The 288,358-nt window shown below is 41.7% G+C and overlaps 1 protein-coding gene and 1 non-coding gene across 4 annotated transcripts; both read left to right on the plus strand.

The window, feature by feature from the left end:
• The first annotated feature begins 11,067 nt into the window (after positions 1–11,067).
• On the plus strand, positions 11,068–199,735 carry FOXN3 (forkhead box N3). Of its 3 annotated transcripts, none has more exons than XM_065403643.1 (7): positions 11,068–11,177; positions 14,827–15,383; positions 58,493–58,629; positions 98,317–98,381; positions 162,703–162,768; positions 177,225–177,333; positions 192,052–199,735. In XM_065403643.1, the coding sequence occupies exons 2-7, from the start codon at positions 14,841–14,843 to the stop codon at positions 192,599–192,601; spliced, it is 1,470 nt and encodes a 489-aa protein (XP_065259715.1). In that variant the 5' UTR covers positions 11,068–11,177; positions 14,827–14,840; the 3' UTR covers positions 192,602–199,735. The 3 variants fall into 3 exon arrangements, with proteins under 3 accessions (XP_065259715.1, XP_065259716.1, XP_065259717.1); XM_065403644.1 differs by having other exon boundaries at positions 162,703–162,765; XM_065403645.1 differs by lacking the exon at positions 162,703–162,768.
• Positions 199,736–280,890: 81,155 nt separating this feature from the next.
• TRNAT-UGU (transfer RNA threonine (anticodon UGU)) lies at positions 280,891–280,963 on the plus strand. The gene has a single exon. It is a non-coding gene; the product is annotated as a tRNA-Thr (tRNA).
• Positions 280,964–288,358: the final 7,395 nt, after the last annotated feature.

Genomic DNA, 288,358 nt, shown 5'->3' on the forward strand with positions numbered 1-288,358 from the left:
AAATTGCTGTTGGTAGGTAGAAAAGTCTTTTCCCTTTAAATAGTACAGCAGCAAGGTTCTTGTTCCATTTCATTAATATTTTTTGTTTTGGAAGAAAAGGGGTGATTAAAAATACAATTCTAACAGTATGGATTTGACTTAAAATGAGAAAAAGCCAGGAGGAAATTCAAAGTTGAAGTTGTAAAACTCCATCTTTAACTCCCTTTTTCTTGTGCCTAGGTATCATGTGTTATTTAAGGTCTGGCATTGTTTGGAGACCCTGCAGTGTCTAATGTATTAAATTTAGCTCAGAATAGCAATTTCACTTTTAACTATGAGTTCCCTTGCTTTCACTTCTGGATAGGCATTTCTCACCCTTGGAATTAAGTACAGACGTGTATTTCAGTACAGACATGTGTAACTCTAATTGATTTCAGCGGGGGTTGGGCATGTTTCAAAGAGCAGAATTCAGCCCTTAATGTCATTTTAACTTCAGTCTTTGTATGAATTGCTACTTCACATCAGAATTTACTAAACTGCACTTCTAAATATGCGAGCAATTTATCTGGATAATCATAAAGTGTCTGCAGTCTTTACTCAGACAAAAGTCCCAATTGATGTGAACTGCTACATACAGCAACCACTTTTGTCACAGCAAACATTATTTACAATGATAACGGTAAACTATAAACTTTCTTACTTCACATTAAACAGAATGAGGAAAGTCATCTTCATTAATATGGTTCTTTGGGGAAAAAAGTTTTTGTGTATTCCAGCGCCTAAAAACCAAAATATATCTTTAAAAATGCCTCCATTTTCATGTTGTCACAGATTATAAATTTTAATGGTAATTTAAATAATCACAAATCTCAGGAGGCAGGTTGGATTAACAGTGTTCTGAAGAAATATTTTACCCTAAACTAAAGCACATAAATCAAACCCCAAAATAACTGAAAATGATTGTTATTTTGTTTCCATTTGGACATAGCACTTGTTAATCACGTGTGCACTTGTGTTCTTAGCACTGTAGAGACCGGCATTGCATTTTAAGGTCAGGCTTCAATTTCTGAAGAATCTAATTTAAAGCTATTTATAGTGCTTTTTGATTGCCTGTAATAACTAATGGAAAAACTGGGCAACAGAGAAGTAAATGTGTAACAGCTGCATCTACTTTAAATTGATTAAAAGTAGTAAAAAGAAGTGTAAATAGAAGAGTGAATTTGACAATGAAACAGAAGCAAGTGTAGTTTCTGTTTTATTGTGAAACGTTTGACAGAAGTAACTCTGACTCCTCAGAAGGCCTTGGATCCCAGTGTTTAAAGTTTACTTTGCTGTTTGTCTTGAGTGGGGTCAGTGTTGTAAGTGAATAATTTATAGGCAGCATGAATGAGCTCATTAGTCACCTTTTCAGAGTATAAATGAGTTTTGTGGTTGTCATTACATGGGCCTTCTGTTCAGCGGCACAGCAAAATGACAGTTTGGCAGTTGACTGGCTTGTAGTAGGACAGCCTGTCTCTTTTCAAGTCTGGATTTGCTTTTGTGTTCTATTGAAATCCCCATTCTATTACCCAGTGCTGGTCCAGTAACTTTCAGAATTAAGAAGTTTTTCCAGCAAAAGCTCTTTTGTTTTGTTTGTTTGCGTTTAAATAAATGCTGAAAGTGGTTTAACAAGCAAGGGTGGAGCAAATAAAGCAGATACATTAAAATGCATATACACACCCACCCACCATAATTGACTTTTCTATATCGTAATTTGTTTCAAAATGTTGTGTAGTGGTAGGAATTTTAGGCTCCAATCCTGTAACCATTATTGCACATGCATAAGTGTTTGCAGAACTGGGGCTTTTCATAAAGTAGTTGTTTATTAAGGCCATCACCATCCTTTCTGGATGAGGGAAACATGTAGGTAAGGAAACTTTCCTACCAAACATCTGTGGTGCGTCAGAGTGAGGCCCTAAATCTTCCAGATTATGCCATCTGTTAGGTGAGGCTGTCTGTTTCCAGAGAGGTGGGGGCGGTGCCAACAGTCCCAGCATGAAGCAGGGATCCAACCCCAACCATGAGGATCCCCAACCACAATGGAGGAGCAGAAACCCCCACACATGTGGAAACCAGAAACTACCCCTTTCTCTTTCCCTCTGCCTAGCTCCCATGCCATGATGTCTCAATTCCCCCACCATGGTTCACGCTCTGTGAGAAGTTTCTGTAGAGATGTGGGAATTACTTCTGGTCAGTAAATTCAGTGTTTTTATTCCACAGAGTCTTTTTCCTTATCTATTGAGAGCATGCTGTGCATGGCAGCTGCTCTCTGGTTCAGCCTCCTCAGCACCCTATAGCCCTGCAGGGGACCCAAGGAGAAGGGGGAAATCTACTGCAGATGCTACTGTTTCAGGTAGGGTGACCAGATGTCCCGATTTTATAGAGACAGTCCCGATTTTTGAGTCTTTTTCTTATATAGGCTCCTATTACCCCTCCCACCCCCGTCCGGATTTTTCACATTTGCTGTCTGGTCACCCTAGTTTCAGGTTCCCTTTGCACACCCTCCCCCCAATTTTTCCTTGCTCTCCTTCCACAGTGTATTTGGTAGGACTCTTAAACACAACTTGATTTTTTTAAATCAGTTTGTATCGGAGCATAAGCTTTTGTGGATGAATACCCATTTCGTCAGACGCATGCGTCTGCTCCAATACATCTGTTAGTCTTTAAGGAGCCACAGGACTCTTTGTTGCTTTTTACAGATCCAGACTAACACGGCTACCCCTCTGATACCTTAAATCAGTTTGTGATGTTCTCATCCTACCAGATTACAAAGTGTATCCACATAGCAGCTTTTTTCAAATACAACCGTGCATCCGCTGAGTCTGTGTGTCTACACCTATCACACACCCTATGTTAGTATCAGTGCATTCTGGGAAAATCTGGCCAGCAATCCCATAGTGCCTTAGCGGGAAGCAGTGTCCAGAAAACATGCACACAGAGCAGCCATAGTAGCATGTGAGGCAGATATCTTGCTCAGGGGAAAAAAGACTGTCCGATCTGTTTAGGCAGGCAGGCATAGCTAGTGAGTCCCATCCACACAGAGAATTAAGTACTGGTTATAGGGAAACGGTCATGTGCTAGCCTAGGCTACTGGTAAGAGCAAAGTGTTGTTAATATCACAATTACAACATGATCAACATTTACTTGGTGTGTGAACACACACTTCATTTAGTGTCAGTCATGCTACTAACTGGTTGCAAACCCTGTCTCCAAGAATAGATACGATTTTAAGAAAAAGCTCACATTTTAAGCAAGGCACACATCACTAGGAATTAACAGTTTACTGATAGCTATATTATTCAAGGTGCGTTTCACTAAAAGTAAGTGTGGAACTGCTGAAAGATCAAGAATGTGTAAAATGTGATGATCTTTTGAACTTCCTTTAAATCTGTGGAAGACATGCCTTCTGATTCCATGCAATATCTCCCATAAATTGTCATACGCAAGATTCTACTATGCTAACTTAAATTGCATTTGTGGATATACAAATAAAGGGCCAAAGCCTAAAGTTCTTATTCAGGTCTTACTGAAATGAAGAGCTTTTATTTCAAGAAAAACGGAGTAAGGACTTCCAGATTTGACCCAGAAATAATTGTAATTTGTTTTTAGCAGGTCCATCCAACAGTAAAACTTTGTAACAGTATTAATTTGTGTTAGTTACTGTTTTCCCAGGTAACTTTATTATTCAAAATTGAACTTTTTTGCTTTGTATGTGACTTTTGGTTGCTTCATTTCCTTTTCCCTGCATCCAAAAAGATAAAATCAAATCCAGTTGATTTCTGTCTTTGATAACTTTGGCAGGTTTGTCATACAATTGTGGTACGAGGAATTCTAAGTTAGAGATAATACAAGGGCAAATTATTGTTATACCAGTGTAACTGACAACAGAATCTGGTCCATCAAACACCAGAAAAGTTTGAAAATGAAAAACTCATTTTGTTTCTGTCTCCTGCAAAATCTGAATGTAAACTAGAAAGCCGGGTTATACCACAGGCTTGTGCTGGTATAACTATGTTGGTCGGGGGTGTAGTGACTTGTGATCTCTGATTGACAGCTATGCCCACAAAAGCTCCTAGAGTAGCTGCAGTTGTACTGCAAAGTTGCACTTTTACTGTTATGGTTTGTTTGTTCAGGGGCTGGAATATGCGATACCAGCAAAAGTGCAGTTTTGCTGGTATAAACTGCATACATACTAGGAGTGCTTTGCTGGTATACTATTCTGATATGACTATACTGGTAAAGGGCACTTACTGTAGACCTGGCTTAATAATTGTATGTGGAACAAAGTAGCATGTGATTTTTCTCCCCACCCCCTTTAATTATATATGTATATAATTTTAGTACAAAGTATAACCATTTCCTTAGAAGTTGCAGGTGTGTGTAACTACAATGGCATCATAAACTTCTGTGCACCATTTTACAAAGGAACTTTTACATGAAACACTGTATTGTGTTGTTCTGATTATTCAAAATTAATTATACTGAGGTTCATGGAACACCAGAACTGCAGAAACATATAACTTTGTTTCGTCTGATCACTGGCAAGATGTATGCCTCTTATAAAGCTTTGCACTGATGCTCATTTTCTCACAAATTCAGCTCTTTCTGTTGGGTTTCCACAATTGGTGTAATTGAGAACTTGAGGAATGTTTAAATGAAAGGATAAAACAGTTATGTAACTCTGATTATATGTATCACAGGGAATGGTCACAGTAGAGGTCTCCCATCAGTAAACAGGAGTGGTGTTGGTATAAGACTTGTGCAATATGTATCCATCATCATGAGAACCTCTATTATCCCCTCCTAATGTGTGCGTGTGGAGGTGGACTCCATTATATAGATGTGGGGAAAGGGAGGTTAGCATGTGACTCTAAATAGTCATTTGATGAACAAAAAGAGGAAATGCCCAGCATAAGTGGTGGTATGAAAGAAGGCAGAAATACAATGTGGGAAGAAAAGAAACAAAAAAGGTCACTTGGGAGGAGCAGTTGTAGCAGGAAGTGTAAAAGAGGAAATAAGAGCAAAAGTGCATTGTGTTAACAATCAATTTTTTTAAATAGTGCCCAAATGTGTGTAAGGTGCCATCAATAGACATAAGACAGGATGGATCCCTGCCCCAAGGACATTACAAGCTAAGTTTAGACAGGACACAACAAGAAGGGGAAACAAACCAGTGGGGAGGAAGAACGAGCAGGAAGAAAACGGTGAAGGCTAGTGCACAGCAGTATGGATCACAACCTTCTAATGAGACTGTAAAATAAAATAGATTGTAAACTCTTTGGGGCAGGAACCATGTTTGCTTCTGTGCTTGCAGCATGCCTAACACAAAAGGGCCCCAATCAGAACTGGGAGCTCTGGGTACAACTGCAGTACAAACCATAAATAATAATTCACAGGCATAATCAGCACATTTCTTTTAGACCTCTTGGAAGAACTGGGTCTTTAGGAAAGCTTTGTCTGAGGGGAAGGTAGCAGCCTGGGAGGATGGCTCTGGCAAGGTGCTCCATAAATAGACGTTGGCATGGAAAAAATAAATGGAGACAGTTGTGGGAGAAACAGACAAACTGATGGTGGTGCAAGGCTTGATGCCCTGAGTGGATTGATCAGGGCAATGTGATCAGAGACTAGGTTAGACTGGGGTTGGGTAGGAACTTGAAGGTGATGACAAAAAGTTTGAACCTGATGCATTGTGGGATTGGGGCAGACAGTAGAAATATTCAGAGGGGTGGTGGAACATCAACAGACTAATGGACAGGGAAAATGTTCTCACCAGTGATGATGATGGAGGGAAGATCAGAGTCTGTGCTCTTTGCCATGCTCAGCTTGCAGGAGGTGTCAGAGATTCCAGACTGGATGGAGGGTAAGGGAATGGGGTAGAGAGAGATTCCTGGAAATCCTCATTAAACAGAGAGACTGAAACAGTGACTGGTATTTCTCAAAACTGAATTGAAAGTTAATACATTCTTGTATCGCTATGTATGGTGCAATAATAAATTACTGGAGATACTTCAAACAAATGTTTGACACCACATATACTCTGATCTTCCTGGACACATAACACTTCTCATCTGAAAATGTCAAAAGCCCTTTACAAAAGTATTATTATTATTTGTATTATGATAGCACCTAGGAATGAACAAAGACTCCATTGTGCTAGGCACTGTACAAACAGAATAAAAGACATTTCCTGCCCCAGAAAGCTTACAATCTTATTATCCCCCACTTACACATGGGGAAACTGAGCCACAGTGACTTCCCTAAGATTGCACAACATAAGAACATAAGAATGGCCCTACTGGGTCAGACCACATGTCCATCTAGCCCAGTATCCTGTCTTCTGACAGTGGCCAGTGCCAGGTGCCCCAGAGGGAATGAACAGAACAGGTAATCATCAAGTGATCTATCCCCTGTTTCTCATTCCCAGCTTCTTGCAAACAGAGGCTAGGGACACCATTCCCGCCCATCCTGGCTAATAGTCATTGATGGACCTATCCTCCATGAATTTATCTAGTTCTTTTTTGAACCCTGTTATGGTCTTGGCCTTCACAACATCCTCTGGCAAGGAGTTCCACAGATTGACTGTGCGTTGTGTGAAGAAATATTTCTTTTTATTTGTTTTAAACCTGCTGCCTATTAATTTCATTTGGTGACCCCTAGTTCTTGTGTTATGAGAAATAGTACATGATACTTCCTTATCTACTTTCTCTATACCAGTCATGATTTTATAGACCTCAATCATATCTCCTGTTAGCCGTCTCTTTCCAAGCTGAAAAGTCCCCGTCTTATTAATCTCTCCTCAGACAGAAGCCGTTCCATACCCCTAATCATTTTTGTTGCCCTTTTCTGAACCTTTTCCAATTCCAATATATCTTTTTTGAGATGGGGCGACCACATCTGCACACAGTATTCAAGATGTGGGCGTACCATGGATTAATATAGAGGCAACGTGATATTTTCTGTCCTATTATCTATTCCTTCTTAATTATTTCCAGCATTCTGTTTGCTTTTTTAACTGCCGCTGCACATTGAGGCTATATCTACACTTCAGCTTATGTCAGCATAACTTACGTCGTTCAGGGGAGTGAATAAACCACCCCCATGAGGGACATAAGTTACACCGACAAGCGCTCGCAGGGGTGCTTCTGGGGATAGTGGGGGTGGCTGAGAGCCATTGAACCAAACTGTAAACCCTGTATATGACTGAAACCACTTCAAGTCAGGGGGTGTGGCAGCACACTCAGCACTTCTAGTTCCAGCACCTATGAACACTGGTCTGCATAGTGCTATGTTGGTGGGGGAGCTTCTCCCATTTCCGTAGTTTCTGCCACTTGTGGAGGTGGCTTTATTATGCCAATGGGAAAGCGCTCTCCTGTCAGCACAGCACATCTTCACCGACATGCTGCAGCGGTGCTGCTGCAACACTGATCCTGTAGACATGGCCACAGTCGCTGACAGCAAGGACTGGAATATACATGTTTCCTGTCCCCCAGTCCTGTGCTCTAGCCAGTAGAGAATACTGCTTACCATACATGCATTTCAAACATTTTTGGGCTGATCCTCTGCTTGTTATCCTTATGGCTTACTGTGGCAGGACCTGTTTTCCCACAGAAAAGCTGTAACATTCTGGAACTGATCCTACTCCCATTGAGTCAATTGGAAATTTTACTACTGATTTGAAACAGAATAGAATTGAACTCTGTATCTGAACAGGATACATACATAGGTACTGAGATTTTAGATGCAATAGTCTTTATATCCCACAACAGTGTCCCATGAGATTTTTCCCTTGACACTTCTGAAACAATGCTCATTAACTGAATTCCACTTAGTTTTGTAAGACACTTGACTTTTGAAACCAATGGCAAACGTGGTGAATGTCTCCTCTTTGATGTTGATAAAGAGTCAGTTGTCTTACTTAAAGAACTTCTCCAAGTACTTGGAGTAAATTTCTGGGCGTGGGGTTATTTGGTAATTTAGTTTCTGTTTAAAACAAAATGGCCATGAGATAAGAATTGTGTAAGGTAATGGTCCACAGTGTGCTTCCATGATAGAAAGAAGTGTGATTGCAGGGTATTGTTAGGAGCAGGTAATAAAGATATTTTGTTGTCTAATGGGTATTGTTTCCATTCTTACATTCAGCTGCTGGTACAGCTTTCAGAAAACATGCAAGAATGTGAAATATCAGTTCAGTAGACAGAGGGGAAAAACCTATCAGCAAGGGAAGATCTTAGCAAGACATGACCGGAATTTATCTCAGTTCTCCAAATGGAAAAACCGTCACATTTTTGCTGGTGTAACTGCATCTACACCAGTGCTTTTGCTGATATAAAAATCACATCTGTAACTAGGGTGACTAGATAGCAAGTGTGAAAAATCGGGACGGCGGGTGGGGGCCTCTGTAAGAAAAAGCTCCAAAAATCGGGACTATCCCTATAAAATCAAGACATATGGTCACCCTACTTCTAACCAACATTGTATGGGCAAAAAATTCTAGTGTAGACCTGGCCTATGTTGAAGGGAAAAATTGGTGTAGCTATAAACTAATTTGCAGATTTTGTTAATTCAGAATGGAAAATGCTTGATTTTGGTTTACCCTTAAAACTATTAATTATGCTAATTTTAAAGGTGGTCAATTGTATCTGGATTTTCTTTTCTTAACTCAGTTATGTGAATACAGTATTAGAGCAGGAAATGTTACCTAGTGCATAGAGTACTATGACTGTGAGTTGGGAGTCCTGGTGTCTGTCTATTCCCTACTCTGCCACTATCGTGACCTTGGGGAAGTCATGTCCCTCTCTGCCTCAGTTTCCCTATCTGTACACGGGGATAAATATACCAGCCTCCTTTTATAAAGTCTTTTGAGATCTGCTGATGAAAAGCATTATATAAAAGCTAGTAGTTTATAGGTGTAGGAATTTGGTGTAAAGAGGCCTGGGTTTTATATCTAGCTTTGCCACTGACTGAAGTGAAGTCACATCACCTTTCTGTGCCTCAGTTTCCCCACTTGTATAATTCTGTTGACCCAGATTTGTGCAATATTTTGAGCTGTACAGATGAGAAATGTATAAAACTCCTAGCTGTTGGGTTTTTACTTTCTTAAGAGACAGTGCTCTTGAACTCATGCAGAATGCAGCTGCACATTTAGAACCTATCTAGACTAACAAAAAAATGGGTGGGTGGGGTTTTTTTGTTTTGTTTTTTAAATTAGCTTAATTCAACTAGTTTAACTCAATTGGTGTTAAGTGGGTTTCTCAACTGAATTGACACCAATCCTGTTGAGATAGCTCAACTGGGTGGGAATGAAGTACCTTTTTTCCTAGTCAAGGCCTTAAAACATGTTTCTCCAAGGAATAAATGGTTTCCCTTCTCCCTGATTGTGTTGATTTCTGGTTTGTTTTCTGTTGCAATTTAAAGCATTTGAGGACAGATCCCCAGGTGGAGCAAACTGTCAGACTCATAGCTCTATTTTTAAATCTATAGAGCTTTAACTGTATTGGGCCCTGGATAATTTAGTAGTTCTCTGTGTGTGGATACATACCTCAGCAGTTGGGATTTGCTAAACTAAATCACTTGAGCTAAGAGCTCCCTGGTATAAATTGTAAGGATGCTGGTGGGGATATCCTATCCTCCACTGTCCTACACCTGTACTATCATTTACCCCTGTGCATAGTGGGTGTAAAAGCACTACCATATCATTTGACGTCCATTTTGCATGAGGCTATGACTACACAAAATGCAAGGGTTAGTGTTTTCAGTGTTGGGTAGTTTGCTTCCCCTGCTTTGTTTTTTCTAACCCTCAATTTGTTGACCTTCAGACTTGTCTGCTCTCCCAGTCTCTTCTGGGCTGAGGGATGGGTACAGCCGGTTGGCACAGCTTTAATTTGGGTGCATTTGGTTGTGTCTTGCTTTTGAATATTGGAGCCTAATAATCTTGTACTGGAGGGGTGCATTCCTATAAATAGAAACATCACTACTACCAGGATATCCCTTGCCAGGGGGAGACCAGTATCCACTGTTAGGGGAGAGTGTGAATAAAGAGGTATCTTTGATTGTCCCCCAAAGGAGCAATACTCGATTGCTGGGACTCTGAAGGAGTGAATTCCAGAGCCCCAAACCAGCTATTTGTCCCTGCTGCTCTCGAGAACAACTTTGAGGCCTGGGGCTGCTGTAACATCCCGATCAACCTTAATTTTTTTTTTTTTTTTAAAGTCTGAGACTTTTTAAATTCTCACCCTCTTGTGAGAAAGCATTTTCATTGGGACGATTACAGTCTCCCTCCTGATGTTTTCAGATCTAACACCGCTCTGCACCGCCGCAGTTTCAGAGCGCAGTGCAAACATTGGCTCAGCAATGTTTCTAATCACACACGCACTAACAACTCGGATAAGGCCGAGTTGGAGACAGGCCCCGAGTAGTTAGAAACTCTGAGATGCCTTTCAGACCATCCAAACTAGGAGCGAGGGAGGGGTGACGGCGAGCCCCCATGAGAGAGGAAATGTCTGTGTAACTCGCAGGAGGGGAGAGAGAGTCTAGGGAAGTGGCGGAGAAGCAACTGAAGGAGCCGGAGGAGGAGGGAAGGCAGCTGGTGAATTTCCTGTGAGCGATCAGAACGTGGAGCAGGGGGGAGCCGGATTTGCTGGGGCAGCTGCCGTGCTGGGGGTGTGGGCGGGCAGGGAGGGTGTTTTCATTTCCCTCCCTCCCGCCTGCAATTGGGATCTCCGTGTGTGCAATGCGAGCGAACACCCTCCCCCACCCCCTTGGCCCTCCCCTCCCTTCCGTGGCTGCTCTGGTGCTGGCCCAGCCCACGTTTTCTCTTTCTCCCTCCCTCCCTCCCTCTGGTCATGTGTCGCCTTTTTTTGTTTGCTTGCAGTGGAAACAATTTATCGCTCTTCTGCTAGCGCCGACCCAAATCGCTGTCCATCAGGAGTAAAGGGGAGGGGGGGAGGGAAGGCTGAAAGTGGGGGGAGGGGGGGGCGGGAAGGTAAAACTGCAGGAGGGTCCCATGCTACTGTATTTCCTCTTGTGCCCTGGGACCCCTTTCCCCTTCTGCACATTGTTGGCTCAGTCTAAAGGAGGAGACGATGCCTTGTTCAATCAGATGAAAGTTTGCATAATAACCATGAAAGGACAGCGGTAAAATCTAACCTCTCTCAAGCCAGGTAAGTTGTTGTTTGTTATTTTTGACGATTGCATAAGGCACTGCATTGGAAGCTCAGTGTGGCGAGAGGGAAATCGCAGATCCTTTTTCTGCAAATTTGATCAGCTCTTTTCATTAATTACAAACGTGCTGATCGGCTTTCGGAATTGTAGATCGTGTCTGTGCTTCTAGTTAAACCAAAGAAGGGAGTAAGTTGATCGAAGAGTTCTGTGTATGCCCTAAATGTGTGTTGTTGTTTTAGTTGCTACCTTGATTTCCTAAGACACTTAACGAACAGAGTTCGCATTGTCTTTAAAGTAAAAAGCCATCGTAGGCAACAGAGTGACTCTCCAGCTCTTAAGTCTTGCTGTCTATTTACCAATTGGTGGGGGGAGACTCTTTTAGCAAAGACCTAATTTACAAAAAAAAATCCATTCGCTGTTTGGCGGTAGAAAGAGATGGTCAGAATAATAGATCAGAACGCTGGGACCATAACTCCTTAGGCTTCTGAGGTATATTGATAAGTTGCTTTTATGGCATGATCCAGTAAGGCCAATAAAAGGTTTATGACATCTCACCAGCATTGAAGGTATGTTTGCTGCAACTGCAAATGGCACAGGCACTGTGTAGGAATAAGAGCAGTTTTCCAGTTTCCTAGCAACACCATTGATTGACTCAAATCCCAGCCAGTCACGGCGTGCCTTTTCCCCTTCAAATGTTTTTGACAAGTACAGGACGAGTGTTGCAATGTGCCTGTTTCAAAGTGCAGCAGAACCAGTCTCTGGCTGCCTTTCATCCTCCTGCTTTATTTTTCCTTTGTCAACTCATTTTTTTTCTTTAAAGATACACATCTGTTCAGGCCTCAACTATATCTTAGTAGTTATTCTGGAGAACGTATTAATAGCGGGTGGGTAGTAACCTTCCCCTCCCCCCGCTTTCTTTTTCCTCTCAACCATTTCTGTTCCTCTGTGACGGGAAACGAAAGAGAGTGTAACTCATACCAAACAGAAAAGTTGGTAAAGGAGTTCACCAGCGAATAACTATTTACATATCTGGTGGAGCGACCTCATTGGCAGCAGATTAAAAAATGTTTGCTTAACTGCAGACTCTCATGTGATCAGGCATTTCTTTGTCTAAATATGGAGAGAGAAAAAAATGCAATTTGGCATACAGTTACAGTCAAATACTGGAAAACTCAGTTGTGGTTTTTGAAAAAAAAATGTTGCAAACCAAAGTTTAGGGGACAGCAAGCCAATATATCATGTATACGATGGCATTGTTTTTTCTTTAGTGTGCTTGAGGGCCTAAATTGCAAGGTGCTGAGCATCTTCAACTCCTGCTGAACTCCAATTGGATTTGAGAATTCTGAGAACCTGGCAAGGGCAATGACCTTACTTAGTTGCAAAGGTGAAAGAATCAGACTGACTTGAAACTTATTGTCTCTTTGCCTTCCTCATATGAATTCACTTATGGAAAAGTGTTCTGTAGTTTGATAACTTCTGTAATTTTTTGGGGGGGGCTTTCTATGGACTTTAGTCAGACTATTTCCCTGCTATTTAGTCAGACTATTTCCCGTAGTTCTATTAATAATAATAATAATAATAATAAAAAACCTGTAGGAAAGTTACCACTAATCTAGGACATTTTTTCATAAATGTGAAAAAAAAAATTAAGTTACTCTAAAGAAAGTTTTTTTTGGTGGTTCCTGCAATCTTTTTTAAAAAAATCAGTGACTGAATATAGCAACTAGTGTGTAAGTCCTTAGTCTTTAAGCAGAAGTCACCATTGAAATCAGTGAGGAGTTCTGTCTAAAAATGGATGGCATGATATGGCCCTTTGGGAGGATACTGGCAAATAAGCAAATTAGACAGAAAGAGAGCAGCATGTTGTCATAGCAACAGTGCAATTAAATTACTTTACTGTCAGCCATGATATAATTTTCCTGTTTAGGAGCTCATGGGGCATAACTTCTATTAGGAGCAAAAGTTGAGTTTGCATCATAGGCGAGCAGTGCACAGTGCCCTGATTTTGGAGTAAACTGTAAAACTCGTATTTATATTCCAGACATTCAGATTCTCTTTAGAAATCTAGGAAGTAGTGTCTATGTAGGCTCAGCCTCTCTGTCCACAGGTCTATATCAATATATTTTCCTCCTCCAGATAGCTTCTGTCTCAGACTAATTACTTTTGTTCTGCTTTTTGTAGTGGTTTTACTGTATATTAACTTATTTCTATGTGTGGTAGTGCCAGATAGCGTTTTTTTTTTTTTTAATTTATCTTTGCATAAGCATGTTCTCTTTATCACTACTGTGAAAAGAATTGCAGTAGGGGCACTCTTTCCCCTCTTTTATATCCCATGAATTCTGTCCTTCATTCGTCCCCTTCCCCAGAATGTTGGCCTTGGCTTCCCCCACCTTATCCCCTTCAGCCCTTTTCTGTAGGTAAGGTGTTTCAGCCCCTGTGTAATTCTGTCTGCCAATTGCTATAATTTCTCCTTTACTACTACAGCGAGTCTGTGATTCTATGACCAGTATGCCAAATGTGTTTTTGCTAGACAGAGGAATTATAGTGCTTAATATAGTCTACAATATATTCTACACTTTTGTTTCCATGCAGGCATCCTTTTCCTCTTGTTAAGTACTTGTGCAGAAAGCTCAATAAGTTAGCGGTGGGTGTAAAATTCTATCTTTTTTTAATCCGCTTAGTGTTTTGTTGTTTATGAAAACTGAAGGCACATTTCTCCCCTTGCAATGCCCCCCACCCCTCTTTTTTGTTTTGTTTTACTCCCACCTGTTTCTGTTGAATCACTCAGATTATTTATCTGGAAAAGCTTCTGATCTCTCCAAGTCCTTCTGAATATTATTGATCTCTCACTCCCTCTTAGCCCCCTAATGCAGTATTCTCCGCAAATGTTGTCACCATACTTCTTCTAGGTCACTTTTATAATTCTTAACATTTCCCATGGATTCTCATTTATGCCACATTTCAATTAAGTTTCAATGTATGTTCAAACCCCCTTTGTTTACATGTACTTTGATGTGTCCTGTTTTTCTAGCACATGCCTCTGTATTTCTTGGCCCAATCCCAAATTGCAGGATCCCCTTCATGTCTGTTTTAAAAGTACTGCTCCTAGTTTTGAGCTCGATCATAATTGTGCTATAGTTAAATTTGACGTTTGCTTGCTTGTGCCCTCAGCCAGAGGAGGCAGAGTGACTTTAATCACAATGCTGTTGTGTTGTCTTCAAACAGCTGAACTTAATCTGAAGCAACTGGCCTTATGCACCCTGTTTTTTTTTTTTTTTTTTTTTTTTAAGTTTATGTACTTATTAAAAGCAGTATGAGTGGAGTATTCTATGATTTGATACATGTATTCATCATTAAAGGGATGTGTGTTTTGGATTTCCTGTATGGAGTTTTGAGTACATGCAGAATTGAGGCATATCAGGATTATCGTATTATCCTATGGACTGAAATTTCATTCCTTTTCCTGACTGTAAATTATTTTACGTAAGTCTTGGATGTGTGTTTATGTGATCCTGTCATTTTTAATGTAGAACATAAAAGGCCAAATTATTGACTGGGGAAAAGCTGTCAAAATGTTATGTTATAGCTGTTTTACCAGCTAACTTTCTTTCTTTTTCCCCCCTCCCTGCTTTGGATTTACTCTACTAGGAGCTTCTGTCTAAATGGGTCCAGTCATGCCTCCCAGTAAGAAGCCAGAGGGCTCAGGAATTAGTGTTTCCAGCGGACTGAGTCAGTGTTATCAAGATAGCGATTTATCAAAGGCACTTCATGAGGACGAGGACCTAGATTTCTCTTTGCCTGCCATCAGATTAGATAAAGGTGCCGTGGAGGATGAAGAACTAACTAACTTGAACTGGTTACATGAGAGCAAGAATTTGCTGAAAAGCTTTGGAGACTCAGTTTTAAGAAGTGTTAGCCCAGTTCAGGACATTGATGATGACACGCCTCCTTCTCCTGCTCAGTCGGACATGCCCTATGATGCCAAGCAGAACCCCAATTGCAAACCTCCTTATTCCTTTAGCTGCCTCATATTTATGGCCATTGAGGACTCGCCAACCAAACGCCTGCCTGTAAAGGATATATACAACTGGATCCTAGAACACTTTCCCTATTTTGCTAATGCTCCCACTGGATGGAAAAATTCTGTGAGACATAATCTGTCGTTGAATAAGTGTTTTAAGAAGGTGGACAAAGACAGAAGTCAGGTAAGATTCCAGCTATTCAGACATACCTGTTCGTAATGAAATTCATCTGCTCATCTTAAAATGTATTCATTATAGTCAAATGCAGTTTACATGACTATCTCTGGTAATTTCAGTTCATTACATTCACAAAGCCAGCATTGCTCTAGGATGGTTCGTTCTGACTTTATTAAATTCATTGTCTAGACATCTGTAAGAAAGGACTCTTGGGTTTTTTTTTTATTTTTCCAGCTGGTGTCTTCATGCATAGTGGTTAAATATTGTTTTTAGTTATCATGCTGTGCTAATGGTTTCCAGCTATACAAGACGCATGTACTCATACTATAAATAGTGTGCAGTGCTGTTCTTGGCTTATACAAATGTGTAGTGAGAGGGGATGCCATGTGTAAGATTCCATCCCCTTTCCCTTCTCTGAGTTGCAATTTGAAGAAACTTTGTCACTTGTAAAAATTCAGAAGAAGTTCAGAGTTCTGGTAGGGAGCCATCTTCCTGTGCACTTAATCTCCTCTGAGAGGACATAAGTGTGGCAGCGGCCAAGGATAAAGTTGGTGACACAGGTGTTTGGGTCCCATCCTGTGACCACCGGAAGTTAAATTATGCTCTTTTATGTCCATGCAGCCTCCTTGACTTCAGTGAGGTGGCATGGGTATGAGAAGCAGATTCCCAGATCTTCACTATTGCTGTGTTTCTTGGTTTCACTGTTCGAATTTATTTAGTTGCATCTGAAGAAACAGGCTGTGAATGAGAGGAAGGGAAAATGAACAGTGTGTTGGGAGCATTACTATTTCCTGCAAAACTTTTAATTGCATACATCTGTCCATTAAGGGCAACAGTTGTCCAATTCCAAATGGCTACAGCCTCTTAAAGCAATAGGACTCATGAACCCTCAGCAGAGGAACTGCCATGGGAATTGGCAGGCTGCTATTTCTCCAATTTGCTCTCTAATTCTAACAGGTTGGTGAAATAAATGGCAGGTGAAATTACACAAATTTATAGAAAATATCTATATAGTGGACACACTCTTCGGTTTGAAAAATACCGATTTATTCAGCTTTGTATTTTTAATTTGGTTTAGCAGTTGCTCTGATTGCAACATATTTTGGCTGTTCCAAAGCTAGATTAGGTGAGATCTGACCCTGAATTCTGTGAAAATGAAACTGAAGCTGATGTAACTCTGAGGTGGAATAAATAACGTTCCAGAGAATGCATAGGTAGGCACTAACAACTTTTTGATTAGATTTCCAAACTTTATTTGTGTGGGTGTTGTTGTTTTTTTTAAACTGAATCGTTACTTTTTAAACTGTGGATTCCTAGAATCCACCCTTTCAGCTAGTTTGGTCTCTGATGTGTTAATGCCACATTTTGATAAATTAGTTGTTGCTGTACATGAGCATGCATGAGATTAAAACTGGCCCTTAATTCATGAATTGGAGCTCATTTCACTTGATAAACTAGAGTCCTAACTTCCTATTTGGAAGTGAAAACGTAAGGCAGGGAAAATGCCATACCATTCCTTATCGTGGCCTGTAAATCACACTCCTGACCACAACAAGCTAACAAAATAGACTTAATAAAACAAAAAAATCTTGGAACAAGCTAGATGTGTGTTTAGCATTCCCATTTTCTTTTTGTTACACCCGTTTTCTTCTTTTTCAAAGTTGCCTATCTAGATTGCAGGTTCCCTGCTATGTGTGTATGTCAAGCGTCCAACAGTCTTTTGGGACCATAAGTAATACCACAAAGTGATTTCCTCTATAGGAAAATAGAGAAACTGGGGTTCCTCTTGCACTATGCATGACTCTGGAAAATTGATCGCCTACAATTGGTGCTCATGATCACAGTGGTGGTACCATGTCAGCTGTTAAGGTGATGAGTATTTTAGAAATCCCAACTAAAATAAATAGGAGACTAGGTTCTGATCTCTTCTTGAGAAAATGAGCTGTCAAAAATGTACATATATATGTCTATCTGCTTCCCAGTTCCTCATAACACTCACTTCTCCTGATGGTAACCAGCAGTAATATCGGTGAGATCTCCATTGTCCATTTAAAATGTACATTGAATTAGGTCACTTAAATACCTCCTGCGTTTCTCCCCTCTTCCTTAGGGCAAGAGTGCTGGCATTTTGAGACCTGCACGCATGGCACTCACTAGTTGCAACTGCTGATTCCGTTGCTTTGGCATCTAACTGTAGACTTGGGGGCTTTACCTGTTGCGCGTGTCTTACAGCAGGTAACTGGATAACTTGTAAAAGACCCATTCAAAAGGCAGAGTGTAAATACAGACTGAATCTTTGTTTTAGGATCACAAAACTCCCATTAATAGTATTATTGTTCAAGACAATACTTTAAGTTTGCAGTGAAACACTGTGTACAAGTAGCTGGGTTTGTGTGTGTATTTTACTTATTGCTTTTGTGTGGAAAAGTAGTTTAGCAAATGGCACACCCTGAAATGTTAACGAGGCAGGTTCCAAAATGTGCCCAGTGTATTCAGTTTTTGTTTTGTTTTGTTTTGTTTTTATCAGTTTTTGGAATTGCAGGCATTTGCTAATTGTTGCGCGTTGATACATTGTGGGAAGCTAGATGATTTCTCTTTCATGGCCATGCTTTCCACTGCTTAAATGTATATGCTATATCAATATTTGTTTTTCTGAAAAAATACTGGTGAACAGTTAATTCTCCCTTGAATCCTTTCAGAATATTAGTTTGCTAACTCTTAGCCAGCCCAGTTTATATTCATGTGGCAGTCATTTGTGGCGTTGCAGGCAAGGACAAACAAAGTAAAAAGGCATTTTCCTTTTTTGTGCTGCATGCTCAGGGCTGACTGAAAACAGACTGTTCTGTATTTGTGGTGACTGTAAAGGCTATAACCATTGTCTTGTGTCTAATTTAAGGTTAGGTTTTTTTAGCTGTCATGTTATTTAATATAGTGCCATTGGAATAAATGTTCTGCAGGCAAGTAGAAAAGACAAGATCTGTGCTGAGGCAGGTGTGATCTAGGTCCACAACAAAAGAGATGTGGGTAGAGTGTATAGAAGTGGGAGGGTGGAAGGCAAGACAACAGTAAACAATAAGAATGGAAAACACGTACGTGTATGATTTTTTTATTTTACTCTCTTCCTTCCTCCTACACCTCCATCACTTCCCATGTCAAGATTACTAGGTCAGACCTTTATAACTTGCACATCCTCAGCAATGTTCCCTCTAATTTTTTACATCCATGTGTGGAATGAATTTTGTTATGTGCACCAATATGGAGGTCATGTGTGGCAGGGGTGGGGTTGAGGGGTTCAGAGTGTGGGAGGGGGCTCAGGGCTGGGGCAGAGGGTTTGGGCATGGGGGGTGAGGACTCTGGCTGGGAATGTGGGCTCTGAGGTGGGGCAGGAATGAAGAGTTTGGGATTCAGGCTGCCCTGGGGCTGCGGCGGGGAGAGAGGACTCCTCCCCAGCCTTCTCTTCCCGCAGCAGCCCGGGGCTGGGAGAGAGGTGCCTCTTTTCCCCCCTGCTGTGCGGCTACGCAGCTTAGAGGGAACTTAGATCCTCAGGCTGCTAGATTTGGGCTGGGAGCTTCATCTCTTTCCAAGTATAGAGCTCTGTGTTATCTAGACTGAGATGTGACATGAATAGAACTGGTTAAAAATGTATGTTTCTGGTGAATTTCACTAACTTTTTCCTGTTGCTTTGCACGTATGTAGTGGACAATAGGGAGACTTTGCAGCAGCTAATTTACCATGTTTAAGGCACAGGCTGCTTCTGTGATCCCTTTATTGTGGAAGCTTGACCATTTTTTATATGGCACCTTGTGGACTGCAATACCTAGGCACAGTGAGAGGAATTTCAATCTGAACCCTTCAATTTCATGACTCTTGCATTTAGGGCGACCTTCCGTGTACTTAATTGGGCATGGCGTCTTCGTGTGTGTGTATATGTATGTGTGTGTGTATATGTATATATATATATATATATATATATATATATATATATATATATATATATATATATAATATGAGTGAGTGAGTGCTTGACTTTTGTATCCAGGGCTCTGTGCCACAGGAAAAAAGATCTACAAACTGCATCACTGCTTCTTTTTTCAAAGTTCTGATATTGTCACACTGATGTTTCTGAATGGTGGAAAAGAAACTTTGGGTGTTACAGTACAAAGGTTTGTTCAGATATTGCTATTACTGTATAATATCTTTGCACTAGTAATATGACATTGTCTTAACCAATAGACACTTTGTAGATCAATAAGAGCCTGGATTACTAGGTAATTTTTCTAGGATGGTGATTATCTGGGGTGGGCGAAGAGAGAAAACTCTAGTACTTTGTAGTACAAAACCTCTGATTTGAATTTAGCATTTAATAATATAGTAGTCTTCCAGTATATATAAAATATCACATGATCCTAAGTATAGGAGTTCCCTGGCTTTGTTTGTACTACTAAACCTATGAATTCAGTGATTCAGATTAACCTATTGCAAATGTTCAGATTTAAATGCCCTGTAGTGTATGTCCCATTTAGTATAATCCGTTAGCCCATGACTTTTCCGACTTCCCTACCATCTGGTCCTTGGCTATAGAAAGGAATTTTTCTTGTATATGTGTCTCCATAGCAACGAGTTTGCAGTTGATATGGAAAGTAAGCAGTTGCCTTAGCAACGGAGTTACTGATGTGGCAGCTCCTCTGCTTTCATGGAAAGGGCTAAGCTAGTTCAGGCGCATTATGTAGGTTTGCTGTAATTATAGCTGCACCCACTAGCGCTGCTGTAGTTAAGGGTCTGCAACACTTTTTTGTTTGAACCCCTATTTCCCCCCCCCCCTACATTTATGTATTGAGCCTAGGTATTCACCCTTTGCTGAACCATAGCTGACAATATCTTAGCTACAGAGCATGTGGCTCATGTATGCTTTCCAGTTTCCAAAAAACAAGAACTTGCTTGGATCATTACTGTCTTATACGTAGGTGAAGGAAAGGATGTCTATCATATTAGGAGATTTCCCCCCCCCCATCTTCTGTTGTAAATTGATGGGAGTTCCTTTCTAATCAAAGTGACATCTAGCAGCAACCAGTCATAAAACTTTAGTGCCATTCCTCTACTCCCTTCTGCTACCAAGATGGACTTCTACCAGGCTTTTTCTGCTTCCTTGAAGGCTCATCCTAGTAGCAGGGCACCTCTTTGTGACTTTCCTGGATTCTCCGTATTAGAATGGGGAAATACTTGCTGTTTGTGTGTGTGTGTGTGTGTGTGTGTGTGTGTGTGTGTGTGTGTGTGGAGAAGTGATTCTTTAATATACATGGCTTTTCTCTGATCTGTTAATGTCCTGGCCTTTGACAGGTAAAATGCCACTAATAGGGGTAAGACATTAGTTAGAATGGGAGGAAAGGGGCTGTCTCCCAGCAGACAAAACCAAGACCATCAAGCGTTTCCTTTTAGACTGCCACTCGTACTGAGGGAGCTCATATTGGGGCCTGTGGACCAAGATGGGGATAACCTGGCCCATCACCCTGGTGTGATATGATGTTTATTCATTGAGGCTGATTGCTGATAATTGGGTCATGACGATCAGGCCAGGATCCCCCTTCACCTGGAATAGGTTCAGAGCTCTGAGAGTATCCACATACTCATTTGGCCATAAAGTGAACTGCTCCAGAGTTACCCTTGCCTAATGGATTTGCCTCCATTATAGCTGATGGCGAGGTTGCATGGACATGTACACTACCTCTTTATTTCCTGGTTTTCACAAGCTTGAGTTTTGCTGGATTTGACAATCTGGAAGGGCACAATATACCGCAAGACAACCTTAACTCTGTTGACTAATGTCTGGTCTACACTGGTCAGTATAACTGTGTTGCTCAGGGATGTGGCATAGCTACCACCTCTCTGGGAGGTGGAGTACCTACGCTGCTGGAAGAACTCTCCCATCAGCATAGGTAGCATCTTCACTAAGTGCTACAGTAGTGCAGCTGCAGCACTGTGTGTGTAGACAAGCCCTAAGTTTTCAGAGTGGAGAGAGGTAAATAGTGGTGTCCCCCCAGGAGTCTGTACTGGGACAAGTACTGTTCAACATATTCATAAATGATCTGGAAAAAGGGGCAAACAGTGAGGTGGCAAAATTTGCAGATGATACAAAAGTACTCAAGATGGTTAAGTTCAAGCAGACTGCGAAGAGTTACAAAGGGATCTGACAAAACTGGGTGACTGGGCAACAAAATGGCAGATGAAATTAAATGTTGATAAATGCAAACTAATGCACACTGGAAAACATAATCCCAACTATACATATGGGGTCTAAATTAGCTGTTACCACTCAAGAAAGAGATCTTGGAGTCATTGTGGCTAGTTCTCTGAAAATATCCACTCAATGTGCAGCATCAGTCAAAAAAGCTAACTGTTGAAAATCATTAGGAAAGGGATAGATAATAAGACGGAAAATATCACATTGCCTCTATATAAATCCATGATATGCCCACATCTTGAATACTGCATGCAGATCTGGTCACTCCATCTCAAAAAAGATATATTGGACTTGGAAAAGGTAAAGAAAAGGGCAACTAAAATGATTAGGGGTATGGGACAGCTTCCATATGAGGAGAGATTAATAAGACTGGGACTTTTCAGCTTGGAAAAAAGACGATTAAGGGGGGATATGATAGACATCTATAAAATCATGACTGGTGTGGAGAAAGAGTAAATAGCACTTCCTTATTTACTTTCTCATAACACAAGACTTAAAGGTCACCAAATGAAATTAATAGGTAGCAGGTTTATAACAAACAAAAGGAAGTATTTCTTCATACAATGCACAGTCAGCCTGCAGAACTCCTTGCCAGAGGATGTTGTGAAGGCGAAGACACTAACAAGTTTCAAAAGGGAACTAGATAAGTTCATGGAGGGTAGGTCCATCAATGGCGGGGGGGGGGGGGGGGGGAGGAGGAAGGGGCAGGGATGGAGTCCTTAGCCTCTGTTTGTCAGAAACTGTGAATGGGTGACACACAGAATGGATCACTTGATGATTACCTGTTCTGTTCATTCCCTCTGAAGCACCCGGCATTGCCCATTGTCAGAAGACAGAATACTGGGCTAGATGGACAATTTGTCTGACCTAGCATGGCTGTTCTTATGTGGTTTGTTGTTTGTTTTTGTTTTGTTGGTAAACCTCTCACCTAATGAGAGTTTAGTGGAGATGCTGTAGATGCATGTTCCCCATTCTGAGCTATGAAATTCAGGGAGCTCACTGTGATTTGCACCAGAACAGCAAGAGGCTGTTTCCTTCTTCTCACTTTGGGAGCTCATGCAGAAAGGAGTCATGGCAGGGAGGGGGGAGGATTTTGTGGAGAAGTGATTCTTTAATATACTTGGCTTTTCTCTGATCTGTTAATGTCCTGGCCTTTGACAGGTAAAATGCCACTAATAGGGGTAAGACATTAGTTAGAATGGGAGGAAAGGGAGCCTGAATAGACTTAAACCAATCTGCATATGCACATTCACCACCAGTGACACTTTCTGCATTACTTGGGAAAGAATTTTTCATAGGGAGATCATTGGCACTCTGCTGGGATTTATAATAGTCCTTTCTGCCCTATGATTGCCTTGTCTGACCAGAATAACTCAAGCCATAGAATTTTAGCAATTTCTGAATCAAGCCAATAACTTCTGGTTGAGCAAGAGCATACCTTTTAGAGAGATTTTCAGTTTTAATTTTTAAAATATCAATTGATCGAGAATCCATCACATCTCTAGTTAAGTTGTTACAATTGTAATTATGTACTCTGTTGAATTCATGTTAAAAACTAGGCATACATTTTGTTTGTTTGTTTGTTTCATTTTCAAGCCATTGGATCTTGTTATGCTTTAGTCTGCTAGATTAAAGAGTTCTTTACCATCGGAAATCTTCTTCCAGTGTAGGTACTTAGCCTATGATCAAATCACCTCTTAATCTTCTCTAGGATAAACTAAAGAGAGTGAGTTCTTTAGGGCTAATGTACACTGGCAATGCTAAAGCGCTGCCGTGGTTGTCACGGCAGAGCGCCGGGAGAGAGCTCTCCCAGCACTCTTAAAAAAACCACCTCCATGAGGGGCGCAGCTACCAGCGCTGATGCACTGTCTACACAGTGCTGAAACTTGCAGCGCTTAGGGGTGTGTTTTTTCACACCCCTGAGCGAGAAAGTTGCAGTGCTGTAAATTGCCAGTGTAGACAAGCCCTTAGTCTCTTTGCTATCATGTAGTTTTTTTCTAGACCTTAAATAATTTCTGTAGTGCATTTTTTTTAACCCTTTTCAACTTCCTTTTTGAAATGTAATCACCAGAACTGGACACAGTGTTCAAACAATGCTCTGACTGATGCCTTAAGTAATACCAACTCCATGTATAAAATAGGGAGTTAAGAATCTCTTCCACCCCCTCCAATTTGTTGATTTCCAGTGGGGGGGTTATCTAAGGTGGTAGAACACACTTTGTGATACAGGACTGTCTATGTTGTATCTTGTACAGCTCCAGACACATTGTCAGTATGTCACTAATAATAATGAAATGCTACCTCTGTCCATAGAGCTCTCTGAATTCTGTATGCAGGTCAACTGCATCCTGCGGCTCTTTCTTTAAGAGATCCAACAGACATGCCATGGCAGTAACTTTCCAATTCTCTGGGGTTGGGAGCAAGCTGAGAGGAGTTTTGTGAGTTGAAGTTGCTAGACAGGAAAGTGGGAACAAACTGCCCATATTTGTTGTGGTGATAGAAGCTGGCTACTTAGGTGAGGATGGGGAGGTGAGATGCTCTGTTGGCAACTAGACTTTAGGGCTGAGTTAAGGGACAGGAATAGCAGTATAAATGTTTTGAGGCTTTTGTTTACATTAACCAGACTTCTTTTGCCCACTGGAGAATTGTGCCACTGTCTTCACTGGGAGCAGGATTGCACCCTCAGTGGTTCCTAAATGTTTAAACACACGCCTAACTTTAACTGTGAGAAGTTCCATTGACATCAGTGAGGCTACTTGCATGCTTAAAGTTAAGCATATACTTAATTAGTTTGGTGCACTGGGGGCCAATGAGATGTGCACACAACATTTATAAGAACCAGTTTCTGTTGTGTGTTCTCCTTTTTTACTAAGTATCAGAGGGGTAGCCATGTTAGTCTGTATCCACAAAAACAACGAGGAGTCCAGTGGCACCTTAAAGACTAACACAAGGGTTCTCAAACTGGGGGTCAGGACCCCTCAGGGGGTTGTGAGGTTATTATGTGGGGGGTCGCGAGCTGTCAACTTCCACCCCAAAGCCCACTTTGCCTCCAGTACTTATAATGGTGTTAAATATATAAAAAAGTGTTTTTAATTTATAAGGGGTGTCGCACTCAAAGGCTTGCTATGTGAAAGGGGTCACCAGTACAAAAGTTTGAGAATCACTGGACTAACAGATTTGTTTGGGCATAAGATTTTGTGGGTAAAAAAAACCCACTTCTTCAGATGCAACCTTTTTTACTCAGTTTTAAAATATGGCAATAGGTTCCTTTTGTGCAAGGTCTTAATTGATAGCAGAGAAGGCTTTAAGAGGTGCTGTGCTGTTACACTTATAAAAGGATGTTACTGAAGTGGCCTGTGAAATAAGAAGGGTGTCAATAAAATCAATTAACAAGCTTTTCTGTGAAACCTTCTTTATTTTCTCGTTCACCACCTCTTTCTCTCTCTCTCTTACTAATTCCTTGAGAGTTGTAATGAACAAAGTGCAGCTGTATTGTGTTTCAGTTGTAACAAATCTTTGGGGCTAATGCTCTGTTTTGAGCACAGCAGGCTGCACAAGCCATCCGGGTTGTCTGAGGGTTGAAGTATGTGCACAGAAAGACTTTTTAAGTGTCCATTAACAAATACTTAACTATGGTGAATTGCAATGAACTCCCGTAGAAGTATATAAGAGATGCCTTTGAGCACCAAAGCCTCACTACATTGAATACACCACCAATTCTTGATTGAACATTTAAAGATTATCCATGTTCCCTTGTCTCAGAAAACACCTTTCTGTTTTGTGTCCGACACTTGAATTCTTCAATGAAACATCAAGGAGTGCATTTTAATGAGAAAATATTTTATCCCTTGAATTTCTCCAGAAGCTGCCTCTCTCTTATTTTGTAGCCCCAAAAAGGAAACAAACATTATGTGTTGGCTGAAATGGAACAGTACAATTAAACTATTAGGCCTTGATTCCTTGCTGTGAAGATCTTTTGAAAAATGGTTAACAAGATCTGATTATGATTGAATAGACTAGCTGAAAGCTCTCTTCAGCCAGCCTAGAAGTCAGTATTTTATTTTGCTGATGAACTTCAATTTCCTTCCTCCCACTATGTTTTTAGTAGGCAGTGAATTGATATGGTTTAGAGGGTGTAGCATGTACAAATATGGAATATTAATAAATAAGCATTTAATGAATTGTGGAGATGTCTTTCGCTGAGTTTCTAATCCAAGTTTTTCACAGACCTCTGTGATATCTGAAACGTACTAACATTCATGTGTCAATGGACTCATACATGTTACTTCTGTGTATTGTTTTGAATCATAGAATCATAGAATATCAGGGTTGGAAGGGACCTCAGGAGGTCATCTAGTCCAGCCCCCTGCTCAAAGCAGGACCAATTCCCAACTAAATCATCCCAGCCAGGGCTTTGTCAAGCCGGGCCTTAAAAACCTCCAAGGAAGGAGATTCCACCACCTCACTAGGTAACCCATTCCAGTGCTTCACCACCCTCCTAGTGAAATAGTGTTTCCTAATATCCAACCTAGACCTTCCCCACTGCAACTTGAGACCATTGCTCCTTGTTCTGTCATCTGCCACCACTGAGAACAGCCGAGCTCCATCCTCTTTGGAACCCCCCCTCAGGTAGTTGAAATCCCCCCTCATTCTTCTCTTCTGGAGACTAAGCAATCCCAGTTCCCTCAGCCTCTCCTCATAAGTCATGTGCTCCAGACCCCTAATCATTTTTGTTGCCCTCCGCTGGACTCTTTCCAATATTTCCACATCCTTCTTGTAGTTTGGGGCCCAAAACTGGACACAGTACTCCAGATGAGGCCTCACCAATGTCGAATAAAGGGGAATGATCACGTTCCTCGATCTGCTGGCAATGCCCCTACTTATACAGCCCAAAATGCCATTAGCCTTCTTGGCAACAAGAGCACACTGTTGACTCATATCCAGCTTCTCGTCCACTGTGACACCTAGGTCCTTTTCTGCAGAACTGCTACCTAGCCATTCGGTCCCTAGTCTGTCGCAGTGCATAGGATTCTTCCGTCCTAAGTGCAGGACTCTGCACTTGTCCTTGTTGAACCTCATCAGGTTTTTTTTGGCCCAATCCTCTATTTTGTCTAGGTCCCTCTGTATCTGATCCCTACCCTCCAGCGTATCTACCACGCCTCCCAGTTTAGTGTCATCTGCAAACTTGCTGAGAGTGCAGTCCACACCATCCTCCAGATCATTAATAAAGATATTCAACAAAACTGGCCCCAGGACCGACCCTTGGGGCACTCCGCTTGAAACCGGCTGCCAACTAGACATGGAGCCACTGATCACTACCCGTTGAGCCCGACGATCTAGCCAGCTTTCTATCCACCTTACAGTCCATTCATCCAGCCCATACTTCTTTAACTTGGCGGCAAGAATACTGTGGGAGACCGTATCAAAAGCTTTGCTAAAGTCAAGGAATAACACATCCACTGCTTTCCCCTCATCCACAGAGCCAGTTATTTCATCATAGAAGGCAATTAGGTTAGTCAGGCACGACTTCCCCTTGGTGAATCCATGCTGACTGTTCCTGATCACTTTCCTCTCCTCTAAGTGTTTCATAATTGATTCCTTGAGGACCTGCTCCATGATTTTTCCAGGGACTGAGGTGAGGCTGACTGGCCTGTAGTTCCCCGGATCCTCCTTCTTCCCTTTTTTTAAAGATGGGCACTACATTAGCCTTTTTCCAGTCATCCGGGACCTCCCCCGATCGCCATGAGTTTTCAAAGATGATGGCCAATGGCTCCGCAATCAAATCCGCCAACTCCTTTAGCACCCTCGGATGCAGCGCATCCGGCCCCATGGATTTGTGCTCATCCAGTTTTTCTAAATAGTCCCGAACCACTTCTTTCTCCATGGAGGGCTGGTCACCTCCTCCCCATACTGTGCTGCCCAGTCCAGCAGTCTGGGAGCTGACCTTGTTTGTGAAGACAGAGGCAAAAAAATCATTGAGTACATTAGCTTTTTCCACATCCTCTGTCACTAGGTTGCCTCCCTCTTTCAGTAAGGGGCCCACACTTTCCTTGACTTTCTTCTTGTTGCTAACATACCTGAAGAAACCCTTCTTGTTACTCTTAACATCTCCTGCTAGCTGCAACTCCAAGTGCGATTTGGCCTTCCTGATTTCACTCCTGCATGCCTGAGCAATATTTTTATACTCCTCCCTGGTCATTTGTCCAATCTTCCACTTCTTGTAAGCTTCTTTTTTGCATTTAAGGTCAGCAAGGATTTCACTGTTAAGCCAAGCTGGTCGCCTGCCATATTTACTATTCTTTCTACACGTCTGGATGGTTTGTTCCTGCAACCGCAATAAGGATTCTTTAAAATACAGCCAGCTCTCCTGGACCCCTTTGCCCTTCATGTTATTCTCCCAGGGGATCCTGCCCATCTGTTCCCTGAGGGAGTCAAAGTCTGCTTTTCTGAAGTCCAGGGTTCGTATTCTGCTGCTCTCCTTTCTTCCTTGTGTCAGGATCCTGAACTCGACCATCTCATGGTCACTGCCTCCCAGGTTCCCATCCACTTTTGCTTCCCCTACTAATTCTTCCCTGTTTGTGAGCAGCAGGTCAAGAAAAGCTCTGCCCCTAGTTGGTTCCTCCAGCACTTGCACCAGGAAATTGTCCCCTACACTTTCCAAAAACTTCCTCGATTTTTTGTGCACCGCTGTATTGCTCTCCCAGCAGATATCAGGGTGATTAAAGTCTCCCATGAGAACCAGGGCCTGCGATCTAGCAACCATCTTGTATATCATAACTATAAAGGGAAAGGTAACAGCTCTCCTGTGTAGAGTACTATAAAATCCCTCCTGGCCAGAGACTCCACAATCCTTTTACCTGTAAAGGGTTAAGAAGCTCGGGTAACCTGGCTGACACCTGACCCAAAGGACCAATAAGGGGACAAGATACTTTCAAATCTTGGGGGGGGGGGGGGGAGAGAAAGGCTTTTGTTTGTGCTCTTTGTTTTGGTGGTTGTTCGCTCTTGGGACTGAGAGGGACCAGACATCAATCCAGGTTCTCCACATCTTTCTAAACAAATCTCTCCTATTTCAAACTTGTAAGTAAATAGCCAGGCAAGGCGTGTTAGTTTTTATCTTTGTTTTCTCAACTTGTAAATGTACCTTTTACTAGAGTGTTTATCTTTGTTTGCTGTACTTTGAACCTAAGACTAGAGGAGAGTCCTCTGAGCTCTTTAAGTTTGATTACCCTGTAAAGTTATTTTCCATACTGATTTTACAGAGATGATTTTTACCTTTTTCTTTAATTAAAAGCCTTCTTTTTAAGAACCTGATTGATTTTTCCTTGTTTTAGATCCAAGGGGGTTGGATCTGTATTCACCAGGGAATTGGTGAAAGGTTTCTCAAGGTTTCCCAGGGAAGGGAATTTAGCTTTGGGAATGGTGGCAGCGGACCAGATCTAAGCTGGTAGTTAAGCTTAGAAGTCTTCATGCAGGCCCCCACAGTTGTACCCTAAAGTTCAAAGTGGGGATACAGCCTTGACACATCTGCATAATCAAATGTTGTTTAAAACCTTGTTAAAAGCCCCAGATAATGGATCAGGACCGATTTGTGGCTCAGTTTCAAATTTAGTCTTCCCTTTAGTCTGGCCTTCAAACAATCTTGTAACTTCTCCAACCTCATCATCAGAAGTAATCTCCCCACAGATCAGGACACGCCAACTCAAAATGGTACCAGACCCTGCCAGAGCAACAGATGCGAAACCTGCAGACATATCTCCGCTGCTGCAATGATCAACACCCCCCACAACATACCTTTCAAGATCCATGGTTCCTACACATGCCTATCACAACCTATGGTGTACCTCATCCAGTGCACTAGATGCCCCAATAACAGCTATGTGGGTGAAACCAAACAATCACTACACTCTCGAATGAACTCTCACAGGATGTTTTTCTCTTTTATCATTTTCCTGTCACCTGTGGGTGAACACTTTTCACAAAGTGATCGCTCTATATCTGACCTATCAGTCCTCATCCTCAAAGGAAACCTGCACTACACTTTCAAAAGACGAGCCTAGGAGTTTAGGAGCTTAAATTCACAACATTTTGCTAGACACTAAAAATCATGGACTGAACAGAGACACTGGATTTATGGCTTATTACAACAAGCTGTAATCCACTAGTAACCCTCCCCCAGCTGATCTCCCTCCTCAGCCCTTTCCTTTGCTCCCTTTGACTGGAGGGTGTTAATTGGCCACTTCACCATGAATGGTCCCTTGAAATATGTGATGATTACTTATGCTAAACAATCTGTTCCACCTTGTATTTAGCTATGACACTCTGAGGTCTTTTTGTCTACACTACAGATCTATATCGGTAGAACTACATCACTCGGGGTGTGAAAAATCTACAGCCAGGAGCGCTATGTTAGCGGGAGAGCTTCCTCCATCGTCATAGCTACTGCCTTTCGGGGAGGTGGATTAATTACACCGACTGGAGAGTGTAGAGTGTCTTCATTAAAGCGCTACAGTGATGCTGTTGCGGCATTTTAAGTGTAGACTTGCTAGTGTAAGTTATACAGACCTGAAGAAGAGCTCTCTGTAAGCTCGAAAGCTTGCCTCACTCACCAACAGAAGTTGGTAGAATAAAAGATATTACCTCACCCGCCTTTGCTCTCTATGTTGCTCAATAGTGACTTAGCCATTATTAGAAATAGTTGACTTCTTTCCTTTCAAAGTTGGGCAGAACAGTGCTTGATCCGTTCATCATGCAAGTATTGTACCTAAAGAAGTTAATATTGCAAACAGGTGTTGGGACACATTCAGTCCTGATATCAGAGGGGTAGCCATGTTAATCTGTATCCACAAAAACAACAAGGAGTCCGGTGGCACCTTAAAGACTAACAGATTTATTTGGGCATAAGCTTTCGTGGGTAAAAAACCCACTTCTTCAGATGCATGGAGTCATCTGAAGAAGTCGTTTTTTTACCCACGAAAGCTTATGCCCAAATAAATCTGTTAGTCTTTAAGGTGCCACCAGATTCAGTCCTGATATAAGTGAATACAGCCCTGCTGAAGTCCATGTGCCTGGTTATATAGCAGGTTTGAATTTCACTCAGTATACAGAGAGAGAGCTTAAATTTTTTCTTGTCAAGGCTTTTCTTCAGTAAGGATCCCCTCTGATTAATGCATGATTTCTAATACACTATCTAGAACTTTATTCTAAAGCAGTGGTTCTCAGACTTTTGTACTGGTGACCCCTTCCACATACCAAGCCACTGAGTGCGACTCCCTCCCCTTATAAATGAAAAACACTTTTAAATATATTTAACACCATTATAAATGCTGGAGGCAAAGTGGGGTTTGGGGTGTAGGCTGACAGCTCGCGACCCCCCATGTAATAACATTTGCTCCCCAGATACAACCTTTCCCACTCAGTAGCTTGCAAAAAGGGCCCCAACATGAGGTTGTTTTTTGTTTAGATCTGTGTCTGAGAGCTATATTTATTCATTGAATTATTTGGAGGAAAGGTACAGAAATTCATAGATTCCAAAGCCAGAAGAGACCATTGTGATCATGTAGTCTGACCTCCTATATAATATAGGACATAGGACTCCTCCAAAATAATTCCTGAAGTGATGGTATAATGTTCCTTTCCAAGTCATTAATAAACTGTTAAATAGTCTGGAGCCAAGAACCAGTCCCTGCAGGACCCCACTAAAAAAACCATCTGATCAATGATGATTCCCTGTTTACATTTACATTTGGAGATCTATCAGTTAGCCAGCTTTTAACATGGCACACATTAAGTAGATTAATTTCATGTCTTTCTAGTTTTTTAATCAAAATGTTGTGGTACCAAGTCAAACACCATACGGAAGTTTGGTACGTCAACACTATTACCTTTATCAGTCACACTTTTTATCTCATCACAGAATATCAAGTTAGTTTGACAGGATCTATTTTCCATAAACCTATGTTGATTGGCATTAATTGTATTCTTCTCCTGTAATTCTTTATTAATTGAGTCCTGGATCAGCCGCTTCACTGTCTTGCCTGGGATTGAGTGCAGACTGACAGGCCTATAATTATCTGGGTCTTCCAGTTTACCCTTTTTAAAATATTGGCACAATGTTAGTTTTTTTCCAGCCTTCTGGAACTTCCATGGGGTTCCAAGATTTATTGAAAACTTGGATGAAAGTTACTGGGACCTGCTGATTTAAATAGTAGCCACTGTTTAACATCTTCCTGAGATGCTAGTGGAATGGAAAGAGTGTTATCATAATGATATGACTACATCATCTGTTTTCCCCCCCCCCCCCAACTACAGAACAGAAATATTTATTGAAAACTTTGTCTTTTCCTCATTATTATTGATAATTCTACCATTTCCGGCTAGCAATGGACCATTGTTAGTCATCTCCTACAAAGAGGCCTAGCTTCCTGCTTCTTTTGAAACAGTGGTCTTAGTCTTCCTTCAAGTTTATTATGACACAATGATTGGATCTGTCAGAATGTGTAGCTGTGTAAATGCTGATATGGTGTTCATTGCTGTAGTATGTGAGCATCTAACAAAGGTTATTGAAGTGATAGTAAGTATGTGGCTTAATTTTGTTCCTACTATCAGAAGTGCACTTCCTCTATTTAGATAATGTGAGGATTTACTTATCCAGTAACAGAGCTCATTTCATTCGAGATCCTGGTTTCCCATTGGATAGTGTGTACATTCAGGCCTGGTCTACACTTCAATTAGATCAACCTAGCTATGTCTCTCAGGGCTGTGAAAAATACCACCCTATACCGGAAACCTACTGACCGCTACACTTACCTACATGCCTCCAGCTTCCATCCAGGACACACCACACGATCCATTGTCTACAGCCAAGCTCTAAGATATAACCGCATTTGCTCCAATCCCTCAGATAGAGACAAGCACCTACAAGATCTCTATCAAGCATTCTTAAAACTACAATACCCACCTGCTGAAGTGAAAAAACAGATTGACAGAGCCAGACGAGTACCCAGAAGTCACCTCCTACAAGACAGAGCCAACAAAGAAAATAACAGAACACCACTAGCTGTCACCTTCAGCCCCCAACTAAAACCTCTCCAGAGCATCATCAGAGATCTACAACCTATCCTGAAAGATGATCCTTTAGTCTCACAGATCTTGGGAGACAGACCTGTCCTCGCTTACAGACAACCCCCCAACCTAAAGCAAATACTCACCAGCAACCACACATCACTGAACAAAAACACTGACCCAGGAACCCGTCCTTGTAACAAAGCCCGATGCCAACTCTGTCCACATATCTATTCAAGTGACCTCATCATAGGGCCTAATCACATCAGCCATACCATCAGGGGCTCGTTCACCTGCACATCTACCAATGTGATATATGCCATCATGTGCCAGCAATGCCCCTCTGCCATGTACATTGGCCAAACCGGACAGTCTCTACGCAAAAGAATTAATGGACACAAATCTGACATCAGGAATCATAATACTCAAAAACCAGTGGGAGAACACTTTAACCTGTCTGGCCATTCTATGACAGACCTGCGGGTGGCTATCTTAAAACATAAAAACTTCAAAAACAGACTCCAACGAGAGACTGCTGAGCTGGAATTGATATGCAAACTAGACACAATCAACTCAGGGCTAAATAAGGACTGGGAATGGCTGAGCCATTACAAACATTGAATCTATCTCTCCTTGTAAGTATTTTCACACTTGCTTCTTATCAAACTGTCTGTACTGAGCTATCTTGATTATCACTTCAAAAGGTGTTTTTTTTTTCTCTCTCTTACTTAATTGGCCTCTCAGAGTTGGTAAGACAACTCCCACCTGTTCATGCTCTCTGTATGTGTGTATATATATCTCCTCAATATATGTTTCACTCTATATGCATCCGAAGAAGTGGGTTGTAGCCCACGAAAGCTTATGCTCTAATAAATTTGTTAGTCTCTAAGGTGCCACAAGTACTCCTGTTCTTTTTGCGGATACAGACTAACACGGCTGCTACTCTGAAACCTTTGTTTCCTGAATGCCCTAGTTAGGTCTACCTAATCCCTGGTTTAGACACTGCTCGTTCGACAGAAGAATTCTTCCTGTGACCTAGCTATTGCCTCTCAGCGAGACTGATGGAAAAACCCCTTCTGTTGATGTGGGAAGTGTCTATACTACAGGCGTACAGCTGTAGTATAGACATGTTCTCAGATGGTACAGTGATGGACTTCATATAAGAAATGAGATTGAGGAATCTGCTCTGCAAGATAATGATGCTACTATGCTGGCATTTTTTTCCTTGTGTTTTATTTCTCTTGGTCCGATTCTGTTCTCACACCAGTTTTACTCCTTTGGCTTCAGTGAAGTTTCTCCTGATTTCCGCTCATGCAAATAAGAGGAGAATTTGGCCCTAGGGTTGTGGAAGGAAGAACTTCTAGCCATAAATACATAGCATCGCTGCGTTTTGGTCGCAAATCCATGATAGCCATCCTGGGAGACTGTTAGTTTCAGATCAAGATAGTTATGTTAGCTTTAAAAAAAACGTAGTCTTGGGAACTGATGTAGGCATTTCTGAGAAGACTCATTCCAATGAGTCTCAACTATGATTGGTTGCCTCAGTTAGGAAAAGAAGCCAAACAGCTAACCTAGATTAGTGACTCTAAGATGTCAAAATACTATTTACAGGCTTACAAGACATTGAATTGTTGTACTTCATTTCAGCAACCCTCTTCTACTGTTTCCCAAGAGCTAGGTGGACCTCAAACTGCCAATATAATTTTCTGAAGGAAGATTCTCAGTAAGTGAAGGAATGAATGGGCATTTGTATAGAGACCCTGCAATTGAAAAAAGTGAATGTTGTGGTATACACAGCAGAAATTCATTTGTGGGATTCTGCAGCAGATAATATGACTGAATGTCTTGAATACTGCATACAATTCTGGTCACCCATCTCAAAAAAGATAGATTAGAATTGGAAAAGTTTTGGAGAAGGGCAACAAAAATGATTAAGGGTATGGAACATCTTAGGGTGAGGCCTATAGGGAAAAAGTGTTACTATTATGGCCTATTTCCTGTGGAATTGAATAAATACAGTATTTCTTAGTTGTTGTTGTTTGTTTTTTTTGTTTTTGTTTTTTAAACCATCCAGTAGAATTGGATAGATTACCTACTGGTTGTAGTGTTTTGTGGGATGGTTATTCTCTAGGAGCGAAATCCTAGCCTTGATGAAATCAGTGCGTGTTTCCCCCTTCACTTCAATTGAGCCAGGATGTCACCAGAGGTTTTTAGAGGAACTTTTGTAGAACTCTGGTTCAAGCCCAGTTAAATACTGTGGGACTTTCCCAGAGGGGAAACTTTAAAAAAAATGTTTAATGTCACTAAAAAACATTTTCATTTCTTTTGTTTTCCGCCTCCTTCCCGTCCCCATTTTAGGACAGGGCTGAATGGAGGCTAGGCTTTGAAATGGTCAATCTGTGTATGTACTGAAAGTACAAGAAAAGTTGCAAAGAAATACATCATTGTTTCGGTATTAAATTATGGATGGAAATATTGTATGGAAAATCAGTGTAGTTGTGGTGAATCTTGTGAGTGAATTTAGACAAACATACAAGTTGGGAATGTCACTTGTCTCATATCTTAATAGCTAAGTAACTCATCTTAAAGATTTTTTTTTTTCCTGTGCTGACAAATAACTGTTGCGTAGCTTAGTTATTTATTGCCAAGTAATTGTTTAGTTGCAATGGCTTGTTTTTGTTTTATTTTAAAAGCCTTTCATCCCGAAAAGGAAACATTTAAATTTGTAAACTTTGCTGTGCCAAAAGCTGGTAGAATTCTGTTTATAATCTTATTGGGAGTGCTTGTGGCTTTTGAACTTTTGGCTGCCCAGCAGAGCAACAGGAAAGGAGCTGTCACAAGGAGACAAATCACATGGAAGCTTCGGTACAGTACTTGCTCCCAGCAACTGGAGACAAGTGGGAAGATTTTTTTCAGACTACCCCGCCTGTCCCAATAAAATGTTTTTACTTATTTATTTATGTGCTCATTTTATAAAGATGGTGACTTGCAGATCAAGTCACCATATGTTTAGCTAAAGTGGGAGCAGGAAGTAGTTTTGCTAGCCCTGAAAATTGGTCACAAAGAATATCTCTTTCCTGTTACATCATCACAAGTTAGAAAAGCAATAAGCTTGTATTATGTCTGTCTGTCTTCTACGTAACATTTTCTTAAGACAGAGGCATTCTGTTTTTAGAGAATATTAGCAATAAATCTAAATGGGCACTCTGGAAAAACCTGAATCTGGCTCTTTTTGTTGTCCTCAAACTGACCCCCCCCCCCCCAAAAAAAAAATCAGTGGTGGGATTAAAATGCAAGAAAACCCACCAGATTGATTCTAAACTGGCTGGAAAGGAGTATGTGTCATGAATATTGACAGAATTCTGTATTCAACTGTCACGTTTTCTGTGATTGCCATAATTTTTTCCACAATTTTAACACAACCATTGTGCTCCTCTTCCGCAAATATAGATTTGGTGTCAAAATCTGGATCATCAATTTTCTATGCTAGAATAAAAGGAAAGATTATGTTCCAGCAGTAACGTTTCAGTTTCTGCCTGTTTTGACTCAGTTTATGACCGTTTGTTGTTTGGGATCACTTTAAACAATAGGCTCCATAGCTTGTCTGAATTGTCATTCAATTTTGACCATATGTAGTTTCAGCTTTTTTTTTTTAAATAGGTCTGGTCAGAATTTGAAAAATGTGGGGAAGTTCCACTTTTTTTTTTTTTTAACAGTCTTAATTAGATGAAGCAGTGTTGCCAGTCCCAAGCACTTAAAAACCATTAAATTAACTTTAAAATCACAAGATCTTAAAAAAGATAAAAATAAAAAAAAAAATTTAAATTGCCGCCTTGTATTTGAGCCTTTAGAATTCTCTTTCAAGCTTTTCTCAGCAACCACACAAAACTTATTCTCTAAAATGAAAGCTAAAATTTTCACATGATCATGTAACTCCAGGAACCTGGGCTTTAATAAACACACCAAATATTGGTAGTCATGCGATAAATCACATAGGTTGGCAGTACTAAAGCCATACTTTTGGGACTGCAATACAGGCAATAATCTGTCAAACATACTGGAAACTTTCTGCAGAGCCGTTTGTTGGTTTAAAATATTTGCTGTGTTGTCATCGGAGTTTTTTTGGTAAGTGCAGTCTTCAACATTTTTTAGTAGTTGGATGCAAATATAAAGAGAGAATCTACTAGAGAATTCCATCAAGGATCACTGGGAGGTTGAGTTATCTATCTTCCTCTTCCTGTCATTAACCATGAGGCAGCTGATATTGGTCGACAAATTTTTGACCATCAGTGTGATTTAGGACTCTAAGGTGGCAACTAATTTCCTAACAAACTTTAAATTTGAATACATGTGAGAAATTTAAATTAATTAAACCTGAAAAGTTATTGCATATTTTCAGGCGTGAAAGTAAAATTGAAGTCTTGGAGTACGGAGGCCGGCTCTGGGTGCCGCCACCGCCCCCCCTCCCCCCCGCGAAGGGGCAGGGCTGCGGCTCAGCATTCCCTAGTCAGTCCATCCACATTGCCTGGCCCGCACCACCCGGGGCTCAGGCAGTGATTTAAAGAGCCCTGGGCCCTTTTAAATCGCTAGCCCCAGAGCAGCTGCTCCTTTTGCCCTTGCAGTGCTCGTGAAGTGTTTTTTCACACCCGAGCAAGAAAGTTGCAGCGCTGTAAAGTGCGAGTGTAGACAAGCCCCAAATCTATCTGCAGCAGTATATCCAGGATGTGAAGTACCTCAATCATTCTCTGAGTTGCTTTTTTGTTCTATATTGACGAGTATGTTAGCATAAAAGAAGTCTTCTGAAGTCCAAGTCTTTGCCTTTCAGTTGTTTTCATTGGTTGATCAAGATCAAAGACTGGGTTGGGGGGAGCTCTTCCTGAGTGATTGATGAGCTCATAGAAGAACTGGAACTGTGACTTAATATATCATTACCATGTTTTGGTGACAGCTATGACATCAAAATATCTTCTGCTGTATTGTTGAACTCTGTTTCCCAACTTCTACTTCAGTAGACCGTTTCATTCAGTGGCACATTTGATCTTGAATAATTTGAAGAAACAAATTTTCTGTGCTTTCTGAGAGGACCATAAATCCTTTCTACCTTGCTACTTAACTCTTGGCACCATTAACGTTTTATTTCATATGAATTATCTGTTTTCATTACTTAAGTCCATTCAATCACTTGTTTCTTACCATTCTGTTCCACTTCAGGTATCTTGAGCCAGATAAATTCATACATTAATGTACATTAATCACTAAATACTAATCACCCTCTTGCAGTATTGATTGGTAGCTTTCATATATCGTATGATTAGGATGAGTAACAGTTACTTTGTAAACACTGGAGAGTAGAGGTGGGTGGGTAAAGACGAGTCAGACAACTTTTTATAGAGAACCTTTTGCCCACTGTCAAGAAGCTTCAGGAAACTTGCAAACTAAGCCCCCTAAGGGTTCACAATTCTACCCAGTCCCATCTTTACAACATCCACTGACACTTGATTCCACTTCAACTATGTCTTCACCCTTTCCTCTCTGCACAGTTATTTAACATCATTATTATTTTCATGACTGTGATCTCCTCACTTCTCTCAATGTTTGTAAATGCTTTAAATTATTCTAAGATTTAAATTAGGGCCTGTTTCTTGTAAAGCAATGTATGAATATAACATTGGAAAGTTAATACTAAAGAGAAAAAACAAAGCTAAAAAATTGGGGGGGGGGGAATCCACTGGGTTTTCTCTTTCCATTTCCTTCCTTCAGAATAAAAGGTACATTTTGTGTCTGAATTACTTTTTTCTCTGAATTTTACGTGACTGATTTTTCATATCCTGTTTCCCACCAACTTAGGTGAAAGAGCATACTGAAGACTGGTTGACTTGATTTTGCTGGTTTCTATTAGATTACAGTCTGTCTCTGTACCACAAACTCCGGTATTTATTTCAGGTTTATTGTGTCTTTTCTGTGAATCTGAGGAAATTTGCACACAGCATATATATATTTTTTTAATAACTGATACTCCTATTTTATGTACAAAAATGATAAAATCTGTGGTCTGGTTGAATAGCACCAAGAAAATTAATTTTTTGATGTGATTTGGATAGGGAAACTATGAATCAGATGTCTGGAACCAGTAATGTGTTTGGCGTAGATGAATACTCCATTAATGCAAAATAGTCCATTAGGAAAATGGCATGAATAAACTTGTGAATTTCATTCTCATCAAGCTACATATTTTGAACTAGGACCTGTTTACTAACTAGAAAGAATTCTTAATTCAGTATTTCTATTCTTATTAAAAACACAAAATAAGAGACCAATGACTGCATGTCAGACTTTTCTAACGTACCGTACCACCAAAAGTGTTTCTCTGCATCGTTACTTTTCAAACCGCTGTTTACTTGTTTGGTTAAGATGCTTAAGGAAGCAGAGATATTGTATTGATTACTCCCTCTAAAATATACTATGTGAAGTTATGTGCACTGACAAAGCTCTTAAGGATAAACCAACAATATTCCTGCTGTTGTTCTAATTTTGGGTTTACCATGAGCTTTTGCCAGTTGTGATATATGTTGCAGTGATTGTGAGATACAAGCAGACATTTCAGGTCCTACATAGAGATCACCAAATCTGTTGTTGAGACTGGGTAGGGAGAGAATTGGAGGGAATCTAATTTTGAGTGGATGAAGGGGAGTTGATGACTTACTGAAAAAGCTGCCCATTGTTTGCTGTATAATCAGGGCACTACCAAATTCACGGTCCATTTTGGAAATGTTCATGGTCATAGGATTTTAAAAATCTTAAATGTCAGGGTTTCAGATATTTAAATCTGAAATTTCATGGTGTTGTAACTGCGTGCGTCCTAACCCAAAAGGAGGTGTGTGTGTGGGGGGGGAGGGAGGGGTTGTAAGGTTATTTTAGGGGTGTTGTGGTATTGCTACCCTTACTTCTGCACTGCTGGCGGTGGCACTGCCTTCAGAACTGGGCTCCCACCCAGCAGCCGCAGAGCTTCCTGCAGCTGTGGGAGTTTCCTGGAGGTGGATCTGACCCAGCCCAGGAGTGGCCTGGGTAGGGGAAGAGGAAATCACATCCTCACCAGCCTGCCTGTCACACATGACCTCCATATTGGTGCACATAACAAAATTCATGTGGTGGGGGTGGGGCCGAGGGGTTCGGAGTGTGGGAGGGGGCTCAGGGCTGGGGCGTAGGGGTGTGTGGGCTTTAGGGTGGGGCCAGAAATTAGGGGTTTGGAGTGCAGGAGGGGACTCTGGGCTAGGGTAGGAGGTTGGGGGGCAGGGGTGAGGGCTCTGGCTGGGGTGTAGGTTCTGGGATGGGGCTAAAAATCAGGGGTCTGGGGTGCAAGCTGCCCCGGGGCTACGGTGGGGAGAGAGGACTCCCTAGCTCGCTCTCCCCTCAGCAGCACTTGGGCTGGGGACAAGAGGCGCCTCTCCCTGCCGTGGCAGGTCTGGGGCTGGAGGAGGGGCGCCTCTCCCCTGGCTGTGGTAGGGCTTGGGCTGGGTTGGGGGCAGGGCGCCTCTCTCCCAGCAGGTCCAGGGCTGGGTTGGGGCTGGAGGAGGGGGCGTCTCTCCCCCGGCCGCAGCAGGTCCGGGGCTGGGCTGGGGCTGGCGGGGAGAGGCATCTCTCCCCGCCACAGCCTGAGACCCTGCGTGGCGCTTAATAAGTTGCTGCATGGCTGCGCAGTTTAGAGGGAACTTAGGCGGACACCCACATCGCCCACTCGTAAGGTTGGCCCTCCCCAAAAGTGACTACTCCCCCACACCTCATAACATACTATTCTCACTTCTGTGCTGCTGCTGGCGGTGGTGCTGCCTTCAGAGCTGGGCGCCTGGCCAGCAGCTGCTGCTCTCTGGCTACACAGCTCTGAAGCCAGTGCAGAAGTAAGGGTGGCAGTACCATGACCCCTCTACAATAGCTTGATTTCAACGGGGGGAGACCAGATTTCACAATCCATAATGCGCTTTTCACAGCCATGAATTTGGTAGGGCTTTATGTATATGCAACTACAGACTCAGCCTGTTCATTTAAAACGAAAAAAAATCAAAATATCGTACCAAGGAGACACAACTGCCCCTGAATTCAGCACTCCAAGCATGAGACGTCCCTGCAGTATCTTAGCATTGCTTGCTCTGATAAAAATATGAGCCCACAAGATCTTGAGAGAGCCCTTTTCCCTCTTCATTCTGGGACACTTGATTTCCCGCCAACCGCTATCTTGTTATGCCTTTGCCCTAGCGAGCCTTGGTCATGATGTCCACCCTCTCGGAGGATAAGCAGGCACTCTGTGTCTGAGACCTGGATAAATGCTGCTGTGTGCATCAAACGTAGGCAGATAAGGAGAAATCCATTCTGTTTTCAAAACCAGAGGAATGGAATGGCTTGACATTTGTAAGCTTAAAAAACATAACCAGCTCTAGTAAACAATCATGTGGTGGCACGTACATCTCCTAGTGGTCCTCTGTTGGTTGTTTGGACATGTGCTCAGCTCCCTATGGTCAGTTCCTCCCACGTTGAAGGGCCCTGAGATTATGAAGCTGTGCCTTTCTGTTGCACTCTACCTCCCCTGGAAAGGCTTATATAGGGCCTTTTTTATATAGGTCACTTGGCAGGAAATGGGGATGGCAGTACCTTTCCCCAGTACCTGAAGGCCAGATCTACACTACAGACTTTTATATTGGTATAACTGCGTCACTCGGGTGTGAAAAATCCACACCCCTGAGCGAAATAGTTATATTGACCTAACCCCTGGTGTAGACAGCGCTATGTCAGTGAGAGAGCTTCTGCCATCAACATAACTATGGCCTCTCTCAGAGGTGGGTTGACTACGCCAAATGGAGAAGCTCTCCCATTGGCGTAGGAGTGTCTTCACTTCAGTGCTACAGTGGTGCAGCTGTGGCCAATGCAGCATTTTAAGTGTAGACTAGCCCTAAGTCTGTCTACGCTTCCTATGTCATTGTTTGTAGATTTCTGAAACAGGTCTGGCTATAACAAGTTTTGTTTTTTATAAGGAAGAATTAAAAACCACTTGGTAAGTGAACCGCTCTCCTAAACTGCATTGCCGTTTTGGCCATCCGGCATAGAGGTGGTGGAGGAGGGCATGAGAGGTCACAGTGATCTCTCCCCCAGCGATTCCATGCAGAAGGCAGTGAGCCACCCTTATGTCAGTGATCCTATATAGGGGTATCCATAAGATGGGGTGTCAATGCTCCCTCAGTGGGAAGGGGCACATTTGCACTGCTAGTGGTGATCATCATCTGGGATGGGGGCATGTCATGGTCTCTGGCTTTCAGTTGTTGGAGGGTTGTATTTTGGAAGCAAAAGCTATGTTTCAGCATCCTGCGTGCTATGCTCTTCGGAGATGAGCACCTGGAGTGCCACAGATGTGATACCTACAGCTACTGTTGTTTAAGCAGCATACCTTCTCTTGAGCTATAATGAATCCCCTCATTTTTAGGCCTATACGTCTTTGTCTTGATCATACAGTGCTTGCATGGCCAAACCCCTTATTAATATATTCAGCTTTTCTCTATTGCCCTATAATCACCTGGCACTTTAGAAAGAATATAAGACTTATGGGGGAATTTTCAAAGTCAACTCCTGACACTCATTGAAAGCCCCTGCCCTTTGTGTCTTTGAAAATCTCCAACCTAGTCCTGATTAACTTCTTATCTAGGCATGATGTGACACACCATAGGGAGAGATGACATGCAAGGGCAAGGAAGGCTTACACAAAATAGGGTTATGAGGTTTTTGCAAGATGTGAAGTCTTTTTTCCTTCTAGGTTTTTTTTTTTTTGCACCATTAATTTTATTTTATATGGTTGATGTGGGATGGCAAGAGGAAAATCAAGAGATATTTTTGAATTTACTACAGAGTTGGGCCAAAAATTATGTGTAGGGCCTACTTTTATCAGCACAGACCACACTTGTATCTTGAGGTAGGACATTTTGAGGTGTTTCTTTTACTGGAGAAATGGCTCCTGTTTAGTATATTACTCTTGTGAGTGGCAAAGCTCAGTTAATCTGCTGAATGTTGCTTATGGAGTTTACAAAACTGTGTTTCTAAAAAGAATACAGAGGGAGTTGGAAAACTGCAAAGCAGGGCAACCTTTCAAACCATTTATCAAAGCACTCGCTTGCTAGTCCCATTTCAAGTCAGGTGAAACAATACTAAATATTGAGCAAGAAAGACCCTATATTAAATGACTATGGGAAGAAAAATCAGTGCAGACCCATTAGCTTTTGTCAGCTCTTTATTTCTGTTTTTAGTTGTCACTACTAATGGATGTAGTTCAACCTACTCCATCCCGCCCGTCTCTACTGACTGCTAACCCCTTCCTCTTGAAAGTCACTTAGTGGCTTTTTTTTTTTCATCGTTGGTGTATTAGTAGACTAAAAATGACCCTTTAACTTTTGACCCAGATACGAACGTGGAATAATTTTTTTAAACATCTGTTGGGTGAAGGGTTGCATTTCAAACTGTTGCTAGGTTTGCATATGCTACACAGCAAAGCATTTAAAGGAAAAGTTATGCAAGAAAATGGATTTTTTTCTTCTGTGGTAAAAGCTAAGGCCAGTGTGTCTTCAAATGAGTGCCCCTGCCGAGGGGGTAGTAGCATCGTCCCTAGTTTGAGCATTGGATTGGAAGTTATAGCTGAGTTCTGTTCCCAGCTCTGCCATTGACTTTGTGACTTTAGTCATTTAACTTTTATTCGTGGCCTCATTTTTCTTTCTTTCTTTAAAGGAGGGCTAATGAATGTTATCTCCTTTTTTTTTTTTTTTTTTTTTTGTAGAGGGCAAGTACTAGCCATAGGTGGAAAGTGTGATATAAATGTTCCATATTATTTATTGATCTGCCTCTCTCATTATTGTTTCTCTGTATTTAAAAGTGAGACATGGTTCAAGGACAGTTACTAAATGACATTTAATTTCTCAGTTGCTTGCAAGATTTCCATAACAGAACCTAACAATTTTTAACGTAGATTTAACAACGAGCAGGTTTAGCATAAATATGAACTCTAGTGCAGTGGTTTTCAACCTTTTTTTCATTTGCGGACCCCTAAAAAATTTCAAATGGAGGTGCGGACCCCTTTGGAAATCTTAGATGTAGTCTGCAGACCCCCCAGGACTCTGTGGACCACAGGTTGAAAACCACTGTTCTATAGTAACAACCAACTTTCGCGGACCTCTTAGATAGTCTGCGGACTGCAGATAGAAAACCACTGCTCTGGTGTCATGAGAGATACTGGAACATCTACTAAGCCTATGGAAGAAGTCACAATATTTGAGCTCTTCTTTTACCAGGGCAGGGAACATATAATCCAATATGAAGTCATGTGAAGTCTCTAGAATGCAGTTCTGTGCTTTGCTGCACATACACTCGGGCTGTAGGTAACTTACATGTTGGGGACAATTACGGAGGAGTTGCCCCTGCCATGTCTCAGATGACAGTAAGGGATCATGGTAAAAGAATGATGCAAAACCATGCATGACATGGTATTATAATAATCCAGGTGGAACAAGGTCCCTTAATGGGTGTGTGGTGAGGGGATTCTCTCTTGACAGCAATTCATGATCTCTTGATTTTTCTTGGTTTGTTTGCTTGTGGCCTAATCCTTACCTCAGTTACACAAGTGCAACTCCCCACAAATTTAATTAGGAGAGTGAAATTGGCACAACAGTCTTATTGGCCTACTTTCCTTTTAATTGTTTCCACATGCCTTAAAGGTGAGCTGAAAAGAGGATTGTTTACATGTTCTTGAAATCCCAAATCAGTACAGGTGAATTTCATCTTCACCTGCATAAAACCCAAATTCTCCACGTCTCCTCCCTTGCAGTCACTATTCCCGCCTATGCCCTGGAATATCAATGTCAGTGTCTTTGTTCCATTGGCTGTAGACATCCCACACAAATAGATCTATGAAATGACAGATCCCAGAGTTCTTTCTGTGGCCCACCTCCTTTGTCATTATTTGTGCTGGCCTGCATGGTTTGGCTTGGAGATCAATTCTAGGGGTCGCAAGTGTGAGGCTATCATGCACAACCCCACTGCAGGACATGAGTGGAACAGAAGGCTTTTCATGGACCCTTTGCACTAGTGGGAATTTCACCCTGACAGAATATACAAGTGTGCTAAGACTTAGGAACATGGACATTGTAAAACAAACTACTTGAAAGTAAAACAAACTATCAAATGCTTAGCAGTGCAGAGAGCCAACTTTCTTGCACCGTGCTTGTTTTTTTGAGGCCACTTACTGTTGCAGGAGAAACAGATCTTATAACTAGGGCTGTCAAGCGATTTAAAAAAATTAATCATGATTAATTACACGAGTAAATAAATGTATCGCGATTAATTGTGCAATTAATCACACTGTTAATAATAGAATACCATTTATTTAAATATTTTTGGGTGTGTTCTACATTTTCAAATATATTGATTTCAATTACAACACAGAATACAATGTGTATGGTGCTCACTTTATATTTATTTTTGATTACAAATATTTGCATTATAAAAAAACAAAAGAAATTGTATTTTCAGTTATCCTAATACAAGTATTGTAATGCAATCTCTTTATCATGAAAGTTGAATTTACAAATGTAGAATCATGTACAGAAAATAACTGCATTCAAAAACAAAGCAATGTAAAACTTTAGAGACTACGTGTCCACTCAGTCTTGCTTCTTGTTCAGAGAAACAAGTCTGTTTACATTTGCAGGAGATAATGCTGCCGGCTTCTTATTTACAATGTCACCTGAAAGTGAGAACAGGCGTTCACATGGCACTGTTGTAGCTGGCTTTGCAAGGTATTTACGTGCCAGATATGCTAAACATTCTTATGCCCCATCTGGCATGTAAATACTTTGCAATGCCAGCTACAAAAGTGCCATGCAAATGCCTGATCTCACTTTCAGGTGACATTGTAAATAAGAAGCCGGCAGCATTATCTCCCGCAAATGTAAACAAACTTGTTTGTCTTAGCGATTTGGCTGAACAGGAAGTAGGACTGAGTGGACTTTGTTTTGTTTTTGAGTGCAGTTATGTAACACAAAAAAATCTGCAATTGTAAATTGCACTTTCATGATAAAGAGATTGCACTACAATACTTACTTGTATGAGGTGAATTAAAATACGATTTCTTTTGTTTATCATTTTACAGTGCAAATATTTGTAATCAAAATAATAATATAAAGTGAGAACTGTACACTTTTTGTATTCTGTGGTGTAATTGAAATCAATATACTTGAAAATGTAGACAAACATCCAAAAATAATTAATAAATTTTAATTGGTATTCTATTGTTTAACAGTGTGATTAAAACTGTGATTAATTGCGATTAATGTTTGTAATCACAATTTTTTGAATTAATAGTGTGAGTTAACTGTGATTAATTGACAGCCCTACTTATAACTAAATAGCCTTTCCTTTCACTTAATTTTAATGAGGTGCCATCATGTTGGCTTTTTTTTTTTTTTCCCCCTTTCTTTTTCCCTAGTTGTCCTGTATTCTTCTCCACTACTTCATCTGAGTCTTTCATATTCCTGCAGCATTGATTCCATGCTCTGGTAGCCTCCTGTTCAGTCCTATGCAAGATTTGCTTAGACTTAATGCTTTTCACTTCAAGCACCTGACACTCAAATTACATTACCTTTTGTTCTACAGCAGTCGTAAGTTTTATAGCTCGAGGGATAACTGAGGTACTGAGCAGTGAAGTGACTGATCCAAGGGTGCACAGTCAGTGGTAGAGTCAAAAATGGAATCCAGGTCTTCTGACTTAGTATCGTCTAATGATTAGAATAGTGACTCATTGTACCAATGTTTGTTTTTTACTCACCCATCCATTCACTGAAACTCTTAAAGTATCAGAAATGATGGGCATCTAGAAAAAAGCAAAGCATGACTGTGGTGGCTGTGACTGTGTATTACTATTAACATAGTTGTTTTTACTCAGATCAAAATAAGTCTCTCTTTTCCTCCCCACCTCCAAAGATATTTGACTTGAGCTAACTTGGGGCTTGATTGTGTGCACTGCTCAGCATCTCACAGGATCATGCCCTTAATTTCAAACAATAAATGAACATGTGCTTGTGAATCAAGGGTCATGTTTAACCAGGCAGAAGCCTTTTTTCACTCTGTCCTTGTAACTGAGATATGACATACGAGTTTGCAGGGGAGGAATTCAAAATAGAAGAGGAAAAAAGTTGTTTTTAGTTTCATTTTTAAAAAGCAGATATTTCTTGTACTTGAATTTTCTGTGCATGTCAACCTGAGACAGGAACAGTATAAAACTTTAATCTGAAGTTACAGGGGTTGTTTCTACAACTTCTGAGTTCAGGGTTTTGTGAGGGTTTATGAAAATTAAATGCTTACTGTGCAGTTGTTGCCATCATTAAAATCATTGTAAAGTGCTGTATTGTAACTCTAAAAATTACATATAGAATTTCAGCCCTATACATTAGAAACACATTAAGGGTGTGTAGAAAATTGACTCTGATTGTATGAGTGGCTATTTGTAATTTTTTGTGAGATTACAGTGGATCTAAGGAATGTGTTTTATAATAATAGCAATTGTTGGCAATGGGTTTGCTTGTTTTTTTGTTTCCTTAAGAATTGCCTAGCAGTGTGTTTCTTTGGTAAACTAGCCTCAGACTACTCTAATGCTCTGTGTGTGTCTTTCTGCAGCTGATTTCACTTTAAAAAAAAAAAAAAAAAAATGCAAGCACCTCAGCTGCACAACTGTCATAGAACACTGATTGTTACCGTCACTACCAACCTGGTATTTTGTCCTACCTAGTTATTATCAACTACAGAAACAATTGTACACAAATGAGGCTAATCATTTATATGTTGGATTTCTGGTTTGGTAACTTAAAACATCAATGAATAAAGATAATTGACGAAGTTCCTCTAAATAGTGCTGACTGGTGAATCATTGCTAATGGTTAACAAATACTTGGGAAGATGCAGCCTCAGCTTATCCATTTGCCAAGTAGATAATTTATGGTTACAGATTTTCATAATGCACTCTTACCCCCTTTCAGTATCAATATGCTGTAGCTTGTTACCAAGTTCTTGTGTTTTTACTTTGCAGCTGCATAGATTTCCCCCTCCCCCCCCAGGTTTACATGAAGACACTGGAACTCCTATCTAGTTCCCTTTCAGCAGCTGATGCTCAGCCATTAAGGTTAGATGGTGCTAAAGTGAGGGAGAGACTGCTGAAAGGAAAGGAAAGTGCACTTTTCTCAGTGTCACTGTCTTTGAGAATGAATAGAACAGAGCCAGTCTTTCAAAGTAGCATTCGCACAAGTTCCCTTTGTATATGGAAAAGCCTCTCTGCCCTTGGCAACCCCTGGGTGCTGCAGTGCTGATTCAACAAGACATAAATGGTCACAGTAGGCTTGATTTGTTGAATTCTATGACTGTGAGCTGCTTATTTCCAGTAGTTCCTGCTACCAAGTTTGCAGATCTCCAGGAATAGTGACATATTTGATGAGGGAAGTGTAATCCATGCTGTATTGCAAAATGTACTTTAAAAAATTCCACTCCCCAGCATTCTCTGTTTTAGTGAAAATGAATCCATTATTTAAGCAAGTGCTCCTTCGCTCAAGTGCATTTCTGGGAGATTATTGCAAGGCTGAAGGCAAACTGCTCTTAAGCATTCAAGAAGTGCAGTTTCCTCCAAATTGCGGTACCTGGAATGTCTCTTGTTGCTCTTATGAAATAGACGTTTTATAAAGTAGGGGAGGGGAGGAACTTGCATTTAGGAGGAATTATTTATATTGGCTTGCCTTCCTTGAGAACCAGCTCAAAAACACTGTTTGAGTCTAGGTTTCTGAAATTGCTTCATAATTCAAATGATTACAATGCTAGGTGGTGAGTGAATGCAGGAATAATATGTTTGTTTGTAGCAACTACTGCCTCTTAACATAGAACAATACTTTCAGCTCAGTCATTTTTTGGGAACCTATTAAGTTTATACTCTTCCTTACGTTGCTGGTGATGCAACCAATATCTCTAGAACAGCAAGGATTCAGCTCTGACCCTACTTTAAAGCTCAGTGAGTTGAACAGAATAGTCTGATGGTTTCATTTTTGCATGGCAAACCTGAATGTGCTCTCAGTACCAGACGAATAGCCAACATTTTCACAGTTGAATCCCTAATGTCAACGGGAGTTCCAGGTGGTTGGCATGTCTGAAAAGAAGGCTGCTTATTCTGCTGCCTAAATATGGATTTTGGTACTTATTTGCAGGCACCCAAGTTTGACTGTGTATCTGTGTCATCTAGCTCTTAGGATTTATTTTCACCTGGACAACTGCCTTATTAGGTCAAAGTGAAACACTGCAGCCCCTGGGAGCAAATGAGACATCCAGATGTGCCTGGTACAGCATGTGTCACCTAAAGGAGCTGTACAACATTCCAATGGGTAATTTATGGGCGTCATTACCAGAGGATTTTAGAACACTGGACAAGTGTAGCATCCACTAATGATGCTGCAAAAAGTGCACCAGTTTTCACTGGTGCCATTTCTTGGAACTTCATTGTAAGTCTCATGTTATGATGTTTAATGTTTTTCTTCAAGTTCTGAACTCTGGAGTAATGTGAATACACCAGAATGTGAGCTGTTGTGTTTTTTTTTTTTTTAAATGAAAGTCTAGGGTGCGGGTGAGAAGCTTGAAAATGGGAACTCCTAAAGTTTCACAAGCTGGAAAAGAAATAAAGAACTCTAATAGACTTGAAAAAACATGTGGTTGGTGTGTGTGTGTGTGTGTGTGTGTGTGTGTGTGTGTGGCTTATCTCATGATTTATTGGATGTATGTGTGAGCTGAGTGTGTGTACTGACTTATGATTTTTGAACACTTGGGGCTGGCAATACTGAGTGTGACTTCTTTGGAGGGCTGGGTCTTATAACATTCCCCCCAACCCACAATCTGTCTGTCTATGAATGCGTCCTCTTCAGGTTTTTGTAAGGACCCACAACTGACTCCCTTGGGAGTGGGGAGGGTGGGAGGATAGAGAAACTCCTCTCTTGACAGCTCAGTCCTCTGAAAATAGTGAAGTCTAAATAGCAATCTGTTAAGGAGTTCTGTTTGGAAACAGATCCCTAAAACCTGGATTGGGGCATGCTAGGCATCTGTCTATGGGTCTGTGACCTCTGCAACACCAGAGAAAACTAAGCAGTGGATGTGTTTTTTGAAGCTCTAATCCAGTGGTTTCAACCTTTTTTCATTTGCGGAACCCATTTTGAATGGAGGTGTGGGCTCTTTGGCAATCTTAGACATAGTCTGCAGATTCCTGGTTGAAAACCACTGTTCTGTGGTAATGACAACCTTTCGCAGGCCCCTTAGACATAGTCTTCGGACCCCCAAGAGTCCATGTACCATAGGTTGAAAACCACTCTAATCCATTCATTTGGCTGTAGCTGTGATCCTCCCAAGATTCAGGATCATGTAACAACTGCCCTTAAATAGCACTCTGCCTGTTCAAAAGCTATATGGGTACTAGATCCTCTCAAACCTCCCTGTGAGGTAGATATGGTATTAGCTCCATTTTACAGAGTGGAAACTGAGGTAGAAAGGTATACGAACTTGCCCCAAGCCACACAGCGTATCGGTGGGAGGTAATGTTTAAGGTAGTTTGAAGACTTAAGTTGGTATACCTTTTTTACATTGAGGTTTCAGAAGCAGGTGAATGTTAGCATGAGGAGGAGTGGGAAGTGGGTTGATTGGAAGTATACATTTTTACGGTCTTAGCATCTATAACTGCTTTAGGTGCAATCATCTCTTTTCTGGCTTCTCTGCTAGCCTCTGGGCCATTTGGAGGTCGTACATAAGTTGCATGTTGGTAAATCATTGGGAGTTTGTTACTATATATATTTATACACTATACTATCGTCATTATTTGATAGGAGGGTTGTGGGTTTTTGTTTTGTTTTGATACTTCCCACTGACTTCAGTGGGTAGTTTGACTTCGATTAATAGTAGGATGTGGCCAAAGGAGCATGGAAATTACATCAACTTAAACTAAACTTCTGAATTCTTATCCTATCCTCCTTTCTATGCTAGATACAAGGTAGGTCACTTGCTGCCAGTTACTCTGGCAATGGTGGGGATGGGGTGGCAAGTACCTGTACTAGCTAAATCTCTTAAAAAAACAAACCAACATAGTGAAAAAAACCTGAAATTCCTTGATGTGGCATCATATTGACACCCACATGGGTCATCAACAGAGTTAGAACCTTTAGATCCACTGCCCAGACCTCTGCCACTTGAGTTTATAGAATAATTGATGGCAATAGGTTGTCCTTGTACTGTTGACCAGCACTAGAGGGGGTGGAGGGTGGGGATGATACAAGGTTTTCCAGTGGGTTCGCGTATATTTGTTGACAGCAGAGGAATGGTGAGACTTGGGAATTATAAATTCCACTCCAGGTTCTGAAGGGATGTGTGGTCTAGTGGGCACAGACTCTTACCTGTTCTCTACAAGCATGACCGCTTCTTCTCCATTCCTTCCATATTGGCCTTGTCTCAGCTTCTTTGCTCCTGGCTCCTCGTATGATCTGTCTCCCCATTCCCCTTGGTTCCCAGTCCTAGTCTTTCTCCACAAACTTTTCATCCAGTCTGTCTCCCATGCCTCTCCCTGGCTCCTTGCTCAAGTCTTCCCCCATCCTTGGCTTCTTGTCCCGGTTGCTTTGCCCAGCCAGTTTCAGTTCTTCCCCTTGACTCCAACATCATGTCAGATCTGTTTCCCATTGCCCCCGCACTGGTTCCTAACTCCAGTTACCTTGTCCAGCCAATCCCAGTTTCTTTTCTCTTCCCTCCTGCCCAACCTCTGCCATTCTCATTAGACTCTTGGTCCTAATTCACTCCTTTCCCTCCTGCTGGTCTGGCTTTTGTCTAACTCTGCTCTCAAATCATACAGCTTCCTCCTTCAGGGTGCCAACAGGCAAGTCACTGAGAGCACAGGAGAGAGAGTCTTCTCTGGAGTCAGTTCCAGTGACTGGCCCCGCCCTATCCTGACCCAGAGCAGCTATTAAAGGGAAAGTCAGGCTTCACCCCATAACCCTAGGATGGAAGAAGCATGCAGTCACTCTGTGCAGATGGCACATGTACAGTTTGGTTAGCACATGGAGCTGTCAGAAGCTTGAGCATGCTTAGTGAGGATCTGCTAAAATCTAAGAAGTCTCTACTGAGCATGTGTGAACTGAGGTGTGGTTTGTTTGTTTATTTTATTTTAAGGTCTATAATTTGGCCAAAATTGGGTACTACAAAAGGCATGTTCCTGATGCAAAGGCTACCCCTACCAAATTTCAAGTCCTGCTCCAAAGCATAGGAGTGCTAGAGCTGTTCATAGAAAAGGTCCCCAGAATATTTTAAAATGGGAAAAACATTTCTTTCCCTTGCCTCATTATTAGAAATGGCTCTCCATTTTGATTGAAGGTTTTTTTTTATTTTTTTTAATCTGCCTAGCCGATAACCAGCATGTAAAATTTCAGCCCCAAAGCAACTGAATATAGGGTCTTAAAATGGGAAGTGTCAGGCAGCCTTAATAATAGGTGGCACTATCAGCCCTACTTATAATATATAATAAAAAAGTGAGAAGCAGCAGTTTTGTAATCCAAAGGGCAAAGATGCCCACTCCTTTTTATTGTGGGATTTATTGCTCACTATGAATACAAAGAGTAGGGCCATCAAAAACTAAATCACGTTTTCATACTTTCTACATTTCCTAAAAAAGAAATTCCAATAAATATATATATGCTATGTTAGATGTGGCCTGTTAGGGCAAATTTTAAATAGGGGTGAGGAATCGTCCCCCTGCCCTCCTCCTTTGAATCTTGTGAGAGAAGATTCATAATGCCTTATTTAAAAAAAAACTTTACATATATTTGTTACATACATCTCACACATGAATGCTATGTTTTTTGACAGAATAGAGGCATGAAGTATGTCATATTATTGAAAACTTTATAGCCTTTTTAATATTTATCACTTCAGTGTAAATCAGTTTTGGTCACTAGCAAATTATAACTTACTAGAAATATATTAAAAGGGAGAGAACCATTCTAAAGATTATATTCTCCTCCTTAGGGTGACCAGATGTCCCGATTTTATAGGGACAGTCCTGATTTTGGGGTCTTTTTCTTATATAGGCTCCTATTACCCCCTACCCCCAGTCCCTATTTTTCATACTTGCTGTCTGGTCACCCTACTCCTCCTGGACATGGTAGAGGAGACATTCAATAATATTGAGTCCTTTTGCACCTAACCTTTAAATTCTTCTGTAAAACAATAACCTGTGAAAAACAGGAATGGATAAGATTTCTAGTCTTGAGAGGACGCATTGTTAAGGAGTTTGAAACATTCCACTGCTAAGATTATCAGGGAGTTGTTATCCACTCCTTAGTCATTTGTTTCCTAGGAGACAAATGTAATCCAAGCATTTCTCCCCCCCACCCCCCTTGTCTTTTTTGATTGGAGACACTGTTGACTTCTGACACTGGAGGAGTTGGTGGAGCAGCACACCAAATGTCATAAGATGGAAATTAATTACTAAATGATTGGTCATAATTCCACTGACTTGCTTTATGATGGAAAACTAGTCCTTCAGCTATACAGCCAGTTAAGAAGCTCTTCACTCTCTGATTGTCAAGAAGGATATTCTTAACCAAATGTTGCTTCATTTTTTTTTTTAATACACACCCTATTTCTGCTGTGACTATGCTATTACTAAAAAAACCAAAGGTATACATTTAAAATGAGATACAGATGCTAAAAGTTTATTTGCTAAATTGCAAACTCAGATTCAGTGACGATTTCAAGAAAAACTCTTCAGTCAGTGTTTCCTTTTCATGTAGGATCAACCTAACTTGTCTCTTACAGATCTTCCCTCCTTCACCTCCCGCGTTGGTGCAATTCCATGTCCTTAATTGGAATTATTCCTCATCTACACAGATGTAAATGAGAGCATCAATGGACCCAATATATATAATGTACAAAACTTCTTTCTTATTGGTTATTTTATGAGAGACCTAATCCTATAGGATTCTCAACTCCCATTAACTTTGGAAGTTATGGATGCACAGTAAGTAACAGGAGGTACTTGGCAGCTTGTACCTTTTAAAAAATCTCTGTGCTGTTAGGTTTAAAATCAGAATATGTATAAACAGTATTTGAAAGTTACTACTATTACTAATTTTTCCTCCCTAATGGACACATATCATGAATATGGGATATTCTTTTCCTTAGATTTACTCCCTTAAAACACTCCCTTCTCCTTGGTGTTTATGCTGTTCAGATAAAACCGCACATGTTTCTCATAGCATAAATCCTCTTGCTCCCTTCCCATTCGCTGACATCTTGAGGTGCCCAGAACTGTCTGCAGCTTTTGGGGTGTGACCAGTGTTGTACAGTCAGGGACAATTGGCTTCCTGTTCTTCGGGGCAGACTGCATATGCAGGCCATTTTTTCTCTCTTTCACATGTATGTCAGTGACTACATTCTGAAGTGATTGACTGTATAAGTACCTAGGTATCTTTGCTATCAACCTACCTTAGGTCTCTCTCTTGATATTTACTTCTTCTAAGGTATCTCCCTCCTATTGAATATTTGTGTTTTTTCAGGTTGTATTTTTGTTGTACATTTCCAGGATTAATCTCATTTTACTGCTTGTCCCTGTTCTTAATGTGTTTAGGTCCCATTGTATTTCTGTCTCCTCTTTGTGAACCCAGTCTTTTTAAGAGGCCAAGCTCTCTCAACTGCCGCTTACTACTTCATGTCAGGGAATACTCACCACCTTATAGGACCAGATCCTGTGTTTACAACACCTTCCAGTTCAGTATAATTAGTTGGTTTACTGTTTGCTGTTAGATGCTCTGTATCTGATGAAAACACAGGCATCCAAGTTCTAATTTAACCACCTTGTAGAGGAGTCTGCTAGAAGCTACATACTAAAGCTCACAACAGGGTAATCAGCATTAACATTTTTTCATTGATATATTAAGTGTAATTACTCTCATGATAAGAAACTCATATTTGCAATCCTTGGTGCATCTCTGCACAAACAAATTTTCAAGTAAACCTATCTCTGTTTTGAACTGATGTTTGACATCTGGTATAATGTTTGAAGACTGAATGCAAAATGTCAGTTACCAATTCGGATGCTGCTAAAAAGCACAGCTAATTTCACTGAACCCTGAATCTCAAGCTCACTGGGGTAGTCTAATGTATCACAGCATTTTTTGAATACTTCATATGCAATAATTTTCAGTACATAAGTGAAGTCTAGTCTCTTTTTGGTAGACCAAAAGCTGCGTATGTGTATATAAACAAAAATAAATAATGGCATAGAGAATATAAATCGTGTAGGTAATTGTATAATAGGCACATAAATGTACTAAAGTAATGTTAAAAGGATCTCTTGAAGCTTGATGGCCCTTAAATATAACTTTCAAAAAGTTGTTCCATGTTCTGGATACTAAGGATTACAGCAAGTTTTTCCCTATAAAAATGCTCTCTGCTTTGTACATTTTTCTTAAAGGACTATATTAACATCTTTCTCACTCTACCTAGTGGGTAGAGGACAGGACTGGGACTCAGGAAAACTAGGTTCTGTTCCAGGCTCTGCCACTGGTCTGGTAGGTGACCTTGGACAAGTCACTGTCCCACTCTGTGCTATCCCTATCTGTAAAATGGGAATAATGGTACTGACCTTTGTAAAGCGCTGGAAGATGTATAACTGAAAAATGCTACATAAGAACTGGGTATCATAATATAGCTACACTGACTTAAAATACTTTGAAATGATTTTGGTATATAGAATTGCTAACTGAATCAAATAAAAGGGCTTGTAAGTAGACGGATGCAAATTAGTCAGGCTTTTAGTTTTGGACTCTCAAGCAGCCATTGTGTTAAACTCTCTGAACATGGAAACATCAGGCCATTCCATTGCCACTGCTGGAATATTGTTGATACATGGGTTCAATATGTACAATCTAAGACAGAAGTCTCCAAACTGTGGGGCGTGCCCCCCTAGAGGGGCACAGAGGAAAATTCTGGGAGGCGCAGCTGAGGCCCCAGCCAGTCTCCATACAGGGTGGGGATGGAGTGCCACCCAGCTCTGCTCCTGGCCCTGGCCCCGGCTCTGGCTGCCAGCTCTGTGTCCGGGGCCCTGTTCTTGGCTCCACGGCCGGGGCCCTGGCCCCCGGCCTCAGCTCCACTCCTGGCCCTGGCCCCACCCCCAGCTGTGGCCCCAGCCGCTGCCCCCTTACCCCTGTCTGCGTTCCTCCTCCCGGAGCCATGGCCCGGCTCCTGGCCCCAGCTTGAGGGGGAGTAAAGATGGGGGCATGAGGTAAAAAGTTTGGGGACCACTGAGCTAAGATCATCCTGGAAAGCCTATCCAGCATAGGGTCACAAGGATTCTTCCTAACTTGGGGTAAAAGTGAGAAATACCCCTTATGTAGGATCAACAGAATGGTAGGCACTTTCCAGACATAATCCAGGGAGCCTTACTTCACTTAAGACAACATATAGGATGTAAAATGCAATAAGATTGAGGCAGTATGCTTGAACACCCATACGTGTGTCTACAGCTGTATCTATTTTGCAAGTTTAAGGGCTGGATCCCACAATGAGCTCCAGGAAGGCAGATGACTGCTTTCAGATGGGAGTCCATTGAAGTGAGTGGGGCTTTGTGAAGGCTCAAGGATCTACTCCAGGGGTCGGCAACCTTTCAGAAGTGGTGTGCCGAGTCTTCATTTATTCACTCTAATTTAAGGTTCTGCGTGCCAGTCATACATTTTAACGTTTTTAGAAGGTCTCTTTCTATAAGTCTATAATATATAACTAAACTATTGTTGTATGTAAAGTAAATAAGGTTTTTAAAATGTTTAAGAAGCTTCATTTAAAATTAAATTAAAATACAGAGCCCCCTGGACCGGTGGCCACTGAAAATCAGCACGCGTGCCATAGGTTGCCTACCCCGATCTACTCAAACAGATCCAGATGCAGGAACAGGGTTGGGGGATTGTAAGTTTGGAGGAAGGTTTGTAAGAATCTTGTATATTGTGTAAAGAATCTTGAAGTATCTTTGTAGGATAAGGCAACACTTTGAAAGTAGATGATGTTCCACAAACATGACAGTTTCCAAAAGCAAAAGTGTGGTTCCCCCCCCCCCCCCCCCAGCTTTAGTTATGTACTAATTTCAGAGTGATGATTTTTTTTTTTAACTCCACTGCGTACACATCATAACATATAGTTTAATATACTGATGATCTTACTTTACTAAAGTAAAGGCTTGGAAGGATTAGTTTTTTGTCGCTAAATGTTAGTAAACATCAGTTTCACTGTATACACACAAACCGACAAGAAAATATTTCCATCTGTGATCATCAAAATTTACAGATAGACAAAGCAAGAAGCATTTTTCTTTAGAACTTATTAGAGTTTGATTTAAGGATATTTACTTCGTATATTTTGACACGATGTTGACAACTTGTGTTTTACCCGTTATGGAGCGTTAACTTTTTGAATTTCAGCATCTACTGTCCTTATATAATTATTGTCTAGTCCCCCCAATGATGAAAATACAAATAAAAGCTTAAAACCAATAATTTTGCACAGCTGTGAAAAATTAAATTGATTAAAATAGAAAAAATGATTAAACAAACATTGATATTTGTTGAAATTATTAAAAAAACAAAAACAAAAAATTGAATTCTGCCAAGCCTAGATATAGTACTGAGAAAGAGTAAGTGTCAAGAGGTTGTAGTGTAACTTGACTTTTTCCAGAAGGGGGGGAAAACAGCTAACGTTTATCCAAAAATCGTACCAAAATGACTTCAGTATGGTAGGCTACTTGAAAGCCTGCAACCTCTGTAGCAATAAGTAACTAGAACAGCTGTTTATTTTCGAGTTTCTCTTACAGACCTACCTATCTTGTTTTGAACACTTTTAGTGAAAAAAATAGCATCCTATTCTGTGTCTGAACTGACATTTTTCTAAGCCCGTTAAGGACACGCTTTACATCTTTTTAAAGAGTTCAAACCGAACAATTCAGAATATCTGCACTCTGACCTCTGATTGTACTGATACAAGGATTGCTTTGATCTACAGAATAAATATTGAATTTTGGTGTAGGCTTCCCCATCACAGACTGACTGCTAGAGTTTTCAGTGTGTCCAGAAAGGTTAATTAAAGTTAACCAATCAAAATTCCTCAATAGCCTGAAATGACTTAAACTCTGATTATATTGGATTTTTTTTGTTTTCTCAGAAAAAAAGTGTATGGATTAATTTGCTTTTGTAGTAGAATTGCACGGATGTCATGTGGCTGAAGGATTAAGTCCTTTTATTTTTAAAACAGTTGCTAGGGTGTTTTAAACCTTTCCTTTTTATCCCTGTTTCCTGTTTTTTGTTTTTGCTTTTTGTTTTTACAACAGCAAAACAAAAAAATAACATTTTATTCACTTTTAAAGGGGAATCTATTTGTCTTCAAAGTTGACATGGAAAAATAAGAAATTGTAGTTCTTCTTCTAGTTTGGAGTAAGAGGGAAATTTCCAGATATTATTGAGCATTAGGAATGTAAACAATGATAATAGTTTGGGTTTTTTTCCTTGAAAGCCTTATTTTAAATAAAATTGAAATATTTCATTATTGGAGTAATAATCTCTGGCAAACAAACGCTGTTCATTTCTGTCAAGAAGCAAAAAGAAATCCACTGTTTTCCCTGCGAAAGTATTGCTTATACATGCGGCTATGCAACTAGATCATGTTTATCTTTTTTTTTTACTCTTTCTCTTTGCAGAGTATTGGAAAGGGGTCCTTGTGGTGTATAGACCCAGAATATAGACAAAATCTCATTCAGGCTTTGAAAAAGACACCCTATCATCCATATTCACATGTGTTCAATACACCTCCCACATCTCCTCAGGCATATCAAAGGTAAGAAAACTAGAACACCTTTTATAACGACTATTATTTCTATTGAGCTGTACTTCTTGGATAAGACATTAAACATAACCAATCACAATAGTTATGACAATATGGTAGTGAACAAAATATTGAAGTATAATTGTCAAATCCTTTACTTAAGTATTCCTTACCCTCTTGATCTCTTGGATGATGGCAACATGTTGATACTGATAAATCCATAGACTGGAAGAAGTAGTGTTTCCATGGCTAATTTATAACATTTCTCAGCAAAAGCAAAATGTAAAATGAACACATTCAAAAGCAAATGGGAAGCTTTAAAATATCAGTTTGTCCTGTTTCAGTAGATAAAAATATCTGACTCTAGCAAGCAGGGTGCTAGTGAATTATTTTTCTCTTGAGCTTGATTGAGTAGTCTTTTAAGACTGTGTTGTCAATGCAACTGTCAAGTCTCCATGTAAACTCTAGTGATTTAAAACTCTTTTTGTTGTGGTTACTACGTGCTCTGTAGGTGAGTGCGTGTGCTTGCATTTATCTCAAAGCTGTGCAGTGGAGAACAATAGGGGCTTTCATTCTCACATAGTAATGAAATAGGTGTGTTTATCTGACCATTGCTTAGAAGTGAAGTGTTAGCTGCTAGGAGAGAGCATTTAAGATTGTGACCCACAAAGGAGAGAAGTAAATATCTGGTTCTCAATAGATCTGCTTCCTTTTAACTGCTAATATAGAATCTACATTTTAAAATGTTCTAGCAAATCTTGGTTTGATTAGAAATACCTTTTTGTCACTCGGACCTCGTGAAATGCTTGTATTAAACCCCATAAAATCAAAAGGAATTTTTGTCTGACTTTAGAAGAATGCCTGCTACTAGCCCTCTGGATTAATGAGTGATTTTGATGGTTTTTGTCTTTTCAGCATACTCTTTTAAAAATATGAGTCTAATATTTGTCCTGCAAGGAGGTGGCGATGCACGAAATGATTTCTTTCAAGTAACGTTAATGAAGTTCTTGTGCATCTCTGCTGAGCAGTGCATTCCATCACATGGCCAGACAATCAATCTTCACTCAGAGATTGGGAGGAACAGCTGGGCTTTCGCAGGAGACTGCTGTATGTCTGCCCTTGCTAGGCGATTAGCGTGATGGTAACCATAGTAACTAGAATGTCTCCATAGCAACGCATAGCTAAGACAGGTGCAGTTGCATCACAAGGCTGTTTGTTGCCTGGCAAAAGGACAGGCCATTAGTACTCAGATATACACTGTTGCCTTGGTAACATAACCCTGCATAGCAACTACAGTTGGCTTAAAACTTTTTTTTTTAAATAAATGACATTGTACCTGTTTTTGTCTGTTTTCATATAAATCAACAGAATCATGCTATATGAGCTGACAGCTTGAGATCATGTAGCTTTAGGAGATCAAATATAATGTGGGATTTTCTAAAGCAGTGGAGTAAAAATGGTAAAACTGCAGTGGAGGACCCAGTGCTTGTTAGAGTAAGGCCTTGTCTACACTACGAGAGTACTTCGATTTTAGTTAATTCGACTATGTGGAATCGATATTACTAAGTCGAACGTGTGTGTCCACACTAAGGACAGTAATTCGACTTTGTGAGACTTGGTGAGTCCACACTAACGGGGCAAGCGTCGACATTGGAAGCGGTGCACTGTGGGCAGCTATCCCACAGTTCCCGCAGTCCCCCCTGCCCATTGGAATTCTGGGTCGAGCCCCAAATGCCTTCTGGGTAAAAAAATGTGTCGAGGGCGCTTTTGGGCGCCTGTCGTCATCCGTCCGTCACTCACGCCCTCCCTTCCTCCCTCCCTGAAAGCGCTGGCGGGAAATCAGTTCGCACGCTTTTCTGATTACTGACAGCGCGGACGCCACAGCAGTGCGAGCATGGATCCCGCTGCGACCATCGCTGCAGTTGTGGCAGTTCTCAACGCCTCGCAGCTTCTCCTCCACCTGTACCAGAGGCAGCTGCAGATCAATCATGAGAGGAGGCTACGGCACCACCGTGACGGCATGAAGTCGGACACTAGCTCCGACCTCTCTGAGAACATGAGACCCAGCGCCCAGGACATCTCGCTGTCACTGGGTCTTGTTGATACTGTTGAACGGCGATTCTGGGCCCGTGAAACAAGCACGGAATGGTGGGACCGCATAGTGCTGCAGGTCTGGGATGAATCCCAGTGGCTGCGCAACTTTCGCATGCGGAAGGGGACTTTCCTCGAACTGTGTGAGTTGCTGTCCCCTGCCCTGAAGCGAAAGGACACCCGGATGCGGGCAGCCCTGACTGTCCAGAAGCGAGTGGCCATAGCCCTCTGGAAGCTCGCAACGCCAGACAGCTACCGGTCCGTCGCTAACCAGTTTGGCGTGGGCAAGTCTACCGTGGGGGTTGCTGTTATGCAAGTAGCCAGGGCAATCGTCAAGCTACTGCTATCTAAGGTAGTGACCCTGGGAAACGTGGAGCTCATCAGAGATGGCTTTGCCGAGATGGGATTCCCAAACTGCGGTGGGGCTATAGATGGGACTCACATCCCTATCCTGGCACCGGACCACCAGGCCAGCCAGTACATCAACCGGAAGGGCTACTTTTCCATGGTGCTGCAAGCACTGGTGGACCATCGGGGACGTTTTACCAATATCTACGTTGGATGGCCTGGCAAGGTTCATGACGCTAGGGTGTTCAGGAACTCTGGTCTGTGTAGACGGCTGCAGGAGGGTCTTTACTTCCCGGACCACAAAGTAACTGTTGGGGATGTGGAGATGCCTACAGTCATCCTCGGGGACCCTGCATACCCGCTAATGCCCTGGCTCATGAAGCCCTACACTGGCGCACTGGACTCAGGGAAAGAACTATTCAACTACCGGCTCAGCAAGTGCAGAATGGTGGTGGAGTGTGCTTTTGGCCGTCTCAAGGGGAGATGGAGAAGCCTACTCACTCGCTGTGAACTCAGCGAGACCAATATCCCGATTGTGATAGCTGCTTGCTGTGTGCTCCACAATTTGTGTGAGAGCAAGGGGGAGACCTATATGTCGGGGTGGGAGGTTGAGGCAAATAGCCTGGCTTCTGATTACGTCCAGCCAGACAGCAGAGTGATTAGAAGATCACAGCGGGACGCGCTGTGCATCAGGGAGGCTTTGAAAGCCAGGTTCCTGACTGAACAGGGTCTCCAGTGACTTTTTACTTTGTGGACACAGATGCTGAACCTGCCCCCGTTTCTTTACCCAGTTACTGTTGACTATCCTTCCAAGTTACATACCCCCTTCCCCACCTTCCCAACAAATAAAATCTGTTCTGTTTTGTTAATGAACAAGGTTCTCTTTTTTACTGTTTTCGCGGGAATGTTTTAAACCAGGGACGCAGACTGTGGCGGGGGGCGGGCTTAGTGTTTTGATGCAAATGATGCTTCTAAAGTCCGGGAATGACAGGCTCCGCAGTGCTGGATTGGTTGTTTCAACGCAGCCTGCCAGCAGTCCTGGGCGGGACTGCATGTATGTGTCGGCCAAGTGACTTTCTGGCAGGGGGCGGAGGGTAACAGATCCCCTGCTGCGTGGCTCTGTGATCCAGGATAAGGACCGCGGCATAGGATCTCTAACTGCCCTCCCCCGCCACAAAGTCACAGATCAACCCCCTCGCACCCCAGAACAAGAAAACCGCCTCCCAGACTGACCAGGGTAACTGGTGACTGTGCTGTGTATGTGTCCTGATGCTGGACCTGCCCCCGCCTCTGTAGCCTGCTACAGGTGACTGTCCTGTCCAAGTAACAAACCCCTTCCCCCCCTTCAGACAGAATCCCCTCCAAAAGACACTCTCGGAAACAGTACTTAACAGAAACAGATGTTTTATTATGAACCGCACATGAAAAGGGGGGGGAGGAAACTTGGACGTGGGCTACTGTGAGATGGGTAGGAAAGGACTTTTCAAACTTTGGAACGAGAGCCTTCCATTGCTGCAGCAGTGTGCAGGGGCCGACTGACAGTTTTAACGGCCCTTGCCGCCCCTCCTTCTTTGTACTTTTGGTGAGGGGGGTGTGGGACTTGGTGGCGGGGGAGGGCGGTTAGAGATAGACAGCAGCAGGGCTCTGTCCTCCTGCCTCCGGTCTTGCAGAACATCCACTAGGCGCCGGAGCGTCTCCGTTTGCTCCCTCATTAGTCCAAGCAGGGTTTGAGTAGCCTGCTGGTCCTCCTGGCGCCACCTCTCCTCCCGTTCCATGACTGCTCTGTGCATTTGTGACAAGTTCTCCCTCCACTGTGTCGTCTGGGCTGCCTGCTCTCGTGAGCACTCCATAAGTTCATAAAACATGTCTTCCCGCGTCTTTCTCTTCCTTCTTCTAATCTGCGCTAGCCTCTGGGAGTGTGATGCCAGGCTGGGTTGGGAGACAGTCGCAGATGTGTCTGTGGGAATGGGAAAAAGGGAGTAAATTCCTGAGACAGATAAATGAAGTTGCTAACAAAGAACATAGTCTTTCTCTGTGAACAACACCATGCACTGGACCTTTCACGTGCGCACTCAGGACAAGGTCGAATTTTCGGCCCTCGCCTTATGTGTCTGGGGTCCTGCAGTTGCGATCAGAGAAGCGTTGCAGGACACCTCTACTTCTGCTGCAGGAAAACATGGTAAGCCGTAGACTTGTGGCAGCTTAAAAATGTAATAGTAGCACTGGGCTCCTTTCGCACTGAATGCAAGGCCACTCTCTGCTGGCAGCAATCAGGGAAGCATGAGCTCTGCCCCTGTCCCACCACCTCGCGGCTGTCCCCGTGAAAGATCCCTGTATGCTGCCCCTCTGCCGCCTCCACCGCGTGGCTGTAAAGCAGTCCCAATACTAACATTCCCCTCCCTAATTTAAAGCAGGGCGTCATGTGTGACATTACACTCATGAGGATCTCGGAGACCGAGAGGGGAAGGATGCTGCGTGAGAGCATGCAGAGGCCTGGGCCGTATGCCGCCATGCTGTGCCGCGCACTGATCCCCGACTACCTGATGGACTCATGGCGTGGGAACGTCTGTTACCACGGGGGACCGAACAAGATCGCCCTGCCGTGGAACCTCATGCGCATGCTGGAGCGGTACCTCCAGGAGAGCTATGCCGAGCTATCCCAGGAGGACTGTCTGTCCATTCCCGGGCACATTGACCGCCTTTTCATTTAAGTTCAGCATAAGGGACTACTGAGTGGAGCGTCCTGTGGTGGACTAATCATGAATATCCGGACAGTACTTGATTTTCTATACATAGTTAGGAGTAAATAGTTCACTAAGCCAACTAAATCATGAACAACAAATTACTAATATAGTTAATATTCCTGTTTTGTTATAAATAAAAGTTTCTATGTTTAAATGAGTGACTGAAAAGCCCATTCTTAAAAATATAAATATTCCAGTTATGTTAAAATGAAATGTTTAGATGTTTAAAGCACTCACTGCTTGATCCTTCCCCTGATTCGGTGTCCGGGGTAACGGATGGGGACGGTTGGTAGGGGATCTCGGTAAGGGTGATGAAGAGCTCCTGGCTGTCGGGGAAATCAGCGGTGCAAGCGCTGTCGACTGCCTCGTCCTCCTCATCTCCTTCCTTATCTTCCCCGTCACCTAACATTTCCGACGAGGAACCGGCCGTGGACAATATCCCATCCTCGGAGTCCACGGTCACTGGTGGGGTAGTGGTGGCGGCCGCACCTAGGATGGAATGCAGTGCCTCGTAGAAACGTGATGTGTGGGGCTGGGATCCGGAGCGTCCGTTTGCCTCTTTGGTTTTTTGGTAGCCTTGTCTCAGCTCCTTGATTTTCACGCGGCACTGCGTTGCATCCCGGCTGTATCCTCTCTCTGCCATGGCTTTAGAGATCTTCTCGTAGATCTTTGCATTCCCTTTTTTGGAGCGCAGCTCTGAAAGCACGGACTCATCGCCCCACACAGCGATGAGATCCAAGACTTCCCGATCAGTCCATGCTGGGGCCCTCTTTCTATTAGATTGCACGGCCAACTCTGCTGGAGAGCTCTGCATCGTTGCCAGTGCTGCTGAGCTCTCCACGCTGTCCAAACAGAAAATGAGATTCAAACTGGCCAGACAGGAAAAGGAATTCAAATTTTCCCGGGGCTTTTCCTGTGTGGCTGGTCAGAGCATCCGAGCTCGAAGTGCTGTCCAGAGCGTCAACAGAGTGGTGCACTGTGGGATAGCTCCCGGAGCTATTACCGTCGATTTCCATCCACACCTAGCCTAATTCGATATTGCAATTTCGAATTTAGCGCTACTCCTCTCGTTTTCGAGGAGTACAGAAGTCGAATTTAAAAGAGCTCTATATCGAACTAAGTACCTTCCTGGTGTGGACGGGTGCAGGGTTAATTCGATGTAACGGCGCTAAATTCGATATAAGCTCCTAGTGTAGACCAGGCCTAACTTAAGGTTAACATTGGAGCTGTAAGTATCTTTTCTGCATTCACATACCACCCTCACCATGAAAGAGGTTTTTCACTTTTCCTATGTCCCCTTGACCTTTTATCAAAAGCATCCACCATCCTGTATACTCTCAGATAGTTAAATAATTTGGATGGTTACGTTAGAATGGCAGTTAAATAAATATTCAAATAAGCTTTCTTTATAGACCCGAGAAGCCTAATGACTTCATTAATGTATTTGTAAATAGTAGAAACAGAGGGTAATCTATGCAGACGTGTTAAACATTTAAATAAGATTCTATGGAAAAGTAAAATTTTAACGCATAGAATTCTTCATCCAATGCAGTTGTAGAATCGGAGGGAGCTTGTTGTTTCATGTTAATCCCATTGGCAGAGAATGCTGTTTGCGATAGTTTGACAGGTTTTTCAGAAAGTGCTAATTATCAATTTGCAGAGCGCTACTCCAGAAAGGTTTTATTCTCCCCAGTGCAGACTTTCTCAGAAATAAGACATTTGCAGTTTAAAGTTATTGTTTTTCTTGATTGAAAATCATTTTATGCACAAATATTTGAACTTCAGTATGACCCCCTCCTCAATATAATTGAAATCATAATATGTATATCTAGGTCTTATTAAAGTCAGTCTTCCCTTCAAATCTATGGGGCAGATCCTCAGGTGTATTGACAGCTTTATGCTGCTCCACTGGTATACGTTGGCTGCTGGAGCTGACTAAGAGCTTGTCTAGATTATGAAAATTTGCACCGGTGTGACTGTGCTACTGTAGCTACACCAGTGCAATTTCCCCTCCTTTAGACAAGTCCTAACTTGTTCATAAAAGAATCTCCACAATCATAAAGGTAATCCCGCACTGGTGTACAGCTAATCCAGGCGTTGTGTAGCACGCACCTTGCTTGCTGCCAGGGTAGCAGGTACAGGGGTGTGATTATTAGAAAGGGGATGTGGTTAGGATCCCCCTACACTATTCAAACCTGTACATGCTCTTCTGTCACTTGGTCTGAGGCAAGCCATTCTGACCTGTAACAAACAGCATGCTGCTAAATAAGCGTACAGATCAGCACCAGGATCAGGGCAAGAAAGTTGTGCTCCACACCTTGACTTTGTGCCTTTTTTTTTTTTTTTTTTTTGGTGACAATACACAAGAATTTGGCTGTATATCTGCCGTGTGTGTGTGTGTGTGAGAGAGAGAGAGAAAACACTTTTAGAATTTACTTTGAGAGTATGATTTCTTCTGTTGATGTTAGTTTATATCTGGATCATTTCCAAGTTGATATGCTAAATGGGCATGGGGGGGGGTGAAGAAGAATTATAATATTACCGTATGTTAAGATCCAACAACTCAAAGGAAGACTTTCTTTCCTTTTGAAAACAATGAATTTAAAGCTTTTACAGTTCATGTGCTGTTGACCCTTTTACTACAGTATTAGGTTCTCCTGGTTTCATCTTATTAAGGCTGCATTATAAACAAATAATGTACTTCAATATGGTGTAAAAGCCTTTCAAAGAAAGAAGCGCTTCACCTCCCATTTCCCCCATTGAAATATCCAAACCTTCTCATTGTTCTTTTTAGCAGTGAAGTACTTCAGTAGTTAAACTACCTCAAGGCTTAAGAAAAACTTAATCTTTTTGTGGTCTCTTAAAATGTTTACCACATTTATTACCACTCTTGTATTGTGAATTTGTTATGGCATTATGATTTAAGGACAATACAAGGCTGAACTAGGGCATCATTGAATGCTGAATTAGTTTAACCATATACTGGTAATCACATAATTCTAGTCAAAATAGGAGATTGTTAACTACATTACATTAACTGTGTATGTATATGAAGTTTGAATATTCATTGTACAGCTAAAACATTTAGATGTGCGGGGGGGGGGGGGGGTGAGAAAATCTTGCATAAATCTTTAGACTTGCCAGAAATCTTTTAAAAAGGTATCAATCCTCATCTGCAACATCACTTGACCAAAGTGGAACCTTGGAAAATTAGCAAAGGCCACATGTGGCCAAGCTCCATGGCAGCCCATAAACTTTGGGTGACTGCAGCCCACAATAAAGAGAAATTATGCTGCCTGAAATTAATAAAATACATCTGGAATGATTTAATTAACCTATATTAAAATGCCTTGGAGGGGGGTGTGGATTAATAGAAGGAATTACAAGTTTTATAAGTGTCAGTTGGCAAGATCCCACAGAGGCAAATTAACCCACTGCTTGTCTCTTTTGGATGTTGCAAAGGAACAAATATATGACAGACCATTTGGTATCTCCATAAGAGGCTTGGAGACAAGTAGAGCAGGGAGATTCACTATCTATACTTGGGGTGGAGGGAATGCGTCATAACACATCTTCAGCCAGAAGCTTATTCAACACCACATAAATCTGTGAAATATTCTTTTAAAAAGAACTAGTCATTTTAAGAGCTGACTTTGTTTTGCAATAGAATGTCCTGTGTTAAAGTCGTGGTACGTAATACTATCTAGTACAGGAGCTATAAAGTGAACCCACACAGTTAGATGACTGGTTCAGTGTTAAAATAATATCATCCAGGATGAGAAAAATGGCCTAAGCCATGAAGTTTGAAGCCAAATTTCTATAAAGTTTTGGGCTTTTTGGATCCAGTGTTACGGTGTGCACCCATCAATATATGCAGATGACGTTAATGCAGGTAACAGCTATAATGTCTGTCCATCCCAGGGAAACCAGAGCCCACAGTGTTCTGAAATGGCACTGCTTCTTTCAAGATGGTAAGCCAAAAAAGTAGAATATGATGATGCTAAACATTTCATTTTAATATGCTTACTTAGGTTAAAAAAAATACCCCCACAACCTTTTATTTAATTTTTTCTCATTTAAACTTTTGACTAAAATATCAAAGCATCTGAGATAAATTGGAAGGTCAAATTTGAAAAGTACATGTTCTAAAGAAAAGCTTCAAATTATTAAATTACTGAATAAATTGTTTAATAACTTAATTTTAATCAATTTGTAGGCACCTAGAGAATAGTACGGTTTTAAGGAATAGTCAGCATGGATTTGTCAAGAACAAATCATGTCAAAGCAATCTAATTTCCTTCTTTGACAGGGTTACTGGCCTAGTGGATAGCGGGGAAGCAGTAGGCCTGACATATCTTGATTTTTATTAAGGCTTTTGATGCAGTCCTACATGACATTTTCATAAGCAAACTAAGGAAATATGGTCTAGATGGAATTTCTATAAAGCGGGTGCAAGACTGGTTGAAAAACTATATACTCAGAGTAGTTATCAATAGTTGGCTATCAAACTGGGAAGGCGAATCTAGTGGGATCCTTCAGGAGTCAGTCCTGGGTCTGGTGCTGTTTGCTGTTTTCATTAATGACTTGGATAAACGAGTGGAGAGTACGCTTATAAAATTTGTGGAGGACACCAAGCTGAAAGGGGTTTCAAGCACTTTGGTAGACAGGATTAGAATTAAAAATGATCTTGACAGATTGTTCTCAAATCAACAAGCTTAAATTCAGTAAAGACAAGTGCAAAGTGCTACACTTAGGAAGCAAAAATCAAGTGCACAACTCAGTCCAAAAAAGGCTAATGTTCTGAGATATGTTTGCAGGGGTGTCATATGTAAGACACAGGAGGTAAATGCCCACTGTACTCTGCCCTCGTGAGGCCTCAGCTGGGATACTGTATCCAGTTCAGGAAAGCTGTGAATAAATTGGAAAGAATCCAGAGGAGAGCAACAACGCTAAAAGGTATAGAAAACCTGACCTATGAGGAAAGGTTTAAAAAAAAAGTGAGGAAAAAAACTTTGAAGAGGGGACCTGATAAATCTTCACATATGTGCAGGGCTGTTATAAAGAGGGCAGTGATCAATTATTCTCCGTGTCCACTGAAGGCAGGACAAGAAGTAATGGTCTTCATCTGCAGTGAGGGAGATTTGGGTTAGATACTACGACAAACTTGCTAAGTATAAGAGCATTTTAAATCTGGAATATAATTCCAATGGAGGTTGTGGAATCCCCATCACTGGAGGTTTTTAAGAACAGGTTGGATAAAGACCTGGCATAGATGGTCTGGGTTTATTTGGTCCTGTTTTAGCGCAGGGGACTGGACTTGATGACATCCCAGGGTCCCTTTCAGCCCTACATTTCTATGAGTCTATGATTCTCTCCTATGTGTTGGGGAGTTTACTTTAGTCTAAGGTTTAAAATCTGTTACCTTTTAATATATTTAAAGTTTTTGTGACCGTAGCAACCCTGAATATATTTTTATAGACACAAACTCTGTTAACAGTAGCTTCCGTAAGTAAATGCTCTGATATTTCATCATCATCACCGTGTATGTTGCTACTTCTGTCTTCGTTCTCTGTAGTGAACTATAGGTGTGATTACTGCTTCTGTTAATGCTTTGAGTAAATCTGCAGTGGATTTTTTTTTTCCTTGAGTGTGTTGTATCAAGTCAGCTCTCAGTTATTCTTGGAGTCTGGGGAGAGAGGGAGGAAAATACTATTAACTAAATATGTTTTTCTAAAACTAATACACTCTTTATATAAAAAAGAATAAAGGTTAAGATTCTCTAAGATGAGGTTTATCCTGTTAGAAGAGATGGCTATAGCACTATAAGGTTTATGTAGTCACAGAAAACAGAGTATAAGACTTGTGGGATAAGAAGTAACTTTAAACAAAAATTCATTACAATCTGCCCAGTGACTCATGCTAATTTGTATTTGCTAAATTGGTGGCAAATGTTGGTGCATCCTCTTCTAAGCTGCTGTGTGACTGGAGTGGGGAAAATTCTTCAAATATACGGATAGACTGTGTTACTTTGAACAAGGCTTTTGCACTCCCACACTCTACCTGTACCATGACTGATGGATAGTCTTCATCTGTTTAAAGGGATTCTGATGTGAAAAATAATTATGTAAAATCGCTCCACCTTTCCTACAGAGCTGCTCTCTGCTGACTTTGCTGACTGGGGCTCCAATACCTGCTAAGACTTTTATACATATGCTTGACTTTAGGTGCTGAGTAGTCCCATTGACTTCAGTATATTTATCAAAAGTATATCCTTGAATGAAGTGTTTAATTCAACTGCACTAATCAGGGACCTGAGAAATTTAAAATTTTGTGTGGTAGTGTTTTTTTTTTTTTTTTTTTTTTTTGAACAAAATTGTTTTCCTCCTATTGCTATTTACTTCTCTGGAAAATGTAACAAACAACTTTAGAATTTGTAATCTCTCCTCCAGTAGGTGTCTTTTAATATTGATGTTTCTGATTAAAATGGTTTGGCTCTGCAAATACTGTTATTTAACAAATAATTTGCTTTGAGTGCAAGTATTTTACAAATTGCAAGTAATAATCCAAGTACAAAGGATCACTTTCACTGCAACTAACAATACGTTTGGAGCTCATTGTATTAAAAACACTCAGTGAGGGGTGTGCGGCCTGAAAGGAGTGCATTGTCGAATATCCATTTGGGGAGAGGTTGACTCTTATAAGCATATGATTAAGAGAAGCGAGGATTTTTTCTGATGCCATGTGTTGTGTTTAAAGTTTTTCCTCAGCAAATAATTATAATTTAGTGTCAATATTCTCCTATATAAACATCCCTTCCTTTACTTAATGAACAAACTGACCACAGCATGCTAGTGTTCACTCGTAAAAGCAGGTACTATTTCATTTAATATACAACATATTGTGGGTTGCTGGGTGATCAAACAAAGTGGCAACTGGTCAGAGTGCTAAATATACAGATGCTTAATGTTCTAGTTTTTATAACAAAACTAAAGCTTGTTTTAACTTATATTGAGCATGTTAATATAGAAACGGTTACAGTTCCTGGAATGTGTAGATTTTAATAAAATAAGTAGCTAGCAAGACCCACATCACTTGAGCCCCCGTGGTGAACAGCTAGTGGCCTGTTAGTGTATCTTTATATTGCTAGTTCATTTGAACTTAAAAATAATAAACTATATAAAGTCTCCACATTATACTCTAGGCAAATACATGCAACCTTGTGTTCCTATTGCTGTCAGTCTTCTCTCTCCAATAGTATTGTACGCTTACCTGTTGTCTTATTCTTGTTGAGATTGAAAGATTGCCCTTGCCCAAAGAGTTTACTACATCTTATGTATGTATAGTGCTTAGCACAATGGGCCTCTGGGACTGATTTGGGAATGTCAGGGCACTGCTATAATAATAGCTGAATGTTACAACTGTAGTAAGAAAAATAGAGCAATTGCTAATATGCACAGCTTATCCCTAGACTGTGAACATTGCATCATGGAAGAATAACTTTGGATGTTGCCAAAACAATTGTAACAAACTCAGAAGGGTTACTCTATTACAGTCACTCTCAACCTTTCAGGAGTCTTATTTGTCTTGCATACCTCCAAGTTTCATCTCACTTAAAAACTACTTGCTTACAAAATCAGACATAAAAATATACATGTCACAGCACACTATTACTGACAAATTACTTACTTTCTCAGTTTTATCATATAATTATAAAATAAATCAATTGGAATATAAATATTGTACTTACAGTTCAGTGTATAGTATATAGAGCAGTATAAACAAATCATTGTCTGTATGAAATTTTAGTTTGTACTGACTTCGCTAGTGCTTTTTATGTAGCCTGTTATAAAACTAGGCAAATATCTCAATGAGTTGAAGTACCCCCTGGAAGATTTCTGTGTATCCCCAGGTGTATGCATACCCCTGGTTGAGAATCACTGCTCTATTACACCTTATAGTTGCTTTCTCCTGCTCTGTGCTCTCATGCCTTGGAGAATGTAAGTTGTACTTGTTTGTTTTCACATCAACTAAATGGGAATTTGGTGTAAGCCATGCACATTTACCACTACCACCTATTTTATGACTACAAGTGATGTTTCTGCTGAATTTGACCCGGCCACTTCCATGGGAACCTGCTTACATCAGGTCTGAATTTGACCAACAGTATGTACAAGAGGTAAAATCTACATAGATCCAAAAGATCCTTCAGCCAGTTAACTAACTTCTCTTTGCACTATGCTGGGTTTTTTTGTCACCCTTCCATTTATAGTTTTCTTATAACAAATACTTTGTTGTCATAGCAATACTTTTCCAAGCAGAAGATCCATCAAAATAGCTTTCCTTCAGATTTGTTAGTTGCAGCCATGGAGTTAAATTTCATTTATTCTTAGTATAGCCTTAATCTTTAAGGCTTATTTGGAATAAATATAGCTCCGACTATTCTGAAAATCTTAAAAAGTGAGAAAACCATAGTTGTCTCTCCAGTAGTGTGTGAGGTTTGTTTTCTTGTAAAATTTAGGTATTTTTGTAGTACAATATTCCTCTTTATCTGAATGTTTGTATTTTAATATATGAAAGTTTTTAAAGAAAGGTACATCAAGTATTTCTAGGTAGAAAAAGTTTATAAAACATAGAGACCCTTCTCCTTTTTACACATTGCAAGGAGCCCTTTAGAAGCACTGGAAACTTCAAATATGTGAATAACCATTGGGTGCAATAAAAGATATCTTTCCTCCCTAGGATGACAATTCTATACATTGGTTCTGAAGATCTAATGGCCCTCTGTGTTCAGTGTTTGAATAAAGTAAGACAGTCACCTCAATACTCAAGAGAGTCTTTACATTGTAACATTACAATGGGTCTGGCTACTGAACATTACATATAGATGATAGTCTGTCCATAATTAGGGTTGAAAACAGAATCCATTACAACAGTTGTTCTCAAACGTTTGTACTGGTGACCCCTTTCACACAGCAAGCCTCAGAGTCCGACCCCCCTTATAAATTAAAATAACTTTTTTATATATTTAACACCATTATAAATGCTGGAGGCAAAGCAGGGTTTGGGTTGGAGGCTGATAGCTCACGACTCCCGTGTAAAAACCTCGTGACCCCCTGAGGGGTCCCGACCCCCAGTTTGAGAACCCCTGCATTACAAGCTCTGTTTTTAGCCCTCTCTGTTTTCGTCTAGCAGAACTTGGTTTGGCATGGAAGGTGCCAGGTGTATTCTTAAGACTAAGAAGAATCCATTTTGCAATATTTGAAAAATGGTCCAGACTTTCTCGAGTTGCAGAGAGTGGGTTTTTGTTTGTTTATCCTTATTTGGATTTTAGATGTCTGATGATTTTGTCTGAGTAGCTCAAGACTGGCTTTTTTCTAGCGAAATTTCCTTAGAAACTTGTGCTTAAGCTAAATTTGAAGAAAGTAGGTTGTAATTAATTATTACTGATTGTCTCTGTAAAGGTTTTTATAAAGTCATTCATCATAGTGGTATCTGAGTGTGTATCTTATCCAATCTTTAGGGTGAATACATTTTTTCCCCTATGGTGGCTGGAAGCTCTTTGTACAGCACCTAGTACAGTGGGGTCCTGGTCCATGAGAGGGGCTTCTAAACACTTTATAGATATACAGATAATACTAATAGATGCATCATAGAACATTAAGATGGCCCTTCTATATTTCACAATTACGGCTGGTTGGAAAAACTGACACAGAATCACTTTCCATTGAAATAAAAAAAGTGTTGCAAAATTGTGTTGATTTTGCCAGAATTTTGTTTTGAAGAAAAATGGTGGCAGGAGGAAGGTTGTCCACATGGCCTGATAAATGCTTTATAAAAGTCTGATATTTTTTGAATAAAATTAAAGGTGGACAATTCAAAACTGAACTTTTCTGTGCCATGTGTGTCCTAAAACTGTGGAATTTGCTGCCACTGGGAATTATTGAGGCCAAGAAATTAGCAAGATTGAAAAAGGCATTTTGTCTTGGTATGGATAAACTATATAATATCCAGAATTGTAATAGTTAATACTGACACATTTTGGAAGGGATACTAAACCTCATACTTCGTGATTGAGACAAGGTCGCTAAATATTAGAGATTAGGATGTGACCTAAAATGGGGGCAGATTAGCCCAGCAGGTTTTTTTTGCAGCCACGACAGCTCTCTGCGCGGTGATTGTGGCGGGGAGGGGGAAAAGCAGCAGCCCCTTCCCTCCCTGTTGCTCCTGGATGCACTGCCTTGGTGTTTGCTGGTGCTACCAGCAGGGGTTGGCACCCTGCCCCGCCTCTGGAGACACATGGGGCACAACGCCAGAGGAATGCAGGTGGCTGGTGGAGCCTGGGCTTGGGTTTCAGTGGTGGGTCGTTGGGCTCCAGTTGTGGGGCTTTAAGCTTCAGCCTTAGGGTGGGGCTCCCCACCCACCCCTTCATTGCCCCGGCCCCACTGCCTTCCCCCACCCCAATGCTCCAACCTCCCTTCTGCAGCCTCACACCCTAGGGGGAGGGATAGCTCAGTGGTTTGAGCATTGGCCTGCCAAACCCAGGGTTGTGAGTTCAATCCTTGAGGGGGCCACCTAGGGATCTGGGGCAAAAAAACAGTACTTGGTCCTGCTAGTGACCAGGGGGCTGGACTCAATGGCCTTTCGGGGTCCCTTCCAGTTCTATGAGATAGGTATATCTCCATATTAAAAAAAAAAAAAAAAAAAAAAGCCCTCCTTGCCTCTTGACCACAGCACCACCCCCGACCACTGGACTGTGGGCAGTAGCCCACTGTAAGGCCAGCCCTCTGGTTAAATCCCCCCAAATATAGAAGTTAAACTATGCTGTTTAAGTCTAGTAAAGAATAGAGATAAGTGTGCATTATTTTTAATTGAGTCTACAAAACAAAAAACAAACAAAAATACTTATATAAATTGCAATGATTTGGATGTGTATATTTATTTGTTTTTCCTAACGTTAATTAAGTATTTTAGGAAAAAGTGTCAGAGCAGCCACCAGCAAGAGTTTGTGGCTGCACTCTGAGGCCACCAAAATTTTTTTTGTGAGAACCCCTGGATTAGCCCATGTCTAACGATGGTGGGGTTTTTATGCCTTCCTCTGAACCACCTGGTGCCAGCCACTGAGAGACAGGATACTGGAATATATGGACTGGTCTGATCCAGTCTGGATATTCTTATGTTCCTATACTCCTTTGTTCTCTGTTACCGGTGTTCCCTTTTATTGGCTTTCCATGAACATTCTGCTGAGGAAACATTTGTTCCCGAGAACATTTTACAAGAATACTTGTGCAATATGTCTTCACCTGAATATTTGTGCCAGATATGTTCATGGGGCCATTTAAAAAGCTGCCTTTTGTGAGTAGAGAGCAAAAATTGTACTGTGTGGTGAAAGTGACTTACGTACAGTGCAAAACAGCAAATATTTGAAGCTGTAGTCATGGTGAATAGTTTACAAGAAACCCATAGGCTGAAGTATGTTTGCATAACCCATTTGATTAGCAAACAAATTAGTAAAACTCACTTTGTTCGCGGATAATCTGTGAACAGAGAAAGAGGCTAAATTCGAATAAGCCTTTTGTAGTGAATAATTCTTCTGGCTTTGCTCCTAATAGTGAGATCTGTTAGACTATGAATATTTTTTTTTCGTAGGGGAAGTGAAGGAAACCCTATTGCTCCAGAAATTTTAAATTAAACTGGAGAAAGTAGTGTAACGGCCTAGTCTACTCAAGCAGAGGTATGGAGGAAATTGCCTAAGAGGTTTTTTCTTTTTCTTTTCTGGTGCAACCATTATCCATTCCATTTTTTTAAATCACCAAAACCTCCTTTTTACACTTAGATGTATTCCTGACTTACGTATCTTAACTAGTTAGGACTAGCCTTAAAATTTTCAATGTGTCACAGCCCATGCCTCTCTCTAATAAAAATTTAAATACATCTTGCTAGGCTTGCTGCAATGTGATGGTAATTTTCAGTTGGTTTGGTTTTTGTGTCCGTTCCCCCACGGCATGTAAGACATCATTTGTTTGGGAACCTTTAAGACTGCTACGTAGAGTTTATTCATAAAAGGGGACAATTGCCCTGAATTACACTTTTGCACTCTGACAAAGCAACTGGGTAGCCAACATTTATTGGTTAGCTTAGCATTTGGGATCAAATCCACAAGATACCACTTTACTGGCTAAAGCTACAAACAAATCTGATCACTACCTCCAGTTGTTATGCATATTAAACCCATTTAATTTATTGGTGGGTTCTGGATGTAATATGATTGTCCCTATGAAAGTAAGTTGAGTTTTTGTTGACATACACCCTTCTCTTTGAGTTAGAGTTGGAGCTCTTTCTAGAAGACAGGCTGTCTTTCAAACAGAAGTTATTGGCCTGTTGCAGAAATTATTAGGCGAGTTTCAGTGGCCTGTGTAATGGTCTCTCTTGTCCCTTAAAATAAATCTGTTACTCTATATGCCTAAATTGTTGGGGGCGGTGAGGGGCAGGGAATCAAACCTGGAAGTGGCCGCCCAGGGAACTAGCGAAAACTGATTGTCCAGTACAGACAAAGTTGCTAAAATGTATGGTGATATTTTAAACTGTCTACCCCCTGATACTTTAGGCCAAGGAGTTACTGGCTGGAGTTAGTCCTGGATGAAAGCTTTTGTGAAGAGTAAATGACAGTATTTCTAGTGTTAGTTTTCTTTTAGTTGTAGTAGTGAATTTAGTTTTTTTTTTTTTTTTTTTTTTAACCTTGGATTTAATCTGGATTAGCAAGTAGAACAAAAATGTGAACAACAACAAAAATTACCTTTTATTTATATATCTCTTTCCTGCAAGTGTGTGTGTTTTTTGGTGTTCCCCCCATCAGCTGCCTAATCACAAGCAAAATTCATAGCAGTTCACTAAATCTAGTATTTTAGGTCTCTCTTAATTGATACTTAGTCTATATGAAAGTGTCCCTTTGGTTAGTTGCTTTGCATATGAAAGATAAGCAAAACCAGTTTTCTCGGGAGATGACAAAATAAAACAAGTAATTAAAGTTAGATCATTGTCTAAACTTAAGGGAATTAACAACAAACAAAGCTGCAGGAGCAGGGAGTTTTTGTTTTTCAGATTTTGCTTGTAAGTATAATGTTGAAGTGTTTCTATAAAATGCTGCTTTTACATAATTCTATGATATTTAAAAGGGCACAGTCAAATGGCTTATTAGAGCAATGTGGACCTTTTGTTACAGCACACATGCTGCTGTTGGCTTCAAACACTGAAAATAATGCACAATTTCCAGCACTGGTCCTTCTCCATTTCCTCAAAGATGCTGCCATCAGTGCCCCATATTGAAGTGGGATTTAAACTTAATCCACATCATAGTTTGTAGATCTCACTGAAGATGTAGGATCAGATTTTCAAGGGTTTGGTTCCCATTTAGTGACACCTGATGGGAACTGTTGGGCCCTGAAAATCTTCCCCTAGCAGGTGCTGGGTTTGAGCTCTTTTTAAACTGATTCAATCTGTTCCACAAAACTGTTTGTTTTTGTTCTCATAGATTAGCCAGAGGGTATAATTTTCAAAAGTTCCTAGGTGACTTAGTAATGAAAGTCAATAAGATTTATGTTCCTAAATCACATAGAGACACTTTAAAAATTTTACCCAGAGCCTAAATATGGAGGTAGGGAGAAAGGAATTAGAGTCTCTGTGTTAGGGCTGGTCTACACTGAGGGGCGGGTCGATGTAAGATACGCAACTTCAGCTACGGGAATAGCGTAGCTGAAGTCGACGTATCTTATTTCGACTTACCTCGGGTCCTCACGGCGCGGGATCGACGGCCGCAGCTCCCCCGTCGATTCCGCTACCGCCACTCACCCTGGTGGAGTTCCGGAGTCGATGGGAGCGCGTTCGGGGATCGATATATCGCGTCTAGACGAGACGCGATATATCGATCCCCGATAGATCGATTACTACCCGCCAATTCGGCAGTTAACCAGGTAACTGAGAAGGGACCAGTTAACCAGGTAGGCCACACCTGAGAGGAATTAGGTGGCCTAAGCAACCCCTGATTGTTGGTGGAGCCCAGTGGAAAAGGCACAGGCAGGGCTGATATAAAGCCAGGCAGTTGGCAGCAGAGAAGGGCTGCATTGAGAAAGTCTGGTATCAGAGAGGGAAAGGTGGGAAACCCAGGGGGAGAGTAGAAACCCCAGGGATCCAAGCCCTGAAGGAAAGGTTTACCCAGAAGGGTAGTGGAGTGGAAGCCTGAGAGAGGCGGATTAGGAAAAGGTTCCGGGAAATGACAGCCAGGTGGGACACTGTAGACCTTGTCCGTTGATTAGAGGGTCCCTGAGCTGGAACTCAAAGTAGAGGGTGGGCCTGGGTCCCCTACCAGCCACTAGGGAAGTGACACTGTCAGGGCAGTGGATTTGGAGACTGCCTAGGATGGTTTGTCCTGTGAGACTTTGATACCCTCAGGAGGAGATAACACACAGTGACCTGGCTGGAGGGCCAAGCCACGAAGAGAGAACACCCCATGTCCCAGAGAGGGAGAACGGGGCACCGGGGATGCGAACAAGCAACAGAATGGGGTGTCAGACCTGGATGGAGCTAATCCCTGGAGCAGCCGGTAGGAAGCCCCCAGTGGTGAAAGTATCCAGTGACCATTGGTGATCAGAATCTACATAGGGACCATCGACAGAAAGCCACATCTTCTTACTTAATTCTGTCAGGGTAAGGGCAGTTGTTACAACAGACTGTACTACACTCTGATATCTTTCAGCTCCAGACTGAATTACAGTAGCAGTTAAACAGCTGGACTCAGTAAGGCATTTTAGGTCCAGCTGCTGTAGAATCTGATCAACCTGTCCACATGTCTTCTTGGAGATGAGGGGAGTGGGGAAACTGCTGGATTTTGTCCCCCTACTCTTCCAACTGCAAGACAAGAGCTGGATAAACTTGAGGGTACAAACTGGTTGATGGTGCCCCTTCTATAAACACAGGTGCTTTTTTTTGACAGGCATATATTGTTGGCCATTCTTTATCACCATTGTGGCTTTGGTGTAAAAAAATTTGGTATATAAACCTAAATCCTGTTTGTTTAATGGTTAGTTTAACTGAGTATGAAAGAGGTAAGCAGTCTACTAATTCTTAGCTTGATGTGCTGGTTCCTGGGAGACTTAGAGAAAAAGTTCTGACCCATCTTCAGCGGGAGCTACCAAGCACATAGCTGAATTGGTGCTAAACCACAAGTGAAGAAAGGGCTCCTGCAGTTTTACCACTGTGTCTTCAGCCTCCGCTAACTGACTTCCAGGGTATGGAACTAAAAACCTGTCTGCACAAGATCTTACACCATTGCCATTACTAGCACATTTGTGCCATTGTGGACAGCTGCTGTAATATGTGTACTGTCTTTTTTTAAGTGTCAACTCAAACACACTGGCTTTTTCTCCAATCTATTCCTAGACTGGAGAATGAGGATAGAGAGAAGAAATTCCTCCTGTGGAGTTTCCCAGTTTTCCTTTGAGGGGAAGGGGGCAGGGGCGGTTAAGTATGGGGGAGTAGGGCGTACCTGCACAAAAACATTGGTGTTGCCTTTTTAAAGCAGCTGCTCCCCAGGTCTTGTGCCTCTGCAGTGGCTCCTGGTGGTTCACTATCAGTGAAGCTCCTGCAGGAGCTGTAGTTTCAGGGGCTTCTCCTTACTGCCGGAAGCTCTCCGTGTTAGGGTTCCATACGATGGAAGGAGAAAGTAAGGGGTGGGGGGGTTGTTGGGTTTTTTTTAAAATGTTTGCAATTTCGGCCTCAGCCTGCCTGCCTAGAGATGTACAGGGAGTCTGGAAGTGTAATGCAAGAGTTGCACTTGAACCTTGTGGGGCTCCTTTTGTGGGTATCAACACATTTCAGAGATGATCTTAACTCCACCCCGTCCACCAGATTCTTGTTTTGTCCTTCAAATCTGAGATTGAAGGAAACACTAGAGCCCTATATTTCAAAGTTAAAATTATGCTTAGACTCTTAATGTGCCAGTCTGCAGCCCTTAGTCTGCCAGAACTCCCATGAAAGTCAGTCAGTTGTGCTGACTAGAGGTCTGCTCAGGCCAAATTTTTAGGCCGAACCCAGACCCAAGCCTAAGAGGGTTGAGTCATTTTATGACCTGATCTTCTCCCCCCTCCCCCGAACCAGAGTCATTGCCACCTCCTACCCATGCACCAACTCTCCTCCTCCTCCTGTGGGATCAGTGTGGCAGTGGCTGCATGCACTAGCAGCTGCATGCCCTGCTCCTGCCGCCCTTGTTGTGCCATGTGCACTGTGGAACGAGAGGCGCTGTGCCTCCGGGTCAGTTGGCGCAGGAGAGGGGCACATAGCTGCTGCAGTGCTGACCCTGCAGGTGGGAGGAGGAGAGCCAACCCAAGCCTGAGAGGATCAGTTTGTTTTCTTACCCGACCTGACCCAATTTGTATTCAGGTTCTGTTGGTCAGGTTGCAGGGCTCTGGTTCTGACTTAGAGCTGGGATCAAGACCTAGATTGGCTGTGAATGGCCAAGATGGCCTTTGTAGATGGGAGTTTTCCAATGCAGAAAAGCTATTTCTGTTCTGTTGCTGGCTGGGTAATGGTCACCTCTGATATGGCTTCAGTGACAGAAGTCATTTGTTCCTTCTTGGCACCTACCTGCAAATACAGTTATTAGCTAAAGGCTAGAAAGCAGTTTTTTAAAAGCTCTTTTTTATATTCACCAGGAATTGAACTCTAAATATTTAATAAATTAAGACTCTTCCCCATACTCACTGCTTAGATTCTGTCACACCAATAATTCCTTTAAGCTGTCTTGTGTCTACTACTCTCAAAGGTTTCTAGGACAGTTTATGTTGCTTTCCATTCTCTTAATTACCAAGTCAAACTTTAGAACAATCTGTGTGTGTTTTCATTAGTCTCCTTCAGCCATTCTAAGAATATGTGCACAGAGGCTTGGCAAAATGCACAGGCATGCAATGCCCCTCACCCGACTCAGCATGGCGTGTGCTGCGCATGCAGATCACTGGCTAAATTTTTTTGAACCCCTGTATCAACAGTTAAGTGATTCTTTAGCTCTACAAAATCTTGCTGCTCAAGCTGTGAGATTTAAAGACAAAATGCTTCCTGCTAATTATTAACAGTTACTCTGTAAGAACAGATTCATTATAGGGGCACTGAACTCTGGCACGCTGCCCTTTTCAGCACCTGAACAATGCGAAGGGGGGAGGGGGGGAATTGCAAGAGAAACTGGAGTGCTGGCACCAATTAGTCCTGAGATTACTAAAAGAGGATTGCAATTTCAAGGCCAAAAAAGAGTAGGGAGTGGGTAAAAGGATTTGAAATGAGATTATAGGACCTAAAAGCGCCTTTCTTTTGTTAAGGAAATAATTCAACAGTTTTGCTCAAGCCTGTGAGACAATCCAGTTTAGGGACTGAAGCGGGAGATCGATGTCCTGTTGCTTTTGAGATCCTTAAAAGAAAAAAAAAAAAGAACCCCCCCCCCCAAAACCTAAGTTGATCCCCGGTTGCATTTGTAATGCTTCCTACACAAAGTGCTTCCAACAAACAGAAACATGGAGGAACACTCTGCCCATCAAAGGGTGTGCTGTTTTTAAAGGAAGCTTTACTTAGATTTCTTAAGAGAAGCCAAGATTGTACTTCATGAAGGAAAATGTATTAAACTTTCTCACTTTCTTGGGAAGAACTGTCTTAATGGTGGTTACTAGATCTATGTCTACACCGTAGGTGCCGACTCTGTGGGTGCTCCAGAAAAAAATAGTTGGTGTTCAGCACCCACTGGCAGCCCCGCAGATCAGCTCGTCCCCCGCACCTCCAGCGCCTGCCGCGATCAGCTCTTTAGCGGTGTGCAGGAGGTGCTGTGGGGGAAGGGGAGGAGCTGGGGCTGGAAGAGGTGGGGCAGGGGGTGGGCAGGAAGGTGTCAATAGGGTTTTAATGCAAACAGTGAGAACTTGTACAGGTCAAGAAACACTAAGCTCTTGTTCTTGTGCAATATGTGGGAGAAGCCAACTTCGTTTAATAAAAAATTATCTGTAATGAGCCCCCTGCTGAGGTGTTAAAGGTGCTACACAATGACTATAAACATTCTAAAGCACAATGAATAATAAAAAACAAAAGGATTCAACACAGGAGGGGGAAGTGTGTGTGTGGGGGGGGGTGGGGGAGAAGAGACTGTAACAAATATAGGCAGTCTGGGGTAATAAAAAAAATCCCTTAGTAATGGGGTGGAGATGGGGCAGGGGGATGTTTGAAAGGCGGAAAGGATGAACTGAGGTGGTATTTCAAGGGCAGTTCTTTCTATCTGCCAAGACCTGTTGTGGCTAGGGAATAATTTCCATACTATAAAACTTGGGCACAGCTAAGGCACAATTTCTACTGACTTGTATTACAGTGGTGGGATCTCAAAAAGTGTCCGACTGCATGTACTGGTTGGAGTGAGGCTTGGAGAAGGTCCTTAATACAGCTAGGTGGCTGCCTGAATTGTTCAGAGTTCCCAATGCTAATACTCACTACCTTCTCATTCAACACTTGAAAGAATGCACTGATTTTGGAAACTCCAGTAGTGTCCCAAATATGGTACCGTGAAAAAGAAAGAGAGCCTACCTCTTAACTCTCATTTTATTTTACTTTTAAACGGCATATGGCAAAGGGCAGTTTGTTTCCAATTTTTTCCAATACATATGAAGTGATGAGAAGAAAATAATTCTGCTTAATTGGTTGTAGTAAATCAGTGGTCCCCAAACTTTTTATATTGTGCCCCCCCCCTTGCCCGTAATATAATCTGTCCACTCTCCCACCCCCTGTGAGCGGGAGCCACAGCTAGTGCCTCGGCTGGAGGTGGGGTTGGGGCTGGAGTGGAGCTGCAGACAGAGTGGGGCGCTTCCTCCCCATCCTCCCCATGGGTGCTGGCCCAGGCCCCGCTGCGCCCCCTGAACATTCCTCCATGCCCCCTAAGGGTGTGCACCCCACAGTTTGGGGACCACTGTAGTAAATGAATACACAATAAATTGCCTCTTTAATGGTAAAAAGTTGAAATTCCATTAATTTTATGACTGATTAGTATTGTTTCAGTAAGATAGCTGATGTTTGAAATGCAAAGTTTCTTGCTATCTGTGATCTGATGTTATGTGGGGTCGAGGCACAAGTTCTGATGTATGTGTGGGTTTGGGTTTTTTTCACACTATTGAGCAAATAGTTAATCATTCTCTATAATCTAAATCATTGACTTTAAAGAATAGATTTCTCCAGGGCTTTATTACGGAGAGTACATTTCTTTCCATTTGCTACTGATCGGTCCTTTATAGTGATGGAAACACTGCAGAAGACAAACAGATTATATGCTGCCAAAGAAAATAATCATACACAACCAAAGCCAATCCATTCTAGAGGCCAACCACCAAGTAGATGGTAGGATATCGTACACAGAGAGACAACCAGGCCAGGCTTAAGGGAGGAGCAAGCCATAAACAGGGATGAATGGTGATGCTGTACCCTGTGTCGGCAAAGATGCTCTGGGATGAAAAGAAGAAAAAAGTACTACTTAGAAGTTTTTACCGTTACAAGTTGTTGGATACAAGTTGTGTGAAATGAGTTTCAGAGAGGGATTAGTCAATAACTAGTGGAAGATATGCACATCAGAAGTAAAAACAGCAAGGAGTCTGGTGGCACCTCAAAGACTAACAGATTTATTTGGGCATAAGCTTTCGTGGGTAAAAACCTCACTTCTTTGGATGCATAGAGTTATACTATGCATCCGAAGAAGTGAGGTTTTTACCCACGAAAGCTTATGCCCAAATAAATCTGTTAGTCTTTAAGGTGCCACCAGACTCCTTGTTGTTTTTGTAGATACAGACTAACACGGCTACCCCCTGATACTTAACATCAGAAGTAACCACCATTGGCAACAACAAAGATCACTTCAGTCAACAAAATGGGCTCCACCTCTGAGATGGAGCACAGCATCTGTGAAAGTGGGCGTTCCCTTCAACACTCCCATCTCCAGTGCCGCCAAAGTAACAGATGCTTCCCTTCTGGTTTGAGGTGCTCACCTGAACAAAACACCTGGACCCCACGGGAGGCCAGACTACACATTAGTATACTAGAACTGAGAGCAGTCCACCTGGCTTGCAGAGTCTTTCTCTCACGTATACATTCACTTCATATCCAAGTGATGTCAGACAACATCACCAATGTCTTTTACATAAACAAACAAGGCTGAGCAAGATCTCTTCCCCTTTGCTGGGAAGCAGTCAGACTTTGGAACTGGTGCATCAGAAACCACATCATTCTCCAAGCTGCATACCTCAGTGGGATCTCTTTGCCTCCCAAATGAACAGAACTCTTTCCCTTGTACTGCTCCAGAGGAGCTCTGGGCCGTGGCTCAGAGGGTGATGCTGTCCTGTTGTCATGGACGGATGATCTCAGGTATGCCTTTCCTTCTATTCCTTTGCTACCACAGCTCCTGAGAGAGATCCATCACAACAGGGTCATCATTCTCCTACCACCCAACTGGCCCAGCCTGTTTTGTTTCCCAGAGCTCATGAAAATGTCAGCCCATCTCTGATCAGGATCTGTCCCTTCCTGGACTTCCTAACTCATCAGGGAGGCAGAATCAGACACCCCGATCTAGACTTGCTCCATCTCAAGCCTGGTGTGTGGATGGGCATCGGAAATAGAATGCTCATGTTTGGCACCTGTTCAGACTATCCTTCGCCAAAATAGGAAAGATTCAACTAGGACTAGCTCCCTCGCTAAATGGAGATGTTTCTCTTCCAGGGTGCAGCATAATCAACTTTTTCCAGTCACTGCTGATATCCCACTTTTAGTTGGTATCACTTGATGACCATTCAATCCTTTGGACCTAAACCAATAATTTTATAGAGCCATACATTATTTGTATTCCTGTAGTGTCTAAAGGCCCCAACTATGATTGGAGTGGCCTTGTGCAAGGTTCTGTACAAACACATAGCATGAGGCAGTTCCTGTCCTGAAAAATCAGTCCCAAGCATAGGTGCTGACTCTGTGGGTGCTCCGGGGCTGGAGCACCCACAGGGAAAAATTGGTGGGTGCTTAGCACCCACCGGCAGCTCCCCAGCTCGCCTCCGCCTCCCCTCTGCCTCCTCCCCTGGGCACACCGCATGGCCGCTTTTTCCTCTTGGCTCCCAGCGCTTGCGCCCCAAAACAGATGATTTGCACGGCAAGCGCTAGGAGGGAGAAGGGGGAACACGCCGTGCTTGGGGAAGGGGTCTAATAGGGGCAGGGAGGGGGCGGAGTTGGGGCAGGGACTTTGGGGAAGGGGTTGGAATGGGGGCGGGGAAAGGGTGGAGTCGGGGTGGGGCCAGGGGCGGGGGTGCCAGAGAAAGTTGGCACCTATGGTCCCAAGGTGTTTCAAATATGGTGCAATCAATGAGGCATCAACATTAGCATAGACTCCTGCAAAATTTGCCCTTAATCTCTCTGTACCTTAGTTCTGCATCTGTAAAACTGTATCTTGTAGGGGAGGTTGAAAAGATAAATTAATGATGTTTGAGAGTCAGGTAGTATGTTGAAGAGCACTGTAGAAAAGCCCCTGAGGCAATAATTCCATATTCAGTGCAGGATTCAGATGGTGTTCAGTGAATGAAGCCTGGTGCCGCTTCACTGAATAGCGAGGAGAAAAAGAAGTATTTATTGAACATGTCCTTCATTCTTTGAGCACTGTCCATCCTGTGCACTGAATGGTATTAAATAGTATTTGATCATGTAATTAAAGACTCTTTTGTAATGCATACACACAAGAGGGCAGAGTTACAGTTACACATGGCAGCCTTAAATTGGAATTTTTTAACTTCTAAGTGCTTGATTTTGCAACTTTAAATTTCTTTCTAATGTAGTTTTCTTGCATGTAATTTAAACAACTTGGTATTTGGCCCAGTAACTTCAGATCCTGAATAAGGGAGGTCCACTGAATGCAGATTTGTATAGCCTGTAGACACTTTAAGTTTCCAAGTGCAAAGGTACTGTGCACGTGGACCAAGAATGGAAACAGTGAGCTCCATGCCATGTATAATGTGAGCTGCATTATTATTTGGTGCTGCATTAGTAATTAAATTGGTGAGGTGTCAGCCACACCACAGCAAAAGAATTGGGAGAATTTCCGTGGATGGAATGGAGCGTTCTCTGTGCTCCTGTAGCCTTTTTTAAAATAGATTTGTTTACTGGGAACGTATGTGCTGTTATCCTCACTCCTGTTCAAGTACAGCTACTTTAATCTTGTATCTTCCACGCTAACAGAAACTTTTTTGCTCTTGTTCAGGGGTAACATGCTACATCTATAAGATCTGACATATGGTTACACTCTAGGTCTTGTATCAGATCCACTGTAGTTAAAAGTAATGTTTCTTTAGATGATACTGTGAGGCTTAATGCTGACAATTTTTCTAGCTTTGTTTGAAGGAAAATAGACCAGTCACCCTTATCATATAAATTACTGGTCACCATGGTGATGCACAATATCATTGTAACATGATGTAAAATATGTGTCTTTGAAATAGAAACAGAAGCTTTTCTACCAATGAGCTGCATGAAAGGCCTGTAGAAAATGGACTTTGGCTGTTTCAAAGTTGATCCAAACTTGACTTTGGCACAGTAGCCTGTTTCACCAGGGGTCATATTTTGTTATGCTTAAATGATAGATATGCTATTGTTGTGGTTTAGTTGCTTAGGTATTAACATGCAGAGCTACAGCTCTCAAGAGGTGTGTCTGTTTCTAGTTTTAATGGTCAGAGCAGGCGTATTGTGATACTGAGTTGAAAATGGAAGGCGTACCAAGCAATGTTGATTGTTGGGAAAGCTGCTTTTCTTGTACCTAACATCGTAAGATAAGGCTGCTTTAATTCAATTTACTGGGAATTGTGTTTTTAAAGAAGATATGAACAGTGACACTTCCTTATTACTGCATGGCATGTGAAATTCATTCCACCTGCTGGAAGCCTGAGCATATCCCATTCCTAAAGGGATGGAATGTAGGGAAATCAAATTCACCCCACCCTCACTAACCTAGGCCACTGCAGCTGCTATTCTAGCTTATGGTGTGCAACCCCTCCATATTGGTACTAAGGCCCATAGGGTATGTCTACACTGCAGTTAAACCCGCGTCAGCTGACTCAAGCTAAGGAGCTGTTTAGCTGAGGTGTAGACATTCGGGCTCAGTCCAAGCTCTGGGACCCTCCCACCTCACAGTCTGTGCCTCTATTAAACAGCCCCTTAGCATCCCAAGTCAGCTGGCATGAGCCAGCCAGGGGTTTTTATTGCAGTGTAGACATACCCGTAATGTCCATAAATGGGGCTCTTTAGCTTGTCTCTTGTTTCATCCTCTAAGTGACCTTCTCTGCCTATACAGGCTGGCACAGAGACCAGTTATTTGGTGCACAGAAACCCCTGAACAGCTTCTTAATCACAGCAACACCGCTCTCCCCTGCTTTGTGCAATCCTTATGTAGGATTTAAGTTGTACAGAGGACCTTGACTGTGTTAAGTAAGGAACTGAGAGACATATAAGTAGCACAACAATAAATTACATAACTCTTGTATCCACCAATGTGTTGTCTTCCTCCAAAATAATGAAAGGGGTGAGGGAGAACAGTGCATACTACAAATGAAGTAAACTTTAACTAAACACACTTAAAAAAAATACTTAGCCCTCACATAGTGCTTTATTTTCACAATACTATCCAACAAATAATTATCCTTCCCTGCAGTGCTGCAGGGTAGGTCAGTATTGTACCTGTTTTACAAGTGGGGAAATTGAGGCACGGAGGTGAAGGGACTTGACCAAAATCTACATGTTCAATTAGTGGTAAAACTGGGATTAGAATTTGAGGCTGGTAGCCAGAAACTCCTGCAGTCAATGAACATGACTCCTCTTGGAGACAAATCTTTTTAATTATAAAACGTGGCACATTTGGCTCACAATGAGTTTCTAAATATATGTGGTGTTTTTTTCTATTCTGATATTCAGCCTAGAAAAACAAAGATCTCAAAAGAAATGTTATAGTATTTAAAGTAGAAAGTAGTGACTAGTTTGACAGATCTAGTCCAAAATGCAAACATCTAGATAGGGATGTCAGTTTAAAAATAAAAAAAGCTGTAGCTTTTAAAAAAGAACAAAACAAGAATAAGAGGTCAATTGCCTTATCTTTTACAGGCTTTACCTTTGTAACTGGTGTTGATAAAGCTATTTTCAGCCATTAGCAAGGACCATAATTTTGCTGGAGGCCACAGAGAGAGTATCCCGAGGAAAAGGGAGCTCCATACACCTTTCCAGTGGTAAGATTCCTTGGGCTATCTCAGGAGACTCTTTGATGGGTGCCAAAGGAAACTTGGCCTAATTTTCCTGGACTAGAAGAATGGTGACCTGTGCTCTGAAGTTTTGAAGATGGTGATGGGGAGAAGAAAAGGTGGTGTAAGAAAACATTAAATGGGAGCCCCCAGAATGCTCCTCAGGAAGATGCACAATTCAGTCTTTGGGGAGTGCAACAACCTGATCAGCTCACTACATTTTTCCTTCAAAAAGCAAAATATATTTTGTTTTCAATACATTTTGTCTGTTTTTGAAGATCTTTAGAGCCTGCTTTCTCCTCTTGTGTTTAACTTAATTCAAGATCTAGGCTTAAACCCTGTGGCAGTCATGTCATCTTATACAGAACTTATTTAGAATGCACAAGAAATCAGCATTTATTATTTTTCCTTCAAAAGTGTGTTATACACCTTCAGAGAAACAAGTCAAGTCCCAGTCCTAAGATTTACAGTCTACATCCCACAACAAGTGAGTCATACAGAGATAATAAAAGGGGGAACTGCAAGGGAAGGAGAAGCATTACTATAATATTAGATTAATCTTTATAAATTTAAAAAAATTGCTATTAGGAAGTCATAAATCTCTTAAAATAATGCCTTGGCACTTGCAGGAAAATCGGAGACCAGTGAGTAAACATTTTGTGTAGTTAAAAAAATCTCTGAAGTAATCAGTTTTTCATTAAAATCAGGGAAATATCTTAAGAATATGTACTTTCAAAATATTTTTCCTGTATTTTCATTAGTCTTCGTTTTAGTGGGTTGAGGAGTGGGGATTCCTGATGTGGGAGGAAGCTTGCTTGAATGTTGCTAGGCAATAGCTAATTGTGATATTAACCGCCAGAAAGTTGTTGGCAGGAACTGTAAATTCTTGTCTTGTTAACAGAACGTGTGTCTGAGTCGAGTACAGCAGTATATAAAAGCTGCTGTATTGCTCAAAAAGTATAATGTGGGTGATAAATTCTTGAATATAACCACAGTGTATATAACTGGATTTATAGCAGGTTAACCCCTTTCTGTACTACAGCCTAGTTAGTTCTCGTCCAGTAGTGGCAGTAAAGTTGAATGTAGCAAAATGAATGCAGAACGGTAATAGAAGGAAGGATCTGTGTTCCCTGTGCTGTGATGAATGGAGAGGAATAAAGAAGAGTTAAGGAGCTCCATCCCCTCCCTGAAAGGAGGGAGTGGTAACTCCATTTTCACTCAGCTGGGTCATAGCTCTGTGGCTGGGGTGGGGCAGGATTTAGTGGGCTAAAAGAATTCTGAGCAAGGTATTGGCCACTTTTGGTAGGAGCTGGTGGTACTTGCTAAAATGAATACTTCTCCTTGAGCCATTTACTACCTGCTCTGTGTTTGGATCCCCTGCCCTGCCCCAACAGGGGATTTTGCATGGGTGGAGGAGCAGAGTTCCTGCCAGGAAGGGGAGCCAGGGAGCACTGTTGGGGAAGGCTCCCTCCACAGGGTTTTTACATGTGTCCCTACCCACCCCACTCCCAAAAGGACGCATTAGTAGAAAACTCTCAGCAACGTTTCTGAACCTGCAGTTCCCTACATGCTTTCTTTGTAGATTTAATGATATTGCCTAAAGTGTGGCTTTCACAAGATTTCGTAGGGGAGCTGTAAGGTGATTAAATCACCTGTTATACAGAAGCACACTTAAACAGTCTAAATACCCAAAAATATAGTAAATATCCATACATTTTCAGCTCACATGCAACAAGATCACTTTGCATCATTTCATGGGGCATTTTAAGAATAATAAAAACTGTAATAATGGGCAAATAGCTAAGGTGGATAAAATCAAGTGCCCTTTCCACTACAGGGGGTGGTTTTGGTGATGTGCTGAATGTTTAAGTTGCTTTTTGAATAAAACTGTACTTATCTGAAAATAATAACAAGCTTAATTCTGAATATACAGAAGACGTGTGTGCAACGCATGGTTTGGATAAATGAAGTTGTTGTGCATAAGGGAGCTCATTTCTCTAAATGTTAGATCGGAGAGTCACTTGAGTTGCAAGAGCTTGATTTGACACACAACTGTTTCTGAACAATTCTAACAGAATTAGTTCAAACCCAAATTACACTTGTTCCTTGATCTCTTTACTCCTCCCCTCTATCTTTGGTTAAACAGCACTCATTTTATCAGAACAGGCCTATTTATGTTCAGATGGTAGGAAGCACCTCCCATTGGGGTAGGAACTGCAAAGAGAACTGAAAATTTTCAAGTATTTTACTGTAAACTGTCATTTCCCCATCGTCCCCATGTTGCCCAAACCTCACACTGGATATTCGGTCTGTGTTCTAGTTTTGGGGCCAGAACCAGACCGGTCTGTCATTAGTTTGGTACTAGGCTCATTTGCCGGAGCCACCACAATGATTCTCTAGGCTTCAATTCTTCTTTAGACTTTTTTTTTTTAATAAAGGAAATTTATATATCCTACCAGCAGTGAGTAAAAATGAAACTGTTCAATCTTCCACACTGATTTGTTTGTGGGACAATGTAACTCTTCCTGCAGAGGTGCTGGAACAATTTGTATAGTGTGGGGGGCTGAGAGCCATTGAACCGAACTGTAAACCCTGTATATGATGGAAACCACTTTAAGCCAGGGGGTGCAGCAGCACCCCCTGCACCCCTAGTTCCAGCACCTATGTCTTCCTGTGGTGAGTTACCCCAGGCACCTGAAGAGAGTTAGAAAGCAAGAGTTGACCAAACCTTCTGCACTCTTCCAGCTCGTTGTTGAGGGCAAAAAACGCCTGTCTTGCATTCAACGAAAACCAGCAAGTCAGGAAGGCCACCTCCTAATTCCCACTTCACCACCACCTATAACAAAGTGTGACTGTTGACTTCCCTTTGGGATCTGTTCAGCCTTGCAGACAGCCAGTGCAATGGGAAAGCTCCCCTTGGGTGCCTGTTCAAATGAATAGGCGAGGGCAAATTAAAAGGTGGCAGAGGAACTACCAATAGCACTGAGGCCATCAGCAATAGAGTAAGTGCCTGTATGCAGGAGGTATATTAGAGAAAAGCATCCACAGAGACGGCTGAAATATTTGGCTTTTCTCAACCCAACTGCACTAGCCATTTCTCCAAAGCAGCAGGAGAATGTGAAACAAGCCAGTATCAGCCTCCTCCTTTTTCTGAATAACCAGTCTCCCCTTCCCTGCACAAGTGCAACTTGCAAAGAATCTCCACAGCTTTGAATTTCCATAGTGTATAAAATCTATAACTCTGAGACCAAGGAAGGCAAACTGGGGAAAATACTGGGTATGCCACGTCCTTACCAAATCTTGATACTGGCTTGGCAATTACCCTCCAGTCCTAAATCTCGCCAGAAAAAAAAAATGTGGTAGCTATTAATCTCCATTTTCACTTGTATACCAATAATACCTGAGCCTTCCTTTAGAGCTGACTGTAATTGTGAGGATCATTATCCATTGCTGGCTTTAGATCAGGTCTGATGGTGTTACATTCTGAGGTGCAGTCCAGACCAGTGAGGGATTGTGTCACCGCTTGTCCTGCAATCTTGGGTGCCTCACAGTGCTTTGCTGCTGTAGCTCCCAAATAGGGCCGCTCACAAACAACCTAACAGCATGTAGGTCACACCCTGAGTGTCTGTGTATAGTTGTAGCTTGTCAGCAACACACCAGCCACACTCTGGCTTCCACCAGCCATGATTACTACCAGCAAGGTGACCTCAACATACTCCCAATCCTGAATTTTCCCAAGAAACATGTGTTCTGCACTGTCCCACCCTTTCCTGGACAGTTCAGATATTAAAGGTCCATTGCCCCTGTAAAGGGTCAATATTCAACAGTTTCTTACTTTAAATGGAGTTCCCAAACAGCTCATTTTAAACTCACCATTGGATTAGTTTAGATTAAAAATAAAACAAGTTTATTTAATTACAAAGATAGAGGGTTTAAATGAGTACAAACATAAGGTATTATTTCTCTTGTAACAATTTCTGACTTTAAAGATAAAATGCTTTCTAGTAGCTAAAACTAAACAATTGTGGTCATATTGTTCCTGTCCCATGTTCTTTATATTCGGTCTGTGTTGGCTTTCAGCTGATGCTGTTGAAATTTAGAGCCTTTACCAGTGTAGGCTGTATTTAAGTCTCCTTTCGGAGCTTCATTTTGACTAGTATCTGCTCTGTCACTACCCACCTTTTAGGGACCCTGACACTTGCTGTGGCTAGCCATGGGGTATAGAACTCCTTTCCCCTTGACATTTTGTCTCTGTTAATAACTCCCTACTTCAAAAGGATTTTAAATTATATTCTGTGTGTTTTTTGGGTTTTTTTCTTCCCCTCCCCCAATTTCCTCAAGATATATTTTTAGAATATAATCATCATTGTTGGCCTTATATTTATTTACCTTCCCCCTCTCCATTCACATCATACCTTAACTCTTGTGATTGGACCCATACAACTGGTTTTGTTTGAATTTGAGAAATCTGTATAATCAGGCCTTTCTGAAAAGGAGGCTGGCTGGAGTTTTGGCATAAATGTAAAATACTGCAACTTTGAAAGAGCAGCTGTGTCTTACTCTTTTGTTTGGCTATAAGAAATGCAGACTCCTTGCTCTAATGTAAATTCCAGCAGACAAAGGAGTTTTATTTCCTTGTTTTAAGTTTCTTGCAGCCTATACCCTTTTTAAGATCTTGTAAATCTGTGATATACATTTTGATAGAAATAATTCAGCTACAGGGTCACACTTTTCATTGCTTCTGTGAGCCAACCTCATTTCACACACCAGGAGCTCCTGGTTGCTTGCTTGATGGGCTGGCCAGCCTGCCTTGTTTCCAACAAAAACATTTGTTAAAATTGACACGTTCCTGCAGAATGTTTTAGATGTGTATGAATCAACTTTTTCTGACTCAACCTCCCCAGCACACAATATCCTATCAGAAAATTTCCAAGCAGCTTTGCCCCAAACCCTGTGTGTCCCAGAAGCTCCCTAGTGAGATTGTGACATGAGAGGTAAATCAGCCAATCATCTGATTAAGTGGAAATTGGGCTTTTTCAATTGTCACCACAATCAGTAGGGTTCTTCCCATTGATACCCCTGGACTTCAAAAGTTATTGTACAGACCAAAAAATGCCATTGACTTGACTTCACTCAGCCATTTATTGTTGATAGTTTACTGCATGGATGATGATTTTCTTAACCATGCAGTGTTCTACTGATAGGAACTTACATATATACCATAGTTAGAATGACTGACTGGATTCAGAGGGATTCATCCTGAACTTAAATGCATGGGCCTGCATCCCCATATAGTTGTTGTAAAATCTTCTACTATTAGCATGCATTTTGCATTAACTGCCCTATGGTTGAAAGTAGGATTGAATCTTCAATTTATCTTGCACAAAATGCAGGTAATAGAATGATTGTCCTGCAACAGGAGGACTGTTTGTGCTTCTATATATTTCCTCAGATGTAATCTGTTCTTATCCATGCTCTCTCCAGTGTGGTGTTGTGACGTGCTTCAGATGACAAACCTTGATTACATTTTAAAATCTTCTTGTGTCATTAAAGCCAAAAACAACCAGTCAAAACTACATCTGTATCTACTAATGGGATAGTTACTTTGATTAGACCTTTTAGTTATAGTTTAATACTGACTACATATAGCACATCTGCATTAGGCCAGAAGTTCTTAGAATCTCAGAGTTGTTTCCCAGCTACAACGTTTGTTGTCCTATCCAAACTCTTACTTCAGTGAGCTCTGCAAGTATTGTGTATTTCCACTTCACAGTTTGTATTTCTGACTAATGTTAATTTATATTCTGTTGTATTTAGAGCACAGCATTAAAACAATTTTGTGATACTGAAGAAAAACCTGATACTGAATGCTGTAGAACTGTATGGTTTGCAGAGTGTTCTAAATAAGACAAACTTAAAGCATATCCTTTCACAGATCCATTAAACTGTAAACTTTTAAAATAATAAGCCAGTGAAGGGTTTTTTATGGCTTTAAATCATAGCAACTTTAAAATAGCTGTTACTTGCTTTCTGAATCAGTTTCTAGTTTTTGAACACTAGGTCCCATTTGAAGTGGACCTCACACTAAATTGTAGCATGGGATTCTTTTACTTAAAAGTTCAGTATTTCTAGTAGCCAGAGGAGGATTTATTCAAGGAGAATCTAAACAACTGGATCTCACTCCTGTTGAACACGTTAAAAAAAAAAATCTTAAGTGGTATAAAAGTAGCATTATTATTACTAGGATATGCTGGTCACAAATGACTTTTTTATATACTCTATGGCATTTATATTACTATTTTGTGTTCACTGTTGCAGAAAACAGAAGGATATATAGTCTCTGCCTGAAGTAGTTTACAAATTATATAGACAACCAAATGCAGCCCAAAAATACTCTGGATGACCCAAAGGGTGTTTTTATCATAGGTAGCGTGGGTAGGGTGAGCTTTTCCAAATGTTGACTTCATCGGAAACAGGGAGGAAGCAAACACTGAATACTTTAAAACTGAGAGACTGTTTAACTCTCGTTTCTCAAATTGAACTAAATTTTAACAGTTAATACCACCTGAGACTTTGTGTGTAAGAGTTTGGGAACTGGAAGCTAATTTATCCATCAATTACCAGTTTTAGTTAAACGTGAGCTCTGTTCTGCAAACACTGAGGCTTATTATTGAAAATCTTGATCTGTCTCACTCTGTGGCAAGCTGCTTACACATTTGAATTTCCAAATTTCTTCCCTGGAGATCTGCACTCAATTTTCTCAATCTCAGTGGGCTCAGGTTGGCTCAGATTGGTTTTTCATCTGAGTCTCTGGGTTTTTTCAGTTTCGGGAAAATACAAGGTAAATCCATCATTGCTTTCTGTTTCCTACATCGTAGACATTATGTCTAGTCAAAAATATAAGTTAATATCTCTTCTGCTCCCCCTTCCTATTCCCAAGTTACTCTAATAGCTTGGTTGTGAGAAAATGTCATTAAAACTTCACTTCAGGATTCCACTGAATTTTACATGGGAACCTTTTACATAAGGCTGGGAATGTCACGTTTAGCCCACTGTCCGGGACAAGTTTGTGCAGCGTATTTTCCTCATCATTTTGCAACTTTGCCATGTGCCAACCCCAAAGATGATTCTGGACTCAGTGAGGTCCTATAAACTTAGGGCCCAGTCCTACAAGGAGCTGTCATTTATCTCCATGTGAATTCATAGTGTCCAACACCTTGAAGCATCAATGCCCTGATTTGTAAGGTAAGGTGTACAGCAAGGATGTTGGTAGTCATTCACCTGTAGGTAGGTAGGTGCATATGCATGCATGATCAATCTGTGTTTGGACATGTGCATGCATATACATACACTATTTTCACACTGGTAACAATTATTCTGTAATACTATTTTGGTTAATTCTCTCCTGCGCTATAAAAGGCTTTTATTCCCAGGTTATTGACTTGAGTTCTTTTACAGACCATATATTAATATTTTATTTAAATGAGTCACTCAGTGAAACATGTATATGTTAGCACAAAAGTCTCTGCAGAACAATTTTGTTGAAAAGTAGTGTGTTTTTTATTCATGACATTTCATTAGAACCTTGCTAATGGTGCAAATGTAACAAAAGGCATCTGTTTTCCATTTCACTGAATTTTGTGTGGTAGTAGTCAAACAAAAAGAGAGAAAAAAGTAATGAACAGAAACGGTGTGTTGCTTTCTTTAGACCGTGCATCCAAAGATGGAGGAGATGGGGGTGGATTGTTAACTGATATAGCAGAAATTGCTATATCTTAAACTTCCTGAAAAGTATGTTTTTGTTTTTTTAATTTGTGTTTGGATTTGCATCTAGGGAACTTCTTTGTATCCTAGTAACTTATGCTTCCAGGGTGCTTGTTTCAAGGTGACTTTACAGTGTAGTAAATATATGTCTAGGTTTTGGGGGGGGGGTAAGGGGTTATTTAGTTGTTGTTTTTTTAAAAGCTTCGATGCACATTTTTGCAGCCCATATCATGACTTTATAATAAAGATCCTTTAACACATCTGTTTTTTTTCTTCTTCCATCTAGAATGTTACCACATATCTCTTTGTTTTAAAGATTTCCCCCCTAGAGTTTGTGCTTTAAAATGCTCTCCATGCCTAAGCCCTATCAACATACCTGAGATTTCTAGTTTATAATAAAAGCTTATATTGTATTTAGTGCCTGTCATTCTGAAGGTTCCCCAAGTACCTACAACTATTTAAGCATCACTGCATACAGGTGCCTTTTGGGGGCACCAACTTGCACAAATCACATTGCACAGCTACGGAGAAAGGGGACTATTTGGCAAATAGAGTAACCCCTACTATTACTAAAGTGCAGTGGCTTTTTAGTGTTCACACAGGATCTGTTTGTTTTTTTTAAAGATCTCCACACACTAAGCTGCATAATACTCTTATTTTTCTATCTCAGAAAGCTGAAAGTCTAAGTCAACCTGCATGCAGATCTGTTATTTCCTTAAACTCTTTGGCTGGAACTCTTGTCATAGGTCCTATTCGTTTCTCATGAAGTACCCTGTGTGCTGAAGCTGCTGTTAGTTATGTAGGTAGTGTTCTGTGAGGAATAATTAGATACAGTTTAACAGATTGTTTAGAGATCACAATGTATTAGGATGCTTGTTTTCTTGACCTGTTTAAGGCTGTAACAAATTGAATTTTGGTGGAGGGGAAAAAAAAACCTCAAATGTTGGTCTCTGAGTAGGGCAGCTATGGAAGCACCACAAGTTCTGAGTCAGCACTTCACACAATTTCTTTTTAAATCCTCCCGCAAAACACACATCTGTGTGAAATATTCTGTATGGACTGGAACTTACTCAAACTAGATGATAACGAGACCCACTGTAGCAGCTTGTTGTATGATTTACACCTGTCTCCAAGTCGTCCTCATCTCAGCTACATCAACCTCCTCATCTCTTGACTTAACAAATGCAATCTTGCCCTGCTTATTTGCAGTCAGTACACTGCTGCAAACATCATTTCCCTATCTCATTGCTTTGACCATGTTCACCCCTCTTTGTGCATCCCTTCACTGCCTCCCCTTTCTCTATCTCATCAAACACAACTACTTGTCTTCACTTTCGAGGCCCTTCGCTGCTTACATCTGCCTGATCTGTCATCTGTTGTAGGCTGTCAAGATGTTGACTCCTGCCTCCACTCTGAAAATGATGCCAGCCTTCATTGCCAACTTGTTTAATTTTCAATCCGGCACCTTTGTGCTTTCTCCTTTGCTGGCCCTCGCACTTGCGAGGAGCTCCCCATAAATATTTGCCAAGCAAATTCATTATCTACCTTCATTATCCATAATCCCTCCTTAAAATTGTCTACCAAAAACTTAACTGTTAGGCCACTGCTGTGTCAGTATCACTGCCCATTGTCTCACTGTTTCCTAGTGCTTCCCGTCTGTTGGAATCCACTGTTGTCTCCTGCCTTATGCTTATATTGTAAACTCCTCAGGGAAGGCCCCCTTTTTTGTTCTATGTTTGTACAGTACCTTGCACAGTGGAGTCCCGGTCCATAACTGGAGCCCTATCCGCTACCTCAATCCACGTAATAAATAATAACTAATAAAATAAGTCTCTTTTAAAATCATGGCTCTTGTCCAGCCTCCTAAACTTACTGTCCATATCAATTGAAGTTATATTCTTATTAATGTGATCATTAATGATGATACAATGAGATGTCACTTGATGCATGGCATTCTTCATGGAAGTAATATTCCTATGAAAATACAGAAACAGTACAGTATTTGGCTAAGCCTTTTTTATACTACTGCTTTTAAACTGGGAAAGTGGGTTGTTCGGATTAAATGCTTGGCTGTAAAGTATATTGTTTTCCAGTAGTAGATGCCTTTTAAAAAACCCAATGGATATTTGTTGCATTGTGAATTCAGTTAAAAAAAAAAAAAATGTTGACTCCCCCCCGCCCATGCTGCCTTTCTTTCTCTAAATTAGCGTGTGAGTGAGTGTGAGGCTGGAGGGCTAGGCTGAGGAATGTTTTCTTGTGAATCAACTGTGAATCTTAAATCAACTTATCAAATAATGAGAACGTTGGATCCTGTTTTAAAGTCAAAACATGACAAAGTTGATACCACATTAAAAGGAGAGGTCGTCATTAAAATAGTAACTTGTAAATGAGTAAATGTAAATAAGATTTTCTTTACACTTATTTCTTGTTACCTTTAGCACATCCGGTCCACCCATTTGGCCAGGAAGCACCTTTTTCAAGAGAAATGGAGCCCTTCTACAAGGTAGGTCATAGATATATATGCATCTCCTGAGTAATTATTCTTATTAACGTATTTTCACAGTGATCATAATTTTCATAATATTCTTTTTGGGGAAGAAGTTCAAAGTGACTTTGTGGTTTTATTTGCATTGTACCTGATTTCTTTTATTTCAGCTCTCTTTAAATCCTGGTTTCATGAAAATAGCAAATTATTACTCAAAAGTGATATTGACTGTGAAAATTGCTGCTTTCTCCTTCCTCAGATTGATTTGCTTATTGTAAATTATAACAATTTTTTCTTGAGTGAAATTGAGAGTACACAGCAGAAAATGTCTGAGGAACAATATAAACTGTGTTGATGAAGCAAAATTCTTCCCTGAAAGAGAGAGAGACTTTCTTTTAGTTCCTAGCATGCATTCTCTAATTGTGCTGATGCCAAGATGTCTCTTCCGGTGGCCATGTGTCAACACCACAGTGGGTAAAATAATTAGATGATTTGTATCAAAGAAAACCTCCCAAGTTAAAATGTGTTTATTCTTCTTTATATTTGTATAGGACTTTGGAATTATTTTTGTTTTTATTTCAGTGTGACATACAATAAACTACGTAAACCTACGTAGTTTGTGGAGTTTAATAGGTGTTAGGGAAAGGTTTTCGGAGAGTTCTATTAGATTTTTATTCTTCAGAAAGAGTATTTTTGTTTTTGTGGATGTGTACGTATAACTTCTCTCATAATTAGTGTTTCTTGGGAACATTAAAAGAAAACTCTATCCCCAAATTATGTCAATTTGTTTATTTGTGGAAATAACTTGCAGACTTTTCATAAGAACAAACAGGTTATAACTTTTGTATTGAGATCAGCCTGTGAAATGTATCAATTTTGGGATCTTATTCCTCAGTGCTTGAAAGTTTTATGCAGGTAGCTTCCATTATAAATGAAGGTACTCCTACCCTGTAAAATGTCCCAGAGATCAAGAGGGGATTTAACATTGAGGTCAATGGCTCACATGAGGCCATACCCATAATTATATATACAAACATAGTCACAAAATAGAAAGGAGTGGAATGTGGCGGCTCTCCTCCCCACAGGGTAATAAACTACTGCAGTTCAACGGAGAATATTTTTGAGCTAGTTTTCTGCATATTTCTAAAGCCTTGCATCTTCATTTTTTTTCTAGTGTCTTTGTTATAGTGTGTTCTGATGTATTTCATTAGAAGCTTCAGGCTGTTCATTACTTCTAGGAGACAGTACAGCTTACAGAAATTGGATCCTTTAATTTTTTGTAAGGACAATATGGATTTGATGTCCTCACAGTCACAAAACCATATTGGAAGGAATGGGGGGGGGGGGGGAGTCTAAGGCTAGGTCTACACTACAGCGGGGGTCCGACCTAAGATACGCAACTTCAGCTACGTGAATACCGTAGCTGAAGTTGCGTATTTTAGGTCGGCTTACCTGGCTGTGAGGACGGGGGAAAGTCGACCGCTGCCGCCGACTCCGCTGCCGCCTCTTGCCGTGGTGGATTTCCGGAGTCGATGGCAGAGCGATCAGGGATCGATTTTATCGCGTCTTCACTAATATGTTAAGTTTCTGCTTCACTCATTCAGGGCTTGTCTGTGGTTGAGTAAGCTGTTTAGATGTATCCCTAATACCATTTTTTCTATAGTTACCTTAGAAAATTAGAGAGATTGTCAAGTTTGGAGGGCACAAATGTTGACCTCCCTTTTCTTATATTACAAGATGTTTATGAAGTTAATATAGCTATTTTGTATTCCCCACACCTCAGCAGATATTCCAGCCCTTTCTCATTACAAAAACAGGCAACTGCCTATTGAGTAACTGATTGACTAGCAAAGCTTTCAGCTGGGCTGGTATTCAGCCTAGCCACATCAAATGGAACAAGGTAGCCAATATTCTGTCCCAAACCCATATACCACTACAGGATGGGGGGAGGGGAGACAGGGTAGGGAGGGGACAAAGTATCTGTCTGAGACGTTTCCCTTAGTACTTTATGCTCCAATTTGAAATATTGTAGACTAGAGTCAAAAATTCCTTCAAATCTCTGGCTTTATTTTTAAAAATGCGTGCTTATATCTGTATATCTCAGCAAGTAGCAAGAAAACATTGCTGCTGCTGCTACAGGTGATCGTTCAAGTCTAATCTTGACGTAAATGGGGTAGGTGGGTGGAGGGGGATTTCAGATGAAGAAAAGAGAGGCTACAGTGAAGCCCTGCACCCAGATAGCATTTAAAACCCCTTACTCTGCCAATCCCTATCCATTTTCTTGGAAACAGGAGAACCAGACATTCACATGTGAAATTAACTCAACTGCTAGTTTCTGCCTATGCTTCTGTTTCCAAGGAAGCAAACTTTTGATTGGGAAAAGTAAGATAACAGGAAGGGTTTTTAAAACACCTTTCGTGATAAGCATCTAGTTAAATACAGAATGTTCATTCGGTATTACAGAGGGTAGTCTGAAATGACTGCCCCAAAGTTTAGTAAACAAAACTTGTTAGACACTGGGTACACTCCAGTTCATTTGCATTATTAAAGGAAAGTGTCCTTGGTTTTGGGGGGCTAAAGAGAAGATAACTCCACTGTGTTACCAACTCTTCTTAGCTGAGAGAGATTGACTTCTCTCCCTGTTTCCATCGGTGTTTTTTTTTTCAATTATTTGGCAAAGCAATTTTAACCATTATAAAGTCTCCCAAGGGAAAATGGTGACTGAGAAACCTGTTATCTGCAGACATCAAAATAGGGAAAGAAGAAGAAATAACAGAAGTTAAATGGAGTGTGGTTGTCCTATAATCATTATGTCTTTGATGTAAAAAGAACAGAGGATTAATCCTGTTCTGGCTTTCTTCCCTGCCCCTTGTCCAAGAGCCTTAGTTCATCTACCAAAATTGATATGAGGTGTCCCTTCTCTATTTAACTTCCCTGGGAATAAGATGGCTGCATCAGTTTCTTCTTTGGGGAGCTCTGTATTATCTGATTCCTGACTTTGCTCTACAACCTGGGGCCAAAGAAAATGAAAGAATGAACTTTTTTATTTTCCCTGTTGTCAAGGCCCTGCCCCAGCCACTCCTTAAAAATCTGCCTCCCCCCTCCCCCCCAACTGTATTGGAGTACTATGGTCATAATTAAGATTTAGTCATGGGTATCTTTAGTAAATGTCATGGACTGGTCACGGGCAATAAACAAAAATTCACGGCCTGTGACCTGTCCATAACTTTTACTAAAAATGCCCATGACTAAATCTGAGTTGCACCGGGACGCTGCTGCACTGGGGGTGTCCTGAGGCCAGCCCCATTGGCTGCTGCTCTGGGGGCCCCCGGGGGCCAGCTGCCCAGGGCCGCTGAGCAGCGGCGGTGCAGGTGCCCCCCAGGCTGCCCGAGCAGCTGGCTGGGGGGCGGCTCCAGCAGCGTCTGGTGTGGCTGGCCCCAGGACAAGTTGCTCAGGCAGCCATGGGGTCAGCCACACTGGTCACTGCAGCTGCGGAATTTCACAGAGGTTGTGGAAAGTCACAGAATCTGTGACTTCTGCGACCTCCGTGACAAACTGGCAGCATTAGTCATGATACCTATGTGCTCTCCCTTCCCCACCTGAACTCCCATGCAGATTCTAAAACCGTTTTCATAGTACATAGGACCTTTTGCCTCATCTAAATTTCTAAACTTACTGCAAAAACTTCCCTAATGAAGCCCACGAGGGCTATTTTGCAGGATTTCCAGAATTCGTAGGTTGTTTGCTTTCTTAGCTCAGTTTTCCTGTTCCTGTGCTTCATTACACATGTTGATGTTGTTCCAAATCATCAACTTTCTCTTTTCAAACCTATCTGTTTTTTTTCTTTATCCAGCTGTTTTTAATCCATCTTTATTAAAACAACTTTCCACTTTAGTTTAGAGAAATTAGTGATTTCTTCCTATCATCCATTTTATGCGGAAAAGATCCTGTTCTTGTCTGGGGCATCTGTGCCAGGTGAGAATGGTGAGGTCATATGTAGCAAGGGTTTGAGGCTGATGTATGGTGTTTCAACAAAGTCAGCTATATCTCTCTGCTGTTTACTTGGACATTCTCAGTTCATGTCCCAATTTCAGGAGCGCAAGTGTAAGGAGATCAAGTTACTTGCCAATCCATGGCTTAAGCATTGCCACTAAACTGTCTTTGCGCTCACCTCATGTGCTTTCTGTCCACCATTGCCAATGCAAAACCCTGGCTCCAAATACTTGAAAAAATAAAATGAAAATAAGGCTTCAACTTATTCCTCTCAGCTATAGTTAGCAGTGATGTAGGAATACTGACCTGCAGATTCCAGCTGCTGGCTAACTACCTGTCTCTAAGATGTACAAGGACTGAGATAAAATTAAAAATCTACTGTAGCCAGAAATCTCAACTTTTAAGTTCCCTTTCCTTTTGAAATACTACCATTTTTTAAATGACCCACTCTTTCTTAATTGCCCTCACTTATAAAAACAAAGAAGCTACTTAGGCGTCTGCTGCAGGGTTTTATTAAAAAGTTGTATATTTTCAGAATGTTTTATAAAATTTGAACACCTCTCATGTCTTGCCATATTGGCTATGTGCTATTTGAGTAGTGAAGCAATACACCCGGCTGGTTATCAGGTATAACCACATTCTTTGTTCCATAGTCTAATTTCTGATGTCTGTACTAGGAAGATTTTCTCCCCCAGTTCTGTTCAGCATAATGGCATTTGAAAGCCAACTACCTGTAAATATGCAATAAAGTCTTGGTGTGTTTTGGATTTAAGTGAATCAGTGCTCTCGTGATCTTGAAAATGCCTGTCTTGAATACTGTCTGTGGGCCTCCTGTGTTCGATCAATAGGACTGCAGCATTCAAGCAAACTGAAATCAGCCTGACTTATCTCTGAAGTCACAATCCCTTTTCCCTTCTTTCCCGCCCAGCAAAGGGGGGGACAAATCTCATCCCCATCTCTCCTCACAGCAATGAAGTAGAGAGGGGAAATCCATGTGCCTTCTTTTGATGTCACTTTCCTAGTAGTGAGGCAAGGAAAAGAGGGAAGGATGTTCCCAATGGCTTGTCTACACATACAAATTGCATTGCTTTAACTATATCAGTATACTTAAAGAGGTATAACCTCCTTTCCCCCAGTGTAGATGCAGTTACACCAGTTAAAAAGTGCTTTATACTTGGTATAGCTTATTCCCTTAAGGGAAGGTGCATAATTCACATTTGTACCAATATATCAGTTCATCCATACTAGGAGGTTGCAGTGTCTTAACTAAAGGCTCTTAAGCAAAGCAAGCAGTGCTGGGATAGGAGGAAAGGTCCTCTCATGGATCAGTAACTGGTTAAAAGATAGGATTTGAAGGGTAGGAATAAATGGTCAGTTTTCAGAATAGAGAGAGGTAAATAAGTGATGTCCCCCAAGGGTTTGTACTGGACCAGTACTGTTCAACATATTTATAAATGATCTGGAAAAAGGGGTAAAGAGTGAGGTGGCAAAACTTGCAGATGATATAAAACTACTCGAGATAGTTAAGTCCAAAGCAGACTGTGAAGAGTTACAAAGGGACCTCACAAAACTGGGTGACTGAGCAACAAAATGTCAGATGAAATTCAATGTTGATAAATGCAAAGTAATGCACATTGGAAAACAATCCAAACTACACACACAAAATGATGGGGTCTAAATTAGCTGTTATCCTTCATGAAAGAGATGTTGGAGTCATTGTGGATAGTTCTCTGAAAACAGCCACTCAATGTGCAGCGGCAGTCAAAAAAGAGAATAGAATGCTGGGAATAATTAAGAAAAGAATAGATAATAGGACAGAAAATATCATGTTGCCTCTATATAAATCCATGGTATGCCCACATCTTGAATACTGCATGCAGATCTGGTCACCCATCTCAAAAATATATTGGAATTGGAAGAGGTACAGAAAAGGGCAACAAAAATTAAGGGTATGGAACGGCTTCCATATGAGGAGAGATTAATAAGTCTGGGACTTTTCAGTTTGGAAAAGAGACGATTAAGGGGGGATATGATAGAGGTCTATAAAATCGTGACTGGTGTGGAGAAAGAATTTACTCCTTCTCATAACACAGGAACTAGGGGGCACCAAATGAAATTAATAAGTAGCAGGTTTAAAACAAACAAAAGGAAGTATTTCTTCACACAACACACAGTCGACCGGTGGAACTCTTTGCCAGAAGATGTTGTGAGGGCCAAGACTATAACAGGGTTAAAAAAAGAACTAAAGTTCATGGAGGATAAGTCCATCAATGGCTATTAGCCAGGATGGGCAGGGATACAAAACCATGCAAACCAAGCCCCTACTCCAAACAGTTAAATTGATACAAAACTGTGTTTAGATCAGACCCAAGGGATTCTGCACATCTAAAGATAGGCTACCAGTTTGCTTGTGTATGAACATTCGCATTTATACGGATATGTTTTCCTCACCCCTGAACCTACCAGAAACCATGAAATAACCAATGTATGTGAGTGCAGTGCATTAAAATAATTGCATGAAATCAAGGAACTGAACTGGAGTTTCAAGTCTTTGAGTGTTAACTATTGATAGAATAAATTTGTTTCAAATTAAATAACAAAAATAATCCTCAAATGTCTTTTTTTTTTTTTTTTTAAGAATAAATGTAAGGCCTTCTGATTCTCCAAGCCAAAATCCCCAGAATGCTTTTTCTGTTGATATTCTCATTAAAATAGGCATTCATAGAGAGGATGGGAATCTAACGTGGTCCAACATTTGCTGTCAATACATGCTACTTGACCAGGCCTTTCTTTGAGAGATTTCAGCAGTTAATTCTCATTACTTTCAAGATGAGAACCAGTTAATAGTAGACTTTCAAAGAGGATCACAAATCTATCAAGTTGACTAAACACTTAAAATGCTTTATATTCCAATTGCCAGTCACCACTACCAAATACCGAAGGGTCACCCTTGGTCCAATGGGCTTCCAGGCTAGAGAGTCAATTTATCTGCTTTTAAGTGGATACTGTTGCCACCACACTGATAAAGAGGGAAGAAACTCTCAGATGAGTTTTGCAGTTGGAATTTGTAGGCCTGATAGCTTAAAAAACAAATTTGCAGGTAAGAAGATCCCATACTCTCTTGTCATCTGAAGATTTGAGCGGCTAACACAGCTGAATGCATATTGCTGTTAAATGAGTTTGAGTTGGATCTACTGAGGAAAATAAATAATATGTAGATAATGTGCCTTAATTTTTAGTGTATTTCAAACAGGTCAGTTGTAATTAAAAAAAAAAAAAAAAAAAAAAAGAGCTCTCCCTGAAGGACTTGGACTGTTGTGCCAGTTTCTCTATAGAGTGTCTTGGGCAAGAAATCTAATCATAAAAAGCAGCAATGTTGTTCGTTCTTTGTTAAATATATCTTTTTTCACTTGAAGGTTGGAATAGGCTTGCTACTACCAAATGCATGTTTAGAGGTTGATTTGTTCCTTGCATCAAATAAGGATTGGTTTATGCTAAGAGGTGCATGCCTCTGAGATCCCAGTTCGTATTTTTCCAACAACACAGCAACTTACTTTTCCATTTCGCCATGTTTTCTCTTTTATACTTTTGCCTGTCATTTTTAGTCAGTTGAAGCTATGGTAACATTTATGCTTTGTTACATCTTTAAAGATGTATCTGTTGTTCTTGACTTGCATTTTTTTGTCTACCAACCCGAAGTAACCAGTCGAGGTGTTACACCCCTTGTTATAATAAATAACTTTTTAGACTGGGATTTTTTATTTCTTTGATTGTAAAGGGTCACTGACAGTCTCTTCAGTTGTTTCCTTCAAGGGAGATAAATCAGATGCGGTGTCTGTAGAGCCTGAATATTTGAATAGCCTATTATTTATTATTAGCCTTATGTAGGTTTGCAAAGGTGTCATTGAAGGCATAAAATGAAGTCAGTGTCACCGAGGACGTAATTTGAGGTGCAGAAACCTCTCTTATGGGGGGAGATGGAAAGAATCCAGCTGGACTGTCAGAATCCAGGGGCTGTTTGTGGACTGGAAGTTGGGTGGTGGGAAGGGTGCATGAGTGAGTGAGTGAAATTTTCCCAGTCTGAGCAAATTTGATATTGACATCAGAGTGATATATGGGACCCCACAATGACTCTTTTACAGTGTCACTTTTTTAGGATGGTGATCCACTTTAACTAGGTTGTACAATATGCATATTGTATTCCTGTTCTTTTTTTTTCCTAGTCAGATCTATAGCATAATATATTACTGTTTTTGTCATTAAAGTGCATACAGCCACACTAAGTTAACATTACTGTTGGAGCCTTGTATAGACCAGCGTTGCTCAAATGCGGCCACTGTGGCTGCATACGGCCACCAGGGGGCTTTTCTTGTGGCCACAGCCTCCTGGGCTGTGATGTGATGGGGAGGGGGGCATAAAGTAGCAGTCCTTCCCCCTCCCAGTTGCTCCTGGATGCACCGCCTTGGTGTTGGTTGCTGGGGCTGCCAGCAGGGGTTGGGCCCTGCCTTCCTCTGGAGACACCTGGGTCACAATGCTGGAGGAACAGGCAGTCAATGAGTTTCCCACCTTCTCAGCGGTGATGGGGCTCAGGCTTTGGGCTTCAGCCCTGGGGTGGTGGGGCAGCAGGTTCCATTCGCATGGCTTCAGGCTCCGTCCCCAGGCCTCGGCCATGGGGCTTCGGGCTCTGGCCGTGGGGTTTTAGGCTCCAGCCCCATGCTGCCTCCCCGACTCCCCATCCAGGGCTTAATCTGTCCCCAGGCTTGCCAGGGTTGAGTAAGTCTGCCGTGGAAAGTGATACTTTTATGTTTGTTAATATCACTTTTCACAACAGACTTAGTAGCTAGCAACTAATAAATAACAATGATTTGGACATGTATATGCGCATATTTGTTTTTCCTAAAGCTAATTAAGTATTTTAGGAAAAAGTGTGAGAGTGGCCACCAGCCAGAGTTGGTGGCTGCTCTCTGAGGCCACCAAAAATTTTGTCCTGAGAACCCCTGGTATAGACTTAGGTACCTGCATTCTCCATTACTGGAATATCTGAGTACCTTAACATTAAAAATAGCATTTTTATATGTTATAAAATACAAAAAAGCAAAACAAGGTGATAATTTGATGATAATACAGCATGATTGTTGCGCAGTTGTATTTTCTGATTTGTGACTTTTTTTTAAGTAACATTTAATTTCTGCCTTGCTTTGTTAGTGATTTAAACTTGATTTGCCTATATTATAGATCTATGACGGTATTGTTATTAGGAGTCTTAGTAGGACAAATGAATTTGGATATTTCGTAACAGTGTGGCTTGCAGGTATCAAATGGAAAAACATGAAAGTATCCACTTGTAAATGAGTCAAGGTAAAGTTTACTGTCTTAGTTTACTTTCCTTGGCAACTAAAGGGTGCGGTTGAGTAATTCCGGGCAGGTCATTCTACAGTACAAATGTTAGGTAGGGTGTGTATGTGTATGTCGTCATTTGCCTACAGTGTGAGCTGCTGGAAGAATTGTAATAGCAAAAAGGGCAGGGGGTTGGGGTGCACAGGAGTGCAGGGTGCAGCAGGGAGCTCAGGGAAGGGGGTTGGGGTGCAGGAGGGGTGCGGGGTGTATGAGGGGGCTCAGGGCAGGGAGTTGGGGGGCAGGGTGCAGGTGGGGTTCGGGTTCCAGCCCAGCACTGCTTACCTAAAGCGGCTCTGGGGTGGCAACAGCATGCACCGGGGCCAGGGCAGGCTCCCTGCACGCCTGCCCAGGCCCTGGCCCCGGCCCTGTGCCACTCCAGGAGGCGCTGCGGCCCCTGGGGCAGTGCGGGGTGGAGGGCTCCATGTGCACTGCCCTTGCCGCGCCTCCAGGTACCTCCCCCAAGCTCCCATTGGCCATGGTTCCCTGTTCCCGGCCAATGGGAGCTGCAGGGGGCAGTGCCTCGAGGCAAGGGCAACACACGGAGCCCTCTGCCCTCCCACCCGGGGGCCGCAGGGAAGTGGTGCCGGACGCTTCTGAGAGCGGCACGGGGCCCACGGCGCCACGGGGGGCAATCCCGCAGGCCGGATCCAGCCCGCGGGCCGTAGTTTGCCCACCCCTGATGTGGGGGGAAAGCGAGTACAGCTACCTAGAACCTGGAAGAGGTGAGAAGCAGACTCAAGTAGGATGGTTTCTAGTTAAATAACTGTTTTTAATGCTAGGATCACTACAGTTCTGAAATACCTTAGGTAGGTTAAGCATATATTTTAACCCCTCTCTAAACTGATTCGTTTGCATGATGATCTCATCTTGCTTTTGTTTACATAGGTTGTGATTAGTAACTATAAAACTCTGGGTTTAATTCCATGTAAATTTCTGATTGTAGATATAAAACCAGATAGGAAGCAGCCTTCGTAGTTGGTTCTTTCTCCTCAGCTCAACAATTAAAATGAATTGTTGTGGCTCACAGAATATGGTAGTAATTGTTAGTGAATACCCCTAAAGTACAATATGTGTAGAGTATATTTAATACCCTTAAATGCACTTTGGAAAATTTTCATGAGGTCCTTTCCGTAGTAAGGTTTAAGTACTTGGTTAGGTGATTTGCTTACCTATAATATGCTTTGGTAGGCCTCTGCTCTACAACCCTTGCTCAGGGACCTATCAGGCTCTCCCACAGAAACACCTACATGAGGCTTATAGGCATTTAGAAAAGTGAATTTACGTTCCTGGAGCTTCTGATGTTTCAGCTGGAAGGGGAGGAGAGTAGAATTTAGCAACCAAAAGAAAGGACAAGATATATGACCTCTGTGACCTCCTGTTGTCCTGAGATCTGAGAGAACATCCCATGGATCATATAGCACTCTTGGAAGGCTGGGGATTTACAGAATCACAAATAATCTGTGCCACACTCAAAGCCCCCCTCCCCGCCCCCCTGGGGTGTGTATGTTTACAATGTGGCATTTGATAAGATATGTATTACTATTATCTTACTGTGACAGGTTCCCCTCCCAGGCTGCCACCTGGAACTGGGATACCACTGAGCCCTCTGATCCACCAGACTGGGCTTCCTCTCACAATGTGCTGCTGTGACAAGCTGCAAAGCCCCTCGGCCTGCACTTTCACCAGCATTCACACAGGTAGGGATATACCCAGCTACAGTTACACGCAGGCTGTCTAACCACCAGCTTCCCAGTTTAGGACCCCAGAGCAGTACTGTCCTGCCCTGGTGAAATCTAGTCAGTATATGGGTTTAATACCCAATCCGCCTGTCCCTCCATGTGAAGAGAACAATGCACACTTGTGGTAACCAAGCAGAGATTTCCCCCAAGCACTGCAGTCAAAGCTCACTGGTGTGGATTAAAACATAAAATAAGTTTATTAACTTTATTAACTACGAAACCTAGATTATAAGTGATAGCAAACCGATCGAAGCAGATTACCTAGTAAATAAATTAAATGCAAACTAAGGCTAAGATACTAGAAAGATAGGATATGAACTAGTAAATTCTCCCCTGAGAGATGATATAAGCAGGCTGCAGATTCTTAAGGAGCAAGCTGCACTTGCTTTATAGCGTGGAATCCCCAGGATTTTCATACACAGGCTAGAAATCCCTTTAGCCTGGGTTCAGCACTTCCCCCCAGTTCAGTCTTTGTTTCTCAGGTGTTTCCAGGAGTTTTCTTGTGTAGAGAGTGAAGAACCACAGATGATGTCACTCCCAACTTATATAGCTTTGCATATGTCGGGAACCTTTTGTTTCAAAACTTGGCTTCTTCGTCATTACCCACAGCCAGCCTTTCAGGGACATTTTCCAGAATAAGCCCATTTGAAATACAGATCCCTAGTCACTATTCATAACTTCAGATACAAACATGATATATGCAAACAAATAGGATAAGCATATTCCGCAAATCACAACTTTTTCAATGACCCCTCACATCACTTATCTTGTACAAAATGCATCATAAGTATGCCATAATCCTGTCATCATCATATCACTGTGAAGAAAATGGGGTGCAGTGTCACAATGTATCAGGGATTTCCCTGTGTAAGGTAATAGTGAAGTTTACAGTTTTAGGGGAAAAGATATATTATTTTTACATACTTGTGTAGTTGGGAACTAGTGCAGGTTTTTGTACTAACAAGAGATTGTGTGGATGTATTTTTGTTGTTACCCAAGGTGAATCTTTTATTATGAGCCCCGTTACTCTGCAGATAAGTGATTTTTATCTACAAGTAGGCTTTCCTGTAACCAATTACACTTCAATGTTCTTTGGACTCCTTAAATGGATTGGGGTCATGCAAATCCAGTGAGTGAAGACTTCCTCAAAGCCCCTCTGTCCAGTACCAAAGGTGATGACTCTTCTGCAATTTCCACCTCTAGCTCAACTTTACCTTTGGCTCATTCCACGTCCCTGTGGACTCATATGCAGAAGTAAAAAATTCCAGTGACACGTGATGGACTTGATGATCCAAAGGCTGGATACTGTCCATGAATCCTGTACTGAGCAGAAGTTGAAAACTAGCAGTTAACTCTGTGAAATAACATAAGAAAATGGTAGAAAACTTGGAGATCTCCAATTGGAAATCTTCCTTATTGCAACTGGAAAATGTTGTAATTGTTGCAATAAATCCAAAGATTGATGAGTTGAAGCACATGCACCATGCCAAGAATCTGAGATTGGTTGGTATCCCTGAAAGTGTGAAGGTGGGTGATATTACACAGAGCGAATCTTGACTGCCATAATCTCTGAACTACTGAGAATACAACCAAAGTAGGCTAAATGTATCATTTGCATGGAGATAACTAACATGAGTACTTTTACAACATCAGTGCCTTGAACAGTCTTGGTGACATGCAAATTACTATAAAAAAAGAAAAGATGTTGCAAATTTTCAAGAAAACACCACCTTGTGGGTACCAGAACTCCAAGTCTGGGATATTTCTTGATTACATGTCAGCCTTCTTCCGAGTGAAGCTATATCAAGGAAATAAGCTCTGGGCTCGTTAAAATAGCATTTTTCTTGCTGTAACCCTTGAGTTTCTGGTTCCCCGGTGATAAATAGGTATATATTTTCAGATCATCTGATGAGACTGAAGCTTTGTAACTTGTAAGCACGTTAAAGCTATGAGAAAAAGAGGGATTTCAGCAATGGTGACCAGATCTCAGAGATGTTAGTATTTACTGTTTTGAAAGTGCCATATGTTTGGTGTTATATTAACTTGTTGTTCATCTTTAGACTTATTAAAATTTTTTCTTTAGTGGTAGGATCAGAGCCTTTGTGCCAGTTATTTAAAACCAGAAAAGCTTAGTGTTCTCTCTCCCCATCCCTCCTCTGCATGAAACATTCCTTAAGCATCCAACAAAAATTGTTATTTAATAAAAGTGAAACTTTAATAAAAGGTAGCAGAATTGTATTTGGATGTTTGGGGGTAACTTGGGATGGTTTCAAATTGGGATGGTGGTCTGTTGTACATGTTTCACTGTAGTGTTTTAAATAAACATCACTTGAGCCAGGAGAATTGGGGAGCTTCAGGTACTGGATTATAAATTAATTCTTTTGAGATTCTCTAAATGTGCTCTTGTTAAGACTAGACAGATAATTTGGGGGAGACATGAATGTTCTTAATTACTTTTTTAAAAACCATTTATGAACCCATCACTTCTCCTCTGTTGTAGTTTATAAAGGATTTAAAGCTATATTGAGGCTTTACTTTAAGAAGGAAGGAGGCAGGGCTGCCTGTGTTGAGGGAACTACAGTATGTTCAAAAAGCAAAACAGGGACTCCTTCAGGGTAAGTAATCCTTCTTTATGCTTCCCCTTTGCGCTATCCATCTGCTCTACAGAGTACACCTGCCAAAGTAGTTAGAACACTAGAGTGAGCATGTTGTATGTGATGTTTAGTTATTTATTTGTTCATTTAAAAAAATAAAAGGAAACAAGAAAGGAAATTACATCGGGGTCCAGAAAAGGTGGGGGAGAGGGGGGAGGGAAGGGAAAGTATAAAGGCGCCTCTTGAGACAATAGGATGATATAAACTCGCTTTCAAGAACTTTTTGCTTTAAGCCATATTGTAAACTCAAAGTCTTTAAGAGCTGATTTAAGAATTAATCCTTTAATATGTTTGATATTGACCAAGAACTGGAAGGTGTCAGTTTATTTGCTATGCAGTACTTTCAAAGCACAAGGGCATGCTTCTGCCCCCCCCCCCCTCAATAATTCCATTATGTTGTTCTCAACTGCATCTTAAGAGAATGTTTTTCTTGGTTTTCATTATTACTCTTTATAAGTCAGGGCCCTACAGTGGTTTCTTTTGCCAAAATTGTTGTGGTATGTTCATTTTTTCTTCCCCCTACTGGTACATATTTATAGCTGCAAATCAGCCAAGCCATCTAAATTGTGAAAGAGACAAAACAAAATGAAAATAAATTAAGACTGTTCAGGTCTTTGGAGAAGTTCAGCCTTGCTTTCAAAAATACAAGTACACAAATTAAATTGGGACATTTAAGGCCTTATTTCAGCTTCACATTTTTATAGTACATCCCTGCATCACGGCTTGTAAACTTGATTGTTTATAGTTTTGTGAAAAGTTGTATTAGTGTTGATTATATAAACATTGGATCTTTTCCTTATAATGAAATAGGATATAATTAAGGCTAAGTTTTAGTCACGGGTATTTTTAGTAAAAGTCATAGACAGGTCACGGGCAGTAAACAAAAATTCACGGCCTGTGACCTGTCCATGACTTTTACTATATACTCCTAACTAAAATTTGGGCGGGGGGGGTGGTCCGCGGGTGCTGCGAGTGCTGGGGGGCGGTGGCGCATGGCCTGGGACCCCCGCTGATGCTGGGGAAGGGGGAAAGGTTGGCGGGGCTGGCAGGCTCTCTACCCAGCTACACATGTCCCTCAGCTCCTACTGGGAGGGGCAGCCAGTGGGGCTCCGTGTGCTGCTCCCGCCACAAGCTGGGAACCGCAGCCATTGGGAACTGCGGGGGCAGTGCCTGCGGGCGCAGGCAGCGTGCAGAGCCACCTGGCCCCTCCGCCTAGGAGCTGCAGGGACATGCTAGTGAGAGCTGGGGAACCCCCCATCCCAAGTTAAGTGTCGCCCCGCACCCCAACCCCTTGCCCCCAGTCCACCTTCCACACACCCAAACTACTGCTCCTGGCTGCTGCAGAATCCATGACCTCTGTGACAGACACGCAGCCTTATATAATGAATTAAAAAACCTGTCTTGAGTTCCAACTGCCAGTTTCTGATCCCTAACACCTAAACAAGTCCAAATACCACTCTAGTGGCATCACTGCCTTCAGTAACGTGGCATCTGATGTCATAAGACTGTAACGTGGCATCTGATGTCATAAGACCGTAATGCTAGCATGCAGTCCTCTCAAGAACAGGGTGAACTCTTGCTCAGCTAAGTGTATATTTAATACTTTTTTGGTCAAGAGATTTATAGTGCCGTTTCCATTCTTATAAATTGTGAAACACGGTTAAAGCATTTTTGCAAATGTTTTTCAACATTATTCTGGGTGAAATCCAAAATCTCCTGTACATTTGAAGTGGCTTAGCTGGCATCTGAACACCAGGATTGAGTTATCCTTGGATATACAACTTTACCATGTTTCACTTTTATGTTGGGTAGCAAACACTGTTTATCTCCTTGTGTCTTTACTGTTTCTTTCTTTGCACTTTTTCCCTTACAAGTTCACGTTTCCCCTTCTTCAACTCTTCCTGTTTCTCTTTGTCTGTTCTCCCCATCCATTGTGCTAAATCTATCAGTTGGGCACTTGATTCTAATAATTTCACCTGTGACCACTGCAGATGGCAGGTAGTACTTCAAGAAAAAGAAATTCGGGGTTTTAAAAATTTTTTAGACAGTATATTTTTATATTGAAAGTAGGAGTCAAATCTGCTACAGCTGATTATTGTACCCAATGTCCAAGAACAGATTAATTTGACACTAACAGTGTTGTCTCTGGTTTGATTTCTGTGGTCCCCCATTTAATCATGAACATTGTTATTAAACTGTTCTGTTGCAAAACAAGGATGGATTTAGGTGTAATCTGTATGAGTGAGAGATTATATTTTATTTATTGGTATGGGCAGCGAGTATTGTGTGATGTCTGTTTCAGTTCAGTACATGTGGAACTACCTCTTGTAGTTCGTGTGTGTGTGGTGTGTATTTATATATACACAGGGTCACAAAATGTTTGTCATTCATAAATCAAAAATAAAACAATCTCACTTTTAAAAACATCTTACAGTGGGAGTGAGTTGTATCTCTGCCAATATGTGCTACCTCATTCCTCTGAGAGGCATGATAGAAAAAACTGACGCTAGCTGAGCAGTCCTTATCTTTTTTTTTTTTCCCCCACTGGGGTGTAGTCAAGCTCAGACCAAAACCAAAAATAGTAGTCAGTCTTATACTAGTTACATTGAATTGGCTCACTTTTTATATATATGTATATATATATAATATATTGTGACAGACCCAAACCAGTGGGGTACAGGAGTCTGGTAGAGGGCAAATATACTGGTCACTGGATGAGTAGTTTTCTGTTCCCTGAGTGACCAGAGCAGGGGCTGCACTAGAGTAATCAGGAACCTGCTAGAACCAGTTAAGGCAGGCAGGCTAATTAGGACACCTGGAGCCAATTAAGAAGAAGCTGCTAGAATCAATTAAGGCAGGCTAATCAGGGCACCTGGGTTTTAAAAAGGAGCTCACTTCAGTTTGTGGTGCGAATGTGAGGAGCTGGGAGCAAGAGGCACAAGGAGCTGAGAGTGAGAGGGTGTGCTGCTGGAGGACTGAGAAGCACAAGCGTTATCAGACACCAGGAGGAAGGTCCTGTGGTGAGAATAAGGAAGGTGTTTGGAGGAGGCCATGGGGAAGTAGCCCAGGGAGTTGTAGCTGTCATGCAGCTATTACAGGAGGCACTATAGACAGTTGCAGTCCACAGGGCCCTGGGCTGGAACCCGGAGTAGGGGGCGGGCCCGGGTTCCCCCCAAACCTCCCAATTGACCTGGACTGTGGGTTCTTCCAGAGGGGCAGGTCTCTGGGCTGTTCCCCAACCCACATGGTGAATCTCTGAGGCAAGAAAATCCGCCAATAAGCGCAGGACCCACCAAGATAGAGGAGGAACTTTGTCACAATATACACACATACCTACTTATCACCAGTGAAGCAGAAATTCGAGGGTTACCGCAAGAAAAATGCTATTTAAAAAAAAAAAAAAAATAGAGTAGCATAGTTCCTTTTTAAAAATTGGCTCTTGTACCTTGCATAAGCATAGCCTCTTTTGCTATTTTGCTACAAATTAAGTCTATATGATAGTCATAAAAAACCAAAGCCTGAAATGTTCAAACTGGCATCTGAATAAGGATTTGACAAACCTGAATATGGAATTTAAATGGAATATGGAATTATACTGGCACTCACTGCTTTGGACAATATTAATAAATAAATATATTTATTTGGTGGATGCAATCCAGTCAAGCCATGCCACAGTAACTAGCAGACAACCCTTCAACATTCAGTTGGATGACCTTAAGTGCTGGACCTATGACTAGTAAATCATCGTCAGGAACCTGTTTGACCGGTTGACCAAGATTTGTGGTAATCCTCGAATTTGATCTGCTTGTTGGGTCCTCCATTTCTCCAGACCTCAGACAGACAAACTGCAACTGGTTACTTATGGGGGACGCGTTGCGAATGCTGATCCATTATCTCCCAATAAATAAAGAAACAATCTGTATAAGAAGTCAGTATGCGGACAGTGGTTTCATAGAGCAAGACAAGAGAAGTAACTCAGTACAATGTGCTCAAACTGATGCTTCAGAAGCCCTATAAAATCGTAACTTCTTCTTCTCATCTGTTGAGCCACTTCATGCTCCTAGAAAACATGACAAGGGGCAGACTTTGAAGGGAACAAGATGAGGCAGAAAATCATCAGATAGACCCTACAGGGGCCCCCTGTTCTTACTCTGTATGGTCAGCTCTTCATGGCTTTTCTCTTGGACAACAGTAGGGGCAGCTGGGGAGCAGCTACTGTACATGGTGCGCTCACCTGATTAAGCAGCAGATTGAGTTACCATTGGTAGGATCAACAATTACTGCCTCTTGACCTTTGTCCCACCCATAGCAGGTTTGCATGCAGGGAGAAACCTCCCCTCATGCCCTAAATCCCTTGAGATGGCCAAGCATCTGCAGGGACAGACTGCGTGTCTTTGTGGATGATTTTCCATTAAAGGTCACACATCTTCTCCCCCATAGTAGCCCCCAAGTGCCTCTCTGGGGAGAACATCTGGTGGAAACTCTGCAAGTTTTAAACTCTAGAGTTTTCTGCCAAGATTTTACTCTCCTGTGGGTTTCCCTACCACTCATGAGTAATGTGTAACCTTGAATTTTTACATAGCAAGATGAGAAAAATCAATATAAGGGCCCAAAGATGAGAGTTCGTAGTGTAGAAGCGCACTAAACAGATGCTCCTTGAAACTAAGTCTTGGGTAGATCCTGTATTACATATAATAATTTGAGAGGGGCATGGTGGGGGAACCTCAAATGTAAATAAAGGCTCCTCACAGCTTTTACTTGAGCATGTTTCTGCTATACAAATTGGATACAAATGTTGTGTAAGTACTTTGGAGGGAAACAGTGCACAGTCCCAGAGCCCCCCACATATTAGTGGAAAATGGACCTTAAAGTGGACATATATCTTATGAAAATGGAGCCTAAAGTATAAAATTATTGTTGTTTTTTTATTCAGTGGACAAACCTGTTGTATAAGTACACATTTTCCCCTCCCAAATAATATCCATGGGGAGTGTATTAAATATTATATAAGCACAACAGTAGGAGGAACAGCTTTATAGGTCAGAGATAACACAAAAACAGTCTTGAACTCTACTGCTTGGAATACTTTGTTCCCTACACCTTGGGGCACACCTGAATGTTTTAAAAAATGGCCAAGAATACAGATAGAGAGAAGATGAATGTGTTGCAGTGATCCTTTTGAAAATCCTCAATTGTAAATAAGTAATTGTGGTTATACTTTTTAAACTCTAACTCACATGAACTACATTGGCTGTAAATATTCCTCTCTCCATGCTGTTCAAAAGTTACAGGTGACAAGGTTTATACTATTTCAGAAATAACTGCTTGATAATGCGAAATCTGAGTTTTACTGAAGTGTATGTATTATGGATTCCACACAATAATCCATGTAAATAGTATATTAAGTAGTCTCTTACATATGTTAATATGGGTTAAAATAAATTACCTCTGCTGCAGCAAGTATTGTCTGTTACGTGAATATGCAGCACCTTGCACATTTTGGGTGCTTGTCATAATAAATGCCCCATTTTATCCTGCTGCTTTCTTGAGCTCTTAAATTAATTCACAAGAATTGGTTGACTTTTCCGAGGAATGGAAATCTATTTGAATTTATATAGAAGAAGACATACAAGTTAATGAGGATCATAGAATATTTTCCTGAAAGTGCACTGGTCAGAGGCACAAAACCTGTATTGTATCTAGCCCAAGGTCACTGCCTTGTAAGCAGAAAATGAACACCAGATCTCCATCAGGGAAACCAGTGAAGAATTGCTATCTGTCCAAATGGCCATCATTTCTGATTGTTTTCAATGGGACTGATAGCCAAATGCCTTTTATTGTTCGCAGTGGAAGTTGAAGCCAGTCTGCCTTCAGGTAAAATGGTGGGCTCCCTGTTTTGAGGTAGAGAGGAGCACTGTGAGGAGAATAGAGGTAGTGGCCATATTAATAGGATGCAACCTGTGGCCTCAGTCCCATTGTAAGTGATAGATTTTGAAAGAGGGTAGTTCATGAGTTTGTCTGAAAAAACATTGTTCTACAGCTTCTGCTGAAAGTGAAACTTTCAGTTGTGAATTATAATAGGGATAAATTACTAATAATCCTAAAGATGTCTTCAATAATGACCCATTACACCATTTATATTCAATTCATCTATCTTCCAACTTTGGTGTAAATTTGTTCTAAGCTCAGGCATTGTCTGTTAGGACAAAAAAGGTCTCAGAGCACTGAATTTCTTACATAACCTGGTAATTAATTTTACTTATAAATTAAGGTTTATTTGTAAAGTCTAAGAAAATTAATTCAATACTCAAAGGGCTGTGGTTTAGGGGAGCGTGTGGTATATTCTACCCATACAACACTGACAACGAATCCCTGTATTAAGTGCAGAACCTCCAACTCAGCCTTAACTACAGAGCTCTGACCGCTGCTCCCACATTGTACTCCTTTCACTCTAATTGCTGTTCTACTGTGATATAGCCCAGTGATGAGGCTGATTATCAGTGAGTTAGTTTAGCTATTTGTGATGATTTGTCTATTATATAGTACAGGTAAAAACATTTATACTGATGTTTACCCATGCCACCTTAATTCAGTCCCCTTGTGCATATGCACTATAATACCATATCTTTAATTATGTAATCACATATTATTAAGGACTGTTGCCTCAGTCAGAACAAAAGGGGGTAGAAGTAAAATTGTGTGGGCAATTATAAATCTGGCATTTTCTGACTTTCAAGTGCTTGATTTTTGCAATCTAAATAACTTCCGTTGAATGTAGCATTTTTGTATGTAATAGAGAATATACACTACAGAGGATATGACATTGAACGGAGAGCACTTTGGAAGGAGAGGACCCATAGAGCAGACCCCCAGCTGATGGGATTAATGCAAGGAAGAGGAGGATAATATACACTACCTATTTTCTTCATGGCCTTGCCCAGTTCCTTACTGGATCAAATTAGTTTATTGTACAGATGCACTTAAGAGATAATTTGAAAAAATGTACTTGTGAGAGATCACCCCAGATGTTTTACCTCAGTTTAGACAGCTAAAATGTCCCTCTAACCCACAGATGATTATTTTGTTACCTAATTGTATAATAAATGTTCCCCTTACCTCTGCCCATCCTGCATGATGGTATCCTAGTTAGTATTGTATTTCTGACTCTGCAGTTGAAACTCCAATTCAGTTTCTATTATAAACCAAAAATGATCTTTGCATTTTTAGGAGTTTGAGTTTATCATCAGGCCCTTCTAGTGAAAACATGCAATATAGTGTCTGACTTTATTATTTATGGTGTAATATAGGTGTGTATGGCATTTGGCAAAGAATCAAAATGATAAGCCCTTGCCCTCAGAAGCATACAATCTAAATGTAAAATATATAAACAGTGCTTCTTGGCTTTTGTGGACAAAAAAACTGAAATACTGTTAAGAATGATAAATTACTGGGATTGTGGGGATGATTCTAACCAATTACCAGAAATAGCACTTTTCAACTTCAAAGTACTTTTCAATATTAGCTAATTGATTAAATCACATAGGTCCTTTTTAGGGAGGTCTAGTGAGTATTATTATATGATATTTTATAGCTGAAGAAGCTGAGGTGCACAGTATGATCAACCTGCCTGAGACCACAAAGCAAGTATATGTCACTCAGAATTCAAACTCAAAAGTTCCTTGTTCCAATATTTAAGACCATATACCTCTGTATAGAATACCTGAATCCAAACAGGCCTCTATATCACAGTTTCAGAAGATGTCCCCAAATTGTGTTTAAATATTGGACGGTGTTCTCTGTTGGTCATTGTAAAAGGATTAGGCCTATCTTATACTGCCTTCCTCTTATTGGACCAACCTTTGTTCTTGCAATATCAGTTCACTCCGAGGGTTAATTCTGTCTGGGTTTTCTCAAGGAATCGGAAGATGCTATTTTCAGCAGGGGGTAGTTGCTTTATTTCTTCTTAACAAAACATAGTCAAAACCTTTGCAGATTCTTCCCTCAAAATCTATGTGAGCAAAGTAGTTCCTTCCCCAAGTCTCTCTGTCGCACCAGTAATTCCAATACCGTGATTCCCTGGCTCTTACCTCAGAGTAGGGTGACCAGACAGCAAGTGTGAAAAATCAGGACTTGGGTGGGGGGTAATAGGAGCCCATATAAGAAAAAGACCCCAAAATCGGGACTGTCCCTATAAAATTGAGACATCTGGTCACCCTACCTCAGAGCCTCAGCAATAAAGGGCTCCAAACAGGCTCCCTTCCTGTCAATTTGTTTTTTCTGGAGCAATTCCTCTTTGCAGTAGCTCCAGTAACGGTCCATTTGAAGCACCACCCCAGCCCCATAGCTTTCTGGAGGGTGTTGCAGTTTTTGGTCTGTTTTCTGCTGCTCTTTTTCATAAGGGTGAGCTAATTAAGTTCCAGCCCACACTCAGGTGAAGCATGCAGGCCTAATCAGACCGCTCTAGGCCTCTGACCCCAGAGGAATGGTATCTCTTATACCTTTACAGTCTTGTACTTTGAAGGTTTGACTGTATAAGAGCATGGTCTTCCTAGGCAACTGTTAGAAAACTTTTAGGACATATGCTGTAGTTCCAGGCGTTTTGTAATAAGGAAAAACAGATAAGTTTTGTGTATATAGCATTCAAACTTCCAACTCTGAGATGTCCCAGGCATTGAGAGGCTTGCTTTCCAGGACTTGCTGACGTAGGTTGCCTTTCTGACCCTGCAAACTCTGCTCCACATGCTGGCAGTAAAAGGGAATTTACTAAAACCGAAAGCTCTGCATTGTCAGCTTGGTGCTTTAGAGAACAGATTTTGGTTCACGTCCATTTACTCAGGAGTGCTGCCAGCTTTTCTGCCGCCCTAGGCGGCGGAAGGTCCCGCCCTGAAATGCCGCCCCCCACAGAGGTGGCGGAAGGTCCTGGCGCCGAAATACTGCCGCGGTCACCGCCCCCCAAATTGTAGCTCCCTAGGCGACCGCCTAGGTTGCCTAATGGGTTGCACTGGCCCTGCATTTACTGCCAGGCCACTTCAGACCTTTAGAGAAGCCAGTGTTGGGGAGACTGCACAGAGTGAAAGTCTTCACCTAACAGAATGGAAAAGGCACATCATGAACAGGAAATTGGGGAAGGGACTGAAAAAGCAAGTGTCTTAGGTGGTGTGGTTATACCCCCCTTCAGTACCCTAAAGGCCAGACAGTGCATTATAGCTATAACTAGATTAGATCTGTATGACTCTATGGTCATACTGTACATTATACATCCTATCAATAAAATCATTGCCACAGTCTGCAAGTGCTCAAGTGGTTAACCTGAAGTACAGCAATATATAAGCCATTGGGGATACCTGAATTTTTGAATGGGGACTCTGAAATTTCAGTCAGGTGTTGGAAGTAATCAGATATTTTTTTACACACACTGTGTGTGTGTGTGTGTGTGTGTGTGTGTGCGCGCATGAGAGAGAAAGAGAATGTATGGTATAGATTTGTCTATACCCAGTTACAGTAACCATCTAATGAAGTAAACTCCTGTCATTTCTTGAAGTATTTTCGTGGTTGAAAGACTTGAATCGCAGAGCTCTCAAATTAATCAGTTCGTGCACTTTTGAATTGAAGAGGCTGTGTGAAAAAGCTCTTAAACCACAGCTGAATTAGTACAGTCCTAGGCCTATGGAGTCCCAGCAAATAAAGGAAGATGTGGGGCTGATACCCTGGCAGTGTTTCAGAGTGTGGGGGAGGGAGTGGATAGGTACCATTATCTTATCAGAATTATAATTTCGGTTCTGTACACACTAAAATGCCCAGTATACAAATGGGCATTTAGGAAATCTTCTGTGGGATCTTCTTCTAAGGGGATGTTTTAGAAGTAAATTCCAAATTGTACATGCCTACTGCCATATGCAGTGCCTATAGGAATCGTATCAGAACAAACTCTGACTAATATGCCCCTTCCCCCTTTTAGAAAGTTTTTTTTTTTTTTTAAATGAAAGGTTTTTTTCCATGATTCATTTTAATGCTAAATGTTTTAGGGAAAGAGCACAGCTCCATTTGCCACAGTGAAAGTTACATTTTCAAACAGATGAACCTGAGTTGTGCATGCAGAAAAGAGGCACTTGCATACAGAACATTTTCAATAGGGGTGGCATTTAAAAAGAGGAAAATCTACTGAGCACCTTAAGCAACAGGGTGTGCTCATCTTTGTGTTTTCACCATAGAAGTTCAAGCAGAGCTCCTATTTGTAATCAGCAGATGTTCACATGGAAGGTGCGTTCTGCATTAGCTGGTCTGGTTTTGCTTTCTGTGTGTTCTGCTGTTGCACTTTCATGACTTTAATTTGTATGCATTCTTGGTTTTATGTGACATCCCCATACTCTGTGTATTGAACGGGATGGTCCCATTATGCACTGTCAGCCATGTGTTGCTTTGGTGTTCAATTTTTTTTTAAACTACTTGGCCTTTTTATGCAGTGTAGAAGTACACAGCCCAATCAAAAAAACAAAAACAAAAAGGTGGGGGGGAGCACCCAATCAAATTTCTTCTAGTTAAAGTTAATATACAAAGGCTATTGGATTGTTGGAATTTCTAACAATCTTATGTATTGGAAACAAACAATAGAAAAACTAAACAGCATTGTTCCCTAAGGCGTAAAATCAGAGAGTTTAATTTTTTAACTTTTCCAGAAGAACAAATATTTCAGAAGCATGGGAATAACAAGCTGTGAATGTCTGAGGAATTAAGACGGGATCTGGAATTGAAACTTTCCCCTGTGCCCGATATTAAATTGCACATGGCTTGTCTGGGCAATCCAGAAAATCAAGTTTCCTAATCCAAATCGTGCTTAAATCATCCAGAAAATGGAGTGGGGAAAAAGAACCTTTTGCCCACTCTGGACCCTCCCCATATTTTGTCAGGTCATTCCCTCCATTTATAGTTTTCCCTGAATCTTTTCCTTTAAAAATTAGCCTGGGCGTGAGTTGTGAAAGTCAGTGGGGTCAAAGCCGAGCTAAAAGTTCAACATATAAATTGGACTCCTTCTGATTAACGGTTAAAGACTGGGCAAGTAATTTGTAGTGAGAATTATTAATATGTTGTGGGTTTTTTTGTTTGTTATTTTTTAACAATGACTTGTGGGAAAACTAGGTATAGTTAGCTACTATGTCAAGGCTCTCTGCTAGCCTCTGACAAGGGTTGTTTCCCTTCTCTCCCCCCCCCTCCCCCCGAGGTGGATTATGGTTTTGTGGGGCCCTGGGCCAGAGCAAGTGGGGGGCCCTCCCCAACCCTTCTGCCTGCAGTTCCCCTGCCCCACCCGCGCTCCTGCCAGGAAATGGGATCAGGGCGCGGGGGCTTGCCCTGCTCTGCTCGCCTGGCTCTCCTCCCGGGGAGCAGAGTCGGAGCATAGGGGTGCCCATTTTGGGGGGGGGGCAATTGGCCAGGACCCCTGGGCACGAGTCCCGTTGGCCCACTAACTAATCCGCCACTGCTTCCCCTCCTCTCCCCCCCCCCCCCCATACTCCTCCCAGACACACACTGTTTAAGGTCACCAATTTTGAAAAAATCTAAGAAAGCTTAACTTCAAATAGTTCACAGTAAACCTTAATAATGAAGCATACTGTACTGTCAGTTTTCTCACTTTCTTCCCCAAGTGTGATCATGGCCAGAAGGGGATGGATCACCTCTTTATTGAAGTATTTGGCACCATGAGTCAGGATTTCATCATTCTTTGCATTGAAGACTAGTGGAGCATAACAGCTCTCTCAAAGCTGAGGGGTTATATTTTTGTTCTTTGCTTATGTTCTCAAGAGTTAGTGAAATGGGCTATAAAATCCGTGTGATTCTGTACTCCACTGTGCACTAACTCATAGGCTTCCATATTTGTATTGAAACTAAGATGTCTGGTAGGACCCTACAAATGCTTATTGCCATTTCATTTGAGCTAGTTAGGGTCACTGTTTGCTGTATTAACAGTAACTTTTCTTGGTGGAAGGGAATAAATGACTGTACAGTATTTCACTGGCAAACTATATTGTGTCACTACAATATGTACAGTATTTTCTCTACATTGTGGTGATTCATGTTTGCTATTCTGCCAAAGTTAAATAAAAAACATAAGTGGCTTTGAAAAGACAAGGATGCCAGAATGTACATTATTATGTCTTGGGGCTTTTTCTTTTTTTTCCCCTCCCCCATTTTTGGGGGCGTTAAAGAAACTTACACTAAAGTTTACTATGTGCTTGTTGCTATGATAAATGCAGTGGATTCTGGTGACATTTGAAAATGAGTTGAAAGTGAGTAAACAAAACTGATCTGACAGGGAAAGGGTGCCATACACTGAACTATCTACGCTATCAAGTAAAAATCATACTGCATCCTACCCTGCTCAACCTCTGTTGGATAAATGACTATTGATGTTTTTGAATGAAAGTAACCTCTGTAAATTTAGCCGTACATGTTATGTAACAGTTGGGGTTTTAAGAGTATTATGACGTCAACTGTTTGGTGCGTATCTAATAACCGATTATTAATTACAGTTTAACAATTAATTTTGAGGTAGAACTGAAGAGTAGCTTTGAAACCTTTTTTTTTTTTTTTTTTAATTGCAGCATCTGTTGCTTTGAGTTTCACTCTTAATGCAGAATTTTTGCTACTTTAAATATGTGAGATGTAGGTCTGTGGTGCACACCAGTACATATTGCAGCATCAATAACATTTTAAAATTGATTTTTGTCTGTGCAATTTTAACGTGAAGCTCTGACCGCTTTTCCCTGGTAAAGCAAGCAGTAGTAAACTGCCTGTGCATTTTAACTGTTTATGTTAGAGGGCCCTGGCCACTACATTTTGCTGCAGTAGAAAAGGCAAACAAGCAAAAAGGTGAGAGGGGGCACATGTACTCCAACACTGTCATGGTAGCTGTTCTTTGTGGCTTGGTTTGTATACTCTCTGGTGTGAGTACTACCAGAACTGGCAGGGTAACCTTCAAGATATCCAATCAAAAGCTTTAAACAGCTGAGACCACATATTGAGTTCACCTAGGAATTTGCCGTGGACTGTGGTTTTCTATCCACTTTAACTCTGAACTTTGTTGGCTTTCAGCCAAAAGCTAGAACCACACCTTTTAAGGTGGTCAAGCTTCTGGGGGGGGGGGGGGGGGAGAGCTGGATTCTGGGACAGAGAAGTCCTACAGAAGAAACCTATGAACATCCTAAGCCTGGGGAGAAGACTAAGCTGGAATTCATTATTGACTTCTTTAATAGGACCCCAGAGTGTACACAGACTGGTCCACAGTAGGAATGCCAATTGCTTACAGAAGCACTGAGTATGGAACATATGAGGCTGAAAAATGAGATGCCTCCATTACTATAGCAACAGGTAGTTCCAATGGCTGGCAGGGAGGGACAATCTGATCCTGGCCTACTTCAGCTGTCGAGGCCTAGATGTGTGTTATGCTAGGAAAAGGGTTGTGGAGAGACAGGTGCTGGAACTAGGGCTGCCAGCACCCCCTGACCTGAAGTGGTTTCCATTATATACAAGTTTTACACTTTGCTTCAATGGCTCAAAGCACCCCCACTATAAAAATTGTTCCAGTACCCCTGTGTGGAGACATCCGTGTCAAATGATGAACAGGAGCTGCAACCACAGTGGGCAGATGTTTCCATTCATAAAATGAGATACAACTGCTATATTATAGTTCTTCCAGTGGTAGATCTGGAACTTTCTATAGCTGATCTGTTTAAGATACACAGATTAGAACAAAGGCTATCAGCACTGTACTTTATCACACTGCTGATTTGCCACAAGGACTCTACAAATGGCAACAAAGTTTGCCAGCATAGCCAGGAGGTCAGTCTTGTGTAGCTAGGTCAGAGGCAGAGAAGGAACAGTTACTGAAATACAAAATTTAGTATTTATTTTTTGGTAACTGGTTTAAAAAATACCTCTCTCTCCTTAAAGGCCTGAATCAAAGCTGATTTATTGGCTGTTCGTAATATGTCTGCTTTGTAATAGAAACACCCCTGAGATTCCATCTCCATCATTGTCAGTTAAACTGGTCATTCCAGTGTGTTGAGTTAAACTTTGCTGTTACTACTTTTGTGGTCCTTCATACACCAATGTGTCAGTACACTTGGGGTTTTTTTTGGGGGGGGGGGGGGTTGTCATACAGTTGTCCACATTTTATGAAGATTTCAAGAGAACCAGGAATCATGACAGTTGTCCTTGCCCCTCCCTTAGCCAGTCCCCCTCATATCAAAAAACTTCCTATGCACTCAGTCAAAAAGTCAGTAACTTCCCCAATTGTGAGATGTGGGTGATCAAAAAAGAACTATATTACCCTGATAATCTACAAACCAAAATGAAAATCTCGTGATTTAAAAAAAAAAAAAACCACCAAAAAACCACCGCCAACCTTTTAAACTTTTAAATCCTTCCTGAGAAATGCCCTTTTATTTAAAAAAAAAAAAAAAAAAAAAAGGCACAAATAACCCCAAACATCCAAGAGCTGAAATGCTGGCCATTTTGGTGTCCATATGTCTGAATGAAGAACTTAATTTCTCACAGAGATTTAGTGAGTGTAAGACAGCTCTGGTTGCTATTTTACAATAATTCTTCTTGCAGTAGCCTTCCTTTGCAGTAATTAGCTGAAGAAAAAGTATCAGGGAATCCTCTTACTAGTACCCATGTTAAAAGTGAATGTTCAAGGTAAGAGTTATTGTGGGTGGAGACATTAGTGGTCTGTGTTTGGGAGGAGTAATCGATTTATATTTTTCCCCCAACCCAGCGACAAAGGAAATTTTGTGATTAGTTTTGGAGAAAATCCTGATTTGTGACATCAAAGGTTAATTAGGAAAAAACATTGCATCTCTACATACTAGCAGTGATGCAGAGAAAACAGTGTTCCTGTGTTGCATGGCCTGAATATAAGTTTTAATTGTTTTCATTCTTCTATATAATGGAGCTCAGGGGAGCCTTATATCAGCTGATGCATCAGAATAAAAGCTTTCATGTGGCAGTGTTTATGAATGCTAGCACTAAACCCACTTCTTTGTTGCCAAGCGTGGAAACCTAGTACCTGACCTGCAGTTTGGTACAGTAAGTACAGTACTGATAGCCACTGCCCTAATCTGTGGAGCATGAAAACATCAAGTTTCAGGTTTATTAATGGAAGAACTGATGATATGGCTGATGTACTATAACTCGTGTTGCAATGCAGTAGCTTTCAATGGAGGTCTTTGTACTTCATTAAAAAACAAAAACTGAAGAAAACTCGCCAGCTAAAGTACACGAGTGACAAATTATTGACTGGCATTACTTTCCAGATTAAGGAATGGAATTGTCAAAAAACGTCCCCTCTGTGCTTGTTATTGAACTTGTGGAAACACAGGAGTTCTTTTAACTTAACCAATGAATATATATCACTAAATGATTTTCAAAAATCCTTCTTTAAAAAAAGTTACCTGCTTTATTTGTTGTTTATATTTGGTACAACTTTATATACAGTAATTGTGTGTTTTGCCTTGAACATCAAGTTACACTAAGAAATAAATGGTATAGCCAGAGTCTGAATTTTAAGTGTGATTAGTGTTTAAAATGCAATTAACACTGAGAAGTGTATTGCTGGAGTTGGGGAAAGGGGCAAGAGATTGAAAGCTCAATGATCTTGCTGTAACAGTGATGCATTAGGGAAGCAAGACATGTATAACATGAGAATTTTGAACAAAATAAATTCTAGTAGATGATGACATAATTATTGTATAGTTTCCCCCAAACTATTTCTTGATTATTATCTTTCATTTAAAGCTTAGTTTTTATTTTTCTCTTGGAAGAGGTACAATGGTGTAAGAGTATACGATTTTATCAGTCTAATTTTCCTTATGTTGATTCTTTTATCAAAAGACTTAAGGATTTTTATGCAATATTATTTTTTATTAAATGATAATCATTGTTCTGATTATAGCAACACACTCTTTTACATAGACACACCTTTGTGATGTAGCAACGTAACCGACAAGCTATTAAAAAAGGTTGCATTTTGGTATTATCTTTTAAGACCAATCAACTTAAAATATTTTTTTCTCTGTACGTGATTCTCTGTTCTGTGTCTAAATGCCAGTCACACTAATGGGTGTGACACGTGTACAGTAATGGGAGAATAGAACCCCTGTGGCTTTTATTTAGTTGAGTCTTTCAATCAAGCATTTCTTTTCCTCCCAGAAATGACAGTCAAAAACTAGTCTAATAATGGAATTTGTAAAGTAGATGGAGTTAAGAATAGAAATAGAACTGAAGTATTAACTCACGGCCCTCTTTTATATATAGCTCATTTTATCTGTGGATCTAAAAACGATTCCCCAAGGGTGTGTAATTGTTAGCTCTATTTTGCAGATAGGTAAACTGAGGCAAATAGAGAGGTTGTTATGCGCCAAAAGTAAAGCAGGGTCAGTAGTATTCTGAGTCTGCTTCTCTAAACAATAGACAACACTAATTCTCAACATTATTGGGAAAATCTTTTCCTTTAAAGTCTAGAGCAGTTAAACTGCAGTATTTAATATTACTGTAGAACTGACAGTACATAAAGTAACAAAGTTTAAAAGTGCATCTAACTTTCAAAATTTCTTTGCAATGAAGAATGATTAAAGTCGGTAGTACTATGAAAAATATGCACTAAATTGCTTACATGCTTCATTTTTGTGCTGCAAATTTCAGATTAAAAATTACTACTATTTCTGCTTGAGAGGCCTGTGCTACATTTTGCAGTACAGAAGAAATCAGCTCAATCTTACCAATGATTTTCAGGTATAGACACACCTTCTGGGCTCCATTCTAAGGCCAAGCCTACATTAGCAAAAGTTTGCCAGTATAGCTATACTGGAAAACCCTGCTAGTGTTAGATGCATCTTATAGAAGGCTTGTGTAACTTGTACTGGTTTCCCAAGTGAAATAAGATAGACAGGCAAAACCACTTTTATATTGATATAAAAATGTCACCAAAAATTACACTTTTAATAAACATTACTATGCCAGCAAACTGTTAGTGTAGACCCTGGCCTATTTGGTTCAGTTGGTTAGAAGGAAGTACCTTGTGACTGTCACCAGTGTAGCCTTTCATGCTCTCCTATGTCTGAGCTACTGCTGTCACAAGTTTGCTGTCACTATTATTGCTTCTGCATTGCTGCTGTGGTTATTCTGATGGGTTCAGTATTTACACAGTGTCATAGGTGTGCAAGGTGCTCTGCAAATATAAATTAAGCAAGATCCCTGTTCTCAGGAGTGAACAGTCTAATACATAAAACTTACTGGAAGAGCTGTGTTTTATTTAAATTCCGTACTAGCTCGGGTGGAGGGGAGTGCTTTTTAGTGAAATCTCTTTCTTTCTTGAAACTTCATTTTGATAGACATTTTCCAACCAGCTCTGGTACTAAAAAGCCTTATAGCAGAGCCCGTAAGACTCTGCCCTATTAGGAGGAATAATCACTATATTCTTAGCTGAATGTGGCAGCACAATCACTGAGCAAAATAGTTTATCTAAAACTAAACCCCCATGCCTCAGTTGTAGAGAGAGAAATGTGTGCTGGGGAGCGCTGCTTATTTTGGCATTACTGTACACCCGTTACCTGTATTTTGTGGTAGTGCAGAGCCAGCAAGCCATCTGTTTACTAACAAAAAGCTATTCCAGATCGCTGTTGCCATCACTGAAAATGGTGCACAAATTTAATCAAAAGGCTTTTTGAACTTACAGCCCCATTAGAAGTGGTAGGAAAAAATCAGGGTTGCCAGCAGAAAAGAACAAAACCAACAAGAGGAATAGTCTTAATTTTCAGGTTTATAAAAGGAAATTTCACAAATCAGTTATTTCTTCATTTATTGTGACTTTTTATTTTGTAACAACGATTGTAACGGGCACCATTTTTGAGTTAATAAATTATAAGGAAAAATTGGCTACCCTTTTAGGATAACATTTTTTTTCCTGAAATGGACAGAAAGTCAGATGGAAGTAGGGTGATAACTTCTATATCGGGGTAGGCAACCTATGGCACGGCACGCGAGCTGATTTTCAGTGGCACACTCACTGCCCAGGTCCTGGCCACCGGTCCGGGGGATCTGCATTTTAATTTAATTTTAAATGAAGCTTCTTAAACATTTTAAAAACCTTATTTACTTTACATACAACAATAGTTTAGTTATATATTACAGACTTATAGAAAGAGACCTTCTAAAAACGTTAAAATGTATTACTGGCACGCAAAACCTTAAATTAGAGTGAATAAATGAAGACTCGGCACACCACTTGTGAAAGGTGGCCGACCCCTGTTCTATATCATGGATACAATATAATATCTAGGTACAGTGGGACAGTGTTATTTTCTTAGTTCTGGATTTCCTTTAACTTTGTTCATTTAAAATAATTAAAGATGGAATGTTATTTGTTTTAAATGACAAATATGGAATGTAGATTAGGCTGGAATTATAGCGGACACGATATATGGGTATATGGAGGAGCATCTTTGCAGACTTCAATCAATACATCTTTGGAAGTTTTTATGGAATGCAAAATAAAAGGCACATTTCCCTGCCAAAACTTCCTTTGTGCTGGGTTTCCCTCTAATGTAATTTCCATCAGTTAAAGAATAAAGAGAGCATGTTTCTGGGATCGTTTTGCTTGGCAGCGCACAATGAAAAGAAGGGGTTTTGTTGGGTTTTTTTATTATTATTATTTCTCAGCTCCTTCACACAAAGAAATACTGTACTGCTTTCAAAAATCTCTTAGTACAAATGCCTCCTGTCACAAATGATCAGCACTCTGCCATTTTGACATGGGTGGAGTGGAAACCGCAGTGTTACAAAATTGTTGTCCCAGGCTCAGCACAGGAGACCTGGCACTGTGGAAGAAATCTATAGATCTTGTTTTCATTGTTCACATTTGTATTGTAATTGCTGAGGTACGGTCATTTTGCTATGGAATGGGTTCACTTAATGCAATACAGTTGAAGAATGAGTCTGGACCGATAGAATGTTACAGGAGTCAGTGAAAGTCACAGAAAAATCCTTTTACGTATACAAGGAAAAAACCTCCCTGTACTACACTATAAGGATGATGGTGATAGTTAAGATTGCGTCAGCACTTCTGTTATAAAACCCCTGATGGTTACATAATCTAGAATCCTGTTTTTTCTTGCCCTATCTTCAGTTTAAACCCAATACACTGGAATGTTTAAAGGCCCTGGCTTTACAGGATACAAACTGTTTTACAGCCTCCCATTAATATAGGAAGGGAGGGTACATTTTTGATTTATGGTGCAATGAAACTTTGCCACACTAATATTTCAACATACATTGTGGTGGGTGCTTTTTATTTCAGCAGATATTGTCAATACTTGCATAATGGTCGTGATAGGACATAGGTTATCCCGAAAGACTTAACCTCAGAATTCCAGGCATAAGGCAATATCTACTGCTGGCAGAAGAGTATATTATCAGCAGAAGTGGCAAAGTTCTTTGGGGCTGGGAACTGTGCCAACCCAAGGGACAAGGTTTGGTTGGGAAAAGCATTTGCATTTTCACTTTTGAGGCAGAGCTGTAAGCAGTTAGCCCAGTGTCAAAAGTGGGCAGTGCTGATGACAACAGGACTGTAGCCAGAGCTCCCAGAAGTAATGCTGATTCAGTGGCTCCCTAAAAAGTTCCTCCAAGTGATTTTGCATGACATACTCGACAGCCATTAATGTAGCCCTGCTGGTCTAATCCAGTGCAGGGCAAAGGCAGATCACTTCTGGCCCTCCAAAGAGGTGAGTCTCTACTTGTGTGATGGATTTGGCTCGTAGGATGCACGCAGGAGGATGTACTTCTCAATTCCTTATTCCATTCTTGCTAAACATATCCCTTGCAGCACTGTTTCAAAATGATCTATGCTGTAGTGAAAACAAAACAGTAAATAAGATGTTCAGCTTACTCTACAGCTGCCAGTAAACGAAGTGCTCCACGTCTGTTCCCTGTGGTTCATATGTTGGCCCAAATTCTGATCTCATACCACTTTCACTTTCAATAATGGACTTACTCTGGACTTTCATATGTATAGGAGAGATGAGAATCAAGTCCCTTGTCTCCTGAAATCACTAGTACTTTAAAAGGAAGTAACTTAGCTCCTCTCCCCCAAAAATGCCCATAGTACTGAAGTGTTACCTTTTTAGCTTGAAGCAATTAACTTTCACTGTGAGAACGTCTTCTAAATCAGGCACTTTGGCTTAAAACAGAAACTGAAACATTCCTAGATATGACAAAAATAAGTTAACCAGTTTTCTCAGTGTCCTCAATTTATCAAGATATATTAGGATGCTTTGTTTAAAACTTAAGAGCTTTGTTTCCTCATGAATAGGCTGTGCTCATGCAGTATTTGGTTCAATACAGCATATTATATTTGTGCTTGTATGGCAGAGATATTTTTTTACAGTTTTATTTCATTATTTGGCTGTAGTAGGTGTGGCCATGTTCTACAGTTGCCATATGCTTTCATTTATTAATTCCCAATGATTACGTGATATGAATAATTAAAACAATAAACTATAATAATTATTGAATTAATATTGTTTCTAGTTCTACATTTTATTCTTATTTAGAAAGGAAATCTTGATATGCAAATAAAGATCACTGTAAGCTTAGAGATAAATGTTTTCTTCTATTTTTTCATTTTGTTTACTTTGTGGATTGAGTAGCATTTTTTGTACTGTCAGTTTCACTGTTTCCCTAGTTATTTAATGAGATTTCCCCTCTTTATTTGGGTTTTTCATACGTCCATGGAGGGAAAGCAAAAATTTTAAATAGAAAAATAATATTGTAAAATGACAAAAATTGGCAGGAGGACTTGAGATCAGGTGTAGTACCTGAAAATTATTTTAATTCAGTTTTTTAAATGGATCAGATTTTAAATCGATGATTTTCCTTGAAGCATGAACTGATACTTGCTTTCACCATAAAGGGGACACTAAGTAGGTTTTAGCACTAGGCTGAGTTTTTCCTTTGTATTGGCTATTGGTGCTGAAATAGGTACTTACTGGCACAATAAGGTGATGAATTTTTCTTTTAAATGTTAATATTTTTACATTTATGTGATTTTTTTTTTCCTTTTTAGGAGTTATGCTATTAAGCAGTAAATGCTGTATTTTAATCTTATTTTACTTGTAACCGAAGAAAGCTACATCAGTTGAAGGACCACACATTTTTTTAAACTGTTAAATAAAAAAATACTGTACAGTGTGTTTTGTATGTAAAACTATATAATGTTATGCTAGTATGATGCCACAGATATAATTATCTTTTGGGGTGTGAAGGAGAGTCAAACTGGTGGTGGTGGTAATCAAATGGACAAAAACAGCTTTTTGCTCCTCTTTTCTTAGATTGGTATAGCATTACTTAAATTTATGGTTTGACATAGTTCTTTTTATGCATTTTCCTCCTTACTTGGATCAGACACTGAAGATGCATGGTGGGTAGCCCAGGTTACTCTAACTTGGCAGCAAAAGTGTATATGTTTGTGATTAGGAAAGAGTTTTAATTATGTGGCGATGTGGAGAAATTGGAGAGGGTCCAGAGAAGAGCAATAAGAATGATTAAAGGTCTTGAGAACATGACCTATGAAGGAAGGCAGAAAGAATTGGGTTTGTTTAGTTTGGAAAAGAGAAGACTGAGAGGGGACATGATAGCAGTTTTCAGGAATCTAAAAGGGTGTCCTAAGAAGGAGAAAGAAAACTTGTTCACCTTAGCCTCTAAGGATAGAACAAGAAGCAATGGGCTTAACCTGCAACAAGGGGGGGTTAGATTGGACATTAGGAAGAAGTTCCTAACTGTCAGGGTGGTTAAACACTGGAATAAACTGCCCAGGGAGGTTGTGGAATCTCCATCTCTGGAGATATTTAAGAGTAGGTTAGATAAATGTCTATCCGGGATGGTCTAGTCAGTATTTGGTCCTGCCATGAGGGCAGGGGACTGGACTCGATGACCTCTCGAGGTCCCTTCCAGTCCTAGAATCTATGAATCTATGAATATTTGAATATGGTCCCTGGAACAGGGCAATTTATTGCTAATCTAGTTTATAGGTGTCATAGGTGGGTGGGTTATAGAAGATAAGATGTTACTGAGTGTCCGTATTCTGATCTGGGTTCAGACCTGGAGTTCCAGTTTGGTTCAGCTCTGTCTAGAGTTAGAAGTTTTGTCATAAAGAGGAAAACTTTTTCAGCTCGCGTTGATGGTAAATGTTAGGTAAACGTTTAATGAGTATGGTCATCTTATTGAGCAACTGCTGCTTGGAAATCCAGGCTAATTGTGTTTTGTTTTGCTAAGTACAGTCCTTGGAGTGATTTAAAGCACTTTCTGGGATCCAGAGATGTGTGTTAAACATAAATATATTTCTAGCTGTGAGTATACAAATGGTTACAATTTTACTCCAAATCCACATTACAAGTGGGATTTTTTTGTTGGGTTGTTTTAATTTTTATTTAATTTTATGTTTGAGGAAGGTCGCTTTTCAGTACAGTGTGGCATTTCCTGTTCTGCCTCGGTGATACATGATATAGTGTTCTGTGGTATGTGAAATGTTACAGGTTGCCATGGAAATAGAAAGCCAGCCTGAACTAAGGAAGGAAATGCTACAGTCAAGATGTCTTTATTGGGAAAAGGCTATATATGTAACAGAATATCACAGTGTTAGGCAATAGAACTGTCTTTGGAGAATCTGAACTGCAAGCGTAATGTTTGAAATTTAATGGCCATACCTCGTCTGATCAGAGGTCACATGATAAGGGTTTATTTTTAGGTTTAAAAAGACCTCAAGGCTTTCAGCAAAAACATCTCTGCTATTATGTACAAAAATAGAATTGTTAATGTACCATGTTCTTGTCTCTATCAAGAATATTATCCCTTTTTTGCTCCCATATCCTGGGTCTGATATTACACTAGAGTTGCAGGGGTGCACATACACACAAACTCTGTGCTATCTTGTTTCTCCTTCTTGGTAAGTTAGATTCCAGTAAGTCATTCACAAGTTTTAAAACTAATCTTTTAAATTTGCAAGTTTTAAATGCATCATAAGTCACTTTAATTGAGTTTGTAACTTCAGTCGTGATTCTATCTCATTTGTTCTTATTTAACTCCATTGACTCCAGTAGAATTACTTCTGATATACACAACTATAAATGAGATCCAAATCTGGCATTAGAACAGGTGAGCACTACAGAGCGAAGGGAGTCAAGGTGGGAGCTGCCTGTTGTCTATAACTATTTTCAAGATATCGGCTCTCATTCAGACAATATTCCTAATCCATAATGATCAGAGTATATGTTAGTTACAATAAATATGGATAGATGCCACTGTATACAGGAAGTTGTTATTGAGGCTATTGCATACTTTTCAACCATTGATTTAGTTGATATACTGTGTGTAGCAGGGGCTATATTCTGTATTTTCATCTCTCTTTGTACAGCATCTAGCGTGCTTTGGGATTATCACAGGAAAAAACAAAAAAAAACAGTAAATGGGACTTTTCAGAGGGCCATATCTGAAAATTTCTTATACTAAAAAGCCTGGGCCTGTCTGGATAAAATTTAATTAAAGCAAAAACTGCTGGACTAATGTTTCTAATCTTGAAAATACATTAAATATATATCATCAAAGTTTATTGTTGAAAGCAGTACTTATTAAAATACTGGAGCATAATGGAAATAGCAGCCTGGTTGCACTGTAAATAGTGCAAAATTATTTTGGTAACTATAGTGCTAATGAGTGGAACTTTCTATTTTTTTATTTTTATGGCATTAGTATTCCAAGCACCAAAATCCCAGGCTGGAGAATTGTAGAAATGATGATTGCTCATTAGCAAATAGAATACAGATGTTATGTTCATTTTGTCTGAGTGTTTCACATGAACACCTTGGGGAGTGACTGGCACACAGTAAAAACCTGATAGCATAACACAGCACTAAACACTTTGGGGCTGGGAACAGGAGCTGATGCATACCATGTAACTTTGGAAAATTTGTGTAGTTTTGAAAGCATTTGTGTAATATGAGAACCACCACGTCATAAATATGTGTAGAACTGAAAATGATACCATGAATTAGAGCTGGATGAACTGGTGAGGTTCAATTCACCTGTCTGAAGGACTTCAGCCTCCAAATGAACATCCTGCCACCCTCCACCCCCAAAAACAAAACACCTAATCCCATGGATCCCTTAGTATTTGTCAATCCTTAGGCTGGGGAGGAGGAGGGGATGGGTCCATCCCACCACTCACCAATTGTCTCTTGGCCTCTTAGATGGCTCCAACTTCATTTTCGCTTTGGATGGGGGCTACTAGGAAGACCCCTTACCCCCTCCCCCACCAAGCCAAAAGATTTTCTAGAAGGGCCAGGAAGTATCTGCAACCCCTCCCAACACACACATCAAACAGAGAGAGAGAGAGAGCTTCCACTATAACTATCTCTGCCCTAAGTCTAAGGGGCATCAAGCCCGACCTGATCTGGACCCAAGCTTATGATCGTAAGGACATATGCAAAACCTAACTATTTGCTAAGGCTTTTCTGATGGGAGTGGAATGAGTGCTGTTGAGTTTCCTTTCAGAGTTGTAGGATTTTTCCCATTGGAATTGTGCCCAGACTGCATCTTGAATAAGACCTAGCATGGGAGCTAAGATAGCTGATGGGAACTCCTTAAGGGCACGCGCTAGGAATTATGAGGCTTCGTTTCCAGCATGGTGCTGCTGAATGTATGAGAGGCCAGGAGCAGAGTAGTTGCAATGGAAGGGAATAGTTAGTCTTCTATTGCTCTGTTTGCTGCAGTGAGGGCAAAGCTAATAGTTTTGATGTAATATGCTTAGACTTTTGTAAGGTGTTTAATCTGGTACCACGTAACATTTTGATTTAAAAAAATAGGATACTATAAAATTAACATGGCAGCCATTAAATGGATTAAAAGCTACCTAATTGATAGGTCTCAAAATATAATTGTAAACCAGGAATCATCATTGAATGGGTGTGTTTCTAGAGAGGTCCTGCAGGGATTGGTTCTCAACCCTGCCCTATTTAACATTTTTATCAATGACCTGGAAGAGAACATAAAATCATTTTACTGATAAAGTTTGCAGATGACACACATGTTTGGGTGTGGTGAATAGAGAAGAGGACAGGTCACTGATACAGAGCAACGTGGATCATTTGGTAAACTCCGCACAAGCAAACAATATGCATTTTAATATGGCTAAATGTAAACATGTACACCTAGGAACAAAGAATGCAGGCCATATGTAAAGAATGGAGGACTGTATCCTGGGAAGCAGTGACTCTGAAGAAGATTTGGGGACCATGGTGGATAATCAGCAGAATGTGAGCTCCCTGTGCAACTGGGTGACCAAAAGAGCTAATGTGATCCTGGGATGCTTAAACAGGGGAATCACAAGTAGTTGGAACTGGTGCAACCACTGCTGGTCTATTGTGTCTAATTCTGAGGTCCACGATTCAAGAAGGATGTTGAAAAATTGGAGAGGGTTTGGAGAAGACCTGGGAAAATGAGTAAAGAGTTAGAAAATGCCTTATAGTGATAAATTCAAGGAGCTCGATCTATGTAGCTTAACAAAGAGAACGTTAAGGAATGACTTGATAAGTACAATCTATAAGTACCTACCAATGGGGAGCAAATATTTAATAATGGATTCTTCAGTTTAGCAGAGAAAGGTGTAACATAATCTGATGGTTGGAAGTCAAAGCTAGACATATTCAGACTGGAATTAAGATATAAAGGTTTAACAGCTATAGTAATTAACTATTGGAACAATTCTCCAAGTGTTGCACTGGATTCTCCACCACTGACAATTTTTAAATCAAGATTGGATGGGTTTTTGTTTTTGTTTGTTTGTTTGTTTTTAAAGATATGCTCTAGGACAGGGGTCCCCAACGCAGCGCCCGCCGGGGCATCTAAGTGCGCCCGCGTATTGGCTGGCGGACGAGCATCCGCCGAAATGCCGCAGACAAGCGGCAACGTCAATAGGCGTCACCGCCGAAATGCCGCTGATTTTCGGCAGCAACGCCTATTGACGTTGCTGCTTGTCGGCGGCATTTCGGCGGATGCTCGTCCGCCGCCACGGTCCTCCGTGGCTCGTCGTCTGGCGCCCGCCAGAAGAAAAAGGTTGGGGACCACTGCTCTAGGAATTATGTTGGAGGAGTTTTTTGGCCTGTGTTATACAGGAGGTCAGACTTAGATGATCACAACAGTCCCTTCTGGCCTTGGAATATAGGAATAAGTTATCACTTGGCCTTTCAGAAGGCCATTGTATGCAGCAGTGGCCTTTCACAGCAGACCCCCAGCTTGAGAAGGTGGAGGCAAGAACTTGATGGAGGGAGACCATCTGATTAGGGGATGGAGGAGGATGTTAAGCCGAGAAGCAAACTTCCTCACTTTGTGAATTTTGTCTCCCCGTGCATTGGAAAAACATAAGGAGACTCTGTTAGGTTCAGTTGGAGGGGATACAAAGCTTGTTACATTTTCCCCATCTCTTTTAAAAAGTTTTGATCCATTTTACATTGCATGGAAGTAAAAAATTCAAAATTTAAAATTTTCTGCAATGCAACCGGGAGACAGAGCTTTCTCCAGGGCTGGCCCAAGACTGTGGAATTAACTCCCGTAGGAACTATAGACCATCACAAACCTCACCATCTTTCACTGGAAGTGCAAGGTGCTCTTCTTTAACCTTGCCTTTTCTAACTTAAACACAGCAACTTATGTATGTGTAAAATGTATATCTATATATTTAGATATAGATAGATTATATAAAAAAAATCCAAACCAATACATTCCAGTGTACATGCTTTTCCCTCTGAGGAGAGAATGAAAGAATAAACATGTGACAGATGTTAGTTATGTTGCATAATGCACTACTGAGAGGTGCTCAAATACTAAGTTGATGAGCACGGTTTAAGAACCTATCTAAGATAAAACAGAATGCCTTAAAAACTCTCTCAAAATTTGTTCTTTGTGTGTTTGTGGAAAGGAAATAATGTAGAAAGGAAAAGAAATTAATCTGTGAAATTTAAACACTTCCTTTAACCTAAATTTTATAAAGTAAGTTTTTTTCAGGTAACAGCAGTATTTAAAAAAGCAGATAACACTTCAGTTTCTCTTCTCTGCTGTGAAGCAGGCCATATAGTGGTCTTCAGCCTTCTCTGTCCCTTGCTTACAAAGAGGGCTATCCCTTTAATGAAGAGGTAAAGTTGTTTTAGTTTCTAAAATCAATATAAAACCTAAGAGTCACACTCGCACTGCTGTGTGTCTTTTTAAAGGAGGAACTTCCTTGCTGTGATGTTACTCTGGCTCCCTGCCATACTGTGTGTTATGCTTGCCTGGCTGCCAGACTAGGAAGAAATTGAATGTTCTTTGTTAAAGAAAATATTGCATCCTAGGTTAAATTTTTTTATAAGTTAAGATAAAATTAAGATGTTTTTAATGTTTAAACTTGGGTGCAGTCTTTGAATTACCCACAATACAATCCTGGAACTGCAGAGTTGATGCCTCAAACCAGAGAGCAAACAGACCTATAATCAAACTGCTTCAGGTTAACTGAAATGTAAACATACCAGTCATGATTGTCTGCTATAGATACCCTCCAAAATCGTTATGCAATGTTACAAACTCCTCTATTTGTCAGATAATTAACAACGATGCTTTAATTTTGATTGAGACCTTTTTGAACAGCTTTTGTTTGTTTGCATCACCTGGCAATAGCACTTTTTAAAACATTATTAGCAGTAGGGTATGCCTAGAGGATATAGATCAGAAAATGAAATTGAGCACCCGGAGAGCTGGTTATAGACTCCGTTTTTTCCTTTTAAGTAAATACTGTGCTCTAGACAGAACGTATAAACATTGCTTTGTCCTGCTGAGTTGAAAACAATCCGTCTAAATGCTGAAAACATGGTTAGCAGATATCAAAGTTAAACCACTTCTAGAGGCGGAATCAAATTAAAGTGAATTGAAACAAGTTGGATCAGCATGAACTGACTCTATTTGTAAAGAGTACTTTGCATTTCTATATCTTTTCACAGCCATAATTGAGAGAAGAATATCAGCAACTTCACTTACAAAGCTGCTGTTTGCTTCCTCCTTTTGCCCTAAAGCAAACAAAATAGGCAGGCTCCCAATTTGGAATTTGTTGAATGAACCCGAATAACTTATTTACTGTTTAGTTGTCATGACAGCAAGGCAAATAGATGTGAAAAGATTAGCCAAACAAAAAGGCAAAAGCCATAGCCCGGTTTGTAGGGTTTTGGAAATACAGCTAGTCACACATCATTTGTTGAGGCTGCCGAGTAAAGGCATTTAATAAAATCCAGACTGGAAATAAATATTTTGCATGTCAGGTCTTCAGGCTGTGTGAAAATTTGGAACAAGTTTTTAAGTTTTTTTTTCTCTGTGTGTGTGCGGGGGATAGAAACACGATACTGGTGTTTCTATTTCATTGCCATTTCAGTTAATATTAATTATTCTTAAATGCATTTTTAATAAATAGTGAGAAAATGAAGAAAGCCATGATAGAGAAAATGTGGTGTTTTTAGGAGAGGGGACACACACACACACACTCTCTCTCTCTCTCTCTCTCTCTCTCTCTCTCTCTCTCTCTCTCTCTCACTATCTCACTATCTTGGTTGGTGATTAAAAACAACGCTGGTGGCTGTCCAGACAGAAAGAGTTCCTATCACATTTTTTCAAAATGATTAGAGAATAAATCTTGGTGTCCTTACTAATATTAGTTATCCTCTAATCATTTTTTTTAAAATGTGGTAAGAACTCTTTTTCTATCTGGACAACCACCAAAGATTTTTTTTTATCACCAACCAAGATGTGATAGGCACTGTAAATACACATAGTAAGAGAGAGTCCCTGCCTCAACTTGTAATCTAAGTAGACAAGACAGGCAAAGGGAGGTATTATCCCCATTTTACAAATGGGGAATTTAGAGCAGGGGTTCTCAGACTTTTTTGTGCTGGTGACCCCTTTCACACAGCAAGCCTCTGAGTGTGAACCCCTCCCCCCCCATACATTAAAAACACTTTTTTATATATTTAACACCATTATAAATGCTGGAGGCAAAGCAGGGTTTGGGGTGGAGGCTGACAGCTTGTGACCCCTCATGTAATAACCTCACGACCCCCTGAGGGGTCCCAACCCCCAGTTTGAGAACCCCTGATTTAGAGAGAGACGCCATTGAGTGATTTGTCCAGGATCACCCAAAATCTGCAGTGGAGCCAGGAGTTAAACCCATATCTCCTGAGGCTTAGTCTGCACTACAAAGGCCTTGTTTCCTGGTGTAGCTATAGTGGCAAATCCCCAGAGCACAAGCAGTTTATACCAACAAAAGTTCTTTTGCCATATAGTCTACATCAGTTCCCCAACTGAAATAAGCTCTACTAGCAAAAGGACTTTCTTGCCTAGATAACCACTGTGACGTTGTGCAGTCTATATGGTTTTATAAAAATTTGATAATAAGTGAATATAATGCAACTGGGATATGCTTATAGAGGGCGAACAATTTATCTGGGTTTAGACCCCATTGGGAGTTGGGCATCTGAGTGCTAAAGACAAGCACACTTCTGTGAGCTGAGCTGTTTTCAGGTAAACTTGCAGCTTTGGGACAAGTGATTCAGACCCTGGGTCTGTGTTGGAGCAGATGGAGTGTCTGGCTCAGCAAGACAGGGTGCTGGAGTCCTGAGCTGGCAGGGAAAACAGGAGCAGGGGTAGTCTTGGTACATTGGGTGGCAGCTCCCAAGGGGGTTTCGGTGATCCAACCCGTCACAACCACATCTACACTAAGGCATTTGCCAGCATGGCTATGTTGCTTAGGGGTCTGATTTTTCACCTCTCCCTGCCCCCATACTCCTAACCACCATAGGTAGCTATACCCAAAAACTTTTAAGTGTAGACCAGGTATGAATCCCACAGGGCCATACCCCCTGCCTGGGTCAATGGGCACAAGTGATCAGATCTCAACTATCTCCATTCAAGCTGTGGACCCTCTAACAGTGAATGCTCCCAAGAATTGTACTGCAGTGTCATCAATGACTACTGGCTCAGTGCTTAATAGAAAGAGATTCTAGATGGACTGGATGTGTGCATCTCCCCACCACCGCCCCAAGTTTGATGTAGTTTGTTTTGAAAGAGATAAATGGAGTCACAGGGAATTGTTGCTGTGATATGAATTATTCCAACTGTTAAATAATAAACATGACCACAATGACCTACTCACTCACTATGAGTGAATTCCTGCTGTGGCTTAATCTCAGTAATGGTTTCATATTTGAAGTAAATAATGTCATGGGTGAGTTGAGACCCGCTAAATAAAGGGTCAGCAAAATCAAGTTGGTGGATTGATATCCTATCACGTATATCATAAAGTAAGGTAGTAAAAAGCCTCAGGAAATTACATTTCTTGTGTAACATAATCAGAATTGCACTTATACAGAAAAGGTCACTTCCTATTTACTAGCTGTTTATGCTGCTTTGTCTGATGTGCCTAAATAGGAAAAACAGGTATTCAGAAACTTCAAGAAATGGAAAATGGAGTTCTTGGTCCCAATCTGTACAGTTTCTTTTGGGAATAACACAGAGCAAAACGAGTGAGCTTGATCTGCTGCACAGCAGATGCCAGGATTATATGATGTGGAAGGAGTGTTTTACTTTTAAACCCTTTCAGTGTGATGAAATGCAGGGGACAAGAAGGAGGGGCTGACATAAGTGTCCTCATTTTTTTTAACCCCTTTCATGCTCTTACTCCAGAGATTCCATCTATTCATGCATGCACAGCTCATTTGTGTGGGCGTGCTCTAGCAAAACAATAATTAAATGTAGTGCATGTTTCAGAAACAGAGCTCAAATGCAGTAGCAAATCATAATATTTATTCTGACAGGTTTCAGAGGGGTAGCCGTGTTAGTCTGTATCAGCAAAAACAACAAGGAATCCTTGTGGCACCTTAGAGACTAACAAATTTATTTGGGCATAAGCTTTTGTGGGCTAGAACCATTCATTTGCATCTGATGAAGTGGGTTTTAGCCCACGAAAGCTTATGCCCAAATAAATTTGTTAATATTTATTCTGTGGTTTACGGTTATGTTAGTGTAAACTGAAAAATGAAAAATAGTAGAGAAATAGCCACGTATACATTGATGTACAGTACAGCCTGTTCTTTCTGTATTGTGCATTATTTAAAACAAAGTTTAGACTAGAGACTGCTTAGAATAAGTGTCCTCTGCTAGGTTGTAAAGTATCTGAAAATACTATTAACCAGCTCTTAGTTATTTACAAAATTAAAAAGTTAAGGGCTCTTGAGCCAACTTCTGGGAGAGGCTGATAGTATCAGGCATAGTGTCATAGGCCTGTAGTCCAGGGGTAGGCAACCTATGGCACGCGTGCCGAGCTGATTTTCAGCAGCACTCACACTGTCTGGGTCCTGGCCACCAGTCTGGGGGGCTCTGCATTTTAATTTAATTTTAAATGAAGCTTCTTAAACATTTTAAAAACCTTATTTACTCTACATACAACAATAGTTTAGTTCTATATTATAGACTTATAGAAAGAGACCTTCTAAAAACATTCGAATGTATGACTGGTACGCGAAACCTTAAATTCGAGTGAATAAATGAAGACTCGGCACACCACTTCTGAAAGGTTGCTGACCCCTGCTCTAGTCCATTGATACCACATCAGTGTGATTCATACTCATTTTCACAGGCAGATGCCACAGAGATGAAAATAAATTTTTCTTAATGTGCTATATTCAGATTATACCATTAACTTCTGTTACACTAAAAAGAAATTGGTACGGTAGCAAAGTAGAGCCTTTGTTAGTAATAAAGTGCCAGTTACAAGTAATTATTATTTCATCTAAACTATAATTTTGCATGACTCTTACTATTTCAAGGTTTTGCATGCATGCATGCTTTTCTGTTTGTGTGGAATTCATTCAAGCTTTGAATGTTCTAATCAAAATAACTTGTTATATAGTCAAAAACAAACGTAAATTGTCCAGTGCTTGTTAAAGTTCTTCTTTCTGAGCTAAAATCAGTGTTCAGCTGTGCAAATGTTGCATTAAAATAACTATATCCATGTGTCACAGACTTGAAAATATTTGCAATTAACTTTGGTTATTTATTACATGTAGTTGGAAGAGAGTAATTGACATGGGGAGATCATTAGGGTTCTCCAGAGAGGCAATGTCTTGTGACTTATAGCACAGAACTGGGTGTCAGGAGTAGAGCTGGACAAATAGTTGATTTTTTTGGTTGGCCTGTAGTTCTGATAAATATGGGGGGGGGGGGGGGGGGGAATGGTTTGGGCCAAACTGAATCCAAAATTCTGAAAATTTTTGACAAATCAGAAGTCCTTTTTCGGTTGAACAAAATGTTTTTGCTTCCAGGCATTTTTAAAGGGCTAGATTCACACAGTGGTGGGGAGATGGTGCTGGTGGCCACCTTAAGCTTGGCTAAGGCACTCACCTGGGATGTGTGAGACTTGGATTCAGTTTCCCCCTCTGCCTGACAGTGTTCCCTCTAATTTTTCCCACTCGTGTGCAGAATAAATTTTGTTATGTGCACTAGTATAGAGGTGATATGTGGCACACATCACCTCTATATTGGTACACATAACAAAATACATGTGGCAGGTGTGGGGCTGAGGGGGCTCAGGGCTGGGACAGATGGTTGGGAGCTGGGGAGAGTGAGGGCTCTGGCTGGGGGGGTGGAGCTGGGCATGACTGCCCTGGGGCTACAGTGGGGAGAGAGTGCCCCCACCCCCAAGCTCTCTCCCCCTGCAGCAGTACCTGGGCTGGGGCAGGGGAGAGGCACTTCTCCTTGCTGCGGCAGTTACGGGGCTGGGGCCGCAGGATAGGCGCCTCTCCCCCCGGCCACAGCAGGTCTGGGCTGGGGAAGAGGCATCTCTCCCTGCCACTGCCTTGAGCGCCTGCGTGGCGCTTAATAGGCTGCTGCCCGGCCACACAGCTTAGAGGGAACTTAGCTGCCTGGTGTGGAGCAGGGATTTGAACTTGGGTCTGCAACCTCTCCAGAGAGTTTTCTCTAACTGCCGAGCTATAGAGTATTCTAGGTTCAGTTCCCCTCAGTCTGTCCTGTTGAAGCTGTTCCACTGTGTATAAACACTTAAATAGTCATTGGGCCAGAGAGAGAGAGAGAATCACTCTGTAGTCTGGTGGTTCGGGTGCCCACCTGGGATGTGGGAACCCAAACTGGTAAGTTCCTGCTCCAAAGAATATTTAATGTATAGAAAGGAAAACTGCTTCATCAAGAGTGATTGGGAGAGACCCATCCCAGTGTACCCATAACCTGGTAGTTAGCACATGCTTCTGGGGGGTTAGAGACCCCTGCTGAAATCCTTGCTCAGCATCAGGCAGAGGGCAGAACTGAACCTGGCTCTCTGAGATCCAGGGTGAGTGCCCTGGCCACTGGGGTAGAGGTTACAAGGTCATTACTACTCCCTCTCCCCCTTCAAATCTAGCCACAGTGGGGAGGAAGGGAGGGAATTGTTTTGTTCTGTTCAAAACTATTTGTGAATTTGACACACATTCACAAATAATTTTGGATTGACTGAAACAGCTTTTTGGGGGGGGGGGAATAAAATATTCATCTGGAAAAAATTTGCCCGGCTCCATTCAGGAGTGATGTGTTTCATTGTTGAGTATGGCACTCACTTATGTGACCCTGGGCAAGTCACTGAACCTCTGCCTCATTTTCCCCATCTGTAAAATGAAGCTAATGCCTAGATGACCGTTTTGTAGCTTCACTAGCTCATTTGAGGTCCTCTAGAGTATCTTTCATCAAGAAGTGCAGAGTAATAGTATTATGGAGTGTTCGCTGAGCACTTAAGTATTATGGTTGGAAGGAAGATGACTGTTCCTTTTAGCTACTTTGGGGATGGGCTTGTAAGAAAGTATGGAGAGCAAAACACTTCCTTATGGAACCAGAAGAAAAGAAGAAAACAGCTGTAGATACAGTGAAGAAGCATGAAAGGGCTAAAATCAGCAGTGGGAAGGATATATGCAGTGTTTGCTTTTATGTACCACAAAGTTCTAAGTGGCCTGAAATTCAAGACCTGTTGAACCTGTTGGTAAAAAATAAAGCCCTACGTTCCTATTGTGCCCAGTTTGTGGTTGCTACCACCTGGATTTCAGTTAGCATAGTGACAGTGTTTTTTTTCTCAGAAATTAAAAGGTAATGTTTCACTTGCCAACTCCCAACCACAGTCTCAGTACGTGAGAAATTACTTTGGCCCGATTGTGCCTGGGCCTTATGTAGATGCATCATAGGGTTTGGCAGGGTGGGCACTAGGGAGAATGGGAAGGAGCACAAGAAGACTTGGGCCATTCAGGGGGGTTGAATAAGGGCCAGAGAACTGCAGACCTTGCCTATGCCTACAGGGGTCCATGGTCAGCCTAAAACCAACTGTCTGCTTTTAAAGCTACATACTCAATATTCAACTAGGAGCCCGGATTGACCAAAGTCTACTTATCATAACCTGTTTCTTCCTGATCATATCAGCTAATGGTGGGCATATGACCTGAGCTGTGAGGAGTTAGCTTTTTGGTGCAGTCCCAATTCTGAAAATGGTAGGCTAGATTTTTCTCACATACCAAGAGACTCGGAACAGGGTGAAGAAGACATCAGGGAGCTGATTAGGTGTAGTTCAGGTGGCACAAAGGAGGTGAAATTTGGGTTAAGAATGTGGCCCACTGAGAAGGTAGGACATTGCTCTAATGAACAATGGCATGTATGCTTTCCGTGGGTGAATTGTGTCCAATTTTGCTTGCCTCGCCTAAAGAAATTTTATAGCTAAGACTGAAGAGGTCCAGATAAAGGAGAGTTTAGAAGTCAGGATAATTAGAGAGGAAGATCATTCAGTGGTCAGGGCACAAGGCAGGCGCTTGGGAATCTGGGTGCAAGTTCCTGCTCCACCACAGACTTTCTTGGATAAGTCACTTAACCCTTCTGAGCCTCAGTATCTCATCTATAAAATGGGGATAGTAGCTCTGCTCTACCTTGCAGGGTTGTTGTGAGGATAAATATGTTAGAGACTGTGAGGCACTCAGATACTGTGGTAATGGGTGCCATATAAGTACTTAAGATAGACAGATGGTGGGATTTACATGACAAGAGATGGCAAAAATCTAGCCTGGAAAGAAAGGAAGGTGGAGATATATAATAATTACTTAAGATTAAGTAGAATATAATTAGAAGCAATTCTCTGTGTACTTATCACCATACCATAGTATCTGAGCATCTCACAATTATTAATGGGCTTTAGCATCACAACACCCCTGTGAGGTAGGGAAGTGTTTATTTCCATTTTACAGATCAGGACCAGATGAGGCTCAGAGTGGATTCAATGACTCATCCACAGGTACTCAAGAAGTCTGTGGCTGAACCTGTAATTCAACCCAGGTCTCTTGAGCCCTAATGCGATATCCTATCCACAAGCCCATCCTTCTTAGTTAGTGGTTCTTCCCTTCCACCCTGTTCTGTGAGGAGGGGAAAGGTCACTTACTGAAAGTAAGTGCTGATTTAATTTAGAAGATCTAAAAGAAAAACTGTATTGTCAATCTGTGGAATGTACTTCCCCAGGTGATCATAGAGTCAAATACTCTAGCTGCATCTAAAAAGGACTCAACAATTTTATGTCTATTAATAGCACATGTAGTTACACAAATTCAGATAAGATTTATCGACTCTGACTTGGATCATAAGCTAAGCACATGCAGGGGTCAGGGAGGAATTTTCTCTAGTTACAACACTGCACTAGACGTGTTTCTTGTGTGGGGAGTTATTTGACTCCGTGTTGAAGATATAGAGTGCTAGCCATTATGGGAACCAAAACGCTGGACTCGATGGACCAGTGTTTTAGTCTGGGATGACAAATCCAGGTTCCTTGAACATCTATGTAACAAAAATGAAGCTGCTAGGAAGAAAGAAGTGTTGCAAAGACCTCTCCTGCTGGATAGCCCTCTGATAATTCTGCCCACAGCCTTGCGGTGTTTTTGAATTCCTTGCGGCTGCTGGATGCCCATATTGCTATGGCAGCAAAAAATTCCAACTGTCATCTTCAAGGAGGAGGATTGGTTTGAGACCAATCACAATGATCTACATTTATGTGACTTCCAGCTTTGATTATTCAACCTAGTTATATGTAAGAATGGAGTTACTGCCCTGAAAAAGCTCTGACTGGTAAAAGTTCAACATCCTGACCATTTAGCAATACAGGTACCAAGCCCTCCCACTCTGAGTTCAAGTCAAGACCTTTGTTGTGATAATCAAAGTTCTCCAGGAGAGCTCTAGTTACAGGAGAGATTACGTCTTCCTCTGCAACTATGATCTCCCACAGCAGCTACGTTTCACTGGAACCATGAAACAGTTGACCAACAGGAGGCGCATGGGAGATGGAACTTTTTATAGGCTCTGAATCCAGCCTATGGAACTCACTCCCACAAGAGAGTGAGAGTTAACCATAGACCTCTCTGCATTCAGAACTCACTGCAGAATTCATCTCCCTGCCTTGGCTTTCCCTCCAATAAATTTGTGTCTCACATGCACACAATCTCTTTAATCTACAGTTGGGAATGAAGAGAGATTTCTATTTTTAAATATATGAGAGGCGCTCTGATATCACGGGGATGGGGCCATAGCAGTAACTAGATAGAGAAAATGACAGTTACCACAATTACCACTAGTTGGCACCCTGGTTGGCAGTCTCAGCAGAGAGGTCCCATGACTGAATGACCTAGGGAAATTGATTTATCCTTTCATCTTAGAGGGCCAGGTCAGGTTTGATGCAGATGATTGGGGTAGGATAGGGCATCCTGCACTGTTACTGCCAGGGCTGTACCTTCTTTGTAGGTACAAACAGCACAGTCCCCACTACTGTAATCTGGAATCTTCCTGGAATGCAAAACCTATTTCTCTATTTAACATACATAAATAAAAAGAAAACAATATTACACTTCTGAATTTGTATCTACACAACTAGAATAAAGGTAATTGTAGCTCAGGTTTAAACTGAAGTTTAAATATGGTTTCACACTTTCCCAAAATTCAGTGTTTGGAGCAGATGTTTTTGTTCAGGCTCACCTCTAATAGTAGCCAAACGACACTGATTTGTAATACTAAATACTTATCGCACATTGAGATGCACTGGGATACATCCTGTTAGAAAAACTTTTTTTAGATAGTCCAGAAGATCATCTATCTAGCTATCGATAGGTTTTATACCGCTGCCCATCACTATAATATCAGAGTGCTTTTCATATGAAATTTAACACTTATTTTATGAGACTGAGGATTGCTATAAATATCAGGTTGGTATTTCATACTGGAATTTCACTTGCAATTATGTGTAAAACAGAAATATATTTGTAGTTGAAAGGTGGCAGTCTCTTACTAATGAGAGAAAACATTAGTACTTTTTACAATAATATGCAGTATATTTTATGGAGAGAATATAAAATGTGCTGTTAGCATATTTGTTGTACCAAAGAAAATGTTTATGAAGCAATAAAGGGGGGCAGTAAGTAATGTCCTTGAGAAACAGATCTGTGTATCTTGCAGTTCCACTTTCTAGTGTATAGTTGGAGTAAGTTTACTTATAAGTGATGGGTCTAAATTGAAGAATAAACAGAAGTTTTCTCCTTTAAAATATTTTTGAGGTCCATAGTCCTCATTATACTTTCAGATTTTCTACCCCCTACTGGACACACAAAGAAGCATTGCAGGACTATGAAGAGTAGGAATAGAAATATGCTTTCACTGGATGCTTAGGTACCTAGAAACTTTTCATTTTCTAGCCATGAAAGGACATGAGATCAGTCAAGAGTGCCATTGTGCAGTAATCATTAGCAAGTCTATTTGATTCTCCCTAGAGAATAAATAGGTGATCATTAAAAATTAGTGTTCACGAGGTTAATGCATTCTCTTCATTTTGTGCTCTTATTTTTATCAATATGATTGCCAGATATTTAGATTTGTTTCCATAGACAAGCATTAACTTTACTGTTTGCTCTGTAACACACAGATGAAGATAGCAAATTACATTTTAAATGAGCTTCTTGTTTTACTGTTCTCCAGGAACCAGTAGAATTAATATGGACTCTTTCCCTGTATATGTCAAGTGCAACTTTTTAAAAGATGAAATGGGTGGGTAGTGTGCTATAACTGACACAATCTCACAACTGCCTCTGTAAAAAAATAAAAATAAAAAAAGTTGGCCTCACTAGGGGCTGTTGGATGTTGAAATAATAATCCCTCCCTCCCCCCCTCCCACATACACTCATATTTGGGTATAAAAATAACAATGTTGAGTAGGGAGGGGTTTTTTTAATGGCTGAATAGAAACTATACAAAACACACTCCCCTTGCCCCTTAACTATTCCCCTGATCCAGCAGACTTTGGAGGAGTTATTTGTGTTCCCCAGCACTGTAAGTTCAGGGAGGTGTCTGCATTGGAAATTGTGGGCTACATCAGAGAACTGTAAATGAAGAAGGGGGGAAAAAAGTATGGTACATTAACAGTAGTTTCTTATGAAATTCTTGAGGAAATTTTACCAGCCCAGGCACAAAACCCATTTGCCCACTCTGTTATGATTGATAATGAAAGTGCAGAAGATTTATTCAGCTGTCAACACCTCATCCCGAGCTGTTAAAATTTTGTAAGGCAGCTCTAATCTCGGGTTGATCTTGCAACTGCTAAGCACACTGGCCCTGATCCATGGGACTGCTTGTGTTCAAAGTGTGTGTACATATTTAAGTGTTAGATCAGGGACCAGTGTGCTCAGCACCATCAGGATCAAGTCCCTACTGAGGTGTTTTGAATATTCAGCAACACAGATGACTGTGGTTGTTTTGATTTGGTTTGCATTGCTATTTTAATTCATTATGTAAGGAAAAGGAATAGTTAATTCAGCTATTCCTGTGGAGTACTAATTCTTTGCACTTCTCATCCAAGGATCCCCAAGTGCTTTACAAACAATTTATCCTTGTGTTCTCCCTATTAGATAGGTGAGTAGTATCCCCATTATTACATATTGGTAAACTGAGACTGAGTCACAGTAAATCTGTGGTAGAAGGAATCCGTATCTCTCCCCTGTCAATGTTTTCATTTAATTTTTTTAAAAAGATAGTCCGGGCTCATGTTACCTTTCCCTCACTAGTGGCAAGATTATAGCGTAGTAGAATCATCATGATTATTTAATGATCTGTGAATGCCATTGAGCTGTAAAGTTGCAACCTCGAACTCTGTAGCATTCTGATTCAATGTGAAGTGTGCCCTCTTGCAGTATTTTGGAACAACTTCTGGGGTCTATTCACACTTTTTCCATTATTTCCTAAAGTAATTTCAAATTTCCTATGTGTCATGAGGCCTGTACATAATTTACAGGTTTGATACAATGCAGAATGCAATGCAACAAATAGGAAAGTCCCCAATCTGTTTACCGGGAAGAGCCCTGTAACTATAAAGTCAAGGAAACAAATACAACAGAACCAAAGAAAATCCAAAGGGGGAAAAAAAGTGAAAATACATTTTATGGTCCAATAATGGAGTGAGAAAGAGCAAGTGAGAGTGTGCAAAAAAACTAGCGTCTACTAAATATGAGATTAAAAAGGCAAACAATTTTTTTTTAAGTAACAGGATGATTTTCAGTACTTATTAAACTCTGGTGCTGGAATGCCTAAACATTGTTCTAAATAAACTGCATGCCCATTGGATCCTAACAAAAATGATACTGTTACGTTGTATTAGTCTGTTTAATACAAATAAAGGCTCCAATCCTACAATGATAAACTTTATTCTTGTGGGTTGTTTCAGTGATTAGGCAGATATGTGAGTGTTAGCAGGAGCCTTCACTAAAACAGGGCCAATATGTACCCAAAATATGAATGACTAAGATTGGAAATTGACTAAGTGCATATAACAGCCAGTCTACAACTGTAATTAAAAGCCCTCAAAGGACCTAGCTAAAATTCCTTGTTTTAATATAAAGAAAAATGTTGAGTATTAACCCTTTAAAAAGAAAATGCTCTCCCGCACATTGACTCAGTATCAGTTTGTATTTCTGGATAAAAACACTTTTGTTGGAGGGCTACAAAAGAGGTCAAAAAATACCAGATGCTAGATTTTCCTTTTTTTCCCCCTTTAAATTCAAAGAATTTTAGAGAAAGGATTATCCCAGAAAGAGTGAAAAGGTTAAGCATTAAAACCTGGTCCCAAACATAGTTCAGTCATACAATGTAACTGTTGCTAGGATTGTCTGCCCTCCTCCATTAATACGCTTCAAAGGAGTAGAAAAGCTGCTCATCCCAGCAGCATTCAACATTGCTCCCTGTGGAGAATGCTCAACAGTCTTCCCAAGAACTATGTACGGTCTTTAGCGTCTGTATGTATAGATTGGGGTTGGCATGCCCCCATACAAAATAAGGATTCTCAAGTGTTCTAGTGGGAAATGTGCTTTAATCTCTTTGGGTTTCTGTTCTGAGAACTTTGTATCTGATCCTTTTGGTCTCCAAGCAGAGGATACACTTTCAAAGAATTCATGAGAGACCCACAGTATTGCCCTAACTAGGTTTAGTTTTTGTTTTTTTCTTTTGATTTTCAACAAATCGCCAAACCTGGTAGCTTGTATAGTCTAGTCTAAAATTGATCTGTTTATATTAATTAGCTGGGTTTTAATCTTCTAATTTAGGAACAAGTGAAGTGAATAGTGCTAGGTGTGAATTTCTTTACACCAGTCTTTCTTGATATTGAAGAGTTTATTTGGGCTGATGTAACTATATAAATAGCAAAAGGGGCCTATTCTCTGAGGATGTGTACACACTGCAAAGAAAAAACCATAGCACTGAATCTCAGAGTCTGGGTCAACTGACTCAGGCTTGCGGGGCTAAAAATAGCAGTGTGGACACTCCTGCTCAGTCTGGAGTCTGGTCTCAGAGACCTGCCCCCTTGCTGGGTTACAGAGCCCAGGCTTTAGACTGAGCAGGAATGTCTACACTGCTGTTTCTAGCCCTAAAGCCCAAGTCAATTGACCCAGGCTCTGAGACTCAGTCCATGGGTTGTTGTTTTTTTGCAGTGTAGACTCTTCACTACAGACTTAGCCCAGGTTCTCACCCAGATAGCCACATAAGAAAGCCATTCTCACCTGGGAGTGAGGGTACTTCAAGCCCAGGCTAGCATACACAGCTGAGGGTGTAGACTTGAGCCTGGCTTTGCTGACAGCTTCCCTTGTTTGCAGTGAGGACATAAGCTAATGAAGCTTAGATGCTGATAGTCCTCCAGTGCCTTCCCACAACTTCACCTGGGCTATATTTTCTTCCCCTCTACCTTCTAACATGGGTGGGGATACTCCACCAGGGCGAGGCAAGCTTGGGCAGAATCTACAGTAGAGACATACCCTAAGGATTCGTCCCTGTGCTGAGGCCCCCTCAAGCTCTGATTTTAGAGTCATAAAAAGGTAAGTGTTGTCCTCAGTGGAGGGTTTTTTTCCCTTAGGAAAATAAAGTGTAAGTGGTGTATAGGCCTTCTGTGCACAGAGGTGGATTTCATCTTGCTGTAATCCTGGTTTGTTATGTTAACATGGTTATGACCAGCAGCAGAGAGAAAACAGGACCTGTGCTGAAGTGAAGATCTGCTAGAAAAAGAGTTGATGTCCTTGATTATACCAGTTGGATTAAGGGGGCGAGGGGGGGACTCAACATTTAAAAAGACAAGTTCTAACTTGCAAGGCAGTTTTGTTAAAGCCACAAAATTCCAAATTCTGCTATGTAAGATCATGCAGAACCAAGAAGCCTACTGTGATTCTTGACTAAAATGTAGATGAGTGCATGACAGAATAGAAAATCTTTGCCCGTGAATTTTCCTTTTTTGTCATGTCCTTACGTAAGTTAACCACTGTTTTCTACATCCTATACTTCGTGCCTAGTACTGTACAGATGGGATGGAGGGCAGACAAGATCGTACTGGTACTGCTTACAAAGGTGAATTTATTCTCTCTCTTAAACATTGAAGGAAAAACATTCAGCAATACTCAGGAAAAGCAAGAAATCTGACATCAATCATAGATTTTATTATCATCCCCTCTGATTGTGTATAAAATGTAGATCTGCCATCTTTTCAGACTTTCTCTAAAGATTTTATCCTGCTTTGACTACAGTGTGTATCTATACTTTTTACAGTTAACTAACGTTACTCTTTACAGTTGAGATCAAAAGTTATGATATGCTTTCTGTTTCAAGCTGCTTTCATGAATCTGGACTTGTGCAAAGTCTACTGTTATATTAGCAAAAAGAGCAGGGTAGAAGAAAGAGCACTAATTTTTTTAGATAGTAATTTTTGTGACTGTTTATGATTTAGTTCAATAATAAAATGATGTTACAGAATGTGGTTAATTATATATGTTAGTTCAATGACAATACAGTTTTATAATGCAGATGTTGAGTAGGAGAAAGACTTCTGCTATCAGTGTTCCATATTATTTAATGATGGCCTTTTAAAAAACCACCCTGAAAAGACTGGCAGTCGTTGGCCATGCTGCCAAATGAACCTAGGAACTGTCATACCAAAACAATTTAATGGTCCATCTAGTTGGTACCTTAATTCTGCAGTGTCTCATACTGGATCTTTTGGAGGAAGGGGGAAAATCACTATAGTTACCAGGCCAGCCATAAAAGGCTATAAAATACTATGGGATGAATACCTTCTTTCTGACCTCTTCTGGCAGTCTGCATTAAGAATTGATGACTTTCATGATTCTTATTCTAGCTCCTGTAGACTAACTGTATGTGTTGCTATTGAAATGTACAATGTCTAATCCTTTTTACTGAGAACCTGATTCTGCAACTCTTACTAGTTTTCAGTAGCACTCCCACAAGTAATTCCATTTAGTTCAAGAAAGTTCAACTCAATCTTATTAAATGTTTCTGAATCAGGCTCAGTAATATCCTGCAGCAAGGAGTTTCATAGGCCATTTCTAGTTGCCTGAAGGCATTTCCTTCTCTCTGGCTTGTGCTTACTACATTTTAATTTCATCAGCTGTCCTTCTCTCTGTCACTGGACAAGGTAAATAAAAATACTCGATTTGCCTTCATTCATTGTTAATTATCTTGTATATCTCTGATCTACCTTGACTTTTGCTTTTCATTTTCCAAGCTTAACAGTCTTCATGTGAGAAGAGAAAAGGCGCATCTCTTAACAGACTAATTAGGCAAAGAGAAACTGTTAATGAGCCCAAGGACAAAACGTGGAAAGAGCGTAGTTGTTTTTGCAGTGTACCATTGCTGAAAATGGATAAAGTCAAGAAGAAAGATTAAAGATGAGCAAATACGTGGGAGTGGTGGGAGTTGGGGTGGGGAATGTGATGCCTGATACTGTGGACAATGAAAGCATTAGAATTGCATGTTTTGGATACAGCTCAAGAGAACATGGTTAGATAATAGGATCTTGCATGGAAGAATGCAATGGAGAAGGCTAATGGAAAAGTAGAGGTGAATGAAACACAAAGATCAGCTGAATGTTACAGTAAAAAGCCTTTAAAAATCCTTTAAAAGAAAAACTAAAAGGAAATCTTGTATATTCTTGTCTAATGTAATACTACGGTGATGATCATGGTAAACAGATGATGCAGTATATGTACTGCCTTCACTTTTTACATGAGTTGGCAGTGAAATTGAATAGTACCTCTGCCTTTATCCATTTTATTGAATTGACCCAAAGTAAAGTAATTCAATGATCAAAGTAAAACTAAGACCCAAATTCTCAAACTTAGGCCCTGATCTTGCAAAAACATGTGAACAGTCCCATTGACTTCAGTGAAGCTACCCAAATGCATAAATTTACTCATGTGCATAAGAGTTTGCAAGATTGAGGCCTGAGGTGCCTAAAGGCCTGCACCTAAATCTGTGTTTAGACATCTCATTATAAACTACCTGAGTTTTTAGGTGCCTAACTATGGATTTAAGTGCCTTTCACTTGGAATTTGAGCTAGAAATTTTGGGACATAGTTGCTTAAAATACTTAAATTGCTATTTTCTTTATTTTGGAATAAATTCAGTGTGGTGTTGGAATGATTAAATGGAAAATGATATACTGTATAGTAATTGAAGTAAATCTACTATAATTTTGTTAGGAATTATAACAATTCCCAATATAGTCCCTTTTTAATTTTGTTACTGTAGTTTTTATAGTATGTTTTAACGATGAGGGAAGAACTAGCATTTTGGCAGACCTGGACTGTTTTCATTCAATGGCCAAAAAATTTGAAATAAAAAACTCTATTACAAATAATAAACCAATAATTTTAAGGTAAAGTGTTTTTTCTTCAGTGTGAAACTGTAAACCAAAGATCAGAACAACATAATAGATGGACAGCTGGCACATTGGGGTTTCTCAGGTGCCACCTTTTGTTTTTAATTATTTTTTGTCACTTCTTGAATAAACAGTCTACCACTGAGGGTTACCCTCCAGCTTTCTGGCTTTTTGTGACCAATTCTGTGCCAAAATATTTCATGCTCATTACTTGACCATTCTGTATTACTGTGCAGAACATGTTCCGATCTGTATGTATCTTTAATATAAACAATATAGTTTTTAAAGTGAACCTTAGCCACAAATGTAGCTGAAAAAATAACCAACGCCCTGATTCAACAAAGCATTTAAGCATAGTTAACTTTAGTGGAACTACTTAGTGTTTAGAGTTAAGCACATACTTCAGCACTTTGCAGAATTAGGGCCTGGGTCTGAAGTACAGCAAACAGTTTCTGTTATGGATTTAAAACTCTTCATTTTGTATGTGCGTGTGTGTGTTTTGTCTTTGACTTGTCAAAGGAATCTTCACTCTTGAATGCAGTGCTGGATAAAGTTTAATAGCAGAATTACAACTATAGTACATCCAAATTATGTACCACCTCTGCCCCCATTTAGGCTATGTCCCTTCAGACTATTATGTGCTCTACTGTAACTGCTTACGGTCTGTCGCTGCTTTCAGCTACCTTCTTGATAGCATTTGCAGGGCTTTCAAAGAATGAGGCGCCAACCCTTAGATTTAGGATTGTAGTGTGGGGCCTAGAGTGCATACCCTGCAAATACATGTTCGGAGAGCAAACTACAGTTGATCTATTGGCCAATAGCTTTTGCTGTTGCCTTTTTGAGGGCTTTGGTTCTGAGGTCATTTTGATTTCTTCCTCATGCTCTTTATAGCACCCACCATCCTGTCCTTCTCCTCCCTGTCCTTTTCCATTTGGAAGGATTTCTTCTACTTCCACCTTGTGAATCTCCCACGTTGTCTGTGGTTGCCTATTCTGGTTTCTCCTTTTCTAGCACTAAAGAGATATCAAAATGTGCCCATTTTAAACTTTGATTTTTATTGTCAAGGTAAAGCACTGAATAAAGGCATTTTTCTGATTACCATTCTGTTCTCCCCCCTTCTAAAAAATCTCCATGTTGTGAACCACGAATGCTTGACAGCTACATCGCTTAGAGTCCCTTTGACATTACAGCATGAACTTGCCCTTCAACTTTCAGTTTGCATTATGGCGCTGTCTGTACTCCAACTTTTTACCCTGTTTCTAACCAGGTAGTGCCATGATTGGCACCTATCAGTGTTTTGCCCTTGTCTGTGCCTGTGGCCTAGGCTGCCATGTGGTTTTCTTCTTGTAACAAGTCTGATGCTTTTTTGTTTTTTTAATGGTACAGATGAGGCCTCTGCCCAGTTCATCCAGTCCCTAACTTTGTCCCACTTCTCTGCTCAGTATGATGTCCCTTATGTTGCTGATGCCACCCTGTGTGCGTGTCTTCTGGGCACTGTGTCCCCTGCTGAGGCATGGGATAACTTCCCAGATTTTTCAAAAGTGCAGGATACAAACATGGCTAGACAGCATAGCAGGTGTGGACACACCATGTTTCTTGTAACCAGTTCTGATTAGTGTCTAAGTGATTACAAAACCACAGTTGTTCTTGTAGAACTGTCAAATCCTAAGACATAAAACTTTCAAGATATGTTGGCCACATCAATAGGGTTACCATACGTCCGGTTTTTCCCGGACATGTCCGGCTTTTTGGTAATCAAACCCCCGTCCGGGGGGAATTGCCAAAAAGCCGAACATGTCCGGGAAAATACCGGCCGGTCACTTCCCCTCCCACGGCTGCTCTGCTCCTCCCTTGACTCTTCGGCTCTGTTTAAGAGCCGAGCTGCCTGAGCGCTCCGGCTTCGGGCAGCCCCCTTGCCTCCGGACCCCAGCCGCCGGCCGGGCACTTCCCGTCCCGGGCTCCAGCTGCTCTGCTCCGGCGGCGCAGGGTCCGGAGGCAAGGGGGCTGCCCGAAGCCGGTAGCGCTCGGGCAGCTTGGCTCTTAAACAGAGCTGAAGAGTCAGGTGAGGAGCAGAGCAGCTGGAGCCCGAGAGGGGAAGTGCCCGGCCGGGGGCGCAGGGTCCGGAGGCATGGGGGCTGCCCGAAGCCCGAGCGCTACCGGCTTCACAGTTTGCCGGGCAGCCTCCAGACCCTGCGCCCCCGGCTGGGCGCTTCCCCTCTCGGGCTCCAGCTGCGCTGGGGAAGCGCCGGCCAGGGGCGCAGGGTCTGGGGGCTGCCCGGCAAACCATGAAGCCGGTAGCGCTTGGGCAGCCCTTTTCGCGTGGCTGGGAGGGAGGAGGGGGAGTTAGGGCGGGGACTTTGGGGAAGGGGCGGGGGAATGGGCGGAGTTGGGCGGGGAAGGGGTGGAGTTGGGGTGGGGCTGGGGGTGGGAAAGGGGCGGGGCCAGGGCCCTGTGGAGTGTCCTCTTTTTTTATTTTTTAAATATGGTAACCCTACACATCAATGTAGACCCACAATGTAGGGGTTGTTTGTAAATGTTTCCATGGTGTATTTTTGTTTTTAATTTCTCTGGAAAAGATTATCATTTTCCCCCACAGTCTTTTTTACCCAAACACCAGAATATCATCTAAATTAAGAAAACCAGAAAGTAAAATCATATAGATACCCGCTATAAACAAAGGCTAAAACTGGCTACATGAATAGTAACAAAGTACATCGAACTACTACAATTATTTCAATTTTGTTTTCTAAGTTAGTGTTTAACACAGGTAAGATCGTTCTATTTTAAATATGAATCTCTTCTGGACATTCTCCCTTTTTAGTCAAGCTAAAGGAAACAATATTAGATTTGTAGTAGTAAATGAACCCGATCCTGCAAAATGTGGTGTATTAAACACACTGTTCCACCCAAGGGTCACGTGCAAAAGTTAAAACCACCATTTCCAAACAGCTCAGTGTCAATGCTGACTTTTGGGAAGAACTCTGCCTTTGGCCTGTTTTCAGAGTTAATAATGAATGTGAGTTTGTAAACTCTCTTATGAGACGTGTACTAGGAGTGACCCTTGGCAGTAGAACATGCTGATGTGATCTGAAGTTCAGCACCTGCCTTTCTATACATTGGCACCTGCGCAAGTCAGAACACAGGGAGAACCAAACTGGTGCAAAAACTTTTTGTAACTGATTCTGCATTTGTTGACTTTACTGTTACAGCAATCGTATATTAAATATTGTCATGTAAGAAGTTGTTATAGCTATTTACAATACAATATTATATACTCAGGCTGGAATCAAACTCTTTTTCTCTGTAGGTGGAGTTAATTTATTTTTTGCTTAGACATTAAAATCTTTTACACTCTGCATCATTTGTATTATTAATAGCTTGTAGAACTTTCTACTACATCACATTACTCCCCTGGAAATAGAACAACACACAGAAAAGTATGAAAAATGTATTTTTTAACAGTAAAAAGTAATTTTCCAACATAATACCCAAAATAAAATACCATAAAGCTATTAGCAGTAAATTGAATTTTTTGGTATGTAATTTAGTATAAATACTGACAAGGTGTGTGTGTGTGTGTGTGTGTGTGTGTTTTAATGAGCTCATTAGTCATTCAGTTTAGCAATGCAGAGGCAGCAATCGGCAAGGGCGTGCATTTTTATGTCTGCTTCAATTGCACACTTCATTTATTTGGACATCGCATAGGCGGCTTTCTCTGTCACACAGCATCATTGCACGATTAGCAAGTTTCGCCCCAGGGCAGCTGGGACGCTTTGCTGGGGCAGATGTTCTTTTCAGCTTATTCAGTGGCCGCTCTTGGGTTGTTTACTGTTGTCATGGCTACCTCCATTTCCATAGCAGCCGTGCTGCTGCGTCTGAAGCAAGTGAATATAGTTATAAAAGGATCATATTTTATTCTGTCTCTATAACTTGCCATCTGTCAACTGATGGCTTATGTTGGATTCAGAAACCGATTTACGAATAACGGCAGCCAAGTAACAATTTTTGCTTATATTAAAAGTAACAATAGGTACGAACGCAAATCACTTAGGTACTTTCAATGAAACACTGCTTTTGTTTTTCCTGATTTTAGAGGTTTTTGCTTCCAACACTTTCTCACAATAATAATTTAAATTCTTATTGACATATGAAAATGACCGAATGTCATCTTTGTGTCTGATTCCATGCAAGTATTCTTGACACTCTCCACTATGCTAGTAGCTCATCCCAATACATTGACTACAACTCATGAAATGACTTCTTCTTGCACAGAGCATTAGTACTGAAACCTAAATACTAGGGCTGTCAAGCCATTTAAAAAATTAATTGTGATTAAAAAAAATTAATCACGATTAATTGCACTGTTAAACAATAATAGAATACCATTTATTTAAATATTTTTGGATGTTTTCTACATTTTCAAATATGTTGATTTCAAGTACAACACAGAATACAAAATGTACAGTGCTCACTTTATATTTATTTTTGATTACAAGTATCTGCACTGTAAAAAAACAAAAGAAATAGTATTTTTTTCAATTCACCTAATACAAGTACTGTAATGCAATCTCTTTATCATGAAAGTTGAGCTTAAAAATGTAGAATTATGTACAGAAAATAACTCATTCAAAAATAAAACAATGTAAAACTTTAGAGCCTGCAAGTCCATTCAGTCTTTCTTCTTGTTCAGCCAGTCACTCAGACAAACAAGTTTCTTTACATTTGCAGGAGATAATGCTACCCACTTCTTGTTTACAATGTCACCTGAAAATGAGAACAGGCATTCTCATGACACTGTTTTAGCCGGTGTCGCAAGATATTTACGTGTCAGATGTGCTAAAGATTCATACATCCCTTCATGCTTCAAGCAACATTCTAGTGGACATATGTTCATGCTGATGACGGGTTCTGCTCGATAACAATCCAAAGCAGTGCGGACCGACGCATGTTTATTTTCATTATCTGAGTCAGATGCTAACAGCAGAAGGTTGATTTTCTTTTTTGGTGGTTCGGGTTCTGTAGTTTCCTCATCGGAGTGTTGCTCTTTTAAGACTTTTGAAAGCATGCTCCACACCTTGTCCCTCTCAGATTTTGGAAGGCACTTCAGATTCTTAAACCTTGGGTGAGTGCTGTAGCTATCTACAAATCAAACATCGGTACCTTCTTTGCATTTTGTCAGATCTGCAGTGAAAGTGTTCTTAAAATGAACATGTGCTGGGTCATCATCCGAGACTGCTATAATATGAAATATATGGCAGAATGTGGGTAAAACAGAACAGGGGACATAAAATTCTCCCCGAAGGAGTTCAGTCAAAAATTTAATTAACACATTATTCTTTTAACGAGCGTCATAAGCATGGAAGCATGTCCTCTGGCATGGTGGCCGAAGCATGAAGGGGCATACGAATGTTTAGTATATCTGGCACGTAAATATCTTACAATGCTGGCTACAAAAGTGCCATGCGAATGCCTGTTCTCACTTTCTGTTGACATTGTAAATAAGAAGAGGGCAGCATTATCTCCCATAAATGTAAACAAATTTGTTTTTCAGCCAATCGCTAAGACAAAGAAGTAGGACTGAGTGGACTTGTATGCTCTGAAGTTTTTCACTGTTTTTTGTTTTTGAGTGCAGTTATGTAACCAAAAAAATCTACATTTGTAAATTGCACTTTCACGACACAGAGATTGCACTACAGTACTTGTATGTGGTGAATTGAAAAATACTATTTCTTTTGTTTATCTTTCACAGTGCAAATATTTGTAATCAAGAATAATATCCACTTTTATTTCAATAATAACACAGAATACAATATATATAAAAATGTAGAAAAACATCCAAAATATTTTTTAATCACGATTAATTTTTTTGAGTTAACCGCATGAGTTAACTGCGATTCATCGACAGCCCTACTAAATACTCCTCACTGAAATTAAATAGCAAGCTTGAGAGGAATAACAGAACACACCGTGCACGCAAGCATATACAGTACAGTGACAAATATACTTCAGTGTAGTTGACTTAACAGTAGTTTTGGAATCATGTGCAAGTTTGATCACATGTTGGAATTTTCCAAAATAAAATTTTGGATAATTTAATCTTTATTCCTTTTCAATGCAGAGATTCGGTCTAGCAGGGGGGTAAAAACAAGATTAGCCCAGTTGTAAATAATGTATTTATTGGTTGATTTTTCCAGATCCTGACATTGATGCTGCCACTGCCATGATGCTTTTGAATACTCCCCCTGAGATACAAGCAGGTTGTGAGTAGATATTTCTATAGCATATAGCACCATAGACATGTAAAGTTAACATTCTCTTTTTATAAGTATACAGCATACCAAACAAAAAAAGGAGGATCTAATGAAGAAATATAAAGTCCCTTATAGACACTACTTTACACTAAATAATAATTTATTTTTTGTGAAATATAATATCCACTATTACATGAATAACAATTTTATATCTCTGTGTTAGAGATAAGATTGTTACTCATTAAATACATATAATTTAGTGACCTGGGACAAGTGAGATAAGACCTGGGGTAACAACCAGAAGTTGAGAAAGAGAAGAGAGATACATAGTTTTTGTTTTCATTTTGCTTTGATTTGACTCCATCATGTGTGTGATTTGAGGCCACCTGGATGTTTTCTGGTCAGTTGGACACTATTTCAAATCCTTTCTTGCACGCATACTTCACATTTTGTCTGTGTAATATGCAGTGCCAGGGCCCTAGGCAGGCTCCAGGGAATGGGGCAAATTTTGGCTTCCTGCCCATAGGTCCCTGTCATTCTCCAGCTGGGCCCACAGATATTGTGATCGTTTTTTATTGTTTGAGGCTAGGAACCCATTGTGTTAGGTGCCTTACAGACATGGGACAAAAAGGTGGTCCCTGCCCCCCAAAGACCTTACAATCTAAGTATAAGACTAAAGACGACAGATAAATAGAGATAGGGGAGTCCAAGGAAACAATGAGACAGTATTGGTCAGCATGACAGGCATTAATACCGAGCAACTCACAGCTTTAAATATAAAGACAGATTTCAGAGTAGCAGCCGTGTTAGTCTGTATCCGCAAAAAGAACGGGAGTACTTGTGGCACCTTAGAGACTAACAAATTTATTTGAGCATAAGCTTTCGTGGGCTACAGCCCACTTCATCAGAATTTACCTACAGCCATTATGAAGCCTGGCTAGCTTCCCTGACATTGGTTTAGCTCATGTGACCAAATCGGACTGTAATGGAAGCCTTGGTCAGCACTTCCTTGCTCTGTCTGGGGAAGAGAACCAATCACAATCCAAAGCATTCCCTGCACAGCCAAGGAGAGCTTTGGGGGGAGCCATCGTCAGCCTTATTCAAAATCCCATGGGAGAAGGATCTGCTGAGAATCTCCTCCAAGAAACAACTTTCCCCAGAGAAAAAACGATTTGGCCTCACTCCCATCCTGCTTCATTCCATGGGATGAGGCTGAGAATGTCAATGGAAGGAGGAAGGAAGTGTACATGGAGAAAGGGAGAGTTTTTATCAAGGGATGTGGCATTCGAGATTAGTGGAAAGAATGGGCTGAAAGAAGCGGCGGAGGAGGGGAGACTGAGGGGATCAGTTAGAAAAGAGAATTGATGGGATGATGAGAGAGAGAGAGCGAGAGCAGGAGGAAGAGATGAAGAACATTGGGGAGAAGAAGTAGAGAAGATAACACAAGGAAAGAGAAGGAGGAGATAGAGGGGGAGGAGAAAGACACAAAGAAAAGAGCAACGCTGAACATGATGTACTAAAATACAGAATAACGGGAAAGTGAGAGTGGAGTAAAGGATAGGCCAATGGCAAGGGAATGAGGACATAGTAAGTTACTCTTAAAAATGCATTGGAAAGCCAAATGCCAAAATGTTACAATACAATGCACGTGAATGTTTTCTGCTTTTGTAGGGAGTGTTTGAGTGGAAGTAGGTTTGGGGCACAGGGTCTCTGGCACATCCACTATAAATAGCAATAAACCATTTGGCCAGGGATAACTTAGTTTATAAAGATACTTCTGAAAAGCCAGTTTCTTATGTTGTTGGAATGTACCAGATCCTCCTTCTACCACCCCAAATGGAAGTATTTATTTTTACAAAATATTCCCACTGCAGATACCTCCCATTCCCACCCCACCTCGTCCAACCCATCCCACCTGTCCCGCAAGTTACTCAGTTCAAACACAGACGTGTATAGAGAGAGAAGAATATAAGAGAGGAAAGTGAAAACATCACAGCCCTGTCCACCCTGCCCACTTCAAAGATGTCAGCAAATAATGATGGCTCCCAGGCTGGAATGTAACCTCTAGCTAAAAATTAGTGACTTAGGTGGAATGGGCTAAGTGGGATGGGCAACAGAAAGTGTTAACCCATCATTGATCCTTTAGCTAAAATATTATTGCTATGTTATCTCTCTGTAAATGTAAAATTAGGAAGGTGGGATAACCTGTTCTGTGAATTTCAGTGGGCCCTGCCTGTTTACCATATTAAGAAAATCTTAGGCAACTTACCTCAGATAATATCTAGTGCACATTGAGAAACTACTGCATGAAAAAACTTCTGACTTATTTTCAAATAAAAGGTAATGAGAGAGAAAAATTTCACAGCAATCCCGAGTGTCCTACAGAAGCCCACATTTCAGTCTCTATTCCTGTTACAAACTGTAACAGATTGTAAATCAAGCCATAAATCATCAGTGAAGTAAACATGCTGATGTTATCAGAGCCCTTGAAGATTTAGGACTCAATCCGCAGTGTTAGGTTACAGTATCATGGGTGTATTCAAATCACAGCTGAAAAATGCCCTGGGTTGAACAACGTGCCTTCCAGTATTTGGTATAAAGTGGAAGGGGCATTATGTGCAGTTTGACCATAACTGATGATAACGGACTGTTGAAAATGTTTTCAGTAGCTGAGCATGTTTGACTGCAGGTGTGGCAGCTGCTTTCACAACAAAGGTGATCCGCTGAAGACAGCCAGGAGCCAAGAGTAATTTCACAATCTACAAATGTGATAAATCAGTGAATTTAAATCTTCAGCTCATCCATGCCCTTCCTGCACTACAAAAATAACAACGTCTAAACATGATTATGAATCATAGTTGTGGGCAAGCCAGATACCATACTTTAATTCCTACCTGCATGGACAGAAAAGACAAACATATTCTAACCATGTTTCAGGTATCTACCAAGCTTAAATCCTGCTTCTCCAGGACATAGTTTTATTCTGGAGTGTATGAACAGAAGAAGAAAAAATCATTTGCCCACAGCCACGTTTCAGAATAGTGTTTTACGCTTTATTTTTGTAGAGTAGCCTAGGCTTTGATGTCAGAAATGAATAGTCTGAGTTCACGTTCATCTCTGGTGGAAAGTACCTCCTCACATGCACCAAGACAGCCAAAGACAGCAAATCATTCCTGCATTGTAACAGAATTTTTACATTTAAAAATGACCATTTAAAAATCCATACCCATATGCCAAGTGCTGCTGACTTTCGCTCTTATGTTAAATGGCGTCTAATCCTATGCTGCCTCTATTCACCGTTTACCCCCAGCCTCACTGCATTTTAACTGTCACTTAAAAACTAATATATATAAACCTCTTCATAATTTAGATTATTTTTTGTGGGGGAGGTTACTTTATAGAATCTCATAAAATTGATCAATCACAATTGATGCCAAAAGCTTGAAAATAATATAGTTATAGTCAATTATTGACACCCTGTCAAATGCATTCTTGAAATATTTTAAAATTTTCCAATAAAGTACCATGGTAAATCACTTCAGATTTGTAATTAAAACAAACAAACAAAAACTGGGGGAGCCAGCAGGGTACAAAACTCTATTGAAACATACAACCAGGCTGGCACTCAGAGCAAGGCATGAAAGCTACTACAATAATGTTCAGAAAGACAGTGGAAAAATATGGTTTTAAGCTATTATGTATTCTACTTGGCATACATAATATACAGCATTAAGTATTGTATTTTACAGAATTTTGTAAAGTTTGATTACGCAAAACACTTCCTTAAGAAGTACACCTCTACCCCGATATAATGCTGTCCTCGGGAGCCAAAAAATCTTACCACGTTATAGGTGAAACCGCGTTATATCGAACTTGCTTTGATCTGCTGGAGTGCACAGCCCTGGCGCGCCCCCCCCTCCCCCCCAGAACACTGCTTTACCGCGTTATATCTGAATTCGTGTTATAATGGGTCGCGTTATATCGGGGTAGAGGTGTAGTAGTAATTATCACAAGTCACAAATACATTGGAATTGAATATTTTAATACAAATTCATGTATTTATTTCTATCATAACCAATATTTAGATTTATGTTTGTAACTTGAGGATACATGTTGACTTGTTAGGTCACCTGTGGCAAGTCACTTTGTCTCTGTGCCTTAGTGTTGCCTGTTACCCATGCTGGGGAAGCTAAGGTGCAGAGAGGCTAAGTGAACATCTTAGGCAAGACAAGGAACGAGTGATAGATCTGGGATCAGAATGTATGGTTTCTGATCGAATATACTTCATGGGATGTTGTACAAACATTAACTATTTAAGATTTTCAACCCTTTGAAGTCATAAGGAGCTATGTGAATGATAAATATCTTTATTAGAAACCACTTACAAGCCTTTCATGGTTGATCATTGAGGCTTTGTACAGTTTCCATTCACTAGGCCATGTAGCTTCCTCAAGTAGCAGTCAGAGTTTCTGAGTTAGTAACTGCTGTTGTAATCTTTGGCAAACTGTAATTTGTTGTTCTGCCACTCAACCTGTGTGACCTTGGGCATATCATTTAACCTTGCTTTGCTGTACCATAGTCTTTCTATTTTTTGCAATGTGTTTGGAGATCCTCAGACAAAAATTACTATATATGTATAACATATTAATACTTTACAGTTAATAATGGGTGAAATCATTCCTTGAAACAGTTGCTTTAGAGGACAGAAGAACTAGAGGGAGTAGCACACGCATCAATTTATTCCTGCAATTAGTGAAGCCAATACCATAGTTCAAGCATCATAGTAGGGATCCTGGTCTTAATTCCAACAGGTCCTAGTTCAGCAAGGTAGTTAAGCAAGTATGTAATTTTAAGCATATAAGTGGTCCCATTGATCTCTGTGGGATTACTTGCATAGCTCCAGTTACACATGCACTTAAGCACATTGCTGAACTGCAGCTTAACAGCACAAATGCAAACAATGATTTGCTAGAGAGAATGCAAGTGTCAGGACATTCTACAAAGCCTGTTGTTTTGGGTGGGATTTGCAGAGGACTGAGAAGTGTGGTGAGGAAGGAGTTCTTTGGGTCCTGAGGAAAGGATTTTTGGTATTTTCTTTGTATAAACCTTGGGGTGGGTGGGGCGGGGCGGGGCTGTCAGTTGCTCTTTTTCTGCTTTGGAAAATGGTTTTAGTTTTCTCTCAGGGCACCTAGGGTACGTCTACACTTACCGGAGGGTCCGGCGGCAGGCAATCGATGTTCTGGGATCGATTTATCGCGTCTGGTTTAGACGCGATAAATCGATCCCGGATCGATCCCGGAAGTGCTCACCGTCGACGCCGGTACTCCAGCTCGGCGAGAGGAGTACGCGGCATCGATGGGGGAGCCTGCCTGCCGCGTCTGGACCCGCGGTAAGTTCGGACTAAGGTACTTCGAATTCAGCTACGTTATTAACGTAGCTGAATTTGCGTACCTTAGTCCGAAGTGGGGGCTTAGTGGGGACCAGTCCTTCGACACAGGTTTTTAAAGGTATTTAGGCATTGCAACCATGAGTGTTGCAACACTTCACTAATTTAGGAGTCTAAATTTCATTTGCAAAAAGGATTTAGGCACTTAGGGACAACAATCCCATTCACTGTCTTTTTGGTTATATTAAATTAAAATAAAATGCTTAATGAGGTCTGACTTTTTTCCTCATTGACCTAAAATTTGCTTCCCAGTGTAATTTACTGTTCCATACAGCCCAAGTGATTGTGGAAATGGAAGACCTGTTTTCAGGAATGGCTCAATGCAGGTATAAACTTAAAATAAAAATCGCTAGAAGAAATCCTGCACTTGGACTGATGGGTAAATGGAAAGAGCTGCTATCTTGGCACATCTTTACTCTCTGAAACCTGATAACCACAATGCCCTATCATTACCTCTTGTAAACAAACAATAAATAGTAAAGCTGGCTGGGAATTTATTCTGACAGAATGTTTTTCCATTGGAAAATACCGATTCACTGAAACGTCACATGTTGCAGAAATGTGCTACTTTTAAACTCAATTTGAAATTAAAATTGAATAAAAAGCATTTTGGTAAAGAACATTTCCGTTTTCTGTTTCAAAATGACTTTTGTTTCAGTTTTTAAAAATTGTATATTATAAAATATAAAATGAAAAAAGTAGGAACTAGAATAAAACATTTCACTTTTGTCAAAACGAAACATTTCAATGTACCTGAAATGCATTTTTTTCCCCCAAGGATTTTGGTTTGTGGGAAATTTTGATTTATTTATTTATTTATTTATTTTTGTTCCAGAGCAGAACAAATTTGAAATCAAGAAACTTCACCCAAAACAAAAATCCAGTTCTCGCACAACTCTATTGCTGTGGTGTTTGCCTATTTACTAAAGAATGATGCTAGAAATCTGCAGTTTCCCACCCTTTGCATGGCAGAAGATTGCAGAGGTTGCATTAGTTTTATAAAGTTTTCTCATAAATGTGAGAATTCATATCTGGGATTAAGTGGCAACAGAGGCTATGTCTACGATGCACCACAGTTTGGACTAAGGGAGCCTGGATAGCCGAGCGCACCACAGTGCTGTTCTATAACTTCCCCCTGTGGACGCTGCAGGTGTGAACTAAACGGTTCCTAGTTTCCATTAATATAGTCCTCTTCAAACAGGATTACATTAAAGTGAACTAGGAACTTTTTAGTCTTTGCCCACAGTGTGCATATGGGTCAGTTACAGTGCAGCACTTTGGTGCGCCCTGCCTTTCATGCTCCAGTAGTTGGAACTTTGAGGCAGTGTAGACAAGCCCAGAGATTCGCTTAAGCTGCCAGATGGGAGCAGGGAGAGGAGTTAAAATTATGCAGCCTAATGGGGAAGTTTGGGCTTGGCGTAGTCTTAGGGTAGTAAAGAGTATGGGCATGTCTACGCAGCAATCAGAAGGTGTGATTGCAGCATGAGCTATGAGCTTTGATGGAGCTAGCTTGCTAAGAGTAGCAGTGTAACCACAGTGGCATGGGTGGCAAAATGGGCTAGTTGCCAGAGTACAGTCCCACCCAGGACCCTAGGTATGAACTCGGGCAGCTAGTCCAAACCACCACGGATACTATTTTAAAAAAGCTAGCTTGATCAAAGCTAGCTCAGTTATGCCTACATGTGCTGTCCCTGTTGCAATGTAAACCTAACCTATGTGATTAAGAGGTTGCAATCTTATCTCTGAGGAGCAAAATGGAAGAAATTAGGAAGATCGGGCCAAATTCATCACTGGTGTAAGATGAGGCAAGTCAGTAGTGTGGCATAATGTTTGCTTGTGGCAACCACTGATGTCTCATGCCTTGCACATCACAGACATTTCCCTACTTTCCATGTCTGTAGCCTGAGATAAGGTGCTGTGGCAAACACTTAAATGGGAAAGAAATTAGCAGATGGAGGCAAAAATTGACAGCCATTAGGAGAAGGCCTATATCTCTATTTTATATCCACCTCTTTTGTGGTACAAGAGATGGGTCAGGGAGGACAGCCTCTGCCTGAAAGCCTGTGTCCCATGATACCACAGGAGACATGGAGACAAATCTGCTCTTGCAGAATACGTGTATAGTTTAATGTTCACTTTAAAAACGGACTTTCTTTATCTGGCAGATAAGCTAGTATGGTAAGTTTATTAGTGCTCTAAAAACTGTGCATTCAGTCTAGTGCGGAGAGCAATTTACCTTGAGCTAGAAGAGTTAATGAAACACACCACGATATCCCACATGGAATATGGAAAATGTTTGCATTTATTACCTTCTCCTTTTTAAGGTCTCTGATTTTAAATATCATCTCAGGACTGAGCATGGTTTATTGTAACATCTATAACCTAATGTTTGAAACATGAATTTCAATTCCTTGATTTATTTAGCTGGATGCTGCTGTGGTTGCTGTATGATGGGTGATTCTATGCACTGCATATTCCTTGTCCTTTTTTCACCCCTCTCTTTATTACTCACATTCCCTGCATATAGTTCTGATGTTAAAAAGGTAAACTCTTCAGGGCAGGAACCTCATCTTTTCTGTGCCCTATGAGTGTTTAACATGCTTCTCTGGGTGCTGTGAAATACTTAAGTTTAGGTGGGGTGCTTAAGTACAGTAGAGTAGAGATGAACTCTTTTCCTGTCAGCGAAATACAAGGTTATGGACATAATCTATTAAGGGAAGTGATAAGGAAGAGATATTGCTTGCAACCTTCAAAACTAAACTCTACCATGTGCTAGAGTATGTACCACAGGGAATAATCCTGCATTGACCGAGAGGTGGCTGCATGACCTAGCAACTTTCTTCCATCTTTGACTTCTATCTTGCAGCCCAAGTTTTGACTTTCTTTGATTTGTGGGTTTGTATCAGATCCTTATGGATTAGTATTATCAATGTTCTCTGTGTGTAGCAGTGTGGTAGTCACTTTATTATGGGTTATGTTGTAATACAAAAACTTGCAGGGAAGCATAACAAGTGGAGATTTTTCCCCCCACACAATTTCAGAGATATGTTTTTTATTTTTTTTTCATTAGATGTATTGTTTCTCTCTCCAGTTGATTGTTGGAAATCTTGATAAAGCAAGGAAGGGTAACTATGGAATAATTGCTACAGAGAGGACCTGATTTTACTCACATTGGTGTAAATTAGGAGCAACTCCATGTAAGATTAATTGAATTACACCATTGAGAAGAAGCAGAGGATGAATTTTTAGAGCTGACATCGGGGTCATGGCTCTGATTCTCCACACATACAAATATTAGAATGTCAGGGTTGGAAGGGACCTCAGGAGGTCAAACAGGACCAATCCCCAGACTGCTAAATGGCCCCCTCAAGGATTGAACTGACAACCCTGGGTTTAGCAAGCCAATGCTCAAACCACTGAGGTATTCCTCCCCCCGTTAACTTCAGTGGCAGTACCTCCTGATTTACACTGGTGTACGTGAGAGGAGAATCAGGTCCAATATCTGTGTCAGTACAAAATAATGGCGAAAGCTGAATAGTGAAAGACGTGTACACATCTGACTGTTCCAGCTTCTGGAATTTCTCTAAGACGGTTGTTTATGAAGAAGAAAAAACATCTTAAAGGGAAAAATATATATGTGGATGAGTTTCCTTAGCAGTGTGTCTCAAACATCATAAAGTTCTTTAGTCATTTGCACAGAAAGACGGTAGATTACTTTAAAAATGTCTATCAGGAGGCAGTGTGTTATGTTAGTTAAAGCAGGATTGGCAATGGGGATTCAAAACTATGAAACGTTACTCCTGATTGCCAGTGACTGACTGTGTGACCTAGACAAAGACTTGGTCTACACTACCAACTTATGTCGGCATAACTATGTAGCGGCTGACAGTGTAGCACTGTAAATGGAGACAAGCCCTAAATCACTTCACCTCTTTGCCTTGGATCACCCATCTGTAAAATGAGAATAATACTGATCTCAGATGGGACGGGGTGGGGGGGGGGGCTGAGGGAATGGCTTTACTCTTAATCAATTAATATTTGTAAAGAACAAGTAGGTCCTTACATACAAGATACCACGTAAATACAGTGTCTTATTTTTACTAGGGCTCAATTGTTGCTCTGCGAGCAGTCCCACTCAGTCGCACTCTGCTTCCTGGTTCCTCATCCTTGGGGTGGAAGTATCCTACACCAGACCTATACCTGACACTTATTATTTCCTCCGTGCAGCTGTGCTGGACAGCATATTGGCTAGGGTTGGGGGAAACTCCCACTCAGACCCCACCCATCAGCCCAGGGAGTGGGGTGGTGTTCCTGCTGTCCTCACCCTCGCATAATGCGGGCAATCAGGATGGAGTTTGTAAAGGGGTCCTTGTGCCCTCCTTCTCCCTTGTGCATTGGGTATTAAGGACCAGGTTGTGAGCCATCTAAGTAAGAGAACAATGCCTGAATTACTGAAGTTCGGGCAGAGCAATTCTGAATTTTCAAACTGTTGGACTTTGTTTTCAAATGTGAATCATTCTGTTTTAAAATATTTTTGGCGTGTTACTTTGGTATTGGAAATAAGAGTATTGTTGCTGTGTGAAATGTTACTTTAATAACACGATCTTTAAAATAAGATAAGAGCAAGTACACCTCTACCCCGATATAACATGAATTCAGATATAACGCGGTAAAGCAGCACTCCAGGGGGGCGGGGCTGCACACTCCGGCGGATCAAAGCAAGTTCGATATAACACAGTTTCACCTATAACGCAGTAAGATTTTTTGGCTCCCGAGGACAGCATTATATCGAGGTAGAGGTGTAATACAAAATATGCTTGTAATAAGGTCTTCACTCGCCCTCGCAACAAATCAGCCAGAGACCCCTTCTGAGTGCAATCATCAGTGCTTTTTATTTTCAGTGTCAGCTCCTACCACCTTCTATTTACAGTCTGCTCCAAACCAGCAACCTGGAGGACAGCTAGCTTCTCCAGCCAGCAGGGATACACAGCCTTTTGGCTCCTCCCTCTCCTTTCTCTTACCCCCCTTTCCTTCTCCCTTCTCCCTTCTCCCTCCCCCTTCACTTCCTTCCTGCCAGCCATATATAGCCCCCTAGCAGGTGCTTTCTTCTAGCTATTAGGCGTGGCATACTCAGCCAGCCCCAATTAATACTTCTTATATGGAGCTGGGCTAACGGGCCTGGCTCAGGACCTCCTGGCCAGCACCCTGTTACAATGCTACAGGAAACAAGCCTAGCATATGAGCTGAATGGATTACCTATCAATCAAGAACTTCTTCCATTAGATGGTTGCCATTCTGTTTTTTTTTTTTTTTTATCAGAGGCTCAGAAATCCATTAAGACCAATTTAACCAGTAAAAATATGTGTTTTCATTATGGCTTTGGCTCATTCTTGCTTCCTATTCTCTCTCCCCTTCCCGCCCCAGTCCCTAGTGCTCTGTTCCACCCAATCTTTCAGGTATCTTGTATGTTGATATCACCTGGCCAGTTAGGTAGTGGTGCTGTTACATGACAATTCAGAAAGTATTGTGAAACAAAGGCGTTGGCATCAATGACATAATTAATGTAAGCTGAAGTAAAATGATGATTGAATTTGGAATGATGATGTTTTCAATATAACAGCTACTGCATATTTTAAATTAAAGATAAGGTCCCTGGATCTTCTCCATACCCAGGCAAGTAGTCCCACTGAAGACTTTTCAGGATCAGATGCTTAATTAAACCCAAGCGTAACAAAACTGGCAATGGTGGGGAAGGAAATGGGCTGCGAACAGGCAGCCGTGACTAAAGAGAGAGCAATATTGCTCCCCGGGGTGACATTTCTCAAAGGATAGCAGGATTTTATTTTGCATCTTTCATGTTTCTAAATGGGTTTTACAAACTTTCTCTTGTTGAAAGGCTGCATGAAAAGGATGTGTGTAAAGGGAGGGCTGACTGGCAGTGGGGTTATCTCACACTATTACAAATGGTCAGCATAGAAGGCGATCAGATGAGAAGGGGTATAGATATGAAGAGAGCAATTAAGAGGAAGGCATGAAGAGTTGGGAGGGGGGGAAGATACTCATGAGAGCAGAAATGTAAGCAGAGGTTGGGTTAGGCAGAACCTACCATCTGAGAGACAGAGTCTTGAGCTTGATGCAGAAGGGGAGTAGAAGCTATTGAAGGGATTTGATTAGGAGACTTACAATCTAAGAGGCAGGAGAAGAAAGAAAGCTCTTCATAGCATTATTTTGTATGGCCTACAGTGGAGCAAGATGAGAACTGGGCAACAAAAGAGCTTGGAATAGTCAAAGTGGGAGAGGACCAAGGACCATACGACTGGAGAGGAATTGACTGATTTTTCAAGGATGTAAAGACAGAAACAGGGTTTTTCAGTGGGCTGGATATGAGGGGATAGGTAAAGGAAAGGAGTGAGAGGAGTCAAATGACACTGAGGGCTGGTCCACACTAACCCCCCACTTCGAACTAAGATACGCAACTTCAGCTACGTTATTCACGTAGCTGAAGTCGAACTATCTTAGTTCGAACTTACCGCGGGTCCACACGTGGCAGGCAGGCTCCCCCGTCGATTCCGCGTACTCCTCTCGCGGAGCAGGAGTACTGGCGTCGACAGCGAGCACTTCCGGGATCGATCTGGGATCGATTTATCGCGTCTAGACAAGACACGATAAATCGATCCCAGAAGATCGATTGCTTACCGCCGGACCCGGAGGTAAGTATAGACGTACCCTGAGCTTTCAGATCCGAACAGAGGTGGAGCAAGGAAGGAAGAGTTGGGTGCTGATTTTTTTCCTCTTGTTTTATTTGAATTGCCAGTATGTTGGCCTTGAAGTTTCATGAAGTTCTGAGGCAACACTTGTAACTCATTAACATAAATCACAAATTCCTCCATATCTCTTGAGGCTGTTGTCCTTGGGAAGCTTCATTCCAAGGATTGCTGATATGATAGAACTTATTGCTCTGAAGTGAAGGGGACTTTGCATTTAAAAAAACTGTACCACATAATATATACCCCTCTCCTATACTGTGTATCCATACTCCTTGTTGAAAAGCCATGTTGATATGTGACCGTTTTATCTGTTCCTTCAGGCTATGTTGCTCTTTTGGGTTTTTTCCTAATCTTATATCTGAATTTTCCTTGAGCTTTACTCTACTAGTCTTATATTACGTACGTATATTGTACTTCACTGATATTCATGCCCCTTTAAATAGGCACTGTTTACACAGATTTGGTCCAAATTTTAAATTTTGTAAAAGCAAGCTTGCTTTTGTAAAATCCCAACAGTTGTTTTAAGCAAGTAAACATTCCATTGCAGCGTTTGCAACCTAAATGTTAGAGCACTGAGAATCTGGAAGTGAAAACGATTATGCAGTGAAACTGACTTCATTGATTTTCCGGTGTTGGGGTGGAAAGTGCGAAAAGTAGAACAGTATAAATAGTAAAAAGTAACTTGATTATTTCAGTTATAATAACTGAAAGTCAACTTCCAAACTTCAGCCTAAAGTTAGTCACCGAAAGCTATATTTGGACATGTAAATATAAGTGACCTGTTGTCCAGAAGTGCTAAAAACCGAAGGTGGGTAGAAGCCAGTGACAGGATTTGATTAGGGATTAGCATGCTCTAAACAGAAGGGAAAAGATTATTTTCACAGCAGTATTCGGTGGTTTGGAGTTGAAGCAAGGTGAGCATCAGGATGCCATTTAGGAGGAGGTGGTAATCAAGATGGGATAGGACCATAGCTTGAAGTCAATAGGAACAGTTAATGCTCAGTACATAAGAAAATCAGGTCACTTTAGCTGAAGTGCCTAAGTATATATTTAGGTGCCTAACTTTAGTCATCCACTTCTGAAAATGTTGACATACGCTGGCAATAGTAATAAAAGTTTCTTTTAAAAGAGTATTTTATTTTTAGATTGCCAGTCTCCCTTCAATTAGAATAAAATAAAAAGTCTCTAAAAATAAAAAAGCAGTTACAGGACATGCACAATAATAATAATGGCATGAGTTCATTCACAGCTTTGGGAGGATAATGGAAAAATGACTTCTTAAAGGAAAATCGATGAGAAAAGGAAAAATCAGGGCTAAATAGGGATACACCTCCCAGCGCTGTACACTGTCTACACTGGCACTTTGCAGCGCTGAAACTTGCAGCTCTCAGGGAGGTGCTTTTTCAAACCCCTGAGCGAGAAAGTTGCAGCGCTGTAAAGTGCCAGTGTAGACAAGCCCTTAGTTCTGTCATTTCAAATATTCTTCTGGTCAGAACAGCTGAGGAAGTGTTGCAGCTGTTGTGATTTGTTCCTGATATAAGCCAAATAGAATGCAAAAATATATCCCTGAAATCCTCCCTCTCTCATTTTACTTCAGAATAGCAATGGTAGACGTCACGCAAGTGTGACGAAAAGTTCTTCTAGTACAAAACCTTGTGGGCCAAAGCCACAGTCTGGAATACAGCTGAATTACAAATCCCTAAAAATCCAAAAAAACTTTGTGGTCCAAATTGTCAGCATTGTATAATGACGTGTCCTAGTCTTTTCTTGAATAGGATAGGACCCAATGAAGATGGAAGATCACTGAACAAATAGTGTACAATGATAAAAAGTTATGACTTACGGATATAATGGCTTATAATATGGCTTGTATTTTGGCTATAATATGTTCTTCCTAAAGTATTTGCCATTTTTGCCTTAGATAAATTTTACCTCTGTAATTGCAATGTTACCTAAATTTTCCTATGTTTACTGTACGATGTTGTGTAAGGAATTGTCTATGGCAATTAAAAAATTTGAGGGTGACCTCTATGAACCAAGTTAAATTAAATATTTTGCAATCTTTACTTAGCATATAGAATAATGTGAATAGCACTTTAATGTTAACTATGAACAAAGGTTTTTGTGAAGATTTTAAAGGTGAGCGCTGTATTAGACATTCTTATTTAACATTGTCTAAATTTATTTTGAAGAGCTTAACATCAAAAGTGCTGCTTAAAATTTTTTCTAAATGTTTAAAAATTTTCTTTTAGTTCCCCCTGGAGTGATACAAAATGGAGCTCGTGTTCTGAGTAGAGGAATGTTCCCAGGAGTTAGGCCATTGCCAATCAACCCTATTGGAAGCATGGCTGCTGCAGTAAGGTAAGGGTATATAGGTACAGAACCAGCGTTAAAGAAAGTAATTATTAGACAGTAGATATACTCTGGATATGCAAGGATTGTCGTCAAAAGTCTTGACACTTGTTTTTATTTCTGAGATTAGATGAGAGGACGTAGTGGGCTTTTTAATTTTGTTTTTAGTACATGTCCTCCTGGATCACCATTCTATGTCTGACAAGTGTCTCATGAGCGACTGTCTGTTGCACCCTGGCTTCTCTGAAAAGCGAGATTGTACATTCATCAATAGATGTGCAGGTTATGGTGACAGCTTAGTGCTGTCAGCAATTTTTCTCGCTAAAAGCGTTCTGTTGTGTTTCCATTTATAACAAAAAATATTTAGCCAAATATTTAGCCTAAATCTTTTCCTAGAGTTAAATATCAGACACCAGAATATCAATTATAATACTTAAACAAATTCTGAGAGTACATAAACATTATAGCTATCATTATTAACTTTGTGATGTACAATCTGAAGTCCTTTTAGTGCGCGGTCCACTTGCAAGAGTATTTTGAAATGTTCAAGAATAGAATGTTGTTTTTAAGCCATGAAATTAGGACTGTATCCTTCAGAAGGGAGGACAATATGAGATACATAAGAAAAGTCCGGTAATACTGAGGGCTCTGATTCAATGGTTTGCTTTACTTAGTGAAAGCTAACTCCACTTGAGACAACAGAGTTACACCATGGAAGAATTTGGCCAGGTGTGTCGCTATTGTCCTTCTCTTCCAGTGTTCTCAGTATCTGCAAAAAATGCTTCAACTGTGTACCAATTGGGTGCCCTGGGTGGACTTCCATAATTTATGCTGATTCTGGTTTGGAGAGGACCATTCAGGCTACATCATCTGCTCTCACAGCTCTCAGCCAGAGGTTACAAGTCTATAAAGGAAAATACTGTGATTACTACTAGATCAGGGGTTCTCAAATTTCATTGCACCGCAACCTCTTCTGACAACAAAAATTATTATATGACCCCACGAGGGGGACCAAAGCCTGAACCCACCCAAGCCCTGCCACCCTCGGCGGGAGGGGGCCAAACCCCTTGGGCTTCCTTTGACCCTGCCCAGTGCAGGTCGGGATTCGGCTTCAGTCCTGGGCCGCAGCATGTCTTAACACCAGCCCTGGCAAACCCATTAAAACGGGGTCACAATCCACAGTTTGTGAACCGCTGTACTAGCTTAATTCATTATAATTGCCTCAGTTGTTTGTGCCTTTCCATAGTCAGTGCTTCTGGAAGTTCTCTTTATATCCAGACCCTTAGGTGTTCATCCAACCAACAGCTGGAGGCAGAGTACCTGAGACATGCACAGAGGCAGGGGCGGCTCTATGTGTTTTGCCGCCCCAAGCACGGCAGTCAGGCGGCTTTCGGTGGCGCGCCTGCGGGCGGTCTGCTGGTCATGCTGATTCGGCGGCATGCCTGCGGGAGGTCTGCCGGTGCCACGCCTTCGGCATCCCCGCCGCCGAATTGCTGCCGAATCCTCGGGACCGGCAGACCTCCTGCAGGCATGCCGCCGAAGGCAGCCTGACTGCTGCCCTCACAGCGACCGGCAGGCCGCCCCCTACGGCTTGCCGCCCCAGGCACGCGCTTGCTGCGCTGGTGCCTGGAGCCGCTCCTGCACAGAGAGGAAGTTATTAATTCAATAACAACCTATGGCAGTTTATGGGCTGTTGTTAAACCACATCTTTTCATCTGCTATGCTGAATGAGGCATCAACCAGAAATACAGAGGGTTTCCCTCTGTCTACACCTGTTAAAGGTCTACCCTATCCAGCAATGGCAGCCCACACATCTTCCAGCAGTGATGCCACTGGCTGTCAGCCAGAGCCTGTGTTCTGCTCCAGGGGGGATCATAGAGCCATGGGATTAGTTATTGATAATATTCTTTTAAAACCTAGAATCCAGTCTAAATGGTGAGGAAGGACAAGAATGGCTGTTCCGGAGCTCATCCTCCCCCTCAACTTATGGCTATCGTTTGAGCGACACAGATATTATTTCAGAATCAGAGGAAGCTTTGTGGGGGAAAAGGGGATATCTCCATAGAAACATGTTCTTCCCCCCCCTCCCCTCCCACACCACCACTTGAAGACTTCCATAGTTTTGCTCCCAATATTGCTGTGCTATGCAGGGCAGCATATAGCTTAAATTTTTTGTTATCAGAGAGGCTCACCACCTGCAGTCGCCCTGCTGTTCCTGCTTCCAGCAGGTGGAATAGTGTCTTTACCCTGTTGAATGGTAATGAAGAATAAAGAGTTTGGGCGTGGGAGGGGGCTTGGCAAGGGTTGGGGCACAGGAGGGGTTTCGGGGTGCCGGATCCGGGCAGCGCTCACCTCGGGCGGCTCCCCGGAAGCAGCGACATATCTCTGCTGCTCCTAGGCGGAGGCGCAGCCAGGCGGCTCTGCACACTGCCTCCGCATGCAGGCGCCACCCTGGCAGCTCCCATTGGCTGCAGTTCCCAGCCAATGGGAGCTGCAGAGCCAGCGCTTGGGGCGGGGGCAGAGCACGGAGCCCCCATGGCAGTTCCTTCACCTAGGAGCAGCAGGGACATGTTGCAGTTTCTAGGGAGCCACGCAGAACCAGGTAGGGAGCCCGCCGGCCCCGCCCCAACCAGATTTTCAATGGAGATATCAGAAATGCCGGTTTCTAGAGCTTTACAGTTGGTAAAGTCCCGGATAACACAGCTTTTACTGTATTGATAATGGGAGCTTCAGTCTAGCAGACAAAGGTATAAAAAGTTGAAACTAGACAAATTTAGAATGGAAATAAAGCACAGTTTTTTAATCATGGAGGGAATTCAACACAATCCTTGCTAAATTGTTCCAGAGGTTGATTTTCTGTCACTGGCAATTTTTAAGTCAAGATTGGATGTTTTTTTCTAAAATATATGCTTTAGTTTAAACAGGACTTAATTCAGGAATGTCCTATAGTCTGTTAAACAGGAGTTTAAACTAGGTGATCATAGAATCATGATTTGGTCTTCGAATCTATGAAATTCTATCTTAAGAAAATGACACCAGTATTCTAAGAGCCTAGAATAGCTACAGATTCTACACAATGATATGGAGTAGAGGTCTAAAATTATGTGCTTCTGTTGGCTCTTAAATGATGTGTGGTTCTTCCTGGCTGCCCCAATGGCTATAGGTTCTGTTGCCTATTTAGTTATCCTGAAAAGTGAGGAAATGCCATTTGTTTGTAATAGCTTGATCTCAACAGAACTATGGTTTGCATCATGAGAAAGTATGATACGTGTCCCTAAATTCCAGTGCATGTATTTAATCCTTTTGTTTTAGGATAGTCTGGATTATTCACAGATGCAGATTTTGTATTTCTCTTTTACATCAAATCTGTTCAGTGCTGTGAGAGCTAATTAGGATCAGAGACTTTAAAAAAAAAAGGGGGGAGGGGGACCTGAAGATACTTTATTGAAGTACCAAAAAGAATCAATGGCTTGTCTATCTGATATGATAGAGATCACCCCATCCTCTGTGGAAGAGAAGAGCTTTCATGAAGGATCCACTGGACTGTAAAGCACAGAAAAGCCTGAGGGGAATGTTCATGGTTTCAAGGATGTTCTTTCACACAGTAACTTGTGCACCTTTTGTATCCACATGGGCTAATCTGTCGATGCCGTTTTGGTTTTGAAATGCCCAATACCAAATATCCCACTACAGGTTCAGTCTGACAGCTACCTTTTAGAGAGTGGCTATTACCTGCCCAGGCTTTGGTTATTCAGTCCAAAACTACATTATCTTTCTTTGCTGCCATATCAAATGACACACGTGCTATCGATGTCTGTGCAGTCATAGCATATATCTGGCTACAGTCGCCACATGATCTCTCTTGGCATGACAGTTTTCAGGTTTTTCCTTCCTGGTTGACTTTTGTTTTGTTATTTCCTTTCTACAACCTAACTTCTGTAGATCCCTTTGTATTATTTCTCTGTCTGCACTTAAGTTTGCAGATCTAAACAGTTTAGTCTTATCTGTGACATACTTTGGCTGGCTGAAGGATACAGCTAAGCAAATATTTGATAGAATGGGTTGATCACAAGGAGGTAAGACTTTCAGCAAATTACCCTGTTGTTTGGGCAGCCGTTAGCATCAGGTTATAGTCACAAAAAGTTAGGGTTTGTGTTGCCATTGCAATTGCAGCTGGATAATTGATTATTCAAGATCCTTTCTGTGGAAGAGGACAAAACCTAACTAAGCATTGACCTAACACGTTGAAATCACTTTGGCTTCTGATGTATTACCTCGCACCAATTCCATCCAATTGAGCAATTTACTGAACTGTAGCTTTTTAATGTGGGAAGTGACTGGGTTGCAGTGTTTCCCAGTTCTACACAATCTACCATCTACTTGCTTACTTTTCCCTGCAGGAAGAACAAATTAGGAAACGATCTCACATAATCACTTCACCTTTTGTATACAAAATAAGGTGCGACTCAATAGAATTGTTTGAATAAAATACCCTATTGAAAAATATTGAAATCAAGACAAATCCACCACTTTACATGAATAAAGATTAGCCATTGAGGAGACAGTCATTATGTTGTAGTGCATTTGGCTTAAATCTCATAAATAGATCTTTTGTTCCAGACTGATCTGTAAATGGAAAAAAGCATCCTATGCTATTTTAGTTTATGAATCATCGTCTGTTGCTAAATCTCCACAACAGAATATAGCTGGATGTGTTTTGACAGTAGTTCTTATTTACTTTATTCACACCACTTTTAGCTTGTTTGCCACCACTATTTTCCACATTGTGGCTGACAAGTCAAGGAGCCAGCAGAAAATAGCTGGGTGAAATATGATACCAATGCTGCTCAGAATGTAGGATGTTTTAAAATGTCTCCAATATGGAAACCATTGTATTATTCAATTTTAGTGTCCCCCAGCACTGTGGCATCATCTGAGCACACTTAAAAAACAAGCACAGTGACATTCTGGCCTCCAGGCACATACTTTCATTTAACGTCTTTGTAAACAGAAAAATCAAGTCACACCTTAGAGTGGGCAATGGCTTGACTGATGGATTAAGCTCTGACTACCTGAAGAAGCAAGTCCTGTAGTCTGGGACACATACACTCCCACCCCCTTCCATTGAAATGTCCAGCCTAAAATCCTCATGAGAGCACATTTTAGGGCCTGTTAGTAGAAGCACCTCCTCAGTCAAGATAATGTATAGGGAGAGATGTTCTATTCTAGGTAATTAGGTCCCTCATCATCATACTAGCTCTTACATACACCTCTACCCCGATATAACGCTGTCCTCGGGAGCCAAAAAATCTTACCGCGTTATAGGTGAAACCGCGTTATATCGAACTTGCTTTGATCTGCTGGAGTGCGCAGCTCCCCCTCCTCTCCCCCTCCCCCCCCCCCCGAGCACTGCTTTACCGTGTTATATCCAAATTTGTGTTATATCGGGGTAGAGGTGTAGTGCATTTCCTCAGTAGCTATCGGAGTGCTTTACAAAGGAGATCAGTATCATTATTCCTATTGTACAGCTGTAAGTCTTTACTGGGTACAGCCAATGCCTAGAATGGCACGTGGAAGGTGATGGGAAAGAAGAGCAGAGCATGGAATGTGGGTGTGATGCACACGCGCTGCCTCTCTCCACTAAGTAGACATCTGCTGCATTCTGCAGTAGCTAAAGTTCCCAAGGAGCTGTCTTCATTCTGTAATTGTTTGTATTAAAAAAAATGATTGCATTAGTTCCCTTTTGATGCGTCAGTTGCATTTGGGCACGGCTCCATGGCCTAAGTATTGGATGTATTGGGTTAAGACCAGATGTATTGGGTTAAATCCTTAACTGGTGTAAATTGGCATCTCTGAAGTCAAATGGAGCTATGTTAGTTTATGTTGGCTGGAGTTCTGGCCCATTATGTGGAAGAGACCCTGGAATTATGCAGCATTGTCTCCTGACCGTTACAGTCAGTACAGTCTCCCTTGTGGTGTTTGTGTAATTAAATACAAAATTCATTTTATTATACTCCGCCCCAAAATGTTCAATGTGCTGCAGATTTTTGTGTGTTGGAGGTTTGGGCTGTTGGGTAAGGGACAATTGGGGCCTAGGTCATCCAGGAAGATGTGGGGAGGCTGTGGATTTTGGTATGTAGAGGGCAACTGAGGAGGCTTTTTGTTCTGGGAAGGGAATGCATCTTTCCTTTACCTTCACAGATTGGGTAGAGGAAGAGGTGGGGAGGTAGTGGTTTGATTACTTCATTGCCCACCTCGGTCTCTTAACAGAAACCTCTTCCCAGTTTCTGCCACTACTTCCAACAACAATAGATAATCATCTAAACGTGGTGCTCCAGATAAAATGGTCAGCAGTGGAATGGCTAAGTAATGGGGTGGATAACCCAGCAGTAGGGCAAAAAGGGTTAAAGGTTTGCTCCGAAGAGAGGGACTGAAACCATCCTACAGCACCAGTCAGGAATATCAAGCCTGGAGGGAATGAAGCAGGCTTCAGAGCTGGGTTGCCCTAACACAGGGGGATTGTGGGTCTAAGGTGGAGAGGACCTAAAGGACTTGGGATGAGCAGCCTTGAACTGGTAACCTGAGGAGCAGTCAATCATGGGGAAGTAGCTTGAACTGTATTTGCTGTCTTTCTCTTTATTTGTTTGTTAATACAATCAAACTCATAGACTCATAGACTTTAAGGTCAGAAGGGACCAATATGGTCATCTAGTCTGACCTCCCGCATGATGCAGGCCACAAAAGCTGACCCACCCACTTTCCCTTAACAAACACCAGGATAGGGTCAAGTTTTGACCCTATGGAGTGTGCGTAGACGGCTTACAGCAGGTAGGAAAGTCAGCAGCTTTCATTTAACTGTTATGAGTTAAAACCCCACTGATATGAATATGAGCTCTTGTTTCAGGCTGCTTGCAGACTCAGGCAAACTTTGTTGTATCAGTTAGGCCTGGTTCACATGATGAAGATTATCTGAACAACCAAAAGGACCTTAGAGCCCAAACCTAGTTTGCCTGTGAAGTCCAATATAGCAGTTAGGAATGGTGTCCCTGTTTCACATGCTGGTTTGTTTTATTTATATATTTATTTATTTGCTTTTTCTGAATCAGTCATTCAAGCAATAATAACTAAATAAACAGAAATAAACTTAGTATGCAGCATAGGTACCAAGACATAAGCAGAGTTATGCACCCAGACCATCCATGAATGACTGTAGGTTGTCTGTGTAAAGGACCTGGAATGTATTTCCATATAGATATTCTTAATTTTATTGTTTATTACTAGAACAATCTGTTCTAAAAAAGAATCCAGGTTGCACTGCAGGCCCATTTCCTGCTATATTATGCATGGTGAGTTATTTTGTGGACTGAAGGAGGTATTCCTTTTACGAAAATATTTGACTGCTGAGTTTAACTTGCCTCCTTCTCCAAAGTGAAAAGGACCACATTTGTTTTAACTCTAAATCTGATATTGATACAGATAAAGCATTCTTTTTGTGAGGACAATTTAGATTTTCATAAAGTCTTTGACAAGGTCCATCATCAAAGGCTCTTATCAAAGTAAGCTGTCATGGGATAAGAGGGAAGGTCCTCTCTGGATCAGTAACTGGTTAAAAGATAGAAAACAAAGGGTAGGAATAAATGGTCAGTTTTCAGAATAGAGAAAGGTAAATAGTGGTGTGCCCCAGGGGTCTGTGTTGGGACAAGTCCTATTCAACATATTTATAAATGATCTGGAAAAAATGAATAAGCAGTGAGGTGGCAAAATTTGCAGATGATACAAAACTACTCCAGATGGTTAAGTCCAAAGCAGACTGCAAAGAGTTACAAAGGGATCTCACAAAATTGGGTGACTGAGCAACAAAATGGCAGATGAAATTCAGTGTTGATAAATGCAAAGTAATGCACATGAGAAAACATCCCAACAATACATAGAAAATGATGCGGTCTAAATTAGCTGTTACCACTCAAGAAAGAGATCTTAGAGTCATCCTGGATAGTTCTCTGAAAACATCCACTCAATGTGCAGCGGCAGTCACTAACAATGTTAGGAACCATTAGAAGGACAGATAATAAGACACAAAATATCATATTGCCTCTATATAAATCCATGGTATGCCCACATCTTGAATACTGCATGCAGATCTGGTCACTCAATCTCAAAAAATATATATTGGAATAGGAAAAGGTACAGAAAAGGGCAACAAAAATGATATGGGGTATGGAACAGCTTCCATATGAGGAGAGATTAATCAGACTGGGACTTTTCATCTTGGTAAAGAGACGACTAAGGAAGGATATGATAGAGGTCTATAAAATCATGATTGGTGTGGAGAAAATAAATAAGGAAGTGTTATTTACTCCTCATAATACAAGAACCAGGGGTCACCCAATGAAATTAATAGGCAGCAGGTTTAAAACAAATAAAGGAAGTATTTCTTCTCACAGTGCACAGTCAACTTGTGGAACACATTGCTAGAGGATGTTGTGAAGGCCAAGACTATAACAGGGTTCAAAAAAGAACTAGATAAGGTCATGGAGGATAGGTCTATCAGTGGCTCATAACCAAAATGGGCAGGGATGAAAAACCATGCTGTGAAGTGTCCCTAGCCTCTGTTTGCCAGAAGCTGGGAATGGGTGACAGGGGATGGATCACTTGATGATTACCTGTTCTGTTCATTCCCTCTGAAACACCTGGCATGGGCCACTGTTGGGAGACCGGATACTGGGCTAGATGGACCATTGATCTGACCCAGTATGGCCATTCTTATGTTTGTTAATGGATCATTACATGATTCATATTTGCCGTAGTCCTTTGCATGTTTGTTGTTATGATGTAAAATCTCCCTGTGAGAGTTTGTCAATAGCGTAACTGACTTACCAGTGTTGACTTCTATTCAGTAACTTCTGGATAGATAGACCCCTGCAAATCTGTGGGTATCTACAGACCATTTTTGCGGATCGGATGCGGATGCACCATTTTGTATCTGCGCAGGGCTCTTTGGATAGGGTCAGATCAGTCATCATAGAAGTGAGCCCTACTTATTTTTAATTTGCTTTCTTGTTGTCCTGTACAGTGCTATCTAAATGACAATTCCACCAACCTGCAAAGTAACCTGTGACTTTCTTGCAGTGTTGTTTACTATATGGGTTATAGCAAACCTGGAAACTTCCAATGTCTAGAAGAAAAATTGACATGCCCTGGTTTCTCCCGTTCATTTAACTGGGATACTCTCTGAGATTCTAAAACTCCCACTTACAAGTGCATAACGTGTTTCATTCAGAAGAATCCAAAAACAATTAAACTGATATTCCAACTATATACAGAGTTCACTTCAGCCACCAGTAAAATGCAGCCATCTGAGGGGTGGAATGTAGCTGGTGTTTAGAAGCAGAAATACCCAACAGTTAAGGACAGGACGTGAATAATACCATATCCAGTAGAAATCACTAGAGGAATTCACATAGGCAAAATCTATTTACCACTATTGGAATTTGGCCAGGATGCTTGAGCAAACACCTGTATGCTTGCCAAAAAAAAAAAAAAAAAGCACCTTGAGATCTTTAATGGCCTTCAATGGTTTCGATTTCAGTTTTGTCTCTTCTAGAAGATGATCCCCTGATAGGTGGGACCCACTAGCACCATGCTGGGGAAATAATTTCATTACTGACTTGCAGAGAGGAGATCCACCCACTGTAGACTCCATCTTGGTCCCATTGTAATCAGTAACAAACCTTTTATTGATTTTCAATGAGAATGGAATCAGACCTTAAAATGGCCATCCCTATTTCTGGCAACACCCCACGTGCTCTGACTATGGTCTAGTCAAATTTAATTATTTTTTCTTTTTAAAAAAAAAATCATTACACTGTAGCTATGGATTTATAAATCTTAAGTGTTTTCAAATCTAGTTAAGGTCCGTCAGAAGAACAAAATATTTCAGTGCCAGAAGGATGAAAAGCAACCAAGCACTTCCCAGTGGTCTGTGCTACAAGCTAGAGATTTGGCATGAAACAACTTGAAAAGTACCAGTTACTAGAAAATCTGGATGAACTTCTGGGTAATTTTAAAAATCTTTGTGGGGCATTGATTTTTAGTAGTATTTTTCATCACTGTGATGATGAGTTTAGCATTGTTAAATATCTGTCTAATCTCCCCTTTTTAAAAAAGCACATTAGGCAAAAAAAAAATTTTTTTTTGTTAATGCTTCAATGGTAGAGAGGGTTGTGTTTAGAGGCCTTCTGATACAAAGAATGTATATATGGAGATTGTGTGTGTGTCTTGTTTTTTGACTGAATAGGCCCAGGCACACAACACTATTTTTCTGGCATTTATAAACACTGAATGACTGACAGGTGTTATCATTTAAGTCTTGAACAGAAATGCACTCAGTGGGGGCGGGGAGGGGAGCAGTCAAGACCAGTGAGGGATTGTGTCACCGCTGCTCTGAAATCTTGGGTTCCTTATGATGCTTTGCTGTTGAATCGCCCAACCTAGGCTGCTTACAACCAGTCTACCAGCATGCAGGTCACACCCGAGTGTCTGCATGCTAGACAGTCCTGGTTCAGCATCTCTGACCCCAGCAGCCTGTCTACTGCCCCACTCTGGTTTCCAGCAGACTCCAACACACTCCCAGTCCCAAATTTTCCCAAAACCATGTGCTCTGCAATGTCCTGCCCTCTCTGGACAGTTCAGTGAAATAATATGGTTCATTTGCTCCTTTCAAGAGAGAAAACACACCAGTTTGCCACATCAACTGGAGCTGACATTCACTTTAGTACAAACACAGCAGTGTTGGCTTAGATTAATAGTAAAACAAGTTTATTAACGAAAGAGGATGGGATTTTGAGTTAAGTATGAGAGAGAAAGTTAGGAATGGTTAAAAACAAATAAAAGTGAAAACTCACATCTAAAAGTCTTAATCTAGAAAGATTTGGTTTGAGGCTTTGTTCAAGATAGCCTTTCTCACCCACAGTCTTCCAGCAAAATGGTGACCCTCTCCTTGTTCAGGATCTCTTCCAGAGCCCCAGAGGTGCTGGTGCCTTGATCATTTTAGGTGAAAGAGATCACTTGGGGTTTTCTGCCCCTTTCTTTTTATAGTCCATCGAACCTCTGAAATGGATTCTTCTGAAAGTTACCTCTCAAAATAAAGTTCTTTCAAGTTGTGAGGAAGGTGATATGTAGACTGCCGGTGAAGGAGGCTCCATGCTCTTCCCCACCGCACACAGACTTTTGTTTGCTGAAATGCAAATTGTTGTGTTTCCTGCCATCTACTCCCCCTGCTGTCTTGAAGATCCTGTTTACTACTTATATGTAAATTGAGGTAAACACACGTGTCTTTGTTTAGGAGAGACTTGTATAACGACTTTTGCCTAGGCAGGGCTGTCTGGTTTTGAACATGTGTTGTTAACATCATACGGGGGAATAAATAACTTTACATATAATGCTGCTATATACATTTCACCATGATATTATTGACCAGCGAGTTATTAGTTTTCAAATGATACCTCACAAGACATATTGTGTACAAATATTATTATAATACGGTGTAGGGTGTGAATACAGAGGTGCTTTGGCTCACACCCAGTATTACACTATTTGTTTTCTTAGCAAATATATGACTCCATAACAGTAATACAAAGAATTAGGTCTTGGAAGTGCCTCAGAAGTGTATATTCAATGGAAATGGATTAGATATTATTTTAATTCCACTCATTATATTAAACTGCTAACATCAAGTATAGGGAAGTCTTCACATCTCGTGTATTTGAGCTATTGCTTTAAGGTAAAAATCATTTGTTTACTTTTGGATACATAATGTCTGATCTTCTTGAAGATCCTAAAACATTCCATCTGTTTCACTCATTTTCATTTCTGCTGGTATCCTTGCCAGTTGTCTCCTTGACCTGCTATCTCTCTCTTTTATTTTCTTAAGCAGGACTGGTTGGAAAACTTTGAAAATTTCAAAATATTAATGAAGAACAGAAAATATTTTCTGTAGCAAAAGTTATTCATTTCCTGATCAGCCCTATCCCTTATGCTTTCCATTCTGAGATCCTTGGTCTATTCCCTCCTTTTTTCCCATTTCTCTAATACTTTTTCTTTCTTGCACCTTTCTGTGGACCACCTTCTTTTTCTTTTCCTTTTCCTTCTTTCCCTTTTTTGTGGTCATTCGGTTACCAATGGGAACTTATCTCCTCATAGTAGTTTACCTTCCCTCTATAATCCTAGACTACTTAGCATTTTTTTATACTTACTCAAAATTCCAATCCTTTGGCAAAGTCATTGAGTCTTTACTCCAAATTGTAGCCCATCTGTGTCAGAAGAAACACCAGAGTCTGCTCAGTGCACTCAAGGGGCAAATCAGCAGTTTTTAGGGAGATGTTGCTGCTCTTTTCTGTGGAGTTGTTGCTTTTTTATTTAGTGGTCATTCAAAACAAACTATGCCCAGATTTAATAATAGGAAGGTCCATTAAAAACCTTGTTTACCTACAGTCTAGTTAATAAATATACTGTTTGATTTCCCACCTATTGTGTCCAGTGTTTGTTTCCTTGGAGCAAGAATTTATCGCTGAATTTATGCTGAAGATTAGTAGCATGCAATGTTTATTGAGCCACATTGCTCAGACTATTAGCTGCCTAGTAAAATCATGTAACTTTAATTTTATGCTAATTTATGATAATTTTGATCATCTTTACATGTAAATTTAGCTTAAAAGTGAAGAATTTGTCATTTAAAATGTATCCCATGCTTCCTTTTTAATGAATGATTTTAAGGAGTTGGTTATAAATTCACCTTACAACTACTTTAGTATGGATGATTTCTTCTTTTAAGCATTTGGCATCCTCTAGCGACAACCCCTGCAGTGGCAAACCATCTCAAAGTAAATGCAGCTGGCTTGCTGCACAATCATGAATGACGCTGCATTTAGTTATTAATAATTGAAGGAGCTTTGTCTCTTCCTGCTGAGTCCTGTATATAATTCATGGATCATAAACCTACTCCTAAAATCTAGGAAAAATTAAATTTTATTGAGCAAGAGAGGCTGGTGAGAGACTTTATTTGCTAATAACTAGACCTTGTATTTACATGTTTTCCCCAAAATAGTCTAACTAGACAATTTAGAATGACTAATTAGCCATCTTCCAGCATTGTGATGTTGTTGGACTTGAAACTCTATTTCCTACTTCAACAGAATAAGATAGATCTTAGACAAAAGTTTTCTTTCATCTCTAGCCGTTGTTTGTTCTGTTAGATATATGGAAACTGTGACTTTATGCACAGCTCGTTTCTTTTCTGTATTATAAAAGTTTGTCCCATACTCTTGGGAAATGGATAACACTGTCCTGTTTTCTGTAAAGAAACAAGTTCCGGAAGGCAAGTCCATTCCCTGGAAACCTGAACCACTTCCCCATAATTTACTTTAAATGGAGAGGGGAACAGTAAGTTTGATTTGGCAGGGTGCTATTCCTCTTAACATTCCTTTTGAGAAACCTTTACATTCAGGACACTCTTAGGAAGTCACTTATCCAGCATTGGCTTGAAAGACTGGCAACATTGAATTATGTGAAGGTGGCAAGACTTGATTTTAAAAGCAGTTTATCAAGTGATACTGAAAACAGACTAGTATTTCTCTCGTTAGTAATTAGGAGCCTGTAGAATGAGTCCCGAGCATCTTCCTCTCCCATTTTGCTTAGTGGGAGTTGAGGGCACTGTGCAGGATTAGGCCCTGCTTTAACAGACTTGCTGAATGGGGGACACGTTCTTTTCCCATGTAAATCAACAGCAGAACTGCCATTGACTTCACTGGTGTGCAAACGGGCTCTAGTGGTTATATGTTTTTCATACTGCAGTAGCACCCAAAGGCCTCAATCAGAATTGGGGTCCCACTATGCTAAGTACTGTACAGATATATAGGAAGGAAGACATTATCCCAAATGATGCCTTGTAGCACACAAGCAGAGTTTTACTTCTTATTACCGTACTTAAAATATTTTGTCGATCACTTATGTCAATAGATATTAAGATTGACAGTGCTGAGGATGCCCCTCTTCTTTTGATATAGTCCGAATAAATGTTGATTCTCTTTCTTAATGTGTTTATGGTCCAAAAAGTGACACTGAAATGGCACCTGGTTATTGTACATCTCTGCTCACTGTGCCACAGTGCCTAGTCAGAAGCCACAGCAGTTTAACTTATTGACAGAACAAGGCGTTCTCTACTGTCAGAATCACATAGCTGGGGAAAACAAACCACACATCTGTCTCCAAACCTGCTAGCAAGTTTCTGATTCCAGCCTTTGGTAGTACTGATACATAAAGGAAAGGATGAGTTAAATTTCCAGGTCACCGAACTATTTCTATCTGTTTGAAAAATAGTGGTGTGATTTTGTTTGTTTGTTTATAAACATAAATTAGATAGTTTTATTGATGAAGGATAAATATGAACTGTCGGGATGTCAATTTTTGTGACTGTACCACTCACTCCTGTCAGTCTGTTTTGAATTGTTGTATTTTATGTATGAGGCCCAATACAAGGATGATTGAATTTGATAGAAAAGCTCCCACTGATTGAGTTAATGGGGCTTTGGATCAGGCATAGAATGATGGTTACTTTTGGTAGCCATATTGATCAGTTATCTGTCCATTGACTCCATGATTGTTGCATTTCACCTTAGAGCAGCATTATGTGTACATGGTTTCTAAGGATATTTCATATCATTTTAACAGGAATGGACTAGCAAACTGCCGGATGAGGACAGAAAGTGAACAGTCGTGTGGCTCTCCAGTTGTTAGTGGGGACCCAAAGGAGGATCACAACTATAGCAGTGCCAAATCTTCCAACCACAGGAGCACTTCACCTGCTAGTGACTCTGTTTCCTCTTCCTCTGCTGATGACCATTATGAATTTGCTACTAAAGGCAGCCAAGACAGCAGCGAAGGGAGTGAAGTTAGCTTCCAGAGCCACGAGAGCCATAGTGAAACGGAAGAGGAGGACAAAAAGCAAAACCGAAAGGAGACCAAGGACTCTTTAGCTGACAGCGGGTATGCATCCCAGCACAAGAAAAGGCAACATTTACTGAAGGTGAAAAAAGTACCAAGTGACACGCTGCCTCTTAAAAAGAGACGTACGGAAAAGCCCCCAGAGAGTGACGATGAGGAGATGAAAGAAGCAGCTGGATCACTCCTGCATTTAGCGGGAATTCGGTCCTGTTTGAATAACATCACCAATCGGACGGCAAAGGGGCAGAAAGAGCAAAAGGAAACCACAAAAAATTAGAACAAATCATTGATTTGTTTGAACTTACAAAATTTTGTTTCAGCACGTCAGGTGAATTCTAATGATTTGTGGCAATATCAGCATTTTTTGTTTTGTTTTTGTTTTTTGTTTTTTCTTTTTTTGGACCCTTAAGATTTTTATTTTTAAAGGAGATTGAAGCCATAGAACTCATACTGACACTCAGCTAATTTACAAAAGCTTTTCATTACCTGAAGACACAAAGTAAAAAAGCCAAAATCACCATTGCTTTCTCCAGCTTGTCAGAAATGCATGGTTGAATACGCAGTGACATCAACATTATTGTGATGGGAGTACAATTCGGCCCTTGGAAATCCCTCTGATACCTAGAAGAGATGTGCATAATTCAGTAATCATTCAGGCCTGGCCCTTAGGTTAAAAAAAAATGGCCTTACAATTGGGTTTATAAGTGAATGTTAATAAAGAGATTTGGAGGAGGCATGGAGTCCTCAACACCAAACCAAGAACCGGTGGCAGTTGGATACAGTTGTGCCATAGAAGTCTTTGGACAGCCACTGGAGGCAATTGCGCATACAGTAATGCATTATTAGTGCTCCCTGTACTATATGTGGCTCATAATGTGAAGACTGTTAACTTTAAGTTGTGGAAAATTTGAACTGTGTATGCAACGGGTTTCAGTGAAATAATGAGAAGAAATGGTTGGGGGGGGAGAGGGAATTGTTAATGGTATTGTTAATCATTGAATTCTGTCTTCTATATTAAATTAAAAGAATGTTCAAAAAGCCATAAGCCTGAAGATTGGCACTGCGTGCAAAAAAAAAAAATAATAATAATAATAATAATATGGAAAACAAGCTATGTCTTCTAAACTGCCTGAGTGAAAAGCAATCAAGTCTAAGAAATTACAGTAGATATTACGGAAGTAAGTAAATCAGAATATTTTTCTGTGGATCAAAAATATTTGGTCTAACTGGGGAAAAAATGCTACAAAACCTGCCATTAGTATTATGCTGTATTTAAAACAAAAAACCAGAAACAAAAAAAGCATATTGATGGACAAGAAAATAGAGTACAACAAAGAGCTCCTATACTGCCCTCAAAATTGAGTATGCAGTTAATGTCAGTCAGGATTCATCTGTGCAAAAACATCAGATTTCCAGATTCAACTAGCGTAGCCAGCAGAAAATTCTGATCCACATTGCATGGATTTGGGGGAGGGGAAATTAAAAACAACAACTTTTTTTTTTTTTAATTCAAAGATAACAAAGTTCTTGTAAGGTAAATAATGTATTTAGCATGAAGCATGAATTATTTTCATATAAATATAGAAAATAGAGAAAAAGGCTATGCCTCTAATTTTTAAGCCCTTAGGCTTAGAGTCTGTTTTATTTTTGTTTTGTTTTTTTGTTTGTTTTTTTGTTTTGTTTTGTTTTTTTGAAGCAGGTGTTTAAGGTTTAACCTTCTTCAGGGACAAACACTGACTGTTGGGGAACTTACTCTGCAATATTAAAAATATCTTCACACTCTGGTAGGGCTTGGATGGTTGAATTATACTGCCTTGTCTGCACATTCAGCCCCCTCTCCCTACTTCTGTTTAAAAAAAAAAAAAAAAAAGTATGTCCTTTCTCTGCCTGTACATGTGTAACATGATGCAATAATTTGAGGGCAAATTTAGTAGTGAGTGTGTATGATAGAATCAAGAGAATAATGGGAGCTTAATTGAGGAAAATAATTCAGATTTGGTTCAGGGATAGGTATGTCAGTGAATAGCTTTGCTAATTTGCCATGAAAAGAAATGAAGTTAGTAAAGAGCCTTATTGATGGTGATCAGAGATATAGCACAGGGTTAAAGGAAGCGATTCAGGTATAGTTGTGCTACTCTCCTGAAAATGTTGATAATTAGATTGGAATTCCCTGAAAGTGGGGGGGAAGCTGTGAAGAAAATACAATCTCTCCCACCCCAATTTGTGAATTTGGCATTGAAATCATCTACACAAAGAAAATCCGAGAGGCAAAAGGAACATTACAGGGACTGAAAATCCCTATCATTTCATAAAGTAAAATTATCTGTCTTCTTTAAAAACTTGAGGTCACCATATTTATCCTTGGTGTAGCTGTTTTAATCCACAGAGTTACATGAGGAGGGAGGATAGCCCATGAACGGGAAGCTATAGAGGGATATGATCGCCCACCCAGTGGAGTAAAATAAAAATTGCACCATGAGGCATTTGGGTTTTTCATTTGGTTTAGGAAGTGGAAGGATTGTGCAGTGGATTACTATGGTCTGTCAATATTGCTATGCTCAATGGGTGTTCTGTTGTATAGACAACATACTACAGCACAAGGGTGCAGCACCAAAATTTATTTCTTTTCTTCTGATTTGACTAAGTGTGTATCAGGACCCAAGACCCTGATTATATTGTGAATTGAATAGTAGTCCATGGGCTGGATGAGTCTGGGAGAACTTCAAGCAGCGTAGATTGAGATGGTGGGAGACAAAGATGGTTTAACCCTTGCACTCAAGGTGATCTGGGTCCACTGGGTGCAGGGTTGGTCCCCAGGTGTAAGTTAGAACCCTACCGACTGCTGCTGTCACGTACACTGGTTACCAGCAGCCCTGAGAAGCAAAAACCCATAGCTTAGGGGTCAGTGCAGCATAGAGGTGCATCAGCCATATTGCTTCCTCTGGGTAGAGTCCCTTCATGACTGCACTGGGGTCCTTCTCCTGTTGGCGGATATGCCAGCTCTGCAGCCAGAATCCACTGATAGTGCCACACAACAACTGCACCAGAAAATCTGGCCTCTTGTGTTTCATGGTCTTCTGGGAAGAGTAACTGCAAATGAAAATGCATTAACTTACCCCACAAGCCATTGTAATACACGCTTGTGCATATGTTGTTCCATCCCACCAGTCTGATTAACATTAAATACAATTAAGAGTAAAATTTAGTGGCGTCAAGTAAATTTGAAGCAATGGCTTACTCCCCACCTTCACCAGAGAAAATGACATGGTGACATACTAGTGGGCAAAAACTGCTCTCAGTCACAAAACTAATTCCAGAGTAACTTTACTGACTAGAATAGTTACTCCAGACTTACACCAGTATAACCTGAGATAAGTATCTGTTCCATAAGTACTATTTTCTAATTTGGCTACTTGATTAAATATGTATTTATCACTAGTGTTATCCACCCAAGAAAACAGTCTTGTACATAAATACCTAATTAGGCAGGTTGTCTTAAAATACATTATTTCTGTAAGACTTCAATAACTCCTTTATGGACTTGCTGGTATATTTAAATATTGGCAGGTGCAATTTGTAGCTTCTAGGCTGGCCTACTGGGAAGATGTCAATAGGCTGTGTTTTATAAAATACTTTCAGGACCCATTAAAAGAGAGGAACCAGAAGTTTGGTTATGTACTAATGCCCACCGTAGACTATTCAAGAAGGGCATAAAGTATATGTGATTAAAACAATCTATTGTTTTAAGTTTAAACAATATTTTGTCCAGAATTCCTATACTTATAACTGGTGACATTCAGTACATAACTACAGATTGGTATGTTTTAAAAAAAAAAAAATACTTGCAAGCCACCTTTTAAAACATGCGATTTGTGCCTGATTGAGCACAGTAACTTCTTCGGAATTGGACTTGGTTCCATCAGTTAAATATTCATTTATCTACATAGGTGTGTTCTTTGTACATTGGATTGGAAGGACTGTTTAAGGTCTGTCCAGTCTATTATGTAACCAAACATTATAGAGCCAATACAATGCATGTTCGTAAATACTCTCAAGAATTAAATAAATAAATAAATAAATAAAAATACATTGCCAACGCCTCAGTGCAATTGTCACTATTCTTAAAATCCTGCCAAAACTAACTGGTAATTGGATCATATTATGGACTTCAGCATTTGCCAGACTTTTTTTCTGACAAAGCCATTTTTGAGGAAGAACTCCTAAAATCTCTAAACATCTATTTTTCCCCACTCTAGTATTTTAAAAAATCTTTCAAAATTAATATTCCTCAAAGCTGGTATGAAAAAGATATTAGGGCAGCAGACTATCAATGGCAAGTTACAGACCTGAGAAGATTTTTTTAAGGGTGGTTTATAATTAACAAACAAATCCTTACATTTTACAATGTTCATTTTGGAGGGAGAAACATTTGTAAGCCAGAGCTAATGCCACAAATAGATTCTGTTGAAGTCTGCAGGTGTAAAGGAATCAACCATTCATTGCTTGTGTGCTGCAAAATATTTGATGTTCTTTTGTAAAATCATTTTGATGAAGTTTTGCCTTTTAAAAATGCTAAGCACAGGTCTTGAGCAGCTTTGCTATTTCATCAAATGTATCTTCCTAAAAATGAAGCTTGATTGTGATCTCACAAGTGTTGAAACCAGGAGTAACTCCAGGGGTATCACTGGCGTTAAAACCAGGGTTGGTGAGATGAGACACACACCCCTTTAGCTCTAGAAAATCAGCCTGTGAGCCCAATTCTCCTCATCCATGGGTTACATACTAGTGTGTAATTCGACTGATGTCCTTGGAGTTACTCCTGATTTATACTAGTGGGAGAAGAAAATCCCTAAACACACACACTGGTCTTTTACATTTGACTGAATTACTGCCTCGCTTTGAAAACTATGGACCAAATTCCCTACTTTGGACTCAATAGAGCTATAATGGAGTTATGTCAATTTTCATAAGCAGATAATTTGGTCCTAAATCATCACCAAATGGTGCCATGGGTGAAATTTCTAAAAACGCCTAAGCTAAGAGTGACTCTCTTGAGTTTGAGAGAGAGGCTCCTAAGTCACTAAGGGCCAAATTTGTAAAGGTATTTAGGTGCCTAAAGGTGCATATTGACACCTGCCTAGTGGGATTTTCAAATATGCCTGGATGTTTTACTGCCTTTGAAATCAATGGGAGTTAGTTGCTTAGGGCTTTTGAAAATTCCACTAGGCAGGTACCTGGGTATCTTCACCTTTAGGCACCTGCACACGTTTACAAATCTGGCCCTCTGTGGTTTTGAAAAATGTAACCCCATGAACTCTAGGTTCATAATAAAAGTGTGGAAAACACGTTCACAATTTCAGATACAAATGCAATTCACCTCATTAAGCAAGTAAATCAGCTGGGTCACAGCCGCCCAGGATATTTTTATTTTATTTTATTTAGAAAAGGTTGTTTTTAAAAAATATCTATCTATCTATCTTCTTGACTTTGCCAGCAAAAGAGCATTTGAACCATACATCCTCTTGATTGTAACAGAGTATCAGTGTTGACAGTCTGACCAGTTAAGTCTTTAGTGTTGTTCTTCACAGCCCTCCAGTAATATATCAAACACTGTTATGCACATAATGCAGCACTGTGATCTAATTTAAATAATACTTTTTTATTATTTATACTACTCTATGTAATATACATCAACACTTTGCTATATAACCTAAGTGATAACCCTCTTCTTAGTTATCTGCCAAACTTTGAACTTCTGTTTGGTTTATATTGCAGTTAACGCAGTTACAAAGTTGTAATTATGCCTTTTTCCTTTGAATCAGAATGTGTAAATCAAACTGTATACATCTTGTGTGTTTCTATTTTGAGATGGAGTTTGAGGATTTACACATAACATTTAGTGTTCTGTATAAATCTGCATACCGTTGTGAAATCATCTGTTAATCCCCTTTTCTTTAGGAAGTATTAATTGACAGTGGTTTATTAGGGTTTTTTGTTTTTACTTTATTTCTAATACTGGTTATTCTTGAATTAAGCACAGACTTGTCAGCTGGGTTGCTTTATCATTGATAGTGTATATGACCTTATAATTCTTCCACAGTTCAGCAAACAAGTACTAGCTTCACTGACCAAAAAAAAAAAGAAAAAAAAAAAAGAAAAAAAATTCTCAACCTGATGTGTCTATGGTGCTGTATTTTGCTGGTGTACATTTAAAATCAGAAATGAGTTAACAAAGGTCACTTCTGAGTTGTTGTGCTAAACGAGTAGCCTTTCCTCTTTTCTGTTAGCATTGAAACAAAGAGTATTTATCTGAAAATATATAATTGTTTTTTTCTACTGTATCACATTTGCAATGAGTATAGCATGGGATTTCTATTCCTTTTGTAAAGAGGGTGAAATTCGCCCAGGGCCTGATCCAAAGCCTATTTGAAATTAATGGGAGTGTTTTTTCAGTTATCTTCAGTGGGCTTTGGATCAGACCACCAGCGTTGAAGACCCACCACGTAAGCCCAAGATTAAGGATTTAAGTGATGCAAAAGGCCTTGAGTTGGCATTCAACACTAGGGTGGATTTCACCTAAAGTTGATATTCCATATTGGATATTCAGATGCTAATATGGATAATATATCATAGCTAGAAATTGGACTCCATCCTTCCATTACTGTGGCCTGAAATCCCAATACCGATTTTTTTCTAGTTCAGATAAGCCTGAAATTTAGTGCATTTTTAAGTTAATTGAACATTGTACATTTCCTGAGTATGTGTGTGGGACAACAATTAAAAGTAATACCTGCATTTGATAACCAATTCCATGCCTGCATCATTCACACTCACTACTTAAAACTGCCATCGTGTAAAATGTTGGGGGAATGACGTGTGTGTGTATGAAAAAGCATTATAAACTTGTACATTATTTTATACTCTGATTCTGTAATATTTCTGAAATGTTTTGTTTTACAGAAAAAAGTGATAAAGCAATCAAAAGACCAAGAGGTTTAATATCAATGCTTAAGGGTCACATGACCTTAACTGGCCAATAAGTTAATTTAGTACAGTAATAAGCCAATTTTTTTTTTTTTTTTTTTTTTTTTTTGCTGTACTTGGCGTATGAAACTGCCAATTTCATGAATATTGAAATAAGAACTGTGATGGGGGAATAAACAGTGATGTTAAGTTGTATTTGTGTTTACCTAAATGAGCAGTCCGAAGGCAAGTGCAATCAGCCGATCTTTAGGAAATATGAAAGTGTTGATTTAGAAGCATACTTGCATTTTCTTGATGTGTAATCATATTGCCAAAGACAAACTATTTCATCAATTATTATTGTAAATAACACTTTCCCAAAACCTACCATAAAGTTTCTGTGATGTATTGTCTTCCAGTTGCAATAAAAATTACTGAGTTGCATCAATTGAATAATTGTAGTTTTGTGTATACTTGCTTGAAAATACATTTAAATATTAAGTAATAGTCAATATTTTTAAAACACTAATTGCTGTATGATTTGTATTTGTTTTTATTCAATTTGAGTTACGTTTTATACCCACGGTATGATCTCTCTTGCACGTTCACTGCACTAGGTGCCAATGCATTGCTCATGTGCAATTGAATAAATAGGATAAAGGAAATAGGATTTCACTAGGAGGAGGATGAAGCACTGGAATGGGTTTCCTAGGGAGGTGGTGGAATCTCCATCCTTAGAGGTTTTTAAGGGCCGGCTTGACAAAGCCCTGGCTGGGATGATTTAGTTGGGGATTGGTCCTGCTTTGAGCAGGGGGTTGGTGAGGTTTCTTCCAATCCTAATCTTCTATGATTTTATGATACAGAATTTTTCATCTTGCTAAAAGGATTGTGTGCCTGATTCTCTTCTCATATCAGTTTTACGTGGATATAACTTACTTCATTGGAATTACTCCTGTTTTATATCCAGCATAAACCAGAGAAGAATCCCAGACATGTATATCAGATGATATTGTGTTATCAAGAATATTTCCTTCTAAGTGGTACATTTGCCGTTCTTGGGCCAGAGTCTGAGCTCAGTTACACCAGTGCAAATCCCAAGTCAATTCATTGACCCATCTTGCTGTTTCTAGGACTCCTACTGTAAGCAAATGAAGATAAACCACTCAAGCAAAGATGTTCAAAAATTGGTACCTAAACTAGATTGCCAAATCCATAGTTAGGCAGGTATTAGGTGGCCTTATTTTCAAAAGCACTGAGCCTCCAGTGGCTCCCATTGAGTTCAGTGGGAATAGGTGCTGCTATTTGGTGAGAACTCTTGACAATCAGGGCTTAATTTGGAGTTAGAAATCTGGCCCACGCACTCATTTTGAAAATCTTGGCCTCAGTCTTTTGTTTAGCAACTGAACAGTGAAGGGTAAACAGTGCTGTTACCCTATTACAGCCAATCCGAATGGTAAAATCCTATTCATAAAATTATTATTGGAGCATTCTCCATTTTGAAAATGCCATATTTCCACAAGCAGCCCTAAATATATGTATAGATTGAGCTTCTAAAAGATAAAAACCACCCCATCCTTCAGCAAGCCCAATATCTGTTCCACAGCCAGTTTTCAAAGATATTGTTAAAACTGGAGGGGTGAACTTCCCTGCTGTTCAGCGAGGACATATGGCTACTTACACCGTGGCCCCCAGCTGTCCTGAAGCCTTTATATAAACATCCTTTTTCATAATAGACCTTTCTTAACGTATGTTCTTAGTGTTTGGTATTAGATACCACTGTGATAGGCATCTGGATCTGATAGATGTGGACAGGTATTGCGGGAAGAGGGGGAAACAAACTTCCTGAATATACACAAAAAGCATGAAAATGCCCCAGGCCAATAACTGTCTGGGCAATTGATACTTTAATGTACTGCCTGAAAATGCTTCATTTTGTAACCTATCAGTATTCAGGACTATTGTAATAGAATGGAGAAAGGAAAAACCCACAGACAAGGAGACGAGATGAAAGGAGCTCAGTGAGAAGGAAAAAACACTTAACTGTGCTCTGGTCTTTCTTCCTCTAATGGATCCCCCCCTCCCATGCACTGTATACGAAGCAAATATTCAGCAGCATGTTGTGCAGATAGATCAGTAGTGACATGCATGCAGGAAAAGGGAGACCAGCAGATTTTTCAGTTCTTGAAAGGAAACCTGTTTCACTACTTGCTGGCATTCCTTCCTGCGAGAGAGAGAACTCTTGGGGAGTCGTCTCTGGACAAGAAATACTAAGTGTGTCTGGCACTGGCACACACATGTTTCAGTCTCTGCTACCCATCAAAAGTGGGAGAGGATGGTTTTGAGGTTTGCCTCAGAAGGGAAGTGGATTCCCTATAGGAAGAAAGTCAGGAACAGGCTAGTTTAGGCACTGGATTGAAGATGTTCAGTTCCCAGCTCGACTGCACACTTCCTGTGCAACCTTGAGCAAGTGATTTAATCTCTCTGTCTCATCTGTAAATGGGAACCATGCCTCCCTATTTCACAGTGGTACTGAGGGTAAATTCATTAATATTTGTGAAGCACTCAGATTCTGTGATGGTGACCATACAAGTACATAGCTAGATAGCAGACATCATGCTTTGGGGATGAAGGAGAGGAAAAGCCAGGATACACTTGCACTTTCATTTAAAAAAAACAAACACAATTATATTAGCTGCTCACTTGGTTACAAGCCAGACTTTTCCCAAGAGTAAACAAGTCACATTGAGAACCAACATTTTAGATGGGCTTCGTCAGTGAGTGCTCAGTTTTTAGTGTCATAAAGGGTCTTCCCTGACACATGCAAGTTTTATATTGTGGAATTAACTTTTCAGTAAAGCTGAAGCTGGTAGCATTTTCCAGGAGAGTCTTACCCCATTCTTTTGTATAGAGAAGAAGCTTAATACACTTTTTGCCAGACACAGGTAATGTTGTTTGGCTTTGTTATTTAGTATTTAACTCTTAAGGTACCTCAATGCTTTATAAAGTTCAATGTCTTTTTATAGACCAAAGTTGTGGCTGTAATAAGGGGCAGCCAGAACCAGGAGAATGGAGAGAGATTCTGGATCCTTTTTTGGGGGGTAACAAAATAGCAGATAAGAGCTGCAGTAAAAGAATAAAAAACAAAAAAGACAGTGCCCCTCTGGAGCAACAGCAGGGGTGAGGTGCACAAAAAAAGCAATGTTAGAAATACTGAGCCTTAAGGTGGCTCTGTGTAATCAGACTGTCACTTTGATAAAGGTACATGAAAATTCTGTGAGCACAAAAGAAACAGTTACACCTTATGTAAAAATTAATATAGCTAATATAATGTTACAGAAGTTAAATGGAAGGAATGTGCATTTTTCCCAGGACATGTGCAATGTATATTGTAGAAGTGGTAAAAGAAATGCAAACAAAACATGCTACTTAATTAAAATCCTATTAGGGCTCCGAAAAGGAGCCACCATAGGTTGTGTTTTCTTTTTCAGATCGCTGTATGTTTTGGAAGCAGGAATTGAAAGTAAAAAGTAATCAAAACTCTGGTGGAAGTTGATTGTGTCCATTTTAAGATGAAGTCTCTGAGCTGCTGATGGCTTTGGATTCAAAAGCAAACCAAAAAGCATCTGTGTTGATGCAAATTACCTAACTGATAGAGGAAGGAGAGAACTGCCCATAAATGGCAGCACAAAGGAGCTGCAGCTAATGGACATACCTGGTCAGCAAACAAACTACCTGAAACCAAAAGGCTCAAATTATGATCCTCCAGAAAAGAAAGGTGGAAAAAGGAGTCAACCCTAAGAATAAGAGGGACAGGTTAACTCTAAGTAGAAAAAAAAATACTTTTGTGTGTATGCACAGTGCTGGAATTGGAAGACAAATACAAAAGGGATCTGCTTATATGCATGACACCCCTACCTCTTAATTCACCAAAACCCCAACAATATAATTCATGGTATAACAAAATACTTTTAATAGATTTGATGCTAACGTATAGTGTATATGATTTGGGGGGGGAAAACCTTTAAGGTCATATGGTAATGATGCTTCTCAGCTATTACCTGTGAATAAACTTCAAGCTTAGCACAGCAGAAAAAATTACAAACCTGGTCTGCTGTATGGAAAGGGAAACTGAGGTACACCACCTCATAAATTTAATGACTGAACAGTGGGATAATTTGAGCATTGGCCTGCTAAACCCAGGGTTGTGAGTTCAATCCTTGAGGGGGCCACTTAGGGATCTGGGGCAAAACAGTACTTGGTCCTGCTAGTGAAGGCAGGGGACTGGACTCTATGACCTTTCAGTGTCCCTTCCAGTTCTAGGAGATAGGTATATCTCCATATATTTTGGGGGGAGGGATAGCTCAGTGGTTTGAGCATTGGCCTGCTAAACCCAGGGTTGTGAGTTCAATCCTTGAGGGGGCCACTTGGGGATCTGGGGCAAAAATCAGTACTTGGTCCTGCTAGTGAAGGCAGGGGGCTGGACTTGATGACCTTTCAAGGTCCCTTCCAGTTCTAGGAGATGGGATATCTCCATTAATTATATATTATAATTCCCCCTAAACCCTTAAAGGGTAAAAGCCATTGAAACCTGGCCTGCCTATAAAACAAAAACACAAGAAAGTATGGGAGTAATTCCTCTGTTTTGCCTGCAATCAGCAAGGGTATTTGTAAAAGGAGGGGATATTTTAAGCAATAATTTGCCACCCTAAAAGGGGTAGAAAAATGTTCTTTTTGTCTTTCAGAAAATCAGGAAAAGCTGGCGCCAGCTAAAGAGCAACCCAGAATAACATGGATCTACTGTTGCAAGGAAGATTGTTTTATGTTTTATGGTGGTTTTTGTCTTGTTGCTAGCATTGTTGTGTATTGTGGTGGTGTTTGTTGTTTTTTTTTTAAAGGAGGATACCGCGTTAGGCAGAAAAGGATTAATAAGCATTTAAACTGTATTTACAAATACAAATGTTGCAGAAGGGTGAATGTCAAGGAATGCCAGTCTGTTAACAGGGAAACATTCACAGGTGGTAAAGGCACATTTAAAGGCAAAATATGCATGGGACACAAGGTTTATCTGTTGGTGGGAATGAAAGAATGGACATAAAAAAATTTGAAGCACAAAGTAAAATTACCAAGGGAAAAAAAAGGTATGTGAAAACATTGGTTACTGGGGAAAAAAATCAGTGATAATTGGCAAGTCTTAATCAACTTCCAGCAGGTAAGCCCGGCTAAATGCACCTGGGTATTATATAAAATTGGATGTAAGGAAAGGAAGGCCATTGCAACACCTTCCCTAATTACTATAAGAGGCGGTACAGTAAAGGCCCAGTGAAGATACAGCTGCCCTAACACTATCTCAATGTGAACTACTGAAGGTTATTGGATTTGCCTGGCAGCCGGGAGGGGTGGGTAGCCTAAAGAAAAGGCTCCCAAGGAGTGTATTAAACTGCTTTGGGTAAAACTGGATTAGGAGCTGGAGTACTGGATGCTACTAACATAGCAGTAATGGCAAACAAATTAAGTTATGTTACAGCTGAAATACAAGAATTGGGAAAGCCCATCAGTGTATCCTTATCAAAATTAGAAATGGGACAACAATTATTTTCTGAAACACTGCCAGTATGGCAACAGCAAGGTAAAAAGGATTTTTATTGTTAGCAGAGACTATGGAATCAATGCAAGAAAATGTGTCCCTAGCATTAGCCTGTACACAGGCCCAGGAAATAAGTCAGCAACTGGTCATTCAAATAATCCAGGAGGGCATGCAAGGAAATTTGCCTTTGGAAATCAAAAAGTTGTGAGAAAATGTTATACAAGGGGAGAGACAATTAATGGCGTGGTGGAAATTGGTAAATTTTACTCTAAATAAAGATCAAATGGTTCTAACAAGCATATGTAATAACTGTACACCCCAGTCTAACTATTGAGATATATCTAGTGGTACTTGTGGGAATCCAGTTAACAAAAAATTTGGTTATGTATTATACTGATCATCATTCCTAGGCATATAAAGAAAACCAACAATGGAAAACCATTGACATGTTTCATACACCTGTAACCTTAAGCATGAATATGACCATGATAAGAAAATTGTTAATCCATCCTATGTTACATTCACATTTACAAGATATTGCAAAGACAGGAGAACAAATACATATTGAAGTACAACATGATAATACAGAAATCACTCATACTGAAAATTATTGCAGATGCAGGACTTCACTCTTGGTGGGAAACACTATTAGGGTGGTCACCTTCTGCAACTGGTATGCAAAATATAATGGTTCACCCCATTGTGGTGATCATTGGAATCCAATTGGCTTTATTAGTGAGCATAATAGCTTTGGCTTGCTGGATGAAGAGAACTGTTCGAAAAATACAGGAAGCTGGCATGCAAAGTAAAATAAGGCCCTTGTTAATTATACCCAGGAGGCAAGCCCAAGCTCAGCAGGTCTGAGTATTGGACTCCTGGAATAGTAATGACGGCTTTGGTAAAAGCGTCATTAAGGAGGGGACTGTAAGGATAAATCCTTTGTCGGCAGCCATATTGTAAGGCCTAAAACCTAAGGCCTTCGTCTGCAACCAAATTGAAAGAGCAGCCGAGCAGCAGCCATTAGCTGAGAAGCAGGAAATCACATCCTCACATTCCATCTAAATTACATTAAAACAATGTAATATCAGGCTGTTAAGAAGGAGACCCTGTCCTAAGGGCACCCACTATCACCAGATAAAGAATCAGATCTTAAGATGGTTAAAGAAAACTTAGTTTGATAGCATTCTGTCTGTCAAGAAATCACTTATCAATAGTTGTGGTTGTGAACTCCTCATTTCGTTATTGTTTTGTCATTATGGTCCCTACTTCCCTATTGTTTATCTGTATGGCCTCTGTCTGGTTCTTAAATTGTTTCTGTCTGTTACATAATTAATTTTGCTAGGTGTAAATTAATTAAGGTGGTGGGGTAGAATTGGTTAGAGAATTTTGTGACACTATGTTAGGATTGATTAGTAAAATTTTAGTATAATGATTGGTTACAGTATAGCGAAAAAGGACTCAAATTTCCCTATATAAACTGGGGTCCAAAAGGAAGTTATTTGGGAACGAACTCTAGGACACAGCCCCAAGAACAAAGCTGCCAGACCTCATCACTCTGCCAATGACACCGTGCAGAAACTGGAGTCCCCCAGATGGCCATCAAGAGAAGTTCATCTGTCTTATTGGGAATGGTGAGCACAGGGTGTGTAATGTGTGCATTCTGGTTTTGGTGATTGTTAATAAATAGAGGATAAGGATATTACTGTGTAAGGCTCTTTCACTGGTAAAAGGTCCTGCAAACCCGCAGGGTTATGCCTGAGCCCTAGGAACTCGGTAAAGGTGGGTGCCCCTAGAGTGTGTGAGTAACAGAGAATTTTGTGCGGGTACCACTTAGGATCAGGCACTAAACTAGATAAATTAACTGTGCCTGTACAGTAAGAAATGCCATTAACAGAAATCTCTTGTTAGCTTTAGAACCATCCTTTGACACTGAGATTAATATTACATCTTAAGATCCAACTAGGACATGCACTCAACGGTTAAATACCTTGATACTCCAGAGCATTTGTTATACTGGGCCATTCTCCGCTGCATGTCTTCAGCACATTCAATTATCCTTTCCTCCTATGAGGCTGTCGGTATACATTAAGATCTGAAAAGTGTGTTTTGTTATGTTAGTTCGTCTTGGTTTTGCATTCAGTGTTGCAAATGGAACATTAACACACAGGGCTCCAGTTCCTAAAATTGATGCTCTGTCATCTAATCAAAGGTACTTCTTAGACTAGCATGGGGTTAACAGTTACCTTTCTGTATGTGTTGCTACTCGACATTAGACATCATTAAGGCTGGTCTAAACTTCGTACATGACTTAAATTTCAAAATTTGTTAGACTAAAGGAGTGTTTATAGGGAGTCAAATAATTGTGAAGACTCCAAGATACAGCAATTGCATGAAGTTATATACTTTGCTGGACAGCCCTGTGCAGCAACATCTCTTCCTTTTCTATGAGCTCCTCCTTCTGTGAGAAGCTAGTTTTGCATCCTGTATCACCTCATTAAATTGGCAGCACAACTAGAACTAGCAGTGCTTCCTGTGTGTTTACCCCTTAAAATAAAATGAAACCACACTTCCCTGAATTGTCTTGTCCTTCTCACCATTCCCAGCGTATGTTATACCCTTGCTTATCATCCATTGTATGGGTTCTGAGTTCTAGAGACATGTCTCTACATATCCATGAAGCACTAGCACTTTGGGCATTACAAATCTATGCTACTATTATTTTTAGAACAGGTGGCAGCACTAATTCATTGTGGCAGATGCAGCGTGTTAACTCCACCAGGAATAAAAGGGTGATGGGGGTGTCTCTCAGAGAGAAGGAACCAAGGAGCTAGGACAGAAAAGGGGAAGGGAAGCCCAAGGGATAGCCAAGCTCAGGGAAGAAGCTGAGGCTGAGATTTATGTTGTGCTGCTGTTTTTAACTTGATATTAAAGTCAAACCTGAGGAAAGGGGGAGCATCGAGGATCCTCCCTTCTTATTACTGTACTAAATTAAATTAATCTGCTCCAATGACTACTTAATTATTTATCCAAGTGGAACAACTTCAATAGGAGAGACTGAGGGAGCCCTACATCAGGGCTCCTGCTCAGTGGTTAGAGCACTTTCCTCGGAGGTGGGAGATCCCTGTTCAAATCCTTTCTCCCTGCTAAGACCCAGGAGGAAATTGGTCCTGAGTGTCCCGCATGCAAGGTGAGGATTTTAACCATTGGCCTGAAAGTTATACGGTAGATAGCACCTCCTCCAGACAGATTATGAATGAGACCCAATCCAGTAGGCAGCCTCTGAGCACTCTTACCAGATTGGGGCCCCCACAGGTGAGATAGGTGCTCCTCTGCCTATATTCCCCTTAGTGGATTGTTTTGGGTATGTCTGCTCTTCAATTAAACACCTCTGGCTGGCCCGTGTTAGCTGACTCGGGCTCAGGCTAAGGGGCTTTTAATTGTGGTGTAGACATTTGGGCTCAGGTTGGCGTACAAGCTCTGGGACCCTTGCAGGGTCCCAGAGCCCAGTCTCCAGCCCGAGCCCAAATGTCTACACTGAAATGAAATAGCCCGTTAGCCTGAGCCCATGAGCTTGAGTCAGCTGGCACGGGCCAGCCGCAGGTGTTCAATTGCAGTGTAGACATGAGATAGGAATTTGGGCACCTAGAGGGATGCAACAGGCCCAGAGGCAGGCAGAAACATAGGTGCCAAGGGAACTTTTACAGTGGAAATGTAGGTGCTAAGTGAATTCAGGGGCCTACAGCCATGCAGAAGTTTTGCTGCTCTCAGTAAGTACCTTTGTGGATCTGAGCTTATGTGCTCTGTTGAGGACAGGATGAGGACTTGAATGCTTCTGTGCGGGCCATACAGCTACCTAGAAGGAGAAATAAACTGAGCCTATTCACAGGGTTTCTCATTATTATGGCTTTTAAAAAGATAAAATTGACTAGCTCTTTCAGTTCAAAGCCTGTACACACTCAGTATTCAATTGTGCTCTCATTTATACAGCCACAGCTCCCATTGCCTTCCCTGGAAATGGCAGAATTAGGCCCTTCATCTTTTGCTTCGTGTTAGCATAGTGTCTGGTAATGTTTGTCCAGGCAAAGGCACAGAATCTGGATAACAAGTGAGATGATTTTGAGCTCTTGTATTATGCCATAAAATCAAATACCATTAAGGGTTTCTGTGACAGGTCTGTTTGTGGGTTTTTTAAGTGAAAAATGTGTTGGTTTAACACAGTGTGGGGTTTTGACTGGACATGTTCAGTCCACACCTAATTTTTAAAACTTCCATCTTAAAATACAGCTGCTTAACAATGGGAGAAATTCTAGGGCAAATATTCCAAGACAAACATTTGTCAGAATTAATAACAGGCAGATGGTGCTCTTGTAATCTTATGCTGCTTGACATCATTTTGATTGCCTGTAAAACTGCATGCCTTGTTTGTATTTCTGTTTGGGTTAGGATTGGTTGCTTCTTTATATTTGATCAGTGGTGCTGGTATTCACTGTGCTGTAAAGAAATCAAATAATGATTGTCTTTTATAGCAATACAAGAACTACCGTGCAACAGATCTGTAAACACCAAATTCTTAAACCTTCACTTATGACAATCAGTGTTGTCTCCAAGTCTTCAATGACAGTCAATTCCCCGAGTCTTTTCCTAAGCAACTGTCATCAAGAACAATTGCACTTTTTTGTACACTTGGTAACTGGGCCTTGCATTGCAGCATCTTCCTATTGCTGAGACATAGCATCTTGTTACCTGTATGTTTTCAGTCAATTACACAATACACACAGATATCCCATGATATCTTTCCTGTGATACTCTTATAGTGAGTGCTAGTATCTCAACTAATCAGAGAACAACACACTTTTGGAAGAAGTACTTAAATTAATAATAGGTAAAGGGGAAAAAACTGTTCATTAGATCCATCTTATACTGAGCTATGCTTTGAAGGATGACACTGCAGTTTTCTGCTGAATTTGCCTCTTCTCTCTGACACACACACTCCCTCATGCACTCAACTCAATACTTACTTTTTGGCAAAATGTTGTCCAGGAAAATGAAATTCTACAGGATCACAACTAAGGAGTTGATTGCATTTGCCATTTAATTAGGAAAGGCAAACACAGAGAACCACTGAAGTAACACAATTTCCTCTCATTCCTTTATTTATTTGCATCTCTAAAACATGGATCAGACTGTGGTGCAGGGACCTGCTTTTAATATCATCTTACATAATCTCTGCAATCATAGCAAAGAAGCAACGATGTTCAGTGATTTAAAAATAGATTTCTTCTGCTATCAGAATACTAATTAATACACTTGCTCATTCCAATCTAGTTCATTCACTGTTTAGTTATAGAATTCACTCTACCCTAGGTATAATCAAACAAAAATAGGTTTGCTTAATATAGTATTGCAACAAGCAGGTAATCAATAAGGAAACAGACACTATTGAGTTCCTGCTGGACTTTCCCTTTAGCCTCCTACTAATGCAGCAGTGGGGAGGAGTTGTAGCAGTAATGAAATCTAGCTGCTGATCCACCGTGCACAATGGATTTTGGAATACAGTTGGAAGGACTGTAAACAGCTAGTCAGTCCCTGGCACTCATTCAGCCATTTTGAATTTCCGAACTTAACAAGCAAGGAAGGGGGAAGGGACAATTCTTGCTGACTGGGAGGAAAAGGGAGAGGGAAAAGCTGGTGGCAGTTAGTGTTCTTAGCATTGTTTTGAGGCAGCACAGTAGTCACTGGGCAATGGTTGGACACAAAATATTATTCTGAAGCTGTGCAGGCTTAGGTCTACTAGTGAAAATGTCACTGGCTCCCTGGACCCTTAGCTACACTTGGGCTCCCATCATCTGCTACCCTTGATGGAGCTGCACTGATATTAGCAATGGTGGGAACTTTCTCAGAGAAGAGGTGAGTGTAGAGGCAGCATGGGTGATTGGGGCATGGGGTACAATACGGGTCACTGGGCCTGTTTTGGTGCACAGCTTTTTTAAGTGCCTCTCAGCCCTCTGCTGTGCATGCCTGGTTGCTTAGTGATCCTGGCAGCTCCAGTCAGCACCGCTGACCAGGCCATTAAAAGTCCAGTTGGCCGGGCTGGCAGGCTCCTTACCTGACACCGCACAGATCCTGGAAGCGGCCGGCATGTCCCTCTGGCTGCAAGGTGCAGGGGCAGCTATGGGGGTTCCAAGTACTGCCCTTGCCCTGTGTACCAGCTCCGCAGCTCCAATTGGCCAGGAACCACAGCCAATAGGAGCTGTGGGGGCGGTGCCTGCACATGGAGGCAGTGTGCACCATGCAGAACTGCTTGGCCGCCCCCACACCTACAGGCCAAGGGACATGCCGGTTGCTTCCAGGGAGCCGCCTGAGATAAGCGCCGCCCAAAGCCTGCACCCCACTCCCACTCCCACACCCCAACCCCCTGCCCCAGGCTGGCATCCCCTTCCATGCCCAAACTCCCTCCCAGAGCCCACACACACACCCTGCACCCCAAATCCTTACCCCAGCCCTTAGCCACCTCCTGCCCCCAAACTCCATCCTGGAGTCTGCACCCAGCACTCCCTCCCACACCCCTGCCTCATCCCGGAGTCCTCTCCCACACTCTGAACCCCTTGGCTCCACCCCCAGCCCAGAGCCCCCTCGTGCACCCCAAACCTTAAATCCCCTTCCCACCCCAGAGCCTGCACTGCAAGCCCCTGCCCAGAGCCCCTCCTGTACCCTGAATCCCTCATTTCCAGCCCCACCCCGCACCCCCAGCGTGAGCCCTCACCCCCTTCTGCACCCCAACCCCCTGCCCCAGCCTGGTAAAAATGAGCGAGTGAGGGTGAGGGAGAGCGAGTGATGGGGGGGTGATGGAGTGAGCTTGGACGGGGCCTCAGAGAAGGGATGGGGCAGTGCAGGGTCAGGGCCTCAGAGAAGAGGTGGCGCAGGGCCAGGGCCAAGCAGGGCCTCGGAGAAGGGGTGGGGTAGGGGACAGGGCCTCAAAGAAGGGGCAGGGCCTCAGAAAAGGGGCAGGGCAAGGGTGTTCGGTTTTGTGCAATTAGAAAGTTGGCAAACCTAATATACATACACACACACACACACACACTCCCTCTGCGGATGCAGTTATGCTGGTGCTTATACTGGCATAGTGTACCAATTATGAGCATCTTTATACTAGTATAACCATGCCCACAATCAAGGGTTGCACAGATTTTAATTTCAGTAAAAAATCACACCACCAACCCAAATATTTAAATTGGTACAAAAACTGTGTGTAGACCAGGTCTTAGCTGAAAAATGCATGTCCCACCTAGTATGACTAACTCCAAAACCTAGTGACTATGTCTTCAAAGCACTTGACACACATCAAGACATAAACCAGCATAAGAGTTTCCTATTCTTTCCTCATTGTGTCCATTCATAACATTAGATCCAAATTACTTTCATTTACATAGCCCTGGGATCTGACGCTGCTCTTCCTTAAACAGGTTATACATCAGTGTAACTCCATTGACTTAGGGTATGTCTACACTACGAAATTAGGTCGAATTTATAGAAGCCGGTTTTATAGAAATCGGTTGTATACAGCCGATTGTGTGTGTCCCCACATAAAATGCTCTAAGTGCATTAAGTCGGCGGACCGCATCCACAGTACCAAGGCTAGCGTCGACTTCCGGAGCGTTGCACTGTGGGTAGCTATCCCACAGTTCCCGCAGTCTCCGCCGCCCATTGGAATTCTGGGTTGAGATCCCAATGCCTGAATGATGCAAAACAGTGTCGCGGGGGGTTCTGGGTACATGTCGTCAGGCACCTCCCCCTCCGTCAGAGCAACGGCAGACAATCGATTCGCGCCTTTTTACCTGGATTACCTGTGCAGACAACATACCACGCCAAGCATGGAGCCCGCCCAGCTCAGCTCAGCTCACCGTCACCATCACCATATGTCCTCTGGGTGCCGGCAGACGTGGTACTGCATTGCTACACAGCAGCAGCTAATTGCCTTTTGGCAGTAGACAGTGCAGTATGACTGGTAGCCTTCATCGGCGATCTGGGTGTTGGCAGACGTGGGGCTGGCATTGCACACAGCAGCAGCCCCTTGCCTTTTGGTAGAAGATGGTATATTACGACTGGTATCCGTCGTCATCGTACTGCAGTGGCTGTCAATCATGGGCACCTGGGCAGACATGCTCAGTCCTATCGAACTGTCTTGATGATGATGGCTATCAGTCGTAGTATGCTATTTTCTGACAAGCGCCCAGAAGATGCTGAGGGCTATCAGTCATGCTGCACCGTCGTCTGCCAGCTTAAGATGTAAAAAATAGATTTGTTCTGTATTCATTAGCTTCCCCCTCCCGCCGTGAAATCAACGGCCTGCTAAACCCAGGGTTTTGAGTTCAATCTTTGGGGGGGGGCCATTCTGTGTGACAGTTGTTTGTATTTCTCCCTGATGCACAGCCACCTTTGTTGATTTTAATTCCCTGTACCTGTACGCCATGTCGTCACTCGCCCCTCCCTCCCTCCCTCCCTCCCTCCGTCAGATACTAGTTTCACGCCTTTTTTCAGACCAGACGCCATAGCTAGCACTGGGATCATGGAGCCCGCTCAGATCACCGCGGCAATTATGAGCACTATGAACACCACGCGCATTGTCCTGGAGTATATGCAGAGCCAGGACATGCCAAAGCAAAACCAGGACCAGCCGAGGAGGCGATTGCAGCGCGGCGACGAGAGTGATGAGGAAATTGACATGGACATAGACCTCTCACAAGGCACAGGCCCCAGCAATGTGCAAATCATGGTGTTACTGGGGCAGGTTCATGCTGTGGAATGCCGATTCTGGGCACGGGAAACAAGCACAGACTGGTGGGACCGCATCGTGCTGCAGGTGTGGGACGATTCCCAGTGGCTGCGAAACTTTCGCATGCGTAAGGGCACTTTCATGGAACTTTGTGACTTGCTTTCCCCTGCCCTGAAGCGCCAGAATACCAGGATGAGAGCAGCCCTCACAGTTGAGAAGCGAGTGGCGATAGCCCTGTGGAAGCTTGCAACGCCAGACAGCTACCGGTCAGTCGGGAATCAATTTGGAGTGGGCAAATCTACTGTGGGGGCTGCTGTGATCCAAGTTGCCAGGGCAATGAAAGACCTGGTGATATCAAGGGTAGTGACTCTGGGAAACGTGCAGGCCATAGTGGATGGCTTTGCTGCAATGGGATTCCCAAACTGTGATGGGGCGATAGACGGAACCCATATCCCTATCTTGTCACCGGAGCACCAAGCCACCGAGTACATAAACCGCAAGGGGTACTTTTCAATGCTGCTGCTGCAAGCCCTGGTGGATCACAAGGGACGTTTCACCAACATCAACGTGGGATGGCCAGGAAAGGTACATGATGCTCGCGTCTTCAGGCACTCTGCTCTGTTTCGAAAGCTGGAGGAAGGGACTTTCTTCCTGGACCAGAAAATAACCGTTGGGGATGTTGAAATGCCTATCGTGATCCTTGGGGACCCAGCCTACCCCTTAATGCCATGGCTCATGAAGCCGTACACAGGCAGCCTGGACAGTAGTCAGGACCTGTTCAACTACAGGCTGAGCAAGTGCCGAATGGTGGTGGAATGTGCATTTGGACGTTTAAAAGCGCGCTGGCGCAGCTTACTGACTCGCTCAGACCTCAGCGAAAAGAATATCCCCATTGTTATTGCTGCTTGCTGTGCGCTCCACAATATCTGTGAGAGTAAGGGGGAGACATTTATGGCGGGGTGGGAGGTTGAGGCAAATCGCCTGGCCGCTGATTACGCGCAGCCAGACACCAGGGCGGTTAGAAGAGCACAGCAGGGCATGGTGCGCATCAGAGAAACTTTGAAAACGAGTTTTGTGACTGGCCAGGCTACGGTGTGAAACTTCTGTTTGTTTCTCCTTGATGAACCCTCCGCCCCCCCCACCCGGTTCACTCTACTTCCCTGTAAACCAACCACCCCACCCTCCCCTCCCCCCTTCGAGCACCACTTGCAGAGGCAATAAAGTCATTGTTACTTCACATTCATGCATTCTTTATTAATTCATCACACAACTAGGGGGATAATTACCAAGGTAGCCCGGGATGGGTGGGGGAGGAGGGAAGGAAAAGGACACACTGCAGTTTAAAACTTTAACTCTTATTGAAGGCCAGCCTTCTGATGCTCGGGCAATCATCTGGGGTGGAGTGACTGGGTGGCCGGAGGCCCCCCCACCGTGTTCTTGGGCGTCTGGGTGAGGAGGCTATGGAACTTGGGGAGGAGGGCTGTTGGTTACACAGGGGCTGTAGCGGCGGTCTCTGCTCCTGCTGCCTTTCCTGCAGCTCAACCATACGCTGGAGCATATCAGTTTGATGCTCCAGCAGCCAGAGCATCGACTCTTGCCTTCTGTCTGCAAGCTGACGCCACCTATCATCTTCAGCCCGCCACTTGCTCTGTTCATCCTGCGATTCAGCCCGCCATCTCTCCTCTCGTTCATAGTGTGCTTTTCTGTAGTCTGACATTGTCTGCCTCCATGCATTCTGCTGTGCTCTGTCAGCGTGGGAGGACATCTGGAGCTCTGTGAACATATCATCCCGAGTCCGCCGTTTTCTCCTTCTAATCTTCACTAGCCTCTGTGAAGGAGAAACATTTGCAGCTGGTGGAGGAGAAGGGAGAGGTGGTTAAAAAAGACACATTTTAGAGAACAATGGGTACACTCTTTCACGTTAAATTTTGCTGTTCACATTACACAGCACATGTGCTTTCGTTACAAGGTTGCATTTTTCCTCTTATATTGAGGGCCTGCCGGTTTGGTGTGAGAGATCACTCACGTAGTGCCAGGCAATAGATTTCGGCTTGCAGGCAGCCATGGTAAGCCACAGTCTTTTGGCTTTTTTAACCTTCTTAACATGTGGGAATGGTTTCAAACAGTAGCGCCCTCATTTCCTATACCAAGCACCCGTTGGGTTGGCCATTTAAAATGGGTTTGCAATGTAAAAGGAGGGGCTGCGGTTTCCGGGTTAACATGCAGCACAAACCCAACTAACTCCCCTCCCCCCACACACCCAATTATTGGGGATGATCACTTCACCCCTCCCCCCACCGCGTGGCTAACAGCGGGGAACATTTCTGTTCAGCAGAGCAGGAAGGGGCACCTCTGAATGTCCCCTTAATAAAATCGCCCCATTTCAACCAGGTGACCGTGAATGATATCACTCTCCTGAGGATAACAAAGAGCGATAAGGAATGGATGTTGTCTGCATGCCAGCAAACACCGGGACCATACGCTGCCATGCTTTGTTATGCAATGATTCCAGACTACGTGCTACTGGCCTGGCATGGTAAAGTGTCCTACCATGGCGGACGGGATAAGGCAGCCCTCCCCAGAAACCTTTTGCAAAGGCTTTGGGAGTACATGAAGGAGAGCTTTCTGGAGATGTCCCTGGAGGATTTCCGCTCCATCCCCATACACGTTAACAGACTTTTCCAGTAGCTGTACTGGCCGCGATTGCCAGGGCAAATTAATCATTAATCATTAAACACGCTTGCTTTTAAACCATGTGTAATATTTACAAAGGTACACTCACCAGAGGTCCCCTGTGTGCCCTCAGGGTCTGGGAGCATGCCTTGGGTGAGTTCGGGGGTTACTGGTTCCAGGTCCAGGGTGATAAACATATCCTGGCTGTTGGGGAAACCGGTTTCTCCGCTTCCTTGCTGCTGTGAGCTATCTACATTATCTTCATCCTCATCTTCCTCGTACCCCGAATCCGCTTCCCTGTGTGTTTCTCCAGTGAGGGAGTCATAGCACACGGTTGGGGTAGTGGTGGCTGCACCCCCTAGAATGGCATGCAGCTCCGCATAGAAGCGGCATGTTTGCGGCTCTGCCCCGGACCTTCCGTTTGCCTCTCTGGCTTTGTGGTAGGCTTGCCGTAGCTCCTTAATTTTCACGCAGCACTGCTGTGCGTCCCTGTTATGGCCTCTGTCCTTCATGGCCTTGGAGACCTTTTCTAATATTTTGCCATTTCGTTTACTGCTACGGAGTTCAGCTAGCACTGATTCATCTCCCCATATGGCGAGCAGATCCCGTACCTCCCGTTCGGTCCATGATGGAGCTCTTTTGCGATCCTGGGACTCCATCACGGTTACCTGTGCTGATGAGCTCTGCGTGGTCACCTGTGCTCTCCACGCTGAGCAAACAGGAAATGAAATTCAAACGTTCTCGGGGCTTTTCCTGTCTACCTGGTCAGTGCATCTGAGTTGAGAGTGCTGTCCAGAGCGGTCACAATGAAGCACTGTGGGATAGCTCCCGGAGGCCAATAACGTCGAATTCCGTCCACACTACCCCAATTCCGACCCGTTAAGGCTGATTTTATCGCTAATCCCCTCGTCGGAGGTGGAGTAAAGAAACCGGTTTAAAGGGCCCTTTAAGTCGAAAGAAAGGGCTTCGTCGTGTGAACGTGTCCAGGCTTAATTCGATTTAACGCTGCTAAAGTCGACCTAAACTCGTAGTGTAGACCAGGCCTTAGTGGAGTTAGTCCTGATTCACGTCAATGTAAGCGAGAGCAGAATTGCGGCTTTAGAGTTATTCCACTTGTTCTAAATGCCTTAGCTGAGAAATATTGATTCTTGGGTATAACATTAGGAGGCACTTTCTCTTTTGGTAAACGTAATTTCAATCTTCCTTCTTCTTCACTCTACCCCTTATTTTGGAACTTTGTCCCAAGTTTAGACCTTGGTCGGCTGACAGCCTCAACTAGAAAACCTGGGCAGCTGGCTGCATTTGCCTCTTTTGTTATCTTTGTGTAGGCACAGGCAAGCTACTTGAAAGAAGAGCCTTAAGTACCCTCAAACTTAACCCCAAGACTGTGGAGTGTGGCTTCCTGAAAAGGCTAATCTTCCTGAGGCTCTAAGTCTGCTTTAGTAAACTAGAAAAGTAAACCAATGTGAAAGGACTGGGGATTGCTAAAATTTGGTGAACAAGAGGGCTAATTGCCTCAGCATTTAACTCTCCCACACTGACAGAAGCTGTTTGCTTGTCCTGCTGCTTTACCACTCCCCTCAAATAAGGCTGCCATAAAATTAACATGCTGTGACCATGTACCTAGCTGGAAATAAATCACTCACCTCCATCAGGCTGGTAATATTCTCGACATAATCAGTTTGTGTTCACAGTAACCTGGTAGATGAGACTGGGAAGCACTGGTTTGTATACTAACTTGATGCCCAAGCTATAAGACTGGGGCAAGGGTTCACACTCTCAACAAATAGCAAAGGCTTGTGCTGTGGCCTTTTTTCAGGGTTAAATAGGAAAACAAAATAGGATAAATTATTCAGAAGGTTTTTCTAAGCACCAGCTCATGAAACAGTCGAGTAATAGCTTGTGCCTAGCTGCAGTTGTGAGGTAAAATTATAATGACTTCTGCTGCAGGGTTCAGCAGCAGATTAAAAGATTATTTGCTCACAGGCAGAAAGAGTTTGCATCTGTTTTAGTGTCTCTGGTAGTTTATGGAGGCTGTAAATGCCAGTAAACAACCTTGAGAGCTGGCCATGGGGTTCACTTAAAGATGTGTAGGTAAGTGATGGGAAAAGCACTTCTTTTGCTTTCAAGAGAGATTTTCTTATTGAAAATTGTTGACTCCAAGACACTTATATGGTAAAATGTTGCCAGTAATCTGCTTCTATTTGATGGCTATTTCATATTGTTATGAATGGTGGATTATTTATTTCTTTGTTTTAAATTCTCTCCACGATGTCAGACTATACAAGGCCTCTCCTGAAGGGCTAGTGGTAGCTGCCATTTGTCAGACCTAGCCACTGTTTGTATCCATAATCTCTTGCTCCCAGGGCTCAGAGTGCCACAGCACACACAGTCCCCAAGGAGAGTTAAGTATGTATTCTGTCTCTCAACTACAGCCCCTCTGGATGATGAAGGACTGGAACTGATGGACAACAGGGAAAGTTGGAGGATTTTAGCCCCACTTTGGACAGAATTTACTTGCAGGGGACACAGGTCCCTATTTCTTCTGGGCAGGCAGGATGAATAACATTATTTTACATATAATCTGTGAGAGGCTTTTGCAACATCAAGAGCGTGTCTTGTTTTGGAGTATTCACAAACCTCCTTCTGAAATCACCGATCAGCTTTCTGCCTCTTTAAACTCTGATGCTTTGAGCTGCAATGAACATTAAGGGTCCTCTACTTGAAAACATATGCACCTTTCAGGCTTAGATTAAAATTTGATGCCTTTTTAAAATAGCTAAACCACCTAGTTAGACTTTCCACTTTAACTCAGGACCACATGCAATTACTCCTTACATACAAGCCATGCCCCAAGTCCAAATTCCTGCTCATCTCCTCCAACCTCTCCTGCCCCAACAAAGGAGTGGTAAATCGTTAACTTAAAAAAGTAATACTAGATTTTCAGCAATGCTGAGTACCCCAGCTCTTACTGCGGCATGGGAGGAGGGGGTGTCTAAAGAAAATCGTCAACTTTTTCTAAACTTCAGTATGCAAAAGATTTCAGCAGGCCAAGACTAATAGTGAAAAAGTCATTTGCTCTCATTTACCGCTGAGGTACTTTTCTATATTTAGGAGAATAATTTTATATTTCTAATAGTAATTGTCCTCGGGAAACAAATGACAAATCCTTGTATGTATTAAACACTGAGCTTTATTACTCATTAACTGTTGGCAAGACAAACTCTCATTTCAGGTACCAAATAACAAATTGCAGTTCTGTATTAACACTAACTGGTGTCACGAAGCTATGTGACTGCAACTGAACCACCTCAGACGGTGACCTCTTCAGCTCTGGTCTGCTAAGCAGAGTTGTGCCTGGTGAGGAATTGGATGGCAGATACCAAAGATAAAGTTAAGTTGTGCTAGAAATGGTACTGGTAGTTTCAATATGTGATGCTCCTTGAACTAGTGTGGTATTAAGGGAGACCCTGTCTTTTTGGATGCAATGTCAAACCAAGGTCATGAGCTGTTGCAGCTGTTCAATTTCCCCTGGCTCTTTTGGGAAGCATAGGGGAGTCTGCCACATGTCCTAGCCAAATTCTAACTTGAATAATTACATCCTATCTGCCTAAATTCCTCCATTGCTTTAACCGAATATTTCAGTTCTTCTCTTCATGTTCCTAACTTGTTGTGTGGGGTTGATGGCACAAGTACATTGATTGCCATATTCCATCCGACAGCCAACTCCATTTCACTGGTGGGTGGAATGGAGGGATTCTTTTGCAGGGAGGTCCCACTCTTGCAAACAGATGTGCTAGCATGGGTTCATGCGCTTGCACTGAGACCCACTGACATTCTGGGCCTCTGCTGTCTTGCTGCAGCAGCACACTATTTGCCTTTTATACAATGTGGAGCCTCTCAGTACAAAGTGGGAACTCTTCTGCCTAATGGGCCAGAGCTGCCTGATTTCTGTATCCAGCCTCTCTGGCTGTCTGGGCTGCTCTTCGCTCTCCCAGTGCTAGAAGGAGCAAATAACAGCCCAATGAGAGTGGCTGAGGAGATCTTCATCCTGCCAGACCTAATGAGATGGGAACATTAGCCCTCCCAGCACAGTGACTGAGCAAGGGGGGAGAACAGAAGAGGGGCAGTGGTATGTGTGTGGTCTGTCTTCCCCCTCCTAGCTCCCATCTCAGGACTTCAGAGAGAGAGAGAGAGACCAGCCCTATAAGGGGAGGGGAGACTAAGAAGCTCCATTGCCCTCCTTGAGGAGAAAATAAAGGGGAAGCCCCACAGTGGCTCTGGGGGAAAATAAAGAGGAGAATCCCTGCAGGAGGCTTCTCTCAGGTGGAAGGAAAGGAAAAGGGGAAAGAAAGCCTAGAGCCCCCAAATTGGGGGCAGGGAGGGAAATGGGGAATTGCTCCTGAGTTCTTTCCAGTTCTGACACTAACTTATGTGACCTTGGGCAAGTCACTCAGACCCTAATTTTCAGAGGGTCTGAGCATTCACAGCTCCCATTCACTCCTGTTGGAACTGTGGATGCTCAGTACCCCTGGAAATCAGCCTCAGGATCTCTCTGTACTGCAGTTTCCAAATTTGTAAAATGGGAATTAAACCCATCTCGCAGGGGAGTGAAGGCTTCGTGAATGAATGATTGGAATGCCTGGGATGAGAATTTGCAATCAGAACAAACTGATATTCCTTTGTGCCTTCTCTTTCACTATATCAGAGGACAGGGAAGAGTTCATAGAATTTCTCTGCAAAGTCTTCTCCCTTCTCAAATTACCAGAACTCCCTTCCCTTTACTAGTCTAGGGCAGCTGTTAATATCAACTGTGTCCTTTTCCTTTCCTTCTCTACCTGGAGAGCCTTGTGTTGTGGCCAGAGACAGCACGTGCTTGTCAGATGGAGAACCCAGATGCTAAGCTACATAACGTATTCCTCCAGCAGCAGCATCTGGCTCTGTGGTTTGCTCCTTGACCCGCTGCCAGCTGTGCTAGTGCTCATGGAATTGCAGCAGGAGTGATCTGAGTGGTCAGGTGGGGGCTGGTCTCTGCTGTGTTTTCTCAGTAAATGTCCTCATTCTTCTAAAGACAACCTGCGGCATATTCCAAGTTGTTTGTAGGTGTGTGGGTCTTCTTACATGCTCCCACATAAGAACCTCTACAAATGTAAACCTAACCCAAGCACTATTTCATTGAACAGTGTCAATGAGGGTTTCTTGAGCGTAGGACCTTCAGTGTGCCATGAAATGAGCAGCAATCAGTTCTAGGTCCAAGGCTCTTGCTGCACTAAGAAGGGGGTGTACTGTATGTTCAGATCTATGTGTAGGATCTACCCCATCTTAAGAGAACTGCAGACCTGCTAAGAAGTGCAGTCAGGGAACCCTGTACCATAGCCTAAGTTACCATATTGGCAATGAATGTGGGACACATCAACTATTCCTTCCCAACGGCTATTCAGTGTCTGGGGAAATATGCCAAGTCAGTTATTTGCAGGTGCAATTTAGATGTCTAATTTCCAAATTGCACTCTAAATTCAAGCTCACGTAAATGTCTAAATGGACTAAATTGTTCCTGAAGTTATTATAGAAACAAAAAGCAAGGCCAGCTTCTGACAATCTCGTGCTTTAAAGTGAAGCTACCATCTTTCATTCCTGTTGTGCTGGGCAGGATTTCTCCTACATCTCGTGCATGGGAGCTAGCGAACAGGGAGCTAGCGAACAGGGAAAATGGGAGTTTTGTGAGGGAATTCTCCAGGTGAAGGAGGAGCAACCACATGACCTGTGCGGTGAGTTGTTTTCTGTTAGTTTGCTTGCCATGTGCTTGCTTGTTTGAAGTTCATAATGTGGTCTGTTTGGAGGGCCAAGCAGCCTGCTAGCCTAGGCCGAGGCCTTACTAATGAGGCTTTAGCCTGCTATCCTTTGATCCCCAACCTCTGTAAGGCAGAGGTTCTCAAATCCCCTGTGGGGCGGGGAGGGGGGGAAGCAGAATGTATTCTGTGGGGGCATGTGAAGCTTTAGGGAAAAAAATATTCTGCACACATTTTACCCACAGCAATGAATAACTCTTGAGGTTTGAGGAGGACAGGGCATCCATCTTAGACCCTGGCAGCTGTTCAGTACACCACCCTTACTTCTGCCCCACTGCTGACCGTGGTGCTGCCCTTCAGAGCTGGGCGCCAGGCCAGCAGCCACCGCTCTCCTGCCGCCCAGCTCTGAAGGCAGCACCACTGCCAGCAGCAGCACAGAAGTAAGGGTGGCGTGGTATGATTACTTAAATGGCTCTGTTTGAATCAATACCTACTGTTTTTAATATTTAGTGAGAGTTGCATGTTGATTTTTTTTATTGGTATATGTACTTGTGTGGCAGGAGGGGGGAGTAAAATACTACAGGCACAAAATAAGTTTGAGAACAACTGCATGGGATGAGGCTAACTCAAAGAGAACAGTGGTTTAAAAAGCCAGTTCCTAAGTAACCAGAGGAGCTAGTGAACAAGGGAATTTTGTGAGAGTTTAGAGAGGGAGTGTGAGAGGTAAACACACATAACAGACATACTCTAAACTTAGGCTAATAACCCCCCCCACACACACACCAAAAACAAACAAACAAACAACCAAACCAAACACTGCAAGAATAAAAATAGTGCAGGCAGAAGTCCAGCAGCAGCATGGGGGCTTTCCAGTTTATTCCACTGAATGCAGCACGTACGATTGCGGGCCAGTGGCATATGTGCGCATTCAGAGCGAGCAACTCATAGCCCTCAGAGACTGAATATGGTCTCTTGAGACCAGAGTGGCTGAATTGGAGGAGCTAAGGGGGACAGAGAGCTACATAGAGAAGACTTTTAGGGACACAGTAGAGGGGTCCCACCCCCAGTCTGACCGCCTCTGTGCTGTTGAGGAGGAAGGAGAATATCAAGTTGGAATGGAAATGATTCGATAGCTGGGACCCTCTTCTGGATGATGTGCTGGTATTCTCTCGCACTGAGGCAATCCCTCTGGGGGAGGGAACCCCAGTTATTAGGAAAAGACAAGTAATGGGGGATTTGATTATTAGAAATATAGAGAGTTGGGCTTGTGATGACTGGGAGAACTGCATGGTGAATTGCTTGTGGAGTATGAATGTTGTGGCCCACTTGAGACATCTAGACAGCTCTGTGTGGTGTGCTGGGGAGTAGCCGGTGCTCGTGGTTCATGGTATGTACCAATGACATAAGGGAAGGTAGGAGAGAAGTCTTGGAGGCCAAATTTAAGCAGCTAAGTAAGAAATTAAAGTCCAGGACCTCCATGGTAGCATTCTCTGAAATGCTTCCAGTTCCACGCACAGGGCTAGTTACACAGGCAGAATTTCAGGGTTTCATTGTGTGGATGAGACAATGGTGTTAGGAGAAGAGACACAGGTAGGGTGACCAGATGTCCCTATTTTATAGGGACAGCCTCCATAATTGGGGCTTTTTCTTATATAGATTCCTATTACCACTCACCCTCTGTCCTGATTTTTCACACTTTCTGTCTGGTCACCCTAGATACAGGTTTATTAGGAACTGGGAAACTTTTGGGAAAGGAGGAGCCTACACAGAAAGGATGGGCTCCACCTAAACCAAAATGGAATCAGATTGTTGGCATGTAAAACTAAAAAGGCTCAAGGGGAGTTTTAAACTAAGGGCTGGTGGAAAGCCAAGAGGTGCAGAGGAGCACCCGGTTCAGGCAGAGACATCCCTGAGCGGGAGACTCTATATCCTAGTAAAGAGGAAAGGATAGAAGTTGATAAAGTACAGGTAGGAATTGAAGAGAAACAGTCAAACAAACAAACAGACCCATTCAATCCCATCACAGGGAGGCAGACAACTAAATATTGACAATTTTTTAGGTGCTTGTATCAAATGCTAGACGTCTAAATACTAAGATCAGTGAACTTGAGTGCCTGGTATTAAATGAGGATATTGATATAATAGGCATCACAGAAACTTGGTGGAACAATGATAAATCAATGGGACTCTGTAATACCAGGGTACAATATATACAGGAACAACAGAGTAGGTCACACTGGTGGGGGAGTGGAAATATATGTGAAAGAAAGCATAGTCAAATATAGTAAAAATCTCAAATTAATCAAACCATACCATACCATAAAATCTCTATGAATAATAAGAATATAGCATTAGAATATACCACTGACCACTTGAGAGGATGATGATGGTAATTGTGAAATGCTCAGGGAGATTGGAGATTAGGGGGGGGAGGGATAGCTCAGTGGTTTGAGCATTGGCCTGCTAAACCCAGGGTTGTGAGTTCAATCCTTGAGGGGGCCACTTGGGGAATCTGGGGCAAAATCAGTACTTGGTCCTGCTAGTGAAGGCAGGGGGCTGGACTCGATGACCTTTCAAGGTCCCTTCCAGTTCTAGGAGATGGGATATCTCCATTAATTATAATTATAGAGTGGCTACAAAAACAGAAAACCCAATAATAATGGGGGATTTCAACTATCCCCATATTGACTGGGCCCATGTCACCACAGGATGGGATATAGAGATAAAATTTCTAGACACCATTAACAACTGCTTCTTGGAGCACCTAGTCCAGGAACCCACAAGGGGAGAGGCAATTCTTGATTTAATCCTAAGTGGAGCACAGGATCTGGTCCAAGAGGTGAACGTAGCTGAACCGCTCGGCAATAGAGACCATAATGTAATTAAATTTAACATCTTTGGAGGGGGAAAAATACCAAGGAAGCCTACCACAGTAGCATTTAACTTCAAAGAAGGGAACTATACAAAAATGAGGAAGCCAGTTAAACAGAAATTAAAAGGAACAGTCAGAAGTGTGAAATGCCTGCAAGCTGCATGGAAACTATGGTATTTAAAAACAGCATAATAGAGGCTCACACTGGAAGTATACCCCATTAAAGGAACACTCAAGGAAGACAATGTCATTGTGGAGATGCTAAATGAATTCTTTGCATAGGTCTTCACTACAGAGGATCTGAGGGAGATTCCTATATCTGAGCCTTTCCTTTTAGAAGACAAATCTGAGGAACTGTCCCAGATTGAGTGTCAGTTGAGAAAGTTTTGGAACAAAATAATAAGTCACCAGTACCAGATGGTATTCACTCAAAATTTCTGAAAGAATTCAAATATGAAATTGCAGAACCACTAACCATGGTATGTAACCTATTGCTTAAATCAGTCACTATACCAGATGACTGGTGGATAGCTATTATAATGCTGATTTTTGAAAAAGACTCCAGAAACAATCCTTGCACTTACTGGCTGGCAAGTCTACCTGCAGTACTAGACAAACTGGTTGAAACTACAGTAAAGAATAGAATTATCAGACACATACATGCACATAAGTTGGGGAAAAGTCAACATGGCTTTTGTAAAGGGAAATCATGCTCTCCACTCTATTAGAATTCTTTGAGGGTGTCAGCAAGCATGTGGACATCAAGGGAGATCCAGTGGATAATAGTGTACTTGGTCTTTCAGAAAGCCTTTGACAAGGTCCCTCAGCACAAGCTCTTAAACAAAGTAAGCAGTCATGGGATAGGATGGAAGGTCCTCTCATGGATCAGTAACTGCTTAAAAGATAGGAAACAAAGGGTAAGAATAAATGGGCAGTTTTCACAATGGAAAGAGGTAAATAGCGAGTCCCCCAAGGATCTGTACTGAGACTTGTGCTGTTCAATATATTCCCAAACGATCTGGAAAAGGGATGAACAGTGAGGTAGGAAAGTTTGCAGATAATACTAAATTACTCAAGATAGTGAAATCCAAAGCTGACTGCAAAGAGTTAAATAGGGATCTCACTAAATTGGGTGACTGGACAACAAAATGGCAGATGAAATTCAATGTTGATAAATGCAAAGTAATGCACATTGGAAAAAAACACACACTCAGCTATACATACAAAATGATGGGGTCTAAATTTAGCTGTTGCCACTCAAGAAAGAGATCTTGAAGTCACCATGGATAGTTCTCTGAAAACACCTGCTCAATATGCAGCAGCAGTCAGAAAAGCTAACAATGTTAGGAACCATTAGTAAAGGGATAGATAAGAAGACAGAAGATATCATAATGCCCCTATATAAATCCATTGTATGCCCACACTTTGAATACTGTGTGCAGTTCTAGTCGCCCCATGTCAAAAAAGATATATTAGAATTGGAAAAGGTATAGAGAATGCAATAAAAATGACCAGGGAAATGGAACAGCTTCCATATGAGGGGAGATTAAAAAGACCGGGGCTGTTTAGTTTAGAAAAGAAATGACTAAGGAGAGATGTGACACAGGTCTATAAAATCATTAATGGTGTGAAGAAAGTGATATAAAGTAGTAAACACCTACATGTTAACACAAGAACCAGGGGTCACCCAATGTAATTAATAGGCAGCAGGTTTAAAACAAACATAAGGAAGTACTTCACACTATGCACAATCAACTTGTTACCAGGGGATGTTGTGAAGGCCAAAATATAACTGGCCTTAGATTATTTTGAATTAGATTAGTTCATGGAGGATAGGTCCATCAATGGTTATTAACCAAGATGGTCAGGGTTGCAACCCCATGCTCCAGATATCCCTAAATCTCTGACTGCTAGAAGCTGGGACTGGATAACATTCACTTAATAATTGCCCTGTTCTGTTCATTCCCTCTGAAGCATCTGGCACTGGTCACTTTGGAAGACAGGATACTGGGTTAGATGGACCATTGGTCTGACCCAGTATGGCCATTCTTATGTTCTGATCCCTAACTTCTGTCCATCCAACGGTATTCACCGCTAAACTAGGCTGTAGCTCTTTTTCAGTCATCTCCCCATATAACTGAAACTTCAAGAAATACCTGACCTTAAGGATAATGCTGCCCAGAATTCCACCAACAACATGCTTAGCTTACTCCAGGCCCTGTTGACAAAAAAAGAACTCTTTCCCTTTCTGAAGTGGCCTGGTGTTTGTTTTCCTTGTATCAAGGAATTTATAATCTAATTTGAAATGTGAAACATTGTGTGTAACTAGCTATAGGGAGGGGGAAATACAAATGTTTCAATAATTCCATGCAGTTACTCAGAATGCTAGCACGTGCTCACTAGTGGTGACATGTTTCTGGTTTTATTTTCAGGAGACAAAACCCTTCGTAAGACTGTACTGCTTGTCATCAGCAAACTGGATTCAATGACCTTCCCAAATCTGTGTTTTCAGGGATTAAGTCAAATCACAGGTGCTGAATTGTTGGCAGATGTTATCAGGGTAGGTGCAGTGCTTTGGATTTGGGGCATAGAATTGCTTGCCTACATCCTACTTGCCCACCCTGTCCCTTGGTGTTCACACCTCTACTGCTAGCAGAGCACCTCACCCTCCCTGATTGAACTAACCTCGTTATCTCCATACTGATTTATACCTGCCTCTGGAGATTTCCATTACTTGCATCTGAAGAAGTGAGGTTCTTACCCACGAAAGCTTATGCTCCCAATACTTCTGTTAGTCTTAAAGGTGCCACAGGACCCTCTGTTGCTTTTTACAGATTCAGACTAACACGGCTACCCCTCTGATACATCCTACTTGTGTCCATTGTTTGAGAAACCTAACAGAAGTAATCATTTTATTAAAACTCTAGTGTTACATAGACAACATAATATTGGACTCTTGCTCGCTAAAGCCAGGAAGTTCCATAAAAAATTGTTGGGACTTGGTATCAGCTTCTTAATTTTAGTAAAAGAATTGCTCTTTGCTTAACATTGGCACAAGGATAGTACTTTATTGGCTAACCAACAATGTTGACAACTAAAGGGGTAGCTAATGGATCAATCCTAGTCCAATTGAGGTCACTGGAAAAACTCCAAATGACTTAAATGAGAGTGGGATTGGACCCTTAATGATTAACATGTATGAACAGATACATATTTACATGGTTTATAATTGGCGGTTCTCTCGTCTTGTTCTTTAATTTCCCTCCTCTGCCTTCTCAAACGCACAGATTATTTTTATACAACTCCTGCAAGGAAGCTTTGTAGACGCACAGAAAATACGACAATGATTTTGTCTCCCCCTCTCCTATCTCCCTCAGATGCACATTATCTCATTATATTCTAAAGAACTATCTTCCAGGCAGAGCACTGCAGATCCAATTAAATCTGCTTCTGTATCAACACTGTTCTTAAGCAACATATATTGATTGTTGAAGCTTTGGACCCACTTTAATCAAGTAATCTAAACAGGGCTTAAGCTTCAAAAGCCTGGTGATGCTCCTAGCTTCAAAGCTCTTACTTACACTGAATTAATTTATCCTGGCTGTTCTAATGCTCCCAGCAACCCTATGGATTATAATGTTAGAGGTTGCAATCATGGCTCTGATAATATTCCCTAAGCTTAGACACTATTGATTATAATGTAAAGGCAGAAAGGGAAATGGGAAAGACAAGGAGAAAACAAAAGGCTTTGATTTTACTGAGCAAGACTGACTCATTCACTCCTGTTGTAGTCTGTTGGTAAGGGATATCATAAAGTGCAACTCAGTTCTTTCTTCAATATAGATTTATTCTGTAGTCTCATTTCCAGACTCTCTCTACTGTAGCTATATTATTCCACAGAAGGTGAAACATAAACATACACCCTTTGAGGGGGAGCTTACATTGAGGATCTAGTGTGATAGTACTTACATAACACCATTCAGTTGATGATCTCACATTACTGTACAAATGTGGGTAAATATTATCCCCCTTTTACAGATGGAGAAAGCAACACTCCTAACTCACCCAGTTTGCACACAGTGAGCCAGTGCCAGGGCTAGGAATAGAAGCCATGTTTCCTGATGCCAGGTCACCCTGTTCTAATCCCTAGACCACAGCACGTCTATATCTCCATATTCAAGAAATAAGCCTATAAAGACCATCTTTTATTTTTATTAATGTGGATGGGTCGGTTCATAATGCTCTGGTGGTCTAGGTGAGTCAGTGTATTAACTTCACCCCTATGGAAGCATGGAGAAATATCTGGCCCAAGCAAAGTGCACTTGACACTGAATTTGGTGCAATCGGTCAGCATTAGAGTAAGCAGTCAGGGGCTGGTGTACAGTATATTGGAATAACACTTTTCAGTGAACCAGCATGAGCAGTCACTAGTCTATTCCCTCCTCCACTCCCAAGCTCAACTGCCCACTGCTCAGTGTTAATCCTGAGTCCCCTCAGGCCTAGGGATACAAGAACTGATGGTCTCTGGTCAAGCAACCTCTCTATCAGTGAATCATGGGCAAGCATCCTTCATTCCAATTTACTTCAGCAAAGTAGATGGCACATAACCTGAAATGGATTGCTCCATCCTGGTGGAGAACTGACCTGTAAAATTGGTATCTGTGCAGGGTAGATTACCAATCAATTGATGGTGCAGAGTTGTTAATTGGCAAGCAAAGGATGTTAAATGGCATCCTGCCTGCTATGAATTTCATGAGATACTGCATGTGCCAAGGAGAGAAGTCACAAGCATTCCAGGAAGATTTGGGTACCTACCAATGTGCAGTAAATTGTGGACATTTTGCTGCCTGTGCTTACGTTGTTCTCAGGAGGTGATACTGTCACCTGCTGACTTTCCTGGAAGTACTGCCTCTGGGAACCGGTACATCTGGGATTGACATTATAGTCCCAGAATCAATCAGAAGGAATCGACTTGACAGGCAAGGTTAAAAGAACCAATTCTGTATACAGTCGCTTGGCCAAAAAATGACTAAGAATGGGGAGGGGAAATAGAACATTATAAAATCATTTGTATCATATAAATCGCAAGGAGAAAGAACAATTGTTTAAGGTGATCCATGGGCAGCTTAACCATAAGTAATGGCATGAAATTAAGGAAAGGACATTTTGAAAAGATTATCATCAAAAGCTTCCTATGGATGAATTGGAAACTGCAGTCTCTTCTCCTGATGGAAGTGGGCCCTTTAAAACATTTAAAATTGGACAGAACACTAAACTGAGAAATATACCCTGGACAACACTTCTACACCTACCTGGGATGGACTACAGCAGAGGTTCTCAACTTTTTTCTTTCTGAGGCCCACCAACATGCTATAAAAACTCCATGGCCCACCTGTGCCACAACAACTGCTTTTCTGCATATAAAAGCCAGGGCTGGCGTTAGGGGGTAGCAAGCAGGGCACTTGCCCATGGCCCCATGCCAGCGGGGTCCCATGGAGCTAAGTGGCTTGAGTTTCAGCTCCACCTATGCTTCAGCCCTGCTGCGGTGGGGCTCCAACTTCAGCCTTCTGCCCTGGGCCCCAAAAAGTCTAGCGCTGGCCCTGCTTGGCAGACCCCCCTGAAATCTGCTCGTGGCCCCCCAGGGGACCATGGTCACTCAATTGACAACCGCTGGGCTAGATTATTTACTAGGCCCCTTTATCCCTAGTTCCCATGATTCCTTGAATGTCATTGCCCACAGTAATGTCTTCTGGGGATTATCTTGAGAATAACATGTCAGTGAAAGAAGCAGAAGAAAATTTCAAAGTATTTTAATAGCTAATCAGTGAGCACTGTCGCCAGACATGGGCCTATGCAATTTTAATACTGCGGCATCTCTCACCTTATGGGGGAAATGGAAGCCTATGAAGAGATTTCACACAGAGAGCTCTGATTACTATGACAATAATTTCTTTTAACAGCCATTCAAACACTTCTTAATAAAAAAATGATCATTTCACAGGCTGTCTTCCCATTTCACAGCATATATGAATGTTCACAGTCTGAACTTTAACTAGTCAGATGGGATTTTAATATCCACAGTTATTAGTGCATTGTCAATTTGGGTTTCTACTGTTATTCAAGTGATCTCATTCTCTAAACATTACACAGTGCACATGACTTTAATATGTAAGTTACGCATGCTGCATGACTGATGAACTTTTGTGATGCTATTAGTTGGCAATGCATAAAAAGGGATATTAGTCATGATTTCTCACTTGACTCTCTCTCTCCCTCCCTCCCAAACTACAGTGAGTATTGCAGCATCTTTCAGGGCATATCATGGCAGAGATGCCACTTATCTGCTATAATTAGTGACAAATAAACCTCAAAAGAGCCAAAGGCCCCAATCCTCTGGTCAAGCTGCACTCAGTGCAGGACCTGGGGATTGGAGGACAAAGATGGCTATATGTTACCTTTTGCTTTTCCCTGATCCCTAGAGTGCCAAAAACCACTGAGACTTAACCTCATTTACAGTTGGGATAAACACTAATTAGCTTAATTGGTTCAAATCTCAACTTGCCATGGTTAACTCTTAGGGCTCAGCACTGGTTCAGTGACCCCATTGGTCACTAACTGCTGAAGCAGGGCCACTCCCAAGTGTGGACAAGACCTCAGAAAACAGTAGTGAGGGAATAAAGTAAAATGCCCAGGTATTCTGAAGTCTGGAGAGGGGGATCCAAGACCTATGGATGACTGGGATTCGGGATGAAGGGGGTAGAGGGGTGTGTAGCTGCCCTTGAAAAGTTTGCCCTTCAGTTCCCAAGCTCTTGAGAAGAGTGAAGAGAGACAGCCCCGCTGATGAGTTTTGCCATGGGTGATGTAACAGAATGCTGGATAAATAGGGAGTACGCTTGTCAGACTGTGTGGCACAGAGGAAAGTTGACATCTGGACTTCCTATTTCTCCCTTCCCTGTGCCCAGAATAATCCCTTATTATGAGCGCCACCGGGGAAAATGAGTATTTTCCTGCCTCTTGTGCACTGCCTGTCAAGCACTTTTACGTAAGCATCCCTTTCTGTTCTCCACCTCAGGACAGAATGTCCTGTTGGAGCCAGTTGTTGTCTTTAATCGCTGAGAGTAAACACACAGATTACATTCCATTCTGTCACCAATGTCCAGTGGATAACAGACGTGCTGCAGTAACTGTGCCTCCCTCTCTGCACTATACTGAGCTCTCTCCTACAGAACTTGTGACACTAGATTATTCCCCATCAGTGATATAAAGGCTAGTATGCCCCCTTAGGCTTCAATACATCATCCTGCTTCGATCAACTCTCTGTGGGAAGTTCATCATCTCCCTCGAAGTCATTCAAGATTAGGAACAAATTGTGATCTGCAGGCTTCAGCCACTCTGGCTCTTTTTCTTAAAGCATCCCAGTATTGCTACCATCAGTGCTAGCAATGTTGGGTGATGGAAGTGTAGTTTGGCTGCCCCGCATTTAAGCACTATGCTGTTTAACTATGCCCAGAACAGTTACTGGACATAGCAGTTAAAACACCAGCAGCCCCAGTGTTTCATTTACATAGAGCTTCCCCCCCACCCCACACACACTGGTGGAGCTGCACTAAGAATAAAGCTATGGAGCCTGTAATGGAGTTCACGCTGCGCCCGTGGGTATTCGGCCCCTGAGCCTCCCTCTTCAATGAGACACGGACACTTCAGTGTGCTGCAGTACCCATGCTCTTTATTCTCAAAAGGTTTCCCACCACCAGTTCCCAACTATACACAGGCTTCACAGCAGGGCTGGCTCCAGGCACCAGCTGAGCAAGCTGGTGCTTGGGGCGGCAGATTGTTTGAGGCGGCATTCTGCCCAATCCTAGGGCGGCATGGCCGCTTTTTTTTTTTTTTTGTTCCTCTCTGGCCGCCCTGTAGGGGGCGGCGGCGCGGAGAACCAGAGCGCCCTGCAGGGCAGTCCTCTTCCTTCCCTCCCCGCCGACCGGAGCGGAGCCCTCGCGGCAGGCAGCAGGAGGCAGCGCAGTGGGAGGGGCTGCGTGGCAGCGTCCCTGCTGTAGCCCTGGCCACCCCCTTCTCTCTCTCTCCCGCCCGCTCCCTCCCCCCAGCCGGTCCCCCTGCACCCACACTCCGGCCGCAGCGCAGGTTTTGTGTTTTTTTTGCTTTGCTGTTCTGGCCGCCCCGGTTTTTGTTTTTTTTGTTTTTGTTTGGGGCGGCCAAAAAGCCAGAGCCGGCCCTGCTTCACAGCTACTTTGCCTACAACAGGACTGGCCAGCAACAGACTAGGAAGCTCCCACTTCCGGCCGGGCTTAGCTAGTCCCCCTTCTCTGGCTTCCTTCCAGCCTTTATAGCTCCAGGCTAATAAGACTGACAGGTGCTGCCCATTACCAGGCAGGCACAGGGCTATTCACCCAGCCCCAATCAAGGGGAATGGATTGGGGCTGGAGTAGCAGGAGCTGATTAAGGGCTTCTCAACCAGCACCCTCCCACAGACCCATGCACTCCTGTTTACCAACATTTATAAAGTGCTGAAGCCTCTCTGGCCTTTCTATTGATGGTAGAGGTAAGTATCAGCAAGAACAATTTGGGGTGCTGTGGGGGGGAAGAATCTGATCTGTTATGCTGCAACAGATTTCCAATTGATCCCACCCAGGATTTGGCCACATATTAATGAGGCTCTATTGATAGGTAGACGCTATGGAGGAGGAGGAGGAGGAGGGGGGGGGGCTGTAGGGAAATAATGTTAATAAGCTTGTTGCCCTCAAGGGTGGGAATATAAACTAACAAAAAGAACTGAGTAAGATGCATGCTCATGCCAATGTATGTGTCCTGATGCTTCCTCATTGAGTGAGAGCTACCATAAACTTTGCCCTGTAGATTTTGAGGTTTGCCTTTTCCTATCTGGAACTTGAATCTTGGAAGCTTTATTTTTACATTTAGAGTCTGGCTGAAGGACACTTTAACTTTACACTGAAATTAAGCCATATTGTGGAGATTCCTTATTCCAGGTGAACACAGCTCCCTAACCAGCCTATCACAGCCCTTCTACTTAACTTTCAGTGTGATGTGCAGTAATGGTTTCTAAAACCAGAGAGAAGATGAAGCATTCCTACATGCAGGACAGCACTTGAGAATGGCACTGAGGACAATACTTTCTGAGGAATTTAGAATACCCACACCTAGGTCACAAACTGAGGCGGACATGGGGAGGAAAGGTCTGGATTCATGGATCAGTCAAAGTCATTAGTTTATTAAATATAGTGAAATGGCAGACGAATATGTATGGTTTCCCTTGCTTCATGCTTTATCATTTGACCTTTCTCTGCAACAAGAGATGAGAAGAGCAGGTGAGACTGAGTTTCATTATCGTGCTTAAAGATCCCACACCAATCTAATTTCCTCTCCCCTCCCTCCTTTTTTTAACTGCCGTTTGGGGCATTGTTTGCAGAACAGAATAGACCAAGTTTCAAAGGTCTGGCCTGTATGTGGAGGTTTTGCACTAATGGAACCAAACAGATTTTGTTATAGCAGTGCAAACCGCAAAGGTATGTGCACTTACACTGGTTTAAACCACATTTAAACCAGTTTAGCTTAATCTGATAATTTACTGAATTAAAGTAGACTGAAATAAGAGCAGTTTTTAAACCAGTTGAAGTGCATTTACATTATGGATTTCTGTGGACATAACTAAATTGATTCATTTACACCAGTGCAAGTTTCTAGTTATACCAGTACGAGTTTCTAATATAGAGAAGCCCTTAGTGATAAACAGGCTACATTGCAGACTGTGTCTTAATTTTCTATTTGCTTCTTTCTTGTTGTTTCTTTGTCTTTCCCCCCCCCCCCCCCTCCTTGCAGAGAAGAGAAATGATTGCTAATGAATTGCAAGCATGGGGTATGGGAAAATTAGTTAACATGGTCTAAGTATTCAGAAATACAAATACATTAAAGTGATCAAGCAATGGATGGAAATTGACCCAAAGAGCAGGCTCTACTGAGAAAACATGTGAGAATGTAAATTAATGTGACTTGATGAAACCTGAAATGTCATGACACAGCAGGGCACACAACACACCAGAGGAAATGTGAAAATTATGCTTTTTCCTGAAAGCATAGTTTTTTAAAACTAAGTGACTTAAATTATTCTAAAAATACAATGAAGGAGTTAGTGTCAAGAAAAAGGTTATTGTTGGTTATCAGTCAATGCTGGGGTTGATTTATCAGAAGTTTCCTGATTTATTACTCTGGCTATGTGGGCTGTGGGCACTCCTTTTATTTGTTTGGCTCTCTATTTTCTTCAAGTTTGCTCAGAGATTTCTTAGCATAGCAGAGGGTAAACTGTATCTTTGTCTGTATATTTTTTCCTCTTTGTAATTTTGTTTTTATTTTATACAATATTAAAAATATTCTAAACTTAAATAATTTTTTAAATAATAAAGATTAAAAGACTAGTTTAGAAATTATGAATCCATTCTCTAATAAAACATATTGTAACCAGGATGGATAGAAGGGTCGTTAGAAAGAATTAAGCAGCTAAATTGGCATGTTGTGTTTTAAATAAATAAATAAATAAATAAATAAAAAATTGACATCATCTTGTCTGTCTTTGGTTTGTTGTTCATTTGACTTGACTGATAGTGTCTTGAGAAACAATGGTACGACTATGATCTACCTTTTATCATGAAATATGAGAGAGATTCCACTCTGGACTGCTAAAGGTATGCATTCACAATTTCCAACGGCTCTCCTGACCCCTGCTTCTTCTCTAACCATAGAGTGGATGGAGCAGGAAGCATATAGCTCCTTGTCGCTCTGCATTCTATCTTCTCTTCTTTTCTTGCCTCGTGTACATGGTTATTTTCTCCTTCTCCTTCTATATTATCCTAGTGCTGGATTTTATAATCTGTCATAGTTAGCTGTTCAACACCTTGATGTTGTCTTTGTTTTGTATCTACTGTTTCAGCTGCTCCTCCTGCTAACTGGTTATGGTCAGTTATTCAAAGTCACAATGAGGGTGGATTAAGGACAAAGTAGCAGTTAGAGATGGGTCTAAATCGCACTTAACCTGGAAATAAAGCTGATTTAACACATATAGAAAAAGGGTCAGAGAAGTCCTGGAGCATTACAGCCAGCCAACCATAGAGGCAGAGGCTTAACAGCCCTGGAGATGCCAGCTAGAGAACTTGTAAGGCTCCAAATCCAAAGATTCTGCTATGCAGAAGGTACATCCACTTCACTAACAAAAATCCTGGGAAAGTAATTGCTATTTTTAAGAGACCCAAATTATTTTGAGCATCTTAAGAAAGATAGTATGAGAGTGAGGGTGCTCTGCCTTCACCTTTAGGATTATAACCCCCTGTGGAGCTTACTTTGGTTCCAGGGTGTGTCTATGCTAGTAACTCAAGTAAAGGCACAATGTCCCTGGGATCATGGCACCCTGCTTCCAAGAGTCTCAAAGCTGGATCTGCAGGGTTTATAGGAGCAGCCACGCTCTACTCCTCCATCTGGTAGTCTGCGGATGCTTGCTTATCTGGGACACGTGAAGCCCAGCCCCAGTTTGAGGATCCACCCATGCAGTCCTATTGGCGGAGTCCCAGAGCAGCTGATTGGCCTGTTGGCCCTACTTAAATCCGCAGCAGGAACAAAGAACTGTCTGAACAACTGGGCTCTCCCCAGTTATGTGTGACTTCTTTTCCCTGGCTTGATTTCCTGACATCCTGACCTGGCGTGACTCTTGGCATCTGATTTGTGGTTCTGACCTCCAGTTTGAATCCTGACTCTGACCTCCTGGTATCCTGATCCAGCTGACTCTGAATTCCTTGTGACCATGGACTCTGGCTCTCACTACGAGATCTGGCTGCCCATGATCCGGCCCTGACACAGGGGAGCCCAGGGCAGTCTCTCAGGGGCCCCTATCATTCAAAATAGTGTCTCTCCTCTCTCCCTCTGGTTTCGAGGCGATCGAGAGGGAGAGAGGAGAGAAACTATTTTGAGTGATAGGGGCCCCTGTCAACCTGGGGAAGTTATAGCACCTGTGTCTGGCTGGCCATCAGCATGCCTGCTCAGAGGAGGAGCAGCAGTGTCTGAGAGAAAGTGGGAGTAGAGTTCAAATGATTGTCAAAAAGCCTGGGAAAATGAAGCTAGCCTGACCAGTAACGAAGATCTCAGTGAGATGCCTGTCTCCAAGAGCACTGTGGGAGGAGAGAACCCATTTTGGGAGGGTCTGGAGCCAGCCACTGAAAGTGTTTGGTGAGTTCATGAGTCCCAGGTCTGCATGCAGGGTTCCCCTGAGAGCTGGCCTCTGGGTACCTGCTGGCAATATCCCTAAACTTGTTCCTTACCCTGTTCCAGGGGACTCCCAGATAGGCTGCATTACCCACTTAGGCTGAGTTAGTCCTTAAGCTCCCTAGATAGGTCAGTCACCACCTGGCAGGTACGGCTCTTGCTGAGAGCTCAGGGTTGCCTGACTGCTGTGATTGTATCTGAGATCTAGGGTAGGAGATTAGGAGTTAGGATTTTTTTTAAATAGTTATTAAAATCTGCACCTGATCCCTGTGTCTCTTTATGGTGAAGGGTAATCTCAGGCACAGAAGCAGCCTGGTTTCTGTATGAAGAGGATACCCAGTGTTTCTGAGGAGTCCAGATCCAGCTATGAACCTGAGGATCATTCGTGGAGTTGTGAATGCACCATCTTTTAGTTAGATAGCCTGGGAGATTGTTTGGGAGATCCCCTATTCCCTGAACTGTGTCATCAAGCCAGTGGGTAAGAGTTTGGGGGTTTTATTACCTACTGTCTATTAAACCTGTTGGAGGGATTTACCATTTTATCCCATGTGAGAGTCTTTTGGGCTGTAGTTAACCAAGTCAGCCAGATAGCTTATATCTGCTACAGAAGATACCCTTTGTGCAGGTCAGCAAGGGCCCCAATGGAGTAGTGTACCAACAGGACATTACATTTTATACCTGTTATATCAGGTTATGTGATTGGGACTTTAGGGGAAATTCATCAGTATTATCAGCAGGGGATGGCACCGGTGACACTGAGAATATTGATTTATCCTGTTCTGTCATATTTACTTCCTGTTTAATACAGTTACTCTGATTATATTGTGTGTGTTATTCCTTGGGAGTCTCCAACTATTTGGCATGTAACTCATGGTTACCCTATGGTTAGAAGTTTCCCTCAAGCTGCCTGGTAAATCCTGCCTGGAAGGAGCAAGGGGGTGAAGGCACCACGGAGTAAATTTATCTAGGAAGAGAAGAAGAAAGTTATACCCTGCTGAGTGGGAGGTAGTGTCCAAATGAACCCAGGCCTAACCATCAAAACTGGTAAGGAGATTGTCATTAAAGGAGGTAACCAGGTGGATAGGGGTGCTACAAGATATGATATTGGGTTAGCTGTGTAAAATAATGGTACTACATCAATTTTACTGGAATCCTCTGGCACATCATTCTGTATTAATAACATTTCATAACTTTGTCTAGATAATAAACTCTGAGTTAAAGTTGTAGAAGCAACCTTTACAGTCCAAGGTTAAAATCCCTGTTGATCAAATAAATCTTATTTTCTAAGCAATGTTGCAAATTATCTTGTCCCCTCCCAATGTACAAATGTCCTGGGTTTGGAAGTGCCACTTACTAATCAGTGATCACATATGGCCCCTTGCGCCCTTCCACAAAAATTAAAATTCAGTTTCTAATTATGTCTGTGCTTAGGAAAAGTGGTTTCTAACAAGAATTAGCCTGTGATGTGTTAATATAACAGGAGAACTGCAACTCATTTCTTTTTAATAGGGCTTTTCCATGAATAAAACAATGGCATGATTACAACATTTCCTGAAAATCTGTCTGGCATTAATAAAAAGCTTCACCTGCTTTAACTTATCTGGTCTGATTAGAGTGGCTTGAATATAAAGTACCTCCAAGTTATGAACAAAGTTCCTATTACACTTAAAGTTAATCTTTTTTTTTTTTTTTAAAGTGTGAATTCAATTATTCAGGCACTTCCCTGATCACTCATATTTTAACTTCTTTGTTTTCATTAGATGATATATTCATTTTATAAAGTCCGAATCGGCCTTCAGCCTGTCTTCCCCCCCCCCCCCCCTTGATGCATGAGTTTGACTCACAAATATTAGAGAACTGGTTGTTTTCATGCATTAGTTTTTCATTGGCTAACTGTTGATGTACTCTATTTCCTGTGCCAATATACACTATCATCTTGATTTAATATGCATGTAGAGTGGTTTTACAAAAGCAAATGTCCTAGCAGAAAAATGAAAGGAACCTTCAATCTGCACAGAATGTATATTGAGAAGGACAGTCAGGATTACAGAGGAAGACAGCTTGGTATAAGTAGGGCCCTACCAAATTCACAGCCATGAAAAATACATCACAGACTGTGAAATCTGGTGTCCCCCGTGTGAAATCTGATCTTTTGTGTCTTTTTACCCTGTACTATACAGATTTCATGGGGGAGACCAGAGTTTCTCAAATTGGGGGTCCTGACCCAAAAGAGAGTTGCAGGGGGTCACAAGGTTATTTTAGAGGGGATTGTGGTATTACCACCCTTACTTCTGCACTACCTTCAGAGCTAGGTGGCTGGAGAGCGGCAGCAGTTGGCCAGGTGCCCAGCTCTGAAGGTCGCGCCCTGCCAGCAGCAGCACAGAAATAAGGTGACAGTGTCATACCATGCCACCTTCTGTGCTGCTGCCTTCAGAGCTGGTCGGCCGGAGAGTGTCAGCTGCTGACTGAGGGCCCAGCTCTACAGGCAGCAGCACAGAAGTAAGGGTGGCAATACATACCAGTCCACCCTTACTTCTGCGCTGCCGCTGGCAGCGGCTCTGCCTTCAGAGCTGGGCTCCCAGCCAGCAGCCGCCGCTCTCCAGCTGCCCAGCTCTGAAGGCAGTGCCGCCACCAGCAGCAGTGCAGAAGTAAGCGTAGCAGTACCACAACCCCCCCTACAATAACCTTGCGACCCCCACCACAACTCCTTGTGGGTCAGGACCCCTACCATTACAACATTGTGAAATTTTGGATTTAAATAGCTAAACTCATGAAACTTACTATTTTTAAAATCCTATGACCGTGAAATTGATCAAAATGGATTGTGAATTTGGTAGGGCCCTAGGTATACGATTTTGGGTCTAGAGGCTACCATCTTCCTCCGCTTCCCCCCAACAGTACAGGAAGGCTGGTGAGGTCTATATTGTCCAAAGGGAAAGCAGGAGGAGTTGTCTGTAGCCAAGCATATTTACTGATGCATAAAAAGAGAGTAATATAATGTATAAAAACAGACTACACTAAAAGAGAGAAAACAGGTAAGCAAAAATTGTAGGCAGTATAATTAACAAGGCAAGGAGCAAAACCACTCTCAGCACTGCTCTAGTGCTAGATAATATACATTTAAAGTTAAAGGAATAATTTACAAAGTTCTTTTTAAACCAATTCATGAAGCCAACTTGAAAAAGTAGAAAAAATTGGTTGAAGTATTTTTTTTTTCTTTGTAACATTCTCCTGAAATGTTGTGAATGCAAATACAATAGCCTTGTATTAGTGCATGTGAATTAGATAGTGGAACTAACTGGTCCACTTTCATTATCCATGTAGAGGGAAGTGCAAAAAGGTAAATGATAGGCACTGTAAGTAGATTTCTTAAAATTCTTAACACACCATTATTTTATTCAAATATGATCTTGCTGTCTGAAAAATGTGTCCCTCTAAAGCAATGCACCAGTTGCATGCAAACAAAATGGCTTTGCTATCCTGAAACAATAGGTGTCAGAAAATGTAATACATGAAGCAAAGCAAAAGATAATACAAGTTTTCAAACTTTTTTCAAGTGACTAATCTAGTGCTAGATGGGAAATTATTGAACAGCTGTTTTCCTGAGCATTTTACTGATGTGGCTTATTTTCAGTTTCTCAATTGTGTTGAAATCTAAAGGAAGCTGATTTTTCTTAGGTAAGACTTGATACATATTTATAATATAACTGCAATTCCCTTATAAAGCAAAGGAATGAGACACTGAATAGCTTGTGCCTTATATTAAATTTCATCTGGAAAATGTAGAAGAGCCTCCCACTCATATTAGAAACAAAACTGCAGTATCAGTGGAAAATATGATTGCTTAGTGTTGTCTGGTTAGGATCCAATTATGTATGGTGTATTTATTTTAAATGTATATGATGAACACTAGAGATTTCTAGCAACTAAAAGGAGGAGAGATTTTGCTGAGCACTGAATTGAAAAACTAAAGATGTGTGTTACACACCATGTATATTGGAGATTATAGAACAGGGAGTAAAAAATTATGGCCACCGCTATTTACACTGTACAGTGCAGATTGCATTAAGTGTTGTTTGAAATGTTGTCACCTACTAGGCAGATATCCTGCTACTTTATCGGCGCTTTAAGCATAGTTTATTATTAGGGCTGTCAAGCGATTAAAAATTATTTGCTATTAATTGCATGATTAAAAAATTAATCGTGATTAATCACACGATTAAACAATCATAGAATACCATTTATTTAAATATTTTTGGATGTTTTCTACATTTTAAAATATATTTCAATTACAACACAGAACACAAAGGGCACAGTGCTCACTTTATATTTATTTTTGATTACAAATATTTGTGCTGTAAAAAACAAAAGAAATTGTATTTTTCAATTCACCTCATACAACTACTGTAGTGCAATCTCTTTATCATGAAAGTTGAACTTACAAATGTAGAATTATGTACAAAAAATAACTGCATTCAAAAATAAAACAATGTAAATCTTTAGAGCCTACAAGTCCATTCAGTCCTACTTCTTGTTCAGCCAGTCACTCAGACAAACAAGTTTGTTTACATTTGCAGGAGATAATGCTGCCCACTTCTTGTTTACAGTGTCACCTGAAAGTGAGAACAGACGTTCGCATGGCACTGTTGTAGTCAGCATCGCAAGATATTTATGTGCCAGATGCGCTAAAGATTCATATGTCCCTTCATCTTCAAACACCATTCCAAAGGACGTGCATCCATGCTGATGATGGGTTCTGCTCGATAACCATCCAAAGCAGTGCAGATTGACACATGTTCACTTTCATCATCTGAGTCAGATACCACCAGCAGAAGGTTGATTTTCTTTTTTGGTGGTTCGGGTTCTGTAGTTTCCACATTGGAGTGTTGCTCTTTTAAGACTTCTGAAAGCATGCGCCACACCTTGTCCCTCTCAGATTTTGGAAGGCACTTCAGATTCTTAAACTTTAGGTCAAGTGCTGTAGCTATCTTTAGAAATCTCACATTGGTACCTTCTTTGCACTTTGTCAAATCTGCAGTGAAAGTGTTCTTAAAATGAACAACATGTGCTGGGTCATCATATGAGACTGCTATAATATGAAATATATGGCAGGATGCAGGTAAAACAGCAGGAGACATACTATTCTCCCCCAAGGAGTTCAGTCAAAATTTAATTAACACATTATTTTTTTATCTAGAGGCATCAGCATGGAAGCATGTCCTCTGGAATGGTGGCCGAAGCATGAAGGGGCATACGAATGTTTAGCATATCTGGCACATAAATACCTTGCAATGCCGGTTACAAAAGTGCCATGTGAATGCCTGTTCTCACTTTCAGGCAACATTGTAAATAAGAAGCAGGTAGCATTATCTCCCTTAAATGTAAGCAAACTTATTTGTCTTAGCGATTGGCTGAATAAGAAGTAGGACTGAGTGGACTTGTAGGCTCTAAAGTTTTACATTGTTTTGTTTTTGAGTGCAGTTGTAGATTTTTTTGTTACATATTTGTAAGTTGCACTTTCACGATAAAGAGATTGCATTACAGTACTTGTATGAGATGAACTGAAAAATACGATTTCTTTTGTTTTTACAGTGCAAATATTTGTAATAAAAATAATATAAAGTGAGCACTGTAGACTTTGTATTCTGTGTTGTAATTTAAATCAATATATTTGAAAATATAGAAAAAAATCCAAAAATATTAAATAAATTTCAATTGGTTTTCTATTGTTTAACAGTGTGATTAAAACTACGATTAATTTTTTGGAGTTAATCATGTGATTTAACTGCAATTAATCGACAGCCCTATTTATTATGCAACATAAAAGGGTGTTACGATATAGCGGGTGTGAAGCTAACACATATTACATTAAAACCTAAAACTAAAAGCCTTACACCTAATGAAATTATTAGGGCCAAATTTCCAAAGTGCTCATGTAACCCCCCTTCATCTGCTGAGCTGTATGGGCAAAAGCTTGTCAGACACTTAGACAGCACACACGATATAGCAAGCATGTGTGGCAGCCAGCACACCAGCGATTAAAACAAGGACCTCCAGAGCTAAAAGTATGGGCTGCTACAACATCGACTAAAGAACTGGGGATTTCTAGCTGGAGCTGAACAGACTCAAATCCTCTGTGGATTGGGCACAGTGAGGATCTGTAACACACTCACCAGTGGGTTACACATGCTCAATAGAATAAGCCTGCTCAGAAGGAGCAGGCTCAATAGAGAGGATTCCATGGCAGATGGAGTCAGGGAGTAGCTGTCAGTCTAAGGAAGCTTCCAGAATGGCATGTGAATGAAGCTCTCATTTGACATTGGCTCTGAGAAAGGAGCATTTAGTGGTTGTTTTGCCATTCTCTGACCTGCTGTTCTGTGCCTGTCATTACCTAAGATGGCTCCAGATTGTCCCACTATGGACAATTTGAAAGAGTTGGCAGCTCCTTCTTCCTGGAGACAGTCGCCAGGACTGAGGAACAGTGTGCTGGGGGTGTTTTGGGAACGAAGTATCTGTTTTGTTTTCCCACAAAGGACTCTAGGTTAATAGCTGAACCATGTTAAATGTCATGTTCTTCTCTTTACAGAAACCCATATCTCTTCTCTTTCCAGTCAGTGTGTTTGTTTATTTAGCATTGTGGCCCATCACCCTTACTAATTATACTGTGCAAACATATAATAAGAAAAAGTCCCTGCCCCAAATTGCTTACAGTCTAAATAGACAAACCAGGCAAAGGGTGGGGCCTGGCTTTTTGTGCTGAAAACACGGGAAATCAGCACTCTGCTGATTCAGTAATCTAGTACAGGGAATGGGAGCTCTGGGCATAGAATGGCCCCAGTAGGCCAGACGAGGGGAAGCAGAGAGCTGTTCAACAAATCCTTATTTGGTGTAAGTGAGGGAAGCCTTCAGAGAGGAGGGAAAGGGAAACAACACTCAATTAACAGCCCCCAGCCTCAGTGAGAGAAGCAGCTATGTGGGGGACAGGGTGATGAGAGGGCTGGTAGTTATTGGTTTTCTGGTGCTAGTCTTTTTTTGTTTTCTTCTTGCATTTCTACCACTGCGTTGGTGTAGCAGGGGGAGCTTCATGCAGGAACCTGTGCTGGTGGGAACCATGGCACAGCAACAGGGCAGGGGGTTTTCTACTTCATAAAAAGTCATTACTAAGGACAGTAAGTTAAATATCCTGGGATAGGCACTTGCATTTGAGTAGTGGAGATGGGCCAAGGAGGCCAGTTTGGTTTTGGAAGCCCCTCAAATCTACAATTGGTTTAGATCCATATTTTTATCTTACCTGAACCATGAAAATTTATGGGAGGAGGGTGGCTAAACAGTTCCTGTTCAGACCCATCTCTGACTTAATACAATATTGTGCTATTTGCTACACATGTTTGGGCAAGACTTTTCTGAAATATCCTCTCTCTTTTCTTGTGAGGGAATCCAGCCCGTGGAAAACCATTTCTGCCTCAGACAGTCTTAAGACCCCACATACTGTTTAGTCTTGTGTTGTACTAAAGAAACCTTCCAAATGACCTTTTCCTGCTGGGAAAGAGGACATATCTTCCTGCTGGTAGAGTTTTGCTTTTGAAAGTGATTTCTAAAGCAGTGTTATGTTTTACCAGTTTGTTGGCGTTAACACTCAGGCCTAGTTTGCCAGCTTGTGTTTGGGCTAGGACAGGAGAGCATGTGTCGCAGGCTTGCTTTCTGTGGTTGTGTGTTTCTTTTTTTTTGGGGGGGGGGAAGAGGGAGCGCGAGGGGAAATGGGATGTTGTAGGGGGTGGGTGGGTGTTAGAGCTATTAGGACATTTTGGAAAGGATGACTTCTGGCTGGTCTCCTGTTGTTATTCCCTGTTGTTGGGGAGTATTTATTCACTCTTACTTATACTCCATTTTTGGAATAAAGGGTTTGTTATTGATTGGAACCATCAGTTGCAAAATCAGAGACAATAACGTACTAGAGTGTAAGCCAGGATTTAAAAAATAAGCTAGTTTGTTTAATTCCAACAGTGCATCTTAGTCAGTGGTGCTGGTGAACCATAGTGGATGAGTTGAGGGTACAGTCATGATACATTGCAGAAGAACAGAAGCTGATGAGACATTGGGGAAAATCTGATCCAGAAGTATAAATTAATGGAACACACTGCAATGTGAATCAAATTCAACTGAGTTTGTAGACTGACCAAAATGGTAGTATGGACAGGAGCACATAATAGACCAGTCTTTCTGGAATACTCTGAGTTGGTTAAATAAAATCCAGTGACAGGTAGGCAATTAGCTAATTTGTTAAAGTCCTGGCATTAGTTTCAAATGATTTTTGTATACCAAATTGATTGGTCCTGTGGGAAACAAAAGGAGAAAAAAATTCTTTCCACTTGCTTAAGGGAATAAGGGCAGCTTGCAATCCATCTTTTAATCACAGATTCATAGAATCCTAGAAATGTAGGGCTGGGAGGGACCTTGAGACGTCATCAACTCCAGCCCCCTGCGATGTGGCAGGACCAAGTAAACCTAGATCATCTCTGACAGGTGTTTGTCCAACTTGTTTTTAAAATCTCCAATGATGGGGATTCCACAACCTCCCTTGGAAGCCTATTCCAGAGCTTAACTACTCTTATATTTAAAAAGTTTTCCTAATACTGTATTTAACCTAGATCTCCCTTGCTGCAGATTAAGCCCATTACTTCTTGTCGTACCTTCAATGGACATGGAGAACAATTGATTACAGCCCTCTTTATAACAGCCCGTAACATATTTGGAGACTATTATCAGGACCATTCCTACCTCAGTCTTCTTTTCTCAGAGTCAGGATTAATATGACCAGTTATTTTAGATTTTCTAAACCTTTGATCATTTGCATTGCTCTTCTCTGCGCTGTCTCCAATCTGTCCACATCTTTCCTAAAGTGTGATGCCCAGAAGTGGACACAGTACTCCAGATGAGGCCTCACTAGCAGGGCCGGCTCCAGGCACCAGCCGACCAAGCACTGGGGGGGGTTGGCCGGCGCGGCGGTTTGGCCGGCGCGGCGCTCCGGGGGTTTGGGTCGCCCGGCGCGGCGCTGGGGGAGGGCAGGGATTTGGCCGGCGCGGAGCGGCACTCCGGGGGTTTGGGCGGCCCAACCTAGTGCACCGGGGGGTTGGCCGGCGCGGTGCTTGCGGGGGAGGGCGGGGGTTTGGGTGGCCCGGCGAGGCACTGGGGGCGGGGGGGGCGGCGGCGCGGCGCTGGGGTGGGGGGGGGTGTTACGGCAGGGCGGCGCTCTTCTTTTTTTGCCTGGGGCGGCAAAAAAGTTAGAGCCGGCCCTGCTCACTAGTGCCGAGCAGAGTGGGACAATTACCTCTCATGTCGTACATATGACAGTCCTGCTAATACACCCCGGGATTTTAGTCTTTTTCGCAGCTGCCTCACATTGTTGACTTATATTCAATTTGTGATTCACTATAACCCCCAGACTCTTTTCAGCTGTAGTACCACCTAGCCAGTTATTCTCCTCACATAGTCAGTTATTTTGTTGCATAATAATGTATGTTTTTTTTATTTAGAGAGCTCAATAGTGGGATATTGTTATAAGAAAATAAGAACGGTCTATGGTAACAAATATCATAAAGTCATTTTCGCTGAGACCAAAAAAAAAAAAAGTTTCCTAAACTATGTAGTAACTCACTACGGTTGGCAATTGATAACTCAAACTTCACAAGACTCCTGGAATGAAATCCTGGCCTCATTTAAATCAATGGAAGTATTGCCATTGATTTCAATAGGGCCAGGATTTTACTCCAGCTACTTAGACTCTAACAGACTCTGGTAAAATCAGTAATTATCCTATAAAATTACTCGGTGCTAAATTGGCTAGTAATTTTCTAACCCGTAGGCAACTGTTACAATAGTGCTAACAATGCACTATTTTTTTTTTTAGCAAAACAGCTTTCCAGCATTTTTATTGCATTGTATCATTTGTTTTCAGTAGCACCCAAAAGTGTGAATCAGAATATAGCTGAAACTGAACTATAGTTGTCAAGTAAAGTGCATGTTGTGACACACCATGCTTGCTATTAATATCATGTTTTGTTACTTTTCTGCTAATTCACAAAAAATGGTGATTCTTAATGGGTCTGCTAGCCATTAATGTAAGTCAGTGAGATTCTACACTTGTCATGGTAGCATCTGAGCACTTGTATTTAAATCTATATGCCACCACCAACAACAACAAAATTAGAACGAAGAAGAGGTTTAATTAAAATATGCAATTTTAAAACAGTGAATGACACCTTCATTTTATTTCCTTCATCCTCAAAAGTAATGAAGGTAACAAAAATGAGCAAACATTAAAATGTAGGAATGTAGGGGGGAGGGATAGCTCAGTAGTTTGAGCATTGGCCTGCTAAACCCAGGGTTGTGAGTTCAATCCTTGAGGAGGCCACTTAGGGATCTGGGGAAAAAATCTGTCTGGGGATTGGTCCTGCTTTGAGCAGGGGGTTGGACTAGATGATCTCCTGAGGTCCCTTCCAACCCAGATATTCTATGATTCTATGAACACAGAGCAAATGTCAGGATGTTTTACCTGGAACAGCAGAATGGTTTCCATCAGGCAAGCCAGAGTAATTGGCTCATATTAGGAGCTACTATCATTATAAAATCCTGCCATTAAAACCCTCCTCTCCTCCTACTTTCTAACCACACTGTTACTTCATATCCCTTCACGGGCCTCCCCTTGTTTTTCACAGGAAGTTCAAGGTTTCGTCCTCTTATTCAGGACCAACACAATTCCATCCCAACCTATATCACTCCTCTCTTCCTTCCCAGTCATTCCCTTTGCTCTTTCCACCTAAATCTCTCTTCTTTGTATCTTTCCTCCTCCTCTTGTCTCCAAGTCCACGTCTTCTTTTAAGCTGCCACTTACACTTGGAACTCCGTCCCATTTTTATCCTAATGCTAGTCACCGGCTCTCTTCTTTTTCAAATCCCTCCTTAGTGCTCACTTTTTCTCCAAGACCTATTAATGTTAACACCCAGCATTGGTCATGTGTGTAGAATAGGCCTGATTCTCACAAGGTGTAAATTCACTTAGGGCTAGTCTACACTGGCAGCCGCGGCAGCGCTTTAACATGGCTTGTGTAGTTGCGGCAGAGCGCTGGGAGAGAGCTCTCCCGGCACTCTAAAAAAACCACTTCCCAGAGGAGCATAGCTACCAGCGCTGGGAGTGCGTCTCCCAGCACTGGTGCACTGTCTACACTGGTGCTTGACAGCACTGAAACTTGCTGCACTTGGGTGTGTTTTTTCACACCCCTGAGCGAGAAAGTTGCAGCGCTGTAAAGAGCCAGTGTAGACAAGCCCTTAGTTCCACTGAAATAACTGAAATTGAAAGAGGCTGAAGTCAGTGGAGCTACACCAATGTATACCAGCTGATTACCTGGCTCACTGTTTTAAAAATTGGCACCACTTTAAGCGTGGATCATCAGTTGCCTGTGTATGACTTAATAACACAAGATCCTTGAAATAGGGACAATCTTCTCAATAAACAGCAATAGCAACATGCCATCCTAGTGTGATTAAAAGGAAGTGAGAAATACAGTCCCAAAAGATATATTTAATCATATTAGTCAACTCCCAACTTGTCTCTTTTGCTTATTCAGGTATTCAGTCATGTTTTATAGGTTAAGGGGGCTGATCTCGTTCCCACTTGAAATCAATGGCACAATACTTTGTCCTGCCATGAGTGCAGGGACTGGACTAGATGACCTCTCGAGGTCCCTTCCAGTCCTATGATTCTATAATTTACATTGACTGAAATGGGAGAAGGACTGGACTTCAATTGTATGTAATAATTTTTGTTTGATAAATAAAGAACTTTTTCATTCTTCAAAATCCCTCTATTGATTCCATTGTGGGTCACCACATCCTTTGCAGAGGAGGAAGTGCCAGCCTTTTGTTAGATCTATTCAACTTTACTGAGTGAAAATACTGTATTTGAAGTTAACTATTGCATTTACATGTTAACTAGTCAATATAGATTTTATGCAGCTGTGCTTTTTCATGTCTCACATAATTTCTGTAATACACTAGTTATTACTCTAGCATTGTAATGTTTCTAAATATGTATGTTATGAATATATGTACGAATAATATAATGGGTTTATCAGCTTGAGTCTGGGTGACAAAATTATTCACGAGTGGTGAAGCCAAGCGTGAGATATGCAAGGCATCTCAGCTGAGTGCCAATAAACCTACACTATACCTATTGTGTAATTCTGTATGCTACATATAATACTGAAAGATGATTTTAGGGTTTTTACAGAGTTTAAAAAATGTGTATGGGAACTACTTTTCATATCTTTGCATGTGTAAAACTAGGCTTCTTTATTTACCAACTATCCAGGGTACAGAGGGAGATACAAAAATTTTACCCAAAATAGCTTTTATTTTTATATATATTTATATTTTAAAAGGTCACAGATTCAAAGTCTGATATTTCAGGATCTTCCAGGGCTAGGAGTGAGATATGTGTTCCTCTTTAGGAAGCTAGGCAACTTCTCCTTCCAATAGTATGATGTGACGATTGAGGGAATCTGACTACAGACAACTTATGAATTCTGTTTGATATTGGGTACTCTTTATGTGTCAGATTGCTGACTCCATTCTGAGCGTGGGGTTGGTTTGTCTTCTCTCTTGTCCTTTTACCTCCATGTCGGACTGGAATTCCAAGGACTGGGACACTGGTCTGACATCAGATAGGAGAACCCAGTGAAAAGGCTAGCTCTGATCCAGGAAAAATGTGGTGTACCAGGAGAGAGGTTCCCTGGCAATCAAATCACACGGTAGGGATCTGTGGTCACTTGTTAAGGCTAATCAGGAGGTCTCCTGACAAAGAGGGTGAAGGTTACAAAAGAGAGAGGATCTCTCAGCAACCATTGGAGAGAAAATGAGAGAGAAGAGACCAGCGATTCCATGTTCTGGATGAGAAGCCAGGAGGGCAGGGGGGAGAGGAAGGATCCTGGACTCCTTAGAGGACTCTGACCTATGCTAAAAGAACTCTCCAGAGTGGTGAGGAAACTGAGGCAGGGAAAATGCATAAAGCTGTGTATATTATTGTCTAGATCTTTGTAGCTCTTGTGCTAAGTGAATAGTAAGTTGTGTTTAGAATCCTGTGCAAAGTCTGAATGTCAGTTGGCATTCACGATCACATACTCCTGAAGGGGTAAACTGTAAACCAGGAGGCTCATACTTCTGGTGGAATTTTAGGGAACATGCAAGAGCTGCTAGGCTTGGGGGAACTAATTTCAGGGCCTACGAATTTGGCCAAGAGGGTCCCCACTGCCAAGGGGAGTGTCAGATATGAGGTCTACCCCTGGAGTGTGTACCTACAGGCCTAAAGTCTGCCTAGCCTCCAGCAAGCTAAGGGGATGTGGCATTCAGTGGTTTGATCCCCTCATAAGCTGTCTGGTGTGTGTCCAGCAGAATGAGATAAACCTGATCTCTGACATAAATATGAGTCTCCATCTTATCTTGTAGATTGTAAGTTCTTCGTAATTTATTATACAGCACTGAGTGCAGTGGGGCACAATGTGGTTGAGGCTGTTAGGTGCTGTGACACTCTGTATCTCAGGGGAACACCCTGCACCCCCATGTTCATCCTTGTAATATGATTGTGTGTGGTATCCAATGCAAAGTTTGTCATGTCGGGTATCTTCGGAAGGCTCATGATGCACTGAGCATTTGTTGTTATAGTAATGTTATAAGTTGTAATTTCATGTATATAGTTATGAGGCTGAAAATGGGTCCTCATGGCTTAAAACAAGCCCAGGAACAGAGGGGCAGTTCACACCTCATCAGGGCATGTATGAGACAAACCCAGCCCAGCCTCACAGGAACAAAGGACGCTGGCGTAGGCAGCAACAAAGGATCTGTTGGACTCTTGAGTGAGTCTCCCCCCTTCCCTTGGTCAGTCAGGCACTATGATGAGGTAATGCTCACCTGACCCTGATGGAGGGGGGGCAAAGCCAAGAGGGAAGAAAGAACATGATAAAAGGGAGACATTTTCCATGCTTTTCCACTCTCTTCCACCTACATCTACAGACACCACCACCATCAAGTGACTGAAGTGCTGATCAAAGAGGAGAGCCTGGCTGAAGGGCAACCAGCCAGTCTGTGGTGAGAAGCATCTAAGTTTGTAAGGGCACTGAAAGTGTTAAGATCAGCTTAGAATGTGCTTGGCTTTTATTTCATTTGACCAAATCTGCCTTGTTTTGCTTTGACTTATAATCACTTAAAATCTATCTTTTGTAGTTAATGCATTTGTTTATTCTACTTGAAGCAGTGCCTTTGGTTTGAAGCATGTCAGAGACTCCCCTTGGGATAACAAGCCTGGTACATATCAATTTCTTCGTTAAACCGATGAACTCATATAAGCTTGTAGCATCCAGCGGGCATAACTGGACACTGCAAGACAGAGGTTCCTAGGGTTGTGTCTGGGACCAGAGATATTGGCTAGTGTCATTCAGTTGCACAATCCAAGCAGCTTACGCTAGAGGCTGTGTGTGAACAGCCAGGGAGTGAGGGTTCTCACAGCAGAGCAGGGTAAGGCTGGCTCCCAGAGTCGAGGATTGGAGTGACCTAGCAGATCACCGGTCCGGATAACACCAGGGGAATGTCACAGGTGCTATTGCAGTATAAATGTTAAATAATAACTTCTATGTAGGTTGTATAGGAAAATGATAAATTGTGCTATCATTTATCACCCTGGCTTCACATCTATCTATCATGTAATCTAATAATTTATAAAGAGGTCTATTTTTCTTTCCTCTTTTTTATTTAGGGGAATCAATTATAGCAAACAATAGGAAATTTGAACTAAAAGAGATGATGTTGCTAGAGGACAGGACTTGGTAAGAGGTCTTGTTTCAAAATACTTGACACCTCATGAACGGGTTCATTGGAAAGAGGCTCAGAAGTACCTAGTAATAACATCCTGCCCTGAACCAATATGAATTTGTCCTGATGAACTAATGTCTGAAATGTGAAATCCTGCTGTAGAGCTTAGTGGCTAGAGTTTCTGTTGGACCAGACAGAACTGGAGTTATCTGCCCCTTACTTGTTATTTCAGTTCACAAAGCTGCCAAATGCCATAAATTTTGTATCTCACTCATGCATTTGGTAATCCAATCATACCTGCCTGAATCTCTCACATCCCTGAGATGTGGGCAAGAGATGTACAGTTCTATCAGCAGCCACTAAGGACTGCTATTGCATATGACGCCTGAGTCCCTAGCCTATGGGCAGGTGGGGACTGAGCACGGGGCAGAAGGGGACGTTGTGGAGGGGCATCCGAAGGAAGGGGCAGAATGGCCATCTGAGAAGGTGGGACAGGAGCTGAAAAGGGATGGAGGAAGAATGGATTAGGCTGATGGAAGAAGGGGAAAATGGGGGAGGCTACCTCAGACCCCCAGGCTCTCACTGTCTTTTTCCCCGTGGAGGAAATACACCCTACACTTCTCGACCCACAGACGACAAGTAAAACATACTGGAAGATCAGTTATATGTAGGGTGTGGTTTATATCTCCTGTTTATACTTAGTTATTATTCCAAACACCATATACTGAGCATCACCTAACTATAATTTGTTAAATCATTGTAAAGAACTTTTTTAGAAAATACAGGGAAAAAAATAGCTGTACAGTTGAAAGGCTTGTTCCAAATGTGATATCCCACATGAAAGAAATTCTCTTGCTTAAAACCATTTGCATTTTCCTTACACGTTATTGATCTGATTGAACAGTCCCTAGATCAAAGGAACATTGGTAAGTGAGCAGTCCAGGTGGCAATATGCAGAGTGGGGAGCTGATAAGAGAGCCGTTTAAATAATTGCTCAAGAATGCATTGGGCAATATGATTAATGATTATGGAAATATGATGACATGATACCAAAGGGTAGTATGATATGATTGATGGGGAAGCTGTATAAGGCCAAGCTTAGTAACCAAGTGTATGGGAAGCAATAATGAAACTTGTGATGATGTTATTAAATGTGGTAATTATTTGCTAGGGACCTTTGGTTTTCCATACTTGCCTTCTTACCAGAAACCAAATTACACCATATATTGTGTGCATTATTTCTACTATAATAAGGTTAGGTAAGAGATCCTACACTTCATTAATAGTATACTGTCATCACAAAACTAATTTAAAGAGACACTCTCAACTTAATACATTTTCAGACAGAGATGAGGGTTTTTTTATCAGCCATTGTTTTAACTAACACCTAAGATTATTCTAAAGGAAAGAGATTACAGGCGAGAAAAAACCCTGTTTGTATATAGACAGTTTCCCCTTCTATTTGTTTGGATCTCTCACACAGAAACAGTGGAGAGAAAAACAGTTTTAGAAATAAGAAAATGTGATTATAAAATCTGAAATATTATCAGGGAGGTTTAAGAGCAAGTGTGGAACCAGACAGTAGAATACTAGGGGTGAAATCCTGGCCCCATGGAAGTCAATGGCAAAACTCCCATTGTGTGGGCAGGATTTCATCCTAAGAGCTTCTAAGCACATTTGACATATAGGTTGAAGCAGAAATATTTGGATTTTGAAGATTCAATGATTTTTGCAGTGTTCTAATCTAAGAGATTTGGTTTTGTCCATTTTAAAGAGAGGGACATTATCTCCAAAATTCACAGCCAGATTTGGATTTTGAATATCCCCATAGTCTGAGGGTATTAGGCCCAATGAAAATTGTTGATCCAAACATTAGTCTGTTATGGTCTTGGCAGCTATTGTAATTAAATCCAAAAGAGGGAGTGGGGAAATGGTAGTGTGAGAGGAAAGATTTGAGCCAAGATTTATTAAGGCTGGGTAAACCAGATTTTATTCAACTCTCTATATTCGAGTCCTTGGAAATGTTCAAAAAAAATAACAGGAGTACTTGTGGCACCTTAGAGACTAACAAATTTGTTAGTCTCTAAGGTGCCACAAGTACTCCTGTTATTTTTGAGGATACAGACTAACACGGCTGCTACTCTGAAACTTGGAAATGTTGTTCATCTCTTTGCTGAGCTGTAGCACTTAGAGGAAATTTTTGTAGGAGCTGAGTGAAGTTCCCTTATACAACTATCAGAATCATACTTTTATATGATGAGACATGATACAGTCCTATGGCAGGTGACCACAGGGTATGAAATGTAAAGAAATTTGTGGTGCATGAAAAAGACATTTGAAGCCTCTCAAAAACCACTTTTCAGACATCCTGGAAAAATGTGTTCAGGGAGCTGTCCTTTTACAATCAAGGTCTTGTAGTTGCCTGATACCTTTGCACACATAAGGAGTCTGGTGTTGCTAAGGTCATAGGCAAGCTTGCAGTCATGGAGGGGTGAGCATTTATGGGATTACAGTTTACCCAAAAGTGGGTGAACAGTTTTCATAGCAGAAAGTAAAATATGCATTCCGAGTTTCTCCCAGCCTAAATGGGCCAGATTAATTCCTGGTGTCATTCTGCCGATCTCAGTGAAGTTACATCAGATATGATATAGATGCTCAAATTCACAGACTATAACAGTGATTTAAAGCAGTTACCTGTTGAAGCCATTCTATTTCGGATAAATACTTAAATAGTCACTGGACCAGAAAGAGAGTGAGTGAGTGACTGAACAGCCTGGTGATTAGGGCACTCTCCCGGGAGGTTTGGAGACCCAGGGTCCAATCTCCCTGCCCCAATGACTCTTTATTTATCCACAGTGGAACTCTGGTGGCCACTCGCATTCCCAGAGTGCCAGGAATGGCGTGGGGCTGCCCCACTGGCATGACCTCAGAGGCATGGTTCATGCAAGGTCATGCCACGTGTGGAGGGCACCATTTTGAAGCGCACACACCCCTGTTGATGTGATGTGTGCAAGGTCACGCTGCATGGGGTGTGCCATTTTGAACAGTGTGCTGTCCCACCCCTGCTGGCATGACCTCGCTTGTACAGTGTGTGTGATGTCATGCTGGTGGGGGCAGAGCTGTGCTCTCTGCAAAATGGTGTCCCCCATCCAATACTGGACAAAAACACATCCGGTTTTGTCTCAGTACCTGATGGGGGACAAACCACCCAGAAAGAAGACTGTTTGGTTCAAAACCAGACGAGTGGCCTCCCTAAGTGGAACAGCTTCAACTGGAGTAACTGAGGGAGCCCCACATCAGAATATCCCACAGTTCAATTGTTAGAGCACTCTCCTGAGAGATGGGAGACCCCAGTGCAAATCCTTTTTCCCCATTAGGCAGAGGGAGTAATTGAACCTGGGCATCCCACATCCTGAGAGAATGCTCCAACAACTGAGCTAAAAGTCCTAAGGAAGGAGACCCACTGCCTCCTCCTTTGACTGGATTTTGATTGGGGCCAGCCTGGTAGGTGTGCTCAGAGCACGTTTACTGGATTGAGCCCTGCTGGAAAGATGGATGTTCCCCTGCCTATCATCCCATCTTCCCCTGGTTTGCGGATCACACTGGAGCAACAGCTAGGTTGAAAATAGGCCCCTGACTTCCTAGAGCGAGGCAGCACTGCGCATACCCAGAGGCAGAAATATAGGCACCTAGGGAACTTTTAGAGTGAAAATTTAGCTGTAAAGTGAGTTTAGGAGCCTACAGGGCTAGGTGGCAGCCAAGCAAGGGGCTAGTGGATTACAGTGATACCTAAATTTGGGAGTTAGGTGCTTAAGTACCTTTGTGGATCAGGGCCTGCACTACTTATTAACAGCTAGCTGTGAACTGAGGCACATCATCAGGGCAGTGTGGGGATGGCTGTGTTGCTGTTGCTTATGCTGTACCTTTTCTTTGAATAGAGTTCAGTCATTAGTGCTGACACATGCCTGAAAATTCACTCAAAAGGACATTTGAAGAATCTCTCTCTCTCTCTCTCTAAATATATATATATATATACACACACAGAGCTTTCTTGATGATGCTTTCAGATAAACAGCCCTGGCAAAGCCTCAATTTCATTTTATCTCTACAGATAGGCCGAGGGGAAAAAATCAGTGCTGTCTGCCTGCAGCCCAAACAACTCACTTTGCTGCCAAGCGCCTTCTCAAAAAGGGGAAGAATACAAACTAATTTCATACCTATTCAGTTCAGTAATAGGCATTGTTCTAACCATACCTCCAATGATAAGCGGCAAGAACAGCTTGTTTTCTCATTGCTAAGCAACTGCTAAAACAGTGTGCAGAATCTCAGCCAGCCCTAATGGGCTGATAGGGATCAGTATCTGAAGTTTTTGTTTGCATTTTGAAGTCAACAATTATTGTAGTTCTCTATTAGCGTTCTTTTAAGATGGGTTGTGGCTGGACCAGATCCAATCAGGATCCTGCCTTAATGGCCAGAAAACACTCTAGAGTTTTAATTCACTCATTTCTTTCTGATATACTGGGAAACTGAGATAGGAGGCAATGAGGACAAAATAAGGAAATGTGAAATGTTCTTTTAAAAGTAAAACTCCACAGTATATATTGTGCCTAGTCCTGCACAGGGTAGTCTGCTGTAGGTATATAATGTACTATAAATCATCAGATGGCTTTTGAGTCTGAAAACGCAAAGACATCCACCCCTTGCAAAAACTAGTAAATTAGGAAAACAGGAATCCATGTGAGACAAGCTACAGAAGCTCCTGTTCACTTGGGCTTTTCCACCAACCCTGAGTTTAACATTGTGATAGCCTGTATACACACCTCTAAATAGCAGAACAAACCATTTTGGGCTGGATCCTGCCCAGCAGAGGTAAGAGTGGCTGCATGCGTGAGCACAAAGGAAAAGGCTGAGCAGGGCAAGGCACACAGTAGAACCTGATCCTGCATTAATGAGCATTGCTGTGCTACTGTCAGATTACTGAGGCCTAGGAGGACAACACACCTCATGAGCATGATGAGGCTCATACTTGGCTCATATTGCTTCAGTCACACGCATTCTCTGCCCTTGTGAGTAAGGCTGCAGACGCACAGGAGACTTGAGACTTACTACTGTTTGTTGTGGAAGTCCGTCCTTACTTACAGAAAAGCAGTTAAGCACATGCGCAATCCCATTGACTTCAGTAGGACTGCTTATGCTGACTCAGGGATCAACACCTTGCAGGCAAATGCAATACCTTTGAATACCCTGCTGTGCACCTTGCAAAGACTTGCCAAATCAAGGCCTTTATATGACAAACTGTTAGGAATAAGTTTTCAGAAAGCTGTGTGAGGGTCTCAGCCAGCTGACTGGGTCAGGAGACTAACATTTCAAAATACAGGGGTGAGAACTTGGAACCATCCCTGAATACTGATTACTCCAGTGTTGTCACCTCAGAACATATGAGAAACTGCCAACAATGGCATACAAGGCAGACGTGCGCTGATGCATCATGTTATGTAACTTCCACTTTATCATCCTGTCTTAAATTTCAAGTCTGCCCAGCAAATAAAGCCAGAAAATATTTGTTTTCAAAACTGGTTTTAAATGTTCTCATTTATGTGTCTGACTCAAATATAACCTCAAACTCTGGACATTTTCAGTACAGGCTTTCGAACAGTATCCATCGTTTCACTTGTCATTACTGGCAAGAACTCCCCCTTGTGGAATGATGTCTTTTTTCACCATGTAGTGTACAAGATTTCATAAGAAAACTGATGCTGATAAAGGTTTTATCTACATGAGGATAGTTAATAATAAACCACAATAAAACCCCACTGAAATAATCTTAAACTCGTTAAATGCAAGAGAATGTAGACATGAAACTCATTCCTAATTTAATAATTCCTACCATTGTCCCCAGACATTGCAGAACACGGAGACAAACTCCATTGAGCTGCATTTCAGTTAGAAAGGGACACAGTTTAAGGATAATATAACAAATTATATTATATGTAAACAAGAAATATTCCTGAGACCTAAAGTTTGGGGGTGTTGGGATCTGGGATTTTGGCTCAGTTCTTTCTAGAGATATGGTTCATATCCACATTTCCCTAAATGTGGGGGATATTTGGATGCAGGGTTTTGGGTTAGACACATCTCTAATTTAAACAGAGCCAGTTCACAGCGGTCTGTTACAGAAGAGAGGTCCTCACTCAACCTCTCTTTCCTTAGGCCAAGGACTAAGGGCCAGATTCACAAAGATATTTAGGTGGCTAGCTGCCTTTTTTGACTTAAGTCCACCAGTTAGGTGCCACAGACATTTTCAAAACCACTTTCAGCTGCTGCCTAAATTTCAGCTGATGGGAATGCACAAAGCCTTTCATGTCTTGATGCAGCCCTACTCTTAACTAGTGCAAGCCAAAGCCCCTGCAGCCCGGAAGGAGGATTTTCAAGCAAATGTTCCCCCACCAATCTCACCAGCAGGTTTGAAATCCCACTCTGCCTGATTTGGAGCAAGCATTTTGAATCCTCCAGCTCTCCTACATCACAGGTGATTGGCCTAACTACCAGGCCATGGAGTATTCTGGGGCTGTTGGAATGGTTGCACTTGGTCAATAATTAAATATTCAATGGAGCAGAGACTTGAACCTGAGTCTTCCACCTTCCAGGTGTGTGCCCTAGCCCTTGGGTTATGGAGTCAATCTCTTTTTATCTCTGGCCCAATGAACATTTAATTATTTATGCAAAATGGAATAACTCCCACAGGAGACTGAAGGACACTCAGGTCTCCTGTATCCAAGGGAAGTGACCTAACCTCATTATAGCCAAGAGCCCAGTGGTGTCTTCCTTTTGCTGATGTTTTGTGAGAAAGGGCTGACCTGGCTTAGGAAACTAGCTCCCAAAGAGGGTTCATGGCTGAGAATCCTGAGTGGAGGGAGTCACTTGCCTCCTGCCTGCTAGTTAGGGCTCTGATCAATGAGTGTTAGGTGCCTAAATACCTTCAAGGGGTAGGGCCTAAGCCTGCCCTTTTCCTGTGCATTTCACTCCAGGTGAGGTTGAGTGGCTCCCTGCTCAGCTTGCTGCCTTCTGAAAATCCCTTTTTTAAGGTGCTCAACTCTCCTCATACATGGGGAACATGGGTGCCTAACCTGGGTTTAAGAATTCCTCTAGACAGCAGGGCACCTTGGGGTTAGGTGTAGCACTGCCTAAGTACCTTTGTGAACCTAGCCCTAACTGCCTTGCCTCGTTTTCTTTTTCCTCACATGGGATTAATGTAAGTCAAACTAGCTAAAGAAGAGGGATTCATTACAGCATATTCAAACCACCACACTGACAACCTCAGCAGAGAGGTTGAGGCTTGACTGGCATACAGAGTGGTGTACGTGTACCCTCTTGCCTTCTGCCAGCTTTTCACTGAGGTAGGTTGGAGGGGCAATGGGGGCAAAGCTTGCACTGTTTCTCTCAGTCTATTCACTGGTTCTGTGGATTTCCTGGCTTGCAGTTTTAAATCAAACCTTTAATGCTATTAGATTAAAAAAAATTTTTTTTTTGATAATTCTAAAGGAAAAAGAAAACCATACAGAGTACCCCCAAATAGAGCTGAGGATTGGTGTGCTTGCATCAGGGCCGGTTTATTGAGCTGGGCAGAGAGATTTATCTCCTTTTTCGCTTTGAGAAAATCACTCCACTAGCTGTAGTTGTTTTGAACTTTTAATGTGTATGACATTGTATGATTGAAATGTGACCATTTATATAATTAATATTGCCATTATTATACAATTGCAACAAATCTTGTACAAAATACATCATGTAAGGTATCAATGGAAAAATTATGATTGATTATCCTGTTTCTATGAATGTATTATCCTTTTATCTAAAGTTATGAATATTGACTATGTACCAGTATTTCAAATGTGTTTTCTCCTGGGGTAATTTACATCCAGTCTGGCCAGCACATTGTGAATGAACTATTAGAGTCAATGGCCCATTAAGGAACACTTAAATCTTAAAATGAACCATAGAAGAAGCTTGTCCCCTCCCGGTGAGCCTTCCTGTGGATGCTTTACACAGAGTATGGGGAATTGCCACTCCTCTGAGTCATCGAAGCATGCAAGGGCATGTGACTAGCTTATGTGACCCTGGACTCCAACTTGTGCCTGTAATTTTCCACAAGCTAAGACTGAGAGCAGTCCCTCCACATGGGAGAAGGTATAAAAAAAACCCTGTCTGGAAGCATCTCTGTTTGGCCTCTTTCCTGCTCTGATCTCTGGACTATGGACTTACACTAAAAGGAGCATTCCAATCAATGGACTGAGGACTTTCCAATCTTTTGGAAGTTACCTAGGGTGACCAGATGTCCCGATTTTATAGGGACAGTCCCAATTTTGGGGTCTTTTTCTTATATAGGCTCCTATTAGCCCCCATCCCGATTTTTCACACTTGCTGTCTGGTCACCCTAAAATTACCAGAGACTTTATAAGCCAGCAGTTTATTCCATCACGGCTACAAACCTTATCCAAGAACTTTTCAATGAGTGTTTGTATTTGTTTTCCTTGACCATTTTAACTCTCTCCTCTTTTTTCAAACAACACAGGAATGCAGGGGCAAGATTAGAAAGGCAAAGGCACAAAATGAGCTCAAACTAGCTACAGGAATAAAGGGGAACAAGAAGACTTTTTATCAATACATTAGAAGCAAGAGGAAGACCAAAGACAGGGTAGGCCCACTGCTTAGTGAAGAGGGAGAAACAGTAACAGGAAACTTGGAAATGGCAGAGATGCTTAATGACTTCTTTGTTTCGGTCTTCACCGAGAAGTCTGAAGGAATGCCTAACATAGTGAATGCTAATGGGAAGGGGGTAAGTTTAGCAGATAAAATAAAAAAAGAACAAGTTAAAAATCACTTAGAAAAGTTAGATGCCTGCAAGTCACCAGGGCCTGATGAAATGCATCCTAGAATACTCAAGGAGCTAATAGAGGAGGTATCTGAGCCTCTAGCTATTATCTTTGGAAAATCATGGGAGACGGGAGAGATTCCAGAAGACTGGAAAAGGGCAAATATAGTGCCCATCTATAAAAAGGGAAATAAAAACAACCCAGGAAACTACAGACCAGTTAGTTTAACTTCTGTGCCAGGGAAGATAATGGAGCAAGTAATTAAGGAAATCCTCTGCAAACACTCGGAAGGTGGTAAGGTGATAGGGAACAGCCAGCATGGATTTGTAAAGAACAAATCATGTCAAACCAATCTGATAGCTTTCTTTGATAGGATAACGAGTCTTGTGGATAAGGGAGAAGCTGTGGATGTGGTATACCTAGACTTTAGTAAGGCATTTGATACGGTCTCGCATGATATTCTTATCGATAAACTAGGCAAATACAATTTAGATGGGGCTACTATAAGGTGGGTGCATAACTGGCTGGATAACCGTACTCAGAGAGTTGTTATTAATGGTTCCCAATCCTGCTGGAAAGGCATAACGAGTGGGGTTCTGCAGGGGTCTGTTTTGGGACCGTCTCTGTTCAATATCTTCATTAACGACTTAGATATTGGCATAGAAAGTACGCTTATTAAGTTTGCGGATGACACCAAACTGGGAGGGATTGCAACTGCTTTGGAGGACAGGGTCATAATTCAAAATGATCTGGACAAATTGGAGAAATGGTCTGAGTTAAACAGGGTGAAGTTTAACAAAGACAAATGCAAAGTGCTCCACTTAGGAAGAAAAAATCAGTTTCACACATACAGAATGGGAAGAGACTGTCTAGGAAGGAGTACGGCAGAAAGGGATCTAGGGGTTATAGTGGACCACAAGCTAAATATGAGTCAACAGTGTGATGCTGTTGCAAAAAAAGCAAACATGATTCTGGGATGTATTAACAGGTGTGTTGTGAGCAAGACACGAGAAGTCATTCTTCCGCTCTACTCTGCTCTGGTTAGGCCTCAGCTGGAGTATTGTGTCCAGTTCTGGGCACCGCATTTCAAGAAAGATGTGGAGAAATTGGAAAGGGTCCAGAGAAGAGCAACAAGAATGATTAAAGGTCTTGAGAACATGACCTATGAAGGAAGGCTGAAAGAATTGGGTTTGTTTAGTTTGGAAAAGAGAAGACTGAGAGGGAACATGATAGCAGTTTTCAGGTATCTAAAAGGGTGTCATAAGGAGGAGGGAGAAAACTTGTTCATGTTAGCCTCTAAGGATAGAACAAGAAGCAATGGGCTTAAACTGCAGCAAGGGAGGTCTAGGTTGGACATTAGGAAAAAGTTCCTAACTGTCAGGGTGGTTAAACACTGGAATAAATTGCCTAGGGAGGTTGTGGAATCTCCATCTCTGGAGATATTTAAGAGTAGGTTAGATAAATGTCTATCAGGGATGGTCTAGACAGTATTTGGTCCTGCCATGCGGGCAGGGGACTGGACTCGATGACCTCTCGAGGTCCCTTCCAGTCCTAGAATCTATGAATCTATGAATCTTTTCTCTTATAAATCAACCTTTAGCTATTAGATACTAAAGGATTGGCAACAGCGTGATTATTGGGTAAGATCCAAGTTATATATTGACCTGGCTGTGTGGCTGATCTCTTGGAATTAGAAAAACCCTTTGTTTGATGAAATTGGTTTTAAATAACTACTCATCATAAAGTCTAGTGTCTGGGTGATGAAACAAGGGCTGGGATACCTAAGGAGACTTCATTTCTTACTTCTTGTTAACCCATGGATCGGCAACCTTCGGAACGCGGCCCTCCAGGGTAAGCCCCCTGGCGGGCTGGCCCGGTTTGTTTACTGGCCACAGTTCGCCGTTCCAGGCCAATGAGGGCTGCAGGAAGTGGTGCGGGCCGAGGGATATGCTGGCTGTGGCTTCTCGCAGCCCCCATTGGCCTGGAACGGCGAATCGCGGCCAGTGGGAGCTGCGATCGGACGAACCTGCAGACATGGCAGGTAAACAAACTGGGCCGGCCCGCCAGGGGGCTTACCTGGTGGGCTGCGTGCTGAAGGTTGCTGATCCCTGTGTTAACCAGTGTGGTAAGACAGAAGTTTACTTTTGTTACTGCTTTGATATATTTTATAGACGAATAACCACCAGTTTGGAGGTGGGTCTGCCCCATTTCTCAGCAGTTTGTCCTGACTCTGGTATTCTCAGCTGTGACCCACTGAGGCCCGGTGACAATGTGTGTCAAAGGTGTTTTATTCAAAATTGAAACAAATAAAATAAGCTAGAGCGACTCATCAGACATACTTTTAATGTGTTAAAACTTCCACCCCACTATACTGGCTATTTTGAATGCAGCAAGGTCTGCCATGTAGAAACATATACGCTCTACGTGACTGTCTACAATTGCTCCTTTGGAGACATTGCAATTTGACCAAAATACATAGATATGTTCATGAATTTCCCCACTCACAGTCCCCCACTGAGAACAGAATTTAACCATTCCTCTTGAGGAGTCTGCAACCCAATCGTTGCAGTCCTGGGCAAGTGCATGTGAACAAGAAAATGAGATTGACCAGTAAAAAAATAAGTGGTCTATTTACATTATCCAGGCTGAATTAAATGAAAAAAAAAATACACTGCATAAATAGTAAAAAGAAAATTAGAAGGTTTTTTTCTGTTTAATTATCTAAGGTGTGTTACTAATAGCAAATTTATTTTAAAATCTGATTTTCAGGCTGAAGTTAACACATTTTATTTACTTAAAAACAAACATACCTCTAATAGCTCTTCAGACCAACATACTCTGTTGTCTAAATTACTTTTCCAGATTTTTTTTTTTAAAAACAAGAAAAGATTTTTGACCCAGTGGCTTGTCATAGCTCAATTGGATGTCATGATAAGGAACTATAGTGCAATGGTACCTTGTCATGTCTTCTTTTCACAGAATGGAGTCATAATATTAATGGAGAGTTCTTGTGATTATTTATATAGCAGCATCAAGATACATGATGCCATTCAATAGGCAAAATACCCCAAACATATCACAGGTACGAACCCAGAAAGGTTGCACAAGAGTAGTGTGAGGGTGTGGTGGCCAGAATGTGTTAATTTGGGAAATAAAAAACCCCAAACCTGAAAATGTCATTGGGCAGGTAAAGTTGACAATTTAAAAACATTAATAACTCATTTTATATATAATTGTGTATTTATATATTTGGAAACACTGAATTGATCCAGTTTACAAAATGGACTAATGATCTGTAAGCTCTTATTTTAAATAGAGGCCAAAGCATGCAAAACCAGCAGACTTTTGTTTTCTTATCATTTTTGTACTCGTCACTTTAAATCTCAGATTGTGATTTGATTGCACAAAATTCCAGCTGAAAACACTTCTGAGATCAGAGTTCAAGAGGCCTAAACAGAAGTTTCTATAAAGAAATACTGGCAGGCCCTTAATTCTCACTTACAAGGAGAGATTTAAAAAAATGGAATATGTACTGTAGCTCCACATTTCACACCAGTGCTGGAGCCATAATTCTGAGAACATTCTGGAAGGTCTTGAATGTGATAGTGCAGCTGCCACGTTTTAAATTTTTCCTTTAAACCTTTGAGTGGCAGGTGACTGGAGGGCTTTTGGGTCCTGGTAATAGGGCATAGAAGCATTCACCATTAGGTTGATGGTTCAAATTCAGCCCATGACCGAAAGCAGTAATACTCAGACTGAGGCTCAGGAGCTGCAAGTGGCTCTTTAATGTGTCTCCTGCAGCTCTTTGTAGCACATGATATTAAAACTCTGTGTGATTTAATTATTAACCAATCTAAGTTATTAACCAATGAGGATGCTTTTACTATGTTATTACCTGATTGTAGAATACTTGGTAAGCCATTTGGCTGTGAGAAAAAAATATATATAAAAAGAAACAATGAACCACTGAGGTCTGAGTATCACTGACTGAAAGTCATTATTAGCTGATGACTGTTGGGTGGTTTACTTGAAACGAGTTGGTGGGTTTTCAGTCCACATCATAAAAACCACCAGCATGATTAGAAATAACTGGGCACTGGTAAGAAGGCTCAGCAAAGTGGCCCAACTGAGAGATTCTCTCCCAGTACAGGTAGTCTTTTCAAGTCAACGTTTAAGGCATGTTAGCAGGGAAGTATTGAGATATTTGCACTGCAGCTGTCCATGCTGTACCGGTTTTGTGGACAGAGGACTCTAGTTTTCAGGGGTCTCAACTGAGCACCATCCCTGGGCACTAAATTAGCTTGCTAGATATGTGTGGGTGGGTACCCTTTGTAGCAACTAAATAAGTCTATCCCATAGTGAATAGTCACAATTTCTTGCCTCAACAAACTGTGTCAATATAAAAAAAATGCCATGTATGAGCAGGAGAAACATTAACAATGTATTTGGGGGAAGTTTTCTACTAGAAAATCTACCTGCCAATCTGGCATGTCTTTTTTCTCAGGCAAATATCAGTGTAGCTAACCCTGAGTGACATAATGTTTTAGAGTGGATTCAAGACGGATTGAATAGAAGTCAGTGTCCTGCTACTAGAAACTGAAAGGAAAGAGTGGATGATATGATAATCCTCCACACTCAAAAGTGAAAATAATGACTTCCAGTAATTTGGAGGAAATGAACCGAAAGGCTCAGCTTCTGCCACCAAGTGTGTCCATGTGTTGCAGATAGTGGATTGGCCTTCAGCTATGGAGGTTAGCTCTGATATAAGCAAGGAAACCTGTTGAATAAGCTGTGATGGACCATGTGACAACAGTACTAAGCATATGGTGGAGCAGCAGATGGCACTGCTGCCCCTATAAATGCCACAAATGTCCACTATGCCATGGGCCACAAATGTCAACTACTGTGACATAGTGAGTGTGGGCTGCCATTCAATAAGCCAGTTGCCAAAATCCCTGTTACCTTGAGGATAAGCCTTTTGACTAATCAGTAGGGTTCCAAACCAAAAAAATAAAAATAAAAATGGTTGCACTTGATTCCTGGAGCTTTTGTGCAGTATTAGCCCCAAAGTTATACCATGATAACCTGACTTAATTGTCCCTAATGTACATACAATCTGACTGGCCCTAGATGTGAACCAGTGCCCCACATGGCTGGATGTGTGAAACTGCAGGGATAGCCACATGAAATGTAAGGGGACTGAATCAACCCAGGAAACTTGCCAATATATGCAGTGAAATGGAAAGACTAGACATTACAATAATGGGACTAAGACGTTTTGGAGAGGTCAGGATGACTTTATCACAAGTCTTCCGAGAAACAAAGAACACATAGTTATCAGTGCAGGTGGATGTCAAAGTAGGAGGAGTGGCAATTAAAGAGGATAGAACTGTAGCTGGATAGATTGAACAAGCAAATCTGTCATCTGAATGTGTAATGCTAATAGTGATAAAAGCACATCCAAAAAATACAATGATTATTCAAGTATATACCCCAATAACTGCAGATTCTGATGAGGATGTTGAAAAATGTTCTGAAAACATTGAAGAAGCAATGAAGAAAGCAATGGTAGGACAATGGAAAGACAGTGTGGTAATTCTTGTCTGGGAGACTGGAGTGTAAACGTAGGAAAGGAAAGAATAGCTGTGGCAGTTGGCCCATTTGGGTTGGTGAAAAAAACAACAGAGGAGAAAGATGCATAGAATTTTGTGAGAGACGTGACCTCACCTGGAATACTTATTTTTTAACAAAAAGAAAGCACAAGGGAATCACCAGGAGGGATATATAAACACCAAATTGATTTTTTTTCATGATCAATCATAGGTATAGAAACAGCATTAGGAAGGTTAAGGTTATGCCAAGTGCAGCTTGTGATCAGATCATAGATTGGTATAGATGAGACAGAATATCAAACTGAAAAAGTTACAAAAAGCCAAATGCTATGTAGGATGGAACCTTTAAGCTCTGAGAAATCAGGAGATACAAAGTCAAGAAGAAGTGTTCAGGATCATTAATGAAAACAAAGAGCAAGTGACTTGGGACTGTGTCAGGACCTGGTCTCAAACCGTAGCCCACTGGGTTCTTGGGAAGTACCCTTAGCTATTGTACCATGCCAACTCATCCAGTTATCAGGGAATTCACAGACTCTGGTGGGCCAAATTCCAGGGTTCTGTGACCTGTTTCCTGATTGGCCACATGATCTTGACTCTGATTGGTTGGTGACCATATATAAACTTTCTGCATGCTTTCTGCCCTTGTCTGAGCAATGAGCCATTGCCTGTAGCTATTTGAACCCTGCTTGACCTTGCTTTGCTGACTTGCCTGACCTGTCTTTCTGCCCCACCCGATCCTGCCTTGCTGCCTTGCCTCATTCCACCAGCCACCTCACTGTACATTCCCCTTGGATTGGATCTCCTGGCTATTGGATCTCTTGCATAAACTCTGATCTGGACTGCCTTTCAACCTGCCTGACCCCTGGGCATTACAGAATGTCTTAAAGATACTATTAAAGAAGCTACTGATAAATATGTAAGGAAGAAGTTACTCGCTAAGAAAAACCCCTGGATAACGGATGAAATCTTTGCTCTGATAGATGAAAGAAGGAAAGTAAAAGCACAAAGATTGACAATGGGAAAAGAGGAACACCAAAGAATAAATAAAATGATAAAAAATAAATGCAAATTACCAAAGTCTGAATGGCTGGCTGAATGAGAAATGCAAAGAAATTGAACAATTGGATAAACAGAACAAACAAGGTGAGATGTATCAAAAGATAAGAGCCTTTAATTACAGAAGAAAGGTGATCAGTATAACCCTTAAGGACAAAAATAGACAATATTTGATAGACTCTAAAGACAAGAACGAGAGATGGCAAGAATATATGAAGGAACTATATGGTTATGATCAGGGGTGAAAGTAACTTAAAGGACTTACCGGTATGCCGGAGTCCTGAGCAGGGGTGTGGCCTCAACCGGAAGAAGCGGGGCCTTTCAAGATTTAAAGGCCCTGGGGCTCCGGCTGTGGCTGGGAGCCCCAGGGCCTTTAAATCACCCCGGAGTTACCAGCTGCAGAGGCCGCTGGGAGCCCCAGGGCTCAGGGGCGAATTAAAGGGCTCCGGCCACCGCTGAGCTCTGGGCCCTTTAAATCACCGCGGGAGCCCACAGCGGCTGGCGCTCTGGGCCCTTTAAATCCCTGACCAAGCCCGGTTGCCAGAGCTCCGGCGCGGATTTAAAGGGACTGGGGCTCCCCGCAGCGGCTGGAGCCCTGGGCCCTTTAAATCACCGTCGCGGAAGCCGGTCCAGTCCGGCACGGCGTACTGGCTCTTGCCGGTATGCCGTACCGGCTTACTTTCAGCTCTGGTTATGATAGGCCTAAAAAACCTCAACTAGAGATCAATCAAGTAAGCCCTCCAATAATGCATTAAGAAATCATGTCAGCAATAACAAGACTTCTGAATGGAAAAGCATTAGGTTGTGAGAGAATACTGGCTGAATTGTTAAAAGCAGAGGGGATGAAGGCTTGAAAGCCCTGTCAGAGGTAATGAAGAATATGTTTGAGAAAGGAGAATTGTCAGAAGATTTTACAACCTCACTGTGTACCCAAATCCCCAAAAAGAACAATGCTCTGGATTGTAAAGACTACAGAACAATCAGTCTAATATATCATGACTGTAAGATACTTTTGTGAGTTGTTCAAGTCCAAATATAAGGAAAGATTGATAAGTAAATAAGTGAACAACCGTACAGCTTCAAATGTGGAAAAGGCAGAATAAACGCCATTATGAACTTGAAGCTCATACTAGAAAGATCAGTTGAAATGGGGAAAACTGTATATTTGTGTTTCATTGACTTCCAAAAAGCATTCGAGAAAGTCTACCAAAACAAATTGCTCAATATATTAAGAGCTGTAGGGATTGGTGGATATGGCCGCCGAAAAATAAAACAATTATACTGAAATCAGAAAGCAATTATAATGGGAGATGAAAATGAAAATCTAAAAGAGATCAAGAGAGGAGTGAGACACGGTTGTATGCCACCAACTTTATTCAACATTTATAGCAAGCATTTAAATTAATCGAAGAAACATAAGAAGATATTAAGATGAATGGAAAATGCTTGAATAATATCTACTATGAAGATGACACAGTGCTCATAGACTCATAGACTTTAAGGTCAGAAGGGACCATTATGATCATCTAGTCTGACCTCCCGCATGATGCAGGCCACAAAAGCTGACCCACCCACTCCTGGAATAATTCTCTCCCTTGACTCAGCTGTTGAAGTCCCCAAATCATGTTTTAAAGACTTCAAGTCGCAGAGAATCCTCCAGCAAGCGACCCCTGCCCCATGCTGCGGAGGAAGGCGAAAAACCTCCAGGGCCTCTGCCAATCTACCCTGGAGGAAAATTCCTTCCCGACCCCAAATATGGCGATCAGCTGAACCCCGAGCATGCGGGCAAGATTCTCCAGCCAGACCCTCCGGAAAAAAGTTCTCTGTAGTAACTTTTAATATCCCATCATTGACCATTGTTACTAATTACCAGCGATGGCACATTATTGACCTATTGACTAATCATGTTATCGCATCAAACCATCCCCTCCATAAACTTATCAAGCTTAATCTTAAACTTCTGCTGTTGGCTGATTCAGCAAAAGTCTGATGAAGATATGGAGATTATATATGAATATGGCAAAGAATATGAACTAGAGTTGAATGTGGACAAGACAGTAACTATGGCCAGGATCCTGGAAAAACATGCAAGATTCCAGTGAACGACACAGTTATACAGCAAATGAGAAATTATTGCTACTTAGGAAGCATTATTACAGAAAACAGATAAGATACTGAAGTCGTCACCAGAATAGCAAGAGCAAAAGAGACATTCTGGAAGAATAAACATCTAATGAGAGGGACTTAATTCCAACTCTTGAAAGCATAACTTTGGTCTGCGTTAAATTACTACGGCTGTGAAACATGGACATTCAAACAATCAATAATAAAGAAACTACAAGCCTTTGAATAGTGGTGTTATAAAGAATTCTGAAAATATCATGTATAGACCATGTAACCAAAAGTACTGGAGATGATTGGAACTCAGCAAATGTTCGTTAGAGATTTTTTGACAAGAAAGATTTGATGGCAGGGCACATTTTAAAAGGTTTAGAGGCTGATGCATGTTTATGGGCACTGGAAGGGAAAGCTGATGGCAGAAAAACATGAGGCAGAAAAAAAAAGATCTTGGATGGACAATGTAATATCCTGGGTGGATCACAAGGACTGTTCATCAACAAAGAGATTACCAGAGGATTGTACAGAATAGGCTACCATGGTTGCAAACCTCCAGTAATAGAGATGCCATGTATGAAGAAGACCCTATGGGGTACTTAAAAACTTTAAAAGCTCAAATCAACATCAGACCAAAGAATTCCTTTTGAAATTCCTCTGGATATCTGTTGTCATTCAGCTCTATGAATCTACATTATGGCTTGCAATTTAGTGTACAATGCAGATAAAACTGAAGCTAGTTATCCCCTATGTAAAAGGATATAACATCTTTCATTCAAGGATGTCCACGATATTTTTAAATATTGTTGATCATCTTCTCACAGTGCTTGAGTTGTGTTTACTTAAGCTATGTCTATGGTACAAACTTTGGTCGAGGCAAGTTACATTGGCATAGTGCCATTGCAGTTAGAATATCGCTTGTGTGCATGCATACTTGGCTCCCTTTGCTGGTGTTGCACATACTCACCAGGAGTGCTTGTGTCCATGCACATTGTGGTGCACCAAGTAGGTATCATAGACTCATAGAATATCAGGGTTGGAAGGGACCGCAAGAGGTCTTCTAGTCCAACCCCCTGCTCAAAGCAGGACCAATCCCCAACTAAATCATCCCAGTCAGGGCTTTGTCAAGTCTGACCTTAAAAACCTCTAAGGAAGGGGAGATTCCACCTCCCTAGGTAACCCATTCCAGTGCTTCACCACTCTCCTAATGGAAAAGTTTTTCCCACTATCCAACCTAAACCTCCCCCACTGCAACTTGAGACCATTACTCCTTGTTCTGTCATCTGCTACCACTGAGAACAGTCTAGATACAACCTCTTTGGAACCCCTTTCAGGTAGTTGAAAGCAGCTATCAAATTCCCCTTCATTCTTCTCTTCTGCAGACTAAACAATCCCAGTTTCCGCAGCCTCTCCTCATAAGTCATGTGCTCCAGCCCCCTAATCATTTTTGTTGCCCTCCGCTGGACTCTTTCCAATTTTTCCACATCCTTCTTGTAGTGTGGGGCCCAAAACTGGACACAGTACTCCAGACGAGGCCTCACCAATGTTGAATAGAGGGGAATGATCACGTCCCTCGATCTGCTGGCAATGCCCCTACTTATACAGCCCAAAATGCCGTTAGCCCACGGGCAGCTCCAGGCACCAGCGCACCAAGTGTGTGCCTGGGGCAGCAAGCCACGGAGCACGGCAGTCAGGCGGCTTTCAGCGGCATGCCTGCGGGAGGTCCACCGGTCCCGCAGCTTCAGCGGCAATTCAGCGGCGGGTACGCCGAAGGCGCGAGACCGGCGGACCTCCCGCAGGCATGCCGCTGAATCCGCGTTACCAGCGGACCTCCCGCAGGCATGCCGCCGAAGGCTGCCTCACTGCTGTGCTTGGGGCGGCAAAATACATAGAGCCGCCCCTGCGCTAGCCTTCTTGGCAACAAGGGCACACTGTTGACTCATATCCAGCTTCTTGTCCACTGTAACCCCTAGGTCCTTTTCTGCAGAACTGCTGCCTAGCCACTTAGTCCCTAGTCTGTAGCAGTGCATAGGATTCTTCCATCCTAAGTGCAGGACTCCAAGTGCACAACCTGCAACCGTGCAGCACACTGTCTTTTGGGATGTTTTGACAATGCATGTTGGGGAAGAAACGACTCGTGCAGGGATGACTGGGAACAAGGGGCAACTTCCTGGCATGCAACTGTCTCCATCCCATACTGTCATTTGTATCCCATAATTTTCACACCATTTTTAAAAATCCCATGAACCAGCACAGCCCTTCTTGTTGTCTGCCATCTCTGACAGAAGCATGGAGCCTGCATAGTTCTGCAGTATTGTCATAAGCATTGCAAGCACAGGATGCACAATCCTCTGGTATTTGCAGAGCCATAAGAAAAAACAAATCAGCAGGGGACATGGCAATTTCTTGGAGGACAGATTGCTGTGGGACACAGTGAGAACCACTTCAAGGTCATTAGTACAGTTGCAGATGTTGGAGAGCCGCTTCTGGGCTCAAGAAACAAGCACTGACTGGTGGGATCGCATCATAACGCAGACTTGGGATGAATAGCAGTGGCTGCAGAACTTTTGGATGCACAAGGACACATTCCTGGATCTGTGTGCTGAACTTGCCCCAGCCCTCCAGCGCAGGGACACCAAAATGAGAACCGCACTGACAGTAGAGAAGCAAGTGGTGATCACTCTGTGGAAACTTGCAATACTAGATTACTACTGGTGAGTGGGAAATCATTCTGGAGTTGGAAAATCCACTGTGGGGGCCATTGTCATGCAAGTGTGCAGGGCCACTAATTGTCTCCTGCTATGCAGCCTGTGTCTCTGGGAAACAGGCAGGAGATAGTGGATGGATTTGCAGCAATGAGGTTCCCAAACTGAGGTGTAGTAATAGACAGCACGCATAGCCCTATTTTGGCACCAGACCACCTAGCCACAGAGTACATCAATAGAAAGGGCTACTTTTCTATGGTTATTAGCGAGGATGTTTCACTGACACCAGTATTGGCTGATCAGGAAAGGTGCATGTGGCTCACATATTTAAGAACACAGGACGGTTCAGAAAACTACAAGCAGGGACTTTTTTCCCAGACAAGCAGATTACCATTGGTGATGTTGAAATGTAATTAGTGATCCTGGGGGACCCTTGCTCCTCTGGCTCATTAAGCTGAACACCAGCCACCTCGACAGCACCAAGGAAAGATTCAGCTATCAGTTGAGCAGGTGCAGAATGACAGTAGAATGTGCTTTTTGTAGATTGAAGGGATGCTGGAGTTGTTTACTAACAAAACTGGATCTCAGTGAAAAAAATATCCCTATGGTTATAGCTGCCTGCGGTGACCTGCATAATATCTGTGAAGCAAAGGGGGCGAGAGGGGGAAGTTGCCACCGGGGGCAGAGGTGGAGCAGCTGCCTGGTAAATTTGAACAGCCAGACACAGGATTTATTAGAAGAGCTCAATGCGGAGCTATATGGCTCAGGGAGGCTTTGAAAGAGCACTTTAACAGCAAGCCACAGTAATGTATTGTGATGTATTGTGCTCCGCCTGGCCCTGCTGTTTTGGGGTCTGTTAGGAATTGTGTTGCACTTGGTGTACATCAATGAATATAACACTGTCAATGCACCTATTATTGTGGTGCTTGCTGTGTTTGTCACTGATCCTATGCATTGTGTCACACTGTACAATAACAAGTAAGGGGGTGGTTTCAGAATTGATAGGCAGTCTGCAGTGTATTTTGTAACTAATAAAGATGATTTTTTCCCAAATAATATAATTTTACTCAGTAACCAAACCTGTGCAAAGAAAAATCTGTGCAACTGAAAAGCTAATGCATTAAAAACTTAATAAGTTAATGGAAAAGAACTTAACAAAGGGAAAAAACAATCATGTCCATTTTACCTATACATAACAGCAACCGTGGCTTTCACAGGTCAGTGTATGTGAAGCTGTGACTATCCTTAATGTCCCCCAGGGTGGAGTGATAGGGGAAAGGATGCAGCCCCTGACACCACATGGAACATTGTTGGGTGGGGGAGGGAGGTGCTGCAATGGAGTTCTCCATGGACTGCCAAGGGAGGCGAGCCTGTGATTGCTCAACTGTAGGTCCACAAGAGTCTGTAGCATCTGTGTTTGCTGACAGAGAAGTCCCATTATGTCCTGATGCATCTCCCTCTCCTTTTCCTGCTGGGACTCCTGGGCCTTTCTCCTGAAAGCTCTTTCCTTCTACAGGCTGTCTACAATGTTCACCCTCCACACCCTTTGCTCACAGTCTGATGTAGCACTCGCAAGGTTTCACAGACTATGTCTTCCTGAGTCATCTTCTTTCTCCTCTTTATCTGGCTCATGTGTTCCAAGGGTGTGGAGGGGGAATGCCTCAAGGCAGCAATGGTGGCAGCTGCAGATAAAACACGCAGGTACCATTGTCAGTATAGTCACAATGGAAATAGAAAGTTAAGATTCGGAACTCTCCTCCCTTACTCCCCTAAAGTTTTCCACAAGACATGCTTACTGACACCTCTGCTTCAGAGTGCTTGTGCATGGCCCCACTCACAGCACCAGACATGGTAAATATGGCCCAGCAGAGGTGAGGGAAAGGAAGATGGAATTGCGCGGTTGCATGAAACTATAAGTATAGGGCAATGGCACTGAATACTGGCACCATTTTCCACAGGTGGTGGTGATTTTAGCTGATATCTCACTCCTGAGGTTAACAAAGTTACAGAGAACACAAGCTGCTGCTGACATCCCAAAGTCACCCGGGGCCCATATGCTGCTAGCCTGTGTACTACAATGGTGCCTGCCGAAGTTATCACTGACTGGTGTGGGAAAGTGTTTGGGGAGGAAGAACTAAGGCTGCCATCCCTAGAGACCTTCCAGTGAGGATCACAGAGTACCTCCATGAAAGTTTCATTGAGATCTCTCAGGAGGAGTCAAGGGACATTCCTGTGTACATAAACAAACTGCTCTGCATGGCCCCGAGTAATTCTAGAGGGAAATGAAAAGCAGATAACGTTACCTTTCTTTGTTGTAACACTACCACTTCTAGTATGAGTAAATCCATGAAAAGTTGATAGCTATGTCCTGTTAAGTTGGGGGCACCATCAGCACCTCATTGCAATGGGAAATACAATTACACACTTATCTGAGGTTCCTTCCCTTCCATCAGGCTCTCCTGTGCTTGCCTGCCAGGACTGCGGTGGAGTCTCAAACAGGTCCTGGCTCATGGCATAGCTGGACCCCAGTTGTATGTCTCTAGTACTCCTTGTCTTCCTCCTCCACCTCATCCTTATCTTCGCTGTTCATGCCAGGGGCCTGTGGCTTGGGCTCCTCAGAGGTACCCATGGTGGTGTATGGGGTGGTGATGGGGTCTCCGCCAAGTGTGGAATGCAGGTTTGTTGCTTGGCACCAGATTGACTGTTGGCCTCCCTTGGCTTTTGATATGCCTGATGGTAGTTCCTTTGCTTTCACACAGCACTGATGCTGGTTGCTGTCATACCTTTTTCCTGCATCCCCCGAGCAATCTGTTCGTAGATGTCCACATTTCTATGGCTGGTTTGTAGGTGTGTGTGCACAGCATTTTCTCCCCACGGGTCCAAGAGAGCCAATATCTCCTGTCTAGTCCAAGCCGAAGCGTGTCTTGAGCACAGCATGGTCAGCTGGGTAGTTGCACACAACAGTGGAGAGCTGCTAGGTGTGCTTGCCAAGCTGAGCAATCAGGAAAAGGCATTTCAAAAATGTGCAGGGCTTTAAAGGGGTAAGGGGCTCTTCTGGAGTTCACAGTTGTGAGCAGCGTCAGGCATTGCGGGATGGCTGCTGAAGGACTGTTAGGGTTGCCATAAGTAATGCAGTGTCTACTCACGCTGTGTCAACCTCAGTACATTGGCCCTGGCTCAGTGTCGCTTGGGGAGAGGGTGTTACTGCATCGCTGTAACAGGGCGCTTGCATTGGTGCGAGACAAATTTGTGTGGACACTTGTACAACTAGGTCAATGCAAGGCGGCTTGTGTAGACCAAGCCTTAGGAAAGGCACAGCTACTTGCTTTTACTCTTTAAAATACTTTACCCTGTAATATACATATATATAAATTAGGCAATAGTTACGTTCCTACATTTATTCCAGAGTAGGGTTTGCCTGAAAGTATTTTTAATTTTTTCCCCCCATTGGCTTTTTTTGGAGACTAGCCAAGAAAATTGAGTCCTGCCATGTTGTAACATAAAGGTATTCGTGTGATACTGTATTTAATTTACCTTCCTTCTAATGTTCCCTCTGAATCGCTAATTTTATCTTTCATATTAAGGTTATAGTGTGTTTTTCTTCAGAATATTTTTCTGCTTCAGCAGGCAGAGGAAACTCAGTCTTTGCAAGGACGTTAATATTCGGTCAGACTTCACAGCAGCTCACATGGCTATTATTCCAGTAGGCATCACCTTCTCCTGGAGAGAAACCATTGTGGTTAATGCAGTTTTGCAAGTCAGTATAATATTCACTGCATTTCCTTGACACGGTTTAATGGCAAGAGCAGCATGCACCCCGTGTCAGAGAAAATTACCTGTTGACCCTAGATGAAGTGTGATGCCTGTTCTTAACTGAATAGCTATGAAATGATGTGGAAAATCTCATATGAACACCCCTATCCCATAGGGAACTCATTTTCTATCAGCTTGCCCATAAGGAACAATTGGTTTTGGCATTTTCTTTTTATAGGATATTATTAAATATATACCAAGTGATTGCCCACCGAGCCTTCCTCCTGGCCCTGCTCCCTAATGAAAGCATAAACCAATAAGGAAAGTGAATACAGGCAAAAATAAAGTGTGGAAATGTGATGGGGTGATTTTATTATCCTGATAGAAAACAGAGATTGTGGCATTCCCGTTGAAAGAATCAGTCTTGATCTGCTCATGGGAAATTCTTTTATACCAGGTAAAAGACTGGCACAATAAGAATATAGGTGATGTCCTCTTGGGATCTTTATAGCTGTATAATGCAACAGCACTAAATTATATCTCTCTGGATGGATACATAGATTAATTATGAGTAATAGAAGGGAAATTAATTTCATGCTCTTGAAAGATGCTGCATGATACCCAAATTCTCTCTTGATTCACAGAACGGACACGTTGTCTTCCAAGTACCTCAGCCCTGGCTAAGGGACCAAGTCTGTGAGCAATGTTGAACATAAGAACAGCCATACTGGGTCAGACCAAAGGTCCATCCAGCCCAGCATCCTGTCTACCGACAATGGCCAATGCCAGGTGCCCCAGAGGGAGTGAACCTAACAGGTAATGATCAAGTGATCTCTCTCCTGCCATCCATCTCCACCCTCTGACAAACAGAGGCTAGGGACGCCATTCCTTACCCATCCTGGCTAATAGCCATTAATGGACTTAACCTCCATGAATTTATCTAGTTCTCTTTTAAACCCTGTTATAATCCGAGCCTTCACAACCTCCTCAAGCAAGGAGTTCCACAGGTTAACTGTGTGCTGTGTGAAGAAGGACTTCCTTTTATTTGTTTTAAACCTGCTGCCCATTAATTTAATTTGGTGGCCCCTAGTTCTTATATTATGGGAACAAGTAAATAACTTTTCCTTATTCACTTTCTCCACACCACTCATGATTTTATATACCTCTATCATATCCCTCCTTAGTCTCCTCTTTTCCAAGCTGAAAAGTCCTAGCCTCTTTACTCTCTCCTCATACCCCTAATCATTTTAGTTGCCCTTCTCTGAACCTTTTCCAATGCCAGTATATCTTGTTTGAGATGAGGAGACTACATCTGTACTCTGTATTCAAGATGTGGGTGTACCATGGATTTATATCAGGGCAATAAGATATTCTCCGTCTTATTCTCTATCCCTTTTTGAATGATTCCTAACATCCTGTTTGCTTTTTTTGACTGCCGCTGCATGTTGCGTGGATGTCTTCAGAGAATTATCCACGATGACTGCAAGATCTCTTTCCTGATTAGTTGTAGCTAAATTAGCCCCCATCATATTGTATGTATAGTTGGGGTTATTTTTTCCAATGTGCATTACTTTACATTTATCCACATTAAATTTCATTTGCCATTTTGTTGCCCAATCACTTAGTTTTGTGAGATCTTTTTTAAGTTCTTCACAGTCTGCTTTGGTCTTAACTATTTTGAGCAGTTTAGTATCATCTGCAAACTTTGCCACCTCACTGTTTACCCCTTTCTCCAGATCTTTTATGAATAAGTTGAATAGGATTGGTCCTAGGACTGACCCTTGGGGAACACCACTAGTTACCCCTCTCCATTCTGAAAATTTACCATTTATTCCTACCCTTTGTTCCCTGTCTTTTAACCAGTTCTCAATCCATGAAAGGATCTTCCCTCTTATCCCATGACAACTTAATTTACGTAACAGCCTTTGGTGAGGGACCTTGTCAAAGGCTTTCTGGAAATCTTAGTACACTATGTCCACTGGATCCTCCTTGTCCACATGTTTGTTGACCTCTTCGAAGAACTCTAATAGATTAGTAAGACATGATTTCCCTTTACAGAAACCATGTTGACCTTTGCCCAACAATTTATGTTCTTCTATGTGTCTGACAATTTTATTCTTTACTATTGTTTCAACTAATTTGCCTGGGCAAATTAGTTGAATGTTGTAAATGCAGTGTCCATAACCAATTGAATCTATGGCTTCTCTGCTGAGACTGCCAGCAAGGGTTCCAATAGTGTCAGTTGTCGTGGTGGTTTCCAAGCTCTGTATAATTGTCCATTGGAACTGAGACCACAAACACTGAGGGCCTGACCTCCTCTCACTTATAATGGAGTAACTAAGGGTTGACTTCCTGGAATGCAGCTGAGCTGTCCCAGTGTAAAACTGGTGTAAGCAGCAGGAGAATCAAGCTCGAAAAGTGCTATTTTTATTTGGTGGTATTTTACAGTTATTTTGCACTGACTTTACACAGGTGTAAATGACTGAACCAGGTGCAAAGTAGTGGGGAATCAGGGCCTAAATCTCTCTCTTTTGATAGTTCAGACTAACTGAGAGGCAACATGCAGTACAATCCCTGTTCTGTACAGTGACATAAAAGATCAAAACCAAGTGATAAATCATCAGCTGGAAACGAGATCCCTGCAGTTTGGCTGGGCTTCTGATCCATAAAGCTACTTTCCTAGTTTCTTCCATTAGCCTAACTGCAATCTTTGCCCAGTATGTGCAGATCCAAATTACTCTTCCAGGCCAGGACATTAACATTTACAGCATTAATATATTGGGGCCCTTAAAATGAAGTGCGCTAATAGAAAAATCTCCTCAATCCTTTCACACAAATCCCACTATTGCGAACTGACAAAAATAAATGCAATGAACTTTTAGTGAGATTGCATCATATAAAAAGGTGATTAAAAATGCATTTGAGGGACTAGCCTTGTCAATACAAATGCATTGAGGAAACCGAGGGTGTTCCCCAGTTCAGCCAGTGATGGAGTAATTACTGTAATTGACTTCTGTAGCTTAACCCAGGCAACCAGAATTGTTGCTTTTCATGAAGCGGACTTCGTCCTGCAATAAAAAGATGGGATACTTAATAACGTTTAGTTAAGCTATGGATAATAATTTGTTCTTTAAAGGGACTTTGCCAACTTGTTTTAGATCCAAAATGAGAATTTGTTTGAAAGCTGTTTGTGGGGTATGATAGAGGGGGAGTTGATAGTGGTGCTTACAAAGTATTCCTATGAATATAAATGTTTTGATTTTTAAATTTCAATGAAAATCAGGATTTTTGGGGGGGAAGAGGGGGATTTAAACATTCCCTTAAGTGGTATGAATCCCAGCTCAGTGCATGAGAACCAGAAAGCAAACCTGGCTACAAATTAGAAATTATTCTGTTCCAAACTCCAGAAACCTCCGAACTTCCTGGCTACTTGAGACTCGCATCAGGATTGTGCAACCTCTGGATCAAGATCTGAATTCTGTGGCTTGAGCAGGCCCATCTCTTCTACAAACATACAAAGATCAGTCTCGTTTTACTGTCCTAGATCAGCGAGGCAAAAAACTAAATAAAAAGCATGACTGGAGAAAAATGAATCAATGTTTTAAATACTTAGTTTTAATCATTTTAGTAGGTAGCAAGAGAGGTAAGAAGTTAGTATTAATTATTACGTGTTTTCTCTTGACAATGTTCCTTTTAAAGGGCACAGAAAATATATTTCTGCCATTGGCATTTGGTACTGCTTTCAGTTCCAGCCCCCTGAAGTATTATGGCTGACATGTTCCTTTTTATGGTTTTGGGGAAAAGGTTGAATATCTTTTACGCCTGCATTTAGTCACTGTTGGAGTGGGAACTTAAGTGTCAGATCTCTTGACTGTGCTGCTAGCTTTTAAACATGGTTTTTCTTTGTGATTCTCACTTTTTAGGACATACAGAAGAACTATCTTTTGTGTTCTGTATTACTTCTTTCAGCGTGGTTAATTTAAGTGATGGAATGGCCCATTATTTCTTGATGACTGTCCTTCTTATGGGTACTAGGACTTTACCTAGTAAATGCAGTCGCAGCCCCCCACCCCAGCGGAACAGGGGCGCAGCGCAGAGGCTGGCCCGGGCAGGGCTGATCAGCAGCGCCCCGCAGGCAGCGGCCTTTCCGCTTGTTCAGCTGGTGCAGCAGCGACACCCGGTGACCAACGCTCATTAACGCAGCACTAGGCGAACCGGGGCCTGGAGCCGGCGCGCGCCACGGGGCCCCGCGATGTGCAGCTGACAAGCGCGGGCCCGGCCGCCCCGCGGGGCGATGTCGCGGGTGGCGCTACAACCTCGTGCCCCGCTGGGCTGCGCGGGCGCTGCTGTAAATGCTCCAGCCCGGCAGCCGCGGGGCGGTCCGCGCTGGTATCGGCTGGGCCCGGGCTGCAGCGCTGGGCCCCGCCGGGCTTCGCTCTTCCCGTGGAAATGAAGCGGCGCTGGCGGGGGCCGCTGCGGCTCGCAGGAGCACGGCGAGCTCGCCCCTGCTCATGCGGGCTCCCAGCGAGCCCCGCAGCGGGGCTGAGGGAGGGCGCCGAGGGGGTTCCGGGCGGAGGCGGGGAGCTGGAGGCTTGTTTCGGCAGCTGTTACCACGAGGTCACCTGGCATCTTAGGGCGACTCAGGCGAATTTATAAATGGTGGCTCCATAGCTCAGTGGTTAGAGCACTGGTCTTGTAAACCAGGGGTCGCGAGTTCGATCCTCGCTGGGGCCTCCGCTTGCTTTTGGCCGTATAGTTTGGTGGAAGTTTGTCCTCGAATTAAATGCAACCAATCTCGTTTTGGTATGTAAGGGCTTTTTAATTATAGTGACAATCCTAAATTCCACACAGCTTCAGTGGGTGTTACAGACATAAGGGCAGTATTTGGGGAACTATAATGGTCTGAGGCTATTAATGATCACTCAATTCTATTAATAATTAATATAAATTAATATTAGTATATAAATAATAAACATAAAATATTACTTTAACATTCATATACTTAGCTCTCTTTGCCTCTATTTACCCGAGGGGGATAATAGCATCTTTTAAGTGCATTGTGGGAACCGGTGAGTAAATGTTTGTAAAGCACTCTTTACAATTCCCCTGAAGGGAGGTGCTGTGAAATGTTGTTATTAAGAGATTAAGGGAGCAAATTGCCCCTAGGTGGGGAATAAGTGGCATGAAGGGAGTGTGTGCCAGCTGGACAAGATTATCTGCCTCTTCACAGCTTTGCACTGACCCAGGGCTGCAGGTTTTATTTCTGTCAGAAGCTGCACTTCTGAGAATTCACTTGTCAGTTTTTGCTTTTCCGTGGCCGGGTAGGTTGGCTTGAGAAGAAGTAAAGCCCCAGACAAAAATCCACTTTTGTATTGACTTTACAAATTTTTTATCCATTTTTCAAGAAATCAAAAAGTCAAAAATACAACAAGAAAAACATTTAAAATAATACAACTACCATTAGCAATGTGAAGAGGGGGTAAATGCAAACATGGAAGCTTCTTTCTTTCATTCACTTTTTGACACAGGGAAGGACCAGGGCATGACCACAGGCTTAGTGTGGCCTACTTACAAATGTAATCTAATAATAATAATAATTATAACTGATTTGTTTGATTCTAACTGGCTTAAAGAGAAGATCTCTGATTTCTGAACCAATCAAAAACTTCCATATTCAGAAAAGTACATGTTCATTTATTTATATAGTATATATTACTTTTGTGGCTACAACATTTTCTGACTGGCCGAAGCTCTCCTGCCAATCAGTCTGCTTAACTCAGTGTCTTTTTGATATTAAGGGTATGTCCAGACTACCCGCCATATTGGTGGGTAGCGATCGATTTATCGGGGATCGATATATCGCGTCTCGTTAAGATGCGATATATCGATCCCCGAACGCGCTCCCCGTTGACTCCGGAACTCCACCGGAGCGAGCGGCGGTAGCGGAGTTGACGGGGGAGCCGCGGCCGTCGATCCTGCACCGTGAGGACGGAAGGTAAGTTGGAATAATATATGTTCACTTCAGCTACGGTATTCCCGTAGCTGAAGTTGCGTATCTTACATCGAACCCCCCCCCCCCCAGTGTAGACCAGGCATGAAAGTCCACTAGCTATGGAATGCAGAGGTGGCAGGTCTGGATAATTTTTGGTGGTGCCCAGAATGGGTCCAAGTCCCACCCCCGGGGAGGGGGTTCGGGCTCTGGGAGGGAGTTTGTGTGCTGAATTCGGGCTCTGGGCTGGGGCAGGAGGGGGTGCGGGTTCTGGGAGGGAGTTTGTGTGCTGGAGAGGGTTCGGGCTCTGGGAGGGAGTTGGGGTGTGGAAGGGGGTTTGGGCTGGGGCAGGGGGTTGGAGTGCAGGAGGGGGTGCTGGCTCTGGAGGGAGTTTGGGTGTGGGGTGCAGGCTCTGGGCTGGGGCAGGGGTTTGGGGTGCAGGAGGGGGTGCTGGCTCTGGGAGGGAGTTTGTGTGTGGGGTGCAGGCTCTGGGCTGGGGTTGGGGTGCAGGACGGGGTGTGGGCTCTGGGAAAGAGTTTGGGTGCGGGAGGGGTCGGGCTCTGGGAGGGAGTTTGGGTGTGGGGTGCAGGCTCTGGGCTGGGGCAGGGGGTTGGAGTGCAGGAGAGGGTGCGGGCTCTGGGAAAGAGTTTGGGTGCGGGAGGGGTCGGGCTCTGGGAGGGAGTTTGGGTGTGGGGTGCAGGCTCTGGGCTGGGGCAGGGGGTTGGAGTGCAGGAGGGGGTGCGGGCTCTGGGAAAGAGTTTGGGTGTGGGGTGCAGGCTCTGGGATGGGGTAGGGGGTTGGGTATAGGAGGGTGCCAGGGGGTCGGCGGTTACCTCAGGCAGCGCCAACTCCCGAAACAACCTGCACAGCCCTCTGGCAGTGGCTTGGCGCTCGGGGTGGGGGCAGGGATGTGCCAGCGGCGCGGAGCAGGAAGCCACCTTAGGCTGTGTCTTTCAGTGCTAAAACTTTAGTCGTTCAGCGGTGTGAAAAAACACCCTCCCCGCCCCCTGAGCAACAAAAGTTTTAGCGCTGAAAAGCGCCAGTATAGACATCAGTTTGGGGTGGTTATTTTTTATCGCCGAGTGAGCTCTCCCCTGGCGATAAAGCGTGACTACAATGCCCATGTCACAGTGCTGCCGCAGCTGCACTGTAACGTGGGCAGTCCCACTCCGCTGCCGGTGGTGGCAGTGGCAGTGGCGGCGGCGATTGGGGGCCTGTGGGACCTTTTAAATCACCCTGGGGCAGCAGGAGGGGCCGGGAGGTGCGCCGGGCCAGCAGGCGGGGATGGCAGGTGGGGCCGGGGGAGAGACCCGGCCCCAAACATTGGTGGAGCTGGGCCCCCAGGACCTGAATATTCATGTAGCACGGGCACCACGGGCCCATACAACTTGCCGCCCCGATGGGATGGCAATGATATGTAGGGAAGGGACTTTTGAGCATCCCAAGGAGTTTCTCAAAAAAACAAAAATTAACCTGTAAAACAAATATCTATAGATGGAATGTGACAGAGTGCTAGGCAAGAAAGGCTGAGTCAGCATTCTGTTCACAGCAGCTCCAATCAAGCAAGGCAGGCTGTGCCTAATTTGTGGGTGGGGCAGGGCAGAAAGGCTAATTAAGCCATTAGGCAGAGCCCACAAATAGGCACAGGAAGGAAGTGGAAAGGGGGAAGCAGGTGAGAGTGAGTGATTGCTCATGCACCCTCCCTTGTTACAGGAGTTGTATATGTTATGAAGGTGATGGGAATCCGTTTGTAAATAAACTGCACAAGGTGTTGGACTAGCACAAGGGTCTCTGAGTAGTTTGTAGACCGGGACAGAGGCAGGAGCAAGGAGGCCCTGTTACATGGAAGTTCAGAGCCTTATTCAGTTAATAAAGAAAATGAATGTAACTGTTTATAAGATTTACCTAACACTTGTGTTGGTAATTAGCTTTATCTCTGTGGTGACAGGGTGGTCCTATATTCTCTATTTGTATCACTAAAATTAGCTAATAATATCTTGTAATCAGAGTTTGATTTATGCCATATCAATACAGGTGTCAACCAGGCCTGGCCCATCAATTCCAGTAGGAAGGTGAACATTCCTTTTATCCCTGAAATAATGCTCCTGTGCAACGATGTGATATAAGGTACATGGTTGGGGGGAATTTCTGCCTGATTCCTGGAGATGGTCATTTTATGCCAAGAAGCATTTGTGACTACCCTTTTTTTCTCCTTAGCAGAACTGTTTTTAAACAATTTATTTCTTGCTGTGTGAAGGACTCTTACACACAAACGAGGCAGAACTGACTAAGCCCCTGATACTACAAAAACCTGCGCACGTGCGTAACTTTACTCACAAGCCTAGTCTCATTGAAGTCTTGTACATAAACGTTTGCATGATTGCCTGACTGACTTTACAGAGGAAACCGTGAAACTGACTAGATACAAAGTGTTGCCAAATGCACAAAGGCCCCAAAACAGCAAAGCATATAAGCACGTGAGTAAGTCCAAATGACGTTAACTAAATCAAATGGTTAAGTGCTTTGCTAAGGAGGAATGGCTTTTTGCATAGGGTCCAAAGTAGCAAACTGTAAAATTAAAAGGAAATAATGTTTTCTTGAATTTCAGTTACAGGGATCTTAATTGGTACTTGTAAAAATAGTAGGTGAAATGCGTTCCGGAGACGACTGTGGTTATAAGTTGATGGTCTTCCTTTAACAGTCCTAAAATTATTCATCTTATAAAAATCCAGCCACAGCATTTGATTCAATAACCTACAGCAGAAAATTCCATAAGCTGACTACTGTATGTGTTATGTGAAGTAGTATTTCTTTACATTTGTTGTAAATACACTGGCCTTTAATGATCCCCAGCAGCAGGCTTTCAATCAGTTAATTTCAATCAGTTAAACAATCACCATTGTTACGGTTTTTACAAATAAAGTCAATAAGCATTTTGAGATACTGTAAATCAAGAATGATACTTCTCTTGATTGGTTTAACTATTTAAGCTTATGGATAAATGCTTCCCTACACCTTGAGTCTTACAGTGATGCCATGATTACATGACACCCCAGTTGAATTAATATTTTTAAAGTTCCCTGTGTTTCAGAAGAAATCTAGTGGGTATTTAAACAAATGTTTTTGCAAATAAGAGTTCATCAGGGTTAGGTTGGGTTATTTATTAAAAAATAATGTTTAAAGCAGTGTTTCTCAAATTGGGGTCCGTGAGGGTACTCCAGGGGGTCCGCGGACCCCAGTGATCAACTTCTCTCCCTCCCTCCCTCAATTCCTCACCCTTCCTCCCAGCGCCTTCTGCACACAGGGGAACAGCTGTTCCCTGGCATGCAGGAGGTGCTGGGAGGAAGCGGGAGGAGCAGGGATGGGGCGTGCTCGCGGGGGGGGGGAAGAGGAGGGGCAGGGGTGGAGTGTGGGCGGAAAGAGGTGGGGTGAGGGTGGGGCCTTGGGAAAGAGGTGGAGTAGGGATGGGGCCTGGGGCTGAGTGAGCGGGGGGGGGGGGGGTCTGTGAAAATCAAAATGGGGGTCCTCGGGTTGCTAAAGTTTGAGAACCGCTGGTTTAAAGTAATGTAATAGTCTGCTTTTCAGCTGTACTGTGGTCAAAGACTTTAATGGACTGGGGATTTACTTAAACGTAGTTGGCTTTTGTAACTAATGATGACAGATGACTCATGACTACGATTTTTCTAAAAGGCTTTTATTAGATTAGGAGACATGTTCATTGGTGTAACCCTTAGAAATGTCTTTATGATTTGTATCTCTGAACTGTGTTGAGATTCCTGACAGTGTTAATAATGTTTTGATATTAAAACTACTTGTAAAACCCAAGAGAATTATCTTGGAATCTGGAAGGAACGTATGCTGCCATAATACAGGGGATTCTAATTTGATGCTGGAAATGCATCTTTCTATTATGTTTTTGAAGGAAAATTGCACCCACTTTGCTCAGTCCAATAGTCTAAAAGCTTACACGATAAGCAGCTCAATTTTCTTCATGAGCAAACTGATTTCCTCCAAAAAAATGTAATTACAATTGACGTTTCTAAGCCTAGTGTTTGGAGACATCCATCATTGGTGGAGACATCCATCACTGATGACACTAACAGTAGGAAGGACCAAAGTCATTGACTGTGAAATAGTTCCCAGATTTGATTAACTGTCAGGAGATAAAAACTTTAATTGTGTAATTTTTAAATATTAAACATCACATTTAATGGTCATAGAGATGCTGCCAGAGCTCTAGAGCCCTAGAAATTGTTAAAAAAAACCCTCCAGCTTTACAAAACCTAAGACCAATGGAAATTAAACTTGTCAGAAAAGTTCCAGTGAAATTCCAGTCTTTGTTTAAAGTTAAATACCCTGCCCTGCAGTACTTAGAGCCTAATGACTGCAGGTTTGTGCTAGTGCTACTCCTGGGGGAATTCTGTGCCAAAAAAATAAAATTTATGCTCACAATATTTTAAAATTCTGCATATTTTATTTTCAAAATAACACAATATAATCATGCCAGTTTCAGTTATTTTGGTAATTAATTGCAAAATATGTGTCAGCAAGTATGTCTGTAATAAAGACAACAACAAAGATTCAGGAAATGTTTTTTGACAAATAGATTCCTTACTAAGTATATTAATACAGAACTTTGAGTAGTAATACATTTCTATATTGTAGTTTAAATGAATTTCCTGCACCTCTCGGAAGCAGGGCAAAGGCTTGGGGAATCAGGTGTAATGGAGGAGCTGAGGGAGAGGGAAGTAGTTGCTGGGAAGGAGCCTGGGTGTGGACTAGAAGAATTGTTGGGTGTGGGTGGGAAAAGTATGGACAGGTTTTTTTGGGGGGGGTTGGGGCAGGTTTGTTAGGGAGCCTCTTCTATGCAGACCCTTGCTGACTCCTACCCTCTCTTATTCAGTCAGACAAATCAGCTTCTATCCTATCCTATCCTATCCTATCCCCTCTCCTCTGTCCCCATGTGTCTCTGCTCCCCCACTCAGCCAGCCCCCTCCCAGTGTCCCTGAACCCCCCCATGCAGACTTGGGCCCCCACTCAGTCACCCTCCTTCCCTGTTCCCATGTGTCCCTGCACCACCACACCCATTCAGCCTCTGTCCCAGTCCGTGTCCCCTGATTAGCCCTTCTGAACCCAGGTCTGCTGGGGGTCACAGACTGATGTGCCCCACACTGTCCATCACCCCATATCCCGTGCCTCCTGACCTAGCTCCACAGGGTGCTGTGAGGAATGCAGCCTCTTCTCTTCCCTATCTGCAGCTGGGGCTGCTTCTGCTGGAGAGCTCTACATTCTAGTGCCACAGCGGCCCCTGGTGGGTGAAAGGCATAACTGCAGCACTTCTCAGCAGAATTTATTTTCTGCTGAGAAAAAAAATTCAGCACGGTACATGAATTCTGCACATGCATGGCACAGAATTCCCCCAGGAATATAGTTCAGGAGAGCCAGAAAGTGAAACTAATGATTTTCTTTGTTCAACCTGCATGAAATACAGAAAGCAATCAAGCCAATAAATGGTAAAAATATTAATTGTTGGTAATCTAAGGTGTTGCTAATAACACAGACAAGGAAAATTTGTTTTCTAAAAGTATCATTTATAGCCAGACTTATGATTGCTAAGTGCCTGGCAAAGTGATCATTCTTTTAGTCAGGCTCTTACATGACAGTCATCATCAGGTTGTCTAATGAAAGTATGTCTAGACTGTAGTCATGGGGTGTGATTGCAGTTTGAGCCTACATACCTGAACTAGTTTTTATCTGGCTAGTTTGGGTCCTGGAGCATTGAGTGCATAGCAGTGCAAGCTTCAACACAGCTGTAGAAGCCCATCCGGAGCCATGGTATGCACAGATGTAGCCCACGGTGAAGCTCATGCTGCTGTGTTGTTAGCCCGAGACAGATTTAAATTACTTTTACATCTAAGGCTTCTCAGAAGATGGGCTAGTCTGCAAGCTCTACCCCCATCCTCATCTATCAATGAGTTTAGATGTGATTAAAAACTGAAGCAGAGTAAGATGCAAATAGAAATAGTTTATTCAACACCAAGAGCTTAACAAGTAGGACCCCAAAAACATATACAGAAATAATAATGGCTCAGTTGTTCACAATACTCTGATGGACCCTAAGTCCAGAGAGCCCCAAAACC

This window comes from Emys orbicularis, chromosome 4 (assembly GCF_028017835.1).
Source record: "Emys orbicularis isolate rEmyOrb1 chromosome 4, rEmyOrb1.hap1, whole genome shotgun sequence".
NCBI lineage: Eukaryota > Metazoa > Chordata > Testudines > Emydidae > Emys > Emys orbicularis.

Coding starts and splice junctions, on each gene's coding strand:
- FOXN3 (XM_065403643.1), top strand. CDS start 14,841: ATGGGTCCAGTCATGCCTCCCAGTAAGAAGCCAGAGGGCTCAGGAATT. Junction 15,384..58,492: donor TGGACAAAGACAGAAGTCAG/GTAAGATTCCAG, acceptor TTCTCTTTGCAG/AGTATTGGAAAGGGGTCCTT. Junction 58,630..98,316: donor TCTCCTCAGGCATATCAAAG/GTAAGAAAACTA, acceptor TGTTACCTTTAG/CACATCCGGTCCACCCATTT.